Source organism: Rhinatrema bivittatum, chromosome 9 (assembly GCF_901001135.1).
Source record: "Rhinatrema bivittatum chromosome 9, aRhiBiv1.1, whole genome shotgun sequence".
NCBI lineage: Eukaryota > Metazoa > Chordata > Amphibia > Gymnophiona > Rhinatrematidae > Rhinatrema > Rhinatrema bivittatum.
Window position 1 is genome coordinate 181,656,509 of NC_042623.1, and position 233,292 is coordinate 181,889,800.

Below are 233,292 nucleotides of genomic sequence, written 5' to 3' on the forward strand. Positions count from 1 at the left end.
GAGGGGAGAGTGTTTCAGCCCTGGTAAGAACCTCTGAGGATGTTTTTAGGTTCCCTTCCTCATTTTTACCGCTGGTTCCGGAGCTATTTTTTCTGCAGTGGCCATTTTGTTTTTTCTCTTTCAACCACCCACGCAGCTCCCCAGCATTCCTGGGGCTGATTTTCGCAGCGTTTTTGGTGGGAGTCACCAGGGATGGGTGGCAGCACCTGTTTTCTTCAGGGGGGAGGGGGGGTTTATATGCCCCTTTTTGCAGGAGGAACATGGCAGAAACTCCTCCGGTGGAACCCTGTAAGGCTTGCAGGGTATGGTCAGCTTATTTAGACCCCTGTCACTGTGCACTGGGTGGGGAAGGGGGCCTCAGACAAGAGGACCAAACCTAAAAAGTCTGCACTTTCTCCTAGGACAAGCAGGATGGTAGTCCTCCCAAGTGGGTGACATCATCCGATGGAGCCTGGCCGGGAAAACTTTTGTCAGAGTTTCTAGAATCTTTGACCAGCAGACTGAGCATGCCCAGCAGACTGAGCATGCCCAGCATGCTACTGTCCACGCGAGGTCCCCCTTCAGTCTCTTCTTTTCCATGGTGCAGTTGCTTCGTGGTTGGTGGAGCTCTTCGATTTCCTTGTTTTCTCGATATTTTTTGAGTGTTTTCCCCAAATTCCTCGGGGGTCCCCCTTCACGGTCAGTGCCTCCCCCCGGTATGATAGGTTATTTCTGCCCTTTTTTCCAACTTTGCGGTTGATTCCTGACGTCTTGCCTCGCGATGATCGCCAGTCATCGACTGCACGCCAGGTATTTTTTATGGCATCAACCAATTTTTGTCCATGCCCCCAGTGCCCGCGGACCATGTCCATCACAGATCCGCATGAGGTTTACATCCTCTGCCTAGGGACCTCGCACAACGTCCACGAGTGCCATCTGAGCAACCAGATGACACCCAAAGGGCTTCGGGCGCACCTTGATAAGATGAAGAAACTTTTTAGGGCCCCGAAGTCTACTTCCTCTACACCTGTGTTGGTCCCATCGACGCTGAGAGATCTCGGGGAGTCATCCGACTCGCTTCCCCTAGCGGTCCCTCTTGCCAGTACTTCCAAGGATTGAGGGGATGGGGATAGGTCCTTGATGATCTCCCCGCTCTCCAGGACATTGGAATCGTCAGCTTCCTCAACACCAGGGAAAGACCAGGCCGAGCACCGAAGATCCCATAAGCATCAACATTGGTCACAGTCGACGCACGATTCCAGAGCAGCATCAGCGGCTGCTGAGCCGCCATCGAAGTGGCACCGGCCATTGGAGGCCCCATCCTACGATGCCCTGGGTAGTCCTAGGCGTTCCTCACAGACACTGGTGCAGGGCACCATGCCACCTTGAGGCCCAAGGAAGAGCCGGTGATGCCTTGTCCCCCTTCATCAGTCCTGGTCACTCCGGACTTTCAGGAGGAGTTGGACCGCAGGGTGCAGTCCGCGGTGCTCAAAGTGCTCCAAAGTGTTGAGCTGCCGGTGCCACCGGTCCCATATCAGTGTCTCATCCTCCACCATTGATGCTAGCACCACTGCTGGAGCATCTGGATGCCCTTCCAATGCAGTCAGTGCCTGAGGGGGCCTTCAGTTCCCCATTGGTTACCGATGCCTTCCACCGGAGTGATGCAGATTCTCGGGTCCTCAAAGGAGGAAGATATGGCTGGTATCCTGTTTCCTTGCCTATGATTCCATGAGCCTTTGCTGGATCCCTCGATGCCAGGGGAACCATTGATGCCGACGGTGCCCTCGCTTCCGAAGCTATCTGAGCCGAGGGTCAATACCCCTCATGGACCTCACCCACTGCATGCTGGTCCCAGTGAGGGAGGAGGGGGCCTTATGACTCCTGGGGTGACGACTCCATGGACTTGTTCTCTGACTACTCAGACGACCCCCCTCTCGGAGCCTTCCCCACTGGAGGAATTGTGTCTGTGTCTGTCACCACCCAAGGCAATTCCCCCACGAGTTGGTGGTTGTGGAGTCTGCCGGTGCCACCAGTCCCCATAACTGGTGCCTGATCCTCCTCCACTGATGCTAGCACCACTGCTGGCGCATCTGGACGCCCTTCCAACACAGCCGGTGCCTGCATCGCCGCCTATCAACTTAAATGTCCCAGTACAACCGCAATCTCTGGAAAAGAGTCCAGGATTTCGTGGAGGGCCTTCCCCAGCAACAGCAGGAGGCCCTTTCTGCCATTGCCCTGTTGGGTCTTGAGTCAGGAAAACACTAGGTGCGTTCTACCTACGATGTTTTTGAGACAGTGGCCCCCTTAGCTGCCTTGGGCATCAGCACTAGAAGAATAGCATGGCTCCAGGCCTCTGACATCTGGCTAGAGGTCCAGGACAGGCTAGCCGACCTCCCCTGCACAGATGGAAACCTCTTTGGGGATAAGGTTTGGGATGTGGTGGCACAATTGAAAGACCATCATGATACCTTGCAGCAGCTGTTCACTAGTGCCTCCGAAGGTTTGTCCTCGGCCAGAAAATCCTTCAGACAGGGTTCTCTGAAGCCCTTTTATATCGGCAGAGGAAATATTATCCTCCGGCTGTCCGGGCTTGTGCACCCTCTCACCAATTCCAGGGGCCGTCCTCACCAATAGTGAGCCCTCTAGACCCCAACCGGCCCCCAGCAAGCCCCGACCACAGGCTTCTGACTGGCGGCGAAGTCAGCTTGCCACACCGCTGACATCAGATCCCCCAGTTGGGAGCAGGCTCATGAGCTTTGCCTGTCACTGGGAAGAGATAACATCAGATGGCTGGGTCCTCTCTATCGTTTGCCAGGGGTACCGTCTCCATTTCAGCAGGCTCCCAGAGACCTCTCCCCCATGTCCATGGTGGGGTTTTTCTGCCCATTTGGTCATTCTTCGGATGGAGCTCTCCACCCTCCTCACAATAGGCACAGTGGAACTGTCCCTCGCCATCAACAGGGCCAAGGGTTCTATTTGAGGTATTTCCTCATTCTGATGAGGAATGGCAGCTTGTGCCCCACTCTTGACTTCAGGGTGTTGAACAAGTTTCTCGTAAGAGAAAAATTCAAAATGGTCTTTCTGGGCATGTTGATCCTGCTCCTCAGAAGAGGAGACTGGCTTTGCTCCCTCAATCTCATGGAGGCTTATGCACACGTTTTGATTATCCCCAACCACCAGATGTACCTCTGCTTCATGGTAGGGAGAGCACATTATTAGTACAAGGTGCTGCCCTTTGGGCTGGCATCAGCCCACCATGTTTTCACCAAATGCTTAGCAGTGATGGCTGCCTACTTCAGACATCGCTCTGTCCATGTGTTCCCATACCTTGACGACTGGCTGGTCTTGCAGGGTCTGGTCTTGTCCCCTAGTCCTTCTATTATTCTAAAGTGAAAATAACAGAGTCATAGCCACTCGTTCAAGACCTCTCATGATCTTAAAGCCCTCTATCATATCCCCCCCCTCAGCAGTCTGCTGCTCAAAGCTTCTAGAAACTTGACAGTTTTCCATGCCAGGCTCTATTGGATGTCACCCACGTGTGAGAACTAACATCCTGCAGTGCTAAGACAACACCTGTTACAGGTAAGCAACTGAGCTTTCTCTCAAATGATGTAATTTTCAAAAAGCCCCAGAGCCATTTTCTCTGTTTGAAAGTCCGCATGCAAGCGTTTGTTGCTTCCTTTTGTCATTTACATGCAGTTTTAGATGCTGCGTCCTACTTTGAACTGTTCTGACTCAGCTTTGAAAAGCTGGTTTGGCTAACGTTCCTCTATTCTGTATATTTGCATAAAAACTGATTGGTGTTTTGAATTTGCTAAAGTCTGTACAACCCAGCTTTATTCAGCGTGGTTTAAAAAACAAACAAAAAAAACCCTAAAGTCAAACGATTGAACTAAACTGCCTTTATTTTGTTTAACGGACTGTTCAATCGTACTGCTGTAGTGAAGATATAAATAATTTCTTGGCTCATGTGCACATAGCAGCAATCCTAAAAGAAAAACAAAAAAAAGCCAAGTGCTGGTTCCCCGACAGAGCGGTGCACAACCAAGTACCACTCCTGTGCTCTTCTTCCGGCAGCGCGCGACCGCTCTACTACAGCATCCGTCTCTTTGCTAGCAAGCAGGTCAGGCTCGTTGCGCCTGCGCCGTTTCTCTTCTCTACCCCCACTTCTGCGCTTGCGCCGTTTCTCATTCACCCAGTCTCTCGCTCCGGTTCCGCCCCCCTTCCCCCGCACCTGCGCAGATGCTTCAGAGAGGACTGCGGAATGGCGGCCTCGGTGTTGGTGGCAGTTGAGAGCTCGGGCGGGCCGGGCCCTGTGCTGTCGGGTATTTCTCATAGTGCGGCCGGGGTAGGCCCGACTCCGGGCTTGGGACCTGCCGCCTGGAACCGTTCCCTGGAGCGAGCGCTGGAGGAGGCGGCCGTGACCGGAATACTGAACCTGAGCGGCAGGAAACTGAAGGATTTCCCGAGGAGCGCTGCCAACCAGGACCTGACGGACACTACCCAGGCTGGTGAGAGGAGGGAATGGGACGGAGAAAGTAAGACGTTGCCAGCTAGGAGAGAGGGGAGGCTGGGTCCTCGGCTTTGGTCGTTAAAGCGAATCCAGGAACAGCCCCGGGCGCTGCATCTCGTGCTGCAGAGACATCTGCGCTTTCCCATAGGGCTGAGGCGCTGCCGAGCGGCAAGAGCGAGTCCAGAGCAGCTTCTTATATCGGGGCTATCGGGCAATGCATCGTCCGCTGAAAGGGGCTCGGTCCTATGGGAAAGCGGAGAAGAGCAGACGCCTTCCTCCCCCCCCCCCCCCCCAGCTGTCTCTGGAGTAGGACATGCAGCGCCCGAGGCCTCCACCCCCGGGCATGGGCTGTTCCTTGTCAGTCAGATCCTAAGCTGGCATACAGTTAGCTCACTGCAGTGAGAGTTGAAAAAGAAAAATAACTTGTGCATGAAGAAAGCGTGTGACGAACTTACTGCACGTATAAGCTGAGCGTACGGTTTAACCCGCATCTACAACCCCTTACACCATAAGGGGTTGTAGATGCGGTCTCCTTATTAAGTCTTATTAAGTCTCCTTATTAAGGAGACTTTCATTGTAAATTGTTTTGGTTATTACCTTCTTGTTCTCCTATCCTTCCTACTGCCTTTCTGTTCTTCCCCCGCCCAGTTACATTCCCCTGTTGCAATGTATTTTCCAATCTTTCAGTTACTATGTGAACCGGTATGATGTCCCCACAAATACCGGTATATAAAAGTTTCTAAATAAATAAAATAAATAAATTAGCGTGTCCAAAGCACGTGACCAACCCCCCCCCCCCCCCCCCCCCCCCCCCCCCCCCGCAAAACTAATAGCGCTTATCACATGCAAATGTTATCCACAGATAAAAAAAACAATGTGCACCTGACCCCCACATTTTTACGCTCAAAAATTAATGCCTGCCCAGAGCAAGCACTCATTTCTGAGCAGCCCAATGAAGTGTACAGAAAAGCAAAAAATACTGCTTTTCTGTACATCCTCCGATTTAATATAGTGGTGATATTAAGTTGGAGAAACAAAAAGCTTAAAAAAAAATGCTGGCAGTCAGGTTAAGAAAAGGGACACTCAATTAACAAGCGTCCATTTTCCTAACCCATGGCTAAGCACAGGTTAGGAAAACGGACGCTCAATTTTACAAATGTCCGTTTTCCTGTCCTTCTGACAGCCACTTCTCCTTGGCGCCCACTGCCATGGAAGTGCGAGGAGTGGACATTGGTCCCTATCGCCTCCTTGGCAACGTAAATATTCTGTCATGCGCCGAGGAGAGGTGGCTTTATTGTATAAGCCTTAGTGCCTAAATAAAAGTGTTGAGTGCCCGCATTAGGAAAGCAGGCACTCAACACTGAGCGCCCGTTTTCCGTGCGGCTATTGTATAAGCAGGTTAGTGCCTAAATAAAAATATGCGCACAGCTTAGTGCTCCTTCATGCAAAAAGGCATTAGTTATTAACTCCCTAACACACGGGCCGATACAGTTTCCCGGTGCCTGAAGAAATTAGCGCCTACCTTTGCGTAGGCGCTAATTTCTGAAATCAAAATGTGCGGCTTGGCTGCACATTTTGTTTTCTGAATCGCGTGGGAGTACCTAATAGGGCCATCAACATGCATTTGCATGTTGCAGGTGCTATTAGGTTCGGGGGGTTGGACGCACGTTTTCAGAATAAGGGGTAACGCTAGTGCGTCAAACGCGCGTCCAATAGAGGGTTAACAGTGCGCTCCGTCAGAACGCACTGCACTGTATCGGCCTGACAGGGAGGTGTGGTGGCCTGATGCAATAAGGTTCCTTCAGCCAAGCTCACTGTTTTATCTGTGGTTGTGTGTACGTTTTTACGGGCTGGTGCAGAAAAGTGCATTCAGCTGAGCGCATGTTTCAATGTGCATTTTCTGTGGGCAAAACTTATTGCCAATGCAGCAAGTAGTTTTATACATAGAAAACACGCGATTCAAAATGGGATACTGCTTAGGTCCCTTGAATGGAAATCCCAATGAAATGAAAGGATTAAACATTACCCCTAATCAGAGACTACATCTGGATGGCAAGCCTTTGTTAGCAGTGGAAACGTAACCCCTGGTCAGAACTGGAGTTAAGTTTCCAGCGCTGTGAAAAAAATAGACAAAGTTAGCATGGCTTTACCCAAGGCAAGTCTTGCCTCAGAAATCTGCTTCATGTTTTTGAAGTTAATAAACAGATAAAGGCTACCGGTAAATATAGTGTATTTGGATTTTCAGAAGGTGTTTGACAAAGTTCCTCATGAGAGGCTTCTAGGAAAAGTAAAAAGTCATGGGATAGGTGGTGATGTCCTTTCGTGGATTACAAACTGGCTAAAAGACAGGAAACAGAGAGTACGATTAAATGGACAATTTTCTCAGTGGAAGGGAGTGGGCAGTGGAGTGCCTCAGGGATCTGTATTGGGACCCTTACTTTTCAATATATATATATATAAATGATTTGGAAAGAAATACGAAGAGTGAGATAATCAAATTTGCAGATGATACAAAATTATTCAGATTGTGATCAATTGCAGGAAGATGTTGTGAGACTGGAAAATTGGGCATCCAAATGGCAGATGAAATTTAATGTGGATAAGTGCAAGGTGATGCATATAGGGAAAAATAACCCATGCTATAGTTACACAATGTTGGGTTCCATATTAGGTGCTACAACCCAAGAAAGAGATCTAGGCATCATAGTGGATAACACATTGAAATCGTCGGTTCAGTGTGCTGCGGCAGTCAAAAAAGCAAACAGAATGTTGGGAATTATTAGAAAAGGAATGGTGAATAAAACGGAAAATGTCATAATGCCTCTGTATCGCTCCATTGTGAGACCGCACCTTGAATACTGTGTACAATTCTGGTCACCGCATCACAAAAAAGATCTAATTGCGATGAAGGTACAGAGAAGGGTGACCAAAATGATAAGGGGAATGGAACAACTCCCCTATGAGGAAAGACTAAAGAGGTTAGGACTTTTCAGCTTGGAGAAGAGACTGCTGAGGGGGGGTATGATAGAGGTGTTTAAAATCATGAGAGGTCTAGAACAGGTAAATGTGAATCGGTTATTTACTCTTTCAGATAATAGAAAGACTAGGGGCATTCCATGAAGTTAGCAAGTAGCACATTTTAAAACTAATCGGAGAAAGTTCTTTTTCACTCAACGCACAATAAAGCTCTGGAATTTGTTGCCAGAGGATGTGGTTAGTGCAGTTAGTGTAGCTGGGTTCAAAAAAGGTTTGGATAAGTTCTTGGAGGAGAAGTCCATTAACAGCTATTAATCAAGTTTACTTAGGGAATAGCCACTGCTATCTTCTAGGTGTTTGGGTAACTGCCAGGTTCTTGTGACTTGGATTGACCACTGTTGGAAACAGGATGCTGGGCTTGATGGACCCTTGGTCTGACCCAGTATGGCAATTTCTTATGTTCTCTCCTGGTGAGTGGCAGTGGCAGATGGTACTTGCCTGCTTTAGTACTGACTTATCCTTGATAAGTGTCAGCAACGGCTGCCGCTACTTATTCAGATAAATATGGATTTATCCATCTATCTGGCAGCGGGTTCGCTGCTACTTAGCTGGATAAAGTATTTATTCAGCTAAGAAGCTGTGACCTGCAGCAGATAGGCACATGATTATTACATTGGCCTTTTAAGTGTGCAGAAGTTGCTCCCAATATAGCAAGAAGTATTTTGCACAAAAAATGTGCATATAAAATTGTGTTCTGTTTAATACCCTTTTACAAATCCCGTACAGATGAAGGCATTAATTATTACCCTGCAGTGTAGAGAGGTGCGCTGTCTTACCTCAGGTTTTCTTAACATTGGAAATGTTACCTGTTGTTTGAGGTAGTATTTAGTCTATAGGCAGAAGCTAGAGGTCTGGGATCTGTAATAGGGATGTATGCACAGAAAACATGCTTAGCACACACAAGGCATGTTTTCTGTGCATAAATATGCTTTCTGTGCTGAAAGCATTTTTGTTCATATAAATCATGTCCTGAGAGACTTCCCAAGTTGGAATGTGCGATCATGCTGTGCTGAATTTTAAAGCGACTCTGGGCAGCTGGCAGACTAGGTGGGCCATGCAGTCTTTTTCTGTTGTCATGTTTTTATGAACCCATATTTTAATTTGGGTTTGTGTGCACATTTTCCAATCAGCACACTTTAACGCCCGCTGCATTAGCTTATTGAATCAGGAGTTACATTTTTATTAAGAAGCTGTGCTGAGTTTCCTCATACAGTTTTAACACATACTTTGTGACATCAGGCCCTTAGTTTTCTTAACACTGGAAATTTAAATCATGTTCTGAAATGGAGTAAATTTTCTGGGGCTGTGTCAATCTATGGGGCTGAACCTGGAGTTCTTGGTGCAGGGGTCCTGTACTCAGGATTTTTGCCCATAAATTATGGATTATATAGGTTTTGTGCACCTAACCTATCAACATGCATTTTATATGTACAATTTTTAGAAGTATAATTTGTGTCCCTAACTGATCTTCTCACCTGACTTTTTTATTTACTCGTGAATGTATGTATTCCTCTTAATGTACTGCCTGTCCGTCTCCGTAGAGAATCACTACAAATGAAATAATATTAATGGTGAATAAATGTGATAGGAAAAGGAATTTCAACTATTATAGAGCCAAACACTTTGTTTTTGAGCATTTTAGATGGTCTTAATTCAGTGCATTATGGAATATAGCAAAATTATAAAACCCATTGTAAAATAGCTTTTCTTTAAAATCCAATTCATAATGTGGTATGTTCTACAAGTGTAACCCTGTGCATATAGAGCCATTTATATATTGTACATGCCCTGTTTTTGTAGTAATGACATAAGCAGTTATGAGCATCATTTGGAAAAGTGGGCTAAAAATCCCAAATTATTTTGTATTTTCCTGGTTGTGGGTTCATATTAGTGACTCCTGTTAATTTCCTTGGACCCACTAAGGATCCAGAACCAAATTTTGAAAACTGTCCTGCTTGGTCAAGAGAAGAAAGTATGAAATAATTGTGGAATCTATACTTCAGGTTATTTGATTTATATTTCGCTTAAATCTGTCTTAAAAAGTAAGTAGCATTGTTGATGTTGCCTTATTTTTTAATTAGATCATCATTCTTGAGTTATGGCTGACAAGGTAAACAATATTGTTCCAATAGTACAACAAAGTCCTTGGTTTGATTTTCTGACTGAACATGTTTAAAAACCAAGGTGATGTCACAATAATATAGTAAATGATTGCATATAGAGATCAGTTTGCTCATTTGAGTCTTCCTCTTTGGATTTCTTCCATTGGTAGATGGATATATAAATTCCCATATTTAAACTAACTCCCCTTCTCTTAACTAATTTCTCAATCTTTTTCTTACCATTGCCTTCCATATCAATCCCAGGTATGCACAAATTCTATTAGAGCGCTGGCTACCACCATTGCCTTGGCTGGGAGGCCATTTCAAGCCTCGTCATCCTTTTTTAATTTTAACAAGACCAGTACTTAATCCAACACCTTCCATGTCTTACTACCAAGTTTTATAATAATTTTACATAACCACTAGAACAGGTGTGGCCAACTCCAGCCCTCAAGAGCCACAAACAGGCCAGGTTTTCAGGATATCCAGAATGAATATGTATATGAGAGATTTGCATGCACTGCCTTCATTGTATGCAAATCTATCTCATGCATATTTATTATTAATATCCTGAAAACCTGGCCTGTTTGTGGCTCTTGAGGACCAGAGTTGGCCCCCCTTGCACTAGAATTAGTGAAGCTGGTGTCCATGCTCATTGATGATTGAGTTTCATGGTTATCCCAGTTTTCTTGGAAGTCTAATGAAACTGTGCCACTGCTGTTAAGATTGTAAACACCACTCCATGTAGGTTACCCTGGCTTTCTTGAAAGCCTGTTGCAGCTGTTTAAGCTTTCAAGTTGCTGTGCAGGTTCTCGCTAATAGGATTGGAAGGAGGGTTGTAACAATAGTGATGTTTAGTAGTTAATCTTTGGAATTTAATAAAAACTGTTATAACTTGCTTTCTCTTTACATTTGTTTGACAGTTTTCATTTCTGCCCATCTCCAAGAACATTAGAAAAGCTGTGTTGGGTCAGTGACCAGACCAGGTCACAAGTCCCCATCAGATTCCTAATAGTTTAAAAATTCTTATAGACTTTTTAAAGTGAATTCATCTATTTATCTATTTCTTGTATCTCACTTGTAGGCATAAGTGCTGGCTTTCCCAATTATATGTGGTTAATAATTTTTCCTTCAGGAACTTGTTCAACCCTCTTTTGAATCCCACTGTGTTAATTGCCTTGACCATATCCTCTGACAACAGATTTCATAGTTTGTTTGTGCGCTGAGTGAAAAAATACTTCCTACAGTTTGTTTTAAATCTGCTGGTTGCTAGTTTCATGGAGTGTCCCCTAATCCTAGTGTAATTTGAAAAGGAAAATCATTCCTTATTTACCCATTCCACCCGACTCATGATATATGAAGGTCATGATATGACCTTCATAGTGCTCCCCTATTTATCTTCCCTGTTTTCCCGCACTAGTTATACAGACCCGTTCTCAACAACTGCTCCTCCCTTATTATATTGTTTAGAATATGCTCTTTTCCAGATTATTTCTACCCTGTTCACTGAGTTATCCAGGTTACTTCTACCCTGTTTATTGTATAACAAGACTTTGTCTCTGTTATTTTTGCTGGTTGTAATGTAAACCGAAGTGATAATTAACTTTGTTAGTATATAAAAAGTTATAAATAAATAAATATAAATCTGTCATATCCCCTCTGTTATCTTTTCTGCAAGCTAAAGAGCTCTAATCGGTTCAGCTTTTCTCCATAAAGGAGTTTTTCCATTCCTTTTATCATTTTTGTCAACCTTCTCTCTACCTTTTCTTTGTCTGTTTCTTTTTTTTTTTTTTTTTTTTTTTTTTTAAATGGAGCAACCAGAACTGCTCACACTATTCAAGTTGTGGTTGCACCATGGATTTAAACAAAGGCAGTTTTTGGTTTTGTTCTCTATTCCTTTCCTAATAATTCCCAACATTATTTTTGACCATTACACACTGAGCCGAAGGTAAATTATTCACGATAACTCCTAGGTCCTTTTCCTGAGTGGTGACTCTTTAACACTGAACCCAGCATCATGTACCTCTAGTTGGTGTTGTTTTTTTCCCTACGTGCATTACTTTGCACTTGGCCCCATTAAATTGCATCTACCATTTAGATGCCTAGTCTCCTAGTCTAACAGGGTAGGGTACTTCTGCAGGTCTTCACAATCCACTGCTTTTTTAATGACTCAGAACAGTTTTCTGTCGTCTGCATGTTTGATCACCTCATTCATTGTTCTTTCTCCAGATCATCCATGAATATGCTATATAACACGGGTCCATTATAGAACCCTTGGGGTATGCCACTAATGACCTTTTTCCATTTGGAAAACTGACCATTTAGTCCTACCCTCTGTTTCCTGCCTTTTTAACAAGTTACTACTCCACAATAGGACACTGTCTTTGATCCCATGACCTCCCATTTCCTGAGGAGTCTCTCATGAGGGACTTTGTCAGTTGCCTTCTGAAAATCCTAATATGCTATTTACTTGGATTTCAGCAAAGCTTTTGATACGGTCTCACATAGGCTCATGAGCAAAATGAGAAGCTTGGGACTCGGTACCAAGGTGGTGGAGTCTACTACAAACTGGTTGACTGACAGGAGACAGCATGTGATGGTAAATTGAACCTTCTCTGAAGAAAGAACGGTGTTAAGTGAAGTGCCACAGGGATCTGTTTTGGGACCAGTTCTGTTCAATATCTTTGTGAGCAACATTGCGGAAGGGATAGAAGGTAAAGTTTGTCTGTTTGCATATAGTACTAAGATGTGCAACAGAGTGGACATGCCTGAAGGAGTAGAGAGAATGAAAAGTGATTTAAGAAAGCTCGGGAGTGGTCAGAGACTTGACAGCTGGTATTAAGTGTAAAGAAGTGCAGAGTCATGCATTTGGGGTGCGGCAGTCCAAAAGAGCTTTATGTGATGGACAGTGAAAGACTAATGCGAACGGACTGAGAGAGGGACCTTGGTGTTCTAGTGTCTGGCAGTGTGGCAAGGTGATAGCTAAAGCCAGAAGAAATCTGGGCTGCATAGAGAGAGGAATAACCAGTGAGAAAAAGGAGGTGATAATCCCCTTGTACAGGTCCTTGGTGAGGCCTCTCCTAGAGTATTGCGTTCAGTTCTGGAGGCTGTAGCTCAAAAGAAACAGAGACAAGATGGAGGTGGTCTAAAATGGTTTGGGCTCTGTATTGAAAGACTTAAGAGGAGAGACTGAAGGATCTGGAAGAGAAGAGGTGCAGGGTGAGATATGATGTAGACCCTCAGATACCTACCTGAATGGTTTTAATGATGCGTGTTCCTCGAACCTTTTCTGGAGGAAAGAAAACAGTAGAACTAGGGGTCACGATATGAAATTTCAAGCAGGACGACTCAGAACCAATGTCAGGAAATATTTCTTCACTGAGAGGGTGGTGGATGCCTGGAATGGCATTCCGGAAGAGGCGGTGAAGATGAAAACAGTAAACAAATTCAAAAAGGCATGGGATAAACACTGTGGATCCCTAAAGGCTAGAGTTGGAAATTAAGAAAAGGGTGCATGGGAAGTAATCAGTATGGAGTGGCAACTGCTTATCCTAACAGAAGGCATGCGGATTACTAACCGTAACCAATTAGCTTACATGATTTTGACGCAACTGCAGCATCGCTTTCCGCTTCAATGGCGGGGGGGAGGGGAATTGGATTCAGACAACTGATGCTGGTCCCTGATTTTTACGGTCCAAGGTACCGATACGCAGACATAGGGAAAAAGTGCAGGACTGCTTCTGCGGCCAAGTCCAGAAGCAAGCATGTTCAAGCAACAGCATTGTATGAATTATCAGGAAGGCTACTCACTCTCTAAAAATGTTGCTAGCAGTAATTTTATGGGTTTGACAGTTGCTTGGTTTTGATTTTTAATATTGCTATCCTTAACATAAGGCTTGGGGGGTAACCCGCACAGAGCAGCAGTTTCTACTATACAAAGCTTGCTGGGCAGGCTGGATGGATCATTTCATCATTTTCTGCCATCATTAATATATTACTATGTATATATTTATTGGCTCGCTTTTATTTGCATGAGTAAGGTGGAACAGGTAAATTATTTCAAATAATACTACAGCAAGTTAACAACCAGCAGATTCAAAACAGATTATAGAAAGTACTTTTTCACTTGGCATACTATCAAGCTATGGAATCTGTTGCCAGATAATGAGATCAAGGCAATTAGCATAGTGAGGTTTAAAAGAGGTTTGGATAAGTTTATAGAGGAAAAATCCATAACACGTTATTAGCCAGGTAGGCTAAAGTGTAAGGTATTACTATCCCTGGGAATAAGTAACAGAAATTAGATCTACTGTATGGAATCTGCTAAATTTCAGTAGGTTGGCCACTGTTGGAGGCAGGATGCTGTGCTTGATGGATGTTGGTCTGACCCAGCATGACAATTCTTATGTTTCCACCTTCAATAAATTTGATAAATTAATAATCAAGACTTCCCTTTGCAAAAAACATGTTGCCGCGCTCCCATTAAATCATGTATATGTGGTGAGTAATTTTTATTTTTAAGAATAGCTTCTACCATTTTGCCTGGCACTGACATCAGGTTTCCTGGTCTATAGTTTTTTGGATCATCCCCGGAGCCCTTTTTAAAAATTGATGACATGTTGGTTACCCTCCAAACGTCTGGTACCATGGCTGTTTTAAATGATAGGTTGCAAATCTCCAGAAATAGGCCTGCATTTTTATGTTTGAGTTCCTTCAGAACTCTAGGGTGAATACCATCTGGTCCAAGTGATTTATTACATCCTCCAGTTGCACAATGGTTTTGTTTGGTTGCTCAGTCATCACCATGAAAAATGTTTCTGGTATGGGTATGACCTTCCCATCCTCATCAGTGACGACAGAGGCAAATTATTTTAGTTTTTCTGGTATTTCTGTTCTTTCCTGAGCACACTTTTTTTTTTTACCCCTCTGTCATCTAGCATCCCAACTGACACACTCTCAGGTCTTGCTTCAAATGTACTTGAAAGTCTTTATTACTTGCTTTTACCTCTGTGGCAAGCTTCTTTTAAAAATCTCTATTAGACTGCTTAATTACATTTTTAAATGTAAATTGCCAGTGCTCATTTTTCCTCATTTGTGTCTAGCTTCCATTTTTTTGCATGATGCCCTTTTGGCTTTAATTGCATCTTTAATGTCACTATTAAACCATGCCAGCAGTCTTTTTGGTTTTCTTTAGACTTTTTTTTAAATGCATGGAATACATTTTATCTGAACTTAAGTGAGCGCATATAAGAAGAATTGTAAATTTCTTGTAAAATAAAAATTTGCTATACTGGGTCAGACTGAAGGTCCATCAAGCCTGGTTCTACCAGTGGGCAATCCACATTTCTAGAGCTAGGCGTGCATGATTCCAAGAAAAAGTTGAGCATGTTTAAAAAAAAAAAAAAAATCCTCTAATTGGAATACCCCAAACTTTATTCATTTACACAAACATTTATTTGTACAATCATCATTTGACCTCTGCAGATAAAGTTGTTTAAAGTAGTTGTGGATGATTTAGACTTGTTTTTTGTTTGTATGGATAGCATAGATGGGAGGTGCATACTAATAATGAAGTAATTATTTGGTCATCTTGGTTGGTTTATCTTTATTGAAAATTTTTTAATCACTTGTGCATAAGCTCTAAGCGATGTACAGTTAAAACATTCATAGACTATAAAAATAACACACTCGCATCAATGATGAACCTATCAAAACATATCAATTCACAAATATTACTGCGTAGAACCCAGAAAAGCTGAAAAAACATCAGAAGTAGGTCTGTCTGAACAGACATGTTTTCAGCATGGTTTTGAAAGTTTTGTGCAATCTGTCATCCTAAAAGCCTCCGGGAATGCCAGAACATGGGAACTGCAATGGAGCAGTCTCTTGGTGGTAAAACGAGCATGCTGGATGGATGGTATGTCTAAAAGCCCCCTCTGGACTATCTCAGTTGATGTGAGGGACAATAGACGCGTAGAAGAGCATTGCACCATGGCGAGTCTGAAGGGGAGATCAGCTTAAAAGTTCTTATGCCAATCTTGTACAAAACTCATTGGCTAACGGGGAGCCAATGAGAATTGGTGAGATATGATCTCTTTGCTTGATTCCCAATATTAACCACACTGCTGAATTAAGCAGTAACTAACGGTTTAATGTCACGGCTGGGAGACCAATATAAATAGAATTGCAGTGGTCCACCAAAGGCAGAAAGCACGCTTGCACTATAGTATAAAATTCAGTTTTTGTGCAGTAGATGTTTTAAACCACACAGAATTCTTAATTTGTAAAAACCAGATTTAATAACTGCCTTGACATGGGGGTGGAAAGAGAGAGACAGGTCTATCAGGACACAGATTTTTTACATTGGAGCATAGGGAGAATTGTATCATCAATAATAAGATGTATGCTGGATTTTAATGTGGTGTTTAGATCAACATGAACGGAGTCTTTTCAAAGTTAAAGGCTAGCCTGCTAAAAAATAAATAAAATAAAAGATTTGCCATTTTCGAATAGTTGATAGGCAAATTTTCACTGCTTCAGCTGTATCTGACCATCTTGGTAAAACATGTACAAGAAACTATCATTTGCATACAGTTTATAACCATCAAGAGGCTGGCAAGGATTTCACATAGTGGTGCCAAATTATTGTTGAAAAGCATGGAGGACAAAGCTGACTCTTGCAGGACACCAGTGATGTCATGCCATTTTGAACGTTTTTTGCCATTTGTTGTGTGTAGGAGATGCATAGGTTTGGTGCTTCCTGCCGTATCCCTGGCGTTAACTGTCCCTTTTGTAGCACTTTTTTTTTTTTTTTCTGTTTTGGACAACTGACCGGGAAGGGGGGAGGCAGCGAATTAGATGAGATTTAGAGGAGAGACCTCAAACTCGATTTCTGGCCTGAATGATTGGGTCCTCTCCAGGCCTTTACTCCCACAGGAGTGCAGGCCTCCCTAGGGGGATTTCTGTCTCTTGGAAGTAGAGATCCATGGCTAGGGACTCAACCAGGGCCTACCTGGGAGGCAACTCCAGGGCAACTTAGCTCCTCAGAATCATTGCCTCAGGGGCTGTAAGCCTGTACCCTGCCTCTGGGAGGAATCCGGTACACTTGTCCATAGTTTCTAGGAGACAGAGCCTACTGACAAAGGCCCGCAGCCACTCCCCCTTATGATGAGGTCATCAAGTAGGTGTGTCTCCGACAGCTATGGAGCATGGAGAATCCAAATGTATTGGACTGGTCTAGCAGGTGTTAAGGAAACTGTAGGTACCAGATTCACCCACAACAGAAGATGGAGAGAAACAATACTTTTTTTTGTATATGAAAATACAACCAGATATTTAAGCACATGAAAAATTCATACTTCAGCAAATTCAGTTTTATCCTTTTACTGCCCTGCTCACTAGTATGCCTATTTAGCTATGTGCCTTCCAGATTGGTCTTTTTGATGGGTTGATCAGTTTGTGGTCATGCTATTTAGTTGTCAGTATACTTGGTTTTTTCTGCTTCTGTCTTTTGAAATATATGCAGAGAAGATGGGGCCTCTTAGGATGTTTTTGTAGTTGTTTAGTTACGCTGTTGATGTTGGACTGGGTGTCAGGTGTTGTAAGTTCTCTTTATTTTGCTGTCCAGGTAGAATTAGGCATGTGGCCAAGGTGATTTGTAGTTTGCTTTGTTAGCAAGCTATCTAAAAACATCAAAGATGATGCAGGGAAAGCAGGACAATCTTGGAACCTATTCAGAGGCTGCAGGAAGACAAATTACTTTAATTCTCTATGCATGAAGAAAACATATTTTCTGTACAAAAAAGTAGACCCATGAATTCTTTATATTGAAAGTACCATGATTATTCTAGATGAGGCCATTGTCCTAATTATATTCATTGGATGAAATATAACACAAAAATGACAGCTAGACATCAAGCATCATTCATGATGCAATAATGCTGATACTGTTTGATCTCAGTCCTTACCCTCACATCCTTCTCATATCCTAGAAATAAAATTTCAAAATATATGGCTAGATATGGTTTACTGGGGCACAGCCAACATAGATATATCCCCTCAACAATCTGCTACATTTTTTTGAAGGGGTTAATAAAAATGTGAATAATAATAAACTGGTAGATATGGTGTATCTGGAGTTTCAGAAGGCATTTGACCAAGTCCTTCATGAGAGATTCCTTAGGAAATTAAAAAGTCATGGGATAGGAGCAATATCCTATTGTGGATTTCGAACTATTTAAAAGATGGAAATGGAGTGTAGGACTAAATAGTACGTTTTCTCCGTGGAGGAAGATAAATAATAGCATGCCCCAGGGTTTGTTTTTTTTTAAACATTTTATACATTTTCTGATAAAGGGAACAATGAGAGATGATCAGATTTGCAGATGACACAAAATTATTCCAAGTTGTTAAATCACAAGAGCATTGTGAGAAATTGCAGGAGAAACTTGTGAGCAGATAACATTTTATGTGGACAATTGCAAAGTGATGCACATAAGGCAAAATAATCTAAACTGTAGTTACGTGATGTTAAGTTGCCACTTAGAAAAGGGATTTAGGCATCGTTATGAACAATTCATTGACATCCTCGGCTCAGTGTATGGCGGTGCTCAAAAAAACGCAAACAGGAATTATTAGAAAAGGAATGGAAAATAAAACTGAGAACATCATATCTCTGAATCACTGTATCTAATATACTGTGTGCAATTCTCCAAAAAGATATAGTGGAATTAGAAAAGTTACAGAGAAGGGTGACCCAAAATGAAAAAGGGGATGGAACCACTCCCCTATGAGGAAAGGCCAAAGAGATTAGGTCTCTTCAGTTTGGAGAAGACATAGATAAGGGGAGATATTATGATAGAGGTCTATAAAATTATGAATGGAGTGGAATGGATAAGTTACTAAGTAGTATATTTAAAACATATAGGAGAAAATAATTGTATGTTAAGTAAAAAAAATATATATAACGTGTGGTAAAGGCAGTTGGCATAGCTGAATTTAAAAATGGTTTGGACAAATTCCTAGAGGAAAAGTTTATAAACTGTTTTTAGCCAGGTAGCCTGGGGAAATCCTCTGCTTATTTCTGGGCATAACCAGCATGGAATCTATTGGAGATCTTGTCAGGTATATGTAACCTGAATTGGCCACTGTTGGAAACAGATACTGGGCTTGATGGAACCCTTAGTCTGGTCCAATATGATGGTTCTTATCGAAGGATGATCTTGAATTCTGTTTACTGTTTTAACCTCCCACCAGTGGCTTTTCATTTATCCACCACCTTATTAGTTATTCCTGAGTCTGCAACCTTATTTGAGCATGTTGGTATCCACCTTCATACAACTGGGATGAAATAACTTTGTGTAAAATTTTGGAATGGCACCTGCTAAGTATAAGTTGCGTGTATTCATTTCTCATTCAGTTGATATTCTCATTAATTAACAGCTGCATTGTAATTCTGCTAAACAGTGACTCAGCAGCATAGCATACATACTCTGTATTATTATGACGCAAAATGAGCCATACTCATTTGAAAGGGCACAAAATATTAGACTAAATTCCATCTGGAACCAGTTTCAGAACATCTCTACAGAAGAGGTCATGCTGGCATGATTGTTTACAGTGTTTGTTTTTGACCATAGGTATATTAGTGTCTCTTGTTGCATGTACATTGTAAGATTTCTTTAAAAATTATCTTTCTGAATATAGAGAGTAAAGAAAGTGCAAATAAATATACCTTAAATATGTCTGTGAATGTCAGAGAAGTCTTAACGGTAAAGATTGGAGAAATACAATGTGTGGCAGCGTATAAGAATACAGACATACGCATTTCAGAGACATGGTGGAAGAATAACCAATGAGACACTGTGTGATAGGTATAAATTATATCTACATGATAGAGGATTTCAAATTGGTGGAGGGGTGGCACTATATATGTGTGTGTGTTTAAAAAAAAAAAAAAAAGGCATAGGATAAAAAATTGTACAGGAAAGCGAATTTTATTGATAAAGATTCCATGTGTGATGGGTGAGAGTATAGCAATGGGTGTATTCTATCAGCCAGCTGGCCAAGATGAAGAAACAGACTGCAAAATGCCAGCTGAAATTAAAATAGCAAATAACTTTGGTCACACGATAATGGGTGATTTCAATTACTCTGGTTTTGATTCTCTCATCAGGAAATGCTGGAGTGGTATTAGATTTTATAAAAGATATTATATATATATATATATATATATATATATAATTTTATTTTTTTCATACTGTCCTAAATGCTTCATGGAGCAACTGGTCCTAGAACAGACAAGAGGGCCAACTAATTTAGATCTAGTTCTCTGTGGAACACACAACTTGGTGCAGCGGTACAGTGTTGGTTCCAGTAAGCAATAGCAATCATAATGTAATCAAATTTGATATCACTGGAGGGAGGACATTAAATAAAACTGTTGCAATAGCATATAATTTAAAAAAGGGAGACTGATGGGTGGTTGTTTTTTTTTCTAATTCTAACTAATTTCTTCAAAGGAGCGGTTGCAAAGGTTTAAAAGTTTGCATGAGGCATGAACATTTTTAAAAAATACTATATTGGAAGCCCAGATGAAAGATATTCCATGCATTTAAAAAAGGTCAAAAGAGACATAATGATTTGCCAGTATGGTTGAATGGTGAAATACAAGAAGCAGTTACAGTCACTCAGCAGTGCATGGTTTGGAAAAATATATCTTTGAAGGATACTAATTAAACAGGAGAGTTAGGGCATCCCAACAGAGAGGCTCCATAATGTAGTCCATGTGCCTGTAAGTAAAGAATCACCTGAGCTAAAGAATTCCAGATGATCCCTATCAACTGAAAAGCAGGTTGTTACTACAAACAAAAAACACACTTGAAAAGTCTGTATGCCAATGCCAGAAGTTTAAGAAGTAAGATGGGAGAGTTAGTGTATAGCAGTAAATGATGAGATAGACATAATTGGAATCTCAGAGACCTAGTGGAAAGAAGATAACCAATGGGACAATGCTATATCAGGGTACAAATTATATTGCAAAGATAGGGATGATTAACTTGATATGGGTTTGGCACTTTTTGTCCGGGAGAGTATAGAGTCCAACAGGCTAAAGATCATACAAGAGACTAAATGTTCAGAAGAATCTATATGGGTAGAAATCCCATGTGTGTTGGGTAAGAGTATTCTAATGAGGATGTTGGGGAGATACCAGTTCCATAGATGGATTTCAAGGGTGATGAGTCAGACGAACTGAACCAAATCACTGTGAACCTGGAAAATGTAGTAGGCCAGATTGACAAACTAAAGAGTAGCAAATCATGTGGACCGGATGGTATGCACTCCAGGGTTCTGAAGGACCTCAAAAATGAAATTTCAGATCTGTTAAAATTTGTAAACTATCATTAAAATAATCTATTGTACCTGAAGACTGGAGTGTGGCCAATATAACCCCAATATTTAAAAAGGGCTCCAAGGGTGATCCGGGTAACTATAGACCAGTGAGCCTGACTTCAGTGCTGGGAAAAATTGTTGAAACTATTCTAAAGATCAAAATCGTAGAGCATATAGCAAGACATGGTTTAATGGAACAGAGTCAACATGGATTTACCCAAGGGAAGTCTTGCCTCACAAATCTGCTTCATTTTTTTGAAGGGGTTAACAAACATGTGGATAAAGGTGAACAAGTAGATTTAGTGTATTTGGATTTTCAGAAGGTGTTTGACAAAGTCCCTCATGAGAGGCTTCTAAGAAAACTAAAATGTTATGGGATAGGAGGTGATGTCTTTTAATGGATTACAAACTGGTTAAAAGACAGGAAACAGAGAGTAGGATTAAATGATCAATTTTCTCAGAAGCTATTTTAGCCAAAAGATCTTCATTCAAAAATTGGAAGAAGGAACCAACAGAAGAAAATAGGATAAAGCATAAACGTTGGCAAGTTAAATGTAAGACATTGATAAGACAGGCTAAGAGAGAATTTGAAAAGAAGTTGGCTGTAGAGGCAAAAACTCACAGTAAAAACTTAAGCAGAAAGCCTGTGAGGGAGTCAGTTGGACCGGTAGATGATCGAGGGGTTAAAGGGGCACTTAGAGAAGATAAGGCCATTGCGGAAAGATTAAATGATTTCTTTGTTTCGGTGTTTACTGAAGAGGATGTTGGGGAGGTACCCGTAATGGAGAAGATTTTCATGGGTAATGATTCAGATGGACTGAATCAAATCATTGTGAACCTAGAAGATGTGGTAGGCCTGATTGACAAACTGAAAAGTAGTAATCACCTGGACCGGATGGTATACACCCCAGAGTTCTGAAGGAACTAAAAAATGAAATTTCAGACCTATTAGTAAAAATTTGTAACCTATCATTAAAATCATCCATTGTACCTGAAGACTGGAGGATAGCAAATGTAACCCCAATATTTAAAAAGGGCTCCAGGGGCGATCCGGGAAACTACAGACCGGTTAGCCTGACTTCAGTGCCAGGGAAAATAGTGGAAAGTGTTCTAAACATCAAAATCACAGAACATATAGAAAGACATGGTTTAATGGAACAGAGTCAGCATGGCTTTACCCAAGGCAAGTCTTGCCTCACAAATCTGCTTCACTTTTTTGAAGGAGTTAATAAACATGTGGATAAAGGTGAACCGGTAGATGTAGTGTACTTGGATTTTCAGAAGGCGTTTGACAAAGTTCCTCATGAGAGGCTTCTAGGAAAAGTAAAAAGTCATGGAATAGGTGGCGATGTCCTTTCGTGGATTGCAAACTGGCTAAAAGACAGGAAACAGAGTAGGATTAAATGGACAATTTTCTCAGTGGAAGGGAGTGGACAGTGGAGTGCCTCAGGGATCTGTATTTTGGGACCCTTACTTTTCTATATATTTATAAATGATCTGGAAAGAAATACGACAAGTGAGATAATCAAATTTGCAGATGACACAAAATTGTTCAGAGTAGTTAAATCACAAGCAGATTGTGATAAATTGCAGGAAGACCTTGTGAGACTGGAAAATTGGGCATCCAAATGGCAGATGAAATTTAATGTGGATAAGTGCAAGGTGATGCATATAGAGAAAAATAACCCATGCTATAATTACACAATGTTGGGTTCCATATTAGGTGCTACAACCCAAGAAAGAGATCTAGGCATCATAGTGGATAACACATTGAAATCGTCGGTTCAGTGTGCTGTGGCAGTCAAAAAAGCAAACAGAATGTTGGGAATTATTAGAAAGGGAATGGTGAATAAAACGGAAAATATCATAATGCCTCTGTATCGCTCCACTCGTCGCATTCCTTTCCAGATCATTTATAAATATACCAGGCACAGTGTAAAATACAAAACCTAAAAAAAAAAAATAAATAAAACCTCAGCACATGTAGCAAACCTTCCATACCATTGCAACACCAATTCCAAGAACTCAAGCAGCAATAGCCCTTCCTGTGAAAAGGCACCAGTGCATGTCCTATTGAGAATGAGAAATCGCAACAAAGAAGATTGATACAAATCCCTACCTACTAGTAAAATATCTCAGCTCAGTTACACATCCATATCTGACCATCACCAAATACAGAATAAAAGACCACAAATTACAAATGGGGAGACAAAAACTGGAATGGAAACTTCAGAAAGCCACTCTGCATGCAGTTAAAAACTGGAGAGCTAGAAACAGAAATACATATCTTCCTAAACTAAGCAAAGTACAAAGATAGAAATGCACATTCCCAAAATGGGAAAATGGGGTGTATTGTATAGGAACTGCTATGATTATACTGTCACTATCATGTTTCGGTTGATATGTCATATGTTCATTTATTGTAGTTGTTCTCTGTATTGTTGTTTCTGTTTATCACACTCAATAAAAATATTTTAATACAAAAAAAAAAAAGAAATGCACATTCCCAAAATTGAGGTATGGCTCTTGTACCCCATCCCTTCCATGCCTCCATCATCCTTCACTTTTCCCAATTACTCCCTTTCAATCATCTGCTCACACTATATTCTTGGCCCCCCCCCCACACCCTCTTCCCTGGGCTTCCTCTCTCCCCTGCTTGACTCTCCCTACCCCCTTCATCCCGTTTCCCACCCCTTCCTGCTCAGCAGTGTTAAGTGCCAGGCCATTCTTTATGACGCTTATGTCCAGGGATACAAGAACTCTTAGATTTTGGTAAAAGCATAATTTTGTATTTATTAATATAAGTATTCTTGGGAGATGCTGATTCCATGCCTCTGACAAACTGACTACTAGCATCTCTTTTATAGATAACACACAATATTGTAGAAGATTCTAGTGTTGCGTGACTGTCCAAAGAATCATTTACATTGGTTGTCATGTCAACAGCATGATAAGATCATCCCTAAACTGCCCTAATTACTTCTCCCAGTGGGGCCCATTTACCATCACTCTCTAGATAGTCCTTTGTTCTGTTAGAATCTTGCTGGTCAGGGTAATTGACACATCTGAAGTTGTGCTTACAGATACTCCTGAGAATAGTGCCTCTTATTGTGACAATATAGCCTGAATTCCCTCCGTTGGCTTCTGCTTTGTGTGACCCTATGATTCGGCATCACCTTTTGGAGCCAGCTTAACTGCCTGTCCAGATGTCCTGGGAATTCTGCAAGTCATTCTCAATAAGTCACTTAGAGTTCATACAGCCAAGGCAGGCTAAGAAAACAGAGGATTCTGGGCCATTTGCCTTTCTCCATGTTGGTTTTCTGTTCAGGCACACTCCTCAGCAGCCCCCACACTCCCTCTCCAGTCCACCTTCATCTTCCCAGCATCCCCAACCTCCACAGGGTGCAGAGATGATCCACAGCATCACTCCCAGACTCAGCAGGGGAAGATAAAGTTTGCATCCCATCAGGCCCAGAACAGCAGGAGCTGGCAATGTCTCGCTGTGATCTGGGTGAAGGAGGAAACAGCCTCCCAGTGGGCCAGAAAGAAGAGAAGGAAGTGAGAGCAGCCTCCCATCGGGCCTAATGTAAGAGAAGTCCACCAACTCCCACCCGGGCTGATAAGGAAGCAGCCATCTGCTGGCCCTGCGACACACCAGTGTGTCCCGACACACCTGTTGAGAAGCACTGCTTTAGATAGTATTGGCCACTGTTGGAAACAGGACGCTGGGTTTGATGGTTCTTAGAGGGTGGAGGTTGAGAGGGAATCGGGTGTAGTGCCGGGATTGTGAGAAGGACCACCCCCTGTGGTCATTTGTTTTGGTAATCCTTTGGGGTCATGCAAAGTTTCAAGTACTGAAATGGAATCACGCTTGCTAAAAGTTTGGGAAGCCCTGATGTAGAATGAGCTGGTCTATCATGGATTCACAGGTGCTGCTTTCTTCTCTCTCCCTTTGTTTTAAAATGGAAAAAAAGACTGGGGGGCTTTCACTGCTTCTCTAGCTCTTTGGCTATTCAAGTCCTTTTCATGTCAGCACTGCCTGATCCATGTAGCTGCTTTTGCTACCCAATGTTTTGTTGGGTTTTTTTTTTATTTTCTATTTATTAAATTATTTCAGATTATACAAAGATTATCCTCTTTGCACAGAAACAAAACATATATTAGTACACAGTAAAATACTGTTTAACAATTTTAGAAAGAAAACATTTCACTTACATTGACCTCAAATATAAACTGGCAGGGGGCTTATGCCTGGATTATGAGGAGATTAAACACAAGAAGATATTTATGATAAAGTATAAGCTTAGCGCTTAGGCTATTTCTTATTATCTCTATGATTCATTGATACTCTGGATATTGGGGCTGGGTAATACTTTTTTCTTATTATCCATCAGTGCCTTCAGTTGCTCGGGAACAAAAAACACATAAGTGACATTATCCATTTTTAAAATACAACGGCACGGGTATCTTAGAATAAATACAGCACCCATGGAGCGAGCCTGGCAAGGAACCCTCTCCTCCTTTCCTGGGTTACTTTGGCCAGATCGGGGAACACTTGTACTACCTTACCCATAAACTCCACTCTCATATTCTGAAAATAATTTCTTATAATTAAACTAAGATCCTGTGAGTATATAAAAGACACTAGGAGGGTTGCCCCCTCTATAATTTCAGACATAGAAGTCTCTAGGAAGGCAGTTAAATTTGCCATATCGATCGTAGGTGTCACTACTTCTCTCTTACTCTTGCATGAGGAAGAAAATATACTTTATTAAGTGTTGGTATATTTTCAGGTGCAATCTTTAGTATCTCTGTCATATATTTCTTCAGAGTTATCCTTGGTTGTTCTCCAAGAACCTTAGGAAAGTTAAATAAACCTAAGGTTCAAGTTTCTAGTCTTGTTTTCCAACTGTTCCATTTTCCTATTCAGGTTAACTCGATCCTGGACTAGTGCCACCTGGATATCTTGGAACTTCTTAGTCTGTTCCTCCAGAGCTTGGATCCTTTGTACTTGATTCTCACTCCTTGAATTGAAGTCTCGGGTAACTGTTTCTAATTTTAAAGAAACAGTATTTTGCTGTAAAGAAACTGTTTGTAGTGCAACCCCCATCTGCGCCAACAGTCCCCATAGGGAATCCATGGTCACAATCGGAGGTTTAGGGAACATGGTTTTTGCAGCTTCAGATTCCAGAACTTCACCAGTTAAAGTATTAATAGAGAATACTGCCTCAGGTTTGGGGCTTGCCGTCTGCAAATCAACCATGCTTCCCCCTTCCAGGCCTTGAGCATTACTCCCACTTCCCACGGTGGCACCCGCAGCTGCATTATCTGGTCCCATCAGGGCCGCTTCTGCACTCACCGGACTTGAGAAGTTTTGGGGAATCGGCACCGGAGGCATCCTAGAGTCTGGGGGGGCTAAGAGTGGTCTCTCCAGGATCGTTTGCGGCTCCTCCTGCGATCCTCTCAGCGGAGAACTTCTCCCCCTGTGTTGAAAAGCCGGCAGCCAACTCCGTTATAGTGAGCTGTCCTGGAGGTAGAGAAGGGGCTGCGGGGTACACCCTTACTCTACCTTTTCGCTTCGGAGGCATTTCAATCAAAAAAGAAGAAAAAATTCAAGTGGAAACAAGCGAAACACGGAGAGCGTCCAGAGCTGTGCTGCTATTCTGCCGCCATCTTGGCTCCGCCCCCCCCTCCCCCCAATGTTTTTCTTAATGTAAGTGTGCCTTTGGCATGAAAAGGTTGGGGAAACACTGTCCTAGAAGTGAATGTCTCCACAGTTGGTAAAGAACTTGGATATTTCAGCAAGACAATAATCTGAAACATATCAAAATCAACCATGAAGTATTTCCAAGAAAGAATGATGAAGTTTTTGGAATGGCCTTTAGTTCCCAGGCTTGAATATTATTGAGAATCAGTTGGGAGATCTTAAACAGGCTGTGCATAGAAGGAGATCTGTCTTGAGTTAGAGTTCTGCGTGAGAAAAAATTCCAAAGACAAGAATAGAAAGACTCTTAGCTGGCTACAGGAGATGTTTGGAAGCTCTTATTTCTGCTGCAGGGGGCATTACAAACTGAAAGTGCACAAACTTTTGCACGTGCCATATTCATGGCTTTATTTTGAAGGTGTAAAAAAACTGTAAATAGGTAATTTTATGCATTAAAATTTACAGAAAGATGCAGAGGTTGTGTCTGCTTCTGTTCACTTTGAGATTTACTGAAACAGAATTTGATCAGGGGTGCCTAAACGTTTTGCAAGCAACTGCATCTGTAGAGTGTGCTGTTCTGAGAGCAGTGTAATGAGTTCTTTCTTGGGTACAAACTGATTTGGTTCAGCTTTGTTTGGAGTCTCACATCTGCTTAGTTCATGATGGGAAATGTGATCAGGATTTGGCTGGGACAATTTCCTTGTTATAGATGAAGTAAGTCTGATATAAACCACAGATAAGAGCTGATCATGGAAAAGAGGAGGAGGAGGAGGAGAGCAGCATGGACAATAAAAACCCCTCTTCAAAAGGCAAATTTTGAAATCTTGCTGCAATCTTGTGAATAAAACATGGTGAGGTATAGAAATCTGACAGCAGCAAACGTTTGTGTGGCCCATCTAGTCTGCCCATCCACAACTAATTTAGAATCCCCCTTGTTATCCCATGCTTTCGTAAATTCAGATATCTTTTTTTGTCTCCACAACCTCCACTAGGAAGCTGTTTCATACTATTTTACATGAGAGCTTCTTAAATACAGTACTGATTCTGTTTCATTAAAAGAGAAATCCTTCTGAGCTGAGAGTTCTGGAACAGGTCACTGGTGACCGCTCAGCCCACTTCCATGAGGCCCTGTTAGTGTACACACATTCAAGTCCTTCTGCCAGTTACCTCACATCATGTATCAGCTGTTCACTTTAGAATGACCCAAAGGGATCTTTCTGTGTATTTAATTTTCTTTCTACAATATGCAATGAAAGGAATGACAGGCTGGAGTGGGATCACTCACATAGCTTTCACAGTCCAGGAAAAAAAAGAGAGTTCATAAATGAGATGGTATATACACATTCCAGAGGGGACAGTCCGGCAGTGCAGGAAGAGCACCTCTGTCAGGAAATCCTCTCTCTGTGTCAAATTAGACTTTTCTCATCCTCTGTGCTTTTCAGGGCAGGCAGGCAAAAATCTGATGTAGCTTATCTGAGCGAATGGTGACTTGTGGATGAAATTGTTCAGGTCACTTTTCCAGGCTATGTAGAGTAAGCAGCAACAGCTGACACCAGGTCTGTTTTTCAGGATATCCAGTCCTGAACCAGTCTACTGCTGGAGGTGTTGAAAGCCAGCATTGTGGCAGGTTTTGGACACATGATGGCAAGGGGACGATGGTGGAGAGGAGAGAAAACCAGAAGAAGAATCTCAACTAGGCAGATTGCTTGGGCCAGTTGATTTTTTTTTTTTTGTGACCCACAGCTTCCTTCTGTTTCTTTGTACTTCCTGCTCAGTTGGAAGCAGGGGTTAGGATCTGGCTTTGGGAGCCACCGTTTACAGCTAGTCAAAAATGTTCCCCACCCCTTCCAACGTGCCTAATCCAGTTATTGCAGCCATGCACTAGGACTCCTTTCAGAATGCAGTCAAGGGCCGTAAATCTGGCCATGAGGTGTCAGTGTCACCTTTTAAGCAATATGACACACTCACTCACTCTACCCCCTTCCTTCCAGAGCCATTAGTTAAAACCTTCCTCAGAGCAGTGCCCTACGGAACCACTGGCCGCCCCGCTTGTTCTTTATCTACAGTCCTCTTCTGTGATCTCACTTGATAATGTATCTTTTTTTTGTGTCTAGTCACAAAATACCTCTACAAGTTGTGGCAGATAACACATGGAAGGCTATACTTGTGAGTAAAATTGCTGTTTCATTCCTGAAGCAGTTCCTGGGCACTGTCCTTGTGGCTGCATGAAATCACTTCCACAGCTAGGATTGGTTTTCCTTACAAGAGAATGAGGGACCTAGCCGCTGTCATTTCATACTCCCAGGCAGTTTGTAGTAACGTTTCATCTAATTAAACCTTGCCTCTTGGTGAGATGCCACACTACACCCTTTCCTCTACCACACCCAAGAGATGGAGCTCCACACAGACATGTGGAAAACCAGGGCTCTTCATCCTGTAGGACAGTGGTTCTCAACCTTTTTTTGGCCGGGACACACCTGACAGATGGTTCTCACATGCGTGACACACTGAACATGTGACCATCACGGGGCTAAATGTAAACATGCACTCTGCATCCACAAGAATCCCCTCAACCCCCAGCAATGAGTGCAGAGCAGATCTAGGGCATTACCCTGTACAACTCGCTATACAAAAAAGATATTCTGGTTCTGATGATATCCCAGTAAAAGCAAAACAAACTCCTTTTACTACCAGGCACAATAGCCTTCCTTATGAAAAGACAGTAATTTACCACTAATGCATATCCTATTGAGAAAACACAACAAATAAGATTGATACAAATGCCTACATGCTAGTAAAATACCTCACCTCGGTCACACACCCTTCACCAAGTACAGAAAAACCACAAATTATAAATATGGAGACAGAAACCGGAATGGAAAACCAAAAAAGCCACTCTGCATGCAGTGCGAACATGGAGAAACGGAAAGAGAAATATAGCACCTAACAGACTCTTAGGATTTGCAATAATGCACACAAACTAACCCGCACAAAGTTACACCATATTATGTGACACACTCAAACAGTAACAACCCTATCTAAGAAATACAACTATTAAACCAGGCCCTAAACACTAATACATTTCCTATTTGGAAAACAGAATAAGCCAAGCTGCTATAGAGCCCCACACAGAAATAATTGTAAAGTTATACTAAAAATGTTACAAAACAGAATAATATCCAACAATTAAAAACTCATAAAAATTATTAAAACATGTCCAAATATCAATAAAATATTTCAAAACAGACATCGCATATTACCCAATAATTAAAATGGCAGTCAATCAAGAAAAATAACCATAAAAAGCCACCTTTACTTACCCTCTCCAGCAACTCTCCTACTCCTTTCCCTTCCAGGCCAATAGCACTCACCAGAAGCAGCAAGGGCTGCTGAAGCTCTGTCCTCACAGTCCTCTTCCTTAACGCCCACAACCAATCACTCACACCTCCAATTAGGCCCCACGACCAGTCTGTCTCTCTCACACCAGTCATCTTCCTGACCAGTCTCTCTCTCTCACACAGAAACACATCACCTCCCTGACCAGTCTCTCTCTCACACTCATGCTCTCTTATATACAAGCTCTCAATCACACGCAAATGCTCTCACACCCATTCACACCAGCTCTCACCCAGGCTTCCATTCACACCCACACACAAGCTCTCACCCATTCACACCCACACACACCAGCTCTCACCCATTCACACCCACACATACAAGCTCTCACCAAAAACTTCTTCTTCCTTCACTGCAGGGACGGGCTCCAGGTTTGCCGTGGCTTTACTCCGGTGGGCCTTCTTTTTTTGACGCCATGGGAATGGGCTCCCATGGTGGCCTCAGTCAGGGTCTGGTTTCCTCTTTGCCGCCACCTTCCCATGGTGGCCTTGCTTCGTCGGGATCAGTTTTTCCTCTTCGCCACCACGGGAATAGGCTCTCGTGGCGGCCTTGCTTCGTCGGAGTTCGAAACTGCTATTCCTCCCACCCCACCCCTGGGCTAGGTGATGCTTGCCTCACCGGCCAATCAAAGACTTCCTCCCTTCCTACTCCCACCTGCAGGTAGAAGGGAGGAGGCTTCTGTTGGCCTGTGCGGGGGCAGGCAGAATGAAGGAGGCTTCCCATTGGGCAGTGGGGGTAAGAAGAAAAGAGGCTTCCAATTGGCCCGTGGGGGCTGGAAAAAAGGGAGAAGGAAAGTACAACGGGGCAGTGGGACACCGGGAAACGCGACACACCTGCCGGTGTTTGGCGACACACTGGTTGAGAAGTGCTGCTGTAGGATATGGGAGATGAGCGCTATCTCTGTTGGAGCAGGGGGTGTGTTAAATGAAATTGAGTGCCCAGCAGAATATTCTGAGAGAGTTAGTGTACTATTAACAAGTTGCTATTGCTGAAAAAGATAAGGATAACTTGTGTTTTATATAAAACCTTATGTTTTCGGTTTCAAACAGTTACTTAGATGTAGGATAAGATGATGTATGTTAGTCCTTGGAGATGGGGAAAAGTGAGTAGCATCAGTTTGACCAAGAGACAGATAATAACTTGCAAGTGACCACCATTTACTCATTCCTGAAATGAAACATTACAAAGAATTGGCGCTGTTTGACTAGGTATAGTCAGACTGCTTGCAACCGTTATGGATCACATTTCAGTATAATTTGCATGTATTTGATTATTCTTTAAATCACGTTGGGTTAAGGAAAGCAGTATATAACGAACATGCTGACTTCCTCCTCCAGGAAACCCAGAAACAAGTATATTATACTGATTATTTGTGTGACCTTTGACCTTACTGATTAGTCCCTTCCATGAAGTTGAATGTCTATCTTCTTCATAATTTATAATTTCATATTAAAAAAAAAAACAAAAACCCACAAGGTCTGGTAAACTTAACATCTGATCTGTTCCAGTATAGCCTTGAAGCTGAAATTGTAGAGTAGAGAGGCCTGTGACAGGGAATGTGGTTAGTTAATTGGAAGGCTTGATTGTAAAAGTAACTCTACTTGGCCAACACATTTGTGCCTAACGGTGGAGATATAAATACATAGTGGGAGGAGGGATTCTTTGTGGTGGACTAGCAGCTAAAGTATCAGAATTTCATTTTATGGATTTTTTTTTTAATTCCTTCCCCAAGAAATAGTTGAAAGGGAACTTGTTCTCTTGAGTTATTCATGGATTCTTTGTAGCTGTTCTCTTTGGACTCCAACTTTGAATACAATACAAGCTTATTTTCCTACTCTGTCATCTAAAAGCAAATTGTCCTGAGACTGATGTAACCAAGAGAAAGTAACATAGTAAATGAGGACAGAAAACGATCCAAGTGATCCATTCAGTCTGCCTAGCAAAATGTTTAGGGTTGTAACTTCCGCTCTGCAGGTTATTCTTTCCTCTGCTGAAATACTATACCTACAGATTAGTAACCCCATGTCTTCATTTCCATCCTTTGGCCACTATGGATCCTTTTGAATTCCATTGCCATTCTTGTCTTCACCATCTCCTCTGGAAGGTATTCCATGCATCCGCCATACTTTTCTTGAGGAAATACTTCCCGATATTGCTCCTGAGTCTACCCCTTGGAGCAGGGGTCGGGAACCTTTTTGGCTGAGAGAGCCATGAATGCCACATATTTTAAAATGTAATTCCGTGAGAGCCATACTAACTACAACCCCCCACCCTCCTGACCCCCCCCCCAAGACCTACCAAATTAATTTACTACAACCCTCTACTCTCCTGACGCCCCCCAAGACCTGCCAAAAGTCCCTGGTGGTCCAGCGGGGGTCCAGGGCTCACAGACAAATCTTTAATAAAAAAGTAAAAATCTAACAAAAACCCCCCACCCTTCTGACGCCCCCCCGACCTCCAAAATTAATTTACTACAACCCCCCAAGACCTGCCAAAAGTCCCTGGTGGTCCAGCGGGGGTCCAGGAGCGGTCCGGGAGCGATCTCCTGGACTTGGGCTGTTGGCTGCCAGTAGTCAAAATGCCGCCGACGCCCCTTTGCCCTCACTATGTCACTGGGGTCGACCAATGGCGGCGGTAGCCCCTGTGACATAGTAAGGGCAAAGAGCCGTCGATGCCATTTTAATTACTGGCAGCCGACAGCCCTTTGCCCTTACTATGTCACAGGGGCTACCGCCGCCATTGGTCGACCCCAGTGACATAGTGAGGGCAAAGGGCTGTCTGCGCCATTTTGACTACTGGCGGCCGACAGCCCAAGTCCAGGAGATCGCTCCTGGACCCCCGCTGGACCACCAGGGACGTTTGACAGGTCTTGAGGGGCGTCAGGAGGGTGGAGGTTTTTGTTAGATTTTTACTTTTTTATTAAAGATTTGTCTGCGAGCCAGATGCAGCCATCAAAAGAGCCACATCTGGCTCGCGAGCCATAGGTTCCCTACCCCTGCCTTGGAGCTTCATATCATGACCTCTAGTTCTGTAACTTCCTCTCTATTGGAAAAGGTTAGATTTTTGTACATCATTCATTGTTTTCAGGAATTAGAAAGTTTGTATTATAAATTTTGTATACTGCATATAATGGAGGTTATTCTAGGTGGCTCCAGTTTACACATGCATAATATCTGAAATGACATATCAAAACATAATACCACAATATAAACCACAGAAATGAGCAATACTATATGATGCAAAGCAAAATCTCACTTCAAAACAGCATGCACAAGATAATTCTTGACTTAATAAATCATCATATATTGGCACTTGGACTGCATTAATTGGTTTTATTGTCTTATGTCCATATTAGTGCTCTTATAGTTAGAACATAAGATATGCCATACTGGGTCAGACCAAGGGTCCATTAAGCCCAGCATCCTGTTTCCAGCAGTGGCCAGTCCAACATTAAATAAATCTCAAGCTGCTATTGCTTATTAATTAATAGTTTATGGATTTTTCCTTTAGGAACTTATCCAAACCTCTTTTAAACCTAGATACACTAACTGTAATTATCAGGTCAGTCTGGGTTAGAAATTTTGAAAGGGTTTTTTTTTTTTTTTTTAAACCAATAAAATGTCACATAGTTCTGATACGTTCATGTCAGGAGAGTACTAACAAGGACTTTAAGTATTCTCAAGGCATCACTCTTAATTCATATATGATACTTGTATATCCATACAACACCTATCTCAATAAGCTCTGTTTCCAAAGTCGAGGATATGGTTAACGTAATAACATAGTAATGATGGCAGAAAAGGGACCAAATGTTCCATCCAGTCTGCCCAGCAAGCTTCTTATGGTAGTATCTACAATGCCATGCAGGTTACCCCCATGTTTCTTGCTGGGCTTGATGGACCCTTGGTCTGACCCGGCATGGCAATTTCTTATGTTCTAAGGATAGCAACTGCCGCTTCGCACAGATATCCCCAAGCCTTCAACTATAAAAAATGTACTTCTAGCAACCATTTTTACTGGGTGAGGAGCCTTTCTGAAAATTCAGGCATTGCTACTTGACATGCTTTTATGACTTGGCTGTAGAAGAAGCGCTCTTTTTTTTTTTTTTTTTCCTCCCCTTATGTCTGCGTATCAGTAGCCCAGGCCTTAAAAGTAAGAGCTAGTGTTGGTTGTCGTCTGAATCCAATTCCTCTTCTTTTTCTCCACCGCTCCCCCCCCCCCCCCCCCCCCCCCCCCCCCCCCCCCCCAGCATCAAAAGTGGAGAGTGATGTTGTAGTTGCATCAAGGCTTATTGGTTAAGGGTAGTAATCCCATGCCTTCCGTTAAGGGTAGTAACTGCTGCTGCTCCATGCTGGTTACCCCCATGCTTATCGGTTCCCCAGACTGTAACAGTCAGAACCTTTAATTGGTTGTGGCCTAAATCCAATTCCCCTTTTGCCCCTGCAGTTGAAGCGGAGAGCAATGTTGCATTTGCATCAAAAGTATCAAGACTTAATGTTTAAGGATAGTAACCGCCACAAGAGCAAGTTACCTCTGTGTACCCTTTTCTTCATTTCTATCCGCTGGCCTTTAGGAATCCACAATTTTTATCCCATGCCCTTTTGAATTCTTTGACTCTTTTCATCTTCACCACCTCATCTGGAAGGGCATTCCAGGCATCCACCATCCTCTCCATGAAGAAATATTTCTTGACATTAGTTGGGAGTTGTCCCTATTGGAGCTTCATTTTGTGACCCTTAGTTCTACTGATTTCTTTCCAGCTGAAAAGGTTCAAAATTCACGCAAAAATTAAAACCTTTCAGGTATCTGAAAGTCTGTATCGTATCTCCCCTGCATCACCTCTCTTCCAGGGTATATATACTTAGATCCTTCAGCCTCTCCTCATAGGTCTTCTGATACAGACATTACACCATACCATTTTGGTTGCCCTTCTCTGGACCGCCTCCACCCTATCTCTATGCTTTTTGAGATGCAGGCTCCAGAACTGAACACAGTACTCGAGGTGAAGCCTCGCCAATTCTACTAGGACAACATGATAGTAGTCCTCACACATGGGTGACATCACCAGATGGAGCCCATCATGGAAAACGTTTGTCAAAGTTTATAGAACTTTGGCTGGCACAGTAAGCATGCCCAGCATACCACTATCCATACATCCACACAGGGTCCCCCGTCAGTCTTTTTTTCCGCGAAGCGTTTGCCTCATGGATGTGGAGCTCTGCTCTTCTGAGAGTTTTTTGTTTTTGGTAGTTTTCTGTGCCAGGTCTCCCTTCTCCCCGTTGGCACTTCGATAGGGTGGCATGGTAAGTGGTTTTTTTTTTTTTTTTCTTCCTTCTTTGTGGTCGATTCCCGACAGTGCTGTTTCTCAGTGACCGCGGGTCATTGACCACTTGTTGGCTCTTTTTTCATAGCGTCTGGTTTTCGCCGATGCCCCCAGTGCCCGTAACCATGTCCATTATGGATCTGTATGAGGTCTGTATCCTCTGCCTGGGGGCAAAATGGAGAAGCTCTTCGGATCCAGAAAATCTGATCCTTCAACTCTGGCGTCAGGTGCATCGACTCCCAAGGACCGTTGGGAACCGATGGACGTAGGTTCATCGGTGTCTTTTCACCCTCCAGGGCCCTCATGGGAATGAGGGGCTGGGGATAGGCCCTTGGCATCGTTGCACTCCAGGACCTCAGGTTCATCTCCATCCTTGTCACCTGGGAAAGACTGGGCCGAGCACTGTGGGAAGCCTTGGAAACATAGACACAGGTCACTGTCAGTGCCGGAATTGGGACGGCACTGGTGTCCTCCAGGATTCCCCCGAAGAGACCCCGTGGAGAGGAGTCATCGACCTCCATTGTACCCAGAGTCCTAAGCGTTCCCCACTGATACCTGTGCCGGGCACCGAGCTTCCCCATGGCTCTGGTGATACCTCTTCCTCTTCTTCCTCTATTGGTCCTCACTTCGACAGACTTCAGGAGGAACTGGACCGCAAGGTGCAATAGGTGGCGCTCCAAGCCCTTCAGGATATCGAACCGCTGGCTCCCTTGGGGTCTGAGCCTGCCCCTGCAATGCTAGCACCGCTGATGGAGCACCTTGACGGCCTTTTGGGCATCCTGCTTACGCAGCTGCTTCCGATGCCCAGGGATCCCTCGATGCCTCAAGGGCCCCACTAAGTTCTCTCCCCTCCGGAGTCATCCCCATTGTGGGTTTCTCAGAGGAGGAGGATGTCTCCTGACTTAGGGCTCCTTTGGGGGCTCTGGTTCCATGCCCAATTTTGCCCAGTCCAATCCCCAGTCCTTTGGGACCTCTATGCCCTCAAGGCAGACGGTACCATCGGCGCTGGGGCCGAGGGGCTTGGACAGAGGTCCTCCTCCAGGGGCCTTAGGGGACTTCGGTGAGGAGGATGTCTCATATGATCACTGGGGGAGATGATACCTCAGTCTTCTTCACAGGACTCAGGAGACCTTCCCTTGGATCTATCTACTCTGGAGAAAAGGCACAGAGAGGCGCCATTCCCCACTGGAGGATCTGACCTTTGCGGCTTTTGTGCGGCTGTGGCTGAGTCCATCCCTTTCCAGCTCCTTATGGAGAAGGATGCCCACCATAAGATGCTGGAGGTTCTCCAGTTCGTTGATGCTCCTAAGGAAGTCTTGGCTATCCCCATCCATGACATATTTAAGGAGCACCCCATATCTGTGGCTCCGGTGACCTGTAAGACGGACGTATTCTACTTGGTTCAACCAGCCTTGGGATTTGATTGGCGTCACCTCCCGCACCAGTCAGTGGTGGTGGTGGTAAAGTCTGCCCTCAAGAAAGCCAAGCATTCCCATACACACGCATTTGCTCCCAGGAAGGGAGCACCTAGATAGGAAGGTTGTACCAGGGCGCAGTGTTGATTGCTCGGATTGCCGTTTACCAACTATACATGAGCCAATATACTTGGTAACCTCTGGAAGCAGATTCAGGAGTTGGCTGACCGCCTCCCCCAACAGCAGCAGGAACCCTTCCTGGCAGTTGCCTTGCAAGACTTGGAGTGTGGCAGACACAAGGTGCCTTCCCCCTATAATGTGTTTGAAACAGTGGCTAGGGTGGCAGCGGTGGGCATTGGAGCCTGGAGAAGGCCGTGGCTTCAAGCATTGGACCTCCGGACGGAAGTCCAGAGTAAGCTTGCAGACCTTCCCAGTACTGGAGAGAGCCTATTTGGTGATAAGGTACAAAATGCTGTGGCTCAATTGAAAGATATCATGAGACCCTCCAATAAGTCTCTGCCAGTACTTTGGACCCTCCATTCTCCGTCAGGACATCTTCACCTCAGAGCAGAAGGAGGTCATTTTATTGCCAGAGAAAATATTATCCTCCGGCCTCGCGTGCTTGTATGCCACGAGGGGTTCTAGAGGTTGCTCTAGATAACTGCGGACCCGCAGCACTCAGCTGCCTCCCCAGCAAGGCCCGGCTATGGGGTTTTGACTGGCTCCGAGGGAGCATAAGCCCTGTGTCCATTCCCTCGACATCAGGGCCTCCAGTTTGGGGTCAGCTATAGTCCTTTCAGGACCAGTGGCCACAGAACACCTCAGACCAGTGAGTCCTGTCCATCTGTTGAGGGTATCTATTAAACTTTGTGTGTCTCTGCGGATTCCAACTCTCCCCCACACGGCATGGAGTCAGACCCCTTGTACATCAGCGGGGACTGGTATTCTGCTCCAAATATTTCCTGATTCCATAGAAAACAGGGGGCTGCATCCCATCTTAGATCTGAGGGCCTTGAACAAATTTCTGCGCAGAGAAAAGTTCAAGATGGTCTCGCTGGGTACTATGATTCCCTTCCTGCAAAGAGGGGACTAGTTTTGCTCCCCCGACAAAGATCACATACACCCACATAAGAATTTTTCCTGGGCACAGGAAGTACTATGGTTCCTGGTGGGCGACAATCACTTCCAATACAAGGTGTTGCTGTTCGATCTTGCTTCAGCCCCATGGGTCTTCACCAAGTGCCTGGCGAGCATGGCAAACACCATGGCTGACCGACTAAGCAGAACTTTTCATCTGCACGAATCGGGCCCTTTGCCAAGATGTGGCAGACGAACTCTTTACGACGTGGGGGATTCCTTACATGGACCTCTTTGCAACTCTACACAACAGGAAAGTGAAGAAGTTCACTTTCCTGTTGTGTAGCTCAGCCTAACCTAGCAGGGAATGTTTCGCCAGGATGCATTCCTCGTACCATGGACAGGGGGACTCTTTTACACCTACCTTCCAATTCCACTAGTTTCCTGGACGATCCAAAAGTGTATTGTGGACATCGTAGACCTCATTCTAATTGCTCCATCTTGGCCCAGGCAACTTTGGTATGCCTATCTAATTCGACTCTCCATTGCCCCACCTATCCCCCTGGGGGACAGGAAGGGGGCTCCCTCCTTCACCCCATGCACTCCTCGCTACATCTCACTGCTTGGAGATTGAAAGGAGACTATTGAGCCACCTGTGCTTGCCAACGGAGGTCCAGGACATCTTGGTATCTTCCAGGAAGATCTCTACCAGGAAGAATTACGAGGGCAAGCAGCACCGTTACTGGAACTGGTGTGGGGGCAGAAACATATATCCCTTATCTTGCTCCCTGGAATTGTTGCTGGAGTATCTCAATTCCCTATATCAGGCAGGTCTAGCGATGTCATCTGTGCGGGTCCATGTGAGTGCTATTGCTGAGTTTCATCACCTGTGCAATGGACTTCCGGTGCCAAACCACCCTCTAGTCTCCCAATTTATGAAGGGGATTTTGTGTTTGAGACCACCTGTGATGAAACTGGCTGTGCCATGGGACATCACCCTAGTGCTGGAACCTACTACATAGTAGCCACATGAAGTACCTAACTTGGAAATTTCTCTTCCTGGTTGCAGTGACTCAGCGAGAAGAATCAGTGAGCTGCAGGCATTGGTTCACTACTTCCTGTACCTACAATTCCACCATGACGAGATCATCTTGCGGACACAGCCCTCATTTTTGCCCAAGGTCGTGACTGCTTTCTACCTCAATCAGATCATCATGTTGCCAACGTTCTTCCCAAAACACACGGGAATGACAGAGAAAGGCTGCTCCATACATTGGACTGCAAGAGAACCTTAGCTTACTGTAAATGTAGGACACACTCTGAGAAGAGGGCTTCTCAGCTGTTTGTTTCCATTAATCCGAATGCACCGGGCCTCCCGGTGGCCAAACGAACTCTATCCAATTGGATTTCTCGGATCATTCACTTCTGCTACACCACGCGAACTGCAAACATCTCTGGCACACTAAGGACTCACCAAGTAAGAGCAGTAGCAGCTTCATTGGGTCATTTCCACAGTCTCCAATGCCCAGTAATAGAACTCCACAGAGTTCTATTACTGGACATTTGTAAAGCCGTCACATGGTCATCGCTGCATACTTTCACATGTCATTACTGTCTTTATCAGCAAGCCTCTTTGGAGGCAGCGCTGGGCTTGGCAGTGCTACAATTAGCAACAAAATAGCGAGACTGTCCACAGCAAAGATGGGTTGAGTGCACAGTGACAATCTACATTGGCAGGACTCTAAGTTCCATCTCTGAGTTTTCAGAAAAGACTGCTTACAACCCTTAGCATGGAACTCTGACAGCATGGCTAATTCAGCCTGCTTATCGACGAGAAAAAGCAAGTTTGCTTACCGTAAACAGTGTTTTCCGTAAATAGCAGGATGAATTAGCAATGCTGACCCACCTACCTCTTTGGACAGCCTCCAAGTTCTGCGCTTCGCTAGATAAGCTATACTATAGACTGAAGAGAGAAGATGGCACCATGCGGGAAAGGACGTTCAGCTGCACAGAGCCAAAGCTCTGTGATCTTTGTGAAGCTCCACCTAGGTCGCTCCGGAGGATGTCCCAGCGAGCATAGCTAATTCATCCTTCTGTTTACAGTAAGCAAACTTGCTTTTATACATATGTAATAAAGGGGAAGCTATAGTATTCATCAATATCTTGTAATATTTGGACCCCAGCCCATCCAGTCTGGGAACTTTGGCTAATTTCAGATGTTGTATAGTGTATTGAATCTCTTAGAGTCATGATAGAGTTTAAATAGTGAGCTTGTGAGTCAGTTAACTGTGGTAATAGAAGATTTCCAAAAAAAAAATCCCCTCTAATATCTTCATTTCCAGATTTGTCTGAGTATGGATTAGAATAAAATTGAATCAAAATGTCTGAGATATCTTTGATGTCAGTAACAATGGTATTTTGCCAGTTTCACATATGGCAAATAAAATGGGGTGGCTTGGCACTATGAACCAGTCATATCGATTTTCCAGCTTTATTGCCATACTGAAGGTTTACTGCAAAATCCATAATACGATTTTAATGCCCTTTGATGGAGTAATTGGGTCAAAGTATGCCGAATATCAGTTACTTGAACTTTATCACTCATCAATAAATATGAAGACATTTGTTTAGCCATTTTGCTATTGTCTCATTATTTCACCATCTCTAGGTTTATTCTTCCCAACCATAAGGTAATTACAGCACCTCTCATAACTGCCTTCCCTGCCTCATATATGTCTGGTATAATGTCAGGAGAAAGATTGTTGCAAATATTCATTCCATTTATGCAGTTGATGTGATTTAAATTCTTCATTATAGTATAAATGAGGACTCATGCGCCACTTAAACACAAGTGAGGCAGGAGTACCCAACTGCTTCTGCAGAGATATGGGAGCATGATCAGACAACACAAGATTACCTAAGTCGCCTTAGTGACCTTAGAAAACAGAGGGAGAAATTAGAAAATAATCAATACGAGAATAGCTCTGATGAGGATCCGAGTAAAATGTAAAATCTAATTCATCCGAATGTTATTCCCTCCAAACATCCAAAAGTTGAAGTTCTTTCAAAAGGAAAGAAATTCCAGTAGTTCCTGTACGACTCCCAGACATACATGGGGGTTGATCATCAAAATTGAGTCAACTATTGAATTGAAATCCCCACCCGAAAGAACCAAATATTCAAGAATTGACCAATTAAAGCCAACAGCTTGGTTAAAAAAAAAAAAAATCTCGAAGGAACAGTCTCACAGTAGCCCACAAGTTATCCCTTTAACAAAATTTTGTTTATCAAAAATCTAGAAATCCAAGTTAACAACCAAATACCTTAAAAAAACTAATCAACCTAATAAATGAAAGTTGACCGTGCCGCAAATGCGCAGTAGAGAGCAACTCTACTGCGCATGTGCGGGCGAGCACGTCTGTCAGAGAGGAGCGTCAGCTCTTAAACATGGCGGCGGCGGCGGTGAGGCGACGAGGAGCGGCGGTGAGGGAGGTGAGAGAGAGAGGGGGGGAGGTGAGAGAGAGAGGGGGGGAGGTGAGAGAGAGAGGGGGGGAGGTGAGGGAGTGGGGGGAAGGGAGGAGGTGAGAGAGAGTGGGGGGGAGGAAAGGGAATGGGGAGGGAGGGGAATGGGGAGGTGGGGGGAGGGAGGGGAATGGGGAGGTGGGGGAGGAGAGGGAAGGGGAGATTGAGGGGAAGAATGAGGGGCAGGAGAGGGAAGGGGTGAGAATGAGGGGGAGGGGGAGGGGAGAGACAGAGGGATGTGAGTAAGTGGAAGGGTAAGAAGTTGTGGAGCAGAGAAAAGAGGGAGTGGGAGGAGGGCTGAGGGAGAGGGAAGGGGTTGTGGATGAGCTGAGAGGGGATTGGAGGGGATGAGAGTGAGGGATGGGATTGAAAGAGGGTGGGGAGTGACTGAGAGTGAGGGGAGGGAGGCAGTGGGAGGCAGAGGGTGAGTAAGACTGAGGGGTGGGAAGGGGGTGAGTGACTGAGGGGAAGGGGGAATGAGGGAGAAAAAGTGTAGGAGGGTGCTGTGTTCGAAAATGGACCGAAAACAAAAATGTAATGTAGCCCGTTGTGACGGGCTTAACGGCTTGTACATTAATAAAAAAACTCACCCACAGTCACACTTCAGATCCTCTCACCCATAGTAATGCTTGAAACTGCGTGAGCGTGCTCACCATGTTAAAACCCCTAAGCCCGACCCCTCACCTTCCGGTTTCACAATTTCTGAACAAAACTTTATGAATATATACATACAAAAGAACAATATTGGGTCTCTTATCGAAGAAAAACTTGCACAAAAACAAAATTATAACAAGCTTCATTCTACCTCTTTAATAAGGTCTTCTGGGGCTACAGTATTCCAATAAAAAAAAATATATATCGTTGCTCTTTCAGCAACAATTTATTGAAATCACCTCCTCTAGTGCGAGGTGTAAGTAGTTCCAAAACTACAAAAGACAAATCCTCAATGGAATGACCAGCAGACTCCCAATGGTCCACTAAGGGAGCTTCTTGTCTACCCCGTCGGATACAGCTTTATGTTCTTGAATACGGACTTTCACTTTTTGAGAAGTCTTGCCAATGTAACAAAGGGCACAAGGGCACCAAATTAAATAGATCACACTTTAGAACGGAAAATGTCATAATGCCTCTGTATCGCTCCTTGGTAAGACCGCACCTTAAATACTGTGTACAATTCTGGTCGCCGCTTCTCAAAAAAAGATATAGTTGCGATGGAGAAGGTACAGAGAAGGGCAACGAAAATGATAAAGGGGATGGAACAGCTCCCCTATGAGGAAAGGCTGAAGAGGTTAGGGCTGTTCAGCTTGGAGAAGAGATGACTGAGGGGGGATATGATAGAGGTGTTTAAAATCATGAGAGGTCTAGAACGGGTAAATGTGAATCGGTTATTTACACTTTCAAAAAATAGAAGGACTAGGGGGTATTCTATGAAGTTAGCAAGTAGTACATTTAAGACTAATCAGAGAAAATTCTTTTTCACTCAACGCACAATAAAGCTCTGGAATTTGTTGCCAGAGGATGTGGTTAGTGCAGTTAGTCTAGCTGGGTTCAAAAAAGGTTTGGATAAATTCTTGGAGGAGAAGGCCATTAACTGATATTAATCAAGTTTACTTAGGGAATAGCTACTGTTTGAGATACAAGCTGAGATCCATGATATGAGCCAAGAGCTACATAATTCTTATGCTTTTACCTTTCTGTTTTAGTTGTAATAACAGAGAATTTCTTTTTAGTTTTGTAATTTCTAATTTTCTAATTTTTAATCTTATATTGGATAAGTTTATGTAATTTTATTCTTTTGTAATGTTTTTATTTCTGACTTTCTTTTATATTGTAAACCGTGGAGATAGAAACTTGTTTTCTGTATAACTGTATAGAAAAGCTGTATAAATAAAATAAATATTAATTGCATCAGTAGCATGGGACCTTCTTGGTGTTTGGGTAATTGCCAGGTTCTTGTGACCTGGTTTGGCCTCTGTTGGAAACAGGATGCTGGGCTTGATGGACCCTTGGTCTGACCCAGCATGGCAATTTCTTATGTTCTTAACTTCAAGACGTTTTAAACCGCAAAGTGAAAGGCCATCTATTAGGCAAAATCACCCTTTCTCCATTAAAAGAAAACAGGCAAACACTGCACTCCCCACACAAGTAGTGACCCTTCTGTGTTTCTTGTCTGGGCACTGACTGCATTGCTCAATGAACCAGCAAATCTCTCAAATTACTGCCCTTGAAAAGGCAAACAATGGAGTTTCTTGAAATATCGGAAGAAGCCTCAAAACATTCCAATGTTTTAAGATGCTTTTCTGTACTAACCAAGTGTCAGGTGTAAAAGGTAACACACAAACCAATTTTGATTGCATAAAGGTGTTTGCGGACATAAGAGAAGATCACGATTTGCCCATTGCCCTCTTTTTAAAGATTATTTAAGAACCTTTCTGGGGTAACCCCTATCAGCAAATCCCAGCAACATATCTTGTGCCTTATTCATATAATCAGAAGTAGAAGAGCAGAGTTTTCTTAGTTAGAGCACATCTGGAGTTTGCTAGAAAGCATCAGAGTGACAGCTAAAATGTGGGATAAGGTTTTGTGGTCAGCTAAGAGAAAAATGGGGTTGGATACATATGCAACCAGCATTTTTTAGTTTTTAATTTTATTTTACAAAAAATGCAGAGAAATAATCAATTCTGGCTTTGAAAATATACTTTAAAAGCATACTAGTTTGCAATGAACAATCTGTCATTTTTAAGCCACATAAATCTACTGATTTATTTTTTAGGAGGTTGAATACTTTTGCAAGCCACTGTATACAGCTATTTTATGTTTTTGATGTTTTGGTATGTTTAATAAATTGATTTGTGCATATTTTCTACTGAATATTTTTCATTGTGACTCTAAAGAGCAAAATTGTGAAAAAAAAACCCTCTCATCTGTGAGGTACAGTCTCTCAACACAATACTAAAAGGATTTATAAGAACTAGGGTGATCATATAGCTCCATGTCAAGGATGACAGACTGGTCCAGGCTTGGGTTTGTAAAAGTGCATGCATCGAGTTGTAATTCTGAGTTCCCCCTAAGAAAAATGCAGCAAGCTAAAATCCAAGCTGGCTCAGCTTGTCCCCCTTAGACATGGAGCAATTTGGTTCCCCTACCAAGAAACACACTGGTGACAGTTGAGTGAATTTGACTTTCTTTTTCAGATTTGTCACGGAATCGGCTGACAGAAATCCCTGTGGAGGTCTGTCATTACATTTCTCTGGAGATCCTCAACTTATATCAAAACTGTATGCGAAATATTCCCGAGACCATTCTGAATCTACAGGCGTTAACGTTTCTAAATATCAGGTAATGGGGTTGGTCCGCTTGATGCAGGCCAGTGATGGGATATAATGAGAAGCACATTCTTTGTTATTGCCTGGTGTTTGTGCAGCAGTTTTTATAAGACCTCTTTTTTTTTTTTTTTTTTTTGGAAATTTGTACTCCTGTTTGAAAATTCCCAGGCGACAGGCCCAGGCTGAAAGTCAGCCACTGCTGCTAAAACTGTAGCAGGCTGGGTCCAGAAGAGAGCTGCTGCTGGTAAAGAGGGCCTAGGCCTGGGAAGAGCAACTTGTAATCATAGAAGAGAGGCTGGGAGTGGGAGGAAAAAGGCTACACGGGAGAAAAAAACCAAACAAAAACTAGAAAAAAAAGAGAATACAAAATAAAAGTAAAAATAACATCCAAAATATAGAGAAAACAGCAAGAAAAGCATACAAAGTCTGAAATGGGCAAAACAAAGCAAAAAAATAAAAAAAAAATTTGGCCGGAATTCAAAAAAGTAAGTTAAAAGGAAACTACATTTTTGCCTTGGTTCCTTTTAAAAAGAAAAATAATTTTGTCTGGTGCCCAAGTTTTCGAAATATTTTTCCCGCCCTGGCTATGACATTCATTCAGTATGTCGACATATTGATTTCCTTGATTCTATTGTATGTTGTCATGTGAAAAATACGCAAATTAGGAAATGCATAGTACCATGAGTAATTTATTCAAGATTACACAGAGTGGTGACGGTGGGATTAGAACTCAAGGTATGGCTGCTGTTTGAGCTGTTCTAAATTTTACTGTTGGATAATTAGGTATTCCTTGACTTTACTAGTTCAATTGCAGGAAAAACTAAAATGGCTCATTTGCTGTGCAGTTTGTCAATGAATAGTAATGTTTTTTCTAATAAATGACAAGTAGGTTTAATCTAAGTCATGCAGAGATCACATGACCTTTGTGTAACACCCCCCCCCCTTAGCATTTATAAGAAACTGTACATAAATAAAACAGCGTCTGTTATTGGAGAGTGATAATTACAGGTCATTTTCACACACTACTGCATCATGCATTACACTTTTGCCAAGATCTAAATTTGCTGTTTTCTTCCCTGCCTTCTGTTTAAATTCCCCTACATCTTTTGCTATTCTGCATGGGAATTGGTTGATGTGACATACCTTTCTCCTCAACCATGACAGATTTTAGAAGAGAAATCTTTGATAGTTCTGACATATTTGACCCAGATCATATTTGATCCTTCAAAGGGAGTGGCTGCATTCATTAAGATCTGATATTTCAGCATTTATTTATTTAGAGATTTTTTTATATACCGTGGCACGTTCAGAACATCACCTCGGTTTACAATGAGCCATGATTCAGCAACAAGCTTTACAATAAAATAATTATAGAGCAAACATTTAGGACATATGACATAGCATGTTGAGAGGGTGGCTTTGGTAGGTCCATGTTCAATGAAAAGCTTTAAAGGAATGTACGATGTTGCACAGAGCAGCATACAGATAGAGGTTTAATAGTTGTCTGTCAGATTTGAGTTAGGTTTGACCTTCCTTACTCTGGAGCCTGTAAACTTCTAGGGTAAATAGTGATCAGGCTCAGTTAAGAGCTTGGGCGCACAAAGACTGTACCAGTGGTATACCTACACTTGCTTTTATTATTTATTCCTCCTCATTCAGTCAGACCACTCCAGATAAATGGGTTATGCACACCAACCAGCAGATGGAGGACAGATCAACAGGCTTTCTGATGTCACCTCTTATATACATCCATACTGATGGTAGGCTGAACAGGGCAATTTCTCAGAGCTTCTGAGGTGAAAATCTAGCTTCTACCTCCCTCAGTTGAGTGAGAGTGCCTAGCTCTTTGTACGAAAAAAGGAAGATAAGCTAACTGGGGCTCACTTCCTATGTTGAGCTGCTGAGGGTTAAGGAGTATCCAGGGAGCTTTGGTCTTGTTCTCTCTTCTCCTTCCTCCCTCCCTGATCTCTCCTCCTTCCTCCTCGTCAGATCCTCGTTTAAAATTAGGGGAGCTGTTTCTTTAAACTTTCTGGCTGTCTTTTTTTTTTTTTTTTTGTAAAATCATTTTTTATTAATGAGCAACGCAGGTACAACCAAAACTATATCTAGGGGAAATAATTTGCTGGGCCGGTTACCATAGCGGTACAGTTGATATTTGTAATATCGCATAGATTTGGAAGCTCGTTGGAATAGAAGCGCTTGTAGGGTTTCCCATATTCCTTCCACTTCACGCTTACTAGTCTCCGACTTTAATATGTCGGAGCTGGGCTTGTTTTAGTTCTTCTGTTAACTTAAGGATTGTGGCATTGCGCTTCTTATTTTGGGTGGCAACATAGGCTATAATGTGCCCCCTCATAACTGCCTTTCCTGCTTCCCATACAACCCAGGGTGCTATGTCAGGAGTAGAATTTTGAAGCATGTATTCCTCCCAACGTTCTGTGAGAAAGCGGGAGAACTCTTTATCCAATAACAAACCCGGGGGCATGCGCCAAGAGAAGGGGGGGTTAAGGGTTCGCCCAAGTGTAACAGTTACGGATACTGGCGCATGGTCAGATAGGGCAATCGTGCCTATGGAGGCGGCTGTCGCCCTGGAGAACAGGGGCTCCGAAATCAAAAAATAATCTTATCGGGAATAAGACCCATGAGAGTGGGAGAAAAAAGTGTAATCCTGTTCTCCAGGGTGTAAAGCCCTCCACAGGTCTAGCAGGCGCAGCTCCTGACACAAAAAGTTTGGGGCCCTTGCGGATATCATTGGGCTCTATGGGTTTAGAAGGTTTGCAATCATCCAGTGTATTGGCTACCATATTGAAATCTCCTCCCACCAGCATAGCACAATCAGAAAGTTCCCCCAAAATTCCCAGGAGGTGTGTAAAAAAACCCCAAAACGTCATGCTTATAAACATTAGGAGCATATATGTTGCAGAAGGCCGCTCTTTGCTGGTTACATAATCCCCGGCCAATGACGTAGCGACCTTTGGGGTCATGCCATACTCTTTCTGATTGGAAGGGCAACTGTTTATGAACTAGAATAGCCACCCCTCTCTTTCAAGAGGAGTATGAGGAGAAAAAGCACTGTCCCACCCATTCTCTCCTTAATTTTGCACGTTCACCCGCGGACAGGCGAGTCTCCTGAAGAAACACTACCTGTGACCCCATTCGCTTAAAATCCATGAGTAATTTCTTCCATTTGTTAGGGGAGTGTATGCCATCTACATTGAGAGATGTAAATTTTACCGCAGCCATGTCAGGAATTACCTAAGAATCATCCGCAAAGAAATATATATATATATTTTTTTAATTTTTAATTTATTCATTTTCAAAATGTTAACAAACATCTAAATATTTTTAATTGTATACAGATAAATACAATACATTCTTACATATAAGTAAATATTTACCACAATAGGTATTTATCTGTAAATGTTACAAGAAAAACCAGATAGAGCTAATTTAATTGAGCGATTTCAAGGAAAATAAACAAAGGACTATATGGGGGCACTTAATATAACCCCCATAACCAGAAATCAGAGACAACAGCTGAATTCCATCTTAGCTCTTAACCCACCTCTGTGTCTACTGGGGGATGGGACTCCAAAAATACCTGGAGCTGGGTAACCTCATAAAAAACATACTTATGTTCTAGGTAACTCACTTCACATCTGCATGGGAATTTTAACAAAAATCTGGCTCCCCTAGCTACCACTTCTGTTCTCAATCTCAAAAACTCCTTTCTTCTAATTTGAGTTATTCTCTCAAGATCAGGGTATATCCATATTTGTTGACCATGGAAATTTTGTTACCTATGTCTTAGAAACAATCTGAGCACATTATCTCTCTCTCATAAATAAAAAGGAAGCTATAAGAGTTGTTCTAGTTGGAATATCTGTATCGATTGAGGTCTCTAACACCTTAGCCAAATTCATATTACTCTCAGGCTGTAAATTCCCCTCCTGATTGGTTATCTTCAATTTCATTGGTAAATAATATACCTTTGCAAAAGCTGGTAGGGATTCCTGTGGCATTTTCAACACATTATGTAAGTACTCTTTAAACATATCTATCGCAGGTATTAATTTCTGAACAGGGAAATTCAAGCCCCTCAGTTTTAAATACTTCAACGAATTCTCTATAAATTCTAGTTTCTTTTCATTTCCGGTCTCAGATTTAACTAACTTTTCTTGTACAGCTTCCACCTTTTACGCAAAGAAATATTTCATAGTGGATGTGAATAGCAAAAATCTCTCTGCTCCCCAGCCTGAGCCTCAGGGATCGTATGTGGGCAGCAGGAAGATACGCACGTCATTGCCCATTGAAAACCGCCTCATAGCCATTTATTTATTTTTATTTATTTAAATTTCTTATATACCGGCATTCGCGATGGGAGTCGCATCATGCCGGTTTACAAATAACAAGGTGTGACAACAGAATAAATACTTAATAACTTAAAAACATTAACATGTGATAGAAGAATAAGGTAGCAGTTACAATAAAACAGGGATAAAATGTAACTTGGAATGAAGAGAAGGCAAAAGAGAGATTAACACTGAGATAACAAAAGAATGACCAAGGTAAATAGAACCAAGGTAAATAAACCTGCCTCATTAAAAAAGAGAGAACATTATTGAGATGTCAAAGGTTGTTGATTACTCTGACGGGACTTCCATCTCAAGACTCTGACGGGACTTGCCATCTCAAGAGGGGTGCCTCCTAAGGTTCCCGTTAACCCCAACCCCATTCCCAACAAACACAACCATGCAGTCCAGGCACACCATTCACACCAGCCACACATATACACATGACCCACACCACATTCACATGCCCCAAGAGGTTCAGAGCCACTCCCCTCCCCCCCTACTCCCTGTGATGGTGGAGAGAGACGCCCCCCATGTCCCGTCCCCCCCCCCGAACAGTAACAGAACCTTATATAACAATCAGTCAAGAACAGCATAGACTTAAAATCTGTGTGAAGCCATGAGGTCCTCAAACCCCAGAGGCCCCGACACCTCGGCCCCATTCCAAATCCACGAGTAGTACACGCAGGTCAGGCCATAGCACTTCTGGGTGACATAAACAGGAGATAAATTCCCCACGGTCAGCACGTGCAACAGAATATTCCGAACAAGAACTCGGGCCGACCGTGAACTTCCATCATTTGAGACAGCAGGCAGTACAGCCTAGCAAAGACTGGCCATCATTCTCCACCGGCGTTGGGCAAGGTGGCTATAAACTTTTCCACGTCGTCTCTGGAGGTGAAAAGGAGAACTTTATTATTATGGAAGACACACAACTTGGCCGGATAGATAAGCCAAATTTGATGCCTCGCTTGTGTAATTCCGTGCATGCTGGGGACATATTCTTCCATTTCGCTGTCATAGTCGCTGAAAAATCGTTGAAAAGAATCTTGTGGCCCTGGTATTCTATGGCAGCCCGTTGCTTGGAAGCCCTCATGATCTGAGTTTTGTGAGTCCAATTCAGGATTCTCGCCAGTACTGGCCTGGGTCTCTCAGGCCCCTCACGCAGCACCCCAACTCGGTGAACCCTTTCATAGAGCATCGGGGCCGTAGAGAGCTCCAGACCCAACTGCCCCGGCAGCCAAGTCTCCACAAACTCAGACAACTCACTGTCCTTGACTGACTCAGGAACCCCAATGATACGGATGTTATTTCTCCGGCTTTTGTCTTCTAAATCTTAAATTTTTGCTAGCAGGTCTCGTTGATTAGCTTGCAGCGCCTCCACATGACTCTCCGATTCGCCAGCCGATCTCCGTGGTCCGACGAGACGTGCTTCGCCTTATCTAGTCTTTTAGTTTGACCCTCCAAGGCCGATTTGATGTCTTCCATAGAGGCCTGTATCTTAGTAAGACAAATGCTGCTTTGACACTTTGAGAAATTTGAAGCAGAGCATCCGCAGACAGCGAGTCCAAAACCTTGGCGCCTACAGGGGCCTCCGCCATCTTGGCAGCAGGAGGGTGAGAGTAGCAGACGACACTCTTCCGCACGCTTCTGTCGCATCTCCCCCTCCTCGAAATAGTAAGAGGGACCCCAGAACAAGGGAACAAACGTGGTGTGTCAGGCTCGCTCGATGAGAAATCTGGGATGGGAAGTCCAAATAGGCTAGCTGATTTTAAAGATAAAAAGCCCGAAGCGGAGACTGCTGCTGCTTTCGGTGGTAGTGCTAGCCTTGAATCCAGCAGGGAACCGCTGCAGGGCTCCCACTGGACTCAGTCCGTCCCTTTTCCACGTCAGCAATAAGGGGGAGGAAGAATGCTGCAAGGGCTCCCAGACTTTTCGGCTGTAGTGCTACTCACAGGAGACCACGACCACCGGGCCATATGCTGTCTCAGTACAGTACCTTGCAGAGGCGGCCGCTATCTTGGCCAGGTGATTACACCGCCGTGGAGGTCCGTTTATGGTCCGTGCTGCACGTCCCCAGCCAGGTGCTGCAGAGCCGGCACAAAGGTATTCGAAAGGCTCTGAGGGCAGAGCGCCGCAAAGCCGCTCACTAAAACTCGTGGCAACAGGGGTCAGTGCAGCGGACCGGGCGCCTTCTTAGTTTCGCCGCAATAATCTCTCCCGCGGCCAAATCCGGCATCATCCGCCTCCGCCCGACTCTAAAAATGGCGGCGTTGGGGTTCCATCAGCTGCCAAAGCCCTCCGAAGCTAAACGTCAGCGAAATCGCCGTTCGATCCGGGGGCTAACGGGGGAAGGCCGGGGGGGAACCGCGGAGCTCATGGTGCAGTCGCCCTAGCTGGTGACGTCATCACCCCTGGCTGTCTATTTTAATAAAAAAAAAAAAAAAGAGGCAACAAGGTAGCATTGAAGGAGCTGCTCAGAGGCGGTTAACAGCACAGGAGCAATCTTGTCAATTTTGGGGATAGTTTTCTTTGGGATTTTGGGATAATTTTGGACTGCAGCTGGGTTTGTAAGCAGCAGCATGAGGGACCAAGATGGTGCCAGCTGTGGAGCATGGGAGAAAAACTGTGCTTCTGCACAGTGTGTCATATTAGAAAAGTGCAGAGCTGCTCTCAAAGTTTGGGTGTGTTTTTTAGCCAGGGAGAGCTGGCAAATTCCGAATTTGTGGCTGTGGGAGAGGGTCTGGTTTTTAAAAGAACAAAGTTAATTTTCCAAGGGATAAAAGAAAACAAAAGTTTAAGTGTTGGGCGAGGAGATTTTTAACTAAGTCTCATCAGCTTTAAGTCATACAACAAAGAAACAAAATAAGTATTGGTAAAATAGAGTGAAATTAATTCTTAATTGATAAAGCAGAGAAGGTACAGAGAAGGGCTACCAAAATAAGGGGAATGAACAGCTCCCCTATGAGGAAAGGCTGAAGAGGTTAGAGCTTTTCAGCTTGGAGAAGAGACGACTGAGGGGGGATATGATAGAGGTGTTTAAAATCATGAGAGGTGTAGAACGGGTAGATGTGAATCGGTTATTTACTCTTTCAGATAATAGACTAGGGGGCACTCCATGAAGCTAGCAAGTAGCACATTTAAAACCAATCGGAGAAAGTTCTTTTTCACTCAACGCACAATTAAATTCTGGAATTTGTTGCCAGAGGATGTGGTTAGTGCAGTTAGTATAGCTGTGTTTAAAAAAGGATTGGATAAGTTCTTGGAGGAGAAGTCCATTACCTGCTATTAATTAAGTTGACTTAGAAAATAGCCACTGCTATTACTAGCAACGGTAACATGGAATAGACTTAGTTTTTGGGTACTTGCCAGGTTCTTATGGCCTGGAATGGCCAGTGTTGGAAACAGGATGCTGGGCTTGATGGGACCCTTGGTCTGACCCAGTATGGCATGTTCTTATGCTTATCTGTAACAGGTGTTCTCACAGGACAGCAGGATGTTAGTCTTCACATATGGGTGACATCATCAGGATGGAGCTCAATCACGGAACACTTTTGTCAAAGTTTCTAGAACTTTGACTGGCACCACTGAGCATGCCCAGCATGGTACCAACCCTGCATCCAGCAGGGGTCCCTCTTCAGTCTCGTGAATAGTAAAAAGTACGTGTGAAAAATAAATTGCAAGCATACCCAACTCCGTAGGTTGGCAGGTGGGTTTCGTGAGGACTAACATCCTGCTGTCCTGTTGAACACCTGTTACAGGTAAGCAACTCTGCTTTCTCACAGGACAAGCAGGATGGTAGTCCTCACATATCCAAGTCCAGCAAGCCACACTGGTGACAATCTGATCAAAGATCCTTTGAGACAGGACCTTTTCCCTGGGTCCATGACATTGTGAATGAGGAAATCAGCCTGAACGTTGTCCACACTTGCTATGTGAGACACTGACAAGGCCTCCAAATTAGTCTCCGCCCAAAAAAGAATCATGTCCATCTCTAACGACACCTGAGGATTTGAGTTCCTCCTTGATTTATGTAAACTACCGCAGTGGCTATTCCCTAAGTAAACTTGATTAATAGCCGTTAATGGCCTTCTCCTCCAAGAACTTATCCATACCTTTTTTGAACCCAGCTACACTAACTGCACTAACCATATCCTCTGATAGAACAGAGGCAAAAACTCACAATAAAAACTTTTAAAAATATGTCCGAAGCAGAAAGCCTGCAAGGGAGTCAGTTGGACCATTGGATGATCAAGGGGTTAAAGCGGCACAGAGAAGGTAAGGCCATCGCGAACAGATTAAACGCTTTCTTTGCTTTAGTGTTTTACTGAAGAGGATATTGGAGAGATACCTGTTCCGGAGACTGTTTTCAAGGGTTATGATTCAGATTAACTGAACCAAATCATGATGAACCTGGAAGGTGTGGTAGGCCTGATTGACAAACTGAAGACTAGTAAATCACCTAGACCGGATGGTATACACCCCAGAGTTCTGAAAGAACTAAAAAATGAAATTTCAGACCTATTAGTAAAACATTTGTAACCTATCATTAAAATCATCCACTGAAACTGAAGATTGGAAGATGGCCAACGTAACCCCTATATTTAAAAAGGGATCCAGGGGTGATCCAGGAAACTATAAACTGGTGAGCCTGACTTCAGTGCCGGGAAAAATCATGGAAACTGTTAAAGAATAAAATCACAAAACATTTAGATAGACATGGTTTGATGGGACACAGCCAGCATAGATTTACCCAAGGGAAGTCTTGCCTCTCAGATCTCCTACATTTTTTTTGAAGGGGGTGAATAAACGTGGACAAAGGTAAACTGGTAGATGTGGTATATTTGGATTTTTAGAAGGCGTTCAACAAAGTCCCGCTTGAGAGGCTTCTAAGAAAACTGAAGTGTCATGGGATAGGAGGTGATGTCCTTTTGTGGATTGCAAGTTGGTTATAAGACAGGAAACAGAGAATAGGATTAAATGTTTAGTTTTCACACTGGAAAAAGGTAAACAGTGGAGTGCCTCAGGGATCTGTACTTGGACCGGTGCTTTTTAATCAATACCTATAAATGAAGCTTGACCGACGTGCCGCAAATGCGCAGTAGAGACCAGCTCTACCGCGCATGTGCGGGCGAGCACGTCGGTCTGACGCTAAGAAAAAAAATGGTGGCGTCCAGTGGCAGCAGCGGGCGGCGGTACCGGCAGCGGGCGGCGACGGTGGTAGCGAGCGGCGGCGGCGGTAGCGGGCGGCGGTAGCGACGGCGGCGGCGGTAGCGGCCAGTACCGAGGGAGGGAGAAGAGAGAGAGAGGGAGGGACGGACTGAGTGGGTGGGAGGGAGGGACGGAGAGAGAGTGAGAGGGAGGGACTGAGTGGGAGGGAGGGAGGGATTGAGTGAGGGGGAGGGAGTGGGACTGAGTGAGAGGGAGGGAGGGACTGAGTGAGAGGGAGGGAGGGACTGAGTGAGGGGGAGGGAGTGGGACTGAGTGAGGGGGAGGGAGTGGGACTGAGTGAGGGGGAGGGAGTGGGAATGAGTGAGGGGGAGGGAGAGGGAGTGAGTGGGACTGAGGGAGGGAGTGGGACTGAGGGAGGGAGTGGGACTGAGGGAGGGAGTGGGACTGAGGGAGGGAGAGAGGGGGAGGGAGTGGGACTGAGGGAGAGTGAGTGGGACTGAGTGAGGGAGAGAGGGGGAGGGAGTGACTGAGTGAGAGGGAGGGATTGAGTGAGAGGGAGGGATTGAGTGGGAGGGAGGGACTGGGGGGAGGGACTGAGTGGGAGGGAGGGACTGAGTGGGGGGGAGGGACTGAGTGAGAGGGAGGGGGGAACTGAGTGAGAGGGAGTGAGTGGGACTGAGGGAGGGAGTGGGACTGAGGGAGAGAGAGGGAGGGAGGGAGTGGGACAGTGAGTGAGAGGGAGGGAGAGAGTGAGACTGAGTGGGAGGGAGGGACTGAGTGAGAGGAGAGGGAGGGTGGGGAGGAGTGGGTGAGGGAGGGGGTGGTGAAGAGTGAGGGGAGAGAGAATGAGGGGGAGGTGAGAGACAGAGGGATGTAGCCCGTTTTAACGGGCTTAACGGCTTGTATATTTATAAACGATCTGGAAAGGGATACGAGTGAAGTGATCAAATTTGCGGATGACACAAAATTATGCAGAATAGTTAAATCTCAAGCGGATTGTGATGAATTGTAGGAGGACCTTGCGAGACTGGAATATTGTCTTCCAAATAGCTGATGAAATTTATCGTGGACAAGGATAAAGTGATGCATATAGGGAAAATAACCCTTGCTGTAGTTACACAGTTAGGTTCTGTCTTAGGAGTTACCACCCAGGAAAGAGATCTAGTTGTCATAGTGGATAGTACATTGAAATCATTGGCCCAGTGAGCTGTGGCGAGCATAAAAAGCAAGCAATATTAGGAATTATTATGAAGGGAATGGAAAAGAAAATGGAGGATGTCCTATTGCCTTTGTATCGCTCCATGGTGAGACTGTACCTTGAATACTGTGTGGAGTTCTGGTCACCACATCTCAAATAGGATATAGTTACACTGAAGAAAGTGCAGAGAAGGGTGACCAAAATAAGGGGCATGGAACGGCTGCCCTATGAGGAAAGGCTAAAGAAGTTAGGGCTGTTCAGTTTGGAGAAGAGACAACTGAGGGGGGGATATGATTGAAGTCTACAAAATCATGAAAGGACTTGAAAAAGTTAATGTAAATTGGTTATCTACTCTCTCAGATAATAGGACCAGGGGGAAGTCCATGAAGTTAGCAAGCAGCTCATTTAAAACAAATCGAAGAAAACTCTTTTCCACTCAGCGCATAGTTAAGCTCTGGAATTCATTGCCAGAGGATGTGGTTACAGAAGTTATTGTAACTTTTTATTTATTTTTATTTTTTATTTATTTAGCATGGGTTTAACTGGGTTTAAAAAAGATTTGGATAAGTTCCTAGAGGATAAATCCATAAACTGCTATGATGGTAATTAATAAGCAATAGTAGCTTGTGATCAATCTAATGGTTGGGTACTTGCCAGGTATTTGTGACTTAGAAACAGGCTACTGGGCTTGATGGACCCTTGGTCTGATCCAGTATGGCATATCTTATGTTTTTATGTTATGTACTATCAGACACATCCTTGATGTTCTTTCCACCATTATAGCCTACCACCCTTACCGACACAGACAATAGCACCAACAGCTTCTGGCTAGATCTCGCCAGAGGGAACACTGGCAGTCAAAGACATCTCAACTGACTCAGCTGAAATCTGGCTCAATTTTTGATCCTGGGGGCAAAATCCAATCCTCCATGGGAGTATGGCACCAAATCAGGAAGGACAAGTGGGTCCTCAAGATTGTACAGTTTGCATTTTTTCTCAGTTCCCTTCCTTCCTGAATATGAGAACTCTCCTTCCAGATTAGTCATAGTTGCCTCAACTTCAAATGGAGGTACAAGCTCTCTCCAGTAGCATGTAATAGCAAGTACCCAGAATAGAAGCTATGTTCCATTTATGAGGCCAGGGCCTGCTCTAATTTCCAAGAAGTCAGGGGAATTGAGGCCTATTCTGTATATCTGGGACACCTGTACAGCTACCTGCATTTGAGAGAATTTCTAAATTAATTCCCTCGGCACCATTCTTCCCTTTATCCAGTAGGGGGAGTGGATGAGTTCACTGGACCTCAAGGATGCTTCTGCACGCATCCCTGTCCACTCTTTGTTCTGATGCTATCTTTGCTTCAAGGTGGATTTTGCTCACTACCAAAACAAGCTACTCCCGTTTGGCCTATCAGCTGCTCCCAGGGTTTTCATCAAGTGCCTTGCAGTAGTAGCGGCCCACCTGAAACCAGGTGTTAACATGCCTGGATGATTGATTAATTACGGTATCCTTATTAGAGTGTTTACAGGCCTTGCACGCAATATTTCAACTTCTACAAAATCTCGAATTTCTAATGAACTTTGAAAAAGTCCAACTTGGTTTTGACGCAGTGACTCCAGTTATTCAGGACATGGATAGATTCCTTGCGAGAGATTGCGTTCCTGCCCTCAGAGCAAGCACAGACACTGCACGTTCTAGTTCAAAATCTTCTATTGGCTCCTCCACAGCTCGCTAAGTCCTGGTCATCCCCTAGCCACATGACAGCAGTGATGCACGTTATTTCACTGACCCAACTGAATATCCGTTGCCTGTGTTGGGGTTCATCCAACCAGTGAAACCAACTCATCCGATTGCTGGGCACAGTAATTCACATCTCTCAAGGGATGAAACAGGAGCTCTGCTCATATTCTTTGGAACAGAGTTCCCCTTCAACCGTTTCCTTACCAAGTCACCTTGGCACCAGATGCTTACACCAAGGGCCGGACACAGAGCACTTGGTCTCTCAAAAGAGCGTCATCTTCAGATCAGTCTTCTCAATCAAGAAATGTGCTTCTGAGCGTTCACACGCTTGCTGCAAGGAAAGAGTATCTTACTTCAAACTGACAAACAAGTCACCATGTTTTACATAAACAGGCTGGCACACGGTCCTGACTACTATGTCAAGAGATGCTGGAAATCTGGCAGTGGGCGATCAAGCAATTCTTTAAGCCATGTACATACCTTGGATATCCAATACGTTTGCCTCAGCAGGGTGTTTTATTTTCACGAATGATAGCTCGGACAATCTGCAGCCAATTAACTATTTAAGTTGTGGGATCATCTGTTAGTGGACCTGTTTAAAATGGAACAAAACCAGAAGCTCAATCAATTTTGCTCCAGTCTTCCAAGCAATTTCAGGTTGGCTTAAGATGCTTTCCTATTAGTTTGGGGACAAGACTAGACAGCTGGAATGTAGTGCCAAGAAGTGCAGAGTCATGCATCCGGGCTGCGGTAATCCAAAAGAGCTGTATGTGATGAGGGTGAAAGTTTAATGTGCATGGACTAGGAGAGGAGCCTAGGGGTGATAGTGTCTGGTGATCTGAAGGCATTGAAGCAATGTAATAAGGTGATAGCTAAAGCCAGAAGAATGCTGGGCTGCATAGAGAGGGGAATAACCAGTAAGAAAAGGGTAATAATAAATCCCTTGTACAGGTCCTTGGTGATGTCTCACCTGGCGTACTGTGTTCAATTCTGGAGATTGTATCTCAAAAAAGGATAGAGAAAGGACAGAGGTGGTCCAAAGAAGGGCAACCAAAATGGCGTGGGGTCTGTATTGGAAGACTTATGAGGAGAGGCTGAAGGATCTAAATATGTATACCCTGGAGGAGAGTAGGTGCAGGGGAGATATGATACAGACCTTCAGATACCTGAAAGGTTTTAATGATGCACGAACTTTGAAACTTTTTTGTTTGAAAGCAGACAGTAGCACAAGGGGGTCACAAAATAAACTCCATTGGGGACGACTCAGAACCAACATCAGGAAATATTTCTTCACAGAAAGGGTGGTGGATACCTGGAATGTACTTCCAGAAGAGGTGATGAGGACAAAAATTGTAAACTAATTCAAAAAGGCGTGGGATAAACACTGTATCCCTAAAGGTTAAAGCATGAAAATGAAGGAAAGGATACATGGCGGTAACCTGCATGGAGCCAGCAGTTAATACCCTTAACCAATTAGCTTTCATGGTTTTGATACAATTGTAGCATTGCTCTCTGCTTTAACGGTGTGGGGTGAAAGAGGAATTGGATTCAGATGGACCCGGTTACTGATATGCAGACATTAAGGGAAAAGCACAGGACTGCTTCTATGGCAGAGTCTAAAAGCAAAGCATATTCAAGCTGCATTGTCTGTATTACCAAGGCTGCTCACCACGTAAAAATGTTGCTAAGTAGTATTACTATTTATTTATTTTTAGTTTTTATATACCGATGTTCCTGTATAATATACATATAGCACCGGTTTACAAGGAACTGAAACTGTCGCCTAATTGAAATACAGAACTTACAGAGAAATAAAAGGACTACATGAGAGGTCTTGAACGAGTAGATGTGACTCGGTTATTTTCACTTTCGAATAATAGAAGGACTAGGGGGCATTCCATGAAGTTAGCAAATAGCACATTTAAGACTAATCGGAGAAAATTCTTTTTCACTCAACGCACAATAAAGCTCTGGAATTTGTTGCCAGAGGATGTGGTTAGTGCAGTTAGTGTAGCTGGGTTCAAAAAAGGTTTGGATAAGTTCTTGGAGGAGAAGTCCATTAATGGTTATTAACCAGTTATCCTACCCCTGTTTTTTGTAACTGCTTCCCCTTGCACAAGTTTAGTTCTACTGTTCTATGCACCCCTTGTTTCTATGTAAACCAGCATGATATGACTTGTTCATGAATGCCGGTATATAAAAAAACCTAAATAAATAAATAATCAAGTTTACTTAGGGAATAGCCACTGCTATTAATTGCATCAGTAGCATGGGATCTTCTTAGTATTTGGGTAATTGCCAGGTTCTTGTGGCCTGGTTTTGGCCTCTGTTGGAAACAGGATGCTGGGCTTGATGGACCCTTGGTCTGACCTAGCATGGCAATTTCTTATGTTCTTATGTACATTCCAAGTACAACTCAAAAACATATGTACAGTGGGATAGATGGACCGGGGTCTATAACGTCCTCGACTTCATCGGGCCTTAGCTCTCCAGGAACGCTTGGGCGAAAAGCCAAGTCTTTAGCTTCTTTTTGAATGTCATAAGTCACGGTTCTTGGCGGAGGTCTGGAGGGAGCGAATTCCAAAGTGGGGGACCTGCAGTGGAAAGGGCGCGTTTCCTCAGTGAGGTTTTAGCCGGCTGGGTGTGTAGCATCTTCTTGTACGCACTTCTTATCAGTCTCTTAGTGATATGCTGCTGCAGTTGAAAAGTTAGGTTGAGGGGGGAGATGTTGTGTAGGGCCTTGTGTATCATCATAAGGGCTTTAAAGTGCATCCTTAATTTAATAGGCAGCCAGTGAAGGTTCTGGAGGATGGGGGTGATGTGATCCCTTTTTGTTGGTGTTTGTAAGGATTCTGGCTGTCGTGTTCTGGACCATCTGAAGTGGTTTGATGGTGCTAGCGGGAAGGCCCAGAAGGAGAGTTTTGCAGTAATCCAGTTTCGGGAGGATGATGGATTGTAGTACCAGGTGGAAGTCTCGGAAGTGCAGAAGTGGTTTTAATTTTTTTAATACTTGCAATTTAAAGAAGCATTCTTTGGTAGTATTGTTTATGAACTTGCTGAGGTTGAGTTGGTTGTCTAGTAGCACACCCAGGTCTCTTACTTGCGATGTTTGGTCGATTGAAGTGATAGAGCATTGGGTGGAAGTTGGAGGGTTGAGCGGGATGCAGTTTTCTGGGGCTATTAGGAGGATTTCGGTTTTGTTGATGTTTAATACGAGGTTGAGGCTGGTGAGTAGGTTGTTGATTGCTGAGAGGCAGTTGTTCCAATAAGACCACGTTTTATGGAGAGATTCAGCTATAGGGATGAGGATTTGTATGTCATCTGCATATAGGAAGTGTGTTAGCTTGAGGTTGGTTAGTAGATGGCAGATGGTTGGTTAGTAGATGGCAGTACTATTAACATAAGGCTTGGGGGTAACCTGCATGGAGTGGCAGTTACTACCATAAGAAACTTGCTGAGCAAACTGGATGGAACTTTTGGTCTTTTTCTGCAGGCATTACTATGTTATTGTGTAAGCCTCATATATGCTTTTCCACCTCTACCTCTTATTGCAAGGATGGTGCAGAAACTTCTTTGGGACTATGGCTGCATGATTCACATAGCTGCGGCATGACCCAGAGAATTCTGGTATACATTACTTGTACAACAATCAGTACATCTTTCAATCCGCCTCAGTTCTGATCCTCTTCTGCTGACTAAGGAAAACAGCAGCTTAGTTCATCCAAATCTTCCGTCAAAGTCTACTGAAGATGATGATTTTCTTTCAGCCCGAAAACCTTCCACCGGATGTAGCTATTACTTTAAGTGGAGTAGATATTCTAAATGATGTGCCTAGAATGGATTGGACCCATGCTATTGCGAACGAAAACACTTCTTATCATATTTGCACTACTTATTGGATTCAGGACTGGGTACGTCTTCAGTAAGGGTACACCTGAGTGCCATAGTGGCCTATCGTGCATCCATAGATAATAGGCTCATCTTGACACATCTCTGCCTAACAAAATTCATGAAGAGGTTGTTGCACTTAAAGTCTCCAGTACATAAACCTCCAGTGCCATGTGATTTGAACGTAGTCTTTGCCCATTTGATGAAGCTGCTTGAACCATTAGATATAGCTTCACTGAAGTACCTCATATGGAAAGTACTGTAACCTCTGCACAGAGCGAGCTACAAGTTTAGTATATAACCCATCTTACCTGCAATTTTTTCACAATAAAGTGGTCCTTCTTACACATCAGAAATCCTTTTGAAGGTGGTCTTGGCTTTTCGCATTAATCAGTCCATTGTGCTTCTGTCTTTCTTCCTGCAGCCATATGTTCATGATGGTGAGATGAATCTTCACACTGTGGACTGTAAAAGAGCTCTGGCCTACTGTAAGAGAAGAGCTTAGCTATATTGACAAGTTTTTCATCTTTGTCACATATGAACCTAACAGACTAGGAACAGTAGTTTCTAAATGTACTTTGTCCAGCTGGATAACTGAATGCGTTCAGCACGATTATGGTTTCATAAGTCTTGATCTTGCCAAACCAGTAAAAGCTTATCAAGTTAGAGCTATGGCCTCCTCCATTGTGCACTTGTGAGAAGTTCCTCTAGAAGACATTTGCAAAGTTGCTACATGGTTATCAGTGCATACTTTTGTCTCGCTACTGTCTGGACAATCTATCAAGTACTAATGGTAACTTTGGCCAGGCAGTGTTGCATAAAGTACACTCACAGTAGTTTGCTCTCCACAGTGGAGTTTGTGCTCTTTCAGTAACGCTCTGCTGCAACCCTCAGCTTGGGACTTCCCACATATGGCTCATTCAATCTGCTTATTGACAGAAAAAGCAAGCTTGCTTACCAAAAATGTTTTCCAAAGGTAGCAAGAAGAATTAGCCATGAGATACCCAACTTCCTCCCTGGAGAGTCAACTGCATAGCTAGTTAGCTCTGAAACAGACTGAGGATGCTGTGCAGGAACTCCCACATTTCCTTAGTAGAGCTCAAAGTTCTACTAGCTTGGAGAGAGAAGTCTGTTTGATGCCACCGGATGATGTCGCCCTACAGATCATGGCTAATTGATCCTGTATCTATGGAAAACACAGTTTATGGTATGTAAACTTGCTATATTGTCTTCTGTTTCCTCAGGTTCTGCTGCTGCAGGCGAATAGTGCAGTGGCTCACCACGCGTCCTTATTGGCGAGAGAATCCTTTAGAGCAGTGTAAATGGATTCCTTTGTTTACACCTTAGTTGAGCTGGTAAACTGTTACTCTTACCAAATATCTTTGCTAACTCATCTTCTTTTTTTCTTCTTCCCATGCAGTCGGAACCAGCTTTCCACCTTGCCTGTGCACATGTGCAGTCTGCCCTTAAAGATTTTGATTGCTAGCAACAACAAATTAGTCTCATTACCGGAGGAAATTGGGCATCTCCGGCAGCTAACAGAACTGGTAAATATTTAATGCACTGGTTTTTAAGACATTTTGGCATTTATATAGTAATTGAGGGGCTGTAAACCAGGTTGATTTAAAACAAAATACAAACAGGTACAAGAAGTCCCTACCCTTAAGACCTTAGGTTTGAAAGTTGAGCATTAGACTATCTGCGGTACAGCATTTGCACATAAGTGGACATGCATAGATTAGTGCTAGTATTTCTTTTTCTTTTTTTAAATGATTTTTATTAAGTAAAAAATACATAAGTTCAAAGGTAACAAAACAAAAGTCTCCTAATTTGTCTGATTTTCTGGTTAACTGTGGGGAAACTATTTTTTCAAGAGCTACTTTATTAGCGACATTTGTTTTCCTGCGGTCGAAGAGGGAGGCGCCAGAGAGGTAAGGAGGGCGGAGAGAGGGCGTCGGGCACAGACGGACACAACAATCCATTAAAATATTCATACAAAGACTAAAGTGCAGAACCACTCACACATTCAATGTTACCCAATCTGAAGGTTCATTGTCATCTCTAAGTTGTTTGAAATTAGAAAAACATCTTGTTAAAATTGGACGGATGGATGGTGCAACATACAGGGAGATACTGAAAGACAACTGCTTTAGTCTGCTAAAAAAATGAAAACTTGGGAGAAAATTCACCTTTCAGAAGGACAATGATCCCAAGCACAAGGTCAAAGCAACACAGGAGTGGTTGAACAACAAAAAGGTGAATGTTCTACAGTATAAGTCAACAGTCCAGAGAATCTGTGGTACTGTTTGAAAATTGCAGTCCATAATTATTATCCAAGCAACCTGGAGCAAATCTGCCAGGAAGAACGGGCAAAAATCACTTCCAAACAGTTTGCAAAGCTGGTAGAAAATTTCCCCAACAGACTTTGCAGTTAAAGGTGGTTCTACAAAGTACTAGTCTGAAGGGGTTGAATACTTATGCAAGCAGCATCTCGTTGGTGGGAAGATTCATGTAAATTCTGCTGAAGGGAGAGGATAGTGAACTATTTTAAATCAAGTGGGTTTCTGGACCCAAAGAAGCATATAATCACCAGGGATAGGTCCTGTCAGACAAATCAGACTTTTTTTGATTGGGTAATTAGAGAATTGGATCAAGGAAGAGTGAAGATTTGTTTTAATGTTATTTTTATTAGAATATAAAATCTAAATAAAGCACAGAACTTTGGAAACACAAACATAAATAGCCCAAAATTATACATATACCGTGTTTCCCCGAAAATAAGACAGTGTCTTATATTAATTTTTGCTACCAAAGATGCACTAGGCCTTATTTTCAGGGGATGTCTTATTTTTCCATGAAGAAGAATTCACATATATTGTTGAACAAAAAAATGAACATTTATCATATTCTGAATAGTTGTCTGGTTATGCTGGTTTGTGATGACAACTAACTGTGAATCCTGCAGGGTAAAAAAATCAGAGCTGCATGTTCTGGTGTTCTGTGCAATGGGCATGCTCCCAAATAAAAACTGCTAGGTCTTACTTTCGGGGGAGGTCTTATATTTAGCAATTCAGCAAAACCTCTACTAGGTCTTATTTTCGGGGGATGTCTTATTTTCGGGGAAACAGGGTATAACAATAAGTAAGTCGTACAAAAATGTATTCTATTTTCTCAGTAAGGATAGGGAGAGAAAAAGTAATGAAGAAAAAGGAAAATAACACAGTAATAGCCTGAACATCTGTGAAAAAAGAAAGTCAAAGTGGATCTCTCAGTAATCTCTACCCCAGAAGATTCCAACATCTGAGCCAATTTAAGCAAATGTGACAAGGTAACTTCACCTTGAACATTTGAAGTAGGTAAAGATGAGAAGAATATCTTGTTAACAGGAGTGTTTTATTGAGAAAAATGTAAGCAGTTCGCAAGATATCTTAAATAATGTATGTATACCCCATAATTTTAGGGAAATTCAGGTTAAGACATCTAGAACATCTGGACTAGGATTCCAAGATGGTGTTTTTGAACAATGGCCATGCTTGATCTAAACTCTTAATCTTCACCTTTTTTTCTATTTTCCTCTGGTACCTCCAGGTTAAAGCACTTTCAAGCTTTAACCCGTTCTCTCTATCGTATCTTTCATAATTAATACTTGCCTTTATCTTCCTTCCAGCTTGTTTTTAAGCTTCCAAGTTCTTGACTCCCGTTGATTGTAACTTTGACTTATTCCTATCTATGGTTATTTATTGTTTACCTGAATTGTTCCTTCAGTTATACCCCCTGTTAAATGTAAACCGATCCGATATGGTTATTTACTATGAAGGTCGGTATAAAAAACTGTTAAATAAATAAAAAATAAAATAGAACCATTTTCCAATAACTCAGTTTTTCGAGATAAGGCACCTTGTTCCTGAATCATGATAGACTGCACTCCTTGTATTTTTCTCAGTCTCTCATTTAGTAACATCAAGAGTATTTCCATATCCCACTAATAAAGAATTGTCTTGAAATGTGAGGATTTAATTTAATTTAATTTAAAAGCTTTTCTATACCGTCGTTTAGTAATGTACCATCGCAACGGTTTACATTTAGGCACGAAATAGGTTTGGTTTATAAGTTATCCATGGTGTGCCAATATTTGCGGTTACATAGTTCAGTAATATACTCTAATTGATAAGTGGGTTGGGGTTACCATTTATGATTGTTTGGATAATCATATATGTGTATACTGTTTTTAATTTAATATTTAATTATGAGTAATAAAATCAATTTTTTATTTTATATCTATAGGTGACTTTCAGCTGTGTTTGTTGTTATTCAGCGCCTTCACTGTGAAATGCTTTTTCGAAAAGCCAAGTTTTTAGGCTTTTCTTGAAGAGTTTTAGATCTTTCATTAGTCTTAGTTCGAGTGGTAGTGTGTTTCATAGTAATGGTCCTGCCAAAGAAAGTGCTCTCTCTCTAACCTGGGTCAACTTTGCTGTTTTGACTGAGGGTATAGTTAGCAGTGCTTTATTGGCCGACCTGAGATTCCTTTGGGGGACATGTAATCGTAGTGCCATGTTTGGCCAGTCAGCATTTTCGTCATTTATCAGTTTATGAATTGTGCATAGTGTTTTGAATTGTACTCTTTGTTCTATTGGGAGCCAGTGTAAATCTGCAAGTGTTTGGGTGATATGATCTCTCCTGCTTTTTCCAGTCAGTATTCTGGCAGCTGAGTTTTATAGTATTTGCAGCGGTCTGATTGTGGTATATGGTAATCCCAGTAAACGTGTGTTACAGTAGTCTGTGCTAGCAAATATTAGTGCTTGTAATACTGTACAAAAGTGTTCTTGATTTAACAAGGGTTTTAGTCTCCTAAGGACCATTAGTTTGGCATAGCCTTCTCTTACTTTTATTGGTATGTGTTGTTTAAGGCTGAGTTCTGTGTCTATAATTACTCCTAGGTTCCTAGCCTTATCAGTTAAATCCACTGATTTATCATTTTTAAGTTTGATGGGATTTTGAATTTTTACAATATTTTTTCGTTCAAGGTGTATGAATTCTGTTTTTTCTATGTTAATTACTAGTTCCATTTGGTTTAATAGTTGTTTTATTATGTCTAGGTACAGCATTGCAAAGTTCAGAGTTTTTTCAATAGATTCCTCTACCGGTAGAATTAGTTGAATGTCAGCATATATGTAGTGTATGATACCTAGCCCTGCTAGTAGGTGGCAGAGGGGGAGCATGTAAATGTTAAATCGAGTTGCTGATAGTGCTGAGCCCTGGGGGACTCCTGTTTTTAGGTCGATCTTGTCTGATATTGTGTTTTTTATCTGTACCTGATACGATCTATTTGAAAGATAGGATGTGAACCATTCAATTGTTTTCTTTTGTAATCCAATTTCATCCAGTCTTTTTAATAGTATGTTATGGTTTACTGTGTCAAATGCTGCGGATAGATCTAGTAGTATCAAGATGTAGTGTTTTCCGTTATCAAATCCTTGTAGTATGTTATCTGTTAAAGAAATTAGTAATGTTTCGGTGCTATAGTGTTTTCTGAAGCCATGTTGTGATGGGTAGAGTATGTTATTGTTGTCAAGATGTTCTGTTAATTGTTTTTATACTGCTTTTTCTATTAATTTTGCGAGCATAGACAAGTTTGATACAGGTCTATAGTTACTTAAGACGTTTGGGTCACTGTTTCTTTTTTTCAGAACTAGTTTGATAATTGCATTTTTCAATGAGTCTGGCATTACTCCCTCACTGAGTGATGAGTTAATTATTTTGGTTAGTGTGTAGGAGGTTATATCAGCTAGTTTTTTTATGTCTGTGGTAGGAATGGTGTCAATTTTATGTGGAGCAGGATTCAACCTTTTTGTCATGGATTCTACTTCTGTTTTTGATACCTCATCAAATGTGGAGAAATGTTTCACATCTCTTTTGCATTTTGATTTCCTGTTTAGTTAGGATCGGAATCTTAGCTCTGAGGTTTGTGATTTTGTCTGAGAAATAGTGTGCTAATTTGTTGCATTTGTTTTCTTGTGGGGTTTGAGGTATCTCTGTTTTATCATTGGTCAGTTTTTTAACTATGTTGAATAGTGTTCTTGGGTTATTTGAGAATTTTTCTATTTTTGAACTAAAGAATTGTTTTTTTTGCGTTAAGAATTACTTTTCTAATTTGAGGATCCAAGTTAGAAATAAAAGAATCCAGCTTGAGAGAAGAGACAATCAACACGTGACCAAACTTTGATATCAAGTGTAATAGCCAGCTTATCTAACAACTTCAGAATCTCATTTGATGATTGGACTCCCTCAGATCAAATACTCGGGGTCGCATTCACAGACGCCAACCCAAGAGTTGCAGAAGCACCAAACACCCAACTGGGAACTTCTTTCATTTGGGGAGGTACATGCGGTGACAGGCAAAGACCTATCGTTCCTGGGCCCACAAGCGAGTCAGCAGAGACAAGATCATTGTCCTTCACCTCCGATGCTTTCTGGGAGGGGTTGAGCCTGAAAGCTGGTGGCGTGGTCTGATGATGGGGACTGAGTGACACCTCATCACCTGGCAAAACCAGCACTCCGTTGGAATTTGCAACAGGGACTTTTCCACGTGTTGTTTGAGCCAAGGACATGAAGGACGAAATTAATGGATGAATAGGGTAGGAGGATTCAGTGGGGAAAATCCTAATCTTGTCCTTGCGTTTGAGGCATATTAATCAACAAAGAAACCAAAAATCAGGAGAACCTATAAGTAGTGTCCTCCTTCAGGCAGCCATCTTTTATTCTCCTGAAGAGCAAAGCTTTTGATATGCTCTTGCATTGGAGGCTCATGAATAAAATGAGGCTTGAGTGTGGGCCCCAAGGTGCTGGAGTGGATTACAAACTGGTTGACTGACAGGAGACAATATGTAATGGCAAATAGAAATGCTCTGATAAGAGAACGGTGTTAATTGTTTGTCTCAAGGATTGGTTTTAGGATCAGTTCTGTTCAATGTTTTAGTAGTGTTGCGGAGGGGATAGAAGGAAAAATTTGCTTTTTTGCAGGTGATGCCAAGATATGCAATAGAGTGGACACTCTGAAGGACTAGAGAGAATGGAAAATGATTTAAGAAAACCGAGTGGTTGAAGATTTGGCAGCTGCAAGTCAGTGCCAAGAAGTGTAGAATCATACACCTGGGGTGCAGAAATTCAAAAGAGCTGTATGTGAGAGGGGGCAAAAGACTATTATGCACAGACCAGGAGAGGGACCTCGGGGTGATTTGAAGGCAGTGAAGCAAAGTGATAAGGCAATAGCTTAAAGCCAGGAAGAAGCTGGGCTGCATAGAGCAAGGACTAACCAGCAGGAAAAGGAAGGTGAGAATGCCCTTGTATAGGTTCTTAGTGAGGCCTCACCTGGAGTACTATGATCAGTTCTGGAGACCATATCTCAAAAAGGATAGAGACAGGATGGAAACTGTCCAGAGGAAGGCGACCAAAATGGTGTGAGGTCTGTTTTTGAAGACCTACGAGAAGAGGCAGAAGGATGTAAATACATGTACCCTGGAGGAGAAGAAGTGCAGAGGAGATATATATATCGATAGATCTATACAGTAAAATGGGTTGCGCGGGCCTAACGCTTCATGGATGCTTCTTACCATAGACGCAGCTTGCATTTTTTAAAATTACTGTATAAAGAGCGTCACTCTTCTTTTTCAGTCAATCTGTGATTCTGTGAGCATGCAAGCCCAAAAGGGAAGAGAATGCAAGCTTTGTTTTGTTCAGCATCTGCCCTATATATTGGTGATATAATTGGACATCTAGATTAATTAAATCTCATACAAATTGCTATAAGAAGGAAGGAATCAGATTAGTCTGAGTTTCCTTTCTTCTGCATTCTCTCAAAGATCAACAAATGAATGGAGAAGAATGGATGGAAATGGACAATGTGCTCAACGCCCCGTTCTCTCAGGATTCAGTAACATCAGTGGTCATTTTCTAGGTTTGAGTCAGCAGCAGCCTCCACCTTTCAGTTTTTCCCAATGGAGAAAAGGAAGCAAGTTAAAAATGATCCCAGCAGGCAGAAGTAGTTGAATGCAGGCACCGAGGCAGGGAGAGCAGGCCCTCGAGGAGCGAGTTCATTTTTTTGTTCAACAATATACCGGTATGTGAATTCTTCTTTATGGAAAAATAAGACATCCCCTGAAAATAAGGCCTAATGCATCTTTGGTAGCAAAAATTAATATAAGACACTGTCTTATTTTCAGGGAAACAGGGTAGGTAATTCAAAACTAAGAAAACACATTTTTTTTACTCAACACATAATTAAGCCCTGGAATTCATTGGCAGAGGATGTGGTGAAAGCTGTTAGTATAACTGCGTTTAAAAAAGGTTTAGATAAGTTCCTGGAGGAAAAGTCTATAAACCATTATTAAGGTGGACTTGGGGAAATCCACTCCTTAGCCCTGGTATAAGCAGCTTGGACTCTATCTACTCCTTGGAATCCTGCTGCGTACCTGTGACTTGGATTGGCCACTGTTGGAAACAGGATGCTGGGCTTGATGGACCTTTGGTCTGACCTAGTGTGGCAAATCTTATGTACATTTCTTACATTAATGTATTACAAAGAAAAAGCAAAGAATAAAATCAAAGAAATATAAGCAGGAGCTATGATGTATGATTGGTGTATTGTGTGGGGTTTTTTTTTGCAGTTGATAAAGATTTTGGACCAGCATTGTAATTTTCATGGGTACTATTTGGAAGAAAGGAAGAGAGTATGCCAGGCTTCATGTTACTGTAATATGGGCCAGCATAACAGGTTTTTGGGGATTGCAGGCTGTTAGATACATTATCTTGCTTTATATCTTATCATTTTGAGAATTAAAGATTTCAAAATTAGTTAGAGCCCCACTTCAAAATTATTACAAATACATAGATTACATCATGGTTTACATGGTCTGCAACCAATTATTCATTTAGGGGGCCCCTTCTCGAAGCTGTGTAAAACCTTATAATAACATGGATGTTTTTGTTAAATCCTTTCTACAGCTTTGTGAATCAATCCTTAGTGTGTGTTACATCATTTATTTGATGTCCTTATCCAGCGTGTCTTAGAGCACCTGGATCTTCATGGATGACATCTGTGGAGTTCTTGGTCAGGGGGATTGAGAAAGCTAGAGTTTTAATGAAAGGTGAGAATATAGAAATAGGTGTTCAGTTTTCTCTTGAAAAAGAGCAGAGAAGAAGAATGTGAAAATTAGAAAGAAGGCAATTCCAAATATATTCAGTAAACCTCTTCCCTTCCTTTTTTAATCTCTGCTTTACTATAGATTTCTAGTATCTCTAGCAGGTATCATAATTTGTAATCTGAGCAGTTTCACAGGTCCTTTTCCTCTCCTGCAGGATGTCAGCTGTAATGAAATCCAGACAATACCTCCCCAGGTTGGGAACCTGGAATCCCTGCGAGACTTTAATGTCCGACGGAATCACTTAGTGTGTTTGCCTGAAGGTAAAAGGGAATATTAGCAGCTGCCTGAAGAATGGGCAGGAGTTCCAATGCTGTTCATTTTATTTATTTGGATTAGTTAACCACTTTTGTGAATACACGATTTACTTAAAGCAGTTTAATACGATAGAATAGCAGCAAATGAGCAAAAGTCATTCGCAGGTTTACGATACTGTGTGTATCAATTTAAATGACAGCAATCACATTGCAATTTAAAGGTTCACCTTAAGACTAAGTTTTATATAAGAAACACTAACTAAAAATGTACAACAACACAGGAGGATACTAATGATATTCAGTGTTTGGCTTTATTGTACAAGGAGCATATCTTTGTCAAAAATATACCCATCCAGAAAGCTACCCAATGCATTGTGCTTGTTTTCCTTTAATAATGAAGGGGTCTCTGTGCAAAGTAATGAAAGTTTCCATGATCTAACCACAGCAGGTACAAACTATGGAACTATTTGAGTACTGTAAATCAGATCCGGTTATTCAAACAATTGTGGCAGCTGCTGCTTTACATCCAAAGCTGCAGTATCCACCCACAGTTTGTTCATTTTCTAGACTTCAGATGTAGTGGTAAAAATGCCACCCTAGCCAGAGTTTAGTTCAGTAGCCATGTGACTAGAAATGGCTGGACTGCTCAGTCTGACAGAGCTGGACTTGGCAGGCAGTTAAGTCTAGGATGCCTGTAGAACGGCTGGCAGTTGGACTGCACATTCATCACAGCGTATAGAAAATTGAAACACTGCATTGAATGTAAATAAGGAATGCACATGAGTTCATACCCTTGAAGTGTGCATAATCTGAGATTCACTGTATTGAAGGTAACTGCCATATTGTGGGGAGGTTTGCTATAACATAACAGTTTGGGCTTTTTTTATATCATCCTAACCAGGTTGCCTTACAACAAATAATCCTGTGAGTTTTAAAAATCATTTTGTTTTACAGAGCTTGCAGAGTTGCCCCTGGTTCGGTTAGACTTCTCTTGCAATAAAATCACGACAATACCAGTTTGTTATCGGAATCTACGGCATCTTCAGACCATCACTCTAGATAATAACCCTCTGCAGTCGCCACCTGCACAGGTGAGCTAATGTTGCACAGATAGCTGCTGCTTAATGTATTTGGTATAATAATTTTTTTTTAAATTTTACTTGTAGATTTGCATAAAAGGAAAAATCCACATATTTAAGTACTTGAATATTGAAGCATGCAAGACCACCCCAGACCTGCCTGACTATGACCGCAGACACATGGGCATTGGATCTTGGTAAGTTTTTTCTGGAACATATGGTGACTCTCTTCTAAATGTGGGTTCCCACAGTTGTAGCCAGACTCCTATCCCTTGAGGTGTGGTACAGATTAAGCCCAGCATGGAGATCTGCTACCATCTAATTTCACAGACCAGCAGATATACATGAAAGGGACTTCCCGTCCCATCTAATCTGTGCATGGTACAGATCTCCACATGGAACTTCTAATCCCTTAGGACAGCACAAATGCCAGCATGGAACTGCTAAGCAACCTAATCCTTAGAATGACAGCCAGAGAGGCGTTTCCATCCCTTTTAACACTATAGCATAATGCAGATCAAAGGACAGAACTTTCACTGTTGTCTAATCCATACACAATAGCTCTAGTTCTCTCATAGGTTCTAATCCAACAGGAATGATTATAAGAACTTTAGCCACTCTTATTTTGTACATTCCTGAGTCCTCAGCTCATAAGTAAGTCAAAGGCAAGATTTGGCAGCTGAGATTCAATGCCAAGAGGTGCAGAGTCATGCATCTGGGATGCGGTAATCCCAAAAGAGCTGCATGTGATAGTGGGTGGAAGACTGATGTACACAGACTAGGAGAGAGACCTTGGAGTAATTGTGACTGGTGATTTGAAGACAGTGAAGCAGTTTGACAAGGTGATAGCTAAAGCTAGAAGGATGCTGGGCTGCACAGAGAGAGGAATAACCAGTAAGAAAAAGGAGGTGATAATCCCCTTGTACAGGGCCTTGGTGAGGTCTCACCTCGAGGACTGTGTTCAGATCTGGAGCCCATATGTCAAAAAGCATAGAGACAGGATGGAGGTGGTCAAGCCAAGGGTGACCAAAATGGTGTGGCTCTCAGTTGGAAGACTTTTGAGGAGAGACTGAAGGATCTAAATATCTATACCCTGGAAAGAGAGGAGGTGCAGGGGAGATATGATACAGACCTTCAGATAACTGAGAGGTTTTAATGGTGCATGGACTTCAAACCCTTTTCCATTGAAAAGGAAACTAGAACTAGGGGTCACAAAATGAAACTCCAGGGGAGATGACTCAGAATCAACCTCAGGAACTATTTCTTCACAGAGAGGATGGTGGATGCCTGGAATGCCCTTTCTGATGGAGGTTGTGAGAATGAATTCAAAGGGTCATGGAATATACATTGTGGATCTCTAAAGGCCGGCGGATAGAAATGAAGAAAAGAGTGCATGGGGGGGGGGGAAGGGTAACCTGCCTGGAGTGGCAGTTACTGCTCTTAACAGAAGGCAATAAGCCTTGATGCTTTTCACGCTACTGCAACATCCCCCTCTGCTTTAAGGAGAATTGATTTCAGATGACAACCAACACGAGCGCTGACTCTTACCATCTGAGCTACTGATATGCAGCCATAAAGGAAAAAGCACAGGACGGCTTCTACGGCCAGGTCCTCAAGCAAAGCACATTCAAGCAGCACTGTCTGAATTTTCAAGAAGGCTCCTCACTTGTAAAAATGTTGCTTGGTTTTGATGGTAAATATTGCTACCCTTATCATAAGGCTTGGGGATAGCTGCACGGAGTGGCAGTTACTATCCTTAAGAGAAACTTGGGGGTAACTTGCATGGCATGGCAGATACTACTTTAAGAAGCTTGCTGGGTGGCTGGATGGACCATTTGGTCCCTTTCTGCCGTCGTTACTAGGTTTGTGTCCTTTTAAACGTCAGTCAGCACTTGCTGTCACTTTGCTGTGTCAGCCTAGGTTTGAACCTTGATGTGTCTCTGCTCGCTTGGTTTTTAGTTTTTCAGCACAGTGTGTGTTTGTCCTATTTCCAGTAAATAGTCTTAGTGGAATCACATAGATGAGTCAGGTGACAGAAATGTGTACCCGAATCGAGTGGCTTCCCAAGCTGGCAGTTTTGGAAATTGGAAGTTTTTGGACTGCTGAATGACCAGGCATCCACACTAAGATCAGCAGCTGAATCCTCCGGCTGCATTTCTGTTTGGGCTGCTGAAAGAGCTTTCCTCCTCTGCTCTGTAAAATCTGTTTTTAACATTTTGTTCTTCTGTTCTAGATGAAATTCTTCAATATCATATATCTCTTTGTGGGTGCTATCCTGTTCACTGGACTTGCCCTGCAAATTTTAGCTGGCTTGTCCTTTCAGAAGTCTCATCTTCGGAGCAGACTGTTCTCACTCCGTAGGAGGGAATTTCCTTCTATAATGGGAATTTTGCCATTCCAAGGTTATATTATCCTGGCGAACAAACTGTGCCTTTTCTCGGCCTACATTTGATGAACAGCCCTAAATATGATGGCTTTTCACCAACCTTGAGTTGTTGTCCCTCGGAGTGACTGGGTTCCAAGTTAATTCTGGCCTTCTCTGAGTCAGTGTTATATCATGTTTCCCTTTGGAATTGACACATACCATGCTCCCTGTGGTTTTGGCTGGCTGCAGTCCTTTATCAGGGTGCCAGCAGAGGAGCTCGTAATCCATAAACTCAAAACGAGACTTTCTAGACTACAACCCTTGCTCTCGAAAGGAGAAAGCTGCAGGGTACAAGACAATGTTTTTTCCAGGCGTTGGCCCTTGGTTAATTTTGCTTTTATGAATAAACTACATGGGCTTTCTAATTCCACTCACAGGCCCATTCAGTGTCCGTGCTTTACTTTGAGTCAGCAGCTCTGGTTTGAGCACTGTTGTCTTGGTCATGCTCATCCTATTAAGTATATTTGCATTTAAACTGTTCAGATTTGTCTTTTCCTTTGGGGATATATTTTTATATCCTATACATACCTCTTTCCTTGTGTGTATGTAGATATATTTGTAACATGACATTACAGGTCTTATCCTCTGCGGTTCATGGAGTTATTCCTTAACCATGGCTGTTAACTTCGAGTGCCAGCAAAACTAATCTCTTGGGTTCACTATTTGCCCTGCACAAGGGGATACTTTTACCTGTATAATATCAGGGTTCCTAGTCGTCATTTGTAGTTTGTTTGATTGCTTGTTTCAGTGTTTTCCAATCTATTCAGTGGGTGCACAGCTCCTTTCCTTCCTGGCCGCCTTGAAATTTAACAAATGTTCACACACATTGCACTCCGGCAGAGATCTGTAGCTTTAGCAATGCCCAACTGTGTGAATTCATGGAGGCTGCTTGTACAGAAAGTGACATTGTTTACCTGTAATTGCAGCTCCCAAATAACAGCAGCTCAAAGGATTCACACAACCCACCTACCTCCCTTGCAGAGTTACCCTCTTGGTTCTGCTGGTAGAGGTGTTATCTGTTTGCTTAGAAACCAGTTCAGGAGCTTCAGGATTCCAAACTGAATAAGACAGTCACATGACCACGTGTGACTCCATTGAGCTGCTGCTGTTCATCAGTGTCCATTGCCATTGTGCATGGAAAGGTTGATGACAGTGTTCCCTGCACGTTGTGAAGTACTCTGCCATTTGCATACTAACCACCGGGCACAGTTCAGCTAACCGTGTGAGGTGGGAAGATCCTGCTCGATTGTTACCCTTTGCATACTCGGTGGTTAAAACATGGGCATCAGACACCCACATAGCTTCCAGGGAACATTGACTGCTAACTAAAGTACGTCAGCTCTTTGTTCAGGTTTCCAGATCGTGACCATTTTTTTATGTTGCCCCAAGCTGTTTTCTCCTCGGTGTCTTTTTTCCCCCCTCATGCCTTTTGATATTAAATTGGCTGGTTTGTCATCAGAGCATCTGAATACATTACCAGCAAATCTAATTTTCCTTTTGAGTAGGGTTCTTCCAACTCTTTTATGTCATGTATCTTTAGTTTATTCATAACCTTGAGATCCCGGTATTTCAATGTGATATCAAAGTGGTTTACAACTAAAAGAAAATCATATCCATACAATACGGTTCATTAAGAGCAACAAATTAGTATTCATTTGACATCATATCCAAGGGTAGTTGAGATGCCAGACCAGAAGGTGCCCTGCTGCCACTTCTGTAACTGCAGCAGTAAGTTCCTGCACTTCCGTGTCATCGCAGGGAATATCGCGCCCTTCCAGAAGTCTATAGCTCCACATTTTAAATGCCTGAATTTTCTTTATAATCTTTCTGCTGAAAATCCATGTTTCATTTCAATATCCAACCCTTGAGAAAGAGGTATGCACCCAGTGGCCTTTTCTTTATCTTTAGATTTGAAAGCTCTATTTTTAGGCAAACAATTTCACCTTCCTTGTGTGAGCTGTAATATGATCTCATTGCTTGACTGTACCTCATAGCTGTCCTGTTAACACAGATTGTAGTGCTGGCCTCTGTTCTTTTCAGCTGCATTTTTCTTGACAGTTTGCCATTTGGCCTAGGTCCCGCCTCAGGTTACACTTTTGAATCATCATTCACCCATGCTGATAAACAGCTCTCTGTGAATGAGTATGAGCTAGCTCATTACTTAGAAACACTTTATGGCAGTGTCACACTGCCTTACTATGACTACTGCTAGTAGTGTACTTGCAGGGGAAGTTTTACATTTTCTCCTGAAAGATCTTTACAAATGCTCAGATGTCCTGTAGTCTGTATGCAGGTTACAGAGAGCTACATATAATGCACAGACTCACAGGATGGGCCTTTTATTCTGCCTGGGGGATGCGGAGTTCCATACGTTTAATTGGGTAACAATGATATCCCTTCCCTGTTCTTCTCGTTTTGATAGAGATCCTGCACTCTTATATCAGAGCTGCCTGTCTGCTTGTATTTTAAGTATTATAATTGTGTTTTTATTTAGTGAAATAAGTATTATAATTGTGTTTTTATTTAGTGAAAGAAATGAGTAAATACAAACTGTTAAACTGCTATGCCATAAATATATATTATTAATACTTTAACTTGCCAGTTAAAATACTTTGAATTCCCTTCCAACAAAAAGCCTCTAAAATTTGCCTTCATTTTTAAAGACTAGGCTTTTCCTTTTGAAATTTTGATTTAAGTATGTGGAGGAATCCCAAGCCCCACCATATTGAAATGATTTCCATGTAATTAAAGAGTTGAAACATTGGCTGTTATTTGGGGACTGTTCACATAACATGCAGGGGCCGCCTTGTCAGAACTCATCCTGCTCTTGCTCTGAATCTGTGAGGCTTTAAGGAAGGAGTGTAATGGACACTGGTTTCCAGTATGAATGAGAAATGCCGTGAATACCTTTGGTCTAGTCACCGCTCCCAGAACATTTTCCAGGATTATGGTGGTGGTAGTGGCGACCTTGTGAAAAGAAGAAATCCTGGTATACCAGTATTTGGACTGATTCGAACCAAGTCTCAGAAGGAGAGCCGCCTGGTGACACACAAGGTGATCTCCTTATTGCAGGAGCTTGGTTGGGTGGTGAACCTGACCAAGAGCAATTTTCAACCATCCCAGTCATTGGAGTATCTGGGGGTCCAGCTCGACACGGAACAGGACAGAGTTTTCCTACCGGAAGTTCAGATCCAGAGATTCTCAAGTGCGTCAGTTGATGAATACCATACGCACAACAGTGTGGTCCTACCTACAGGTATTCTGCTTGATGGCAGCTACCCTGGAAGTGGTGCCGTGGGCAAGGGTGCATATGCATCCTCTATAGCACTCTCTGCTATCTCGTTGGAATCCGCAGTCTCAGGATTATGCGGTTCGGCTCCACTTGCTGATGGAAATCTGTTCCCTGGGGGTTGCAGGAGGATCATCTGAGAAAGGGAGTTCCCTTGTTCCCTGTACGTACCAGGATCAGTCCAGACCGTGGGTTATGTCCCCAATCCAGCAGATGGAGTCAGCCCAAAACTCTGAGGGGGCGTCACCATAAGTACTACTACCCCCTCTGCAGGAGTTCAGTATCTTCTGACTCCAGCAGATGCGAGTAGGGGAATCTGGGCTTGCTCCCGATTGCCTATAACCTTCTTCCTTTACTTCCCTTGTTTGGGACTTTATTCTCTGCTTTTTGTTAGCTTTATTTGCTTGGATCAAGTTGTGCTTCATTTAAAAAAAAAAAAAACAAAAAAAAAAAAACAACCAAAGTTAATTGCTTAATTGGGGAGGCGTGGCTTCTTTGTTGTGAGTCTCTGTCTCTCTCTTCTGTCCCGGCGCCTGTTGCTGCTTCTCCGGGGTAAGTTGCTTTTCTTCTCTGTTGTTGTTTTGATTTTGCAGCTCGGTTGGACGCGGCTGCTGGGGGCACCGGCCTCCCAGCGTCTTCGCCCGCTCCCGCGGCCATTTTGCGTCTCCACGTGGGCTGCAGCGGGGAGCAGGGTGCTCACCTTCAGCGGGTTGTGCGGCCAGGAAGGCCCCCCCCGCGGCGCCGCTTTGTTTGTCGGCGGGTAGTGCAGGCCGTCCGGGCCCCCCCGCAGCGGCGCTCCGTATCGCGGGCCCCCCCCCGAGGTTACCAGGGCGTTTTTGACTGCCGGGGACTGTTTTTTACTTTTTTTTTTTTTTTTTTCTCTCACGATCTCGATGCCGCGGTCGGCGCGTTGCTCGGCCTGCGGCGAGCCTGGATCGCGCATCTCGAGGGAGGGGATCTGCGCTCGGTGCCTCCCCGGGGGGGAAGGCACGTCTCGGACCCTCACTCGTTTTTCCCCTCTGGCAGCCTTGCCCGGGCGGCGTGGGCCAGCCCCTCCCCCATTACTGGCGGGAACGGCGGCCATCTTGCATGCGCTGCGTCCTGAAGGAGCTCAGGCAGCGCAGGGGGACGGGGAAGCCTCAGAGGGCTCTCCCCCGAACTTACTACCAGAAATGGATCCGGAGGAAGACCCGCAGGGGCAGGGTCCCCCGGGGCCCCCAACAGCGGATGTCCCCCCGAATAGGCCGGGGTTTTCACCGGAGTTCATCCGCCTGATGCACACAGCTTACTTGCAGGACCTGGCTGCTCCCGCGGAACCGCCACCACCCAAGCTGCCGCGACCTTCGTCCCTCTATACGGCCCCCCCCCCGCTCCGGCGGGCGTGGGGCCCCACAGATCCCTGTCCCCACCCGGCTCCCTGTGGGCTCGGGGGGAACTGGGTCAGCCCCAGTTTCCCCTGGGTCGGACCCTGCAGCTTCGGGACAAGGGGACTCCACTTCAGAGGGAGAGGATCCACGCACGCTGCGCCTCTTCCAGCGGGAAGAGCTGGATGACCTAATCCCGCAAATCATTCAGGGGTTGGACCTCGATCCTCCGCCGGACCCGCCGGCTCCTGTTGCGCCAGCGGTCGTCACTTCCTCAAAGAAGGGGGATCCGGTACTGGCAGCCCTGCGTCCGAGGGCTCGGGCTTTTCCCATTCACGAGTCGTTCCTGCAGCTTCTCACCAGGGAATGGGATGCCCCGGAAGCTGCCCTACGGGGCAGCCGCGCCATGGAGAGGCTGTATCCGCTGCCGGAAGATTTCCTGGATCTCATCAAGGTGCCCAGGGTGGACTCCGCGGTGTCGGCAGTCACGAAGAGGACGACTATACCGGTGACGGGTGGAGCGGCGTTAAGGGATACGCAGGATCGCAAGTTGGAAGTCTTCCTCAAGCGGGTCTTCGAGGTCTCCGCGGTGGGGCTGCGGGCAGCGATGTGCAGCTCGCTTGCCCAGCGGGCCAGTCTCCTCTGGGTGCAGCTACTGCTCACTTCTCAGGTGTTGCCGCCCGAGGAGGCCGCCCAGGCGGATAGGCTGGAAGCGGCGGTGGCATACGGGGCTGACGCCTCCTATGATCTGTTTAGCGTCCTCGCCCGCTCCATGGCCTCGGTGGTGGCGGCACGTCGTCTCTTATGGCTGCGCAACTGGGCGGCGGATACGTCCTCCAAGTCGAGTCTGGGTTCCCTGCCATTCAGGGGAAAATTCCTGTTCGGGGAGGATCTAGACCAGATCATCAAGTCTCTGGGGGAAAACGCGGTCCATCGCCTGCCGGAAGACAGATATCGCTCCAGGGCATTTTCGTCCTCCCGGACCAGAGCCAGGGCGCAAAGGCGCTACAGGAATTACAGACCGGCGGCGTCTCGGACCGCTGCTCCCAGGTCTCAGCCCTGGTCCCGTTCCTTTCGCGGGCGCCGCCCAGCGCATGCCGCTCCTACGGCGGGACAGCCCTCGCCCAAGTCCTCTCAATGATGTTCAGCTCGCCCACTCCGCCGTCCCCAAGATTGGGGGGCGGCTGGCGTTCTTTTACGAGGAGTGGGCGCGGATCACCTCGGATCAGTGGGTCTTGGACACCATAGGACACGGCTACGCGTTGGAATTTGCCCGCGCTCCGAAGGGACGGTTCATCTTCTCTCCCTGCGGCTCGGCCATCAAGCGAAGGGCGGTGCAGTTGACACTGGACAGGCTGTGGGAGATAGGCGCCATTGTGCCCGTACCCTCCGGAGAGGTGGGCTCGGGCCATTATTCCATCTACTTCGTGGTACCGAAGAAAGACGGTTCCTTCCACCCCATACTGGACTTGAAGGAAGTCAACAAATCCCTTCGGGTGGTCCGGTTCCGCATGGAAACGCTACGTTCGGTGATCGCAGCGGTACATCGAGGGGAGTTCCTGGCCTCCTTGGATCTGACGGAGGCCTATCTTCACATCCCCATTCGCCGGGAGCATCATCGTCTGCTACGGTTCAAGATTCTGGATCAGCATTTCCAGTTTGTGGCGCTTCCGTTCGGATTGGCAACGGCCCCGCGCACCTTCACCAAGATCATGGTAGTCGTGGCGGCTGCCCTTCGGAAGGAGGGGATTCTAGTCCATCCTTATTTGGACGATTGGCTCATCCGAGCGAAGTCTTTTCGGCATGGACAGGCGGCAGTGGCCCGGGTGATAGAGTTTCTGCAGTCCCTGGGATGGGTGGTGAACTTCTCCAAGAGCTCCCTCGTGCCCTCGCAGCGCTTGGATTTCTTGGGGGCGACCTTCGACACCCGTCTGGGCGCGGTTTTTCTACGGCAGGACAAGGCGCACGCCCTACGGGAACACATACAGCGATTCTCTGCATTACCAGCTCCCACCTCCTGGGAGTATCTGCAGGTCCTGGGGGTGATGGGCTCCACCATCGACATGGTTCCTTGGGCATTTGCGCACCTGCGGCCTCTGCAAAGAGCACTTCTATCCCGTTGGAAACCACTCTCGCAGGACTACCAGGTGATACTTCCGCTGCCCCAGTTTGCCAGGAACAGCTTGGCCTGGTGGATGGTCCCGGAGAATCTGGCCCGCGGCGTGTCCCTCGATCTACCAAATTGGGTAGTGGTAACCACCGACGCCAGTCTCGTAGGCTGGGGAGCAGTCTGCGACAGAAGCGCCACGCAGGGGACGTGGTCCGCGGAGGAGTCGAAGTGGTCGATCAATCGTCTGGAGACCAGAGCGGTCAGGTTGGCGCTTCTCCACTTCCTGCCGCTCCTTCGGAATCGGGAAGTCAGAATCTTATCGGACAACGCGACTACGGTGGCCTACATCAACCGGCAGGGCGGCACTCGCAGCCCGCAGGTCGCGCTCGAGGCAGCGATGCTGATGCAGTGGGCGGAACGGCATCTGCGCCGCCTGGCGGCCTTGCACATCACGGGCGTGGACAACGTCCAGGCGGACTTCCTCAGTCGCCAGCTTCTGGACCCCGGAGAGTGGTCGCTCTCCGACGAGGCCATGCAGCTGCTCGTCCGGCGGTGGGGCTCCCCCCACCTGGATCTCATGGCGTCCGCCCAGAACACCAAGGCTCCTCGCTTCTTCAGTCGCCGGAGAGAACGGGGGGCGGAGGGCGTCGATGCTCTCGCGCTCCCGTGGCCGGCCGATCTGCTCCTATACGCGTTTCCCCCTTGGCCGCTGGTGGGAAGACTACTCCGACGGATAGAAGTTCATCAGGGGACTGTGATCTTCGTCGCGCCAGAGTGGCCAAGGCGACCTTGGTTTGCGGACCTCCTCCACCTGGTAATCGACGGACCCATCGGCTGGGACATCTTCCCCGCCTCCTCCACCAGGGACCGGTATTTTTCGACCAGGCAGAACTCTTCTGTCTTGCGGCCTGGCTTTTGAGAGGCGCCACCTCCGACGACGGGGGTACCCGGAGGCGGTAGTGTCCACTCTGCTGCGTTCTCGGAAGACTTCGACGTCGGTGGCCTACGTGCGAGTCTGGAAAGTGTTCGAGCTGTGGTGTACCGGCCTGAACACAAGACCCACGGAGGCGTCTGTCCCGCAGATTCTCCAGTTCCTACAGGCGGGAGTGGACAAGGGGCTCGCTTACAACTCACTTCGGGTTCAAGTGGCCGCTCTTGGCTCCCTCCTGCGGGGCGGAGGATCTCTGTTACAGCACCCGGACATCGTCCGTTTTCTCAAGGGGGTCAAGCACTTGCGGCCCCCACTGCGGGATCCTTGTCCCTCTTGGAGCCTCAATCTGGTACTACGTTCCATGTCGGGACCTCCGTTTGAACCACTGAGGAGTGCGACGATCAAGGAACTCACTCTCAAGGCGGTGTTCCTGGTGGCCATCTGCTCCGCTCGGCGTATTTCGGAGCTGCAGGCTCTGTCCTGTCGAGAGCCTTATCTCCGGTTCTCCGATTCGGGTGTGTCACTTCGTACTGTGCCCTCCTTCCTCCCGAAGGTGGTGTCCGCCTTCCATGTGAATCAGACGGTGGAATTGCCATCTTTCTCTTCGTCTGAGCCGCGGTCTCTCCGTCTCCTTGACGTCAAGCGCACTCTGCGGCTCTACCTGGAGGCTACGAATGATTTCCGGACTTCTGACCATCTCTTCGTTCTTTGGTCCGGCCCTCGGAAGGGATCCCAGGCCTCGAAGACGACTATTGCCAGATGGCTGAAGGCCGGCATTGCCGCTTCCTACATTGGGGCGGGGCAGACTCCCCCACCCGGTATTGTGGCGCATTCTACGCGCTCTCAGGCGGCCTCCTGGGCGGAGAGTCGCTCGGTATCTTCGCAAGAAATCTGTAGAGCGGCCACCTGGAAATCGTTGCACACGTTCTCGAGACACTATAGACTACACCTCGCCTCGTCCGTCCATGGACACTTTGGCGAACAGGTTCTATGAGCAGGCCTCGCAGGACCCCACCCGGGTTAGGGAAGCTTGGGTACATCCCACGGTCTGGACTGATCCTGGTACGTACAGGGAAAAGAAAATTATTACTTACCTGCTAATTTTCGTTCCTGTAGTACCATGGATCAGTCCAGACGCCCACCACATTTGGGTTCTACTCCTGCTCAGCTGTATTTGGGGGCTGACTCTGCTCAGCTGTTCCTTTTGTTACAGTAGTGGCTTTACTGCTGTTGTTTTTCACGTGTTTCCAGTTTTCACTGTCTGTCACCATTCTCTTGGAGGTTGACACGCTATGTTCGTGGCCTCCCACCCGTTGGTGGGACGGTTACAGTTCTCTATTTCGATCCAGCGGCTTATTGTTGCCGTTTTGTTTAAACTTGATCCAATCAAGGGGTTTCTGTTTACTCGGGCTTTGATATACTTGATACTGAACTCCTGCAGAGGGGGTAGTAGTACTTATGGTGACGCCCCCTCAGAGTTTTGGGCTGACTCCATCTGCTGGATTGGGGACATAACCCACGGTCTGGACTGATCCATGGTACCACAGGAACGAAAATTAGCAGGTAAGTAATAATTTTCTTTTCTCTCCGGCCTGGTTGGTATTCATGACAGATGCGTCTCCATGTTTGGGAGTCTCATTGTCTGGAATTAACGGCCCAGGGGTGCTGGAATGTTGAAGAGTCCCGCTGAACATCGCCTGGAGGCCCGGGCGGTACGACTGGCATGCTTGCAGTTCAGCCATAGGCTGAGGAATCAAGTGGTTCACATGATGTTGGACAGCGCGATGATAGTAGCCTATATCAATCGCCAGGGAGGAACCAAGAAGCCAGCAAATGTCTCAGGAAATAGACCAGCTGATGAAATGGACGGAAGATTATCTGCAGTTAATCTTGGCCTCTCTCATTGCAGGAAAAGATGGATGCCCAATTTTCCAGTCTCACAAGGTCTTCCTGCAATTTATCACAATTTGCTTGTGATTTAACTACTCTGAACAATTTTGTGTCATCTGCAAATTTGATTATCTCACTCATATATTTCTTTCCAGATCATTTATAAATATATTGAAAAGTAAGGGTCCCAATACAGATCCCTGATCCCTGAGATTGGGCTCTTTTTTAAAACTCTTGCTCCTATCATTTGATCTTTGGCTGTGGTGTTGGCTCTTTTTGGCGATTGGTGATTTGGGTCACATGTTCCCTTTGGTGCCTTTGTTGAGCATTTATATCTTTCTGTGGTAGGGTGTTCCTGTTGCAATATCATTCTGGAAAGCTGAATAATAAAAACATGGAATAGACTTAGTTTTTGGGTACTTGCCAGGTTCTTATGGCCTGGATTGGCCACGGTTGGAAACAGGATGCTGGGCTTGATGGACCCTTGGTCTGACCCAGTATGGCATTTTCTTATGTTCTTATAAGAGTACTTGTATGAGTACTTTCAAAAAGGTATGTGTTTGTCACTTTCATTCTGAGGTTGCCTTTTGGTAGTCCTTTATCACTCTGAATGTAACATGGCGCTCTCTTGTTTGTATTGTAGTGTTTTGTCCCTCCCAATGCAGCATTATATGCAAAAGACGTACGTGTTGGGGGATACACTTGTATTTAAATATACTGCTTTTTGATTGCACATCAGAATGATACATTGATGGAATAAATCTTGCAATTCCTTGGTCTATGTGGATATCATCTTTTTGATATTAAACAGTATGCCATCTCTCCCTTGTGCCTACATCTAAGAATTTGCAGAGACATTTTGATAGGGTGGGAGATGTAGATGAAGTGGAAAATATTAGATAAGAATAGTGAGGAAGGGAAGGAGGGAGAGTTTGATCAATTTGATACTTTATGTATTGTTGAATTCAAATAGTTGCTTGCTGAAGACAATGTGTGATGGTAAATGGAACTTACTCGGAAGAGAGAGCGGTCATGAGCGGAGTGCCGCAAGGCTCTGTGTTGGGACAGGTCCTGTTCAGTATCTTTGTGAGCGACATCGTGGAAGGGATAGAAGGTAAGGTTTGTCTTTTTGCGGATGATACTAAGATATGCAACAGAGTGGACACACCAGAAGGAGTGGAGAGAATGAGATGGGATTTAAGGAAGCTGGAAGACTGGTCGAAGATATGGCAGCTGAGATTCAATGCCAAGAAGTGCAGAGTCATGCATATGGGGTGTGGAAATCCGAAAGAAATGTATTCAATGGGGGGTGAAGGGCTGATGTGCACGGAGCAGGAGAGAGACCTTTGGGGTGATAGTGTCTAACGATCTGAAGTCGGCGAAACAATGTGACAAGGCGATAGCTAAAGCCAGAAGAATGCTGGGCTGCATAGAGAGGAATATCGAGTAAGAAAAGGGAAGTGATTATCCCCTTGTACAGGTCCTTGGTGAGGCCTCACCTGGAGTACTGTGCTCAGTTCTGGAGACCATATCTCCGAAGGGACAGAGACAGGATGGAGGTGGTCCAGAGAAGGGCGACCAAAAAGGTGGATGGTCTTCATCAAACGACTTATGAGGAGAGATTGAAGAACTTAAACATGTATATCCTGGAGGAAAGGAGGAGCAGTGGTGATATGATACAGACTTTCAGATACTTAAAAGGTTTTAATGATCCAAAGTCAACGACAAAACTTTTCCATCAAAAAAAAATCAGCAGAATCAGGGGTCACGATTTTAAACTCCAGGGAGGAAGACTCAGAACCAATGTCAGGAAGTATTTCTTCAGAGAGGGTTTTAGATGCCTGGAACGCCCTTCCCGAGGAAGTGGTGAACACCAAAACTGTGAAGGATTTCAAAGGGGCGTGGGATAAACATTGTGGATCCATAAATCTAGAGGATGTGAATAAGGAGAAGAGGCATGGGGGTGGCTTGCGGGAATGACCTCTACTACCGGGTGATTAATACCCTTATTCAATAAACATACACATGGTTTATGCGACTCCAACATGCTCTATGCTTCAACGGCAAGAGAAAATGTGGAAAAAAGGATTTGCATTCACAAATAAGCGTGGGAGTAGCTTGCTTGTTGCGGCGGTTACTACCCCAAACCAAATAAGCCTGATACTTCACTTGGAATACATATCCAGCGCAGCTCACTGCTTCAACAGCAGGGGGAATGAAGAAAAGAGGATTTATATTCAGACAACAACCAACAAGGACTGAATTGCACAGGCTGGGTAAACAAATAAGAGTGGGAGTAGCTTGCTTATTGCGGCAGTTACTACCCCTAACCAGTCAAATTGATGCAGCTCCAGCACTGCTCTCTGCATCAGTGGCAGGGGGAAGGAAATTAGAACCAAAGAGTTACCAATAAGGGCCAAGAGTAACAGATAAGTATGAGAAAAATAAGTGTGAAAGCTTGCTGGGCAGACTGGATGGGCCATTTGGTCTTCTTCTGCCATCATTTCTATGTATGTTTCTATGAAGTCTGTACTAAGTTTTGTGGTTTAGATCCTTGTTCTGCAGTGTTAACATCTTCAACAGATCATGGTTTACGATATTTGCTACAGATTCCTATTTCTTCATTGGGAGAAGGCAGGTTTGAATGAGGTAATTATTACCTCATTATTGAAGTTACCAGATTTGGATTTTGTGTTAATTACAGGCCAATAGCCTCTGTTCCATTTCTTGCTTAAGTGTTGTCAAGATTTTTAGAAGAGGAAGAGAAATTTGGATAGATTTCAAAGTGGTTTTAGGAAGGGGCATAGAAAAATGATGGCAGAAAAGGACCAGACGGTCCATGCAGTCTGCCCAGCAAGTTTATGGTAGCATCAGCTGCGTCATACAGGTCTCCCCCATAATGGTAGCATCTGCCGCACCATACAAGTCACCCCCATACTTAGTTTCCCAAACCATCAAAGTCAGGGCCCTTGCTGGTTGCTGTCTTAAGTCCAGTTCCCTATTACCTCTTGCCATTGAAGCAGAAAGTAGTGTTGGAGGTGCATCTCAAGTATAAGGCTTATTGGTTATGGGTAGTAACAGACACATCATCAAGTTACTCCTATGCTTATTTGTTTTCCCAGCCCGTAAAATTCAGTGTCCTTGTTGGTTGCTGTCTAAAACCAATTCCCCTTTTCCTCTTTTCCCCCTGCCATTAAAGCAGAGTGAGTAATGGAGTTTCATCAACAGTATGAAGGCTTATTAGTTAAGGGTAGTGACCGCCACACCAGCAAGTTACCCCCATGCGCTCTTTTCCTCATTTTCATCTTCTAGCCTTTAGGGATCCACAGTGTTTATTCCACGCCCCTTTGAAATCTTTCACCATTTTTGTCTTCACCACCTCCTCTGGAAGGGCATTCCAGGCATTTATTTATTTATTTATTTATTTTTAATTTTTATATACCGAAGTTCTTGTATCAGATACAAATCATTCCGGTTTACATAAAACAGTGAGATGCCCAAACGGGAGGGGCTTTACATATAACTATAAGACAACTTTACCACCTCTCCTTGAAGAAATATTTTCTAACTTTGATTCTGAGTCGTCCTGGAGTTTTATTTCGAGACTCCTAGTTCTACTGATTTCTTTCCATCGGAGAAGGTTTGTCGATTGTGCATCATTAAAACCTTTCAGGTATATGAAGGTCTGTATCCTATCTCCCCTGCACCTCCTCTTCTCCAGGGTATACATATTTAGGCCCTTCAACCTCTCCTCATAAGTCATTTGGATACCCTCCACCATTTTGGTCACCCTTCTCTGGACCGCCTCCATCCTGCTCTGTACCTTTTGAGATACAGTCTCTGGAACTGAACACAATACTCCAGGTGTAGCCTCACCAAGGCCCTGTACAAGGGAATTGTCACCTCCTTTTTCTTACTGGTTATTCCTCTTTCTATGCAGCCCAGTATTCTTCTGGCTTTAGCTAATACCTTGTCACATTGCTTCACCATCTTCAGATCTAGCACCAAGGTTCCTCTCTTGCTCCGTGCACAACAGCCCTTCATTCCCCATCCTATACAGCTCTTTTGGATTACCACAACCTAGATGCATGACTTTGTACATCTTGGCATTGAATCCCAGATGCGATATCTTCGACCACTGTTCAGGCTTCCTTAAATCACTTCTCATTCTCTCTACTTCTGGCATGTCCATTTTGTTGCAGTTCTTAATGTTATCTGCAAATAGACAAACTTTATCTTCCATCCCTTCCACAATGTCGTTCACAAAGATATTGAACAGGACTGGTCCCAACACTGATCCTTGTGGCACTTCACTTAACACCGTTCTCTCTTCAGAGTAGATTCCATTTACCATCACACGCTGTCTTCTATCCGTCAACCAGTTTGTAATCCACACCACCACCTTGGTGCTCACTCCTAAGCTTCTCATTTTATTCACAAGCCTCCTATGTGGAACTGTATCAAAAGCTTTGCTGAAATCCAAGTAGATCACATCGAGCACTCTTCCTCGAACCAATTCTTTAGTCACCCAATCAAAAAGGTTTATCAGATTTGTCTGACAGGACCTTCCCCTGGTGAATCCATGCTGCCTCGGGTCTAGCAATCCTCCTGACCTTTGGCTAAGATCAAGTGTAGTAGTTTACTATTCTTTCGTTCCGCAGAGTCTCCATTAATTTTCCCGCCACCGAGGTGAGGTTAACTGGCCTGTAGTTTCCAATCTCCTCTCTTCTCCCACTCTTGTGAAGCGGGACCACCACTGCTCTTTTCCAATCACTCGGCACCACTCCCGTTTTCAGGGATCTGTTGAACAGGTCATGCAGCGGACCCGCCAGCACATCTTTGAGCTTCCTCAGTATCACGGGATGAACCTCATCAGGTTCCATGGCTTTGTCCACTTTCAGTTTCCCCAGCTCTTCCCATATATTCTCTTCTGTAAATGGAGTTCCGTCCCATCTACTGTCTTGTTAACTAGTGAGTGTCCTTCTCCAGGGTTCTCTTAATGAACACCAAACTGAAGTATTTGTTTAATATTTCTGCCATTTCTTCTTCTCTCCACACATTAATCCTTTTCACCTTTCAATTTTACTATACTACTTTGGACCTTTCTCTGATGTATCTGAAAAATGTTTTATCACCTTGCTTTACCTCTGACAATCCTTTCTTCCACTTGACTTTTTGCTTTCTTGATTATTCTTTTTGTCTCCCTCAGTTTCACCAGATATTCTTCCTTGTGTTCCTCTTTTTGGGATCCTTTATATTTCTTGAATGCTGTTCTTTTTGCTTTTATTTCTTCAGCCACCTCCTTTGAGAACCAGATCAGTTTCTTATTTCTCTTGCTTTTGTTTACTTTTCTAACACATAGGTTTTGTTGCCTTTGTAATTGCTCCTTTTAGTTTGGTCCACCTCTCCCATTCTTCTAGTTCTACCTCCAGGTACTTCCCCATTTCAACAAAGTCTGTATTTTTGAAATTCACAACTCAGGTTTTTATGTGACTGCTCTATATCCTATTGCAATATCAAATCATACCGTTTGATCACTGGTGCTGAGGTGGGCACCCACCAGACACTAAAGATGATATCCCCATTAGTGAGCACTAAGTCAAATATATCTCCCTCGTAGGTTCCATTACCATTTATTTGAACAGAAACCCTTGCAGGGCATCCACTATCTAGTAGATTCCGCAGAAGGGATTCTGCAGTCTAAGTCTGGCACATTAAAATCTCCAACAATCAACATTTCTCCCTTCTTTCCCACCGTTTGGATGTCTTCAACCAGATCTCTGTCTATTTCTTCCATTTGAGTTAAAGGCCAGTAAAAATGAATGCACCATCAACTTTTTTTAAGATGGCCCATAATGCTTCTTTTCTACCCCATATTTCTTGCAGTTCAGTTGTTTGGATATTGTTTTTGAAATCAAGAACTGCTACTCCCCCCTTTTCTGTCCTTTCTTATTTATTTTATTTATTTATTTATCAAGTTTTATATACAGTCATTCGGATTCATCATCATAAAGCCATCATAGCAGTTTTCAAAAATACGAAGGTTACAAGGTTAAGGGGATTAACAGGGTTTCAAAAAAGGTTCAAACAGATGTTAAACATAGAACATAAGAAATTGCCATGCTGGGTCAGACCAAGGGTCCATCAAGCCCAGCATCCTGATTCCAACAGAGGCCAAACCAGGCCACAAGAACCTGACAATTACCCAAACACTAAGAAGATCCCATGCTACTGATGCAATTAATAGCAGTGGCTATTCCCTAAGTAAACTTGATTAATAGCAGTTAATGGACTTCTCCTGCAGGAACTTATCCAAACCTTTTTTGAACCCAGCTACACTAACTGCACTAACAACATCCTCTGGCAACAAATTCCAGGGGAATCATATGCTAGTTAGATACTATTCTGCTTTCCGTTTCATTTCTTGGTTATAATCTATAGTTGAGATGTTCATTTATTCATTTAATCTTCAGGTTGGAATGGAGGGTGAAGATGTTGTGGTGTTCATTGGGTGAATGGTATGCTTTGTTGAACAACCATGTTTTTAGATCTTTTTTGAATGTTTTTAGGTTTTCTTGGGTTCTGAGTTCAGTTGGTAAGGAGTTCCAGAGTTTTGGGCTACCTAGAGATAGTGCTCTCTTTTGGGTTGAGGTGAGTTGATTGGAACGCGTAGGTGGTGTTTTTAGAAGTCCCTTATTTGCTGATCTTAGGTTTCTGTTTGGGTATGTAGTTTTATAGAAGAGCTTAGCCAATTTTCTTGTTTTTCATATATAATTTTATGAAGGATGGATAGTACTTTGTATTCAATCCTGAATCTTATTGGTAGCCAGTGTAGTGAAATAAGTGTTGGAGTGATGTGGTCATGCTTTTTGGATCCAGTGAGGATTCTTGCAGCTGCGTTCTGTAGGATCTGGAGTGGGCGAATAGTGTTTAGAGGTAAGTTGAAAAGGAGTGAGTTACAGTAATCTGTGTTGGAGAAAATTAGTGATTGAAGGACTGATCTGAAGTCATTATTGGAAAGAAAAGGTTTTAAGTGACGGAGTGTAAGTAGTTTATGATATCAGTCTTTGATTTTTGTTGTGATATGGTTTTTGAAGGAAAGTTCTCTGTCAATTATTACTCCGAGGTTGCGAGCATGATTGGTTGGAGATATAGCCATATTTTGGTTCATTAGATTGAGAGGTGGTATTTGAGGAGAGTTGTTCCTTCTGTCTAATAGGATCATTTCAGTCTTGTCAAAGTTGAGTATGAGTTTTAAATTGGTTAGTATTTCCTTTATATTGTTTAGGTGAGTTGTTGTTTATTTGTAAGTTTCTTCTAGTGATTTTTTTATTGGGATTAATATTTGAATATGATCAGCATAGATGAAGTGGGTCAGATTGAGATTTGATAGGAAGTGGCATAATGGAAGTAGATAGATGTTAAAGAGTGTTCCTGGGGAACTCCAGTGTTTTTATTGATTTTCTTTGAGAGGGAATCATTGAGTAGCACTTGGTAGGATCTTTGTAACAGGTAAGAGGATTACCATTGTAGGGTTGTTTCTTTAGCTCCAATTTCGGATAGACAGCCAATCATGATGGAGTGGTTTACTGTATCGAAGGCTGCAGATAGGTCAAGTAGGATTAGAAGGTAGCTGTTGCCTTTTTCAAAACCTTTGAGTATGAAGTCGTTCATTGCTAGTAGTAGCATCTGTGTTCAGTTGTTTTCTGAAGCCAAACTGAACGGGTAGCAGGATGTTGTTTTCTTCTAGGTAGTCAGTGAGTCATGTGTGGACAACTTTCTCAATGATTTTGGCAATGAATGGGAGGATTGATATGGGTCGGTAGTTCATTGGGTTTTCAGGATCGAGATTATTCTTTTTCAGAATGGGTTTGATGATTGCCGATTTTAGGCATTCTGGGTAGTTTCCTTCCGTAAGTGAGAGGTTTACGATTTCAGTTATCGTCTTAGTTATTGTTGGTTTGAGATTTTTTATCGTTGTAATGGGTATGGCATCAATAGGGTGTTTGGCTGGGTTCCTTTTTTTAATGATCATTTGGACTTCCAAAGAAGATGCTGTTTCAAAGTTGGGCCAGTTTTTTGTTTGAATGGTATTTTCTGGTCTTGTGAGTCATTTTTTAGATTATTCTTTGAGGATTTTGATTTTTTTCATTAAAGAAGTCTGCAAAGTCGTTACTGGTGATCTTTGCTGTTGATTGGGGTTGATCATCGTAAGATGATTTGGTTAGGCTTTTTACTATGTTGAAGAGCATCTTAGGGTTTTGTTGGTATTTGTTTATTTTGTTAGTGTAGAAGTCTTTTTTTTTTTTTGTTTTATGGATGAGTTTTTTGTATTCTGCTAGTGTTCTGTATGTGTTTAGTAGTGTGGATGTTTTGTTGTTTCTCCATGATTTCCTTTTTTTCTGAGTTTCCGTTTGGTTGCTCTGATATTTTCATTGTACCAGGGGCTCTGATTTTTTGCTTCTTTTATAGTTTTCTTTATCATGGGATTTATTTTGTCTGCTACAGTTCTAGTTATGGTAATCCAGGATGAAGTTGCGTTTTCAGTGTTTGAAAGGTCTATGTTAGTTCAGTTTGTAGATTTGCTTGAAGAGTTTCAATACAAAAAGGTGGACGGTATGAGAAGGATTTCGTTGTGTTTTTTCTTGTAGTTAGTTTACAATTTGAATATAAGTGTGCGTGGATGATAGTGGTCTGACCATGGTATTTTTATTATCTTAGTTTGGTGGTTTGACCAAACAAGTTTGGTTTAACAAGTTATAGCCTGGTATGGCCGTATCTCAATCATGAGAATCCCTGAACCATGTCTCTGTAACAACAATGTCCAAGTCCGCCTCCACCATTAGGGCCTGCAGATCTGGGATTTTATTGCCCAGACTACGAGCTTTCCAGCTTCTATCTTTAAGGTTACTGCTGTTCTTGGATTCTTTTGTGCCTTATTCAGCTGACGTTTGTTACCCCTTCGCCCATTTCCTGTCACTGAGAATCTTTTATATAATTTGGACAAAGGGAGAGCTATGGCGCTGACTCTTTTAGATTTGACTTCAGCTTTTGACCTGGTGGATCATGAGATTTTATTGGAAAGATGTAGGGAGTTGGAGATTCATGGAAAGACATTTTTATTTATTTATTTTTACAAAATGTCATATCAGGTGGTGATAAATGGAGACGCTGATTGCTAGTGTGTTCAGGTTACATTGGTTACTGGTGGAGATGTGAATAAAATTAAAAATATTAATCATGGCATAAGATTCAATAGGGGTGGCGCTTCTTACTTTGAAAGAAAAAATAAAGTGGTACTAACCAGGCAGGAGGTTGAGATCTGGACAAGGGGTTTATTTGGTGGTACCCTCCGTTAAGCTTGTTCGTAGTCAACATATAAGATCTTGGATGTTTTTGGTGATGGCCCTGATGGAATAATTTACTAATAGAAATACATCAGGAGGAAGACGACCTTAAAAAAAAAAAAAAAAAAAAAGTTAAACAAGGTTGTGTGTATATATAGAGATAGATGGTACTTCCGTTTTTTGCTATATGTATCTAATACTATTAAGTAGTGCTGGTATGTAGAAACCACTACTATAAAAAAAACAAACCTTGTATCAGTCATTAAAGAAAATTCCCCACTCCTAATTACTCATATATTAGAGAAATGTTTAAAGAATGTTTAGGAAAATTTGGGGAAAAAAGCTTGCAGGTTTGTCGCACCTTGTGCTAGCAGGCCTCAAGGGGCTGTAATCAGTACTGGCAAAAAAAAAAAAATTGATTAGTTATGTCACCAAAAAATAATTTAAAAATAATTATTTGCAAAAAATGCCTTTATGCCTTATATATGCTAATGTGGAACATTGTTATTTTAAAAAGCTTCATTGTTTTAAATATTTAGTGCAACTCCGTAGTAAGGCAGCACAGTGTTAATTTGCACATAAAGAACCCCCAACTTAAGGCCTTTGTTTTGCCACCCGTTGTTGACTTCCTCAGGGGGATTATAGATATGACACTGACTGTCTGCAACAGAAAAAAGAATGATATTAAGTGTTTTCTTTGGAATGTAGTAAAGCTGTTCATGTTAAACCCAAGGTTTACTTATTGTGAAACTTAACCCAAATTGATTTTGGCGATATAGCCCTTTAATCCAAAAAATTAAAAAAAAACATACTTAATTTTAAAAGCATATACTAATAGAGTTGTTTGTGTTTTGAAAATTGCATTCAAGGGCTATATTTGCCCTGCACTTACTTGGGAAGTCTATTAGATGATGAGCATTTTTATACATTCAGATGCCAAGTTCAAAGACCCGCTTTCCAACCACTCTGACACTGTAGGTTGAAGCGTCTGAGGGGGAAGTCCCATTATATGAGCATACGTAGATAAAGAACCAGTGAAAACCTTTTAACTCATCCAATCAGTGTTATGCATTTAGTATCCAATCACATACTCAGTTTAAAAAAAACAAACTGAACTCTCATTTAAAATTTACTGAGCTAACTCACAAAGTAGATGTTAAAGTGGTCACAACTGTTTTTGTATAGGTTTAACCAATGCTCAATAAAAAGATTTAATAAAATGCCCCCCATTCAGTGGATAGGTTGAGACCATGTTCCAAGGGAAAATGAAGTGTTGCTCCTTTCTCTGTAACAATGCTGATAAATTTCCTCCTCAGTGTTTACTGATTTGCTGTATCACAAAGTATCGGATATTGTTGATCATATGGTTATGATCCCACCAGTGTCTTACAGTATCAGATAAACAGGCATATTTAAACATTTCTGAACATTGCAAGCATAAGGGCTATTGACAGGAAGACTCCAAGGAAAGAACGGCAGCCAATCCTTTAACTGTTCAAACGCAGTTCTTGTGCTATATAATGTGGGTTTTCACCAGTCCTTTAGTGTGACCTATAAACAAACAATTACATAGATGACTTGCTTGATGTTACAATCATATTTGTCCTGTAATCAAAAATAAACCTGTTTACTGGCAATAAAAAAGATTAATTTCAAGACAGTTGTTGCACACTGAGCATGCACCACATCTGAAATGACCAGTATTGATGTTGGCCTCTTTGAATGTCCACGCATATATGCAAAGATAGACCCTTGTGCTAACATCATGGATAGTCAAAATATTCCAGTGACATCTGATATGTTGTACTGTAGTAATATGAGGCATGTAAGATAAAACACAGACTATACAATGTAAAGAGCACCATTTTTGTGTGGCAAAAACTCCTGATTGGCAAATAAAGCTCTCTTATATGTTTGTTTCAGTCTCTTACCTGGATATCCTCTTGCCTTAAATTTAGCTACTATATGTATTGCTTGCTGTTTATACTCATAAAGAGATGAGCATAACCGTCTTAAGTCGTAAAAAGTGGCCAATCGGTATATTGTATCTTAAGACGTCGAGGATGGTAGCTCCTATAGTGCAGAAGGGTATTCCTATCCGTGGGTTTTACATATATTGTGGACAATACTCTGTTGGACTTATAGGTCCAAGAAATAAATCTGATCTCTATGACTTGTTAGAGTGAACTGAAGACTGTCATTTCTAGTGTTAAGCCATTTTCCAAATTGATCGAGTAGTTGCTTAGTGTCAGTCCAAATAAAAACATCGTCTATGAAATGAACCCAGCATTTTATCCAGTCCCTTTATTCTGATAATTTGCAATTCCTCAAATTTGGCCACGTAAAGGCATGCTACTGAGGGAGTCACAGTGGCCCCCATGATAGTGCCTTTTATTTTTTGGTGAAATTGACCTTTGAATGTAAAAGCAAGAAGATATCCAAGCAAGGGGGTTAGAGTTTGGTTAAAATATATATATTACAGTTAATCTAATTAAGGTTGCATTTTATATGCTGTTTATTTGAGCTGCTTAAATAGGTATGGAACTAGATTTGGTTTTAATGGATTATAATTTGAGAACATTTTTAATCGTTTTCCTTATCCAGTTAAGAGCAGTTGACAAGCTGATCCATGCAGTATTGCTGGCATGCATGTGTTAATGCACTGATATTCTTTGCAGCCATGAGGAGCTATACTCTGGTCGGGCTTATGGAGCGCTGGATTCCGGGTTTAACAGTGTGGACAGTGGGGACAAAAGATGGTCAGGCAATGAGGTATGCTTCTGAGAAAAAAACAAATTGTAGGAATTCTGGTGCTACAAGACAGTTACAAACAGCACTAAAATCGCCAGTTTATAATTTTGGTACCTAAGTGTATAAGAAGCACATCTTTAAGATATGAGAAATGATTCTTTCTTCTCAAATGAACTGAGGAGGAAGAGCTATGACCTGTGACAACTGAAATTTGTTAAGCCTCTTGTGCAGCTCAGAGTAGGGAGAATATCGATGAACATGAGTACTTTGGAACTTGCTTTTGCTGAGCGGTCATCAACTGTCCTGCACAAGCTGGAACAGTTTGTTTGTATGTCACATTCCTCCATGTGACAGGAGACCCAAGTGTGCTCCAATGCACATCTTACAGGTCACAAAATAGAAAACGAAATTCAACATGAACCTGTGTCAGAAGTTAAATGTGGAGCCCGATTTGCATTTTATTCTCTTTCTAAAGCCAACAGACGAGTTCTCAGATCTTCCCCTGAGAGTGGCTGAGGTGACAAAAGAGCAGCGACTGCGTCGAGAGAGCCAGTACCAGGAGAATAGAAGTGGTGCGCACATCACCAATGGTGCAGGTAACCATGTCCTCTACTGACCAATGCCTAGTTCTTCTGTGCTGTCACTATCCTGCAGGAATAGCGTTCTGTAGAGATGAGAGCGCCAATGAAGAAATGGGTGGGCGTTGTTACAGGGGATAAAATTGGTAGCTGTTTTAATTGATAATTAGTGAGGTGTCTCATCTCATGTCTCAGTGATTGCAGTGGGAAAACTGAGACATGTGGTGTAGGGGAGGGATCATCACGTTGATTAGAGATAAACGATTTTAAATTAACTTCCTGTTCATACCCCATATCAGTCCAGACAAGTGGGTTTTGCATCCCTCAAGCAGATGGAAGCAGAGAATAAAAACTTTTCAGGCAATACTACTTAACCAAGAGTGCCACCTGCAGTCCCGCAGTATTTCTCTGTCTCCAGCAGATTGTAGAGGTACAAATCTGCAGTCTGGAAATTATTTAGAAAAAAAAAAAGAGAAGAAGAGAGAGGAAATTAAAGAAGCTGTTGACGTTTTGTGCTCACCGATGTGCTAAGTTCCTTAGTGGGCCATCTCTCAAGTTGAGCAGGGGGGTTGGTAATCCCTGTTCTGGCTCAGCCCTCATCTTCCAGAGAGAGCGAAAGCCAGGAGTCCTGTTTCCCTCGCTCCCTCTATGGCTTTCTCACCCTTTTACGACAGCCAGGAACAGCCAGAAGCAGCCAGCAGCAGGAACGTATATCTTTCTTTTTTCTTGGGACTGCTTGGTTGCTGTTTCTTTAAAAAAATAAAAAAATAAATAAAATAAAACAAAGTAAGGAGCTGGGCAGGGTTGCGCGGTTGGCTATATCTTGTCTGTGAAGCCGGTGCCATCTGTGTCTTGGCGATGAGACTGTTGCCAGGGGTGAGAGGGATCCACGCAACTTGTCTTCAGCACCCAGGGAACTGGGACAGAGTCGGCAGCAGCATCACAGCATTCGCAGTGCTCTGGGGGTTATTTTTGCTGCAGACCACGGCAGAAGCATGGCGCCTCCCGCGGAGCACAGGAAACTGTCAGGTCTGTGGGGTGAGGAAATCTCGCCCCATTGGAGCTTCTTTGTGCGGCAGCTCTGTCTCCAAAAGATCAGGGACCTCCGCAGAAGTCTTGGGCAGCAGTCACCACATACGTTCTGCAGGTCCCGTTCTGGAGACCCCAGCAGTTTCTGAAGAGACGGTGGCCATCTTGTCTCCACGTGGCAGGAAGCATGTTGTCTCTAGGGAGTTCATGGACTCTACTCCCTCGCTTTCTCCAGTGGATCCGGGCACTGTAGAAGATAGAGAAGGGGCAGGGGAGCCAGAGGAGGACATGGTGGAAAAGGGATCGAGTGGGTCTGAGGAATTTTCCACAGATTTTGCATTGTCTCTCAAAAGGCCTATCTGGCAAAAAGGGAGGCAAAGAGAAAGCATCTGGCCTCCCTGAAGCCCCAGAGTTTGTCTAAGAAGCCTAGGGCAGGTACGCAGCCTAGGTCCGGGGGGATTCTTCGGTTCCTGGGTCTGGGACATACATTGGGGGAAGATGAAGAAACCTCTGCGGACTCGGAGGGTGAAGATCTCCAGGAGGGCCTGCAAAGTGATCGGGGTGTTGATCCTGTGAGTGCTCTGGGTGGTGATCCTGATGGAGAGGTTACTGTAGCAGAAGGAGATGACCCAAGGCTTGTGTGATTATTCCTCAAAGAGGAATTGCAGCTGCTCATTCCCCATATGTTGGAGGAACTTGGGGGATCAAGGTCTCCCAGGAGGATTCCAACAGCAAGGGGGTGCACCCAGTGTTTGATGGTCTGCGAGGACCACCAAAGGCCTTTCCTTTGCAAAAGAAGGTGAAGAAGTTGGTGGACCGGGAGAGGAAGGCTCCTGAGGCAGGGCTGAAGGTGGCCAGGACTATGGCCAAGTTGTATCCCCTGCTGGATGAGACCCTGGAGCATTGGAAGCTTCCAAACATGAATGCGGGTGGTGTCAAGAAGACAACCATTCCTGTGGCAGAATCAGCTATGTTGAAGGATGCCCAGGATCAGAAGCTGGAATTCCTACTGAAGAGACTGTGTGAAGTCTCTGCCATGAGCCTTCGGGCCGCAGTCTGTGCTAGTCTGATGCAGAGGGTTTGCTTGTGCTGGATCCAGAAGGCACAGGAGCAGACGTCAGAGGCTCCCGCTAATACCAACCATGCTGCGCAGTTGGAGGCGGGGGTGGCCTATGTGGAGTATGCCTTGTTGGTTTCTTTAAACTCCATACACTGAAAAAACTTAAACCCTTACTGCATGCCCCTGATTTCCGGACAGTGCTTCAAACCACTATCTTTGCCAAAACAGACTACTGCAACTCCCTGCTCCTCGGCCTTCCTAACAACGCCATTCATCCCATTCAAATTCTGCAAAACACAACAGCCCGAATCCTGACCAACCTACGCAAACATGACCATATTACACCTGTTCTAAAAGATCTACATTGGCTCCCAATAGCATCCCGTATACAATATAAGGCACTCTCTCTCATCCACAAGGCTTTATACAATCCTGAAATGAACTGGTTCAATGAATCCTTCCGCTTACACCAGTCCAATAAACCTACCAGACATGCACATCTCGCAACCATGCCTATCCCCTCTCCCAAACTCCACAAACTAACCTCCACAAGAGCCCGTGCACTATCCATCGCCGGGCCGACCCTTTGGAACACAATGCCAGTTGAACTACGGCAAGAGGAATGCCTGAAATCCTTCAAGCGGAAGCTTAAGACCTGGCTATTTGCCAAAGCATACACCTAATCTCCATTCTGCCTTTCCACGGCCCCCCTTTCGGTACCCCGCTTTTGCCCCATCCTTCTTCTTTCCGCCCCCTTCTCCCCTCTTCTCCCCCCTCTGCTCTCCACTCCCCCCTCCCCCCCTAATATTCCCAAATCCCTTTTCTCTCAGTTCTCTCAACATTGTACATATGTATATAATTGCAATTCTTGTTTAATATTTAATGCAATTTATCCCATGTTGTCTTATCCCGTTATTCCCTTGTTAACATGTTTTATCTGTTCCATGTAAAGCGCCATGCATGGCGTATATTTGCGTTACACTGTGAACCGATGTGATATCCTGGATGAATGTCGGTATATAAAAAATTTTAAATAAATAAATAAATAAATAAATACAGCATGGTCTGAATGTCAGCCAGGAATATGGTGTCCATGGCAGCGGTGCGGAGACTCCTGTGGCTGTGCAATTAGGCGGCGGAAGTGTGGTCTAAAGCGCAGCTGTGTAATCTTCCCTTTAAAGGGAAGCTGTTGTTCAGAGAAGATCTGGAACAACTGATGAAGCATTTGAAGTCTAAAGGGAGCAAGTTACCTGAGGATAAGACCGTCAAGAAGAGCTTTCTGCCATGTTCTCGCTTCCGAGAGATGAAGTTTCACTCCAATAGAAATTTTTCTGTCTTAACACAGAAAGGCAGCAGTCCTTTCGGGGTGCACCTAGGCCTGCCAGAGATACCGGCCAGGGGACCGGAGAAAATAAAACCTCCCAGTGAAGGGAGGAAAGTTCACTCCTCCTTGGAAGCTGTCAGAGGGAGATTGACCCTCTTTTACAAGGAATAGACCAAGATCACGCCCAGTCAATGGGTCTTGGAAGTGATAAAAGACAGTTAGCCATAGAGTTTTTGCGCCTGATCAGAAAGACCTATATGGTGTCCGGTTGTGCATCTGGTACCAAGCAGGCAGCAACTGGAGGCCATCATTCCAGTTCCTCCAGGGGAGCAGGAATTAGGAAGGTATTTAGTTTACTTCATGGTTCCCAAGAAGAAAGGCACCTTTTGGGCCATTCTTGATTTGCAGAGGGTCAATGCAGTGCTGCGGGTACAACGCTTCTGCATGGAGATGCGGATGGTGATAGCAGTGGTGTGCAAGGGAGAGTTCCTGGCATCACTGGATCTAATATAGGCGCATCTCACGTTTCACCCTATTGTATTCCACTTATTTATCCTACTTATTTATCCCATTGGTTTTTTTTAACGTTGTTCAGGATTCATTTATTTCTATGTAATACTTTTGTTCTAATGTTCAGACACTTGTTTTATGTAACGCCTCAACCGCGACTGTTTTGTTATAATGGAAACCGATTTGATTTGATATTTTGTATCGAGAATGTCTGTATATAAAAATTCTAAATAAATAAATAAATCTGCATATCCCTATAAGGCTAGACCATCAGAAATTTCTGAGATTCACCATGCTCAGTGAGCATTTTCAGTTTTGAGCGATGCCCTTCGGGTTGGCGACAGTACTAAGGACATTTACAAAGGTGATGATGGTGGCAGAAGTCCTCAGTAAGGAAGGGATTTTATGGTACATCTTAACCTGGATGATTGGCTCATTCGGGCGAAATCAGAAATGGAGTGTCGCCGTTTGTTTTGAGACATCATGGAGCGCTTGAAGTCTCTCTGAGTTGGGTGATAAACCAATCAAAGATCCATCTAGAGCCGGCCTAGTCGTCGGAATATCTGGTGGCGTAGTCAGATACCAACTTAGGCAATGTGTTCCTTACCTCTGAGAGGGTGGGCAAGTTGCAGGCTCAAGTGCTTTGTCTGTGCGTCTGTCGGTTCCCAGAGTCTGGGATTATTTGCAGGTTCTGGGATCTATGGCAGCCACACTGAAGTTGGTCCCGATGGCATTTGCTCACATGTGGTCTTTCCAGCAGGCTCTTTTGTCCCATTGGAATCTGTTGTCAGAGGAGTTTCAGATCCAGATCCAGTCTCTCGTGATGGCTGTCAAGTCCTAGTTTGGAAAAGCGTACCTGGAGATCCAGAACTGGTTGGTATGACCACAGATGCCAGCCTCAGTTGTTGGGGAGCAGTGTGTCAAGGGCATATGGCTCAAGGTCGGTGGTCACCAGTGGAAGCTTCCTGTTCGATCAACCAGTTGGAAACAAGGGCAGGTTGCAGAGTATTAATGGCCTTTCTTCAGTGTATTGGGGGGGGTGCAGTGCGAGTGTTTTCAGACAATGTGACGATGGTGGCATACATCAATTGTCAGTGCGGGACAAAGAGTCTGCTAGTGGCTCAGGAGCTCTTTGTGCGGAGAGACATCTGGCAGTGATGATAGCTTCTCACATAGCCAGAGTGGACAATGTGCAAGCGGGCTATCTCAGCAGACAGCAACTAGATCCCAGGGAATAGGAGTGGTCAGCAGAGGCCTTTGCCCTCATTTGGAGTGGTGGGGCAGGCCCAAGTTTGATCTTTTGGCAACTCGAGGAAATGCCAAGGCAAATAGGTTCTTCAGCCACAGGAGGGAGGTTGGCTTCTAAGGAATCACACTGTGGTACAGCCTTGGTTGAGGAGGCTTCTACTATATGTATTTCCCCTGTGACCTCTTGTAGGCAGAGTGCTAAGTCTCATCAAGCAACATCCAGGAAGGGTGATTCTAGTAGTGCTGTCCATGGATTGCAGATCTGGTGCGGCGGGTGGTAGATGGTCCCATCTGGCTGGGGCACCTGCAGAGGTTGCTACTTTTCGGGGGACCCATCTTTTCGGAACAGGCTGATCACTTTTGTCTACTCCCTGGCTTATGAAAGATGTTTTTGCTTGAAAGGGTATTCGGGCTCTGAGATTGCTATGTTGTTGCAGGCCTGGAGACCTTCCACTTCACTGGCATATATCCATGTGTGGAGATCATTTGAGTTATGGTGTGGGAAACACGGACGGCATCCTTTGAAGGTCAGTGTTTCCCAGCTTTTGGCGTTCTTGCAGGATACTTAGCGAAGGAGTTGGCCTGTAATTCAGGGGAGGCCCTTGGCTTCTTATCCGGACATCGTGAGTATTCTTAAAGGAGCAAAGCACTTATGCCCGCTGATTCATAGGATGTGTCACTTGTGGAACCTTAATCTGGTTCTTCGAGTGCTTGAGGACCTCCTTTTGAACCATTGAGAAGAGCGGCTTTGAAGGATCTTACCTTGAAAGCCATTTTCATGGTGACGATTTGTTTGGCTAAACGGATTTCGGAGCTTCAAGCCTTGTCTTGCAGAGTTTTGGTTTTTTTTATTTATTTATTTATTTATTTATTTTATTTATTTTTAATTTTTATATATTGAAGTTCTTGTGGGAATTACAAATCACTCCGGTTTACATAAAACGATGAACTGCCCAACAGCGGATGGGGGCTTTACATAGAACTGTAGAACATAAGGAACAATAAAACCGGATGTCAATTTAACATAGTAATAATAAATATAATATAATATAATATGTACATACAATTTAACTATTTAACGTAGTAGAGATGACCTGTCAAATCTACCATATAGATACAATAAGAGTAATATAGTGAACTTATGGATTCAAAAATTGATTGAGCAGTTGTGGAGTCCTGATAGTAGGAATTGGTGAGATGTCGATAATTTAGGGATACTATTATTTAGGAAGTCCTCTTGTCTTTTTTTTTCTGTTTTCAGGTCTTTACTTTTTCTGTTTTCTTTTTTTTTTCTGTTTTTTTTTTTTTTCTTTTCTGTTTTTTTTTTTCTGTTTTCAGGTCCTTACTTTTTGCTCAAGGTCATGTCCTCATTTCATCTCAACCAGATGGAGTTACTGGCCTTTCCTTACCTGACTGCAGATATGCCACATGCGAAGGAACTTCATTTATTGGATGTTCATTGTACTGTGTTGCGATATCTTAAGGTCACTAATGAATTTCGGAGGTCTGATCATCTTTGTTTTATTCGCTGGAGCAAAGAAGGGATGTAAAGCGGCTAGGATTATGATTGCGTGATGGTTGAAGGAGGTGATTTTCTTTCTGCCATCTTTGTAAGGGTTGATCGGTTTCTAGAGGGAGTGCGGGCATATTCTACCAGAGTGGAGGCAGCCTCCTGGGTGGAGTGTCAGCTGGTATTGCCACAAGATTTGTCGGATGGCAATTTGTTTTTTCCCTACACTCTTTTACCAAGCATTACCGGCTGAATGATTGGGCGCCAGATGAAATGACATTTGGAGAAAGTGTTACGCACAGGTGCTTCGAGTTCCTGCCCAGAGTGAAGGGGGTTTGGGTACATCCCACTTGTCTGGACTGATCTGGGGTATGAACAGGAAAGGAAAATTGGTTCTTACCTGCTAATTTTTGTTCCTGGAATACCACAGATCAGTCCAGACTCCTGGGCCCATATTTTTGCGAAAGACCTTTCCCGCTTCTGGATGTTTATAAAATGAAGATTTTTGTGAACACTCTATATAGTTAAGCAGTTGGGGTTGAAAGTTTTTTCATTACCCTGGAGGTTGGTGTCCAGATTGTAAAGGGTGCTCCAACATTGATTCTCTGCTCACCCCAGATGGAAATCATTGGGGTTTTTTCGGAGTAGACATCTTGACCTGGGTACAGGTCAATACTGAGGGACTGCAGATGGTGCTCTCAGTTATTTATTTATTTATTTTGCGCGTTTTGTCTACTGTCATTCGGAGAGGGGTACCATCATAACGGTTTACAACAAAACATAAGTAGCTAATACAAGTTAAGTATACAGGTTAAGTAGCAGTGCCTGAAAGGTTTTTATTCTCTGCCTCCATCTGCTGATAGGGCTGCAAAACCCACTTGGCTGGCCTGATCTGTGGTATTCCAGGAATGAAAATTAACAGGTAAGAACCAATTTTCCTTTTTATCCTGTGATGTTAGGATTTCTGGCAATTGGCTAGAAGTGCCATAACAGTAGGTAGCCTGGATTAATCAGAACTATGATGTTGGCTATAAAAACACTTGTAAGATGTCAAAGCAATTGTATGTGTCTAAACCGGAATGTAGTTTCAAGCTCTTTGTAATGAAATGATCATACTTCAGTATTTCATGAACACATTTTTAGGCTGGTTGATTCAGCCCTCTTTATTTTTGAGCTTTCTAGAAATAAAAGATAACTTTGAAGCCTTTAAAACAGGTAAATATCCCATTTAGAGCCTGGAATGATCACAATCCTCTTACAGCTGATTGAAGAAACCCACTGTGGTACTCCAAAAAGACAATATATAAAAATGTCTGCCTGACTTTTACTACACAGAGTAATTCTCTTGGTTTTCTGCACGTATTGACATTATATCCCAGAAACAGAGGCTGCTTAAAGAACTGAAAGTCAGTAACGTAACATGCCGATTGCACAGTCCTTTTGTTCTGTCCTCCTGTAGTGGAAAACGATCTGGATCAGATAGACTACATTGATAGCTGTGCCACAGAAGAGGAGGAGGAGGATGTGAGGCAGTCGAAGGGTGACAGCCTGAGCTCGGAGTTCATGGCATACATCGAACAGCGACGCATCTCCCACGAGGTCAGATCTTATTTCTGCTCCTTTGCTGACGTAGTAAAAGGTTCCATTCTGCCTTTTTCTGGCCTCTTCCTATATTAAATAGGCATCAGATGAGGATATTTCGTTTGTAGAAATGGAGAATTAATTCCTTGTATATATATGATCTTTGATTTATAGGTCAAATCTACTTTGGGAACAATTTTCAATAACCTGGAAACAATCTGTGCTTATTCTCTTTGTAAATGAGCATATGCAAAGTAGCTGCTAATTGTATTGGTGACAGACTAGTATGCATGTTTTCGGAGCCCCCAAGTGTGTGTGTTGGCAGGAATGCCTTTTAATGTGGCTAGAAGCAGGTACTCTGTGAAAGCGGCATTGAAAGAGGATAATTTTCAGTCAGCCTCTCTTACACTGGCAACTACCTTTCCAAAATTGTCCTCTTTATGTCCAAGTTGCAAGCCCTGCTTTCCACTCTTACTCTGTGTGATTGATGTGTGCAGACCAAGTTGTATTCAGACGCTCGCAGGCAGTGACACAGCAGCAGAGGCGCCTTCATGGCAAGGCAGTGTTTGTTCTACAGGGCGAGGCTGTATTGTGCTCTTGTAGATTTGCCAGTCTGAACAGAGCACCTTTTGTTTTTTTTTCCTCAAAGGGTCCCTATTGTTTTAAATTAGGTAATGGACTGTGAATATAGAGCAGTGCTCCCTATGGACATATGTTGTCTCCATGCCAACTGAAGTACATCAATAAGGCTTAACCAGGGATGAGCCCAAGAGTCTGTATCTAGGGATTAGTTTAACTTGAGCTATGGACTGCAGTATACTGCATATTCAAAGCATAAACCACGCCAGCGTTCACACATGTTCCTCAGACAGGCAGGGAGAGTGCTAAATGTGGTGGTCTTGGATTTTAGCAAATCCTTTGACACGTTCACATAGGAGTATCAGCAAGAAGCTGAGCAGCCCAAAGAATGGGTCCTAAGATAGTAAACTTGATTAAAACCTGGTTGAGTTTTAGGTACCCAAGGTGGATGGGAAATGGAATTCATGCCAAACAATGGATGATTATCAAAGTACCTTGGGAATTATTCCTGGGCCAGTTCTAGTCAGTATTTTCTTAAATAATATTGTGGTGGGGATTGTAGGGAAGGTGCTTTGGAAATGATGCAAAGGTCTTTAAAAAGGTGGATCATCCAGATGCAGTTGAAAATATGAGGCATGATCTAAGTTTGAGGAGTAGTTGAGAGCTTGGCAATTAAGATTTAACAAAAAACAAAAAACAATGCAATCATGCATTTTGGGTACAGAAGCCCAAATGTATATGATATGGCATGAGGTGCTGATGTGCATCCTATTTGATTCTAAAGTTGCTGTACATGAGACCAGGCAATAGCAAGAGCCATAGGAATGTTAAGGTGCATAGGAAGAATTATATACATGGAAAAGGTACATAATTCCTCTATACAAATCATGTATACAAACCATGATATGGAGAATAAAACAGAATATCATAATGCCTCTCTCCTTTTCATCTAGCCACACTACTCCAGATGCATGGGTTTATGCTTCCCAGTCAGTAGCTGGAGACTAACAGACTTGCTGACGTCACCCTTTATAGACTTCTGTGCTGACCTCAGCCTGCCAATATCCTCTCTCTCACCAGCAGATGGTAGGAAAGCATCCCCTTCTGTGGGCGGAGACCTAGTGAAGAAGATATACATTTGGATGGCAGCTCTTGAGGCAAAAGAAGGGTAACGAAAATGATAAAGGGCATGAAATGGCTTCCCTATGAAGAAAGGCTTGAGAGGTTAGGGCTGTTCAGCTTAGAGAAGAGACTGCCGAGGGGAAATATGATAGAGGTCTATAAAATCACGGAAGGACTTGAACATGTAAAAGTGAATCGGTTGTTTACTCTTTCAGATAATGCAAGGATTAATATAACATATTGATGGCAGAAAAGGACCAGATAGCCCATCCAGTCTGCCTAGCAAGCTTCTTATGATAGTATCTGTCACTCCATGCAGGATATTCCCTTGTTTCTTTCAAGGGTAGTAACTGCTGCTCTGTGCAGTTACCCCCAAGTAGAACTCAGTCTTATCTTGCAAGTCACAGTGATAGTGACAGGTGCAGTCAGTTCTAGTGCACGGCTCTCAGACCGCTTTCCGGAATCCGCAATGTCAGACATTAAAGAGTTTCTCTTGAATATTCAGCTCCATAGGGTTACAATGTTGATCCAGTTTGGATATTGCCACCTCTTATAGACACAGGATTGATGGAATGCAAATGATGTCATCTATGCCTCAATGCATAGGAATATTCTCATCTGCTCATTAGGGTCCATCAGCAAACATAAGAAATTGCCATATTGGGTCAACCAAGGTTCCAACAAGCCCAGCATCGTATTTCCAACAGTGGCCAATCCAGGCCAATCATCCAAGTACAGGGGGTACCAGGATCCCATCTTTTCTCAACTCTGCCGCCAGCACCACAATATTGGAAAAGATTCTGAGCGTGGAGGCCAAAACAATATCACAAAATGCAGAAATTGTTGATGCTCTAGCTGGATGGGAATATGCATGTATACCTTGGTCAGATCCAGAAACGTCAGGAACTCCCCTGATTGTACTGCCATTATTACTGAGCGCAAAGTATCCATGTGAAAATGAATTTACACGCAAATGACGATTGACCCCTTTGAGATCCAGGATGGGATGAAAAGATCCCTCCTACTTGGGCACAACGAAATAAATGGAATCTCGGCCATATTTTCTTGAGATGCGGGCATTGGAACCAAAGCCCACAGGCTGAGGATTAAGAACATAAGAAATATTAAAGATTCCAAAGGGAGGATCACAAGGAAGAATATCTGGTAAAACTGAGGGAGACGAAGAAAGTAATCAAGAAAGTGAAAAGTCAAGCGGAAGAAAGGATTGCCAAAGAGGTAAAGCGAGGTGACAAAACATTTTTCAGATACATCAGTGAAAGGAGAAAAGTCCAAAGTGGTATAGTGAAATTGAAAGGTGAAAAGGATCAATGGGTGGAGACAGATGAAGAAATGTGTGACAGTGTCACTATGCAGAGGAACAACAGGTGGGGGAGGTTAAGGTTGGAGCTCTGGAAACCAATCCTTGGCTTCAAGGGGAGGGCCAAATTGAGGAGGAACCTTTCCGAGCCAATCGCCTACGAATGGAGGAGGAGTTTCCACAAGATAAAAAGGATTCCCTAGTAGAGCAGTCTCAATCTCCTGCCGGGGACTGAGGAGGAAGGACCGGACTGCTTGTTTGCTCTGGGAGACTTTGTTTCTGGATATCCCATTACCGTGTGCAGAAGGATGGCAAGAGTTTATCACAAAGAAGGTGAACTCGGGGATATAAGAGCTTCTGTGTGTTTTGATTTACTTTAAGGACACTTTACCGGGAGAACTGCCAGGCGGGTGGATGTATCTAAAGGGACGAGAAAAATATCCCGGGCGATACAGTGGGAGGTGGCAGTTAGGCCCAGTGGGCCAGACTTTGGACTTTGTGAGAACCTAAGAAGAGTTTTGTTTGCTTGTGAATGGCCTGGCGGAAGGACAGCAAAGGCTAAAGACTGGAGATGAACTTTTGAAGCCAGCCTTCAGAAATTGAATCGCTGGCTCAGTGGGGAGGGCATCTGCCTTTCATCCAGGTGGAGAGGGTTCAGGTGGGGTTTGAACCCTCTCCAGGTGGAGAGGGTTCAAACCCCACCTGAGGACTTGTAAAGATAATAATCTTAAACTGCTATTTGAGTTTCCGAGTGGCCAGGGAAGCTCGTTCAGGGATTGGACCCTGGAACGAACGCAATTGACGGTGTACGGACCGGTGAAAGCGTCACAAAATGGTAGAAATATTAAACGAATACTTCAGTTCGGTGTTCACTAAAGAAGACCCCGGAGAAGGACGTTGCTAGTTAACAAGAAACTGGAGAGGAGTGGAATGGATGAAACTCCATTTACGGAAGAGAATGTATGGGAAAGAGCTAGGAAAACTGAAAGTGGACAAAGCCATGGGGCCTGATGAGGTTCATCCCAGGATACTGAGGGAGCTCAGAGATGTGCTGGTGGCTCCACTGTGTGACCTGTTCAATTGATCCCTGGAAACGGGTGCCGAGTAATTGGAGAAGAACGCCGGTGTTCCCTCTTCACAAGAGTGGGAGCAGAGAGGAGGCTGGTAACTACAGGCCGGTTAGTCTCACCTCGGTGGTGGGAAAAGTATTGGAGTCGCTGCTGAAGGAAAGAATAGTGAACTGTCTACAAGCAGCAGAATTGCTGGACCAGAGGCAGCATGGTTTTACCAAGGGAAGGTTCTGTCAGACGAATCTGATAGACATTTTTGATTGGGTGACTAAGGAATTGGATCAAGGAAGAGAGCTTGATGTCATCTACTTGGATTTTAGCAAAGCTTTTGATACGGTCACGCACAGGAGGCTTGTGAATAAAACGAGAAGCTTGGGAGTGAGTGGCAAAGTGGTGGCATGGATAGCAAACTGGTTGAAGGACAGAAAACAATGTGTGATGGTAAATGGAACTTACTTGGAAGAGAGAGCGGTCATGAGCAGAGTGCCGAAAGGGTCGGTGTTGGGACTGGTCCTGTTCAATAACTTTGTGAGCGACATCGCGGACGGGATAGAAGGTAAGGTTTGTCTATTTGCGGATGATACTAAGATCTGCAACAGAGTGGATACACCGGAAGGAGTGGAGCAAATGAGACGGGATTTAAGGAAGCTGGAAGACTGGTCGAACATATCGCAGCTGAGATTCAATGCCAAGAAGTGCAGAGTCATGCATATGGGGTGTGGAAATCCGAAAGAAATGTATTCGATGGGGGGTGAAGGGTTGATGTGCACGGAGCAGGAGAGAGACCTTGGGGTGATAGTTTCTAGCGATCTGAAGTCGGCGAACAAATGTGACAAGGCGATAGCTAAAGCTAGAAGAATGCTGGGCTGCATAGAGAGAGGAATATCGAGTAAGAAAAGGGAAGTGATTATCCCCTTGTACAGATGCTTGGTGAGGCCTCACTTGGAGTACCTTGCTCAGTTCTGGAGACCGTATCTCTGAAGGGACAGAAACAGGATAGAGGCGGTCCAGAGAAGGGTGACCAAAAAGGTGGAGGGTCTTCATCGAATGACTTATGAGGAGAGATTGAAGAATCTAAATATGTATACCCTGGAGGAAAGGAGGAGCAGGGGTGATATGATACAGGCTGTCAGATACTTGAAATATTTTAATGATCCAAAGTCAATGACAAACCTTTTCCGTTGGGAAAAAAATGAACAAAACCAGAGGTCACGGTTTAAAACTCCAGGGAGGAAGACTCAGAACCAATGTCAGGAAGTATTTCTTCAGAGAGCATTGTGGATGCCTGGAATGTCCTTCCGGAGGAAGTGGTGAATACCAAAACTGTGAAGGATTTCAAAGGGGCATGGGATAAACACTGTGGATCCATAAATTCTTGAGGATGTGAATGAAGAGACGAGGCATGGGGGTGGCTTGCGGGAATGACGGCTACTACCTGCTGATTAATACCCTTATTCAATTAACATTCACACGGTTAATGCGACTCCCAACATTGCTCTAATCTTCAACGGCAAGAGGAAATGTGGGAAAAAGGATTTGCATTCACAAATAAGCGTGGGAGTAGCTTGCTTGTTGCAGCCGTTACTACCCCAAACCAAATAAACTTGATACTTCACTTTCAATGCATATCCAAGCAGCTCTCTGCTTTAATGGCAGGTGGAATGAAGGAAAGAGGATTTATATTCAGACAACCAACAAGGATTAAACAAGTGTGGGAGTAGCTTGCTTGTTGCAGCGGTTACTACCCTGAACCAATCAAGCCTGATAATTCACTTTGAATACATATATAGCGCAGCTCACTGCTTCAGGGGCGGGGGGGGGGGGGCGGAGAAAAGAAGATTTATATTCAGACAATAACCAATAAGGACTAAATTGCACAGGCTAGGTAAATAAATAAGCGTGGGAGTATCTTGCTTATTGCGGCAGTTACTACCCCTAACTAATTAGGCTTGTTACTTCACTTTGATACAGCTCCAGCCCTGTTCTCTACATCAGTGGTGTGGGGGTGGAAGGAAATTAGAATCAAAAAGTTACCAATGAGGGCCCTGACCTCAGCGGTCAGAGTAACAGACAAGTATGAGAAAAATAAGTGTGAAAGCTGGGCAGACTGGATGGGCCATTTGGTCGTCTTCTGCCATCATTTCTGTTTCTATCTGGTGCCGACACCGGAGCAGCATTGGCCCCCACCGAGCCACCTCCGAAGAGGGCCCGGGAAGAGGAGCCCCCATCCTCCTCTGGAACCGGGACCCCGAGGCTCCACATTCACCCGTGGACGCTCCGGTGAAGCCTAGCCTGCCTCCTACCCCAGGTGCTGTGCCATCCATGTCAGCTTTAGGCCGCCGGATGTTCCAAGAGTCAATGTTCTTCTTATGTTCTTCTTATGTTCTTAAACTTAACTAGGAATTCAATAAAACTAAGATGAAGGCAGCAGTCCAGCAGCAAGAGGGGGGCTTTCTAGTCTTTTGCATTAAGTGTCACTCACATGTATGATTTTTTATCCACCGGTGAGAGACTGTATGTGTGCATTCGGTACAAAGAGCTCCTGGCTCTCAGGGAACGAGTCCGATCTCTGGAGGCTAGAGTTACAGACTTGGAGGAGCTGAGGCAGACAGAGAGGTACATTGATGAGATCTTCAGGGACATAGTAGCCAAGACTCAAATCCAGTCTGGCAGCCCCAGTACTGCCTTGGATCAGAAGTGATCCTGTAGCAAGGACCTGCTCCCCAGGTGATGTATTATCCTCTCGCACAGAGGACAAGTCTCCCAGGGCTACTGCCCAGGAGGGAAGGGTTAGGCCGGCCATCATAGTTGGTGATTCAATTATTAGAAATGTAGATAGCAGAGTGGCTGGTGGACGTGAGGACCGCCTGGTAACTTGCCTGCCTGGTGCGAAGATGGCAGACCTCACGCATCACCTAGATAGGTTTATAGACAGTGCTGGGGAGGAGCCGACTGTCGTGGTATATGTGGACACCAACGACATAGGAAAATGTGGGAGAGGGGTTCTGGAAGCCAAATTTAGGATTTTAGGTAGAAAGCTGAAATCCAGAACTTCCAGGGTGGCATTCTCTGAAATGCTTCCTGTTCCACGTGCAGGTCCCCAGAGGCAGGCAGAGCTCCAGAGTTTCAATTTGTGGATGAGATGATGGTGCAGGGAAGAGGGATTCAGTTTTGTAAGGAACGGGGGAAACGTTTGGGGAAGGGGGGAGACTTTTCCGAAAGGATGGGCTCCACCTTAACCAGAGTGGAACCAAGCTGCTGGCACTAACTTTCAAAAAGGAGATGAAGCAGCTTTTAAACTAGAACAAGGGGGAAAGCCGACAGTCACTCAGCAGTGCATAGTTCGGAGAAATGTATCCTTGAAGGATACTAATGAAACAGGAGAGTTAGGGCATCCCAACAGAGAGGTTCCAATAAAAGCAAATGTAGTCCATGTGCTTATGTAAAAAATCACTGAAGCTAATGATTTCCAAATTATCCCTAACAACTGAAAAGCAGGTTGTTAATACAAACAAAAAATGTACTTTGAAATGTCTGTATGCCAATGCCAGAGGTCTAAGAAGTAAGATGGGAGAGTTAGAATGTATAGTAGTAAATGATGAGATTGATATAATTGGCATCACAGAGACTTGGTGGAAGGAGGATAACCAATGGGACAGTGCTATATCAGGGTACAAATTACATCACAATGATAGGGAGGTTCAACTGGTGGAGATGTGGCACTTTATGTCCGGGAGGGTATAGAGTCCAACAGGACAAAGATCATACAAGAGACTAAATGCTCAGTAGAATCTATATGGGTAGAAATCCCATGTGTGTTGGGTAAGAGTATAGTGATAGGAGTATACTACCGTCCACCTGGACAAAATGGTGAGACAGATGATGAAATGCTAAGAGAAATCAGGGAAGCTAACCAATTGGGCAGTGCAGTAATAATGGGAGATTTCATTTATCCCAATATTGACTGGGTAAATGTAACATCAGGACTTGCTAGAGACACAAAGTTTCTGGATGTAATAAATGACTGCTTCATGGAGCAATGGGTTCAGGAACCAAGAAGAGAGGGAGCTATTTTATCCTGCAATTCTTAGTGGAACGCAGGATTTGGTGAGAGAGGTAATGGTGGCGGGGCCACTTGGCAATAGTGATTATAACATGATCAAATTTAAACTGGTAGAGGGACAATAAGTAAATCTACAACTCTAACACTAAACTTTCAAAAGGGAAACTTTGATAAAATGAGGAAAATAGTTAGAAAAAAAACTGAAAGGTGCTGCTGCAAAGGTTAAGTGTTCAACAGGCATGGACATTGTTTAAAAATACAATCCTAGAGGCGCAGTCCAGATGTATTCCATGCATTAAGAAAAGTGGAAGGAAGGCAAAACAATTACCGTCATGGTTAAAAGGTGAGGTGAAAAATAACCCTTGCTGTAGTTACACGATGTTAGGTTCCATATTAGGAGCTACCACCCAAGAAAGAGATCTAGGCGTCATAGTAGATAATACATTGAAATCATCGGCTCAGTGTGCTGCAGCAGTCAAAAAAGCAAATAGAATGTTAGGAATTATTAGGAAGGGAATGGTTAATAAAACGGAAAATGTCATAATGCCTCTATATCGCTCCATGGTGAGACCACACCTTGAATACTGTGTACAATTCTGGTCGCCTTATCTCAAAAAAGATATTATGTTCTTCTTATGTTCTTATATAGTTGCAATGGAGAAGGTACAGAGAAGGGCAACCAAAATGATAAAGGGGATGGAACAGCTCCCCTATGAGGAAAGGCTGAAGAGGTTAGGGCTTTTCAGCTTGGAGAAGAGACGGCTGAGGGGGGATATAATAGAGGTCTTTAAGATCATGAGAGGTCTTGAACGAGTAGATGTGACTCTGTTATTTACACTTTCGAATAATAGGACGACTAGGGGGAATTCCATGAAGTTAGCAAGTAGCACATTTAAGACTAATCATAGAAAATTCTTTTTCACTCAACGCACAATAAATCTCTGGAATTTGTTGCCAGAGGATGTGGTTAGTGCAATTAGTGTAGCTGGGTTCAAAAAAGGTTTGGATAAGTTCTTGGAAGAGAAGTCCATTAACTGCTATTAATCAAGTTTACTTGGGGAATAGCCACTGCTATTAATTGCATCAGTAGCATGGGATCTTCTAGGTGTTTGGGTAATTGCCAGGTTCTTGTGGCCTGGTTTGGCCTCTGTTGGAAACAGGATGCTGGGCTTGATGGACCCTTGGTCTGACCCAGCATGGCAATTTCTTATGTTCTTATGTTCTTCAAAAATTGGAAGAAGGATCCATCTGAAGAAAATAGGATAAAACATAAGCATTGTCAAGTTAAGTGTAAAACATTGATAAGACAGGCGAAGAGAGAATTTGAAATGAAGTTGGCCATAGAAGTAAAAACTCATAATAAAAACTTTAAAAAAATATATCCGAAGCAAGAAACCTGTGAGGGAGTCGGTTGGACCACTAGATGACTGAAGGGTTAAAGGCGCTCTTAGGGAAGATAAAGCCATTGCAGAAAGACTAAATTAATTCTTTGTTTCCGTGTTTTCTAATGAGGATATTGGTGAGATACCAGTTCCGTAGATGGATTTCAAGGGTGATGAGTCAGACGAACTGAACCATATCACTGTGATCCGGGAAGATGTAGTAGGCCAGATTGACAAATTAAAGAGTAGCAAATCACCTGGACCAGATGGTATGCTTCTTAGGGTAATGAAGGAACTAAAAAATGAAATTTCTGATCTATTAGTTAAAAATTTGTAACCTATCATTAAAATCATCCATTGTACCTGAAGACTGGAGGGTGGCCAATGTAACCCCAATATTTAAAAAAGGCTCCAGGGGCGATCCGGGTAAATATAGACCAGTGAGCCTGACTTCAGTACCGGGAAAAATAGTGGAAACTATTCTCAAGATCAAAATCGTAGAGAATATAAAATGACATGATTTAATGGAACACAGTCAACATGGATTTACCCAAGGGAAGTCTTACCTAACAAATATGCTTCATTTTTTTGAAGGGGTTAATAAACATGTGGATAAAGGTGAACCGGTAGATGTAGTGTATTTGGATTTTCAGAAGGTGTTTGACAAAGTCCCTCATGAGAGGCTTCTAAGAAAACTAAAAAGTCATGGGAATAGGAGATGATGTCCTTTCGTGGATTACAAACTGGTTAAAAGACAGGAAACAGAGTAGGATTAAATGGTCAATTTTCTCAGTGGAAAAGGGTAAACAGTGGAGTGCCTCAGGGATCTGTACTTGGACCGGTGCTTTTCAATATATATATAAATGATCTGGAAAAGAATACAACAAGCGAGGTTATCAAATTTGCGGATGATACAAAATTATTCAGAGTAGTTAAGTCACAAGCGGATTGTGTTACATTACAGGAGTAGACTGGAAGATTGGGCAACCAAATGGCAGATGAAATTTAATGTGGACAAGTGCAAGGTATTGCATATAGGGGGAAAAGTAACTCTTGCTGTAGTTACACGATGTTAGTTTCCATATTAGGAACTACCATCCAGGATAAAGATCTAGGCATCATAGTGGATAATACTTTAAAATTGTTGGCTCAGTGTGCTGCGACAGTCAAAAAAGCAAACAGAATGTTGGAATTATTAGAAAGGGAATGGTGAATAAAACAGAAAATGTCATAATGCCTCTGTATCGCTCCATGGTGAGACCGCACCTTGAATACTGTGTACAATTCTGGTCGCCGCAACTCAAAAAAGATATAGTTGCGATGGAGAAGGTACAGAGAAGGCCAACCAAAATGATAAAGGGGATGGAACAGCTCCCCATGAGGAAAGGCTGAAGAGGTTAGGGCTGTTCAGCTTATGTTTTTAGAGTTAAAATCAATAAACAGATATTACAAAAAAAAAATAAAAATAAAACTAATCGGTGAAAGGTCTTTTTCACTCAACGCACAATTAACCTCTGGAATTTGTTGCCAGAGGATGTGGTTAGTGCAGTTAGTGTAGCTGTGTTTAAAAAAGGATTGGATAAGTTTTTGGAGGAGAAGTCCATTACCTGCTATTAATTAAGTTGACTTAGAAAATAGCCACTGCTATTACTAGCAATGGTAACATGGAATAGACTTAGTGTTTGGGTAATTGCCAGGGTCTTATGGCCTGGATTGGCCACTGTTGGAAACAGGATGCTGGGCTTGATGGGCCTTTGGTCTGACCCAGTATGGGTCCCCGTAACACCAACCTTTTGAGCGCGTTCTTTTTTCCTTTTTGCCTCACTTGAGCCCGAGGAGCTAGGGCCTATGGAGGCTGCCCTCGTCTTTACAATTAAGTGGTGTTTTGCCGGTGCCGGCTAAGAATGCGCCTCCGAGGTGGGGGAGGCATACGAGCCCCTAGCCACTTCAGTTTTTCTATCTTGTCAGCCCGTTGGCGTTGAGCCCTGGGCGACATTCTCCTGCAATGTCTGCAGGACTCCTGTTTGTGGTCTGGGCCCAGACACACATAACAGGCAGCATGCCCGTCTGTAATCGACATAATTTTCCCACAGGGGCAAGGTTTGAACCCTGGTGGCCTGGGCTTTCTTTGACCTTCCTTCCTCTCCATTTTTCGATCTGTTTTTAAACCAATTTTGATGATGCTGAGGAGATGCGAAGCTCTGTGTGTATTCCTGCGTGCGGAAAAAACAGACTGAGGAGAATCTGCTTTTCCTGCGCGGGAACTCATGCGCAGCTGCAGAGAGCAAAGCTCTGTAGAAAGCTCTGAGAAGCTCCGCCTTCCCGGGCCTGACGGACAGCCCAAGACAGCATGGCTGATTTCATCCTGCTATCTATGGAAACACCATTTACAGTAAGCAGACTTGCTTTACTGACATTCTATGGAGGCCTTCTTACACATGAGGTTATTTCAGGGGAGGTAACAGTGTGCATAGTTTTGCCAAAAAAAAGCAGGCACACATCTCCAAGTATTGTTTTCTGCAACTGTAATCAGAGCAAAATCTATGCACATACTTTTGCTTTGATTATTGGTGGAGATGCATGGGTAAAAATTGCCTGCTGTTTTTGCACCAATGTGGGCAGTTTAATTATTGCCTGCAAAGTATTTTAAGAGTATATTTTCTGTTTTTTTTTTCTTCTGTAGTAATCACTAAAGACTTTTATTATTGTAATTTTGCTTCTTAATAGTCTTTCTCTATTCAGTTCATTTTATCAAGGTTCAACATCTTGGAAATGACTGTTGTACTAAACACAGAATTGCAATAGTGCTGAAATAATTATGAAAGTAGATGGAATAAAGCCTAATAGCATTATAAACTGACATGAAGTTGGCTCTTTAAAAATCTTTATTCTAATTGTACACATTCTTGAGCCATGTGTTGTACTAACTTAGTGTTTTGTGCTCTTCTGTCGTTTGTATAGGGTTCACATGTAAAACCAACACCTCTCAGAGAGTTTCATAGAACAGATGAAATGAGACGGTATGCACATACAAACAGGTACACAGTTATACAGTGTGTTTTCTCTATTATGTTAAAAATTTACCACTCATGAAGAAGATGAACAAATAACAGTGACAGTGAATGAAAGCCAACCTGGACATTCAAGGAGGAGTCAAACATAGAAACATGACTGACAAAAAATACCTTATGGCCTATCCAGTCTGCCCATCTGACCAAGATATATCCCCTGTATATATCCCATGCTTTCTTATATTTAGATAATATTTTTGTCTCCATCACTACTATTGGGAAACTGTTCCACACATCTGTCACCCTCTCTGTAAAGAAATGTTTCCTAAGTTTATTCCTGAATCTGCCCCCTTTCAACCTCATCTCATGACCTTTCGTTCTAGAGCCTCCTTTCCTTTGAATAAGACTCAACATGCACATACATATCTTTGAGATATTTCAATGTCTATATCATATCATCCCTATCTTGTCTTTCCTGTAGGGTGTACATGTTTAAATCTTTGTCTATACCCATATGCTTTAGAACAAAGACCACTGACCATTTTAGTAGCCTCCCTCTGGGCAGACTCCAGTTTTATATCCTTTTGAAGGCGCGGTCTCCAGAATTGTACACAGTCTTTCAGGTGAGGTCTCACCAGGGAACTATACAGGGGCAATATCACCTCCCTTTTTCTGCTTGCCTTTCCTGTCCCTGTGCAGCCACATATCTTTCTGGCTTTTACTGTTGCTTTATTCATCTGTTTGGCAACCTTAAAATTATCAGATACAATTACCCCCAGATCCTCTGCTTTCGTTATTTTTAGAAGAATTTCACTTCCAACATTGTACCTTCCCTTGGATTTTTGCTTCCTAACTCTGCATTTTTTTTTTAACATTAAATCTTATCTGCCAGATCTTAGACTATTCTTCAAGGTTCACTAGATCACTCCTCATGTTTCCACTCTGCCTGTGCACCCTGTTACAGATTTTGTTATCATCTGCAAAAAGACAAACCTTTCCTGACAACTATTCCGTTATGTCACTCACAAAAATGTTGAAAAGAACCTGTCCAAGGACCAATCCTTGAGGCACAGCGCTAGTAACCACCTCCTCAGAGCAAACTCCATTTTCCACTACCCTTTGTCATCTCCCACTCAGCCTTTTCCTAACCCAGGATTCATACCGAGAGCGCCCAATTTATAAGTCTTCTGTGTGGAACAATGCCAAAGGCTTTGCTGAAATCAAAGTATACTATGTCTAGTGCTCCCCCTTGATCCAACTCTCTGCTCACCCAATCAAAGAAATTGATCAGATTTGTCTGACAAGATTTACCTTTGGTAAAACCATGCTGCTTCAGATCTTGCAATCTATTGGATTCCAAAAATTGGACTCTCCTCTGTTTAAAAGCGCTTCTATTAGTTTTCACACCACAGAGGTCATGTTAACTAGTCTGTAGTTCCCAGCCTTCTCCTTACTTCCACTTCTATGAATAGGAACCACTTCTGCCTTTTCCCAGTCCTCCAGAACTACTCCAAACTCTAAAGAAGCATTGAAAAGGTCGGCCAGCGGCGCTGCCAGGGCATCTCTAGTTCCCTTAGTACACTTGGATATATCCCATCGGGCTTCTTTGCCTTATCTACTTAGTTTACTTAGTGCCTCATGAATACGCTGTTCTGAAAATCAATTGAGTGTTTACCTCACTTCCAATCTTATTTGTGTTTGTTTTATGTGGTCCTGCTCTAGACCCTTCCACAGTGAACATTGAACTGAAATATTTGTTAAGCAATTTTGCTTTTACCTCCTCAGCCTTTACATATTCCTTTCCTTCACTTTTGAGTCTCATGATGCCACTTTTGCACTTCATTCTATCACTAACATATCTAAAATAAATAAATAAATAAATAAATCTTGCCCCTCGTTTTACCATATTTGCTATTTTTTCTTCTGTTTGAACTTTTGCGTTCCTGACTTCTTTCCCAGCTTCTCTTAATTTTTCCAGATATTGATGTCTGTCTTCCTCTTTCTGCAGTCTCTTGAAGTTTATGAATGCTAACCTTTTCTCCCTTACCTTTTCAGCTACTTCTTTAGAAAACCATAACTTTTTCCTCTTCTATTTAAATTCTTATCAAAAAGATTAGTTGCCCTTAATTTCCTTTTAGCTTTTCCCCCTACCCTTCTACTTCTCTCTAGATACTCCTTGAGGTACTTCCCCATTTTGAGAGAGCTAGTTTTCCTGAAGTTTGCGACCCTTGTCATAGAATACATCCTAATATTGAACCACACCATCCAGCAGTCACTGGTTCCCAGATGATCATCACAAATGTTGTCCCTGTTGTGGATCTGTTACTATTTGATAGAACAGTTCTTCTTGCAGAGAATCCAGGATCTCCCTGCTTCTAGAAGATACTGCAGTTGGAATATCCCATTCAATATCTGGTAGATTAAAATCCCCTAGTTGCTGCGTTTCCCATTCCCTTATCCTCCATTAAATCTCTATCCCATCTCCTCTTTAAAAAAAAAAAAAAAAAGTAAAGCTCAAGATGGTTTCCCTCTGCACCTTGATCCCTGTCTTGCAAAATGAGTACTCGCTATGCTCCCTCAACCTAAAGGATGCATTCACTCATATCGAGATCTTCCCAGGTCACAGAAGTATCTCAGATTCGTGGTGGGAAAAGAGCACTTCCAGTACTGGGTGTTGCCGTTCAGATTGTATCCGCCCCACGGGTCTTCACAAAATGTCTGTCTGTAGTGGTAGCACACCTCCACAGACCGGGAGTGATGTTTGCTGTATCTAGACGGCAGGTCAAGAGCACGTCTCAGGCAGGGACCACCAGATCCTTGCACTTGACCACTCTGGTGTTGGTCACTAGGGTTCGTTCTCAACTACCCAAATACCGAATGTCTGTCACCTCAGTTGGACTTCATCGGAGCCCTGCTAGACACAGCTCAGGCCAAGGACTTTCTGCCTCATCAGAGAGCCAGTGCCTTGGCGACCATTGCAGCAGAGGTTCGACAGAGCCAGCAGGTATCAACTGGTTACATTTTGAGGCTGTTGGGCCACATGGCTACAACCGTCCATGTTACTTCCTTGGCATGCTTGCACACACGCAGAGCCCAATGGACCCTGAAGTCATAGTGGCGCCAAGCCACTTAGAGCCTCCAGGATTATATCCGAGACACTCTGTTTCTTAGGAACTCCTTGTCCTAGTGGTGGGTACTTTCCAATCTGGAAGAGGAGATATCCTTTCGGAATCTCACTACTCAAATTGTGCTAACCACGGATGCAACTACCCTGAGGTGGGAAGCTCATGTGGATGGGCTCAACACCCAGGGCCTGTGGTCTGCTCAGGAACGTTCTTGTGAATTCTGCCTGGAGCTCCGGGAGTCCTGGAGCTGTGGGCTTTCAGAGAAGTTGTCCTGATCCAGACCAACAACCAAGTAGCCATGTGGTATGTGAACAAACAGGGAGGCACGGGATTGTACCTCCTATGTCAGGAAGCAGTCTAGATCTAGTCGTGGCCCTGTCTCACAGTTTGGTGCTCAGGGCCAAATACCTGGCTGGTACGGAGAAAGTGGTAGCAGATAGGCTGAGCCGAGCCATCCGACCCCATGAGTGGTCAATGGACCAAGGAGTAATGAATTGGATAATCTGCCTCTAGGGGAACCTGAACATAGATCTGTTCCCGTCCCCCTGCAATAGAAAGGAACATTGGATCTGCTCTCTGCCCAGGTCAGACAGCAAACCAGCCTCAGATGCCCTTGCCTGCCATTGGGGCAAGGGTCTTCTGTACGTATATCCTCCGATTCCCTTAGTGGCAAAGACTCTTGAAGCTTTGCGAGGACAGAGGTACTGTGATCCATATAGCCCCTCATTGGCCAAGACAGGTATGGTTTCCATTCCTGAGGGAGTTGTCCATCCGGAAAACAATCAGTCTGGGGACTTCCTCAGATCTTATCATGGAAGATCAGGGCAGGCTGCAGCATCTCAAACTCCAGGCCCTGTTGCTCGCAGCCTGGATGTTGAGAGGTTAATCCTGCAGCCGTTTGATCTTTCTGAGGATATGTCTCCAGTCCTGGTGACTTCTAGAAAGCCTTCCACTAGAAAGTCCTATGGACTGAAGTGGAGGAGATTTTCCGTGTGGTGTGAGCAGGCCCTAGAACCATTGTCCTGCCCCATACAAAAACAGCTTGATTAGCTTCTGCAGCTTTCGGAGGCTGGCTTAAAAACCAACTCTGTCAGAGTTCATCTTAGTGCAATTGGCGCATACCACCATGATGTAGATGGTACGCCCATCTCTGTATGTTTCATGCGGGACCTGCTTCAATTGAAGCCTCCCCTAAGATCTCCTGCTGTGTCTTGGGACTTCAGCATGGTGTTAGCTCAGCTGATGAAAGCTCCTTTTGAGTCGCTGTGCACCTATGACCTGAAGTACCTGACCTGGAAGGTCATATTTTTCTGGCGGTCACTTCAGCGCACAGGGTCAGCGAGCTCCAGGCCTTAGTGATTTATCCACTTATACTAAGTTTTATCATTCAGGGTGGTCTTGTGTACGCACCCTAAGTTCCTGCCTAAAGTGGTGACAGATTTCTTTCTTAACCAATCCATCGTCCTGCCAATTTTCTTTCCCAGGCCCATTCACACCAAGACGAGCGAGCACTGCACAGTTTGGACTGCAAGTGAGCCGTAGCCTTCTATCTGGAGCAGACGAAGTCCATAGACAGTCCACTCAACTTTTTGTTTTGATAAGAATAGGTTGGGCGTTGTCATTGTAAACAGACACTATCCAATTGGCTAGCAGATTGCAGCTCCTTCTGTTATGCCCAAGCAGGTCTACCTCTTGGGGGTCATGCCAAGGCTCATTCTGTCAGAGCCAGGCAACGTCTATGACCCATGTGCAAGCAGTTCCTGCGGAGATCTGCAAGGCTGTGACTTGTTCTCTCCACACATTCACATCACATTACTGTCTGGATAGGGATGGCTGACATGACGGTAGGTTCGGCCAGTCTGTCCTCCGGAACCCACTTGAGGTAGAACCCAACTTTCCCAACCTAGGGCCTGATGTTTGCATTCAGGCTGTTTCCCCCTCTGTTACCAATAGCACCAGTGTTGTCTGTTGGTCCCCTTTTGTGTGTGGGAGCAGCCTCTAGCTAAGGATTCACCCATGTGTGAGGACTACCATCCTCCTTGTCCTCGGAGAAAGAGTTGCTTATCTGTAATAGGTGTTCACCAAGAATAGCAGGATGTTAATCCTCATGAAATCCACCTGCCACTCCAATGAGTTGGGTTTCTCCTATTTTTTTTTTTATCATAATTCTATGTTACAAGACTGTGAAGAGAGTCCCCATATGGTATAGGCCATAAGAACATAAGAAATTGCCATGCTGGTTAGACCAAGGGTCCATCAAGCCCAGCATCCTGTTTCCAACAGAGGCCAAACCAGGCCACAAGAACCTGGCAATTACCCAAACACCAAGAAGATCCCATGCTACTGATGCAATTAATAGTGGTGGCTATTCCCTGGGCATGCTCAGTTTGCCTAGTGAGTTCTAGAAACTTTGATATAAATTTTCCGCATCGGGCTCCATCTGATGTCATCCATGTGTGAGGACTAACGTCCTGCTGTCCTCAGACAACACCTGTTACAGGTAAGCAACTTTGCTTTACTGTGTTTGTTTTATGTATTGTACAACCACCTGGAGCTCTACCTGGTTGGCATAGAAATCTAAATTATAAATAAATTGTTGGATTAAAGTTAATGGATCAGGAATAGTTGCAAGGCAGGACTGAGTTGCATTAACAGAGTTGTGTATAGGCCTCAGTACTGGAATTGCAGGGGGTGTCACTGGACAGGCCCAAGGTGCAATGACAGAATTGTGTGGATACTTTGAGAATCTTACTGCACGGTGTATTGTCTATTTTTTTATAGACATTCTATCAGTGTCACCCAGTTTGTGGGGAAAGTTGCCTTTGTTTTAAATGTTTTGATTAAGTAAAAGCCCTCCATCTGTGTTTACGTTGACTGTTGAAGGCAAGGATCATAATTGTCCCAAATGTTTGTACTTTAAAGAGATGTCATTGTTATCCAACTACATTGTTGATCTTCATTTCAGAAATTTAATTTTACTGGGGCATCATTATATTCCCTTTTTGTTCTCTTTCAGAGATTTGGATGAGTTCCGGAGACCAGAGACATTGAATTCCTTGTCAGACAGAGAGAGGCATCAAGTGTCAAGAAGCCACACAGACAGGTAAGGCCATGAAGCCTTTGAAGTCATCTTTCTGGCATTGTGGCTGTTTCCTACACCAATCTTAATGGGAGAGTAGGTAGTTCCACATCAGGGGTCTCCTTAGAGATCAAGAGTTTGTGCAATTACTGCAAATATGCAACAAGTTTTGCAGAGTAGGATTGTTAGTAGTTCTCACCCGAACTACAGTGCTAATTGGGGATAAGCACTGGTGTTCTATAGAGACTCAACTGGGGGAGGGCTTTCCTCCATCAGTGTTTCAGCTACCTGCAAAATATTGAAGGCCCAGTAGAAAAAGTCATCCTATCTAGCCCAGCCATTGCAACAACAGTTCTTTGCTGATGGTCATAGACAGCTGCTCCATATGAAAGCTGGCACCATGAGACTAGCCACTAGATGTAGCCATTGCGGCAGGACTGAATTTCCCTGGGGCTGTGAATGATACATGAGCTGCAGCTGTGCTCAAAAATTGAACCCAGATTTCCTGTATAGTAGCGCATGGCATTTTCACTCAGTTATTGGACCAGCCTCTTACCAAGTTTTTACTACTGTTGATTGTTATTATATCAGATAGTGTAATGGAGTACAACACTGCATGTCTGTCTTCTGAGCTCATCCTTAGAGATAGGGACTCCTATTTTGTCAGAGCTTGGAAATTGCAGTGTGCTGTCTAAAGTCTGCTCTGTGCAATGATCTTGCATTTAATGCAACTGTGCTTCTGTTTGTTAGAACACCAATTGATGCATCCTACCTACTATGTCTGGCTCACAGTCCAAATCAGGTAATTGATTCACATTTTCTTGCCAGACTGGCTAATATAAAGAAATATCACTTAATTACTTTTCTCTGATAAGCAGATGCAATAGAGCCACACACATGGATGAGGTGACTCTTCTGCAAACATTTTGGGCATCTCTTGAAGCCACTGGCTAGCTTCTCAGGCATGCTGATGAAAAAAGGAGAAGAAATTTGAGTAATGAAAAATTTCTTGACTGGGCCATGGACACCAAACATGGTTTCACAGGGAAGAACTGCCACTTTTCAGCAACTCTGGCTGGTGGTGGTGGTGGTGAAGGAAATTTTGATTTATTTAAAATGTATATACCACAAATCGTAATTTCTAAGCATTTAACAATAAAAACATTCATAAAATCTGTAATACAAATACTATAAACATAAAAACAAGAACAAGACTTTCTTTCTCAAGTCATTGCCCCCACACCTTACGTTCTCACTATCCTTACATCATTCTATTTTCCACTGTAATAGTCTATAAATTAGGACAGCAGTTCTCAACCAGTGTCACCGCACTTCCCGATCCCCCGCTGACGCAGCTGCTCCCCCTGGCCCAGTGAATAAGAGCTTATCCTCCGCCCGGGCTTGAAATGCTGTTCCCTGTACGTACCTGGATCAGTCCAGACAGTGAGTTATGTCGTGACCGCGCGCACGGGAAGAAGAGACCAAGCTGGCGCATGCAGCATCGGCCTGAAGAAGACAGTGTGTGAGACAGCATGTGTATAAGTGAGAGATTGAGAGCCTGTGTGTGATTATTCTTTGTGTGTGTGAGAGAGAGCATGAATGTAAGTGTATGATTGAGAACCTGTATGTGCAAGTGAGAGAGATCATGAGTATCTATGATTAAGAGCCTGTGTGTATAAGTAAGAGAGAGATAGCATGTGTGTATGTGGGTGATTGAAAGCCTGTGTGTGTAAGCGTGAAAAGACCGACAGGATGTGTGTAAATGTGTGATTAAGAGCCTATATAAGTGAGAGAGAGAGTATGTGTTTCTCACAAGACGAGCAGGATGGTAGTCCTCACATATGATGACATCACAGGATGGAGCCCAATCACGGAACACGTTTGTCAGTTTCTAGAACTTTGACTGGCACCTACTGGGCATGCCCAGCATGGCACTAACCCTGCAGCCAGCAGGGGTTCCCCTTCAGTCTTCTTTTTTCCATGCAGCAGTAGCCACGCGGTTAAGGAGCTCCACAGAGATTCCTGACAGGAATTTTCCTCACGGAATTACTACAACTTTTCTTACCCCACAGGGGTCTCTCCTTCAGTTTTTTCAAACCGCAGTACTCAGGTAAGTTTTCTACCCGTTTTGGTCGATTCCCATTGAGTTTGGCCCTAGCGGCCTACTGGCCGTCGACCGTACTGCAGCTCGAACTGCAATCGTACCATGTCCATAACAGACTCTCATCAGGTCTGTGTAATGTGTCTTGGATGTGAGCACAATGTCCTGACCTGCACCAAATGTGCCCTAATGACACCAAAAGGTTGCAAGACCAGAATGGAGAAGATGGAACTTCTCTTCCGTGCTCAAACCCTGACACAGTCTATTGCATAGATGTTGTCAGAACTGGCATCGTCAACTTCGCGCCAGTATCGACCACCAACCGGTGACCGTCCAGCATTGACGACTTCTCGGCCTTCAACCACCTCTACTCCCCCTCAGGACCAAGGAAACATCCAAGGAAAGAAACATAGCCACCGACATCGGAAGTCTCGAACCATCGAGGGAGCGAAATCATCGACCTCGCCATCGTCCGAGCCACCGTCGAAGAAACCCCGTCCAGAAAAGGCACAGATCTTTTCGGCGACTGGGTCACTGAGGTAACCCTCACCCGAAAGGGGATTGGGAGCCGCGACTCCACCTTTAATGGTGGTCCCTCCGGCTATGCCTCTGCCTCCTTCTGTTCTGGAGCTGGGGCTGCTTACTCCAGGACTTCGAGAAGAACTGGACCGGCTGGTTCAGGAGGCCATCGACAAGGCGATGCATCGACTCCAAGTTCCTCTGGTACCAACACTGGTACCAATCGTGGAACCGACCACTGACCCGATTCCAGCAGCGTTGGCACCACTGCTCTCGAGGATGGAAGCGCTCATTGCCGCTTTTACACCGATGGATCCCGAGTCACCGATGGCTCTGGTGCTCTCTCCGCTTACCTTGTCATGGGAGGAGAAACACTGTTCCGCATCCTCCATTGGCAGTCCTACCGATGCCTCAGCCATCGATGCCGATGCGTCCGGTGCCACTGATCCATTCATTGATGCCTTTGATGCCTTCATTGGTGCCTCCAATTATTCCTTCGGAGCCTAGACCAGGACCTTCAGGGATTCCACCATCCCGTCCTCCTCAGGCTCCTAGAGGGGCAGGTGCTGATCCCTACGACACCTGGACTGATGATTCTTCACCAGACACCGATGACCTGCCTTCACCACCTTCTCCTTCTGAAAGCAGAAAGCGTTCTCCCCCAGAAGATCTTTCCTTCATAAATTTTGTGAAGGAGATGTATGAATTAGTTCCCTTCCAATTACAGACCGAACAAGATGGCAGGCATCAAATGATGGAGCTATTGCAATTCCTGGATGCACCCAAGGAAATAACCTCCATCTCTATTCACCAAGTTCTTCTAGATCTCCTCAAAAAGAACTGGGAACACCCTGGCTCTGTTGCTCCAGTCAACAAGAAGACTGACACCACTTCGTTGGTATAGTCAGTCCAGGTTTTCAAAAACCTCAATTGGATCACCAAACTGTGGTGGTAGAATCTGCCCAAAAGAGGGCAAAGAGATCAAAACCCCACACTTCTTTTCCCCCAGGCAAGGAGCAAACATTTCTAGATGTCATTGGTTGCTGGGTCTTCCAGGGCTCAATGCTCATCTTCCGAATCGCCTCTTATCAGCTCTATATGACCCAATACAACAGGGTCTTATTTAAGCAGATACAAGACTTGACAGACTCCCTGCCTCAGCAATTTCAAGATCTGCTCCAAACCCTAGTAAACAAGGGTTTTGAGGCGGGCAAGCATGAGATAAGATCATCTTACGATATCTTTGACACTGCTACCAGGGTATCTGCAGCCACAATCTCGGCAAAAAGATGGGCCTGGCTCAAGTCTTCGGACCTTCGCCCTGAAGTGCAGGACAGATTATCCGACCTGCCCTGTGTAGGAGACAATCTGTTCGGCGAGCAGATTCAACAAACGGTAGCGGAACTGAAGGACCTTCATAAGACCCTGAGACAGCTCTCTCTGATGCTGGCGAAAACATCCCTCCCAATCTACAAAAACCTCATACTACCAACTCATGCACAACTACAGAAAAGCAATCCAACAGACCAAACGAGAATACTGTGCAAAAAAGATACACAACCTCCAGTACAATCCCAAAGCCCTCTTTACCATAGTCTCCAACCTTACCAAATCTACCATAACACAACCGCAAGAGCTGACATCCAATAAACATTGTAATGAACTAGCCCAATTCTTTCAAAACAAAATCTCTACTCTCTCTGCTCAATTCTCCATCAACTCCCAAAATGTGATACCTCCCACCACCAATCAGCCTTTCAATCTTCCTTCTTTCGAACCCTCTTCCTCCCTGGAAATCGAAAACATCTTAAAAAAGATGAAACCCTCCTCCCACCCCTCTGAAACTATCCCCACAAAGCTCCTACTTTCTATTCCCAAAATAATTGCCAAACCTCTTTCTTCTATCTTTAACTGATCCCTTGAACAAGGAACAGTCCCTAACACTCTAAAACAAGCCGTGGTGAAACCCATTCTCAAGAAACCTAACCTCGATCCCTCTAATTTATCTAACTTCAGACCTATCTCCAATCTTCCCTTCCTATCAAAAATCCTAGAAAGAATTGTCAACTCACATCTATCTGATTATCTTGAACAACATAACATCTTTCCCTCCACACAATACGGTTTCCGGAAGCACCTCAACACAGAAACCTTACTCCTCTCCTTAGCAGACACTATTCTAAAAGTAATGGACACCGGGAATTCTTACCTCCTCGTGATGTTAGATATTTCCGCTGCTTTTGATACTGTCAATCACAATATTCTTACCAGCATCCTCATCAGCATTGGCATCTCCGGAACTGCTCTCTCCTGGATAAAATCCTACCTTCAAAACCGTCACTATATAGTCATCATGGACAACAACAAATCTGAACCAATCAGTCCTGACAGAGGCATCCCCCAAGGCTCTTCCCTCTCTTCAACTTTATTCAATATTTACATGCTCCCCCTTACCAACCTCCTCACGAACCTTGGCATCAAACACTTCATCTGCGCAGATGATGTGCAAATTCTCTTCCCCTTTACAGACTCCCTTCAGACCGCTCTCCAAAATTGGAAATCATGCTTAACCACCATTAAACAACTTCTCACTGACATGCATCTTGCCCTTAACCCTCAAAAAACTGAACTCATTATCTCTTCTCAACATCCGTTACCTTCCATTCCCCCATCCTTTACTTCCACTACCTTCCCTACCCACACGTGAATCCTTTACAAAACCCTATCCCTCATTCGTAAAAGTATCATACATGAAAACTTTCACTGGCTCAGTCCTCCTCTCATGATACGTACCTCCACATGTCCAACGCGTACCTCTCATCAAGGAATGCTACACCTTCCCCCCCCATCAAATCCACCAAACTTACCTCCACCACCAAGAGGGCCTTTTCCCTGGCTGGCCCTCTTGCCTCCATGCCTCCAGACTTACGTACCGAAACCTCCACACCCAAGTTAAAAAAAAACAAAAAACAAAAACTGAAAACATGGCTGTTTCGACAGCCCTTCCCATCCAACACCAATCCCCACTGAAGACAGAATGCCTCAGTGCAATCATCTCTGTAGATGACATAGTGTATGTACCCCCTCTGTACTCCATGAACCTTAATAGATTCCTCTCCCTCCCCTTATCACACTCTCCTCCTAGCTGCTTCTCGACCCCCCCCCCCCCCAATCCCCCCTCCTGTTTTTATCACCTTTTTGTCCTTAACCCACATGTATATATTGTACATAGAATTTTGGTTATATCTTTTCAGTTAACCTGGTTTTCCAGATAATATCTTTAATCTTCACTCTTATCTCTCGTATCTCATTGTTATCCTGCTCCTGTATAAAAGTTATGTGTATCATATTTAACTTGGTTCCTTGTAAAGGCTATGCCTCACTGACAGTTTCCTGTCAGAGTTTCAAGTTATGTGTAAACTGATACGATGTGCAAACGGGTGTCGGTATATAAAAAAATGCAAAATAAATAAATATCAAAAATTATATTGGCTTCCTGTACCCTCAAGGGCTACATTGTATGATCTTAAGCCTAAGTGTAGAGCTTGGGTGCAAATTATTGAAAAGATTACTTCACCTAGTGTTTTCCTGATCATCAGAGTTGGCTCTTTACATTCCTTCTCTAAGGGAGCTATGTTTGGACCAGTCAAGACAGAGTTTTCCCCACTTTTTAAATCTATTGCAAAAGAAGCCAGACTAGAATCAGATTATGTAATGCAGGTGCATATTAAAAACTTAAAAAAAAAATGCCTTTCCTTCTTAACCATTTATGTTTGGTCAGGATTCTTTATTGCTTTTTCAAATTGTTGAATTTTATTTTTGGATTTTGTTGTCTCAATTATTTGTTGAAACTGCCTTTTATAATTTTCCTCTTTGATTAAACTGTAGTTATTTTATGTTCTTTTACATTTCACTGCCTTAAAGCTTTTCTGGAAAGATGATTAAAAAGTCAAAATAAATTAAAACCACTCTGCTTTAGTGTTAAAATATATAAAAATTGTGAATATTGGGTTGAGTGATATTTACTATGTAGCACTTTTGATTAACTTAATCAGCTGTTGAAGTCTTGTTTTTTTAGCTCTTCAAAGTGAGTAATTCACTGATATTTATCTTTTACAGTAGAGATCTATGTGGTAGTGAATATACTGAATAAATACAGTTTTAAATACATTTAGACAACATTTAGCTAAAACTTAACCTAGAATAAATCAAAAACCTTTTTAAAACACAACTGATTGTGAAGTCCTGTTTGCCATAGACATTTTGTTTTCTGATTTTACTTTGAAATGTCAGCATATGGCTTAGGTGTACTGAGCTTGTAACTCTACTCTGCAGCTCCCACATGCCGATGTGGAGGCACAGCGGCGTCGGGAACAGTTAGTGGAGCGGACTCGCAGGGAAGCCCAGCTTGCTGTACTCCAGTACGAGGAGGAGAGGATGAGGAACAAGCAGATTCAACGAGAAGCAGTGCTAGACTTTGTGAAGGTACTTTTCACCACAAGATTCCAAAAAGCTTTGGGCAGTGATTCCCCTGTGCCTTAAAAAGATTGAAAAACCAAAATACCATGCACCATAAATTTGTTAAAGGGATGATATTCTAACTCTCACCAACTTAGTCTGCACCAACTCCAAAATATATCCCTTCATTGGTTATTTTTTTAAATACCTTTCTTTTTCTTTTTATTTATTGCTTAACTTTCTTTGTGTCAAATGATCAGTCCTTTATTTGAGATTTGAACCATTCAAATAAAGATTTTCAACTGAAAAATTTTTTTTAAGGACAGAGTGGAAGGTTTCATACGTATTTTATTGCCATTACCACCATGTAATGTGCTACAAGGTATAATCATTAACGATCCACCTCCAACCTTTATTGAAATCTTTATATGGACGTGTTTCAAAGAATTTTTTAATTGAAATAAAAAGTTCTTCAACTGATTTGCAGTCAACGTTGTTTTTTTCTTTTATATATGTGTATGTGTGACTCGCATTCATTCAATAAAACTGTTTCTTGTTAAAGATTGTAGAACGCCGACTTATCTTAAACTTTATCACCGTCAATCCCGGCAAAAATGTTTCTTATGAGATATTATGAAAGACAGACTTATCTCAAACTGTCGCTGTCCACCCGACAAGGCCTCATTTCAGACCTGGAAGGTCTTTCCTCAGGGGATGTAAGCCTGGTTTTCAAAGTCGGATTCACGAATTTTGCATTACTGTAGCGATTTTCTCTACACCTTCTCAGGTATTTAAATTCGGCATGGTTTTCTCTTCGCCTTCTCAGCTGATGAACTTGGATGTTTGTACCTTCTCTGAAGAAATGCTCTAGACTTGCACACCTTTGCTGATCACTTTATACTCCTCCCCTTCTTTCAGATCTAACCTATCACTTGTTACGTTTTTTTGCCGTCATCTCCTGATGTCAAATTAATGCATTCCAATCTAATTCTTCGTTCAAGCCGATTGGTGTTTGGGTTTTTAATGTAAATATCCAGAAGGATTCCTGATAATTTAAAATACTCAGACGATTACCTCCCTGCGGAGAAACCTTTACGTGGTCTAAAATTGTCGAGTTTAGTTGTGTGAAATTATGTTGATATTGTAGGCAGTGTGAAACTATTGGTGCCGTTGTCAACTGTGTATTTAGACGCGACTTGTATTCATTCAGACGCGTTCTCATACTGCGGGACGTCCTGCCTATATACACTTTTGGACCTGGGCAAATAAGTGCATACACGACGTAGGTTGAATTGCAATTTCTTGTAAACTTCCGAAAGACTTTGTATTTGGACACCGGATCTGTCCAATTTTCCCCTTCTATACGGTTAAAATAATGAGAGCACTGGCCGCATTTGTAGTGCCCTGGCTGTTCCCTGTCCTTGTTGACTGGTGTATGTGCGTGCACTAACCTGTCTCGCAAATTGCTGCCCCTGGTTGTGATTGGGGGGGGGGGGGGGTCTTGAAAAATGTCATGCAGACTTCAAAGGTACCAATGTTGGCGAATCGCTGTTCTTTAACGCAAATGTTGCTGTAGTTTGTTTTAGCACACAAACCAGTTCTGATGTCTCTTTTTTGGGTTTGTATTGTAGCAGTGAATGTCTGTCTGAAAACTTAGCCCACTTGTATGCATTTTTTACCGTGCATTTAGGGTAACCGCGTTGGAGGAATCTCTTGCTTAAAATATCAGCTTGTTTTTCAAACTCAGTCATATTGGAGTAAGTCTGTCTAATGCAGAAGAATTGGCTAACTGGTAGCCCGCATTGAAACGTATACGGATGATGGCTGTGAAATTGGAGTAAGTTATTGCGATCTGTTTTCTTACGAAATACTGTTGTATGAAATTGTCTTTCAATTAGTTGTACTTGAAAGGATACCTGTGAATCTGAGTATTATGCTGAAAATTGCAAATTTTCATCAACTGTATTTGTCCAATCGCAGAATTGTTTCAACAAATCCTCTGTCCCCTGCCTTGTTGGGTGGACAGTGACAGAGTGAGATAAGTCGATCTTTCATAATATCTTATAAGAAACGTTTTCGCCGGGATTGACGGTGATAAAGTTTAAGATAAGTCAGCTTTCTACAATCTTTAACAAGAAACAGTTTTATTGAATGAATGAATGAATGCTAGTCACACATACACATACATAAAAGAAACTTAAGACTTGGCTGTTCACACACGCCTACGCATGATCCCTTCTCCGCCCACAGTCCAGCCTTACACCCACGCCGTCCTTTCCCAGCCCCCTCCCCCTCACCCTCCAGGTCCTCGACCCTCAGTTTTTGTATTTAATGCCCCTCCTCCCTCTCCCCTCTAGATATCCCCTCTCCTTCCTTCACCCCCACCCCTACTCCTTCAAACTTAGCCTCTTCACACACCCCCTCCCCCTTCTATCCTCCTTGTACTCTGATTGTATATAATTTGTATATATGTATCTAATTTTGTATCGCGTTTACTGAATGTGCAGCAAAGCCCCTGGTTACCCTACCCCTTCCCCCCTCCTTCCCTCCCCCTCCCCCCAGTTATATTATCAGTTACACTGTAAAGCCCTGTTGGCTGTTTTCACGTTGTATGGAAACCGATGTGATGTTTTCTTAACGAGTGCCGGTATATAAAAACTTTAAATAAATAAAAGAAAAAAACAACGTTGACTGCAAATCAGTTGAAGAACTTTTTATTTCAATTAAAAAATTCTTTGAAACACGTCCATATAAAGATTTCAATAAAGGTTGGAAGTGGATCGTTAATGATTATACCTTGTAGCACATTACATGGTGGTAATGGCAATAAACTACGTATGAAACCTTCCACTCTTTCCTTAAAAATTTTTTTCTGTTGAAAATCTTTATTTGAATGGTTCAAAAATCAAATAAAGGGCTGATCATTTGACACAAAGATAGTTAAGTATTAAATAAAAATAAAAAAGATATTTAAAAAAAATAACCAATGAAGGGATATATTTTGGAGTTGGTGAGAGTTAAAAAGATTGAAGGCATCAGAGATCTGGGATTTTGTCTATATCTGCTGTATTTTGTCTATATCTTTCTTTAGTGCCATAAATTCTAACTTTCCAGTCTTATTTTTCATATTCCTGGCATTTGCATATAGATATATTAAAGTAGTTTCATTTATCTTTCTATTTTTATATGTGTCTATAATCTGTTTATTCCAGAGCATCCAAAAAGAGAAAAGTTCTCCCTAACAATTAAAATTTACCCAACTATTTCTCTCTTGGTTAGACGATAGACTTGTTTTTTGCATGAAACAAATATATTATGTGTTATCGCTTCTTCAGAACTTATTACCCTTGATATTCAACTTCATAATCTTTAATCAAACATTTCTCATTTGTGAAAAAATTAGACGTATTGCATATTTTTTGACTTCATATTTGAAATCAGCACCATATTGACAGTTGACATATTGACAGAAGAAGAGTTTTGCAAACTATATTTTAATCCACCTGAGTAGGGCACCACTGAATTAAGTCCATGTGTAGTATGGACTGGCAGAAACAGGAATTTCTCTTACTTGATCATTCTTTTTCTGTTAATCTCTTGCTAGTCTGGACTAGACTCACCCTGGTAGAGGTAAGTATGTGAGAGTGTATTTTCTTTCTGTATTGTTATACCTGCAGTATTACTGGGAAACTGCTCATACTGAGAGAGAAGCAACAGAAGAAGGGATCCTGGAAGGAAGGAGGCATCATAGGAATTCTTTCTAAGATGGCTATTGGTCTGCTCTGCCAGCTCAGAATGCTGTACCCAGACTGGCAAAAACTACCAGAAGAAATTAGCAATTCAGAGAAATTCCTCTTGCCATGAGTGAGACAGTTTGCTGGTCTGTATTTAAGATACTGATCAGGTTAACATGTCATATAACCACAGTTTGGTCGTCACTACTATTGGCTACCAGTTTCATAGTACATACGATAAAAAATGTTAGTCATCATGTACAGTTTGTCAGGGCCAGTGCTAGCTTTTTGCTGCGCTGTGCGAACAATTATTGCGCCGCCCCCCATCACACTTCATTCTCTCTCGGGCCTGCCAAAAAAAGCTAGCTCCTAAACTTTAAAAACTGTCACCGTCTACCCTCCAGGTCTTCACCCCCAACCCCGGAATCCATTGCTGGTTCAAGAGTATTAGGTGCCCTAAGCAAATCTTATACCCATGCACCCCTGCTTCCTGCTCTCTCCACGTACATGGTTAAAAATTATGCATTTATAATAGATTTTGCATGAAAAAGAATATTGAAAGAACAGTCTTCTGAGGTAAAAAAAAAAAAAAAAAATCATAAGTATTTGCAAGCACTTCTTTGGTGCCAATTTCAAAGTCCTACAAAAAAAAGACCCTTGGAACCATATGGCATTATGGCTGCTGAATTGCATGTTAGGTGTGGGTTTGATCCTCAGAAAGCCATGAGTAAATTACAGTTACAATATAATAAACCTCCCACACCAAAATAGCACTAACTGCCAGCACTTAACAGTAACAACTCTACACCAGGCCCTAAAACACCAATACACCTCCAATTAGGAAAATAGAAGAAACTAAGCTGCTATAGATTCCTACACGCTAACAGAATACCTCTCCTCGGTCACACATGCAGACCCTCACCAAATACAGGAAAAAGAAACCATAAAATATAAATAGAAACATGCAGGCAAAAACTGAATATGAAAATCTCAACAAGGCAGACTGTGCAATGCAACAATGGAAAAACAGAAATCACCAGTCCTCAAACATTAAAATCAAGAAATATAATAAATAATATAAACATACTAATAAAAAGAATATTTCTAAACAGTTGATGAATGGAAGATCCAATAATTAAAAACGCACAAACAATTTGTTTTACATTTCTCAAACATCAATAAAATATTTCAAAACAGCAGACACATCAAACATCCAAAAATTAAAAATAAGGATAAAATAATTCACACTCTCCATACCTGAAAATGTTTTATTTCTAGTCACTCTGAGATTGTCATGGATTAGTGAGAGAGAGATGCATAAACTTTCTTCTCTCTCTCTCTCTGATATATATCTATACATACACACACATACATATGCTGTCTCCCCTCTTACATAAACATGCTCACAATCACGATTCCTCTCACATTCTCACTCTTACACATGCTCACAGATGCTCCCTCCTACATATACATGTTCCCTGTACGTACCAGGATCATTCCAGACGGTGGTTATGTCCCCCGTCCAGCAGATGGAGTCAGAACAAAAAATTCCCAGGGGAGGTCCCTTATAGCCACGCCTCCCCTGGCTCAATCCTCAGTATAGTTCTGACTCCAGCAGATGTTGAGCAGGGGACACTGAGGTCCCCAGCATCAAGCCTTAGGGTTTTTACTTTCCTAATTTATTTTATTTTGCTGTGAGGGATCAAGTTGTTTGCTACTAAATTTATTTTAACTATTTAGTTTTAGAAAAAGCAATTCCTTTTTGTTCCTCAGAGAACAATTTTCTTGCTGACAGGCTGTGTTTCTGTCTTATTTTTCTTTCTTTCCTGCCTCTTCCCTTTTTTATTACAGGGCTGGAGGTAAGTGTTTAATTTTTGTTTTAGGGCGTCGTTTATTTGGGGAAAGAAAGAACTTCTACGGGGCTTTCAGGTCCGAGGGAGCACATCGGTGGTGCCGATCCCTCCCCTTTTGCCCGAAGCCGCTTGTACCCGCCCCACCCTTGAGGTGGACGGCAGTCCGAAGTTTTTCCCGACCCGCGGCCCCGCGACGTAATATTCCCCGGGGCCGCCTGCCGTCGAGAGGTCACATTCCTCGACGGTTTTATCGGGTCGGTGGGTGGGTAACCGGGCCGGACCCTCAGTCTCTCTCTACCGTTTGACTGTTTGGATTTTTCGCGCGCGCGTGCTGCCCCTCCTCTCTCCTGTCAGGTTTCAGTGTCTTTACTATGGTAAGGAATTTTACCTGCACCGACCAAAAATTTTTCTGTCAGTATGTCTTCAGAAGGGGAAGACAGCCCTCCTGCGAAGGAGGTCGAGCGTCTTCAGGACCGTGGGGAACGAAAGAGACACGCTCCGTTTCCGTCGTCTGCGGCAACGGTGGCCATTTTGTCCTCAGCTGCAAACGACGGTTTCTCTGAGGAGGATACAGACGCTCAACTTTCTACTACTCTGCCTATCTCTGCTGCCGGAGTTCAGCCTGTGTCTCGGCCTGGGACAACTTCAAATGCTTTTTTTCTCTCCTGAGTTTGTAGTTCTAATGCACAGAGCATTTGTATGCAGCAGAGACAGCTTGCTGGGGGGAGGGGGTCCTCCTCCAGCTAAGCCACCTTGTACGATACCTTCCCTGGGAAGTCTCTTTCCCCAAGGTGACACCTCTCCTCCGAAGGGACGCCCAGGAATTTCTCGGGGTTCCCTGCCCACTCCAGCAGCTCCGCAGCCAGTAGGGGGTGGAGATCCCTCTCTGGATCCACTCGCTGATGATCCTTCCCTGGTGACTCATGTCGAGGGAGATGATCCCAGGGTTCTCAGAATTTTTCAAGCTGGAGAACTAGAGGAACTTATACCACACATCCTGCAGGAGATGGATATTGACCCTCCTCCGGACCCAGTGGCTCCAGATCCTAATATTAAAAAGGGGGATCCTCTTTTAGCAGGTCTTCGTTCACTAGCAAAGGCTTTTCCTCCGCATCATTCTATCCTACAGCTAATTGCTAGAGAATGGGACACTCCTGAGGCTAACCTTAGGGTTGGTAGGGCTATGGACAAATTATATCCTTTGCCAGCAGATTTTTTGGAACTTCTTAAGGTCCCTGCTGTGGATTCGGCTGTTTCTGCTGTGACTAAACACACGACCATTCCTGTCACTGGCGGAACAGCATTGAAAGATATTCAGGATAGGAAATTGGAAGTCTTCCTGAAGAGAGTTTTCGAGGTTTCAGCTCTGGGTATGCGAGCTGCTATCTGCAGTTCGTTAGCACACCGGGCAGGACTCCGATGGGTGCAACAGCTGCTCACTTCACAGGCTCTGCCGGATTCTGAGGCTCAACAGGCTGAAAGATTGGAGGCAGTGGTAGCTTATGGGGCTGATGCTCTCTATGACCTTATCAGGGTTCAAGCTAGAGCCATGGTTGCAGCGGTGTCGGCGCGCCGCCTCCTTTGGTTAAGGAATTGGTCCGCGGATGCTTCATCCAAGACGCGGCTTGGGTCTCTCCCCTTTAAGGGCAAGTACCTGTTTGGTGAGGACCTGGATCAGATTATTAAATCCCTTAATGAGAATACAGTTCACAAGTTACCAGAGGATCGGCCACGCTCGTACAGGTCTTTTAATACTAACAGAGGCCGATATCGTAATCAACGCAGAGGGCGTCCCACCAGACAACAACCACCTCGACCCCCTTCATCTCGTTCACACACTTGGAATCGGTCCTTTCGAGGCCATCGACCCGGTAAGGATGGTCAAGGTGCGGGCACCTCGGCTAAGTCGTCTCAATGATGCCAGGCGGACCCACGAGTCGATTCCCCGGCTGGGGGGTTGACTTGCGCTCTTCTACAAGGCGTGGGTCCAAATAACCTCAGACCAATGGGTTCTAAGTATTCTAAGACATGGCTACGCGTTAGATTTTGTACGCGCTCCACCAAACAGATTCCTGTTCTCACCTTGCGGGTCTCTTCTCAAGCGCCAGGCAATTCGACAGACCTTAAATCGTCTACTTGCCTTGGGGGCAATTGTGCCGGTGCCGGTCTCCGAACTGGGACGGGGTCACTATTCCATTTATTTCATAATGCCCAAGAAGGAAGGTACGTTTCGTCCAATTTTAGATCTCAAAACAGTCAACTCCCTCTGCGTCCCTCGATTTCGCATGGAGACACTGTGTTCGGTCTTGGCGGCTGTACATCCGGGAGAATTCTTGGCCTCCTTGGATCTGACGGAGGCATACCTACATATTCCGATTCTTCCTTCCCATCAACGTTATCTTCGCTTCAAGATTTTAGATCAGCACTTTCAGTTCCGGGCTTTACCTTTTGGCCTAGCCACGGCACCTCGAGTTTTCACAAAGGTAATGGTCGTAGTTGCAGCGGCGCTCAGGAGGGAAGGAATTCTGGTACACCCTTACCTGGACGATTGGCTCATCAGGGCGAAGTCGCAGGGAATTCAGGCGGTCGACAGGGTAATTCAGCTCCTCCAGACCCTGGGGTGGATAGTCAATTTTACAAAAAGCAAGCTTCAACCTTCTCAGACTTTGAACTTTCTGGGTGCCCACTTCGACACAAGGGCTGCCATGGTGTTCCTCACCCAAGAGAGAGCGCAGGCTCTGCGCGAGCAGATCATCAGGTTCTTGGCTCTCGAGTTCCCGAGGGCGTGGGACTATCTTCAGGTGCTAGGAACCATGGCCTCCACCATCGATCTAGTGCCATGGGCGTTTGCTCACCTACGACCACTTCAGAGGGCATTGCTTTCCCGTTGGAAGCCAGTGTCCCGAGAATACCAGGTGATCCTTCCAATTCCAGACTTTGCAAGACGCAGTCTTGTGTGGTGGTTGGACCCCTTGAATCTAGCTCAAGGTGTTTCCCTGCATTCTCCAGACTGGATCATAGTGACCACAGATGCCAGTCTCTCGGGCTGGGGTGCGGTCTGTCAGGACAGTGCGATACAGGGAAAGTGGTCGAAGGAACAATCGTCTTGGCCCATAAACCGTTTAGAGGCCAGAGCAGTTCGTCTTGCCCTACGGGGTTTCCTACACCTTCTACGTCTCAGAGCGGTTCGAGTCCTATCAGACAACGCTACCACGGTGGCATACATCAACCGTCAGGGAGGTACAAGGAGTCGGTTGGTGTCATTAGAGATCGACCGACTAATGGATTGGGCGGAGCGTCATCTTCTCCGTCTAGCAGCCTCTCACATAGCAGGCGTCAAAAATGTACAGGCGGATTTCCTCAGCTGACAACACCTGGATCCGGGAGAATGGGAACTCTCGGAGGAAGCGATGGCTCTGATCATCGAACACTGGGGAGTTTCTCGCTTGGACCTTATGGCAACGGCCAGGAATGCAAAGGCAGCTCGCTTCTTCAGCCGAAGAAGGGAGCACGGTGCAGAAGGAGTCGACGCACTGGTACTTCCTTGGCCTCGACAGTCCCTTCTGTATGTCTTTCCACCGTGGCCTCTGGTGGGAAAGGTCATTCGAAGAATAGAAGCTCATCAGGGTCCAGTGATACTCGTGGCACCGGAATGGCCTCAACGCCCGTGATTCGCGGATCTCCTGCAGTTGGCGATGGAGAATCCTCTTCGACTGGGGCACCTCCCGCGGTTACTACGCCAGGGTCCAATATTTTTTCCAGAGGCAGATCGCTTCTGTCTTGCGGCCTGGCTTTTGAAAGGCGCAAGTTAAGACGTCGCGGTTATCCTGAACCAGTTATTTCCACTATGTTACGGGCACGAAAGACTTCCACGTCGGTTACCTATGTCCGGGTATGGAAAGTCTTCGAAGAATGGTGCGTCTCCAAGCACATTCAGGCTCCACAGGCTTCAGTGGTACAGATTCTTTCCTTCTTGCAGGCGGGATTGGATCTCGGGCTAGCCTATAATTCTCTCCGGGTTCAGGTGGCAGCTTTGGGGGCTTTCCTGCAGGGGACAGACGGCAGTCTTCTGTCTTCTCATCCGGATATTCTGCGCTTCCTCAGAGGGGTCAAGCACTTGAGGCCTCCAATCCGATCGCCTTGTCCTTCGTGGAACTTGAACCTGGTGCTTCGAGCTCTCTGCTCCTCTCCCTTTGAACCTTTGCGTTCGGCTACCCTTAAGGATGTCACTCTTAAGACAGTTTTCCTGGTGGCAATTAGTTCTGCACGACTAATTTCGGAGTTGCAGGCTCTCTCCTGCCGAGAGCCATATCTTCGTTTTTCGCCTGATGGGGTTTCTTTGCGTACTGTTCCTTCCTTCTTGCCTAAGGTGGTCTCCAGTTTCCATCTCAATCAGTCGGTGGACCTTCCTTCCTTTTCTTCCTCAGAATCGACTGATCTTTGCAAGTTGGATGTAAAGCGAGTTCTATTGCACTATCTGGAGATAACCAATGAGTTCCGGCTCTCAGATCATTTATTTGTTCTTTGGTCGGGACCTCGGAAGGGATGTATGGCTTCGAAGCAGTCCATTGCTCGCTGGTTAAAGGGAGCGATCATAGCGGCATATCTTGGAGTAGGTAAGTCTCCGCCGTTGGTGATCAAGGCTCACTCTCTACGAGGCCAAGCGACCTCCTGGACTGAGAGTTCTTCTGTACCAATTCAGGAAATCTGTAGAGCAGCCACTTGGAAGTCAATTCACACTTTTACCAGACATTATCGTCTGGACGTCCGAGCTTCCTCTCTCGGACAACTGGGAGACAGGGTTCTTTGGGCAGGGCTGTCCACGGCCCACCCATGATGGGAAAGCTTTGGTACATCCCACCGTCTGGAATGATCCTGGTACGTACAGGGAAAAGAAAATTATTCCTTACCTGCTAATTTTCGTTCCTGTAGTACCATGGATCATTCCAGACACCCTCCCTTATTTTGGGGGTTTCGTGTTATTGGGGTCATCCCTGCTTACCTGTCTCTAGTTTCAGTCTCTTTCTGTACTTCTGGTACTTCAGACTGTTTTTTCATCACAATACTGTTTGCAAGTTTTACAGTTTCGGTTTCTTAGTTACAAAACTAGTTTCCAATTATTAGTCAGTTGGCTTTTTGTTTAGTTCACTTGATCCCTCTGTTTGTATTATCTCTTCTCTATTGGCTTTGATAGTCTGTTACTGAGGATTGAGCCAGGGGAGGCGTGGCTATAAGGGTCCTCCCCTGGGAATTTTTTGTTCTGACGCCATCTGCTGGACGGGGGACATAACCACCGTCTGGAATGATCCATGGTACTACAGGAACGAAAATTAGCAGGTAAGGAATAATTTTCTTTTCACACACTCACACACGTTCCCTTTTCTATACAAAAAACACACACATAAAGATCCCTCTTTCCTACATATACATGCTCAGACACACACACATGCTCACAAATGCATATATGCTCACACACACATGAAGAGAATACCCTATGCTTCAGTACCTCAACCTTTCCTGATATTTACTGCTCAAAAGAACTTACTGCTATTCAGACCCTTTATTCCATCATCCCTAGAGCTTGCATCTGTCTCGGTGCTCCCTCTCTCTCACACACACATGCACCCTCTTTCACACACATGCCTCCTCTCACATGCACATGCTCAGACATCCACTTGCACTCCGCTTCTGCTTAGGCACTCACAGGTTTCCTCCTGCTCATACATACACCAAGGCCTCTCCCAGCAGCCCTGGCCCTCCACTTCTTCCACGGGGCAGGTTGGGAGCTGCCTAGTGGCTTGTTTTTTCCTTCGGCTGCCTAGTACGTGGTCCTGCAGCTCCTCCTCTAGACCTTGTGGCTCTGCAACTCTTTGCCTTATGGCAGGTTGAGAACCGTCACGCGGCCTTATGGCTCCTCCTCTTCTTTGCTGCATGGTCCTGCAAATTTCTCATCTTTGCCGCGCGGCCGTGCCCTAGGGCTCCTCTTCACAGTGCGGCACTACAGCTCTTCCTCTTCTTTGCCACACGGCCCTTCCACCGCCACCTCATCTTCGCTGCATGACAGGTTGGGAACAGCCACATGGCCCTGCAACTCCCTTCTCTTCACCACTGTGGCATGTGGCTCCTCTTTGAGGTGCAGCAGGGCCAGCAGCTCACTCAACTTGGTCACGGCCCTGAAGCCACCGCCCAGGGCAAGTGCCCAGTTTACACAATAGGTTGCACTGGTCCTGCAGTTTGGTAAACAATCTCAATGCATCATGGATCTCCTTGACACTGACTCTTTACCACCTCGTGTACACTAAAACCAACCAACTAGGGCACACTGGATGTTCCCTCAATTAAGTTGAAAAGAATGTAAATATAAACAAAAAAATCACTTTGAAATGTTTGTATGCTAATGCCAGAAGTCTAAGTAAGATGGAAGAATTAGAGTGTATAGCAGTGAATGATGACATAGACTTAATTGCCATCTCAGAGACATGGTGGAAAGAGGATAACCAATGGGACAGTGCTATACCAGGGTACAAATTATATCGCAATGACAGAGAGGAGCATCTGGGAGGTGGGATGGCATAGAGTCCAACAGGATAAAGATCCTGCATGTGACTAAATGCACAATTGAATCTTTATGGGTAGAAATCCCTTGTGTGTTGGGGAAGAGTATAGTGATAAAAGTCTACCACCATACACCTGGTCAAGATGGTGAGACAGTGAAATGCTAAGAGAAATTAGGGAAGCTAACCAAACTGGTAGTGCAGTAATAATGGGAGATTTCAATTACTCCAATATTTACTGGATAAGTGAAACATTATGGCATGTTAGAGAGATAACGTTCCTGGATGGAATAAATGACAGTTTTTTGGAGTAATTGGTTCAGGAGCCAACGAGAGAGGGAGCAATTTTAGATCTAATTCTCAGTGGAGCACAGGATGTGGTGAGAGAGGTAACTGTATTGGGACCGCTTGGCAATAGTGATCATAATGTGATCAAATTTGAATTAATGACTGGAAGGGGGGACAGTAAGCAAATCAGTGACTCTAGCATTAAACTTTCAAAAGGGAAACTTTGACAAAATGAGAAAAATAGTTAGAAAAAAACAGAAGCACGGTCCATATGTATTCCATGCATTAAGAAAGGTGGAAGGAAGGCAAAACGATTACCGGCATGGATAAAAGGTGAGGTGAAAGAGGCTATTTTAGCCAAAAGATCTTCATTCAAAAATTGGCGTGCACATGTTATAAAATTGGGGGTCAGTGCGCACAAGGGGGTACACAATTGTGCACCTTGCATGCGCCGAGCCGCACTGCCTTCCCCAGTTTCCTCCCCCCCCCTAACCTAAGCTTCCCTTCCCCCCCCAACCTAAGCTTCCCTTCCCCTAACCTTCCCCCCCCCCTCAGCCCTACTCTAACCCCTCCCAAATTCTTATCTTACCTTTTGCACCTGCCAGCAACCTGCCAGCACACGATCCTTCACCACAGCAGCAAATGGCTGCTGTGTCAGAGGCCTCTGGCCTCACCCATACCCTGCCCCCAGACCACTCCTTTTTGCAAGCCCCGGGACTTACACGCGTCCCGGGGCTTTATGCGTGTTGCCGGGCAATAGTAGCTTAAGATTCATTTAATGTTTGGGTACTTGCCAGGTATTTGTGACTTGGATTGGCCACTGTTGGAAACAGGATGCTGGGCTTGATGGACCCTTGGTCTGACCCAGTATGACATGTTCTTATGTAAGAAGTGGTCTTTCTCTCTGGTTGGCCCTTTGTTTTGGAACACTCTCCCACTTTCTTTATGTAGTGTCCAAAACCCAAAAAACGTTTAAAAAAAAACCAAACAAAAAACACCTTAAATATGCACCTCTTTAAGTTGGCATTTGATGTTCACACATCATAGGTAAGACCTCCATAAGTTCGGTCTTTAAGGCCCTGAGCTCTTTAGAATTAATGATTAGGCTCTCTAGTAGATGTTTTTGTGCATTGTACACTACGAACAATGGAGAAGCGAGCTATAAATATTTTTAAATAAACTATGGTTCATGATATTCTGTATTAATACTTTGCCATGTTGATGCCATTATTTAAAAACTGGTAATTAAATTAAAAAAAAACCTCTAGGCTAAGATGGTGAGCTCCACTTCTGAGCTCAATAAACAGGTCTGATTTTATGAATAGCTGGAATATGTAAACTAATCAAAATGTTGAGCCTGTAATGCTAATGTTTTAAAGGTTTACCCGGCTAACTTGCAAAGTTAGCCAAGTAAACCTCAGATTTTAATCCCCCTACCCTCTCCCACCAACTGGCTCAGTTCCCTAAATTCAGAGACCATGTAAACTTAGCCAGGCAGAAAAAAATGGCTCTGGAGGCATTCCTGGGGCAGTTTTCTGATGTTGGTTAGTGTGCATTTTCCATGCTTACCAGCTAAACCTAACCAGCCACCAGCCTGACATTTAGGAGAATTGTCAGCCTCAAAGCTTAGCTGGATACATTTGGTTGAAAATTCAGCTCAAGCTTAGTGGGTACATTACCTACTTAATGGGCAGCAGACAGATTGATACCCTGCTGTCCATCTCTTGAGACAGCCCTCTGACCTGCATTCTTTTTCATTTCTTCTGCAGCAAAAGACAGCGCAGAGTCCTCAGAAGCAGAGTCCTGTGGATAGCGAGGTAAGGTGAAAGAGAGAGGACATGTGGATTCTTAATGTGCTGTAAAAGGTTTGTAAAACGAAAAGTACATAGGCAGGAGCAGAATTTGCAGAGCCTGGCTGCAGGCAGTTGCATGCTGTAATATAAAACTTACACATCCCCAACTGAGTTGTTAACTCTTTGCTGTCATTGAAACCGTCCAAATTCAAATGTTTGACAGGATTTGTATTTTAGTGCCTCTCCCCTCTGAGCTGCATGGCAGCTTGCTGAATCTGTCTCCCTGTTGAGCCTGCTCCAGCTGTCTTGCAATTTAAACTTTGCAAGGCCCTTTGGTCTTGTTGGAGCTGTCAACCTGCATAGTTAAACCACAAAGTGGCCGTGACAAACTTAATACTTAACCCAGGTGTCATCAAGCCCCTGCAAGGCTTAGAAGAAACATTGGTAGGTATTGGTATCTTAAATCCCTGGTTTTCTTGTCCTGCATCTCCTTGGTAGCTGTTGTATGGATTGAAGCAGTGCGCCTTGAAACAGCTGCAGTACTAAAATGAGTTGCATTGAACATAAAATGCCATGCTGGTTCAAACCAAGGTCCATCGAGCCCAGCATCCTGTCTCCAACAGTTGCCAATCCAGGTTGCAAGTACCTGGTAGATTCAATGTAGTAGATCTAATTCCTTTTACCCGGCTGATAATGTGCTACGGACCGTTCCTCCAGGGACTATTTCTTACCTGTCCCTCTTCTTCTCTGCCCCCTTTAATTCACACCTTAATAAGAACATGCCAAACACTTGTGCATTTGATAAAGTACAGGAACATTTTCCATAGTTCTCTTTGTAATTGAGAGGTATATAAAATAGTGAGAGGACCAGAACAGATAAATGTGACTCGGTTATTTACTCTTTCAGATAATAGGACTCATAAAGTTAGCAAGTAACACATTTAAAACAAATTGGAGAAAATTATTTTTTACTCTGTTCAAAATTAAGCTCTGGATTTCATTGCCAGAGGATGTGGTTAGGGTAAGTTAAGTGTAGCTGGGTTTACAAAAAGGTTTGGATAAGTTCCTAGAGAAGTCCATAAACTATTAATCAAATTGATGTAGAGAATAGCTACTGCTATTACTGGCATTAGTAGCATGGGATCTGTTTAATGTTTGGGTATTTGCCAGGTACTTGTATCCTGGCAGGATTGGCCACAGCTGCAAACAGGATGCTGGGCTTGATGGACTCTGTCTGACCCAGTATGGCAACTTTTATTTTCTTAAGCATAACTTCATTTTTCTTTACTATTCAGATAACTCACAAAGGGTATGCCAAGTAAAATGCTTGACTAGGTACCTTATTGGCCCTCAGTTATCGAGGGCCATTATATTAATTATAGCCCAGTAATCAAAAGTTCACTACAGTGAAATATTTTATCGTACAAAGCTTTTCACCATCCAGTAACTAAAAGTTCCACACAGAGCTATAGGAGCTTACTTTCCAGAGCAGCATCCACTTATGCATACGCCTACATGGATGCAGAAAAAAATACCTGTGTCCGGCTTCTGTTGCACCCCCTCGTCTTGTGAAAATTTGGTGTGGCTCAGGTGAAAACCCAAAGTGTTAGGTTGTGTAATTGCATTGTAATTGCATGTGTATATTAATGGAATTTGTGGATCCCTCAAATATACTCTGCCAGAATCCTGGAGGGATCCCTGACATGTACTGTCAAGTTGGGCTTGGCTCAGATGCAAAACCAGAAGGATATTAGGCAACAATTTTGTGTACATATTCGTCAATTATGGGAATAAAAAGAAAATCCTGTCCATCCTCATGTCCCGAAAATCTGATGTCTGTCAAAGGGAACCACAAAAGTTATTAGGTGGTGTAATTGCCAGAAAGATATTAGCAGGTGTATTCTTCCAAAAAATACTCCTTCATGTTTGTCCTGGACCCCTTGCCATGTACAAATTTGATGTGGCTTGGATGCTAAGCAATAGAAGTTATTAGGGGACCAGAACTGCAGTGAATATTCATGGAAATGCCCATCAGAATCCACCCCCCCTGCTTTTCTGCTGAAAGTGTTTTGTAAATAGGACACCGAATTGGAAAGGTGTTAGTGGGGTTCAAGGACAGACACACACAGTGATTGCAAAGAGCCTTAAAATTAGGCTGAAGAAACATTTTATCAAAGCAACTAAACACAGTGTTCAAGAGCTATGCTGCCTTCATCAGGTCCTGAGGAAAGAGTGCAGTTACAGTGGCTGTGGGCTCAAGGGCGGGCAGAAATGAAAGTGTCCTGATCTATTTTCTGTCTTAATGTGCTCCTAAAATTCCCTTTAAGTGCCCTAATTGTGAGGTCATTAAGGGAGGGATATTTCTTTGAGAACAGTTTACCTGCTGATGTCACGATCTTCTCTGTAATGTGGATTTTTTTCTTGTCCTAATTTTTGGCTTGTAGCATTGAGGAGCATGAATATGAACTGAACATCCTTCTGTGTGGGTGGATGTAGGATTCTGTGAAGTGTTCTTTGTAGTATCTTGCAGAGTTTTGTGCCGTTCTCTTGCATTTATGAGCTTAGTAGATTTTTGTTCAGTTAGGTAGTTGCTGGAAGGTTAGAATTTGGGAGAGCAAGGTATATTTCTTTCAGTAATTCATCCTCCTTACTGGAAAAAAAATATAGCCTGCTCTGCCAGTTCTAGCCTTCCAGCAAATGCAGACAACCTAATATAGTAAGCAAGAGCACAAAAAGACCAAATTGACTTGTCCAGTCTGCCCAGTTGCAATTTTTCCACTTTGGGTAGATAAGCATATACATTTCCATACTCAACTAATACGGCTCCCCATTACATACATATCTTTTCCTACAATCTGTCAAAATACAGGTCTCCATTGCAAGGCTCTTTTAGACCTTCTCCTCTTCCTCTGATTCTTACAAGGCCAACACACAGGTCCCTTTCATGCCATATTAGAGTTTTCTAATAATCCACACAGCTACCAAAACTTGCAGAGCCATTTTCTGTAACATTCAGCCTCCCTATGACTGTTGAATTATGAGTTACCCCAGTACCTCTGAAGCCTGATATAATCTTGTCACTGCTGTTAGGGTTGCAGCAGTCTCTCTCTCTCTGCAGATTACCTTGTGGCTACCCCAATGGACTACAATGCCCCTAGAGCATATTTTTGCTATCCCTTCAGTTTTTGCACGTGAGGATCCCTTGTGTTTATCCCACAACCTTTTGAAGCCTGTTGTCATTTTAGCTTCCACCATCCTTTCTAGAAAGACGATTCAGGTAAAACACATTCTCACAGGACAAGCAGGATGGTTGTCCTCACAAATGGGTGACATCGAGGATGGAGCCCACCACGGAAAACTTCTGTCAAAGTTTAAACAGAACTTTGACTGGCCCCTACTGGGCATGCCCAGCAAGGCACTGACCCTGCAGCCAGCAGGGGTCTCCCTTCAGTCTTCTTTTTTCCGCGCAGCAGTTGCCACGCGGTGAAAGGAGCTCTCTTACCACGTTCCTGACAGGAATTCGGTATTTTTCTTTCCGAAGAAAATTTGCCCCTCAGGGGTCTCCCTTCGACAAATTTTTGTCACCTCCGCGGAAACCGGTAAGTTTTTTGCCTTTTTTCTTCGACTACCGTCGAATTTGGCCCTTGAGGCCTGTTGGCAATTACCGAGCCCGCGACTAAATTTGGCCTTAAGCCATGGCGACGGGGTTCCGTCGATGCCCGGATTGTACCCGGACTATGTCAATCACTGACCCCCATAGGGTTTGTGTTTTGTGTTTGGGAAGTGAGCATGATGTCCTGACTTGCACCAAATGTGCCCTAATGACACCTAAGGGTTGCAAAGCCAGGATGGAGAAGATGGGGCTCCTCTTCCATGCACCCACCCCAACGCCATCGATAGCATCGACGTCATCGGAACCGGCACCGTCGAAGTTGCACCACCATCGTCAACCCTCCGGTGACCGTCAACCATCGATGACTTCTCGGCCGTCGACTCCTGTCCCCTCCCCGGATGGGCGAGGAGACCGGAAGGACAAGCATCGCCATCGACGGCACAAGTCTCGGCCTGTCGAGGATCCACAGTCATCGACCTCTGAACAAGCCGAGCCACCGACTAAGAGGCCTCGATCAGACTTGGCACCGTCCACGTCTCGTTCGCAGGCATCGAGGAAACCCTCACCCTCTCGGGGTGTGGGAGCCGTGATCCCACCGGTTACGGTGGTCCCTCCGGCTCTGCCTCAGCCTCCCTCTCCCGTCGAGCCGGGTATTGTTACCCCTGGTCTCCGGGCAGAACTGGACCGGCTGGTCCAGGAGGCCATCGAGAAAGCGATGCAAAAATTCCAACCTCCATTGGCACCGTCTCCGGCACCGATTCCGGCACCGCCACCGGCATCGACCCCGGCACCGACTCCGCCACCGAGGAAGGAACCGACCACCGAACCTTTGGTGGAAGCGCTGGCACCGCTACTACAACGTATGGAGGCACTTGTACATGCCCTTCCATCAATGATTCCAGTAGCACCGACAGCGCCATCGTCTCCGACTGGATTTTCATCGGCGGGAGAAACACCGTTCCTGATTCCCCCTTCCGGGGTGGTCCCATCGGTGCCTTCTCGAATATCTCCACCGATTTATCCTTTGACTCCATCGGTTCCAAGACCGGCACAGACTCCATCGGCAGCACCGAAACCCTCGATGCCGTTCCCAGTACCGATTGTACCACCGGTTCCTCCAAGGTTTCCTTCGATGCCTTTGGATCCTCAACCTGGTCCATCGGGGCTTCAACCCCCAAGTGATCCCTATGATACCTGGGGTGATGATACATCTTCTGACACAGATTTACCATCACCGCCTTCTCCTACAGAGAGTAGAAAAAGATCTCCTCCAGAGGATCTCTCCTTTATTAATTTTGTAAAGGAGATGTCCGAAATTGTACCTTTTCAGCTACAATCTGAGACCGATGACAGACACCAGATGATGGAACTGCTTCAATTTTTGGATGCTCCAAAAATCATCGCTTCCATCCCCATTCACCAGGTGTTTCTCGATCTCTTAAAGAAAAACTGGGAATCTCCTTCATCTGTATCACCAGTTAACAAGAAGGCTGACTCCACATACCTCGTCCAGTCAGCACCAGGCTTTCAAAAGCCTCAACTGGATCATCGCTCTGTTGTGGTTGAGTCCGCACAAAGAAAGGCCAAGCGTCTAAAGCCACACTCCTCCACTCCGCCGGTCAAGGACAATAAATTCCTGGACAGTGTGGGACGGAAAGTGTACCATGGAGCTATGCTGATTTCTCGCATAGCCTCATATCAACTCTACATGACGCAATATAACAGAGCCATCCTTAAACAGATGCAAGATTTTGCTGACACATTACCTGACCAATACCAGCCACAGCTTCAGGCCCTTCTTAACAAAGGGTTTGAAGCAGGGAAGCACGAGATCAGAACGGCTTATGACATCTTTGATGCCTCCACAAAGGTTTCAGCACTGCCATTTCGGCCAGACGTTGGGCTTGGTTAAAATCATCCAACCTTCGCCCAGAAGTCCAGGATCGTTTAGCGGATTTACCCTGCTTAGGGGACAATTTGTTTGGGGAACAAATTCAGCAAATTGTAGCTGAATTAAAAGATCACCACGAGACGTTGAAACAACTTTCTTCTGTTCCGTCTGAGGTTTCCTCCAAACAACCACTTAAGAAGGACTCTAAGAAGTCGTTCTTTCGGCCACGCCGTTACTACCCTCCATCGGCCAGGCCTCGTCCAGCTCGATCCTCTACTAGGCCTCAGCCGCGTCAGCCTAGGAAACAAAGGCCTACTGTAGCCCCTCCACCGGGGCCTGCGGCTGGCCTTTGACTCCCTTGTAGGGAACACATGCCAAACCCCTCTTCCAGACATTCCTGTAGGAGGTCGACTGTACCATTTTCTACAACCTTGGTTGCAGATCACCTCAGATCAGTGGGTGCTAACAATTATCGCACAGGGTTACCACCTCAACTTCATAACTCTTCCGGCAGACTCCCCGCCTCTTCAAGCGTGGAGTCTATCCACCCATTTGGCTCAATTACAACAGGAAGTGTCTCTTCTTCTGCAATCAAATGCTATAGAACCCGTTCCTCCCTCTCAACGAGGCAAGGGATTCTATTCCAGATACTTCCTAATACCAAAGAAATCAGGGGGACTACGTCCCATTTTGGACCTTCGAGCCCTCAACAAATACCTTCAAAAAGAGAAGTTCAAAATGGTAACCCTAGGCGCACTGCTCCCTCTGCTACAAAGAGGGGATTGGCTGTGCTCTCTCGACCTCAAGGACGCTTATACCCACATTGCGATCACACAATCCCATCGCAAATATCTGCGGTTTCTCGTAGGCCACGACCATTATCAATACCGTGTCCTACCTTTCGGTCTGGCTTCTGCCCCACGAGTCTTTACCAAATGTCTCGTAGTGGTAGCAGCATTCTTAAGGAAGGAAGGTGTCCACGTCTACCCCTACCTGGACGATTGGCTAATCAGGGCCTCCACCCAACAGATAGCTCAATCCTCCCTAAAATTGACAATTCAAACACTCCTTTCCTTAGGGTTTCTTGTCAATTACGAGAAATCTTGCTTAGTCCCGTCTCAAACCTTATTCTTCATTGGAGCAGACTTGGACACCTTACAGGCAAAGGCTTACCTTCCACTTCAGAGGGTCCACACCCTAATCTCCCTGGCTCGCCAGCTCCAGTCTCAGAACACTGCCACGGCTCGCCAGTTCCTCATTCTCCTAGGACACATGGCATCCTCGGTTCAAGTCACTCCCATGACCCGACTAGCCATGAGAGTAACACAATGGACTCTACGACACCAATGGATTCAAGCTTTTCAGCCTCTGTCCTCCATAGTCACAGTCACACAAGCGCTGCGCCTATCCTTAACCTGGTGGACGACTCAGGTCAACCTCCTTCAGGGCTTACCTTTTCTTCCACCGGATCCGCAAGTAATCCTAACCACCGACGCTTCTCACATCGGTTGGGGAGCCCATGTGGACGACTTTCAAACCCAAGGGTTATGGTCCAAAGAGGAAGCCGAACACCAGATAAATTTCCTGGAACTTCGAGCAATCCGCTATGCGCTCCGCACTTTCAAAGATCATCTCTTTCATCAGATAATCTTAATCCAGACGGACAACCAAGTGGCCATGTGGTACATAAACAAGCAGGGAGGCACAGGCTCCTTCCTTCTGTGTCAGGAAGCTGCGCAGATCTGGGCAGAAGCCCTCTCCCACTCCATGTACCTCAGGGCCACTTACCTGCCGGGAGTAGACAATGTATTGGCAGACCAGCTGAGCCGACTCTTCCACCCACACGAGTGGTCACTCGATCCTCTGGTAGCGACCTCTCTGTTTCACAAGTGGGGTTCTCCCCGCATAGACCTCTTTGCGTCCCCTCAGAACCACAAAGTGCACGATTACTGCTCTCTCATTCGGAGCCAGCACTCTCGGCCGAGGGATGCTTTCTTCCTCAAGTGGACAACCGGTCTGCTCTATGCATTCCCTCCACTCCCTCTTGTGTCAAGGACTCTCGTGAAGCTACGCCAGGACGGAGGAACCATGATCCTGATAGCACCTTACTGGCCACGCCAAGTATGGTTTCCAATACTCCAGGATCTCTCCATCCGCAGGCACATTCCTCTGGGAATGGACCCGCATCTGCTCACTCAAAACGACGGATGCCTCCTCCATCCCAACCTCCAAGCCTTGTCCCTGACGGCATGGATGTTGAAAGGTTAGTCCTTCAACCATTTAACCTTTCAGATTCCGTTTCTCGAGTCCTGATAGCTTCACGAAAGCCTTCCACAAGAAAGTCTTACTCATACAAATGGAAAAGGTACACATCATGGTGCACTTCTCAGTCCCTTGATCCCCTTTCCTGTCCAATCTCCAAATTCTTGGACTATTTATGGCATCTCTCTGAATCAGGTCTTAAAACCTCTTCTATCAGAATGCATGTCAGTGCGGTAGCCGCCTTCCATAAGGGTATTGGGGGTAATCCTATTTCAGTACAACCCCTAGTAACACGCTTTCTTAAGGGCTTACTCCATCTAAAGCCACCCTTGCGTCCTCCGGCCCCATCCTGGGACCTTAACCTGGTTCTTGGTCGTCTAATGAAACCTCCTTTCGAACCTCTGCACTCCTGTGACTTGAAATATCTCACTTGGAAAGTGTTATTCCTTTTGGCTGTTACTTCAGCTCGCAGGGTTAGTGAATTACAGGCCCTAGTTACCTATCCGCCTTACACTAAGCTCCTGCAGGACCGAGCGGTACTCCGCACTCACCCTAAATTTTTACCTAAGGTAGTTTCGGAGTTTCATATCAATCAATCTATCGTACTACCTATCTTTTTTCCCAGGCCCCACTCCAACTCTGGAGAGCAGACCCTGCATACCCTAGACTGTAAACGGGCTCTAGCTTTTTACCTAGACCGTACAGTTTCCCACAGGAAGAGCACTCAATTATTCGTCTCTTTCCATCCTAATAAGTTGGGACAACCTGTGGGTAAGCAGGCTCTTTCTTCCTGGTTGGCGGACTGCATTTCTTTTTGCTATGAGCAAGCTGGCATTCCTTTTCAAGACCGTGTTAAAGCACACTCTGTGAGGGCCATGGCGACGTCAGTGGCACACCTTCGATCGGTGCCGCTTCCGGACATCTGCAAAGCTGCAACCTGGACTTCTCTCCATACTTTTGCAGCCCATTATTGTTTGGACAAGGCTGGAAGACAGGACTCCATCTTCGGCCAGTCTGTCTTGCGTAACCTTTTTCCAACCTGATGTACCAACACCCTTCCACCTACCCGGTAGGGTGCGGATGCCCTTTCCCAAATTTCTCCTCAGTTGTTGTGCCTGCTGCACACCGTTGGGTACATTTGGTGCAAGTCGGGACATCCTCAGCTCGGTACTCACCCATTTGTGAGGACAACCATCCTGCTTGTCCTGTGAGAAAGCAAATGTTGCTTACCTGATGTAACAGGTGTTCTCACAGGACAGCAGGATGTTAGTCCTCACGAAACCCGCCCGCCTCCCCGCGGTGTTGGGTTCGTTTTATTTTTACTTTCTAGGCACTGCCTGTAGCTTTGAAAATCAGACTGAAGGGAGACCCCTGCTGGCTGCAGGGTCAGTGCCTTGCTGGGCATGCCCAGTAGGGGCCAGTCAAAGTTCTGTTTAAACTTTGACAGAAGTTTTCCGTGGTGGGCTCCATCCTCGATGTCACCCATTTGTGAGGACTAACATCCTGCTGTCCTGTGAGAACACCTGTTACATCAGGTAAGCAACATTTGCTTTTTCTCATGTTCCTCAGTCTACTTCATTAGTGCTTCATTTTATGATCCCAAGTCCTACAACTTCTTTATTATTAATAGCTTTCATGAATTTAAAGGTCTCTATTGTATCCCTTCCGTTTCTCCTCTCCACTCAGGTTTTTGGTGCAGACTTTGGACTATTTTGGTTGCATTTCTCTGGACTGCCTCTAGCTGATCTCTCTCTTTTCAGAGGTACTGCTTCTAGAACTGAACACAGTATTCTAGGTGGGGTCTCGCCAACAACCTGTGCAGAAAAATTATCACCCCTCTTTTTTTTTTTTGGCTAACTCTGCCTCCATATACACTCTATCCTCTGGCTCAGGCCACCATCTTGTTGCACTGTTTCACTATCTTGAGATCATCAGACAATATTTACTCTGAGGTCTCTTTCCTGGCTGCTGCACATCAGCTTTTATCAATTTATTTATAAAATGCCTAACATAAAACCTCAAAGTATGGTACAAAAATTAAAATTTACAAAGTACAGAATTCAACAGTTCTAATCAAAATTAGACAAATCAATACAAAATCTATAAATCATTCACTTCAAATCATTCACTGCAAGTTAAAACATAAGAATTTAAATTATGCAATCGCCAATCAATTACATAAAATCTGTCAGGTAAACAAAATAACTATAAAATTAGAATTGGTCAAAACTACTTAATAAAATTAAGGTAATATATGGCAAAAAAACACAGAATTCCATAATGCAATAGACCTGTCTATATGGTTCTTGACAATTCTTATAAATTCCCCCACGCAATGAGTGTCAGTCCTCAGTGGGCAAACAGATAAATAACAGGACAATGCATGCTGTCTAGACCAGGACAATCAAATTGATTTCAGAGATGATACTGAAAGAGAGTCCTGAGAAGATTTATTGTCTAACAGCTGATTTTAACCTCAACAAGGGAGCACAGGTACAAAGGTCCAGACATGTACATTCCCTTAAAGGCCAATAATAGCTTAAACTGAATTCACCAGGCTATGAAACACGAGTGAAAGCTGTCTCGGACTGCTGTCTGGAAGAAGTCTAGCCAGCAATATTTTGTATCAGCTGCAAATTAAAGTTGTCACAGAAAGGCCAACTAGAAGACCATTGCAATAGTCAAGGTGAAAAAGTACAGTTGTCTGGACTATTATCAAGAAGTGATAAAGAAGGAAAAAGTATTTTTAGAAATGTTCAAAACATTTCAAGCATAAGCAAAGAATCAAATGTTACTCCAAGGCTTTTAACATATTCATCTGATACCAGAATAAATCTGTCCAAAATTAAAGAAGATTTTACATTTTGATCAAGAGATTCTGGACTCAAGACCTTGATTTATAGCCCCAGTGTTGTTAGCTTATACCTGAAGGATAATTAACTGGACATCATTCACATAGCAGAAAAGTTGATAACCAGTGAATTAAGTGAGTCAGAAAGTTTTAGGAGTAATTGCCAAATCCTGAGGAACTCCAAATGTATAAAACGTTGTAATGCAGAGCATAGATCTTCTAAAAGCACTGACCTCCAAAAAGTAACACTTACAAATGTTTTAACAAAATGGTGTGATGCAACTGAGGAGAGTGATTGTAAATGGTACTTCGCGTAACGAACTAGAGTGTGTTCTACGTCATGACTAACACTGCTTCCGTACTGTGTCCCTCAAGAAAGCTTTGGATAATGAAATATTTGAGCCTGTGGGACATTAGGATATCTGGATCTAATCCTAGTTTCTTATTGGAGCTGATTTTATCACACAGGAAAATGCCTGTTTCCCATAGACGTGGGAAGCCAATCCATTAAAGATTCCCTCCCTTTACTAATTTAAATGAGATGGACAAGTTGTAAAATTTGTTTTTGTAAAGATATCCAGGGCCGGTGCTAGCTTTTTGCTGCCTTATGCGAAAAATTACTGTGCTGCGCCGCCGCCCCCCCCCCCCAATTAATTCAGTGTCTGTTCCGGCCCCATCAGATAAAGCCCAGCTCCGACCTGCAATCTATATTTTTTAAAACAGACATCCCCCCCCCCCCCTCCATTCCAGAACCCATGGATAGGGAAAGGGTATTAGGTGCCCTAGGCAAACCTTACAGCCTTGCATACACGCCACCCCCACACCCTTTACAGACACACAAATTATGCATTTATAGTACATTTTACATGAAAAAGAACATTCAAAAGTACAGTCTGCTGAGGCAAAAATAACACACCACATTATATTTACATGCACTCCTGTGGTGTCTGCCTGAAAAATCTGCAAAAAAGACACTTGAAACTCCTATGGAATTAGAGTTTTTGTAATGTGTATTGGGTGTGAGCTTGGCCCTCAGAAAGCCATGAATAAACAGAATTACCATTACAATATAGTAAACCTCCCACACCAAAACAACCCTAACAACCTTATCTATGAAAAGACAGCACCTCACATATTACACCAGGCCCTAGAACACCAATAAAACTCTTATTAAGAAACCAGGCTGCTATAGATCCCTACCCAGAAATTACATGCTAGCAAAATACTTCACCTCTGTCACATATGCAGAATACAGAGAGAATCTCACCAAATACAGAATAAAGAGATCAGGAGGTATAAACATAAACAACATCCTGAGAAGAACTGAACTGGAACCCACAACAAGCCAGGCTCTATATGCAGAGCAACAATGGAAAAACAGAAACATTACTGTTCTTCATAAAAACATGAAATAATAAAATCAAGAAATATAAAACAATCATAGTAAAATCATATTCATAAAAAGAATAAATTCAAACAGTTAATGAATAGAATATACAAAATTTCCCAAACATCAAGAAAATTTTCTAAATATCTGATGAATAAAAAATCCAATAATTAAAAAAGTTCTGTTCCCCTCCCAAAAAAATATTTCAAAAGAGCAGAATTATCAAATTACACCCAATAATTAAAACTAATAAGGATTAAAACAATCTCCTGTCACCCTGAAATTGTCATGGGTTTGGGGAGGTAGGGTCGCCCAAATTTTATCTTCGCTCTCTCACAAATGCACAATAACACAGTCATTCTCACACACTCCCTCTTTCTAACATACACAGGCTCCCTCTCCCTCACAGGTACATTATGTGTGTGTGTGTCTGTGAGAGCCTATATGTGACACACAGGCTCTCACACAGACACACACACACATGCACAAACACACAGGCTCTCACACACAGACACACACAATCTCCTGATGTCTTCAGGCTGGCCCCATGGGCCTTCCTTTTGGGAGGGGAGTGGAAGCTGTGGGCGCGTGCATATGCAACCGGAAGACGGGCTGTGCCAGCAGCTTGCAGCCTCTCTCTACGATCTCTCCTGCTACTGCCGGTTTGCCACCTCCCCTGGTTGTGCTGTGCCTGAGGATGTATTTTGCAAATCATCTTGGGAGATTTTCTGAAATTCAAGAAAACTAGCCTAATTCTTAAGGTCAGAGAAGTCCATCAGATCAGTTTGTTCTTTAATTTTATTTAACCTTCTCAGAAAAATTCACATTTATTTTATCACAGTTTGCTTGAGTGGAATAAATTCTTGGTTGTGCACATGAATTGACAATGGAGAACAACTTCTTTAGCTGGATTTTTAACCTTAGATTTCTTTTCGCAGAGAATTTCTTTTTTAGTTTTTATGATCTTCACAAGGTAGTGAAATCATCACAAAGCGGTTTTCTTGTCAGACTTTCTTCATTTCCTTTCTGGTAGACATTACAATTTTCATTGCTTTTCTGCTGATTTACATTTCTAACTGTAACCTCTCTCAGCAGAGCAGTGGCCTCAACAGACCTTCACATCTCCAAATTCCAGATCTTAACTCCTCAGCTGATAAATTCTCACATAATTGAGGAAAATTGTCAGTTTAGCCAGGCAGCAATTTGGAAGCTTTTGGCCAGGGAATCGCAAGTCACAACTAGATCTGACCAACTAAATAATAATGGTCCAACTAGATTTAAGAGTGATAAGTTCAATTATTAAATCCACAGTGTGGGTTGGGATGGGGAGGGAGGCTGGGGGCTTTTGGTAGACAATGGGATCCTTACTCATGGTGGTCTTGGCTGCTATTTGTTGTCCAGTTTCTGATTGCCCCCAGGGCAGAGGGATGGGTTGGGGGGATTTATAACAAAAAATGTTAACTGTTTTCATGAGTGTTGTATGTTACCTTGATTCTGAAGCATGGTCAAGCTATGTCGAGCTCTGTGTTCATGGGTTTTATTTTCAATAAACAGTTTTAAAGTAAGTTCAAAGAGTGACCAGCTGTTTGAGCTGTGTCCAGGTAGGCGAGTGCATTCATGAATTCACCAGGCTTTACCAGTTTCGGATCGTCAATGTGAAGATTAAAATCACCCAGAATGATTAGGTTATGGAAGGACAAAACTCAGCAATTACCTCTAATTATTTTATTCCCCTCTCTGATTTCTGCACTTTTTTTGCATTGAATATTAATTGCCAAACATTCGACCAGGCCTCAAACTTTGTATACAGCGTAACGAGAAAGCAATTTAAGAAAGAGCAAGAAACAAGTAAATAGCATAAATAAAAATAATAATAATAATAATAAACTAGTACTGTTTAGGATAAGAGTGACTTAAAGGCCATTGTTTAGTCAATGAGATAATCTGTATACCGAGTTCGCTGATAAGTGCCATGCTGATCCATTGAACCAAGCATCCTGTCTGACAGTGGCCAGTCAGTGTCACAGATCCCCAAACGTAGATCTGTTTCTAGTGGCACTCTCCCAGGGATAGCAATAGCTAACTGGCTAATGATGTTTTATCAACTTTTCCTTCAGGAGTTTCCCCAAACCCCTTTTAAATCCTATTGTGACTGTCACCTTGCCCACATTCTTTGGCAACAGATTGATCGTGCGCTGAGCGACCTTTCTATGATTTGTTCTGAATCTCCTGGCTGTATTTGAAAAGGGGTAACTAACCCTCCTTTAGTTACCCGTTCCACCCCACTCATGATTTTATAAACTTCTATCCTGTCCCCTCTCAGCCCTGTCTTTTCCGAGCTGAGGAGTCCCAGCCTGCGTAGCCTCTCATCACAGGACAGAGGCTCCATCCCCTTTATCATGTCTGTCGCCCTCCTCTGCATCTTTTCTAGTTCTGCTGTGTCTGTCTTGAGATGGGGCGAGCAGAACTGCACACAGTACTCAAGGTGCAGTCATACCAAGGATCAATACAGAAGCCATATGTTTCCCATTTTATTCTCCATTCCTTTTTAGATCATTCCTACCATTCTATTTGCTTTTTTTGCCTGCTGCCATAAACTAAGCTGAGGATTTCAGTTTTTTGTCCACAAGGACTCCAGTATCCTTTTTCTGGGTGGTGGCTCCCAGTACAGAACTCAGCATCTTCTACCTGTAGTTGTGATTATTTTTCCCTATGTGCATCACTTTGCACTTTCCACATTTTCAGTTTCATCTGCCATTGTTACCTAGTCTTCTAATCTCACAAGATCCTTCTGCAGTTCTCACAATCTACTGCTTTAACAACTTTTTAAAATTGTGTCATCTGCAAATTAGATCACCTCACTTGTTCCCTTTTCATTGTCCTTTATGAATATTAAATAGCTCACGTCCCAGTACCTATCCCTACGATACGCCATTAATGACCTTTCTCCATATGGAAAACTGACTTTTTAGTCATGTCCTGTTTCCTGTCTTTTAATCACTTACCAGTCCATAATAGGACACTGCCTCCTACCCATGACTTTTTAATTTTCTGGGGAGTCTCTCATGGATGATAATGTCAAATGCCTTCTGAAAATCCAAATACACATCATCAACTGGCTCATCTTTATCTACCTGTTTATAGCTTCAAAACATTCGAAAAGATTGGTAAAGCAAAACTTCCCTTTGATTATAACCGTGTTGACGCTTCCCCATTAAGCCATGTCTATGTATAAAAATATTGGCCAGTGATTTTGTTTTAAGAGTATCATTTGTCCCAGTACATATAATCACACTCAACTGGTCTATAGTTTCCCAGATCACCCCTGGAGCCCTTTTTAGAAATCTGCATTGGCCGTTCTCCAGTATTTTTAATGATAGGTCACAGATTACTAGTAATAGGTTTGCAGTTTCATGTTTATCTCACTGAGGTGGATGCCATCCAGTTGATTTTCTCAAGCTTTCTAAAGTCATTTCTTATTCTGTCTATTCCCTCCTCAATATTGCTCAGAAAGTTACAGAATAAAACTGGCTCCAGGACTCATCCCTGAGGCGCTTCACTAATTGAATTCCATCTGTTTGTCTGTTACTCAGCCAGTTTCTAATCCAGTTCACCACCTTGGACGCACCCCCATCCGGCTTACGTTATGAACGAGCCTCTTAGGTGGGACAATATCAAAAGCTTTGCAGAAATCCAAGTAAACCACATCCAGTGACTGTGTGACTAGCCTGATTGTTAGTCACCGAATCGGAGAAATCAGATTCATTTGATGTGATCTGTGCCTGGTAGAATCGTGTTGCCTTGGGTCCTGCAGCTCACTGGATTGCAGATAGTTCACTGTTCTTTCCTTCAAGGTAAGAGTTACCAGCCTGTAGTTTCCAAACTCCTCTCTGTGGCCATGTTTATTGAAAGGGACATATCTGCCGTTTTCTAGTCCTGCCAGGACATCTGCCATCTCCAAAGTATATACTGAACAGGTTCTTACAGCTGACTTACCAGAACATCTCTGGGATGCATCCCATCCAACATCAAGGCTTTGCCTGCTTTCAGTTTTGCGAGTTTCACACCTAAGGCCTAGCTGACTCTGTTCTAGTTAAACTCAGTTTAACAGCCCTGTTTCCTCCCTGACCTGATAAAGGAAGCATAGCTCTCAAAAACCAGCCACAAGTGTTTCCCCTACTGCTTGTTTTGCTTACCCTTATTTCTACATATTCAAGTGGACTAACACAGCAATCACAATACTTTACCAACTAGTAAGAAATATCAACTTTCTTGCTGCTTTTCTTTATCACTCTGCTTTATCATATGCCCATTTTCTTTATTTACTTTTATACAAAATTGTATTTCCTGTGTATTCACCTTTTGTTAAAGGAATGTATCCTTTCATCCTAGGACAAGTAGGATGGTAGTCCTCATGCATGGTGACATCATTGGATGGAGCCCATCACGGAACTTTGATCTCAAAGATTCTAGAATTTTCAAACACGCCCTACTGAGCATGTGCAGCAGTAGTCATCACCCTGCCCCTTAGGCAGAGTCCCTCAGTCTTTTTTTCCAAGAGCCATGTGATCATGGGAGGCGTGTGTCTCACAGTATTCAGCTTTGCGCTCTCCTCATAGTTTTTGTAAGTGATTTTTTTCTAGAGCTGCATCTGTTTTTCTTTCCTTTATTTTACAGTAGTTTTATTTCTGTGCCTTTATCTTCTTTCCACTGTCTGCCAGCTGCCTGGCGAGCCTTAGTCGATGTGCAGTCTGACAGAGTCTATTTCTATCCATGTCCTCTCCTTGCTCTATCTGTTTTTGTACCTTTGTCAGGTGCTGGTAGGACTGACTGGATGTAGTCCGTGGGTAATCCGTGTAGTCCGCTGAGCCTGGGACTCGCCTGAAATACCCAGGCAAGAGTTGATTGATGTTTCACCAATAGGTTGGCATCGATGGAGGTTCAGACAGTGCAGAAATTGAGCACCTCTCTATTCCTGTTAGGGGGGGGGGATCTCATCCTCCCCACATTCAAAGGAACTAGTCTTTATGATCAGGAGCCCTGGATGACATAGCCTCCCTCCTGCTTGCCTGTATGGCAGTACAGTCTCCTTGTGAGAGAGGGTATGCAGGAGCCTGGGCAAGCAGCTTGTTCCTGCACTTCGGTGCCATGCCTAGTAATGGTTGCCCGTGCACTTCTGTGACCAGTAAGCTGTTGCTGTCACACATTAATGTCAGGACCGCGTCGGGGACCAGGACTGCCATTGAGCATTATGGTCATCTTGACACCGTCAAGGTGCCAGGGCATCCTCGATGCCATCAGGGTTGCTGACCGCCCTCGAAGTCTTAAGGGCCTTTTGTTCCGTAGGCGTTTGTGGACTCGAGGCACCGGAGTCAAGTGAATTGGGCTTCTCGGTGGCCTGGTGGTCCATGCCCTGGATGTCTCGGTCCCATTCCATGCCATGGATGTTTCGGTGCCAGCGATGCTCCTGATGCAGTCAAGGTGTGCGTGTGGCCTTGATGCCGCGGCCACCCTTTAGGCCGTCGAGGTGTGTGACCTTGATGCTATCGAGGTGCGCAGCTGTCCCATTGTCATTGAGGTGCAGGGCTGGCATGGAGGCTATTGAGCCTTGGTTTCCCCCAAGGCCATTGACCGCTGGGGGCTCTTGGGAGCCCTTGTGTGCTACTGAAGCCCTCGAGCAACAGGGACTTCAACCTTGAATGCATTGAGTGCTGGGGTTGTTCTTTACTGGAGGCACCCTGGTATGCCAAGGCATATACAGGCAGAGTGATCTGGTGCCCTCAAGGCTCCTTGGCAGTGTCCCGACAGAGTATTGAGGGGAATTGTGCTGTCCCATCACTGGCCTACGGCTATCGGGCACCATGGATACCGATGATCTCGGGGGCCCTGAGCTGCTGGGATTAGGAGGCTTCAGAGGCCCATCTGAATTCGTGCACCATTGGTGTTAATGAGTGCTAGTGAGGCTATCATCACCCATTGCCGCTGGCAAGGGACGCCATTGAGCTCGCAGCATCAATGTCCTCGGACGGATAGGTGAGCCGAGAGGAACAGTCAATGGCGCTGGTAGTCATTGATTCCTCTGGGCACCGAGGCATGTTAGGGCCATGTCGGGGCTGCATAGCCTCTGCCTGCAAGCTCCCCTGGCATTCTTAGTACCACTGGTCCATCGATGCCTTCGGGCACCAGGGTCTCTTATTGGTGCCACCAAGCTATTGATACTGTCAAAGCCTTAGGTGCGTCGTCGTCTCGTGCCCTGGATGTGATCCATTGTTGATGAGCACGAAGGTGCTATGGGTCCTACGGGTGCAGTCACCATTGTAGGCACCGGTGGACTCTGTTGGTTGCCGCATGAGCAACCACAGAGCACCATGGACTTCGCTGCGGTCATTCCATGAGAGGAAACAGCGGTAAGCCATTCCCAACGCAGTTTCAAGGGCTGTGTGTCCAGCTTCTTGAAGTGTTAGGTACTGGAGGGGGTGACACCACAGAATGCCACCCATCACCATGCCACACCCAGAACCCTAGTGGTACTGTGGATGCCGTCAACACACTTTTCCTATGCCCTCTACTGGGTGTTATGGTGATTGTGGAACACAGCATGCTTGAGTACAGCAAGGCATCTATTTCAAGTGCCTCTGACAATGGCAGGCAGAACCCTCCCTGTCTGTGCAGTTCTCAGCCATGCCAGAGCTCTGCCATCATTGCATCAATGTCTCAGCCTCCTCATCAGTTCTGCACCACAAAGTACTGGGGAGCACTGGCGAGGACAGTGTCATCATGCACTCTGTGATTTGCCTTATGACAGCACGTAGCCACCGACTCTAGCGCGCGGTTCTTTCTGTGCCATGGGATTCTACCCTCAGGCACGGCGAGTGGGGTCATATGTGTGCTGCCATCTATACAAAGGAAAGGATACCAATGTATGGGTACTGGTCAGTGTGCTTTTTACCGCAGAGGGCTCTATTCTCCAGTTTTTCCTCTGCTGTATGGATATGTGTATGTATTTCCCTCGTGGTGGGCACAACAGGTTGTGCGCAGCAGCCACAGGACTGACCTAGGACTGTGTTACTGGTCAAACCCTAAGGGGGACATCAGGAGGGTAGTGTCGAAACTCTTCTTCCTCTGAAAAGGAATGTTCTTTCTACCCCTTCCGTGTCACAAATCCTCTTTGTGGGGAAGCCCCTGGGGCACTGTCCCTGGCAGGTTTATTGCTGATCTGGAGCTTTGATTTTTTGAATCAGCTCATTTCCTTGTAGGCCAGGGCAAGGCAGCAGCAGTCATCTGACAATTTTTGCTGGGGCCCCTGTGTTGATTAATGTGGTGGCCTTCCCCATCCGAGAATGGCTGCCAGTGGCAGATTGGTCGCTTCTGAACCTTAGTGATGGTGTCTCCAGTTTCAACAAGAGAGTTGCCAGGTTTTTCAGGATCGGGAGGCTCTGATTCCTGTTGCTTTCCTGTCCCTTCAAGAAGGGGGGCTTCCACTGAGTTCCAGGGCAACTCTTATGGGTTCCCCTCTGGACGCCTGGTTATACATCCCTGCAAGTGGTGTCCCTCATTCTCCATTTCCCTTGTCACTGCTTTTGACTGGCCGTTGCTCCCGATTCCTTGTGGGATCCGAGAGCCAGTCAAGCGGTAGTGCTCTCCTTAGGTCGCAGCAGGTCTGTTTCACAAGGGAGCCTTTCCAGAGTAGCTCCCCGGTGAAGATTAGGGCTTTCTCCCGCAGTCTCACCTTTGATATCTGCTGAGCTCAGTTGGTGTTTTTTGGTAAGGATCACTACTGCCAGTCATTCTCGCCTGCGGAACCCTACCTCAGTGAAGAGGATTCTAATCCATCTAGTTGGCGAGCATGCCTTTTAACCTATCTCCATACCCATGGTTGAGGGAGTTGGGAGATGAGGGACCCCACAACAGAAATGCTGCTTTTTGGTTGCAGTGGCTTGCAAACTATACTTCCCCATTTTAGGAATAACCCTATCGGTGGACAGAGAGGGGTCCTGGTTCAGGCAACAATTGTTCTATTTACTGGACCATGTGCTTCCTTGGGGGAAGTATAGACTATCATGGCTGAGGTATTAGTACCTAAGCCAGGTTCAGGGCAATCTGTTCCGAGATCGCCCTTGCCCCGCCCTGGTACCCTTAGGGTTCTTGTCTTAGTGGAGGTTTTCTGGATTTCTTCCCTGTGGAATTCACTCTTTCAGCTGTTCCAAGCAGGCTGAGGGCTCCATCTCTGTGGGTAACTCCCTACTGGAATCAGCAGTGAGTTATTCGCTTGGGGTTGAGATATATAATCTAGCGACTTATGCTTACCCTAGCAGTCCAGCATCTGCCTCCTTGTGTTCTTCGCACATCCGACTTCCAGTTGGAATTTCGGGGGGGAGGGGGAGAAAAGCTAAGGTGTTTGTGGTATATCTTAGTATACCTGCAGGGAAAGATGCACCACTTTTTCACCAAACTCACTTTTCTCACTTCACTAGCTTGCCCAAAGTGACTTCCTGCTCACCTGAACTATCTTGTAGACAGGATGGCTAGCTCTGCCCTTGGCAGGGTGCAGTGTGAGTGAGATTCAGGCCTAACATATCTCCCTGCTCGGGGGTTTGGGCTAGCGATCACATTCAGGTATTGCCTTTCATCTCCTGAAACTCTTGATGCTGTCCTGCATGGTCAGCTATGTCTGGTGCTTTGGCTCATAGAGTCTCTCATGGACCCTGCTGCTGTTGTTGCTGATTATTCTTCCAAGCGTTGCTTGTGTTTTTCTGCCCATTGTGCCTATCAGTCAAACATGGGCACACTTCTGCAGAGATGTTCTGTCCTTCGGATGCCAGTGGACCGCAGTTTCTTTTTGGGGAGTTCTCGAGCCCCAGTTGGTTTTTCGGTTGGCTTGTAATAATGAAGAAAGCTATATGGTCTTCGTCCAAGAGTCCTTCCCTTGTTTAAATCTCTGGACTTTTTCCTGTATCCAGAGGGTTCTAGACATACTGTTGTCGTCATTTCCTGATCTGAAACCCTGCTGGTAATGTTTTGCATGATGCGGAGTATGTTTCTTGTTTGTCCCTCACACCACTCCCCTGCCTCAGGCGCTCCTGAGGCAGGGGAGTGATGCACATGCTCAGTAGAGCGTGTGTCGCAGTCTTTTCTATGGTTTTCTCTTTGTAGAACCCAACTCTTTTCCTGCCTAGTCCACTTTGTGGGTTGGCTACCTCTCAGGCAAAAGGGAGAGAGGCGGTGTTTTCAGCACAGTGCGGTTTCCTGCTTTGTCCTGCTCGGACAGCCTATAGCTAGGTATTCAGCCATGTGTGAGGACTGCCATCCTGCTTGTCCTCGGAGAAAACAGAGTTGCTTACCTGTAAAGGGTGTTCTCCGAGGATAGAAGGATGTCTGTCCTCACAACAACCCCCCCCGCCTCCCCTGGGAGTTGGTTTCTCCATGTGTGAGCTGTATCATGGACTGAGGGACTCTGCCCAGGGGACAGGGGGATGACTTCAGCTGCACATGCTCAGTAGGGGGTGTTTGAGAGTTCTAGAATCTTTGAGATCAAAGTTCCAGGCCAGGGCTCCATCTTGATGATGTCACCCATGTGTGAGGAGACAGCCTGCTGTCCTCTGAGAACACCTGTTACAGGTAAGCAACTCTGCCATATTCTGTTCATCTCTCCCTGATTTTTTTTTTTTTTTTTTGCCATCAATGTAATATTACTTTCCTTATACCACCTGACATTAAATAGTGCTCTTAGTGGAACAATCCAAACTGGGGCATCTGTCTGGAATTATAGATATGTAGAAACGGTAGACGACTGATACAAATAAATTTGGTTTAGTGACAGAGTTTGGCAATTTCATATTGAAGATGCCGTCCCATGATATTCTCTGCCATTCATTCTTTTACTGTATACTGCAATGTCTCTTCCCCATTGTCTTTACTATTTGGTATTATTTCCATGTTTGTGTGTTTCTTACATTGCTCCATCTCTCTCCCCCTCCCCAGTGTCCCTTTCCATTCTGGCGGGCCCAGCACACTGACGATAGTGCCTTGCTAGTGGTAAGAGCCCTGCACGCAATGGCCTGTTACTTTATCTAGAGTGCAGAAGGAGCATGACTATGACTCACTGATTAGTTGGTCTAAATAGCAGAAACCATGATAGATTTTCTTTGGGGGAAATATAAGCTTACTTGCCTAATTGTGCTCTCTGAGGACCCTGGTCAGTCAGTGATTTCTGGCAGCAATTTAAACAGATACTCCCTGAATGCACCTCTTTGTATGCAGGAAAACCCTCTTACAATGCTTCTCTATTTTTACTTTAAAAAAAAGAAAGTTGCTATATCAAGACCAGATCAATTTTCCTTCTAACAAATTTGGAAATATGCAATAAACTTTGAATTCAATATACAATAAAGATCATTCAACATTTATATCAAATTACTATACTGTTATAGTTCAATTATGAGTTATACTGTTGAAGGAATTAATTTTTGACAAAAGTTTCCATAAAAATGCCCAGTGGTGCTTCATAGTCATTCACTGGTCTAGGAAATTCCTTCATTAGAGCATTTTTACTTTATGAAATATACTGGGTTTTAGGACTCCAGGAAAAACCTTACAAATAGGTTTCACTGTATTTGTACGATAATAACAGCAAACTCATGCAATACATGGCCAGAGGCCCTCAAAGTTAGTCTGGCCAGCACTGCAGAGGCACAGACTTGCAAATGAAAATACATTGCATTCTCCTGATTTTAGAACCCAAGCAGAATTTATCATGTTTTATGCTTCTGTGCGTTCCGGTAGTGTAACCGTAGAGAGAATTGGTGAGAGATGCTGTATTAAAGCACAACATTGCAGCACCTCTTGCCTGTAGAACATGTTGCTGCATGGACTGCATGCCTCAGATTGTCTTAGTCTATACTCTCGCCTCCTGCATTTTACAGAATCGACAGCTCAACAGTAGTATAAAAGGCCTTGTGCATGGCCTGGCTACGTGGAGAGCTGACATGTTTCTCGGAAGGGAAAGTACACCCTCTGCCTGATCCATGTTTATCTTGTGCTGTGGGTCACATACAGTATCCATTAGAGGAAAGGAAGGCAGAGCTGTACAATAACAGTATGCAATACATTTATTTATTTTTACTTATATTCCGCTTTTTGCACTTTTTTCAGCACTTCAAGGTGGATGGAGCAATAGCCATATTCCACTTGTGTTGGAGGGGGAAATCAATCATTTTTGTATCTTACTTTCCTTTGCAGTTTGGTTTCTCCATAGATTTTGGTGTTTGCTGTGTTGTTATCCTTGAATCAATATGAACAGAGGCTTATTGGATGATACCAAATGTCTCTGTGTGTGGCAGTTTATGATGTGGTTTGCAAACCTTGTGTGGAGGTAGGCCCTTGGAGGGATATTAGGCATCTGTTGTTCAAAGTTGGTGAGTGATTTGGGGGGAGGAAGCACCAGAGGTAAGCAAAGTTGCACTTTTCCCTTAAAGAAATATATGATTTTGGGAGGGTGGGGGTTTGAACTAAGGCTCTCTAGACTGTCTGTTGGTATTTTAAAATGTAAACCTTATACAGTGAGCCACACTGATGGAACCTATGATCTCTGTTGCATATGAGGACTCTTCTAGAACTTTCCCAGAAAGCTCTTGAGTCTATGCTGGTAGACCTGCCATTCTCCAGAGGAAGACATCATTTGCTGGACCACTGCTACTGCCATGTTAGGCCTTTAGCCATTTTTTAAAATATTTTTGGCCTTTCTGGTAATCAAAAACATATTTTCTAGTCAAGTTTTTGTTTTCTTTCTCTTAGTTTCACTAATTAGGTTTTTCACCAATTGTTTGTTTTCTGTGCTTTTTGTTGTTGCTGCCAACTTGAAGCAAATTTGCACTTTCAGCTTCACTGAACTGTGTTCAGTATTTTCAGCTCAGTGCACTATTCAAAAAAAAATTCTTCTTTCATTTTGTGTGCTTTTTTTTTTTTTTTTTTGGATCGAGGCTGAAAAACAAACCAGCAGGTATCCAAAGTGCTACCAGAAAACGTCCCATGTGGATAATCATGAGGAATGCTGCAAGTGTGCAGCTGAAGGCCACAATGTGTCTGCTTGTGGCTTCATCTGTAAGCAGTTTGAGCCCAGCTTTCCCTTATCTTTTCTGCAACACCTGTCCAGAAAACGCTTGGTATTCATCCCTTTCCTCTGCACTTGGAGGGGTAGAATGTCCATTGAATTAATTATTTTTGTTAATCCCTTAACATTCAGTATTTTCTACCTCCAACTGCTGTGAGGTAGTTGTGGTGTAGCAGAAACCTTTCAATACTTTTTAATAAGGAAAGCTCTTATTTATGGGTATCTTTATTATGGCCAGGCTCCCAGTTAGAAGGCTGAAGGAGCGAGCCCACATTTTAATTGCTCCCTCCCCTCTCAGCAGAAGGACGTGGCCGTTAAATCCTAAGTCCATTTAATCAGTAAAGTCTCTCTGAGCTTTTGCATCTAAGTTTTAGTTGCTTTTAAGAGGAATGTTTGAAGGAAACAGAGATGTCAGAGTGAAACTCCTGTTGCTTGTGTTGATTGCACTGCTTCAGAGGCAACTTCAGGTGAGCAAACAAAATCAGTTCAAACAAAATAATTTAAAAAGGAGCCACCATATAAGCAGCAAAAAGCAATCTTCCTCAAGATCAGGACATCTAAACACATAAGCACAGACATTGAAACAGTTATGGGAGCCACATTGAATTCAAAACACACCAGGGATAAGGCCAACCTTCACTGAGTATAGATTCATGTGAGGAAATGCCTGGACCTAGTGTTCTGTGTTCAAGCCAGAAAAATTCAGATTTTCAGACCTCAGAATTTTACAATTTCACGCAATTAGCCGTTAAAACATGGCTACATCTAAATGTTTTAGAAGAGGCTGCAACGCTGAATAACCCAGTGTAATCTAATGCTTGTCCTTTCCACATAGCAAAGCAAGCCAAAAGAACAAGGTTTAGAGCTTATAATTATTTTTAAACAAGTAAAAAACCCAGATGCTGAGAGTGATTGATTCTCCAGAGGAAGGAGAACATATTGCAAATGAAGATGAGGCAATAATTCATAACATGGGTAATCAGTACTTCAGCCTCTCCTTGCCTCCGCCCTTTTACAATAACTCCAACAAATTAAATAAACAGACAAAAGTATTGGAATCAAATAGGCCGCAGCTTTATTAAACCAACAAACTGCCCGAGCCAGTAACAAGAAAATAAAAAGACCCCCGTCATCTGCCACACCCCTAGCAAGATAATCACCCCCAGGCCAGCTGGCCTGCAGGTCATAGGCAGCTCCCAAGCCACCCAAGGACTCAGCCCCGCCACATCCCATCAAGAGGCGCAGTCCCTGGAGCAACTGCACCCAATTGTTCCAGCCCAAATCCCAGGGCTGACAATAACCACCAGTCAGCAACCCTTCAGCATCCCGCTGAAGCGTAAGCCCAGCCTGGGCAACCCGCCACTGACACAGAAGGAAGAAATTCATTCTGTGATCCCAAAGATGCAGCCCAGATTCCTTCAGCAATAAACTCTCCAAGGCCTCCTGAAAGGAATAAATCTTGTCCCACAAAAGACAAGTGTACCCCATCATGTTGGAAAAGACCCCCACAACAGTCCCAAGACCACTCATGCTTAATGTGTCCTCCACCCAGCAAGCACAACCAAGAACCAATCTGTTGATTGGCCTTGGCCCTACTACCCCCCAAATGACTAATTCCCTTTCAGCAGGCCGGAGAATAATATCAGACTAGCAAATTATAACATTAGGCACCCAAACAGAAATCATCCTTAAATCTTTCCACACAATATTAATAAACTGCCAACCCAGTAACTTGCCCTAGTCATTCCCGCCCAGGTGCACAATCAAAACTGGCTGAAGCATCATCTGTAGCCAGATCTGCATGCTAGGTATTAATTCGTCCCAACGCACACAACGTCATCCAAGCCAATGAACATGCACACCATACGCCTCCAATCCCAGATGTTCCCCATATGGACACCCACAAGCATGCTTATGTGCCCATGCAATGTAAGAGTGTTCAACTATCCAGATATTGCACTTCACCCAACAATCAGGCCAATACAGTACAGTGCGCTCCTATGTCAGAACTGGAGTTAAGTTTCCAACACTATGAAGAAAATGTTAATAAAAATGTTAAAAATAAAATATCTGGCTAAGTGGTGGCAGCTGCCGCCACTTACGCAATAGCCTGTGAGGGGTACCTCCACCCCCCTTCCTGAGTTAAAATGTATTTTCGGCCTATGTCGAATGCACATTTTAAAATTTAGGCAAGTTTTCAACTCCTGATGCATTGCATTGCATTAGCTTACGTCATTAAGAGTTTAAAAAAAAAAAATCTGGGTGTTAAAATTGTGTGCTGAATACCAGCATACAGTTTCTTAATGCCTAGATTACAGCATCAGCCTGTCTGAGACCAGAGTTTAAACACAGTTTAACCTGCTTCCTTTCCTTTATGTATGCCAGACGTGCTATGTGTTGCATATAGTTGATTCCTATTAGTGATCTGATTTCCTTCCAGTTTTTACAAGTACAGCAGTCCAAGAGAGCTAGGATAAATTCAGATTTCGGTGTCACTAGGATAGGAAGCCAAAGTAAATGTTATGGATGTCGAGAGCAGGAGCACATGTGATGCAGAAGTAGCAAGCCAGATGACTTCATAGCGTCAACCAAAGCTGAAGTTGTCAATAACAGGTACTGGAAACTGAGGATGAGCTCCAGCCTGGGGTGGCTTAAACGGACCTGCCCTCTCAGCCTAATGGAGCTCTTTAGGTCCAGGCACCTGAGAATGCTGCTACCTAGTAATGACCCTTGCTGTTTCTCTCTCTAACCTATACCATTAGTAGAAAATCTTGAGGTGTCAGATACCCTTAAATTAGCCTTTGAAAATAACCAAGAGCCTGAGTCTCTTCACCATGGTGACCTGCATTTGAATACAAATGCAACATTTTTTTTAAATCAGATTGAGCCAAGTCTGGGCTACAAATGTTTGTTACTTAAGAGATGATTTCAGATTACAATCTCTTACAATAATATTTATTACCATACAATATTTAAAGGATTATGTCTTGAATCAGGAATTATATAGTATATATTCTCCTTGGACAAACAGGATAGTAGTCTTCACACGTGGGTGACATCATCTGATGGAGCCCAGCATGGAAAACTTTTGTCAGATTCTAGAAGCTTTGACCAGCACACTGAGCATGCCCAGCATACTACTATCTGCATGTCCACGCAAGGTCCCCCTTCAGTCTCTTCTTTTCCGCGGTACAGTTGCCTTGCACTTTATGGAACTCCACTCTGTTTCTTATTTTCTCGAAAGAATTGTTTTTTCCCATTTTTCCGTCGTCTGAGTCCCCCTTCGCGGTCAGTGTCTCCTCAGGTGGTAGCTTAAATCACTATTTTTTTCTCTTTCGCGGTGGATTCCTGAATCCTTGCCTTGCGGTAACCGCCGGTCATAGACTGCACACGGGTAGCTTTTATGGCGTCCAGTTTTCGTCTGTGCCCATAGACCCTGTCCATCAAGGATCTGCATGAGATTTGCATCCTCTGCCTGGGTGCCTCGCACGACGTCCGTGGGTGTAGTCTGTGTGACCAGATGACCCCCAAAGACCATCGAACAAGTCTTGATAAGATGGAGAAACTTTTCGGTTCATCCAAGTCTGCTCCATCCACTCCCATGTTGGACCCCTCAACACTGAGAGGTTGCAGGAAGCCCCTTGATACGCTCCCTCTCACTGGTCGTTTCTTCACCTCTTCTAAGAATTGTGGGAAGAGTGACAGATCCTCCATGATCTCACCGGTATTCTGAACATCGGGGTCCTCCGCTGCCTCGACACTGGGAAAGACCAAGCTGAGCACCGTGGGAGATCCTGCAAACACCGCCACGGTCACTATCTGCACACAGTTCCGGTTCCGATTCGGTACTGGCGGCAGCCATTCTGCCACCGAAGCAACCCCGGCCATCGGAGGCCCCATTCTCCAATGCCCCCAGGAGTTCCAGGCATTCCCCACCAATATCTTGCCGGGCACCATGCTACCTCAGAGACCCGAGGAAGAGCCAGTGATGCCTCATCCCCCTCGTTCAGTCCTGGCCTCATCAGACTTTCAGGAAGAGCTGGACCACAGGGTTCAGACAGCTGTGCTCAGGGTGCTTCAGAGCATCGAGCGGCCCCCATGCCAGTGCCTGAGCCTCCACTGTCAATCCTAGCACCCCTGCTGGAGCGTCTGGATGGCCTTTTAAGTGCCCTGCTGACACAACTGTTGCCCGAGAGGGCTTCGATCCTCCAACGGCCACTTATACCCTCCATCGGAACAATCCTGATCATTGGGTCCTCCGAGGAAGATACGGCCAGTGCCGTATTCCTGAGGCCTCGGTTCCTCAAGCCCTTACTGGGTACCTCCAGCCTCCCGCGGCCTCTGGCCCCCTCTATGCCAGGGGAGTCATCGATTCCCATGGTGCCCTCAAGGCCTCTGAAGCCGTTGGAGTCCAGGGCTGATATCCCTCACGAGCCTCACTCCCGATGCGCTGGCCATAGTGAAGAGGAAGGGCCTTACGACCCTTGGGGGGATGATTCCATGGAGTCTTCCTCAGACTACTCAGATGACTTCCTCTCAGAGCCCTCTTCACCTGAGGAAAAGTTTCTGTCACCCCCCCCCCCCCCCCCCCCCCCCCCCCCTCCTGAGGATCTGTCCGCGGGGTTTGTCAGGGCCATGGCTGAAGCTATCCCCTTCCAATTGCTCACAGAGGAGGATGCGCGACACAAGATGCCGGAAGTACTCCGGTTCATAAACGCCCCTAAGGAGATTGTTACGGTTCCCATATGCAATTTCTTCAAGGACCTCCTCCTTCGGATATGGAAGCATCGGATCTCTATCTCCCCTTTCAATAGGAAGGCAGATGCCACCTATTTGGTACAGCAAGCAGTGGGGTTCGAGAAGTGGCACCACCCCACCTGTCGGTGGTTGTGGAGTCCACCTTGAAAAAAGCCAGGCACTCCCGTACCCATGCTTCTGCCCCCCCCCCCCCCCCCGGGGCGTGAACATAGGGAGCACGATGCCTTAGGCAGGAAGGTCTTCCAGGGCGTTATGCTGGTTGCCTGTATTGCCGCCTACCAGTTATACATGACTTGGTACATCTGGAACCTCTGGAAGCGAGTCCAGGACCTCACAGAGGGTCTACCTCAGCAAAAACAGGAGGCGCTCTTGGCCATCGTACTGCTGGGTTTGGAGGCTGGCAAGCATGAGGTGCGATCCACCTATGATGTCTTTGAAACGGCGGCCCACGTAGCTGCGGTAGGCATCGGCACCCACAGCATGACCTGGCTCAGAGCATCTGACCTCCCCCAAAGGTTCAGGAGAAGCTGGTTGACCTCCCCTGCACAGGTGACAACCTTTTTGGGGATAAGGTCCGGGGTGTGGTAGCGCAATTGAAGGATCGTCATGATACCCTTCAACAGCTCTCCGCTAGTGCTTCTGATGCCCCAAGAAGTCCTCCAGGCCGGGATCTCGGAAGCCCTTCTATAGGCAGAGGAAGTATTATCCTCTGGCCTCCCGGGCTCACACACCATGCACTAGCTCCAAGGGTTGCCCCGGTCAGCAGCATGCGCCTAGGCCCCAGCCGGCGCCCCAGCAACTCTGGCTATGGGCTTTTGACTGTCGGCGAGGGGCTCGAGTCGGTCGAGTGTACCCCTTGACACCAGATCCTCCAGTGGGAGGCATGCTCCTTGGTTTTGCCCATCGCTGGGAGGACATCACTTCAGACTGATGGGTCCTAACCATTATCCGTCAGGGGTACTGTCTCAACTTCAGTTGACTCCCAGGGACCTCTCCCCCATGTCCATCATGAGGTTCGTCCGCCCAGCAGGTCATACTTCAAATTGAACTCTCTGCCCTTCTAGCCGTGGGCGCAGTAGAGCTGGTCTCTCTCCCTCAGCAGGGCTAAGGGTTCTATTCGAGGTAGTTCCTGATTCCGAAAAGGAACGGTGGCTTGCGGATTTTAAAACCCCATCCGGGGGTTTTAAAATCCGACGCCCTGCTCGGCTCCCTCTTTCAGCGCGATCGCTGCTCCTGCCGCACACGAAACAAAAGGCAGCTAGGCCTGCGCATCCGGCGCTGAAGCCCGTCGGGGCAAGGCCTTAAAAACACGCCCAGCACACCGAGGCTCCAGCCCCGGCCACGCGGCCGATTCCTCCGCTCCGCCCCTCTCAGAGAAACAGCACACGATTGAGGAACCTACCTGCACGTCAGCGGTAAGCCGGGGGTTTTAAAATCCGACGCCCTGCTCGGCTCCCTCTTTCAGCACGATCGCTGCTCCTGCCGCACACGAAACAAAAGGCAGCTAGGCCTGCGCATCCGGCGCTGAAGCCCGTCGTGGCAAGGCCTTAAAAACACGCCCAGCACCCCGAGGCTCTAGCCCCGGCCACGCGGCCGATTCCTCCGCTCCACCCCTCTCAGAGAAACAGCACACGATTGGGGAACTTACCTGCACGTCAGCGGTAAGCCGGGGGTTTTAAAATCCGACGCCCTGCTCGGCTCCCTCTTTCAGCGCGTCCGCTGCTCCTGCCGCACACGAAACAAAAGGCAGCTAGGCCTGCGCAACCGGCGCTGAAGCCCGTCGGGGCAAGGCCTTAAAAACACGCCCAGCACCCTGAGGCTCCAGCCCTGGCCACGCGGCCGATTCCTCCGCTCCGCCCCTCTCAGAGAAACAGCACACGATTGGGGAACCTACCTGCACGTCAGCGGTAAGCCGGGGGTTTTAAAATCCGACGCCCTGCTCGGCTCCCTCTTTCAGCGCGATCGCTGCTCCTGCCGCACACGAAACAAAAGGCAGCTAGGCCTGCGCATCCGGCGCTGAAGCCCGTCGGGGCAAGGCCTTAAAAACACGCCCAGCACCCCGAGGCTCCAGCCCCGGCCACGCGGCCGATTCCTCCGCTCCGCCCCTCTCAGAGAAACAGCACACGATTGGGGAACCTACCTGCACATCAGCGGTAAGCCGGGGGTTTTAAAATCCGACGACCTGCTCGGCGTCGCGCGCCGAAGGAGCGCAACAAAGGGGCCAGCCCCTTTGTGCGCCCCTTCGTGCGCACCAGACCCGCACCAGAACAGCGTACCTCGAAGTGGCAGCCATAATTACTCTCCACCTGCGCAGCCACCCCACGCTTCTCCATCAACCCAGATCGGCCCCCCCGCGCGTTCGGCATCGGCCTTTTGGGGCCAAAGGAGGAGGACCCAGAATAGATCCAAATAAAGGAAAAAAAAAAAATAATTTTCTACAACTCCTAACTTAGGTCCTCCCTACCATTCCTCCACCCACCTTCAGCACTCATACAAAATCCTCAGCACTCATCACGCCACCACAGCTTTCTTTCCAGCACCGTCAGCATCTTCATCCAGGACTCTCAGCATTCATCCAGCCACCCTCAGCATTCATCCAGGACTCTCATCATTCATCCAGCCACCCTCAGCATTCATCCAGGACTCTCATCATTCATCCAGCCACCCTCAGCATTCATCCAGGACTCTCATCATTCAGACGAACACCTTTCCCTCATCCATCCTCAGACATCTCTTCTATTTACTGCAGACTTTCACCAGTTTGCTACCAAATTCATTCCAAGTGTTTCCCAGTCTAAACCTCCTCCAGAATCCCACTCACTATGTACACTTACAACATCCCAATCATCCACAATCAAAGAAGAATCCCCTCAACCAACTTCACCAACGTCATACAAAAAAGAATTATCCCAATCATGACTTCACCTTTGAACCAACTGCTAGGCCTCACGCTACTCTCAGTAACCCTCTTCAATGCACAATCCTTAACTAAAAAGACACACATCCTCAATGATTACCTCCTGGATTCCAACCCAGACATCTGTGCCATCACAGAAACCTGGTTAAAAAATTCTGACATCGCCTTAACCAACCAACTACCTATCCATACATATGACATTTTCACCTTCCACAGACACAAAAAAAGAGGAGGCGGACTTCTTCTAGCCACCAAGAAAGAACTCAGTCTGACCGCACATACAATCAAGACTGACTCCAAATTGGAACTGGGGTTAGTCAAATCAAAACATCTACAAATACTGTTAGTCTATGCTCCCCCGGGAATTCTAGAAACGGACCCCTCCCCCCTCATAGAATCAATTGTGAAACATATTAACGGAGACCTACCAACAATGATTATGGGTGATTTCAACCTCCATACCGACGCTATACCCCGCTCTGCGAACTGCGAAGCCCTCCTCACCACCCTCAGTGCAATGGGATTCACTCAGACCATCAACAGCCCCACACACAAAGCTGGACGCACTCTGGATCTAATATTCATCAACTCCAATTTCTCTTGCACAACAGAACCCACATGTACCCCTATCCCTTGGTCTGACCATTTCTTGATTGAATCTTCCTTCTCCACATGCAAACAGACACTCTCCTCTCCGCACCTCTCTACCATTCAATTCAGGAAAGCATGTCCATCGGAGATACTTAGTGAGCAGCTTTCCAAAGAACTCTCTAACTTAGACCAATCTAATCCTGACTCAGCCCTTTCCTCCTGGCACAAGATTACTGAACAAGTTGCAAACAAATGGTGCCCATTAGTCTCCAAAACAATCAATCCAACAAAAAAGGGAAATCAACCCTGGTTCAGCTCCGAACTAAAACAGATGAAACAGGAATTGCGACATAAAGAAAATAGATGGCGCAAAACCCCTAACACATCTACCCTCTCAACATTTAAGGGATTCTTACATCACTACAGGACTTCTATTCTACAAAAAAAAAAGGAATACTATGCTAACAAAATACACCACTTCCAGTACGATGCCCAGGCCCTATTTGCTTATGTAACACAAATCACTAAATCAACCCCTCCATCTATTCCAGATGAACAAGCTCTAACCAAGGCGAATGAGCTCGCTGCATTTTTTCAACAGAAAACTCTAAATACCCTCGCCCTCCTCCCTCCAAACACTACACCTCTCAAGTCAGGAGAGAATTCCAACTCCCTTAGTAGACCCAAGTTCGACAGTTTCGAATATATTTCCACCAAAGAGATCGAATCCCTCCTAAAAAAACAGAAACCTTCTAGCCATCCGGCTGATAATATCCCATCGAAACTCCTGCTTCTCATCCCGAACACGATCTCAGGACCTCTGACAAGCATCATCAACGGCCTTCTAACTCAAGGAAGTTACCCAGACAGTCTAAAAAACGCTTCTCTCAAGCCCCTCCTCAAGAAACATAATTTAGACCCCAATGTTCTGGCGAATTTCAGACCCATTTCTAATCTCCCATTCGTTGCCAAACTTACGGAGAAACTGGTAAACCCCCAGCTTTCTGAATATCTAGAGGACCAAAATATCCTATTCCCTTCGCAATATGGTTTCCGCAAAGCACGCAACACGGAAACCCTCCTCATCTCACTTACAGATCATATCCTAATGGGGTTAGACAAAGGGACATTCCTTTCTATTAGTCCTGTTGGACATCTCGGCGGCATTTGATACAGTCAACCACTCCATCCTTCTAGATCGCCTAGCAGATATCGGCATCTCTGGATCAGCCCAAAAATGGTTCAAGTCCTTCCTCAGCAATAGAACTTTTAAGGTCAAAATCAACAACAAAGAGTCTCCCCTAACAAATTCAACCGTAGGTGTACCACAAGGATCCTCCTTATCTCCAACCCTCTTCAACATTTATCTTCTCCCCTTCTGCCAACTGTTATCGGATCTCAACTTAATTCATTATCTGTATGCAGACGACGTGCAGATTCTAATCCCTATAACAGAATCTATCTCAAAAGCTCTTACCCATTGGAATAACTGCCTTCTTTCCATCACCAATCTACTTAACAGCTTAAACCTGGTCCTCAATGCCTCAAAGACAGAGCTACTCCTCATCTCCTCAAATGAAAACAATTTTCCGCCACCATCACCTCGCAATTCTCACATTACCTGTAAGCATGTTAGAGACCTTGGGGCAATACTAGACAATCGACTAAACTTAAAGAAAATGGTCAACACAACCTCCAAGGATTGCTTCTACAGACTACAGGTTCTAAAACGTCTTAAACCATTACTATTTTTCCAGGACTTCAGGACAGTCCTACAAGCGCTACTATTCGCCAAAATAGACTACTGCAGTGCACTCTTCCTAGGCCTCCCCAAATCTACCACCAAACCACTGCAGATGTTACAAAATGCGGCAGCGAGACTGCTGACCAGCACCAGCCGCGGTGAACACATCTCACCCATCCTCAGTAACCTACATTGGTTACCAGTAAATTTTAGAATCCTATACAAATCAATCACCCTAATTCACAAAACCATCCATCATCAACTTCAACTCGACTTGAAAATCCCATTCAAACTCCACTCCTCTAACAGACCAACTAGAGAGGTTCTCAAAGGCTCTCTACAATTTCCTCCGACTAAGGCCACACGTCTCTCCACGACCAAAGACAGAGCTTTTTCGATAGCAGGCCCATCTATTTGGAATAACATCCCTGCAAACCTCAGATTGGAACCCTGCCTCTTAACTTTCAGAAAAAGACTCAAGACGTGGCTCTTCCACCAAGCCTTCTCCGATCCTCCAGACAATCACTAATGGCTTCCACTCTCATCCGGCCTTGGCATTTATTTTCATGAACTATGGACTCTGGTACCTCCAGGTTAAAGCACTTTCAAGCTTTAACCCGTTCTCTCTATCGTATCTTTCATAATTAATACTTGCCTTTATCTTCCTTCCAGCTTGTTTTTAAGCTTCCAAGTTCTTGACTCCCGTTGATTGTAACTTTGACTTATTCCTATCTATGGTTATTTATTGTTTACCTGAATTGTTCCTTCAGTTATACCCTCTGTTAAATGTAAACCGATCCGATATGGTTATTTACTATGAAGGTCGGTATAAAAAACTGTTAAATAAATAAATAAAATAAATCCTTGACCTCAGGGCATTGAACAAATTTCTTTCAAGAGAAAAATTCAAGATGGTCTCTCTGAGGAGATCGGCTTTGCTCCCTCGGTCTTAAGGAAGCTTATGCTCACATAGCCATTTTCCCCGGCCACAGAAAGTACCTCTGCTTCGTGGTATGCTATCTTTTGGGTTGGCTTCAGCCCCTCACATATTCACCAAATGCCTGGTGGTGGTGCCTGCGTATCTCAGACATCGGGTGGTGCATGTCTTCCCATATCTAGAAGACTGGTTAGTCAAGAGCGATTCCTGCACAGGGGCACTGGGTGCTTTAGCCCTGACAGTGCGGATTCTACAAGCCTTGGAGTTCGTGATCAACTACCCAAAGTCTCACCTCTACCGGTCTCCTCAACTGGACTTCATAGGAGCCAGACTGGACACAGTGCAAGCAAAAGAGTTTCTGTCCTGCGATCAGGTTCTTGCCCTTGCCTCGTTGGCGACCTTCGTCCACAACAGCCGGCAGGTGACTGCTCGCCTTCTGCTCCATATATCGGGCCACATGGCGGTTTCTGTCCATGTCACCCCTCTCACCCGCTTGTGCATGCGGAGGGCTCAATCGAATTTGCGGTCACAGTGGCAGCAGGCCTTTCAAGACCTCAAGACCCATGTTGCAGTCACGGAACCTCTGCGGGCATCTCTGTCCTGGTGGGAAAACCTCTCCAATTTGGAGCAAGGGGTTTCCACCTCAAGTGATCCTCACCACGGATGCCTTTCCTCAGAGCTGGGGAGCCCACGTGGACGGCATCCACACACAGGGTCTCTGGACCGCTTATGAAGCCCGCTGTCAAATAAACTTCCTGGAGCTTCAAGCGATCCGTTACGCCTTATGGGCATTCAGAGACCGGTTGTTGCATAAGGAAGTCCGAATCTGGACAGACAAACCGGTGGTGATGTGGTATATCAACAGACAGGGAGGCACGGGCTCATTCCTCCTCCTACCATGAGGCGGTGCAGGTATGGACCTGGGCCCTGTCGCAGGGGATGTCGCTGTGAGTGACTTACCTGCCTGGGACTCTGAACATGCTGGTGGACTGGCTGAGTCACTCCATCCAAATACACAAATGGTCCCTCAACCTGGAGGTAGCAGTCGAGCTGTTTCTCCGGTGTACACTAGATGTGGACTTCTTCGCCTCCTCACACAATCACAAGGTGAGCAGGTTCTGCTCCCTGTCATCGGGGGGGGGGGGGGGGAAGCAGACATCTGGCCTGAAATTCCTTCTCCATCCACTGGGGGGAGGGGCCTGCTGTATGCGTACCCTCCTATCCTGCTCCTCTTGAAAACGCTGCTGAAGTTTCAACAGGACAGAGAGACCAAGATCCTCTCGGCACCCTTTTGGCCCCAGCAGGTCTGGCTCCCTCTCCTGCGAGATCTGTCGGTCAGGACCCTCACCCAGCTGGGGACAGCGCCCGATCTGATCTCGCAGAATCAGGGCATCCTGCGCCACCCGAACCTCCGGGCGCTGGCCCTAACAGCTTGGATGTTGAGCGCTTAGTCCTTCAGCCCTTAGCTCTCTCTGACAGAGTCTCCCAGGAGTTGGTGGCTTCCAGGAAACCTTCCACCAGGAAGTCCTGTAGTTTGAAGAGAAGATTCTCTGTCTGGTGTACATGTCTTAGATCCATTCACATGCCCCCTTCCCCAGCTGCTGGACTACTTGTGGCACCTTTCAGATCCTGAGCTTCAAAGCAGCTCAGTCAGGGTCCATCTCAGCACTGTAAGTGCGTACCATCAAGGTGTTGCTGGTACTCCCGTATCGGTGTAGCCTTTAGTAGGTCACTTTGAGGGGCCTGCTCCAGCTGAAGCCTCCTCTTTGACCTCCTGTTGCATACTGTGACCTCAACATTGTCCTAACGCGGCTCATGCCTCCCCGTCGTCTGGATTTGCCGGGCCGCAGCATGAAGTTTTCTTCATACATTTGCTGCTCATTACTGTTTGGACAAGGATGGGCGTCAGGACAGTGCCTTTGGTCAATCTGTCCTGCGCAATCTGTTCCAGACCTGAACCCAACTCTTCCTGCTTTCTGCCCCTGGTGGGAGCCAGACAGTCCCCTGCCAATCTATAGCACCACAGTTGTGCCCATTGGTATTCACCCATATGTGAAGACTACCATCCTGCTTGTCCTAGGAGAAAGCACAGTTGCTTACCTGTAACAGGTGTTCTCCTAGGACAGCAGAATGCTGGTCCTGAGGAATCCCGCCCGCCTCCCAATGGAGTTGGGTTCTCCTTACAGTTTAATTTTTTTGCTCATATTTTTCTGTTATGAGACTGGAGGGGGACCTCTCGTAGACGTGCAGATAGCAGCATGCTGGGCATGCTCAGTGTGCCGGTCAAAGCCCCTAGAAACTTTGACAAAAGTTTTCCATGCCGGGCTCCATCGGACGTCACCCACATGTGAGGACTACCATCCTGCTGTCCTAGGAGAACACGTGTTACAGGTAAGCAACTGTGCTTTCCGAAAAAGGAAATAAATACAAAGATGCATGCTCCATTTATCCTCAAAGTTAGATGTACACTAGTATACCATATCTATTTAAAAAAAAAAAAAAACTATAAAGGAAAGGGAAAACAATGGTAAATGTTTCATAGCAGTGAGATATCACTAGCTATAAATAAATTTTAATTATCAGCTATCTAATACAGGTAAAGCAATTCATGTAACATTAACATAAAGAAAGAGAATGCTGGGAGGATTAATAAAATAAATATCTAGCGAACAATGTGCCTTAAAAAAAAAATCCTTGATTACCAATTCAGTAGTAGATTCCAAGGCAAATTTCACTATTTATTTTGCATATGAAGCCATTTCCCTATCACTGCTTCATTATTACCAAAGCATTCATGCTGTCAGGGTTGAGAATCCTCAGCACTTGGTCTAATCTTATGAAAAGGTGGCAAAATTAAAAAAAAAAATCTATACCCAAGAGGCAATGATTCTACAGGTATAGACAGTTACATTCATATATTGGGGAAAAACTAGGCATAACCCTCCCAAGTCATTCCAGAAAAATTAAAAAAATAAAACCACACAAACATAGTCTCACTTGTTCTGCCTTTCCCAGGTCACACAGTTTTTCTGTTGTAGCACCAAATTATCTTTTAGAATATTTCCACTATGTACTTCTAATTTCAATCAGAAATCTCATCCTGATAAAGCATGGTGTTGAAAAGAAGTAAAAAAACCTTTTCAAAACAGTGAAAATATAATGTATATCTAATTAGGCAATTGTATAAAAAAAATTAAGTTCTAGACGCAAGGCAAATATTAAGTAAATATATGAAAATAACCAATTCTTTACAGAAATCAGATTGTTCATAGTGTTTATGGAAGGGGAAGCCGAACAATAGAAGGATGGTTAAAAGAAACAATTGACCAGAGTACCAAGCTATCTCTTGCACAGATCCATTTTTACAAATCAATTTAGATTTGATGAAAATAACTTCTGTCCCTTCATTTTTATCAAAGGTCCTAAGTTTTCTTTTTCCTTCTCAATAAAGAAGGCTGTGCTGATTGATAAAGGGGATGGAACAGCTCCCCTATGAAGAAAGACTAAAGAGGTTAGGACCTTTACTACCTTACTAGCATCAGTAGCATGTGATATACTTAGTTTTTGGGTACTTGCCAGGTTCTTATGGCCTGGATTGGTCACTGTTGGAAACAGGATGCTGGGCTTGATGGACCCTTGGTCTGACCCAGTATGGCATGTTCTTATCTTAGAAGGATTAGAAAACCAATGCATAGATGCTACAAGCTAAACACTTCCATTTGACCCTTTTAGCTAGTCTGGCCCAACCTTCTTAACATGTTACATATAGAGAATTTTATAGCTGACTTTAAGGAAAACTGTTGGATGAACACAAAATAATCCTTTTTAACCAGCTTGCTGTATTGTCACAACCACAGGAGTGAGAGAGCAGGGGTTTCTTAGCTTCTCTAATCCTGCTGCTGCTGTTCTTTACCCTTCCTCCAGCTTATTCTGTGCTTTATTTCATTTTCTGTTTCCTTTCTCATCTTCTGCTGTCCTCAACAGAATGGCTTTGAGCCTCATTTTATCTTTGAGGTTGACAATAACACCAATACCGTTAAAAGGAAGCCGAAGAGAGACAAACAGGTGAAGAGCATGTGCATAATCGCTGTTGTAATGTCTCTTGTCCTGTGCATGAGGTTTTTTTTCCCCTTAATATCTCTTTGTTCAAGATGAGCAGTTCACTGTAATCTCAGGCCATGTGCCCATGTTCAGCAGCAAATGGACAGATTCTTCCATAGCTTTCTGGTAAGGTTTAAAGCCTTTTCTCCATGGACAGGTACAACAAAGCAGCCACACAAGTTGGGTGGCATCATCCTACGGCGCACTGTCCGTCCTTTCTCTCTCTCTCCCAGCCCAGAAAGTTCTGTATCTTCAAGGTATGAGCAGGTGTTCCTACACGAATGCTGCCGCACGCTTGTCCTTCAATCTTGTTTTGTCTGCTTTGCAAACAGTTAACGACTCTTACCTCAGTCGTAATTTTAAAAAATCCCAGAAGAGAAACTTCAAAAGATCCGAATGTCAAAGAATTATTCCAGATGGTTTAAACCAATTCTTTTTCAGAGAGAAATGGAAGAACCCCATTTAAATTTTGTGAAAATTGCTGGCACAAAATGGCTTCAGCAGACCAGTACAGCCAATAGATTGGGATGGGAGTATGATAATTCAAATTGCAGCCTGTACAATAAGAATGTGGGGATTGAAACATCATAAAAAAAGAAGGTCCCCATCAATGGGTAGTTCCACTTCAGAAAGATCAAAGAGTAAGTCATCAGTACAGAGACAGAAATGGTGCAGAGCCATCGACACCATAAAACGGAGTGGATTGGAAGGGAACTTCCTCCCTCTTCCCCTCTCCTCCCTGACCCCTAAATTCTCTTACCATCCCTGATTTTTTTTTATTTTTATTTACTTACTGCTCCTCTGGAACAGAAGTAAACTTTGCATGCCGGCCAGCTTCTGGTGCATGCTTCCCTGGGACAGCATCTAATGGTGCCTGCCCAGACCACCCCACGCCCCACCCCTTTTACTTGGCCCGGCACTTCTGCGCGTAACCCCCAATTTTTATGTGCGCGGACCTTTTAAAATTGGCTCGTAAGCTTCCTGTATCTTATTTCATGGACCAAAGACAAACTGTCATGGAGTGGGTAATCAGCTTGATGGGGGATTTTCCCAACAGGGGCAAGGCCAGACTCTAGGGCAAAGCAGGACAGGGTCGTCTTCCTGACTGCCACCTCCCTCTTGGGTGGAGCCCACAGGTTCTGGTGGCCAGCAGGGCTTTCAGGGAGTAGTACATGACAAGCAGAGTTCAGATGAAGTCAAAGCAAGTGGTCTAGGAGTCAGTGAGCACACAATGTCAGGATCCAAGCAGGAGGGTCAGGGCAGGCAGTGAACAGATGAAATCAGGGTCCAAGCAGGAGGTTTGGGCAGGCAACAAACGAGCAATGTCAAGGCCAGAGACAGTCCAGGTCAGCAATAAGATCAGTTTTAAGAAAAGCAAGGCAAGATAGCAAAGGGAACTAGCTGGGAGCCGGGGACTGGCACAGGAGACTAGGGCTGGAACTGAAGGACAGGCCGGGGACTGGAACTAGAGGCCAGGCCTGGGGCCAAAGGCAGGAACTGAAACGTGGAGGCAAGGCAGATGAGGAAGATGAGCTGGAACTGAAGGCCCACAAGGAGGACCGAGCAAGGCCAGACAGGGCAGGAAAGGCAAAGGCAGAAGCTTTAGCTGTAATGCCAGCAGGTAATGGCATCGGAGAAGTTGTAAAGTGAGTGGTCAATAGCTTGGAGGCTGCAAATACAAACAGTGGCTAGGAAGCTATGAATACCACCTGGAGCAGGGTATCACCCAGTATAACAGGGTTAGGGTCCGTTCTGGGAAGAGCAAAGACTGGAGCAGCAAGTACTGGGCTCATTGACTTTGCAGGCAGCATGGTCCAGGTCCTGGAGACTGTAAAGGCTGCTTGGACTGTGGTCTTGGAGTTTACAACAAAACAGGAGCTGCTAGAATGGAGTCCACCTGGTGCTGAGCCATAGATCCAGGCTCTATCTGGAGCAGAATTTCCAGAGAGCAAGCTGGCTCAGTCTGGTACTGAGGCATGGCAGAAACTGGTGCAGCTTGTATGGGGGGTATTGCAGAAACTGGTCCCTTGATGGCAGGACAGAGGCACTTGACATCTCAGAACACAAAATTTCAGATTTTGAAGGAACAGCAGCCTGGATCGGATGACTGGACTGGAGTAGTTAGTCGGAGTCTCCAGGTATGCCATGACATTCACAACACGGCCAGGAATGAGGACAGGTTTAGTCAAAGCTGCTTTACCTAAAAAGGCACGGGCTACCTTGTTAGTTGTTAGAACAGTTTTTTCAAGATAGTTTTAGCATGAGGCATAGTGTCCAGAAGACTAGTATGGCTCCAGGCATCTGGTATTGGAGAAGATATCCCTAAAAAGTCAGTAGATATCCTATCTGGGGGAGATAAATTGTTTGGAGACAAAATTAACAAAACAGTGGAAGCCAATAAAAAATCAAACCACAGCACTTCAGTTGTCATCTGCTTCATAAATGTATACTTCCTCGTAAAAACAGTATCGACAGAACACACAAAGAAAATCTTACTACTACATGCACAAAAGAAGCTACATCCCTAATGCATATTATAGACAACATTCGATAACATTACCACAGCTTTAGCAACCACTACAGCAAATGCAGTAATTACAACCAAGACAAAGGGGTCAGGTCCAACAACATCAAAGACAGACTCAGCAGGATTTTAACTCTTGGAAAGAATATGATCAAAACTCATTTCTAAACATAAAAGTAGAGGGGACAGGCTAAAAATTTTCAAAGAACAGTAGTCTCATCACTACGGACAAATGGGTGTTAAAATTCATTCATCAAGGATATTGCTTGAATTTTGAAAACCTTTCACCTCAAAACCCTCTTATCAACATTTAAAATTATAACTGAAGGTATTAACCCGAGAGCTAAAAGCCCTTTTATAATCAAAAGCAATTCAGCCAGTCCACAAGGTGAACAGGGGAAGGGATTTTATTCCAGATGCTCCCTAATCCCCAAGAAAACTGGAGATCCTTGTCCCTTCAAAAGAAGGAGAAATACAGTATGACTTCATTAACTATCATCTTTCAACTTCATTAGCAACAGAACTAGTTGACCCCACTAGATCTCAAATATACTTATGTGCATATTCAAATCAACAAGAAACACAGGATGTACTTAAGATTTGCCCTTCAGGAATACCATTATCAATACAGAACACTTCCCTTCAGCTTGGCAGCTGCTCTGAAAGTTTTCACCTAGTGCCTATCACTATAGCTACCCATCTAAGGAAGCAAAATTTGCTAGTGTTTCCATACCTAGACTGGCTAATATCAAGTATATTTTAAAGAAACACTATAAAAGATACACATTAAGTCATGAAAACGAAACCTTGGATTTCTAGTGAGTTACAAGAAATCCAACTTGGTTTCAACTCAGATTGGACTTCAGAAGTGCAAATGAAGATATGATCAAAAGGAAGGCCTACCTTTCCAGCCGCAAAGCAAGTAAACAAGACGCTGATACAGTCCTTATTTCAGACCAGTTGGATTACAATGTAAAGATATATGAAAGTATTGGGGAATATGTCTTCAACAGTTTATGACTTTAGCAAGACTCAAGGCATGCACAGAGGCACCTGAAAAAATCCAATTGGAATCAACACCTCCAATCACAAGATTCTAATAACAGAAGAACTTCTTGACTCCCTAAAGTGGTGAACAGAAACAAAGAATCTGGTGTCAGGTTAAAGCATACATACCTTGCAAATACAGAAAATTTTGACAATGGATTCTTTAAACCAAGGGTGGGGAGTGACTTTGAACAAAGCAAGAGTTAAGACTTCATATCAATACTTTAGAAATGAAATCAGGTCTATAATGGTTTTTAAGTATTCCAGACTTCACTGAAGAAGAAGACTTTCAATTTTGCATAGACAACCAAGTAGCAGTGTTTTATATAAACAAACAGAAAGGAAAAATTTCTTACCAGCTATGGAAGAAAACAATGAACATTTGAAAGTTAGTGATTGAAAAGAAAATTCAAATCTCAGCTATCTCCTGGGGAAAGACAATATCCTAGCAGACTATATCCAAGCTGCAAGGAAGCTGGGGCAAAGAAGAAGCTTTATGGGCCATCCTAAAAAAAAGATGATGGGGCATCCCTTTTTATAGGCATGGTTTACTGGCCTCTAAATCAAATGGAAGTACTAGACAGATCTGGTTGAAGACATCCAAAATTCCCTTCTGCGGAATCTAACAGTAGTAGAGAGATAGTGGATGCTCTACAAGAGGCTCTGTTCAAACAAATGGTAATGGAGCCTACGAGGGAGGGAACTATACTTCATTTAGTGCTCACTAATGGAGATAAAGTCTCTAATGTCCAGGTGGGTGCCCACCTCAGCACCAGTGATCATCAAACGGTATGGTTTCATATAACTAATACGATATGGAGAAGTCACACAAAGACCCGGGCTTTGAGTTTCAAAAACACCAACTTTGTTGAAATGGAGAAGTACCTGGAGAAAGAACTAGAAGGCTGGGAGAAAATGAGAGATGTGGAACAACAGTGGGACAACCTAAAAGGAGCAATTACTGATGTGACTAATATAAATGTTAGAAAAGTAAAGAAAAGCAAGAAAAGAATGAAACCTATCTGGTTCACAAAGGAGGTGACTGACAAAATAAAAGATAAAAGAACAGCATTTAAGAAATATAAAGGATCCCAAAGGGAAGATCACAAGGTAGAATATCTGGTAAAACTGAGGGAGATGAAGAAAGAAATCAAGAAAGTAAAAAGTCAAGCGGAAGACAGGATTGCCAAAGAGGTAAAGAGAGGTGACAAAACATTTTTCAGATACATCAGTGAAAGGAGAAAAGTCCAAAGTGGTATAGTGAAATTGAAAGGTGAAAAGGATCAATGGGTGGAAACAGATGAAGAAATGGCAGAAATGTTAAATGAATACTTCAGTTCGATGTTCACTCAAGAAGACCCCGGAGAAGGACCGTCACTAGTAAACGAGAAACTGCACAAGTGGACACTCAAAGATGACATGCTACAGAACCTCTTCATCCATTGGAGAACACCGACCATAGATCTCTTCTTATCACCATTTGATCACAAGCAACAACGGTATTGCTCCAAGAGACCAACCAATCAAGCACTGGCATTGGATGCATTTATCGTACCATGGAACTGCCTCCCATATGCATTCCCACCAATTCTCTTAACCAGGACTGTTCTCAAATTGAGCAAAGACAAGGGAGCAATGATTCTAATGCCACCATTTCGGCCATGCCAGAATTTGTTCCCTTGGCTTCACAGGCTTTCAGTAGTTTACCTATCAGATTGCTATTGATAGCAAATCTCTTAACCCAATACATAGGAACAGTATTTATTTATTTGCCATTTCCATCCCAAACTAATCTTTAGCTCTTAACAGCCTAGATGTTGAAATTGAATTAATTCAAAAACTTTAGCTCTCTCAAGCGGCAATTAAACCATTCACTAAGATCATATAACTATAAGTGAACAAGATTTGTTCATTATCATTGAACATGGCGAATAGACCCCCATTCTTGTGCCATTCCACAGTTGCTTGATTACTTAATGGATCTTATAAAGTTGGGTTGAAAGTATAACTTCATACAAGAACATCTTAAGAACCATTGCAGCTTATCAGCATAATAAGGGGCCAGACGATTTGCATCAGCTGGTAGTCTCTAGATTTATTAAGAAACGTTATAATTTAAAGCCTCTAATCAAAATGCTGCCACCACCACAGTGGGATTTAAATATAGTGCTTTAGCAGCTAATGAAGTTGCCTAACAAACCTATGGTGAAAGTAGACTGTAATGATCCTGGCTGCAGAGTGCCCCTCCTTCCTGCAGGGGCCTCAGTGGACTGCAGTTTGAACTGCGCAGACTTGCCTAGAAGGCACTTAAGGCAGATGAAATTTAATGTGGATAAGTACAAGGTGATGCATATAGGGAGAAATAACCCATGCTATAGTTACACAATGTTAGGTTCCATATTAGGAGCTACCACCCAAGAAAGAGATCCATGCGTCATAGTGGCTAACACATTGAAATTGTCTGTTCAGTGTGCTGCGGCAGTCAAAAAAGCAAACAGAATGTTGAGAATTATTAGAAAGGGAATGGTGAATAAAACGGAAAATGTCATAATGCCTCTGTATCGCTCCCTGGTGAGACCGCACCTTGAATACTGTGTACAATTCTGGTCACCGCATCTCAAAAAAGATATAGTTGTGATGAAGGTACAGAGAAGGGTGACCAAAATGATAAAGAGAATGGAACAGCTCCCCTATGAGGAAAGACTAAAGAGGTTAGGACTTTTCAGCTTGGAGAAGAGACAGCTGAGGGGGGGATATCATAGAGGTGTTTAAAATCATAAGAGGTCTAGAACGGGTAAATGTGAATCAGTAATTTACTCTTTCGGAAATTTTATATATATATATATATATATATATATATATATAATTATAATTATATAATACTGGATAATTCTTAGCTTTCATCCATTAAAATCTCTCCCGGTCTGAAAAAAAAACAAAAAAACGAATCCCGTTTACAGCAGGAGCCCCGGTGGCTGCGACATCGCCCCCTTAACGAATTCCAGATACCGAGATAAAAATAAAATGCTTTCTTCCATCTTTGTAGTTTGGGGGGATTTTTTTTTTTTTTCTCCCCTTTCTAACGATGTTGGTGTTGCTCTTCTCCTCAATCCTTTCCTAGGCTCTCATTTCCGTTTTGCTTAACCTTTTCTGTAGTGCTACGCGATGCGTGCAGCACTAGACGGCCTGTCGGCCTTGAACCTTCCCACCCTGGCAATCTCCTCCAGCTTGTCGCTGTTTGCCCCCACCACGTTGAAAGGGTGGGGGTGGGGCTGGGGGGAAGAGAGCTCTGGACGCGCCGTGTGCTTCCCCCGCCCCTCGTCTCGTGCTAACCGTCAGGATGGGGGGGCCTCTCGCCGTCTGAGTCCGAGGGCCTCCACAGTGGGAATCCCGTCCGTCCTCACTCGGTGCCGCTGCCCAGTGAGGCCTCGTGTTGGAGAACCACGTTCGGTGCCGTTCGTTCGGGTTCGTGCTTGACCAGCTTGGTGCAGCCGGCTCGCCCTCCTGTCCCGTCGGTGGGAGGAGAGAGACAGTTTCCCAGCATCTTTATGTTCTCTGCCAGACAGCGGTGCTTCTCCCATCCCTGTCTTTTGTTTAATAAATAAATAAATGTATACATGACGTCACTAACATCGGACAGTTAAGACAGCCTCAACACCGGGAGTCGCGCGCCGAAGGGGCGCGACAAAGGGGGCTCTCCCCTTTGTGCACCCCTTTGTGCAAACCTTTGTGTATATGTAAAAATGTATTTTTATGTTTCCTTTAACTAAGCTGTTTCATTGTATTCGACTAAGGAATTTTTTCCTGCTTTTTCTGTTTCACTGTAAACCGGCATGATTTGCATTTAATGCAAGAATGTCGGTATATAAAAGTTATAAATAAATAAATAAACTGTATTTCAGTTTGACTCAGGACAAGTACTCTGCCTTCATGCTATTTTCTGGTGATTTCTAGGGACACTGAGGCTCACAAAGTCCAATGGTCACACTGTTCCTAGAAACACACCTACAGACAAAATACAAAACAAAGATGCTGGGATCACCAATCGGTTGCAAAGACACAGCTAATGAACTGAAAAATGTATTAACACACAATTGGAGCAATGAACACAAAAAGATTAAATTTTCATACAGCCAACAAGTAAAATAACAAGTATTCATAAGGTTAACACTATCTAGACAAGTTTCACTTTATTTAGCCAGTGCCCAAGGAGGTTTGGGGTAGGCTGTTCTAACTAGGTTATGTGGAGCAGGAACAGGTCACAGATCTACTTCCTCTGCACTCCAGTCAAGACTGCAGAGAGCTAGCAGATTTGGGACTATGTCAGGAGGACCAGTCGGGGCACAAAGTAGTCGTTTTCTGACCAATGTTACAATCTTATAACTTCCTGAGAATCAGTAGTAATTTTCTAAATAAAATACCAGGTCAGGTCCAGTAGCAGCATCCACCTTCCTTAGTTTCTTAATAGTGAAAAGGAAGCAAGTTCAGAACAGTTCCGGATTGATGGCATGACAGAAAATCACTTCTGCTGAGGATACTGGGGAACATGCTGTCCAAGCCTCAATTTGAATTAGTCTTACTAATCGCTTTCTTTTACTGCTTGTAAGAAAATGCAATCAATCAAGTAATAAACTAAACTAGTGTTGTGTGGGTCCAGAGAATACCTGCAGGCTACTGTAAGGAAAGGAGTTCTCTGAGCAAAACAAGGAATCACAGTGCATATAAAACACTTTCCCACCTCCACTCACATAACACCCAATCCACTCACTACCCAACCCCAGTAGGTGGGGTGGGAGACTCTGATCCCAGGTCACCCAGTACTGGGTGAGAGAGCCTCCAGTTTGTTTTCAAATCAGTGGTTAGAGTTGTGAGTTAAAATATCTGCCACCTTCAGCCATTGAAATTAAATGTTCTTCTGTTTTAGCACAAGTTTACTTCCAATTTAACATACACTTTTGTGTGCTGTGCATCTCATTTGCTTATTACAACGGAAGTAAAGTTCAATTTACCACAATAAGGAAAAAAAAAAATCACTAAAAATTTAGTGCTGATATTTGTGGTCTTATTCATCGGATTAAATATAATTAGAGTTTGATTTGTAGGTTAGAAGGTATGAAGGTTTTATTTTCTGCTGGAATTTACAATAATTTTCCTTATTGTTTGTATTATGTGTTTGGTCCTTTCAGACATGTCTTGATGTATAATTTGTTAAATGAATAAATATATATTTAAAAAAAAAATCATTGAAGTACACAAGCCTTCTCACCAGCATCAAAGTGGATTACATTTCCTTTTATATATATTAAAAAAATATATATATGTATATTGTGTTCTGGATGGAAGACAGGGAGTATCCCACAAGAATGGGCATTGTAACAGTTTCTTGAGGACAGAGCAAAAGAAGCCACAAGTGTTTAGATAAAGTAGTGAGAGCAGCAGGCTGAGAACCAGGGAAGTGAGGGTTCAAATCCTGCTTCTCACTGATGTTTGTTGTGACCTGGAGAAAGTCACTTCAGCCTCTATTACCTGAAGTACAAACTTGGATTGTAAGCAGCAACAGCAGAGAAATTCCTACTATGCCTCAGTATAATTTGCCTTCAGCTCAAGTTTAGAAAAAGCAAATAATTAAATCTAAAATCCAAATCTTTATGTGCTAGCCTTCAGCTTTCTTTCAATCTGAATTTTGCCCTGTTTTTATAAGTACACGAAGATCCTAAATAAATCAAGAATTGGATACACGGAATGCAAGTGTCATGGGTTTGTGGACCTAGATCTAGACAGCTTGTCTTTAACGAGGCATTGGCAGTGCTGCTGTATAGGCCTTAGTGTAAGATTGATTTATAGATAATTAAACTCGATACTGCTATCAATCTGCTGTAATAGTGGCTTAATGTGCAGTTGTTAGGTACAATGGATTTTCACAGAGCAGAAATGTGGGTGATCTAAAGCATAATTGATGATGACAGAAAACTCAATTTTGTTCATCAGTCGAATCAGGTATTAAGGATGTGTACCAGCTGTAGATGCTTGTCAGATTTTCTCATTTTCCTCTTTGTACTACTATCTAATCTAGATAAGCAAACAAATTCCCTACCTTAATCCAACACTCTGCTTTGTAATAATGTAAATCATCATAATTAGGTTATCGCCCAAAAATCTGGCTGCCAAGGAACCTGAGCACCATCAACCTGTCAGCACTGGGGAGGTGTAGCCTGCTGATATGAACCCAGCCATTCCATTGCCATGGTGCTGCTAGGTCTTACTTCTGGAATTGATGCACATGATTTTTGGAGGGTAGTTGCTACCCCCTGGCCAACTGTGTCATTAGTTGTGTTTTCTTTATTCTCTTCGCTTTCCTTACCACCTAACCTGACAACATTGACCTAGCAGGTTTCTGGGGAGTTGTAGCCTCCTGAATGCAGCCTGGTTACTCCTTTACGTGAATCCAGTTTGCATGCAGGAGGAAGTCAACTTGGTTATACCTTCATCACTATCTTTGTTGTCTGACAAGGGGAGAAAATAGTAAAGCTGAAAGCAAACCCAAGATACCCAGAAACAAAGGCAGCATTGAGAAATCTAAACTAGAGCCATGCCACCTGGTTCCCCCTTTATTCCTTCTTAGGCAATTGCAAGTGCGCTGTTTGTGTGTCGCTTTACACTTCATCCATTTCCTGTGGATACTAGAAAGAGAAGGTGGCACACATTTCCCATTTACATGTCCATCCAAACACGAGTGTAAAACTGGTGGTGTTTCATCAGGATATCATGATACACTCATGGAAGAAAGTCTTCCTGTTCATCCCCTCAACCAAACCGTATGTCCCTAGGTAAGTCTCTTACCCTTGTCCCAAAGAGTGTTTACTTGGAGTGTGCTTCAGCCTTTGTATGTGGTGTCTTCTCCCATGTTTCATTATTTACATGCCAGTCGCACTTGCACAGCTGGTCACACCTCTTGCTTTGGACTGACCCTTTGTACTTATACTTATTTATCTACAGAGTGATGACCGACCTGCCGTCTCACCAGCTTCACCCACTTCCCAATCAGGTAAGGGGTAGGGAAAGAGAGGCTGACTAATGATAAAAAAGGGTACAAAAAATCTGACTTCAGGCATCACGTCACCCTCCGTTGCCTCAGGTACAAACTTACAGGCTAATGCAATACAGTGCTCTCAGCTTGCCGCAGGGATAAACGCGTGTTTTGGATGCGCTACAATAACTCCCCATGCAATAATGGGATTAGTGCATCCAAAACGTGCATCCAAACCAACGCGTAGCTAATAGCACTCATTACGTGTAAATGCCATGTTGATGAGGCTGTTAGCTACTACCCACAATGCAAAAAAAAAAATCACTATGCACCCGATGTGCATGTTTTAACATGCAAAAGTTATTGCCAGCCCGGAGCTGGTGTTATACGCTCCAAGCTGCCACAAGAAAGCCAAAAATACTGCTTTTCTGTGAGAAACCATAGGAAGCAGCATGAAAAAAAAAGACACTCAATTTGCAAGTGTCCGTTTTTTCCTAACCCGTGGCTGTGCATGGATTAGGAAAACTGACACTCATTAATTGAGCGTCCGTTTTCCGAACCGGCACACAGCCACATCTCCTGGGCAGCCAATGCCATGGACGCATTAAGGACTCTCAATTTCTCCCTAGTGCGGCCTTTTTAGCCCTGCAGCTCATTTGCGTAGAGCATTGGGCGCCCAGGAAAGGAGGATGTGCATACATTGAGGAAACATGCACCCAGTTTGGATGCATGTCTTTTCACACTTGGTATTGCATCGGCTTGATGGATTGTGAGCCCTCTGGGGACAGGGAAATAACTCTTCAAAAAGACAGAAATGGAGGGGGAATACTTTACAAATGCTAAGTTAGTGTGTCTGGTGCTGCGTATACTAGGATTATAATCCACTTTTTTTGGGCTATGACCCTATAAATACACCAAGTTAATCAAAAGTGAACACTCCGAAATTTTTTGATTTTACTATTTTTTGTTTTTTAGATGCAATTAAAACGTCTCTTGTATATAGTATTAAAACCTTAACTTTCTTATCTCTCATTAAGTGCTCTCTTGTGACCATTCCGGTAATGAGTGAATCACAACTTATACATTCAGGCGGCTCCACTATGCTCACAGAGGCTGGTCGGCAGTATTATACTGATGTTTTAAAATTATCCCAACACTGACAGCTTTTTGACATTCTGTCTGCTTCAGGGTTAGAGGGTACTTAAGAAACATAAAGTATAAAATAAATCTTAATGAAAATCGCAAATTATACAGATAATCACTATCCTGCTTGAAACAATCTAGAGTAGTAGAGACTTACTTGTCGCTGAATACGTTGTTCATCATGGCCGCCATCTCTCGAAGCTCCTCACTGTCTTCCTTCATTTAAAGAAGAAGCAGGGACCAAACAAAGCTTACCTTAACTTTACTGTAATGTGATTGGAAGTTTTTCAAAACCTCTTGTACACGTCATTGATGAACCTATAAAGTACACTCAAAAGCTGTATCGAAGTGAATATAATTTAAAAAAAAAATTGTTTCAAAGAATTGTTCCGAAAAATTATATTTGTCAAAAAAGACATTTGATATCCATCTCACATCAGCGTACCTGTTACTCGTGTCACTATCCAGATGCTCAATGCTTCATTTTAACCGTACAGTATATCTACTAAGAGAGGAATTAATACCACTATCGGTACATCCAATTTTTGTCATCGAATACAACTCTGGTGCACACTAAGATAGTGTGCACCAGACACACTATCTTAGCATTTCTGTCTTTCTGAAGAGTTTCTAGAGGGTGGCATTTGCCCTTTTTGGTGGATGACAGGAAAATAACTATAGTATCTGAATGTAATCCATTTTGAAATGCTGAAAAGTGACATATACAGTAAAATAAATGTATAGTACAGGGATGGCCAACTCCGGTCAGGTTTTCAGGATATCCACAACGAGTAAGCATGAGACAAGTTTGCAAGCACTGCCTTCATCGTATGCAAATCTGTCTCATTCATGTTCATTGTAGATATCCTGAAAACCAGGATTGTGTGTGGCACTTGAAGACTATTAGTCACCCGTGTGATAGTATGCTGGGACCCCACACAGTGTGTGCAGTTTGCTGATCCGATTCTTGAAGCTTGGAACAGTCTCTTTACAGAGCATGAAGTAAATACATATACCCCCATAACTACTATCTTGACATATAGGCCGATGTTATATCATGCGCTGAGCCTAGTGCACAGGCTAACAAGCTCTTGGATGTGCTAGGCTAACACCCAATGCAATAAGGGATTAGCGTGTCCAAAACATGCGTCCAAACCAGCGTATTGCTAATAGCACTCATCACATGTAAATACATGTAGATGAGGCTATTAGCTGTTACCCTCTCCCCGGTGCAAAAAATCACTGTGCGCCCAATGCACACATTTTAATATGGAAAACTTAGCAGCGCTCCAAGCCATCTTAAAAAAAAAAAGAATACTGCTTTTCTGTGGTTCCTCCTAATTAGTAGTGTCCCAACACTAAGTAGGAGGAATCACAAGAAGGAACATAAAAAAAAATGTTACTGGCGGTCAGGATAAGGAAACGGACGCCCATTAATTAATTGAGCATCTTTTTCCTAACCCGTGGTGCGAGTGGGTTAGGAAAACAGACGCTCATTAATTGAGCGTCCGTTTTCCTAACTTGTGCACAGCCACTTCTCCTGGCGCCTGATGCCATGGATGCACTAGGGACACACAATTTATCCCTAGCGCAACCCCTCATTTAAGTAATGCATCACGCGCCCAGGAGAGGTGGCTGGGCATGTGTTATGAGAGCGGGCATTCTCCTAGGGCAAGTAGGATGGTAGTCCTCACATATGGGTGACATCATCAGAACTTTGGCACACTGAGCATGCCACTGTCTTTGCAGCCATTCGGGGTACCCCTTCAGTCTATTTCTTTCCGCGGAGCAGTTGCCTTGTGGTAGTGGAGATCTGCTCTGTTTTCAGAGGGGGTTTTTTTTTTTTAGTCGCCTTGCGTGAGGTCCTCCTTTGATTCTCCCCCCCCCCCCCCAGTCAGTGGGGCGACATGGTAAGTTTCTTTCTTCGCGGTCTGTTCCGGGGCTTTTTTTTTGCCGTTGGTGTCCATTCGGCACCGCCCACTCTCCGGCATGGCTTCTTCTGGTTTCCAGCGGTGCTCCCAGTGCCCGCGGACCATATCTTTAACTGATCTGCATGAAGTTTGTATTCTCTGCCTCGGGGCATTGCACAATGTTTGGGGTTGCCATCTCTGTGACCAGATGACTCCCAAGGGTTGTGGAGCTCGTCTTGACAAAATGGAGAAGCTGTTCGACTCCAAAAAGTTGAGGCCCTCCACATCTGCCTCTGGCGTGTTGACACCACGGAGTCAATGGGATCCCTTGGACACCAAACCTTCGGTATCCACCCCTCCTCTGGCTCCTTTTCCCAATAGGGGAGCCGGGGATTGACCGGTGTCTGTGTCCTCCCACTCCAAGACGTCGGACTCTTTGCCTTCCTTGGAGCCGAGGAAAGACTGGGCCGAGCACCAGAGATCCAGGAAGCACAGTCACCGGTCGCCATCAGGGCATGGCTCTGATTCCGGGTCGGCGAAGGCATCAGCCATGCTGCCCCCAAAGCAGCCCCGTGGAGACCTTGCTCCATCCTCTGTTGTTCCCGGTAGTCCAAGGTGCTCCCCATCGATCCCCATGTTGGTGCCTGGCACCGGTCCCCCTCATTCCAAGGGAGGACCTGGTGGTGCCTGCTTCTCCTCCACCTGCCCTGTCGACGGCGGCTTTCGAAGAGGAGCTGGATCTCAGGGTGCAATCAGCGGTGCACCACACCCTTAAGGGCATTGAGCTGCAGGCCTATTGGTACCTTCACCGATGCTGGAGCCCACTTCCTTGATCCAGGTACCGCAGCTGGAATGCCTTAATGTCTTACTCAGCATCCTCCCCACACAGCCGGTGCCCGGGGGTTCCTCGGTCCCCCAGTGGCCTTTGGTGCCTCCCCCCTCGGGGGCTATACTGATTCCAGGCTCCTCTGAGGAGGGGAAGACCTGGTGCTTCTGGGGTCTCTGGTACCCATCTTGCCTCTACCAGCTCCGGCACCAGGCCCTTCGGGTGCCTTGCTGCCATTGATGCCCTCGGTGCCTTCGGTTCCCCCCATTCTCCCGAGGCCCAGGCCATGGGCAGTCAGCATGGGTCCTCCACTCACCTCCCCTGGTGATCTTAGCAAGAATGAAGCCCCATATGACCCATGGGGTGACAATACTTCTGAGTCCTCCTCTGTTGTTTCGGAGGATGTTCTTTTGGAATCATCTCTCCCGGAGGAGGGACGTCTGTCCCCTCCTGAGGACCTGACCTTTATGAGGTTTGTACTCACCATGGCAGAGTCTTTTCCGTTTCAGCTGCTCATGGAAGTGGATGCTAGGCATCACATGCTGGAGAGGTGCTCCAGTTTGTGGATGCTCCGAAAGAGGTGGTAGCTGTGCCTGTGCACAACATCTTCAAAGAGTTGCTCCTGCATATCTGGGAGCATCCCATCTCTGTCCCCAGTAAACAGGAAAGCCAGTGTTGTTTACTTGGTCCAGATGTCCATTGGATTTGAGTGTTGTCAGCTCCCCCACCAGTCATTGGTGGTGGAATCCGCCCTCAAGAAGGCGAAACGTTCCTGGAGCCATCCGCCCCTCCGGGCCGGGACCATTGGGAATGGGACATACTTGGTAGGAAGGTGTACCAAGGGGCGATGTTAATAGCCCGTATCACTTCCTACCTATTATATACGACGCAATACTCCTGGAACCTCTGGAAGACTGTCCAGGAGCTGGTGGAAAGCCTCCCTCAACAGCAGCAGAATGCGTTCCCTGTACGTACCCGGATCAGTCCAGACACCTGGGTTGAGACTCCGCACCAGCAGATGGAGACAGAGCAAAACTTGTCGGGCTTCCCTACATATAGTAAGGTGCCACTCACAGCCCTTCAGTCTTACTCTGTCTCCAGCAGATGGGGCAGGGTCACTCACAGCCTCTGGGATCCCCTGGGTGTTTGTTAGTCAGGGGGTTTTTGTTCTTGGTTTGTTTTTAGTCTGGTTAGGTTAAAAAAAAAACAAAAAAAAACAATTGTAATACATTTTAGAAGAAGCCACGGACGGTGCAGCAGTCTCCCTCGTCCTGGAGCCTCCCAGGGGGGTTGGAAGGTTCTGAGGGGGCCATCCCCCCCTGGTTGAGGCCGCTGCTGAGGGTCGAGGACCCGGCCTGTCTCAGGCAGCAGCGTCGGGGGTGACACCGGGAAGCCCAGTTCACTCACCCCCGCCGGAGCAGAACCTCAGGACCAGGGACAGCGCAAGTTAAAAAAAAAAAAAAAAAAAAAGTCTGTTTTTGTTTTACAGAGTAAGACTGAGGGGCTGTGAGTGGCACCTTACTATATGTAGGGAAGCCCGACAGGTTTTGCTCTGTCTCCATCTGCTGGTGCGGACATGCTTGGTAGGAAGGTGTACCAAGGGGCGATGTTAATAGCCCGTATCACTTCCTACCTATTATATATGACGCAATACTCCTGGAACCTCTGGAAGACGGTCCAGGAGCTGGCGGAAAGCCTCCCTCAACAGCAGCAGGATGCGTTCTTGACACTCATCCAACAGGGCTTCAAATGTGAGAAGCACGAGGTACGTTCCACATATGATGTGTTTAAGGCGTTGGCCTGAGTGGACGCAGTGGGCATTGGAACCCACAGGATGGCCTGGTTCTGGGCCTCAGTCTCTGGCCGGAGGTCTAAGATAGGCTTGCGGACCTCCCCTGTACAGGAGAAGAACCTCTTTGGGGATAAGGACTGAGATGCCATAGCCCAGTTGAAAGACCATCATGAGACCCTCCAGCATCTTTCTGTTAGCATGTCTGACCCTCCGTCCTCGGCCAGAAGGTCAGTGAGGCAAGGGTCCTGTCGATCCTTTTACCGCCAGAGGAAGTACTATCCTCTGGTTTCCCATGGACACTTGCAGCGGGTCCTCTCCAGTGGCCATCCCAGGCAGCCGCAGATGCCTAAACCCCAGCCAGCACCTCCAGCCAAGCCCTGCTATGGGGTTTTGGCTGGCGGGGAGGCAATGTAAGTCCACTCTCCATACCCTCAGAGCCAGATCCACCAGAGGGGGGCCATCTGTGCCTCTCTGCATCACTGGTTAATGATCACGACGGATCAGTGGGTCCTCTTATCATTCGCTGAGGATATTGCTTGAACTTCGTGAGTGTGCCCAGGGACATCCCACCGTGCCCCTCCTGGAGTCAGTCTCTCCACTAGGAGGTCCTGCTGTTCGAGCTCTCCGCCCTTCTCCTTTCCAGAGCGGTCGAGCTGGTACCTTGAGGGCAACAGGGGACAGGGTTTTACTCTTGATATTTCCTCATTCTGAAGAGAACCCGTAGACTCCATCCCATTTTGGATTTGAGGGCTCTCAATCGTTTTCTCAAGTGGGAGAAGTTCATGGTCTCCCTTGGCACTCTGATCCCCCCTCTTGCAGGGGGGAGACTGGCTTTGCTCCCTTGATCTCAAGGTCGCATATGTGCACATCGAAGACGCAAGAAGTCATCGGAGATATCTCTGCTTCCTAGTGGGCTCCAGGCATTTTCAGTACAGAGTGCTGCCGTTTGGCCTCGCCTCTGCACCACGTGTATTCCCCAAATTCCTGGCCCCAGTGGTGACACATCAGCACCAGCTAGGGGCTCAAGTGTTTCTCTACTTGGACGACTGGCTCATCGAGAGCAGTTCTCAGCAGGGGACGAGTCAGTCCTTGTGCCTCACTGTTCAGGTGTTGGAGTCTCTCGGTTCATTATCAGCTACCCAAAATCTCATCTGACTCCATCCTTGCACCTGGATTTCATTGGTGCCCACCTAGACCCAGCGGAGGGCAAGGCCTTTTTGCCTTGTGAACGAGCGCTTGCCTTAGCAAACATGGTGAGCCTGATGTGTCGGAGTCCGTGGGTCACTGCCTATCGTATGCTCTGCCTCCTGGGCCACATGGCAGCTACGGTCCATGTCACCCCCTTTGCCCATTTACACATGTGCAGGACACAGTGGACCCTTCGCTCCCAGTGGAGTCAGGCCCCCCAGGACCCCAAGGTGCATGTCTGTGTTACACCGCCACTCCAGCTCTCTCTGGCCTGCTGGGAGGACCTAACCAATCTGGAGCAGGGAGTCTCTTTTCAGTCCCCCTCCTCCCAAGTTGTCCTCACTACCAATACCTCCACCCTGAGGTGGGGTGCCCACCTGGGGGGGGGGGCTCCGTACCCAGGGACTGTGATCGGCTCAGGAGGCTCAATGTCAAATCAATTGTCTGGAGCTTTGTGCAATCCGGTAGAGCCTGTGGGAATTCCGGGACCGCTTATTGCCAATTCGGTCCTCATCCAGACAGAGAACTAGGTGGCAATGTGGTATATCAACAAACAGGGAAGAACGGGATCGTTCCCCCTGTGCCAGGAAGTGGTTCGGATTTGGTCCTGGGCCCCTCTCTCAGCAGATGTCCCTTCGGGCAGTCTACCTGGCGGGGATGGAGAATTTAGTGGTGGACCGCCTTAGTTGGGCTTTTCAGCCCCACGAATGGTCTCTAGACCCAGTGGTAGCGGACAAAATCTTTCATCTTTGGGGCACCCCGGACATAGATCCTTTTGCCTCCCCTGAAAACAACAAGGTGGAGGTCTTTTGCTCCCTCCACTGGGGGTACGGCAAACCAGCCTTGGACGCCTTTGCCCGTCACTGGGGCGAGGAGCTCCTGTATGCGTATCCTCCTCTCCTGCTGCTATTGAAGATACTCCTGAAGCTCCAGCAGGATGGGGAATCCATGATCCTCATACCCCCCATTGGCCAGATCAGGCTTGGTTTCCGCTCCTCCAGGACCTCTCAATCCGAGACCCAATCAATCTGGGCACCTCCCCGACCCTGGTAACTCAGGATCGAGGGCAGTTACGACATCCGAATCTCAGGGCTCTGTCTCTGACAACATGGATATTGAGAGGCTAGTTTTACGGTTTCTCCCTCTGACTGATGGGGTCTCCCGAGTTTTGGTCGCCTCCAGGAAGCCTTCGACTAGAAAGTCATATTGCCTGAAGTGGAAATGGTTTCACATGTGGTGTGTGCAGCAATGATTGGACCAGTTTACCTGCTCTGTCCCGAAGCTCTTGGACTACCTGTTGCACCTATCGGAGTCTAGTCTAAAAACCAACTCTGTCAGGGTGCATCTGAGTGCCATTGGGTCTTGTCTTATCCTGGAGTGGATGGTGTGCCCATCTCAGCACACCCTTTGGTCGGATGGTTCATGCACGGTCTGCTTCATTTAAAGCCTCCTTTGCATCCTCCACCTGTGTCCTGGGCCCTTAATGTGTTCCTGGCCCACCTTATAAAGGGAACCCTTTGAGCCCATGCGCTTGTGTGACATGAAGTTTCTGTCCTGGAAGGTAGTCATCTTGGTTGCAGTCCTCTCAGTGCACTGGGTCAGCGGGCGTCAGGCGCTGGTGATGTACCCCACCTTATATGAAGATCTTCCATGATAGAGTGGTCCTCCGCACTCACCCTAAGTTCTTGCCTAAGGTGGTGTCAGACTTTCATCTGAACTAGTCTTATCATCCTGTCTACCTTCTTCCCGCAGCCGCATTTGCACCCGGGAGAAAGGTCCTTGCATACTTTGGATTATAAGAGGCATTCTACCTGGAAAGACCAGCAGGCCATAGACAGTCCATGCAACTCTTCATTTCGTTTGATAAAAACAGACTGGGAGTTGCTGGAGCCAAATACACACTATCTACTTGGCTAGCAGCCTGCATCTCCTTCTGCTACGCACAAGCAGGCCTGCAGCTTGACAGTCATGTTAAGGCTCACTCTGTCTAGGCCATGGCAGCTTCGGTGCTTAACCTACGTGAAGTCCCTGTGACGGAAATCTGCAGGGATGTAACGTGGAGTTCCCCCCCATACGTTTGCAGCTCACTATTGCTTGGACAGGGATGGCCGGCAGGATAGCAGATATGGCCAATCTGTCCTCCATAACCTTTTTCGCCTAGGGCCCTGTTTTTTGGTTTCCGGCTATCTTCTCTGTGTCCAACAGCACCTAGGTTGTTGTGCCCGTTGGCACCTGTTTGGTGTCTGTTGGTCCGCTCTGTTCGGAGACAGCCTACAGCTAGGTATTCACTCATATGTGAAGACTACCTTCCTGCTTGTCCTAGGAGAAAGTAGAGTTGCTTACCTGTAATAGATGTTCTCCTAGAACAGCAGGATGTTAGTCCTCATGACACCCGCCTCCCCGTGGAGTTGGGTTTCTTTTCAAGTTTATTATTTTATTTTTATGATTCCCTGTAATGAGAATGAAGGGGGACCCCGCAAGGCCGCACGGATAATGGCATGCTGGGCATGCTCAGTGTGCCAGTCAAAGTTCCAGAAACTTTGACTGAAGTTTTCCTTGCTAGGCTCTCTGATGATGTCACCCATATGTGAGGACTAACATCCTGCTGTCCTAGAAGAACACCTGTTACAAGTAAGCAACTCTGCTCTCAATCATGAGCACCCATTTTACGTGAGCCAAGATTGCATCGACCTGCTAATGTTTAAGATCACTTGTCAATGAACATCTGGGTTCTACAGCTGGACACCAAATTGCAAAATTACTTTTGGCCTGAAATTCATGTTGCAGTGAAAATTGTTGTGTGCTTTCGCTGTAATGAAAGGCAGCACAAGATCTGAGGTACTACGTTCACCTCCACTTGGGGATAAATTGCTTCCCAAAAAAGTAATGCATACTTAATTTCCTTCCTTTACTTGGGAGTACGTTGTTTCTGTGCTATATTCCTCCGACATTATTAGACAGTGACTGGAAGATTATCTGCTGTCGTGAGCAGGAAGAGCTTGATTTCCAGTCCATGTTTTTTGGATAATGATGAAAAAAATGTATTGATTTGACAGATGTTTGATTTGGATGTTCTGAGAATTAGAGCAGGCAGAGGAAGACAGTGCAAGTGTCTCCCTGCCCCAGAGATGAGAGGAAACTGGAGGGTTTGTGTCGGGCATGGAAAACCTTTGATAGGCGCTGTGCTGTCACCACTTGGAATATAAGGAATGTGTTTGTAAAATGCCCCCTGAGCAACATTCACTTGGGAGGTAATTTTCAAAAGTATTTACATGCTTAAAGCTGAGTTTTACACATGTAAGTCCATGTTAAGCGCATAAATGCAGTTTTGAAAATTGCTTCAATAGTATGTTACATTTCTGCGTGTAATTCTTTTGAAAATTACCTCCTTATTGTATGGGCTTAATATCTCGTTATTTCTTTCAGTACTGCATTCCTGACATAATGTTCTTGATGCTCACTAGTCTTCTATTGCTTCTTACTGATTTTTCTCTTTGCCTATTCTCCCTTCCCCCCCCCCTTATTATTTTTTTCTTCATGATGGTTTAGTGCACCTGTCCCCGCCATTCCCTGGTTTTGCAGCTCCTCCATCCTATGGAGGGTCCCCCCACCGACCTGAGAGCTTCCTATTCCGAGCTGCTGGAAGGGATGATGGAAAGAAAGGTAGGTATAAGAGCATGGAAGACATTACTCACAACCCAAGAGAAAGGAGTGTAGTTGCTAGTCCCATTGCAAATGACATGTTTGTTCAGGGAAGACAGGGTCCTGCAGACCTGCCTGTGGCCAATACTGCAACATTTAAGAGGTGAGGGAGGAGGAGAGATCACTGTGAAGGAAGAGGAGAATGGTACTGCTGTCCATCAAGTTGCACCTTCCTCTGATTGTGTAACATCCATTTTACATGACAGTTCAGAGGAAGATGAAAAACACTGTACATCGGTAATCAATTCTGCAATAGTGAAAACAATTCCTTCCTGACTCTAAAATGTTTTAATCAGTTCAGAACAGGCAGAGCTCTATGTGTGGGTCTCAGTGATCCAAATGCATGACTTTTGTCTCTTTAATCTTTACCACATTTTTATCACTCAAACTTTTAGATCACTCCTTATTTTTGTAGTCCGTCAAGTATCCACTCAGTTGTAGATCTTAGTGTCATCTGCAAACTCGGGTACAAATTTAGGGGTTCAGTGTAATAAGCCCTGCATTAAGACTGTGCTGAAATTCACTGCACATTTTATTTTTTAACACAGACACAAAAAAATAATTTAACACCCAAAGCAGTAAGCAAATAGTATACTAATGCATTAGGTGTTTAAAAAAAAAAATGCACGAACATAAAAATGTGTGCACACAAGCCTCAGTTAAAATAAGTGCTTAGCCCAGGCTGAATGAACATTTTAATTCAGGTGGCGGGGGAGTTTCTCGGGTAGGATTTTGTGCAAGTAAGACTTTTGTGCTCACAAAAATGCTTTCAGCACAGAAAACAATTTTTGTGTCCATAAATCATATTTATGTGCAAAAACATGCTTTGTGTGCTGAGCATGTTTTCTGCAAATAAATCCAGACTGCAGATCACAGCACCAGAACTCCGCTTCTGCCTGTAGATTAACACTAGTGCCGTAAATTTTACTCCACCTCTGACTAGGAGTGAAACTTCCAGTGCTTCCTGTTCATACCCCAGATCAGCCCGGATTCATGGGTTTAGCCTCCCTACCAGCAGATGGAGACAGAAGAAAAGCTTTACTCATGCTGCCGTGTAACCCAGTGTGCCATCTGCAATCCCTCATTCTCTGTACGTACCAGGATCAGTCCAGACGCTGGGTTATGTCCCCCATCCAGCAGATGGAGTCAGACAAGGCTTCGGAGAGTGCTGCCATATTAACCAGTGCACCCTCTGTAAGTCCTCAGTATCTTTCTGACTCCAGCAGATAGGAGTAGGGGAACCTTGTGCTTCCCCTGTCTGGAGGATATTTCCTCCTCTGTACTATTTCTTTATTTTGTCTCTCTGAGGTCGGATCAAGTTGTTTAAAAAAAAAAAAAATAAAGTAAAGAAAGTTTTAGTTTCTATGTTTGGAGGTTTGTGTGACTTGCAGGTAGTGCTGTCTGGTCTCACCTCTTCCTCCCCCATTCCTCCCTCTGTGGGGTAAGTTGTAATTTTGATTTTCCAGTCAATTTCTTCATTTCTTACAGGTTTTGGTTGCATACAGTTATCAGAGAGGTGGATGCTGGTGGCGCCAGTCTCTTCCCCCCCCCCCCCCGCCGCGTCCTGCCCTGCGGCCCCGAGACGCACATTCCCCGAGGCCGCTGCAGCAAAGAGGTCACATTCCTCTACTGCCGATTACCAGGGGCAGAGGTGTAGCAGAGGCGTCTTCCTGCTCCCCACGGCACGTTTTCTGCCAGCCCCGTAGCAGCTCACCCCCCCCCCCCCCCCCCCCCCGTCACCTCCGAGCATGCCGCGGCCGTCCCGATGCTTGGCGTGCGGCGAACCGGGGTCGTGGTTGTCCTGCGAGGGTCTGTGTTCTAGGTGCCTCCCTGGTGGGGAGGGCACCTCCATGCCACCGGATCGACTGTCTTTGCGCGCTTCAGCGCGCCTCAGGCAACAGGTGCCGGCCCCGTCTCTGCTTTCAGCGGGAATGGCGGCCATCTTGGAAACAGAGGAGCGCGTGCAGCAGCCATCAGAGGAAGACTGGGAGGATTTCATTGATATTCCCCCACCGATCTTGACTCCGGTTCCATCGCTAGTCCCCCCGGGACCCTCGGGAGACTTCTCTACAACCCCCGGCCCCCCAGCTTTTTCGGCGGATTTCATTGTGCTCATGCACAATGCTTATTTACAATGACTGGAACATCCCGGGGTTCCCTCGCTAGGACCACTGCCAGCCAAGGCCCCCTGGTTATCAGATCCTCATTCGGGGGCCCAGGACACAGCGGGGGGGACACCAGGGACCCCCCCCCATGGGGTCCCCAGGGTACATTTTGCCCTCCCGGCGGGAGGGGCAGGCTGTTTCCCAGATCTGGGGGAGGGATCCGCTGTCACTACATCTGGATGATCCTGTCCTGGCAGCGCAACTGGAAGGAGATGACCCACGGGTTCTCCATATCTTTCAGAAAGAAGAGTTAGACGCTCTAATCCCACATATCCTGCAGGAGCTGGACATCGAGCCACCCCTTGATCCGCCAGGACCCTCCACTCCAGTCGTGGCCTCATCCAGCAAGAAGGGGGACCCAGTTCTAGCTGGCCTGCGCCCATTGTCCTGGGCTTTTCCCACCCATCCCACCTTTCTCCAGCTATTGGCTAGGGAATGGGATATTCCTGAGGCCTCCCTCAAGGTCGGAAGGGCAATTTAAAAGCTATATCCTCTCCCCGAGGATTTCCTGGAGCTCCTCAAGGTTCCAAAGGTGGACTCAGTGGTTTCGGCGGTTACCAAGAGGATAACAATCCCGGTTACTGGGGGCACGGCCCTGCGGGACCTACAAGATAGGAAGCTGGAAGTCTATCACAAGAGGGTCTTTGAGGTCTCGGCTTTGGGAGTCCACGCTGCCATTTGTAGTTCACTAGCGCAGAGGGCAGGACTCCGTTGGGTCCAGCAACTCCTCACTTCTCAGGACCTGCTGCCGAAGCAAACCAGGCGGACTGCCTGGAGGCCGTTATAGCTTACAGAGTAGATGCTCTGTATGACTTGCTCCGAGTTCTGACTAGATCCATGGTTTCCATGGTCTCGGCGAGGCGCCTCCTCTGGCTTCGCAACTGGTCGGCAGATTCCTCTTCCAAGTCCAGCCTGGGATCTCTTCCTTTTAAGGGCAAATTTCTCTTCGGTGAAGATCTGGAACAGATCAAGTCTTTGGGGGAAAACGCGGTCCATCATCTGCCCGAGGACTGTCCACGGGCCACCAGATCGTTTAATTCCTCCAGAAGTCGGGCCCGTACACAATGCCGTTATCGCGGTTCCAGACAGCCGGCGCCCCAGACACCTTCCCAGATCCCATTTGTGGTCTTGTTCCTTTCGGGGCCGCAGAACACCTTGAGAGGGGACGGCTCAAGGGGCCTCCTCCAAGTCCCCTCGATGCCAGACTCACCCACTCCTCGACTCCCCGGATCAGGGAGCAGATAGCTCTCTTCTACAAGGAGTGGGTCCACATCACGTCGGACCAGTGGGTCCTAGACATCTTAAGGAGCAATTACGAATCGGAGTTTGCTCGCGTCCCAAGGCACAGGTTCCTCTTCTCGCCTTGCGGACCGAGTCACAAGCAGCTGGCTGTGCAACAGACCCTGGACAGACTCCTGGACCTCGGGGCTATCTCTCCTGTCCCTTCCGGAGAGGTGGGCTTGGGTCATTATTCCATCTACTTCATGGTACCCAAAAAGGACGGAGCCTTCCGGGCAATCTTGGATCTCAAGGAGGTCAACAAGTCCCTCCGGGTCCTTCATTTCGGAATGGAGACCCTACACTCAGTGACTGTGGCGGTACATCAGGGAGAGTTCCTAGCCTCTCTCGACTTGACAGAGGCCTATCTCCACATTTCCATCCGCAAAGCCCATCAGAGGTTCCTTCGTTTCAAGATTCTCAACCAGCACTTCCAGTTCCAAGCTCTCCCCTTTGGCTTGGCGACCGCCCCTCGGACGTTCACAAAGGTCATGGTGGTAGTGGTGGCTGCTCTCAGACGGGAGGGGATCCTAGTTCATCCATACCTGGACGACTGGCTCATTTGGGCGAAGATTTTCTCCCAGGGTCAGGCAGTGGTCACCCGGGTCGACCAACTCCTCCAGTCACTTGGCTGGGTTGTGAACTTCGCCAAGAGCAGTCTCAGCCCTTCGCAGTATTTGGCTTTCTTGGGAGCACACTTCGACACGGTTCAGGGCAAGGTTTTCTTACGACCGGACAAGGCACAATCTCTCCGAGAGCAGATCCAGCACTTCGCCGCGCTTCCTGCGCCCACATCTTGGGATTACCTACAGATCTTGGGATTCATGGCTTCCACTATCAATCTTGTACCGTGGGCTTTTTCGCATCTGCGTCCCTTACAAGGGGCACTACTCTCTCGCTGGAAACTGGTCTTGCAGGACTACCAGCTCGTCCTTCCTCTCCCTCAGCTTGCCAAAACCAGCTTGCGTTGGTGGCTGGAACCACTCCATCTTACACAGGACACTCCTCTCGAGATCCCGGATTGGGTGGTGGTCACCACCAACGCCAGCCTGGCGCTGAGCTCCAGTGTGCCAGTGGAGCTCAGCGCAAGGGCAGTGGACAAAGGCACAAACAGCCTGGCCAATCAATCGTCTGGAAACGAGAGCAGTACATCTGGCGCTCATACTCTTCCTGCCTCTTGTGCGGAACCAAGCGGTAAGGATTCTGTCGGACAACGCGACTACAGTAGCTTACATCAACGCCAGGGAGGCACTAGGAGCCGACACGTGTCCCTCCAAACGGCCCGCCTGATGTGGGCAGAAAGGTATCTCACGTGCCTGGCAGCCTCCCACATCGCAGGCGTAGACAACATTCAGACGGACTACTTGAGTCAACAGAGACTGGATCGCGGGGAGTGGTCCATCTCCGACGAGGCGATGCAGCTCCTCATTCGTCGCTGGGGGACACACCGTCTGGACCTCATGCAACTCTTCACAACGCCAAGGCATCCCGGTTCTTCAGCCGCAGGCGGGAGCACGGCACAGAAGGCGTGGACGCTCTGGTTCTTCCTTGGCCGGATCATCTTCTTCTATACGTTTTTCCTCCATGGCCTCTAGAGGGCAAGGTACTGTGGAGAATAGAGCTACATCAGGGTCCCGTCATCCTGGTGGCCCCAGAGTGGCCACGGCGCCTTTGGTTCGCGGACTTACTCAACCTCGCAGTGGACGGCCCGCTATGTCTGAGCCATCTTCCTCACCTGCTCCATCAAGGGCCAGTATTTTTCGACCAGGCAGAACGCTTCTGTCTTGCGGCCTGGCTTTTGAAAGGCGGCGGCTTCAGCGCAAGGGATACCCTGACACAGTAGTTTCGACCCTTCTCAAGGCTCGGAAGACCTCGACTTCGGTTGCCTACGTGAGGGTCTGGAAGATCTTTGAGTCCTGGTGGTACCACCCATGGCACTCATCCCAGAAGGGCCTCGGTCCCTCAGATCCTTACATTCCTACAGGATGGCGTGGAGAAAGGACTCGCCTACAACTCCCTGCGAATACAAGTTTCCGCGCTGGGCTCGCTCATTCAGTCAACCGACTATCCCTCTCTTTTGTCTCATCTGGATATCGCTCGCCTAACCTACGCTTTACGGACGCCGGGGTATCCTTACATACAGTGCCTTCATTTCTTCCCAAGGTCGTCTCGACTTTCCATGTGAATCAGACGATGGAACTTCCGTCCTTCACAGCAGACGAGTCAAGATCCCTCAGTCACCTGGATGTCAAGTGCAGTTTAATCCGCTACTTGGAATTCACCAATGACTTCAGGGTTTCGGACCATTTGTTTGTTCTTTGGTCAGGACCAAGGAGGGTTCTGAGGCCATGAAGACAACGATTGCTAGATGGCTCAAGGAAGCCATAGTGGCGGCGTACATTGGAGCGGGTCGGACTCCTCCGTTGGGTGTCAAGGCCCATTCACTTCATTCTCAGGCAACATCCTGGGCAGAATCCCAGTCCGTCTCCTCTCAAGAGATTTCCCGGGCGGTGACTTGGAAGTCTCTGCACACCTTTGCTCGACATTATCATCTGCACCTACAGTCGTCAACCTCTGGGTACTTTGGCGACAGGGTCATTCGAGCAGGGCTTTCAGGGGCCCACCCAATTTAGGGAAGCTTTGGTACATCCCACCGTCTGGACTGATCCTGGTACGTACAGGGAAAAGAAAATTATTCCTTACCTGCTATAATATCCAGCTGGTGACCTGGCTCCATCTTTCATGTCTGCTCCTTCTTACAACTCCCTAGACTCCAGAACCCATCAGATCTGCAAGCAAGAGGGAGAGGAAGATCTAGAGCTGATGGAGCAACTGCGTAAGGTCAGGCTTATTACTTATCTCATAAAATAACAGATGATGCTACCAGAATGTGACAGCAGATAAAAGGAAGGTGGTCAATAATATTGTTCACCACTTTATATTTATGGATTATTATTTCTCAATTTGCTTATTACATTCTAATTATTGGCCACCTTTCCTGGATGACTGCTGCAAGTAGTTTTGTTCTGTCCCATTGCCTGTGTGTTTCCTATAATTAAATGAAGAAAGTATAAAGGGAGTGCAGAAATTAGAAAGTAGAAAATTAACTATTTGCATTTAGTATCTGACTTATAAACCATTTCTGCCCTGTTAATTGCAATCTTAATGTGTAATATATATATTATTGTTGGCCATCAAGACAGCAGGTAAGGATTTGCAAATACCATTTTCCAGTGTCCATGCACAGTGGAGCTTACCGTATGCAAATTCTGAATCCCTTATATTCTGACACAGTTGTTCACGTTTTGTTTTGCATGATTATGAAAACTGATTTTTGAATGGTAGAAAAAGCAAAAGAATGCTGCAGGGATTAGTCAGTGCTAAACAGCTTGCCTGTGGCCCTGTGTTTCTGCGTGCCACTGATAAAGGTTTCCTAAGAGGGCATTATCTGTGAGGGTGTGACAGTTTCACTAGCTACACTTGTATTTCTTTGGTATGAGGTTTTTCTCTGTGCTTCTTTCATTTACTCTACATCCATCTCTGCAGCTCCTGCTCTCGTTTCCTGTGATTTTGATATCTGTATAGGAGCACTGTTGGAAAAATGAATAGAGTAACTGGGACAGAAAGGATGAAAACATTGGGAATATCCAAAATGCAGTGAAATTCTGATGATGCTATTGACATCTCTAGGGGAAATTGTAAAACAGTTTTTACCTTTTGTACCCTGTAAAACTCAGTTTCCTAGCATGTAGACAGGTGGACTCAGGACCAGTGGGTTTATGCTCCCCGGCCATCAGATGGAGACGGAGCAAGCTGACATCACAGTATACATAACTCTGCTATTGATCCCAGCCTGCCTGTAGTCTCCTCCTTCAGCAGATGGTGGACTTGCATCTCCCTATGGGGATTGCTTTGAGCTTTTTGAAAGGAGAAATTTGAAATTCTAAATTCAGGAAAAGAAAGCCCCGCTCTCCTGTGATGATACCTAATGATCCCTCCCCCAGTTGAGAATTCCTGAGGTGATTTCCATGGTACCTCACAGGTGTTCCTTGGTCCGGTAGCTGGGTTTCCTGGTGTGGACTTAGCTGCTAGTTTAGCTGAAAGGCAGCAAGTGCAGAGGGCCAAGTGCGACATCAGGAAAAGAGCTGCCTGGTGACACACAAGGTGATTTCCTTATTGCAGGAGCTTGATTGGGTGGTGAACCTGACCAAGAGTAATCTTCAACCATCCCGTCATTGGAGTGTCTGGGGGTCCGGTTCAACATGGGACAGGACAGAGTTTTCCTACTGGAAGTTTGGATCCAGAGCTTGATGTCTCAAGTTCATCAGATAATGAACACCATACGCTCGACGGTGTGGTCCTACCTACAGGTACTCTGATGACAGCTACCCTGGAAGTGGTGCTGTGGGCAAGGGCGCATATGCGTCCTCTTCAGCGCAGTCTCAGGATTATACCATTCGGCTCCACTTGCCAATGGAAATCTCCTCCCACCTCCAGTGGTGGTTGCAGGAGGATCATCTGAGAATGGGAGTTCCCTTGTCCTATCTGGCCTGGTTGGTGCTAAAGACAAATGCGAGCCTCCATGGTTGGGGGCCTCACTGCCTGGAGTTAACTGCCCAGGGGCGCTGGAATGCCGAAGAGTCTTTCTGGAATATCAATCGCCTGGAGGCCCAGGCGGTACAGCTGGCATGCTTGATGTTCAGCCACATGCTGCGGAATTAGTTTATGTGATGTCTGACAACGCGACGACGGTGGCCTATATCAATCACCAGGGAAGAACCAAGAGCCAGCAAGTGTCGCAGGAAATAGACCAGCTGATGGAATGGGCGGAAGGTCATGTGCAGATGATCTTGCCCTCTCACATTGCGGGAAAAGACAATGTAGGGAGGGGACTTTCTCAGCAGGAAGAGTCTGGACTCAGGAGAGTGGGTGTTATCAGCTGAGGCATTTCAGATGACTGTGGATCGCTGGGCCTTCCATTCCTAGACCTGCTGGTGACTTCTCGAAATGCAAAGATTCCTTGCTTCTACAGTCGCAGGAGAAATCCATGGTCCCTGGGATTAGACACTCTCATACAGGTCTGGCCGGAAGACAGATTGCTTTATGCCTTTCCTCCGTGACCCTTGCTGGGCAGGATAATTTGCAAGATCAAAGGCCACAGGGGGCTAGTATTTCTAGTAGCACTGGACTGGCCCAGGCATCCATGGTATGCAGATTTGCGTCAACTCCTGGTGGAGCCCCCCGTTGTCTTCCGCCACACATGGATCTGCTTCAGCAGGGACTGGTTCTTCACGAAGATCTGACTCAATTCTGTCTTACGGTTTGGTCCTTGAGAGGGCTTGCCTGTTAATGCGTGGTTATTCCTCTGTGTTGATTGCCATTTTACTCTGTGCTCGCAAGTTCTCCACTTCCTTGGCTAATGTGCAGGTTTGGAGAGTTTTTGAGGCTTGGTGTGAAGAGCAGAGTGTTCTTCCTCGTTCATTTAAGATCCCGCTCATTCTGGATTTTTTGCAGGATGGATTGAATAAAGGCTTGGCCCTTAATTCCTTGAAGATGCAGGTTGTGGCTCTTGCCTGTTTCAGAAGCCTGGTGAATGGTATTTCTTTGTCATCTCATCCTGATGTGGCCCGTTTTTTGAAGGGAGTGAAGCACCTTAGGCCTCCCTTGAGATTACCAGTTCCATTGTGGAATCTTAATTTGGTGCTGGACCTTTTGGTGGGCCCTTCATTCCGACCACTGTGAAGCCTTTCCTTACGGTTGTTGACTTTGAAGACTGTGTTCCTGTTGGCTTATGTTCTGTATGTCGGATTTCTGAGCCGCAGGCATTGTCTTGCTGGGAGCTGTTCCTTCGGGTGACTTCAGGGGCATTACAGCTGCGTAATAGACTTAGTTTTTGGGTACTTGCCAGGTTCTTATGGCCTGGATTATTGGCCACTGTTGGAAACAGGATGCTGGGCTTGATGGACCCTTGGTCTGACCCAGTATGGCATGTTCTTATGTTCTTACTGTTATATCCTTCTTGCCAAAGGTAGTCTCGGACTTTGATTTAAATCGGTCTATCTCCTTGCCTTCCCTGTATAAGGTCAGGGATACAGAGGAGTTTCGCCTTTTGCGCTCCTTGGATATTAAGCATCTTGTCATGCGGTATCTGGAGGTCTGAGTCTTTTCGAAAGATGGATCACCTGTTTGTTGTCTGTGGTGGGAGTAAGCAGGGCGCTCCAGCTTCATGAGCTACCATAGCTCCTTGGATTAAGGAGGTGGTCACGGCCACATATATGGATGCTGGAAAGCCGTTGCCTATTCAGGTTAGGGCTCATTCCACTAGGGCTCAGGCAGTGTCATGGGTGGAAGTTAGTTTGTCGTCGCCCGTCGATATCTGCCGAGCTGCGACGTGGTCCTCCTTACACACTTTTTCCAGGTTTTATTATCTGGATGTGTAGGTTCTGGAGGTTTCAGCCTTTGCACGTGTGGAGTTGACTGGATCACGGGCAGCCTCCCACCCTGTTGGGGAGTAGCTTTGGTATATCACACCGGTCCTGAATCCGTCTGTCTACATGCTAGGAAATGGAGAAATTACTTACTTAATAACTTTGTTTTCCTTAGTGTAGACAGATGGACTCAGCTTCCCATCCTCGGCTGCTGCATGAGTGTGTCAGTAGTCTTCCTGTGGGGCTCTGGGTCCCAAGGGATTACTGGTAAGTGTTCATCCAGTCCCTAGCTTGAGGTACTAGAATCTTATGTGAGTTTATGCTGTTTATGGTTGGTGTTTATGGTTGGTTGAGTACAGTTCTGGTTACCTGTTTTTAATCAAATTTTTTGCTAGTCTGTCCACAGTTGCTTTTGAAGAGAATATTGGTAGGTTGGGGTCACTGCAGGGTTATATATACTGTGCTATCAGCTTGCTCAGTCTCGCATCTGCTGGCAGGGGAACATAAATCAACTGGTCCTGAGTCTATCTGTCTACACTAAGGAAAACAAAATTATCAGGTAAGTAATTTATCTGTTTCTTCCCTTTCCTTCATTACTCCAGTATTTGAATATTTACAAACTGTGCTTCCTCCTGCTCATGCTTATTTCCTAAGCAGCAGATATTAAAAATAAGCATCAACAGGGAAGTGTATTCTAAAGGAAAAATCTTTGTCCTGTTGCAAATGTTCACAGTAAAAGTTAAATCAAGAGACTTTTCTAAACGTAGCACTGCACATTAAGGAAATCTTATTGCGTTTAGGAGTTTGTATTTCTTTTGTTTGAGCTGATCTCGGCCTCTCTTGCAGAACATTGAGTTGAGGTTAAAAGTGTCTTTACCCAATGATCTTGGATCAGCTCTCACTGACGGCGTGGTTCTGTGTCACTTAGCCAATCATGTGCGGCCTCGATCTGTCCCCAGTATCCATGTCCCCTCGCCTGCTGTCGTGAGTACAACTCCCCATTTCATTTTGTTATGGTTTCCACATAAATGAGCTTTTAAACATTTTTTTTTGGGGGGGGGGGGGTATAAGAGAAAATACTCAGTAGAAAAATGAATATTGAGGCAAATAATCCAGTAAAGAAAGATTGAATGTTGCTATTGTTGAAAAGGGTCTCTTGCAGTGCAGTATTTAAGGGCAGTGTACATTAGCTCTGCACTTTTGACATGGGACTATGCTTCAGTGCAAGACTGAGGTGTATTGGCAGAGCTGTGCATGACAGTCTCAGTACTGACATAGCAGGGAGTACTACAGGTAAGAAGGTTCTCAATATTATAATAGCAGGGGCACTGCAGTGCAGGAGTGAGGTGCATTGGCAGACCATGTGCGAGATTCTCAAACAGGAATGGCAAGCAGTACTGCGATGCAGGAATGAGTTCCATTGGCAAGCTGGAGGGGGTGGTTCTCAACACGGGTATGACGAGGGGTACGGCAGAGCAGTAGTGAGAGATATATTGGCAGAGTTGGGGGGATGATCTTACTACTGGAATGGAAGGAGGAACTGCAGGGCATTTGTTTGTAGAGCTGTGTGTGAGCATCTCGTTGCTGGAATAGAAAGAGATGCTACAGGACAAGATTATGGTGAATTGGCAGGCCTGTAGGTAGTGAGCATGTAGCATAGCTGCCTAGGCTGTATTTCAATAAATTCTTAAAAGAAAGTTAATTAAATGTAATGAAAATAGCAATGTTAGGGTTGCTAAGAGCTCTGCTTTGAATTGTCTTCGGATTTATAGATGACTGAGGGGGTAGATATTCAAACACTGCTTAGCTGGATAAATAGGACTTATCCGACTAAATAGCTGGTGCTGAAGATCCAACTATATCAATTAAATAGTTAGCCTTTATAGTCAGTGGACATAACTGGGTGGCACTATCTAGCCAGTTAATTTAGCCGAATAAGTAGAGATATTGAGCCTTATCCAGATAAGTTAGACATGGCCCATAACAGATAACCTTATCTGGCTCACTTTAATATTTATCCGTATATATTCATTCTGTGGCATTGCCATGCCACTGAATATCCTGTGTAAGGCAGCTGGATAGGTCTTCTCTGCCTAACTTACATAGCCAGATATATTTTAATATTGGCCCCTGACTTCTCCAAAATATTGAAATCCTATGACTAACAGTTCATGTGTGTGTCTGTATCTCTCCCCCACAGCCCAAGCTAACAATGGCAAAATGCAGGCGGAATGTGGAGAATTTTCTGGAAGCTTGCAGGAAAATCGGTGTACCTCAGGTAAATAGGACGATGTGCCTCTTCAGCATAATTTTGCACACAGTAAAAATGTACATCACCAGTGCCCTGGAGTTTATCTTCTGCATCTTATTTGAAGAGGCCCTGCTTCCAGGAAGAGAGGGTCACAGGGATGCTTTCTACAGAAGAGCAAGCTTTGCTGCACCGCTGACATTTGAAGTTGAGCGTGGAAGTGATTGCGTGACTGACTCACTTTGCTTTTTTTTCTTGGCTTTCTCTTCCTGCTCACATTCTGGACGGCACAGTCCTTGTTCTCCTCCCGATATTCTGCAATTAAACCTTCTCCATGTTAGCAGCGCTGTTGAGACTCTTCTTGCTCTCTGAGCAGGTTCTAAAATGTCTGCTTTTTCTCTCCAGCCACTGGGATCTGAGTGTTTTATTGCTGTGTAATGGTAATGCTCTGTGCTCTATCACTGGCACCTTCTCCTCGAGCCAAAGCAGAGAGCTCGGAAGACTCGTCCTCAGCACAGTCCAAACTACATTGACAAAACAGTGCTTGGATGCACAGCTTAAGCCCTGTCTGGTGCTCCACAGTCACATGCCTCACATTTTTGTCACTTTACGTTTGCTTTTTAACTAGTGCTCCTATGTTGCTGAGGTAAAACCCCTACTCCAAATGTATATATATCTCCCATGACTTCTAATGGTAAAAGCTGTAATAAAACTCAGACATGATATGGCGCTGAGATGGATTTAGTTTCTACTCCCAGATTTATTCCTGAAGAAACCAAGCTGAAGAGCCCTCACCTGTTTAGCCTTCCTCTTCTCGTTTATATTGTCCTTCTCTGTACCTTTTCTAGTTCTGCTATATCGTTTCTGAGGTGGTGTGTTTTTTCCCCATTTTTTTGTTGAAGATAGGGAGTGCTGCTTATGTCGCTCAGGTGAACTGCTTGTCCTAGAAAAAGTGAAGTTGCTTACTGATAACAGATGTTGCTTTCTCTGTACACCAGTTCTGAAATTTCTCTTTCCTCTTATATTCCACTAATCCAGTTTCTCATGCAGCCTCAGTAATATGCACATGGCTTCCAGCAGTGCCAACTAATCAGACTGTACAGTCCCTAACATTCTTGGTTTTGTGCATTGCTGGACACAAATGAACTTCATTTGTAAGCCAGGATATGTTGGAAATGATCTGTCTCTCAACTTTATGGCTAATGCCCTTCTTAGTACTTGCATTGTACCAAAGAGAGCTGCCTCCTGGAGTTCATATGGTATAATCTTTACAGGCAACATATGAAGTAGCACTTGGAAAATCTTCTTATTCAGACCCATGGCACCCAATATAACTGGGATGGTTTCTGTAACTGCCACATTTTCTTGGTCTCTTGCACCTTAGATACACTCCTGCACTGACCTCAGCCCTTCAGTATCTCTCCATCTCCCAGCAGATGTGGATGTGCTTTCCCTATGGGGATTGCTGTATCCTTTTAGAAGAAGAAATTCTACTTTTAAATTGGAAAAAGGTGGAGCCCCGCTCTCCTGCGGTGATACCTAAAGGTCCCTCCCCCAGTTGAAAATTCCTAAGGTGATTTCCAAGATGCCTCAGAGGTGTGCCTTAGCCCCAATGTGGAAAACTTATGTCAGAATTTCTAGAACTTTTACTAGGCACACTGAGCCTGCCCAGCATGCCCTATACCACGCGTCCACATGGGGTCCCTTTTTTTCCATGGAGCTGTAAACATCGCGGAGTGAGTGAGCTCACTTTGGCTGTTTTTTGGCCTTATGGAAAACTTCATTTTTCTTGCATTGTTCGAGGGTTTTTTCTCATTCCATCGCCGGGTCCCTCTCTGTGCTTCCCATAGTGTCTCCTAGTCAAGGATTTCAGCGATTCAGTAAGTTTCTTTTCACAATTGATTCCTCTGTGGCAGCGGTGCATCTGTGCCCACCAGCCATCGATGCCCCACTGCCATAGTCTTCCATTAGTGTCCCTTTTGTTTCATCTGGTTTTTGGCGATGCTCCCGATGCCTGAGGACTATATCCTGAGACATGTTTCCTCTGCCTAGGGGCATCGCATGATATCTGGGGTTGCTGCTTATGTATCCGGATGACTTCGACTCGACAAGATGGAGCAACTCTTCGGGTCGAAGAAGCCCAAGCCAGTGGCATCAGCATCAAACGACCAAGGAGCCACACTGATGGACACTGAACCATCAACACTGGCAGGACCATCTGTTCCATTGATGTCGCCAGTGGACAGGAGCGCTGGAGAAAGACCATCGTCTGTCTTTTCCAGGTCGAGGACATCTGGTTCCTTGTCATTGGCCTTGACACCGGGGAAAGACCAGGCCGAGCATCAAAGGAAGCTGAAGAAGTATCGGCACCGGTCCCTGTCAATAAATAGTGCCGAGCTCGGGGATGCACTGGCTTTTGCCACGATGCCCCTGAAGCAACCCAGCGGCAAGGAATGCCAATCCTCCATTGGTGCCAGAGGTCCACGACGGTCTCCACCAGTCTTGAAGCCAGTCACCGATCCACCTCGAGGGTCTAAAGAAAATCTAGCTATCCCTCCTTCCTCCCAGTCAGTCTTGGCATCAGCAACATTCGAGGAGGAGCTGGATCATCAAGTCCAGCTAGTGGTGGACCGAGCACTACAGGGTTTTGGTCCCATGGCACCGGACCTGGTGCTGCCCGTCCTCGAACCGCTTCTGGAGAAGCTCAACATGCTCATCGATGTGTTATCAACCCAGTTGGTGTCCATTCCCGGAACAGCATCAGTGCCTGGCAGAGCACCAAGGCTTCCCCCTACCAATACAGTGGTTGTAGCCAGTTTCTACGAGGAGGAGGAAGCTCCAAAGAGGCCAGTGAAGACTCCAAGGCCTGCCGCCCCCCCCCCCCTCCCCATCCAATTGTACTGGTGCCTACACCTAGGGACCCATAACCTGTCGCCTTCAGTAAGGATAAAGAACCCTATGATCCCTAAAGGATGATGCTTCAGAGACTTCCTTTGAGGGTTCTGAAGGCCTGCCTTCAGACCCTGCCTGAGGACTTGACCTTCTCAGGGTTTATGAGGTTGATGGCAGAAGCCATCCCTTTTCATTTACTGACAGAGGAGGATGCCAAGCACAAAATGCTTGAGATCCTCCAGTTCGTGGTGCCTCCTAAGGAGATCATTGCTGCCCCTCCAGTTGGTGGTGGTCGAATCTGCCCTCGAGGGTCAAACACGCTCAACTCATTCCTCGGTGCCCCTGGGGAAGGACCATAGAGTGATGGATGCTCTTGGAAGGAAAATATTTCAAAGCACCATGCTTATTGACCGTTTTACTGCCTACCCACTCTACATAAGCAGTACTTGCGGGACATCTGGAAGCAGGTGTAGGAAGTGGCTAAGCAGCTGCCTGAACAGCAGCAAGGCACCCTATATCTCTGGTGCATAAAGGCCTGGATTGTGGAAACACGAGGTCCATACAATCTATGATGTTTTCGGGACTTCACTGAGAATCAGTGCCTGCTGAATGGAATGGCTGTGGGCCTCGGATCTCCAACCAGAGGTACAGAAATGACTCACTGACATGCCGTGTACTGGAGAGAATCTCTTCAGAGATAGGGTGAGGGATGCTGTGACCCAACTTCGGGGCCTCCACGAAACACTCCAGCAACTCTCTGCAAGTACTCCGGACCCGTCCTCGTCTTAAGAGGCCGGCTAGACCGGGGCCAAGGAAGTTTCTTTTGCCAAAGGAAAGAAAGACTTCCGCCTCCTTGCTCCCATCAACACCATCAGGGCTTCTGCAGCCGACCCAGGCAGCAGATAGCCTCCAAGCCTCAGCTTATTCCTCAGTCAACTCCAGGGATGGGGTTTTGACTGGGCTGTAGGGGAGGGTAAGCCAGTTGCCCATCCCCAGGACAATGTACTCTCCAGTCGGGGGAATGCTCCATTTTTTTGCAAACTGGTAGCCCAATATAACCTCGGACCAGTGGGTTCTGTCCATTGTCTGTCAGGGGTACCAGTTGAACTTATTGAGTGTCCCACCAAATTGCCCTCCATGCCCATTTTGGAGGCCGGTAGCACATCAGGAGGTACTACTAGTGGAGCTTTCTTCCCTCTTAACAGCCAGAGCACTTGAGCCCGTGCCACCTGGGCAAAGAGGACAGGGATTCTACTCAGGTACTTCCTGATTCCAAAGAAAACAGAAGGACTCTGTCCCATCCTAGACCTAAGGGCCTTGAACACGTTTCTAAAAAAAAAAAAAAGAAAAGTTCGATAGTTTCCCTGAGTACTTTGATTCCCTTCTTGCAAGAAGGGGACTGGCTATGCTCCCTCCCTAAAGGATGCATCCACCCATATCGAGATCTTCCCTGCTCATAAGAAGTATCTCTGATTTGTGGTGGGAAAACAGCATTTTAAATACTGGGTGGTGCCGTTCGGGCTTGCATCAGCACTACGGGTCTTCACAAAATGCCTAGCCATGGTGGCAGCACATCCCCGCAGGCTGGGGTACATGTTTTCCCGAATCTGTATGATAGGCTGGTCAAGAGCACATCTCAGGCAGGGGCCACCAGGTCCATGCGCTTGACCATCCAGGTGCTGGAGTCACTAGGATTCATTCTCAACTACCCCAAGTCCCATCCCAGTCCTTCACTTCAGTTGGACTTCATAGGAGCCCTGCTAGACACTCAGGCCAAGGCCTTCCTGCCTCGCCAAAGGGTCGTCACCTTGATGACCATCGCAGCAGAGATCCAACAGAGCAGCAGGTATCAGCCTGGCATATGTTGAGGTTTTTGGGCCATATGGGCTTTCAGAGGTCGGCTGTCCAACAAAGTTGTCCTATTCACACCAACAACCAAGTAGCGATGTGGAATGTCAACAAGCAGGGAGGCACAGTATTGTACCTCTTGTATCAGGAAGCAGTCCAGATCTGGTCGTGGGCCCTGTTTCACGCAATGGTGCTCAGGGCCATGTACCTGACTGAGACAGAGAAACATGGTAGCAGACAGGCTGAATCAAGCCTTCAGTCCCTAGACAAGGAGGAAGCGTATGGGATATTCCACCTCTGGGGGGAACCCAGATGTAGATTTGTTCACGTTCCACCTGCAACAGGATAGTATGTCTGTTCTTTTCCCTATACAGGTTAGATGGTAGACCAGCGTCAAACGCCCTTGCCCATCATTGGGGCAAAGATCTTCTGTATGCGTATCCTCCAATTCCCTTAGTGGCGAAGACTGTCTTGAAACTTTGTGAGGACAAAGGTACTATGATTCTCATATCCCCTTATTGGCCGAGACAGGTCTGGTTTCCACGCCTACGAGAGTTGACCATCCGGAAACTGATCAGTCTGGGGAATTACCTAGATCTTATCACGCAAGACCAAGGCAGGCTGTGGCATCCCAACCACCAGGCCCTGTTGCTTACAGCCTGAGTGTTGAGAGGTTAATCCTGCAACCGCCTAATCTTTCAGAGGATGTGTCTCAGGTCCTGGTGGCTTCCAGAAAGCCTTCCACTAGAAAGACCTATGGACTGAAGTGGAGGAGGTTTTCCATGTGGTGTGAGCAGAAGGCCCTAGATCCGTTCTGCCTCACACAGAAATTGCTTGATTACCTTCTATACCTATTGGAAGCTGGCTTAAAGACCAATTCCATTAGAGTTCATCTCAGTGCAATTGGCGCATACCACCAAGGTGTGGATGATATACCCATCTCTGTACAGCCTATAGTTATACATTTCATGTTGGCCCTGCTTCAATGAAGCCTCCCCTAAGGGTGTGTATTGGGACCTCAGCGTGGTGTTAGCTCAGCTGATGAAAGCTCCTTTTGAGCCACTGCACACGTGTGACCTGAAGTACCTGTCTTGGAAGGTCATATTTTTGGTAGCGGTCAGCAAGCTCCAGGCCTTAGTGATTTATCCATCTAAGTTTTATCATGACAGGGTGGTCTTGCATACGCACCTTAATTTCCTGCCTAAGGTGGTAAAGGACTTCCATTTTAACCAGTCAATTCTCCTGCCAGTATTTTCCAGGTTCCATTTGCACCAAGACAAGCACTGCACAGTTTGGACTGCAAGCGAGCCTTAGCCTTCTATCTGGACCACACAGAAGCTCATAGACAGTCCACCCAACTTTTTATTTCTTTTGATAAAAATAGGTTGGGTGGTGGTGTTGCCAAACAAACACTACTCGGAAGAGAGCCATATCCCTAGGAAGTCCCAAACTCTGGAACACCCTCCCAACCGAACTCAGAACACAGCATAATTCAAAAAAAACCTAAAAACCTGGATGTTTACCAAAGTCTATCAAAGCACCCAATGACTCTCAGATATTACTTCACTCCGACTGGACCTATGCAAACGTGGAACCAATACAAGCACGTAAAGAAACATAACTGAAATCACATAGTTTGAAATACAATTTATATTTAGAAAGCCTACAATATTTTATGTTGACAATCACATGAATCTTTGGAAACTCTGTTAAACATCGAAACTTTGTAAACTGTTGTGATGGCGAAACCAAACGACGGTATATAAAACTCGATAAATAATAAATATCCAGTTGGTTAGTAGACTGCATCTTGGGTTTCATGTCAAGGCTCATTCTGTCAGAGCCTTGGTAGTTTCGGTGGCACACTTTTGAGCAGTTCCCGTGGAGGAGATCTGCAAGGCTGCGACATGGAGTTCTCTCCACACATTCACATCTCATTACTGTCTGGATAGGGATGGCCGATGCGACAGTAGGTTTGGCCACTTTGTCTTTTGCAACCTGTTTGAGGTGTAGAACCTAACTCTCCTGCTAGGGTCCATTGTTTGGGTTCAGGCTGCCTCCCCCTCTGTTACTAACAGCACCGGTGGTGGTGTGCCCATTGGCAACTGGTTAGGTGTCTATTAGTCTACTTTTTGTGTTGGGGGCCAGCATGTAGCTAGGTATTCACCCATATGTTGGGACTACCATCATGCTTGTCCTCACAGAAAGTAGGGTTGCTTACTTGTAACATGTGTTTTCCGAGGACAGCAGGAAACCGTCCTTGCGAAACCGTCCCACCACCCTGCACAGTTGGGTTTCTCCTATTTTTATTTTAATTGCAATTCTGTTACAAGACTGGAGAGAGACCCTGTGTGGATACATGGTATAGGGCATGCTGGGCATTTGTGTGCCTAGTCAGAGTTCTAGAAACTTTGACATAAGTTTTCCGCATCGGGGCTCCATCTGATGATGTTACCCATGTGTGAGGACTAACATCCTGCTGTCCTCTGAGAATACCTGTTACAGGTAAGCAACTCTGCTTTATCAGGTAAGGCCTAATTTCTCCTTGTAGGTTCAGGGAATTCTGCTTAAGACTGCTTGGTGCATATGTACAAAACCTTCTAGATATCGCTTTCCTTATATCGGGCATTGCAATAACATCACCCACATGTGGGGCTCTTAAACCTGTTGCTGTGGAGAGTGCTGCAGAGGTAATCTGAGAAGCTATACGCCAGTGATCGTGATGGTGCCGGGCAAAATGATAGAAGCTATTCTTAATAGAGTTACTGGTCATATGGCTAGACATGGCTTATTAATTTATTAGAATTTTGATGAGGCTCTAAACTAGCCAATCATAGTGACGTTCCTCACCAATAGTAATCAAAGCAGCTTGACACCAAATTCAAATCTTTAGCCTGCTGCAATGAAAAGCCAATTGTAGCACTCAAGAGTCCATGAAAACCCACAAAGGCGTTGGTTGGCTATTTTCAAAGCAATAAAACTTAATTTTTTCATGGACTAGGCAGCCCCAAAAATCCAGAAATAGTTGCCTGCAAGACAACTTATCTTGGCCTCCTGAATTCACAGGCAAGAGGACACTACTGTTATGGGGGAATAGTAACTCTGTGGTCTAATGGCAGGATATTAGCCTTCCATCAGAGAATGAGGATGCAATTAAATGTCTCTTCATGCCACACCCAGCGGAGGGCAGCAGTCATTCTCAGCCCCACATTACTTTTCCCAATAAATCAAAGCAGGTGACAGGACTGTTAGCATGCTTTTCTCATCACTGATGAGACAGGACATGCCTTTGAGAGCTCAATGAATACCTGGACTGACACATTAACCTACAATAAGATTTTGATGTTTGTCTATGGTGGTTATTCTGTAAAGCAGCTTTGAGAACTGATCGCCTTGTTCCCCCCCCCCCCCCCCCCCCCCAGCGCTCTCCCTCTCCTCAAAATAAATGCAGACCTGCTGGACAGTTCCTTCTCTTGTACTGATTTTTTGTGTGAAAATACTACTTAATCTTACCGAAAGAAGAAGTACTCAGACTATTTAATGATGTGCCTTGGGATTCTAACCTTATATACAATGATAGGATCATATTTCTCCCAGCGTTTAGTGCTATGCACCTGTGAAAGATCTCTACCCAATTCTTTCCCCTTTTCTTGAGTGTGTGACCAAAGCCATCTGTAAATAACTTAGCTTTTGATAGTCCAGCTTTATTTCCAGCCATTTCTGATGCTCTTGCCTTGCTGTAGTTGCTCCACCCTGATGTTTGAGAGCAGCCTGATCTCTTGTGCAGCCTTCAGCCAGTGGTAGAGTAGCGAGACTTTCCCTAATATCATCTGTTGTGAATGGCAAATGTGTTGATAGATCATCTTGCTCTAGCAGTGCTGTGAAGCATGGGCCCAGCTGCTAGGTAGTGCACAGTCTATAGTGAATACCTTTTATAATATAGCCCCAGCATATTAATCCTGAGTCTGTTTTATATTTATTGAGGTGGGGGGTCTGTTGGATGAGTTACACACACTAAGACCCACACATTCTCCAAACATGTTCTGTGCCAGAAACAAATGCGTTTCTGGAAATGAGTTGATGAATTGGTATACATATGAGATGGCATTCGGAAGAGCGCATTTACAGAGCTGAAAGGTTTCTCTTTTCACCATGGGCCACTCCAGTGTAATTGGACTGTCGGGAACATGTGGCTGCAAGAGGCCCAGTGCAGAGCACTAACTGCTGCTCCTGTTTTACACCTACAGCTTCTTTTCATACTGAGTAATCTTTCAAGGTCTCCAAAGCACAAGGAAGGTTGCTGCTTCAGCAGAACTTGAACTTAAGTGTGTTCAGTAACTTTCAAATTGCAACTTTTTTGTATCCTGGAACTGGCTTCCTACATAGGAAGTCGGAGCTCAAAGGCCTTACCTGTTTGAGTTTATTTCCCTGCACATTTGTAAATAGATGTTCTTTGAGTCTGAAAATCCCAGTGGCTCTCGTTTTGCTGGTTCTTGCTTTTGTAGCCAGGAGTTAGCACATTCCATTATGCTTGGTTTTCCGATTCATTTTTAAGTTTTTTTAATTTGTGTTTATCTTTTAAGTTCCATTTTTCATTCCTCATTTTCTTTGTCCTTGTTTTTCTGTTGCTTTTCACCCCCCTCAGGAGCGATTATGTTTGCCTCTGCACATTTTGGAAGAGAGGGGTTTGGGGCAGGTAGCAGTGACTGTACAGGCCCTTCTGGAGCTGGCACCCCCAAAATACCACCATTTAAGCACCGTGTGAAGACGAGGCGGCCTCCCTCTGCCATCCGAGTATGCAGACAAGCGCAGCGATGCCAGCCTGGGACAGGAGAGAGGCGCTCACTCTTTCCCATTCACTTTATTTCTCCGCCTTCTTTGGAGCCCCTGGCAGATCTGCATGAACTTGTCTGTTCCTGATGCTTGTTGCCAGCCCTGTTCTGTGGGTGACAGGTCTCCAGCCCAGTGTCCTCCACTACTGCTTGGCCCCATATAAACTGAGTGTGTTTTCTAATATTGAACTGACTTGTTTAAATATGTGACAAATTCTAAAACATCACCATATGCAGGCAAGGACGTCGAGATTTTCCCAGAAGCAGCAGCAATGACACTTGGATAAGATAGCAGTAAGTGGAGATTTCTGACAGAGACATGTATGGGCCTGCCTTTTGCTTCGTGGCGGGGCCCCAGAATGTTAATATTTGGGATTTAGCACTGGAGGAAATGTGATAATCCAGGGGACTGCAGGCCGTGATGACCTGCTCTTTCTAGGGGTACACGAGAGAAGTGATAGAAGGGTAAAGATAAAACCTTGATGCCTTATGAGCATGTGTGTCTGGAAAATGTATTTTCACCAGTTGCCGAATTCCCTTAGGATGCACATAGTTATATTTTTGGGGGAGAGGGAATTTGTGTGCTGAACCTTGGGCAAGATAGCACATGACCCATGCACTTCATGGAAAAAGCACTTGAGATTGTCAGACTTGGGGGTACTATAAATATTTTTATTGATGTTTTGAGATGAATGGAGGGGCAGCATATCCTTAGTGATGGATATAATTTAACTATTGGAAGAGCCCAGAACTCTAGGGCAGGCAAGCAATCTTCTCTCCCAGGTGCTTTTTAATTGGGGCTTTCTGTTTTGTGATCCTGAGGATTTGGCAGAAGTGCTAAGTTGCCAATAGCACCAATTTCTTCTGCTGCCTGCAGTCCAGCAGCTTTGGACTCCCCCCCCCCCCCAGCAGAAAGTTGATACTATCAGCAGCTCAGCACCTCTGTTGGATTCCGAAGGCTGCAGAATAAAAGGCACTAATTGCAAGCTTTTGTAAGTAGACTTCTTTGAAGACAAGTTGTTCATGAACTCTCTTATGTAGATCACATGACTGAATGGTGCCAAACAGATTTTGCAAGAGTTTTCTGCAAAGGGAAAAAAGGTTTTCACTGCCTGAGCTTGGCACTTCCCCATATCTCTCCCGTTTGTGTTTGTCTACTAAGACCAGGCACATTCTTTTCTTCTGCAGCTCCACAGACCTCAAGAAACTGATCTTCTGCTTTTCTTAGAAACCACCTAAATTGCCTTTGTTGGGTTTCTTGGCCATTTTTTAGGCAATTTTCAAAACTATTTACGTAGGTACAAAGTTTTTTTCCCTGTAAATCAGCCAGTTGAAAATTGCCCTCCCTCAGTGGGGCTGAAGTTTGTTCTTTGCCAAAGCAGGCAAAAGGCAACAGACATTGTAATCCTGAGACTGAGAGAGAGAGAGCTGAAGTGGCCACATGTGACCTAGCCCATGGCACCAGAACCAAAGCAGCAACCCTAGAACTGAGCAGCTGTGGATAACCCAAGCTTTGGGGTAGTTAGAGAGATCACCTGTGTTTATTCACCCTGTCTTCAGTAAGATTCACCAGGCCTAAGTGTGTGTTGAAGCGTGTTCTGAGGTTTCCAGAGAATGAGCAGATTGAGGCTTGCTCTTCTCAAAATTGAATGTCCATCCCAAGCTTACTAAAACTTGGAGCATGCTGCTGGCCACTAGAGAACCATCTCTTGGTTCTGATTAGTAATCTAGAGAAGAATGTACCTTTGTGCCTCAAAAACTTCACCACAGCTACCATTATCTTGGTAAAGGGCTTCAGTGCTGTTGTCAGACCAAGAGGGAGCATCTTGAACTGAAAATGTTCCTGTAGGACACAAAAACAGATACTTCTGATCTTCCTGCTTAATGGGAATATGAAAGTAAGCCTCTGTCAAATCTAGGGAACCAAGATATTACCCCTTTCATACTTCCATGAGAACTGAGTGAAGATCCACTCCTTTCACATCTAGAATAGGCCAGAAAGATCCTTTTTTTTTTTTATTTCATGGCTTCCAGGCAGTAACCGGAGAGGGAGGCAGGAGGGCAGGCAAGGCAGCTGCTCCACAGAAAGCAAATAAACGTTTTATCCCCCCCCTCTTTTTTATTTTTAAGATCTACCCCCACCCCTGAGCTCTACTTAGTCTCCTCCGGGACTAGGAGCATCTAGAAAAGCAGGCTGGCAAATACCAGTGGCCTGGCCCTAAGCGTGCTTTAGAAACCTGTTCAAGTAATTATTCTGCTGCATCACCAGCTGTTTCCATTTGCTACAGGCAGAAGATACTGGATTTCCTCCCAGCTGCACCACCCCTAAGTAGTGGTAGGGATGTCACAGCGAATGTGTGCTCTGCCTCCACCTGTATGGTGGTGTAACAGGATGAAATGGAAGAAGCATTCTCTGAATGCTATGCTCCTGTCCTGTGCAACACTTTGCTGATCCACATGATGTGGTACTTGCACACCATATAAGAAGGGCCCCAGGAATTAGAGATACTCCTTCAAGAGAAACAGAGTTCAATCACATGATATGATTTGAGGAGTATGAAAAGCATTGTGTGTGGCCTGTGAGTCTCTTGAAATAATATCAAGTGTCACTGTAATGGCTAGTGATGCCTGCAGATTCTTATGGCTATGGGCTCATCTTTTTGTGAGAATGTGTAGGAAAAGCTTGCAAATATGCCTTGCAGTGCTGGAAATCTCTTCAGAGGTAAGGGAAGGAGTGGAACTCATGAAAAATCACCACTCTGTACTTCAAATCTTATCTACTGCCATCTCCAAAGCATATACTACATCTTGGTTTCGTAGTGGATCTACTCATGCCGAAGTAACTGAGCTGTAGATAGAAACATAGAAATGACGGCACAAAAAGACCAATCGGCCCATCCAGTCTGCCCAGCAAGCTCCCACACTTATTTTCCCATACTTATCTATTTCATCAACCAGCAAGTTCAGGGCCCTTGTTGGTAACTGTTTGATTCAAATTTCCTGCCATCCCCTGTCATTGATGCAGAGAGTAATGTCTCATACCCCACGGATGAGTCTCATACCCCACGGATGCGTCCATTTCCACAACTCAAAGGAACTGTTGTTCGACTAATTGCACTATCTTATAACTTGCTTAATTCATATACACTATGTAAATTTGTACATAATTCTTATCCTGTAAGCACCCTCTCCTGCTTTTTGCCCTTCTCTCCAGTTAGAATTTGTTTAACCTATCTTTTCTCTAACAGCCTAGTTCCACGTTCCCTGTTATAATGTAACTTTTGCTTTCTCTGTTAACTGGTTCCCCCTAGTTTATTGTAAACCGGTACGATAAGACCTGGTCTTGAGCATCGGTATATTAAAAGAATTTAAATAAATAAATAAAATAAATAATGTTGGAGTTGCATCAAAGGTGAGCATAAGGCTTAATTGTTAAGGGTAGTAACCGCCGCATCAAGCAAGTTACCCCGATGCTTGTTTACCCAGACTGCACAGATCAATGCCTTGTTGGATGTTGTCTGAATGTAAATCCTGTTCTACACAATTCCCCCTGCTGTTGAAACAGAGAGCAATGCTGTATATGCATTCAAAGTGATGTATCAGGCTTAATTGGTTTAGGGTAGAACCGCTGTAATAAGCAAGCTACCCCCATGCTTATTTGTTTATCCAGATTGTAACGTTCAGTCCTTGTTGGTTGTTGTCTGAATGCAAATCCTCTTTTCCACATTTCCCCTTGCCGGTGAAGCGGAGAGCAATGTTGGAGTTGCATTAACCATGCGAAGGCTTATTGAGTAAGGGTAGAAATCACCAGGTAGTAGCCTCCATTCCAGCAAGCCACCCCCATGGCTCTTCTCTTCATTCCCATCCTCTAGCCTTTATGGATCCACAGTGTTCTCACCATATCTACTAAGGAAGCTGTAAGGCTCATACTGTTAACCCAGTCAAAATCAGGAATGAGTTTTTGACTAGATTCAGAGGAGATAGGATCCCAGTGTATATTCCGGAAGACTTTTCTGTAGTGGAATGTTGAGGTATTTTTTATAATCTTTTGTGGCCTGTTGTAACGTCAGATGATGGGTTGTCCAGATCATGAAGAAAAAATATAAATTTATACTTTTTAGGAATCCTTCCAAATTCTTGCCTAAAAGAGCACTAAAAATTGCTCAACACTTGGACATGGTCCCTACTGCAGGCAAGAGTGGTTAAAGCTGGCCTGCAGGAAAGAGGGTGAAAATTTTACTCCATATACTGCCGGGTCTCCAAAAAAGACAGCATTCCATTCCAGTCTAGATCTAAGGGCCTTGAACACATTCCTAAAGAAAGAAAAGTTTAAGATGGTTATCCTGGGCCCTATAATTTCCATTGAAAACAAAGGAGAAAACTACATGAATCAAACACCCACATAGAGATATATCCTAGTCACCCAAAGTATCTTTTGAAATTTTAGAAGGCAAACAACATGACTAAGGCCATGTACTGTCTTTTGGCCTAGCATCAGCACTGCGAGTATCACAAAGTCATCACAGCATTGGATTTGATTTATTGATTTCTTACTTGCTTCTACAAAAATGATTGAAGTGAGATACAAATAAAAATATTCATAAAAATGAAACAATACATCAATAATAAAGTAACTGAGGTTCAATTCTTTCTCTAATTGGACAGATGGCTGATCAAGAGCACATTTTGGGTAGAAGCAGTCAAATCCAAGCAGAGTACCTTCAGGGTACTGCAGTCTCTACTTACCAGCTACCCCCAAATCTAATCTAAGCCCAACAGCTTAATTGGAATTTATATGAGCTCTGCTAGAGGACCAACAGTAATAGTGGCTACTGTGAAAGGAGCAATTCAGAGTCAGCAGGCATCAACTTGATCCATATTGACACTGTTGGGCCTTATGGCTTTCACATTTAATGAAACTCCCAGGGCATATTTGCATATAAGAGAATTCCAGAGGACCCAGAAGTTTGTGGATGCAAACTACACGGGGCATTCAGGATAGCATCTGTATCACAGAAGAGCTCAGAGCCCCGTCTTACTGGCATGCTCATTCCATTTTGACTTTGGTTTTACCATTTCATATGCCTTGTAACCAAAAGAGATGATTTTCAAAATGATTTATGTGTGTAAAACAACTTTTGAAAATTGCTACTTTACATGAGATTTCACTGAATTTTTCAAAAGGTTTTAAGTGCATAAATAGGACTTCTGAAACTTGCTATGATATATGCTATTTCATGCATAAATCCTTATCCTAACCACAATGCTTCTAGCCCAGGCTGGGGAACTTCTGAAGTCTGGCTTGAAACCAACTCTCTAAGGGTTCACCTCGGTGCAATAGCAACTTAGCACAAAAGTGTAGTCAAATTTATTCTGGGCCATGGTGTTGTGGAAGCTGCCTTTGAGCCTCTTGTGAGCTGGAAGGTAGAGATTTTGTGGCAGTTACTGCGGTTCAGACTCTAATGAATAATCCACTTTATATTCCAGATTCCGGTACTTGAACATGACCCTACGTTCTCCCTGGTTCTGGCCCTTGGTCAGTCGTCCTATCATCATTATTCTCCAGGTCATAACGCCATAAAGGTGAAAAAGCCCTTCATTCCCTGGATTGCGAAAGGGATTTCATCTTCTTCTTAGAATGCACTCAAACCCTTTGAAGGTACACCCAGTTTACCCCAGTAGGCTTGGGAGTGTGGTGCCAAAGTACACCATTTCAGATTGGATAATAGATTGCATCTTCTTCTGTAATGGCCAGGCAGGCCTAACTATAGAGGGGCCCATAATATTTGGACCATGGTGGCCTTGGCTACCCTATCAAAATCTGCCACCATCAAGATTTGCAAGACTGCAATGTGGAGTTTTGTCCACACATTCCCATCTCAATATTGTTTGGACATGGCCTCTTGGCAGGATAGCAGGTTTCTACTATCTATATGTTGTGGTTTCTTTGAGGAGTAGAGCCCAGTAACATCCCTCTTAGGGCTCATTTTTATAATTTTGGAGTAGCAGCCTTCAGACTTTGTAACAGCCTCCCCATTGAGATCAAACAGGAAGAAAGTTGATACCTGGAATTGCCTGCCCTTGTAATCCTTTTTTAGTCAGAATGATGATTAGGTCTGCCTGATTGTACTATGCTTTGATTTAACTTGCTGTTTAAGCAGGCAGGATATGGGCAATTAGTAGAAGTTATTGGAACTTATAGTTGGGTAGGAGAGATGTTGCATTTGGCTAGAAGGGTGGCCCTAGTTGGTTGGATCTAAAGCTTGAGAAGTGGCCTTTTATATTCATGTTAGGGTATTTTTTTTATTTCTTTTGTTTTTGTGATTGATATATTTTAATTTGTAGTTGTGATGTCTTGATTTTTGTTTGATGTAACATTGATTTTTAATTTGCATACTGCTTTGGATGGATTTTTGAAACGCTGAGGGGGAACTGTTTCTAAAAAAGATAAACAAAAATATTCACTCATTAGTGGGTTTTATTTCCTATTTTTTGTTGAAGACCATCCTTAGGTAGTACCCATTTGTCTGAATCTGTGTATTGCTTTCTATAGAGAAAACAAAGTTGCTTACCTGTAACTTGTGTTCTCTCAAAACTGCAGTTCACGAGTCACACAATTCCCTC

The 233,292-nt window shown here is 44.7% G+C and overlaps 1 protein-coding gene across 3 annotated transcripts; it reads left to right on the plus strand.

Annotated features, from left to right (window-relative positions):
* Positions 1 to 4,028: 4,028 nt before the first annotated feature.
* On the plus strand, positions 4,029 to 229,876 carry LRCH3 (leucine rich repeats and calponin homology domain containing 3). 3 transcript variants are annotated; one of them, XM_029615407.1, is made up of 22 exons: positions 4,031 to 4,490; positions 44,650 to 44,794; positions 62,549 to 62,675; positions 70,483 to 70,588; positions 71,537 to 71,673; positions 71,749 to 71,858; positions 95,696 to 95,789; positions 96,244 to 96,364; positions 104,487 to 104,626; positions 117,104 to 117,180; positions 123,295 to 123,381; positions 124,108 to 124,159; positions 130,313 to 130,462; positions 144,634 to 144,681; positions 166,643 to 166,696; positions 183,702 to 183,782; positions 194,386 to 194,434; positions 204,825 to 204,938; positions 211,191 to 211,261; positions 215,695 to 215,832; positions 217,049 to 217,126; positions 226,482 to 229,876. In XM_029615407.1, the coding sequence occupies exons 1-22, from the start codon at positions 4,244 to 4,246 to the stop codon at positions 226,599 to 226,601; spliced, it is 2,346 nt and encodes a 781-aa protein (XP_029471267.1). In that variant the 5' UTR covers positions 4,031 to 4,243; the 3' UTR covers positions 226,602 to 229,876. The 3 variants fall into 3 exon arrangements, with proteins under 3 accessions (XP_029471266.1, XP_029471267.1, XP_029471268.1); XM_029615406.1 differs by lacking the exon at positions 226,482 to 229,876 and having other exon boundaries at positions 4,029 to 4,490; positions 217,049 to 218,533; XM_029615408.1 differs by lacking the exon at positions 183,702 to 183,782 and having other exon boundaries at positions 4,032 to 4,490.
* The last annotated feature ends 3,416 nt before the right edge of the window (positions 229,877 to 233,292 follow it).

Coding starts and splice junctions, on each gene's coding strand:
- LRCH3 (XM_029615406.1), top strand. CDS start 4,244: ATGGCGGCCTCGGTGTTGGTGGCAGTTGAGAGCTCGGGCGGGCCGGGC. Junction 96,365..104,486: donor GCACATCACCAATGGTGCAG/GTAACCATGTCC, acceptor GTCCTCCTGTAG/TGGAAAACGATCTGGATCAG. Junction 104,627..117,103: donor AGCGACGCATCTCCCACGAG/GTCAGATCTTAT, acceptor TCGTTTGTATAG/GGTTCACATGTAAAACCAAC.